General features: G+C 40.6%; 7 protein-coding genes across 14 annotated transcripts; 3 read left to right on the plus strand and 4 right to left on the minus strand.

Moving 5' to 3' along the window:
* Positions 1-7,933: 7,933 nt before the first annotated feature.
* Positions 7,934-33,663, minus strand: OTC (ornithine transcarbamylase). 2 transcript variants are annotated; one of them, XM_072361570.1, is made up of 10 exons: positions 33,587-33,663; positions 30,766-30,904; positions 29,982-30,063; positions 24,466-24,553; positions 18,792-18,945; positions 12,361-12,483; positions 11,640-11,693; positions 11,392-11,541; positions 10,236-10,373; positions 7,934-7,993 (listed from the first exon to the last, which is right to left on the minus strand). In XM_072361570.1, the coding sequence occupies exons 1-10, from the start codon at positions 33,661-33,663 to the stop codon at positions 7,934-7,936; spliced, it is 1,065 nt and encodes a 354-aa protein (XP_072217671.1). The 2 variants fall into 2 exon arrangements, with proteins under 2 accessions (XP_072217671.1, XP_072217672.1); XM_072361571.1 differs by having other exon boundaries at positions 30,766-30,901; positions 33,584-33,663.
* A 1,255-nt stretch (positions 33,664-34,918) lies between these two features.
* Positions 34,919-73,587, plus strand: RPGR (retinitis pigmentosa GTPase regulator). The gene is made up of 14 exons (XM_072354219.1): positions 34,919-34,994; positions 37,107-37,232; positions 43,995-44,087; positions 45,979-46,041; positions 47,541-47,699; positions 49,098-49,247; positions 56,130-56,288; positions 66,035-66,190; positions 66,762-66,886; positions 67,645-67,827; positions 68,427-68,592; positions 69,242-69,345; positions 69,783-69,848; positions 70,879-73,587. The coding sequence occupies exons 1-14, from the start codon at positions 34,955-34,957 to the stop codon at positions 73,483-73,485; spliced, it is 4,197 nt and encodes a 1,398-aa protein (XP_072210320.1). The 5' UTR covers positions 34,919-34,954; the 3' UTR covers positions 73,486-73,587.
* A 23,611-nt stretch (positions 73,588-97,198) lies between these two features.
* Positions 97,199-134,382, plus strand: SRPX (sushi repeat containing protein X-linked). Of its 3 annotated transcripts, XM_072340533.1 has the most exons (11): positions 97,199-97,391; positions 117,782-117,841; positions 123,426-123,617; positions 124,217-124,393; positions 129,621-129,747; positions 130,218-130,339; positions 130,977-131,156; positions 131,609-131,742; positions 132,489-132,610; positions 132,848-132,902; positions 133,857-133,971. In XM_072340533.1, the coding sequence occupies exons 1-10, from the start codon at positions 97,322-97,324 to the stop codon at positions 132,885-132,887; spliced, it is 1,224 nt and encodes a 407-aa protein (XP_072196634.1). In that variant the 5' UTR covers positions 97,199-97,321; the 3' UTR covers positions 132,888-132,902; positions 133,857-133,971. The 3 variants fall into 3 exon arrangements, with proteins under 3 accessions (XP_072196634.1, XP_072196612.1, XP_072196623.1); XM_072340511.1 differs by lacking the exon at positions 132,848-132,902 and having other exon boundaries at positions 133,857-134,382; XM_072340522.1 differs by lacking the exons at positions 117,782-117,841; positions 132,848-132,902 and having other exon boundaries at positions 133,857-134,382.
* Positions 134,383-137,940: 3,558 nt separating this feature from the next.
* Positions 137,941-212,372, minus strand: SYTL5 (synaptotagmin like 5). 3 transcript variants are annotated; one of them, XM_072357123.1, is made up of 19 exons: positions 212,089-212,372; positions 184,244-184,734; positions 178,007-178,222; positions 170,643-170,755; positions 169,437-169,563; positions 167,473-167,598; positions 163,823-163,979; positions 163,062-163,191; positions 160,709-160,815; positions 156,933-157,025; positions 153,431-153,496; positions 152,297-152,475; positions 151,869-151,971; positions 149,674-149,835; positions 146,917-147,025; positions 145,433-145,568; positions 144,278-144,486; positions 143,742-143,903; positions 143,178-143,261 (listed from the first exon to the last, which is right to left on the minus strand). In XM_072357123.1, exons 2-18 carry the CDS (start codon positions 184,360-184,362, stop codon positions 143,761-143,763), a joined length of 2,295 nt encoding a protein of 764 aa, XP_072213224.1. In that variant the 5' UTR covers positions 184,363-184,734; positions 212,089-212,372; the 3' UTR covers positions 143,178-143,261; positions 143,742-143,760. The 3 variants fall into 3 exon arrangements, with proteins under 3 accessions (XP_072213216.1, XP_072213232.1, XP_072213224.1); XM_072357115.1 differs by having other exon boundaries at positions 137,941-143,903; XM_072357131.1 differs by lacking the exon at positions 167,473-167,598 and having other exon boundaries at positions 143,040-143,903; positions 212,089-212,326.
* An 11,981-nt stretch (positions 212,373-224,353) lies between these two features.
* On the plus strand, positions 224,354-230,513 carry DYNLT3 (dynein light chain Tctex-type 3). Its single transcript, XM_072359146.1, has 5 exons — positions 224,354-224,495; positions 224,983-225,024; positions 226,347-226,470; positions 227,755-227,832; positions 228,325-230,513. Exons 1-5 carry the CDS (start codon positions 224,466-224,468, stop codon positions 228,399-228,401), a joined length of 351 nt encoding a protein of 116 aa, XP_072215247.1. The 5' UTR covers positions 224,354-224,465; the 3' UTR covers positions 228,402-230,513.
* Positions 230,514-238,266: 7,753 nt separating this feature from the next.
* Positions 238,267-256,950, minus strand: CYBB (cytochrome b-245 beta chain). 2 transcript variants are annotated; one of them, XM_072343216.1, is made up of 13 exons: positions 256,853-256,950; positions 254,535-254,630; positions 253,439-253,549; positions 250,334-250,418; positions 249,694-249,839; positions 248,759-248,949; positions 245,306-245,435; positions 244,481-244,573; positions 243,387-243,640; positions 242,955-243,117; positions 242,054-242,200; positions 240,514-240,638; positions 238,267-239,789 (listed from the first exon to the last, which is right to left on the minus strand). In XM_072343216.1, the coding sequence occupies exons 1-13, from the start codon at positions 256,895-256,897 to the stop codon at positions 239,663-239,665; spliced, it is 1,713 nt and encodes a 570-aa protein (XP_072199317.1). In that variant the 5' UTR covers positions 256,898-256,950; the 3' UTR covers positions 238,267-239,662. The 2 variants fall into 2 exon arrangements, with proteins under 2 accessions (XP_072199317.1, XP_072199328.1); XM_072343227.1 differs by lacking the exons at positions 254,535-254,630; positions 256,853-256,950 and having other exon boundaries at positions 238,337-239,789; positions 250,334-250,471; positions 253,439-253,478.
* Positions 256,951-268,949: 11,999 nt separating this feature from the next.
* XK (X-linked Kx blood group antigen, Kell and VPS13A binding protein) lies at positions 268,950-285,561 on the minus strand. Of its 2 annotated transcripts, none has more exons than XM_072361633.1 (3): positions 285,241-285,561; positions 274,759-275,021; positions 268,950-272,862 (listed from the first exon to the last, which is right to left on the minus strand). In XM_072361633.1, the coding sequence occupies exons 1-3, from the start codon at positions 285,483-285,485 to the stop codon at positions 272,039-272,041; spliced, it is 1,332 nt and encodes a 443-aa protein (XP_072217734.1). In that variant the 5' UTR covers positions 285,486-285,561; the 3' UTR covers positions 268,950-272,038. The 2 variants fall into 2 exon arrangements, with proteins under 2 accessions (XP_072217734.1, XP_072217735.1); XM_072361634.1 differs by lacking the exon at positions 285,241-285,561 and adding an exon at positions 284,755-284,882.
* Positions 285,562-288,358: the final 2,797 nt, after the last annotated feature.

Genomic DNA, 288,358 nt, shown 5'->3' on the forward strand with positions numbered 1-288,358 from the left:
TATATTTTAAATCTCTCATTTGAGGCTTTTGTTCCACATTGTATTCCACTCCTGTGTGCCGGGAAGCTGAGAGATGAATTGTGATGTTGGTACTAAGAGGTGCGAATGGGCAGAGGAAGAAAAGTCAGTCCATTTGACTGATAGTTTTGATAATTCCAACCATTCTGAGAGTGACTGAAAAACAGAAGGAAATTCATGGCTACAGGACAGTCCCCTGACAAGTACCTTGGTGCCAAAGACAAGAAGTGCCACACTTCTTGTCTAGGATGGTCAGGCCAGGAGCCCAGGGTACCAGGCAGTTGTGGACTTGGATGTTTGAGAAGGAGAATCTCCAAGGTTTGTAGGTTCTCATCTCTCAGCACGCTCACTACGTGAACACATATATGTATGCAACAGTAAATGCTGGTGGCTGTCCAGCTGGAAAGTGGCTTACCAGAAATGGATGTGGGGGTCCTGGTGGATACCAAGCTGAACAAGAGACAACGATGTGCCCTTGTGGCTAAGGTGGTAAAAGAGATCCAAGACATGTAACAGCTCTCCTGCAAGGACAGGCTAAAAGCTGGGGCTGTTTCATCCCAGAGAAGAGAAAGCTGCAGGGACACCTGCAAATATCTGAAGAGGACCTATAAGGAAGAAGGAGACAGACTCTTTAGCAGGGTATGTTAGGATGATAGGACAAGGGGAAATGGTTTCAAACTAAAAGAGGGGAGATTTAGACCAAATATAAGGAAAAAGATTTTTATGGTAAGGATAGTGAGGCACTGGCACAGGTTGCCCTGTCTGGTGGAAGCCTTGTAAACATTCAAGATCAAGCTGGAGGGAGCTCAGAACAACCTGATCTAGCTATAGGTGTTTATTGAGGGTTGGATTACATTACCTTTTCTATGATGCTATATTGGCTGCACGAGGCAAAGTACTGCCAGCAGGCAGAGAAAGGTAATCCTTCCCCTTTACTTGGCACTAATAGGGCTCATTTCGGTGGCGCCCAGTGCCAAGACAAGAGGCAGTGTGCAAATACCAGGACACAGGAGGTTCCCTCTGAACACCAGTTAAGTACTGCACGTGACAGAGTGCTGGCACAGGCTGCCCAGAGAGGGTGTGGAGTCTCTTCCTCAGAGATTTTCAACAGAGAAGAGTAAAAAAATGCATCGTGTTCCTCAGTATTAGCAACAGAGGGAAACGATTTCATCCTGTTGCAAAATGGGACAGGTTCTAAAAGTTGCAAGTGAAGCAGCTACTCTGTCTGACCAGCAGTGACCTCGCAGGTCCAGTGCCGTGTGAAGTTCCCACAGTCAGCTGCACCAAAGCAGCGCTGGTATGTCTTGCTGCAGAGAAGGGAATGCACAACAGGTGACTTCTTGATGTAGTCAGAGCTAAAAACTTCAGATAGGCGACAGCTTGCTGCCCCCACCATTCAGAATCCATTCTGTCACTGCATAGCTCTGATTTGGATCGGTCTCACTGCCCTCTCAAAGTGCCAGAAAAGCTTTTCCTGGGCAGAACCAGTTATTCCTCTGTTGTGTGGATACCAAAATTCAATGTGTGTGGGGTCCGTATGACACAGTGTTTCAGAGAAAATTTTTTTAATGCTTTTCTGGAGACCTTGATTGCAGTCTTGAAAATCCTAGTTACCACCTTTGCTAAATCAACAGTATTGTTGGAAGAATAACTATAATTTCCCGGTTTCTTATTCCCAAGGAGGCAACGGGTAAAATAGATAGTTCTACTGTACTGCAACTTCCTATAGCTGTTTTTGATTGCATTTTCCTCCCTGGTGCTACAATAAGAATTAAGCTCCTGTCTCTGGTGCAGTATTCAGCTGCTCTCCCGCTGTGAAGTGATGCTCTGAAATGCCCAGTGATTCACAGCTCTGATATTTTGCGTCTAATGGAATTATTTCTGGATGGAATTGTTAGCTTTCCTGAGAGAGGGGGACTCATAAAGCTGGCAGGAGACAAATTATACGTGTCTACTTTCCTCCAGAGCACTTCTTAAAATCAAATTACTTGGCTACACTTTTTAAAATTTCTCCTACTGCATGAATGCAGGAGTAATTTAAAGTAAAACATAGGGGCATTGCAATTATGCAAACGACAGGAAATTCAGGGTTACAAATGGATTCGAAAAAGGCCCAGTTGTATCCCAGCACAAAGGAGCGAGAGAAGAGGATCTCAAAGTTCTCTCGGTATAGATTACGCTATCAGCTACTCTGTATTATAGGTTTATATGCCTACAAGATGTATGTGATCAATTGACACATGAGGTGCGTTACGTAATTGCTGATTTGGGATTAAGACGTGTTATTGTCAGTCAGGCTTTAAAGTGCTTCAAATTCCTGCTGCAGTCCCTGTCCCTGCTCCTGCCTGAAGTGGCTGTTCCCTGTAGGAGCCCTCTGGAGAAACACCCTGAGAAAGTGTTTGGGGCATTCTCCCCCAGGGCCTGGTGCTCAGAAATCCCCCCAGAGAACTCTGGGACTTAAATCAGAAATTTGAGCTGCAGGGTGGGCCTTGAAATCTGCTGATGACTCACTCAAGGATTTTGAAGTGCTGGGAGGCATTTATTTTCAGTTAGTTAAATCCCCAAAGTAAGCCGGTATCCCTCCAGTGATATCAATTAGGGGATCAGTTAGCGTGTCATGTTCTATGAAGAACATTTACTTCCCGTTTAGTCCTAGAATGTTTCAGATGAGGACATGGAAGACAGAAGTCAGCCAGATGAGATATCATTGAACTTACTGGATCTGACCTGGAGAGGGACCCATGAAGGCACTTAGGGCCACATTGGATGGGGCCCTGGGCAGCCTGAGCTGGTGGGGGGCAGCCCTGCCCACAGCAGAGGTTGGGGCTGGATGGGCTTGCCTGCACACCCTCCCCTCCCTCCTAGTCCACTCTTTTACAACTATTGCTGCAATTCCTCACAGCTTGACTTAGGTCACAGCTAAACTCATAAACTTTGACCAGCAAAGGTTGCAACTTCAATTCTTGTCCCTCTTTCTAGATATATTATGTTTTTGTTACAGCCTGATATGCAAGGGTGCCAATCCCCTTAAAATAGACCCTTTGGAGAGCAGCTGAATTCAATAGTCCTCTAACATGACAGAGACCACAAGGAGCTTTCCAAGGCATTTGGCTATGTCCTCGTGGTTGTGAAAGATCTGCTTTCTGAACGTAGTCGCATCAGATTGCTTGCCCCTAGAGAAAATCCACTACAGACATAGACACAGAAGTGGTCATCGGCATTTACAGAGGCCACAAAAGTTTGGGATTTCTTCAAAGGTCTGCTAATAAGACTGTAAGAACCAAACAGCTTGGCAAATAGCTGTATCTCATTAGTCATGGTAGTAAGTGCTGAGCTGAGTAAAATAGTTCTTACGGCTTAGGAAGTGTCTGTGTACACACAACCTTGGGCAAGACCCAGAAATGTTGGTCTCTGCATATGAAAAGCAGCTGGTTAAATAGCTGTGGCAAAATAATCAGAAAAAGCACTGTTTATTTGCTTAATATGTTAACCTAGTGATTAACTGAGTAATGGGAAACCCAGAAGAAAGAAGAAACCTTTCCCCTTGTGTGCAGAGCAGCATTTTTCAGCCTCTCCACCAGTGTTACACGTTCCTGGAAAAACCAACCTAAGCTCAGAATTCTGGAGCTCAGTGGTGAAAGCTGTCCTCGAACAGAGCAGTCAGCTCAGTGCATCACTCCAATCTTCGTGCAGCTCATCCACGCTTTCATACAGAATTTGAAAGGTGGTGAAATAATTAACTGGCTAGCACTGTCCTTTCTTATGAATGATAAGCATAACTCCTGAGTTCTGGAGTCTTCATGCAACCAAACCTGGGTGATTCCTTGCTATTTAATGCATCTAGTTGTATGTGTCTTCTTTTTAGCAGCACAGCTTCCCACAGCTTTTGCTACCAGGAGACACGGAAGCCTGATGTGGACTTTGTTTTTTTCCCAGTGTCATTTCTAACACAAACCAATGCAAATAATATACTTAATTCTGCTTCAGAATTCTTACTTTTCTTTGTTCCCTCCTGATAGTCCGAGCTCCCCACTGAGTCCCTTCTAAGCTCATTGTTTCACATATTCGTAAAGATATTAATTATTTGTAAATGCATTCTGTAGGCCTGCTGCTACCGTGCTGTGTGTCAGCTTTGTACTTAATGGAGAGAACAGGAAAAAAAATGTTCTTACTCTTTGAAAAAATGTAGAGAAGCACCCTTTTTTCTCACTTTCCCCACTGTCTCATAAATTAATGTTAGATCATTTTCAGATGATGATGTAAAAGTGACCAAAGAATCCCAGCACTGCTGGTAACAAGCTGCAAAACAAGTGCTTACAGTGAACAAATGGCTATAGCAAACAATATTCTATTTCTAAATCTAGGTGTAGGAGCAGAGTAATCATTTACTCTAAAGGACCATGAAGATATAGCGGGAGTTTGTCAGGTGCAAAAGTATAAAACTCCAGAGACACTTGAGATAGAATCATAGGATTATAGAATCGCTACAGCTGGAAAAGACCTCTAAGATCACCCAGTCCAAGCACCAGCCCATCCCACCATGCCCACTGCCCACATCCCTCAGTGCCACATCCACATGGCTCTGGAACACCTCCAGGGACAGTGACTGCTCCACCTCTCTGGTCAGCCTGTGCCACTGCAGCACTGCTCTTACTGAGAAGGAATGTTTCCTAACCCCAGTGTGTGCCCCCAGTGGCGCAGTGGTTTAAAGCTGCTGCCTGCGGCCCTGGAGGGCCCGGGTTCGAATCCCCCCTGTGGCGCAGGGGTAGAAGTGCCACTTCGCTACACAGAGGGCTCGAAACCCGGGAGTTGGACTCGATGATCTCTAAGGTCCCTTCCAACTCGCATGATACTATGATACTATGATGATACTATGATGATGATACTAACATCCAACCTGATGCTGTAGGCTGTCCTTGCTGGCCCAGGGCTGTTATTCAGGTCAAACAGAAGAGAGGGGCTTTGAGTGAAGGAAGTTTTGGGCTACCAGCAGACAGGCACAAGACAGTGTAAAAACAGAAAAAAAGAATACCCTATCTTTCAAGTGTGCTCAGCAGTTGAAACAGCACTTCTCCTGATGAAAGCATAAGGAATGTAATGAAAAACACTGTAAGCTATTAGGGGCTGCTACCAATTACACATTTGTTTTAAACCTTTTGAATGTTGGTAACTTTTTTTTTTTCCCTAGAAAATCTTCAGACATTACTACAGCATTTCCTTTAAACGCTGCATTTGCAGTCATCTCTTGTAAATTCAAGTAATGAATTCGGGAGGAGTCTGGATGGCATACTAATGGTGCCTCACACACTACTACAGCTACCACATGTCAATCCCAGAACGATTTGCTTGTGCAGGTAGGTAACCCTCATAGAGATGTTCTTATGCTCAGCTAAGCAGTGTCAGACCCTTTAAGCAGAACAGGGAGCTTTCAGGGCACCATATTTCTGGGTCCCTGCAGCAGAAATGTGCATGCCTTCTTGGTGCCAACCTGACACCTCTAGGGTGTATCAAAACTACTCAGCATGCACCGTGCAGACAGTCTGCATGTGTACAGTAAATCTGACCCACAGGGATGCGCTGACTCCCAGCACACATCACGCTGATTGTATGCTGCATGTGCAGCAATGTGTAGTGAGCTCAGTGCTTCTACAGGACAGTAGATGCTCTGCACATGTGCATGAAGCCTGCCCAGCACTTCCAAAACTACCAGAATAGCTGAGGGTGGGAGTGGTTTGTGCAAGACAGAGCAAGGACTGTCATTCTTTCCTGTAGGTGGTTATAAAGGAATAGAATGATATGAAGTGCACTCCGTGCACACTGGACTCCCTTGCTTGTGTGCTATACAGTAGATCTATAGATATGTTTTAAAAATCATGAAGGGATTCAGATGTACTGTAGCCTGCTCGCATTCCTTAGTATAACAGGAGTTTAAGAGTTTGTGGTAACCTCCATGCACTTTAGAAGAAGAGAGAGGCAAAAGAGTGCCAGATAATTCTTAATCTGTTCTCTGTAAAACATGTAATAAAACAAGTCAGTTAGTATAAATCTGCCAGACTTCACTGATAGCACATTAATCAATACAGTAAAACTGACATTAATATCTTTTTTTTTCTAATAAGAGGGCTAATAAAGTGAGATGCCTCACTCTCAAGTAGCATTAAAATCAGGCTAGAAAGGTTATCCACAAGTCTAAGCACTGGAAGTGGTCCAATTGTTCCAAAAAGTCTATGTAGTCTTTCATACAGCAGGATCTAATATAGCAAGAAGTACACCGTGTTGCATACATCTTCCCCCCACACCGTGTTGCATACATCTTCCCCCATATCTAAACTGGGGAGTAAAATATTGACATTTACCAAATCCCTGGCTCTTCCATCCTTGCTGCAGATAGATTTCTGCTGAAGTGTAAATGATCACTTGAGTTATTGAAATATTTGTTGCATATGTACTTATATGTTTGAAATATGGAAACGTTAACAAATGACACACAAATACTTGCAAAAACCATGAATCAGTTTTAAGATATTTCAATGCTGTGTTTGGCCCAGCAGCAAACTCCAGTTTTGAAATGAATTAAGGAGTGTTTTGCAGCCAATCAGGAAAATGAATTGATTTGCAGTTTCTCGGTTCTTAAAAAGTCACAATAATCATTCAGGTATTACAGCAATAAACACACCAACTTATACTTGAAACTAGTAGCAACAACAAAGGTGTTTTTAACAGTGCACAAAGCATTAGCTGCAATATACACACATCCAGCCACCATAAAAACTACAAACGTCATGAATCTGTTCACTGCCGCGAGAGATGAGCTGAAATATGTGTGATATTAAAGCAGCAGGTGAAATGCGGCAAAATCTTTCCACAGAGGAGCAGTATACAATGCCATCACATGGTGACCCTCAGTTTTGCTTAGAAAAACATAAGCTGAAAACTTGTTATTTTAACCTAAAATCTGTTTAAAGAGTGATGATCTAAGGGAGGTGAACAGTAGAATCACAGAATCATGGAGTGATTAATGTTGGGAAAGATTTCTAAGATCACCCAGTCCAACCCGCATCCCATCCCACCGTGCCCACTGCCCACGTCCCTCAGTGCCACATCCACACGGCTCTTGAACACCTCCAGGGACAGTGACTGCACCACCTCCCTGGGCAGCCTGTGCCACTGCAGCACCGCTCTTACTGAGGAGAAAGTCTCCCTAATAACCAACTTGAATCTCCCCTGTTGCAACTGGAGACCATTCTCTATTGCTGTTGCCTGGGAAAAGAGGCCTACCCCCACCTCGCTACAGTTCCTCCCAGCCATTTTTCTCTGCCACATCCAGCTCTGCAGAACCTGCTCTGCCAGTGCTGCAGCAGTATCCTCCTGTGCTAGCCCACAGGAATGGCACAGAGGAAGGTGATTCTCACGGGGTCTGTACATTTTCAATGCCAAACAGCAGAGGTTGGCTGGAGGACAGAAACAGAAGCCAAAGCACCCAAGAAGTGTGGGTAGTCAAGGCAACAGTAAAGCACTGCTGGCCTGTGCACCCTCCCACAGATCAGCAATTATGTGGAAAGGTTTCAGGAGCTTATACTAGCTCTAACACATCTAAGAATACAATACACCTATGATGCTGGCAGAGTCAATCATTAAAGTGAAACCCAAAAAACTTTCAGTGATGTTGATCACTGATTTGGTATCCAAGAGGCCCTAAATGAGAAGCGACTTTCGCAGTGGAGTTTATTGCCTCAAACATTTTCACAAATGTAACGCAATACTGCACACTTCAGCAAAGCTAGCCCTACAATTTTATTAAAGAATCATTCATTGCCTTGATCCGTTCTGAAGAAGATCGATGTATATGCGGACCAGAATATTCTGCCAATGAGGAATATGGGTTGTTTTTTTTTTCTTGGCTGGGATCCAAGCATCAAAATGTAGGCTTTTGTAGCTGTGGTGAGTAATCTGTCAGCAGAGAAACCATGACAGCCTAGTGGGGGAAGAAAGGAGAAAAAAATGCAATCGCGTTGGAAACAGATATTCCATAAAAATAAATAAGGGAAAAAAATATTTTCTAGCGCTGGAGTTTTGTGTTGAGAATTATTGGCCTGACAAAAAGCGCACACTTAGATTTATTTGCTGGAATTTCTGATGAGGAATCAGGAAAGAGCTGAAAATCACTTAGGATGTTCTGTATCGCAGCTGATAGGTTTTCTCAGTGCAGACAAAATATATTAATGGAGGGCCAAACAGAAATTCAGACAAAGAACACTTAGAGCAAAATCTGAGGCCTTTTTGTTGCGCTATCTTGTATGCTCAGCTACATCTAGGAAATGAAGTAGGTACCCCAAAAACATGTGGGTTTGCTTGCATGTTTCAGCAGAACTTCCATCAGCATCAGCAACAGTCATACCTGAATAAGGGCTTGGAAGTTTATCCCAGTTTAGCTAAACTTTCTGCACGAAAACATGGAAAATCCTCACTAAAGTTAACAGTGTTTCATCTACTCCTCCTTCTTTCCCCTGCATATTCAATATCCGTTCCAACATACTTTTTGTGTGGCCATGAAATGAGAAATGGGAATGTCAGGCAAATAAAACAGTGATGAAGCAGCTTTGTTGTGCTCCTCGTACCTGCATATGCCACAAGCTGCAGTGCAGGCTCAGTTTTGACAAGGTGTTACCTGGTTCACGCTGTTATGATTTCACTGCCTTGTCTGACTAGAAATCATTCTTTTGGCTCAGAACTGGATTTACAAGGGCCCTCCAGGGGTCTTTCATGTCCCATCAGCACTGCACAGTGCGACAGGTAGACCCACGCATACAGCAGGGATGGAACATAACTGTGCAGCCCCCACTGCCACCCATTTCATAGCTGCATTCAGCCTGGCTTGGAATTGCAGCTGAGCAAATAATTCCTTTTTCACTTTGCTAGGTGAGCTGAAATGGGTAGAAAATAATATATAAAGAAAGCCCATACATTTGGGGTTTGGTTGGTTGGGTTTTTTTAGCCTGATAAAGTACAAGTGAGAGATGTGTTTTAGTGCCACTGAAGGACGTGGTCAGTGAGCACTGTGATGATGGGATGGTGGTTGGACTGGGTGATCTTAGAGGTCTTTTCCAACCTTATAGATTCCATGATTCTATAATTGTGACACTTTCCTTATCCAAACGAAACGCGCAGCTTGAACCCAAAGTGACAGTGTTTCTTGTTTGCTTTGGTTTTTTAGTGTTTCGGGGTAATTAAATATTGTAAAATAAAATAATAATTAAAAAAAAAAATAGTGAGCACTTTCCATAATTTTAAGGCTAAAAATCATGCACGGATTCTAAGAAAAAAATGTCAATAATTTTTACTGTGCCCAAAATCTGAGTTTTTGGTACTTACAATACTCAACTACTTATTCACTTGGAGCACACCCAGAGTTCAGCTGAGAGCTATGATTATGCCATTTCTATTTTGTTTTGTTTTGTTTTTTTTCACCTCAAAGTTTTCACTAGCTTTTGTCAACATGATGGTTTTAAAGCCAACAATAAATTACAGGCTACCGAGATTTGGAAGTGGTTTTCTGACATTCCAGGAATGCTGTGAAAAGAAAAAGTTATGGCTTATGTTAAATGTCAAGTGTACCCTCACGGTTCCCATGGATCACACTGCGTCACCCATGCTGTAAGTTTGCAGGGTCCTTCAGAGCTTTGCTCCTGCAGTGCCCTATCAGGGAAAGTTCCCATTGTTTCAGTGGCAGTTTTGCTTGAGAGAAAGCTGCAGCATCTCTAGCACTATCTGCTCTAAGTGCTCAGGAAACTGCTGTTTGTAAGTCCCTGGGACCTCAGCATTTGGCATGCTTTAAAATGGAGCAGCTATGTTCATCATTAATGTACACCCAGCAATTCAAATACAAAAAAAATAAGTAATGATAAAATTCACTTCATACTGTAGGTTTGCCTTAGTGATAAAAAACTGGAACAAACAACTGCAGATTATTATCAAAATAGGTTGTATTTGTGTCCAGAAGTATTTGTGCTACAAATGTATGTTGCCTACAATCAAAACTGCAATGTACCATAGGGTGCATTCAAAGCTTAGGCAGTCATGATTATGGTTTATTGAGGGACCATACTGAGTGCAAGTCCATAGTGTAAGGCAGATCAGAAGCTGGCCCTAACCTCTAAATAATATTATTTTCCTGGTTTTTTTACTTTTTTAATGCTTGTTGGTTTTTGTTTTTTTACCATAATTGTCCATTTCCTGTTTTCTGCCTCCTGGAAGACCAGCGATCTTGGAGAATAAAATACTTCATCATCAACTTCTTCGGGTTTTCTTGGTAAACAATGTAAGAATGTCCAGTTGGAAGCAGCAGATTTCACTGTCTATAGATCAAGAGTAAAAAAAAATAAATAATTAATTAAAGAAATATGCTAGTAATTAATGAAACCTTTAACTGCTAAAAGAAGTAACAAATTTTGTATCAGCTTCCACTCTTGTGACTTTGATGATGAACTCAGAATAATTCTGCTGACTTCAAAAGACCTGCTCATCTGTGAATAAGAGGGGAAAATCCCCATTTAAGTCACTGAGAGTTCAGTGCTGACTTCACAAAAGCCAAGTTTTGACTCCTATTTCTCTTGCTCCAGTAGTAGGAAGTAAAATCCCTAGTGACTTAGTGGATCGATAAACTGCAATTTATATTCGAGTGCCATACAATAATGTAATACTATTGATAATTTCAGTGAGAACACATTAAATTATGATTTAAAAGGCTGTGATTTTTTTTTCTTTTGATATTGTTCCTCGTAACATAGTGATCTAATATCAATGAACAATGAAGTTTTAAGCCAGTTCAGAGACATACTCATTAACTGTATTTCATGAACTCATGTTGAAATACAGTCAATTAAACCAGTAACTCTGTCAGCACGGAAAATGTCCTTTTTATGTTGGATGATTTATGACTTTTATGGTTTTCTCTGTTTTTGCTCTAATAAGCATTTCAATGAGATGATTTTTAAACATATATATTCAGTGCTTTATACACTGGCAGATATACACAGTATTGCCTGAAATGCTGCTCAGGTTATGGACTTTAAGACAAAATCTGTGAGTTGGTCATCGTAAATATAATAGAATAATAATAAATATAATAGAAGGAATATTTTCTGACACCAAATGAGGGATTAGCGTACCTGGATCCAGATCTCATTGGGAAGGCTAAGACACGTGATATATACAATCTAAAGTAGTTGTTTTTGTGAGTTTTCTGGCTGCAGTGGTGTTTGCATGCAGTTTTTCTGCAGCTCCCTTCAAAGAAGTACCAACCCCACGTTTTGCTAATGTTGATTCTTGCAAACCTTTAAAAGGATGAAGCAAAAACGAAATCTGAATTTTTACCTGCATTGTAATCTGATAACCTTGAAATGCCTTCAGTCTTCTTCTCTTTTCCTCTTCTTGCCCCATGCTTATCCATGTATCCGTAACTAAGACGTTGGCACCATTTGCGGCTTCCAAAGGATCTTTGGTGAGAAGCAACCTGGTACCATACTAATGTGAATAAAATAAGGAAGATCAGGAAATCATGAAGCTTCAATTAATTATAGCAAAAATAAACTACCATGCCAGGCTACTTATCAGGCTCATACCTCTTTGGAGTACTGCTCAGTTATTTTTGTTATTCTGAGGTCTGGTTCAAAGCCCTGCCAAAAGAGATGATGGGTCACACCATGGAACATGTATAAGATCTTTAATGACCATTAACACTGTTTAGGAATACACTGGTCGAAACATTTTCTGTCAGAGCTGACTGTCTTTTAGCACTGTAAAGCTTCAGGAAATTAGTTAGACTTCATTGCAAGTTTATGTTGGAGATAAATTGGTGGACATTATTCTGATAATGTACGGAAAATGTATTTCAGTGGCTACAGAATATAATGCCTATACATCATGTAATCTTTTTTCCTCTAAACCAATTCTTTGTTTGATATTCTATATTGCATTATAATGCAGCAGCCTTCTAAAAAGCTGCGCCATCAATCTGAACCAAGACTTCCATCAGTCTGAAATGGCTCTCACATTTGTGGCAGGAAGGGGATCTTGGTGCCTTTGTAATATTTTCTCAAGTTGAATGATCATCCTGTGCAACTTACAGTACAGTAGAGAATTGCCCTCAGTCCTTCTGAAGTTGGAGTCAGAACTACTCTTGTTTCGCATCAAAACTACTGAATCACAATTCTGACCCTTGGTTCTGCAAGCTGACACTCAAGAAACAAGCACTGCTAGCTGAGGCCCTTGGGAAGCATCAAGCTGGCTGAGATGGGAAAGGCAGAGTTCACCCTCCCTTCTCCATGCATGCAGCTTTCATACCTTGGGAGTTGCAATGCGGAGATGCATTCCCAGCTTTGCAGCACTTGTCATGATGGAGTGGAGGACATTGTTTCCATCCCCAATCCAGGCGATGGTGAGCCCATTCAGACCACCATAGTGCTCCTGCAAAAAGAATCACACATTCCTGGTGTTATGTTCTAGGAGAACAGAGCAAGGTGATGCCATCAGGAAGAGTGGTTGGTCAGATTGGCCTGGTGCTAAGACTGACTGTTTCAATGTTAGCTGCTGTTAATACAGGGACACAAGTTTAATTGAGCTGGCTACACACACAGGATGGTCAGCGAGGGAATGCTCCCCATGTCTTAGAAGTGCTGCAGCTTTCTCTGATGAAGAGCATGTTGACATGTATGCTGCATGGTGAGGCCCAGGCTGGGAGGCACAGCAGTAAATTCAGCACTGAAGTGGTATAGCCATGGCTTAGTGCTTATAAATATCGGCGAACATTAGAAATACAGGGGTTTGCTCTCAGCTATACAGCCAAGGAACACAATTGATCTTCAGAGTGTGCGTATTACCCTCACCTGAAACAGCACTACAGTGTCAACTCTAGCTTTCCTTAATGACACTCACAGCCTGTACACGTGTAGCCACTTTGGCTCTCAGTCACCAATGGATAAGGCCTAAAGAAGAACAAGAGTAACAGCAGCTTGTATTTCCAGAGTAGGACAATTCAAAGCCTTTCAGTAAGGCTTGTTCTGAATACACACATTTACATGTACTTAAATTAACAACAGAAAAATTGTGAAGATATAACCAAATACACCTATAAGCCTGCCCTGTACTACTCCACCTCTACTTGAAACACTGAAGGCATGATGGGGAGCCTTTTATTCTTAGTTCAAAACTGGGCCATGAAACCATTGCCTTGTATGAACTGGAAGCCAGACGGTGTTTCAGCACTTTGTGTGACGTAGCTCAATGACTGTCAGCTGGGATAAGCATCCACACTGCAGAGCTGTACTGACAGGCTACCTTGCAGACAGACTCAGCAAAGACGCCAAATGGCTGAACAAGAAAAGGGCTGGAACTGCACTTCCCTCTCCTGGTAGCAACTTCTCCTAAACAAATAGCGGTGAAGTTGTTCCAGAACAAACTTCCTGTCAGTTCTGCTTGAGTCAAAAAATAGTAGTGTGTGAATCATTTAATGACATTAAATTTAGTTGAGATCTACATCTGAGTCCTGTGCTGCCTGCAGTTTAGCAGCCAAAACCTTTGTATGGTAAAACGATAGGCTTTTTTTCATTCGCAGTTTGTTAGACAGCAATAGCCCGATGGGCAGAGCTGTGATGCAAGGGCAGGAGAACAAAGCAAGACCTTGTGGATGTGGAAGTTGTGATAGCATAACAGCTCCACAAGTCATTAGGAATCTTTCAGAATCTTTCCACATCTCCTATCAGCGGTGCTCCTAGGAGAAGGCCAAAGTAAGCCATTTGTTTAAGGGGTTGTTTCCAGCTAGGGGTTAGCGATAGCTGAGACACAAACCCACAGCCAAGAGCAAGTGACACAACCCTCAGTTCTTTTAATCTCACTATTTTAAAAATAGACATCACAGCCTGTAATGCTCAAAGCACTGAGTAGTGAGTCACAAATATACGGCTATTTTAAATAACCTCCACCTTATTACCAGCTGCTACCCTGAATTAAAAGAAGCACGATGCATATTAAATCCTTTTCTCTGTTTTCCCAAACTACTAGCTGTTATGGATGAAACATGAAGAACTGAAGATGTCTGTATATCAGCCCTCAAAATCTGCACTGCAAACTGCAAATCTACAACCACAGTGACTGCTACGCAGAGTGGGCATAGCTGAGCTAATCATAATGAAGATGTTTAGCTAATGGAGAAAGCCACAGTCCAGGCAGAATCACGCTGTATGTGTGCTAGTGGAGCCTGTTTTACATCCTGTGCTAAGCTCTATGCTGCCACTGTACGCTGCTGCTGCTGCAATTCCAACCTCTTCATTTAAAGTCAGCTCACTGTGACTATGACTGTGGTGCTTATCCTCAGAGCACACGGCCTGTATTGCATACATCCCCAGCTACCGATAACATGAGAAAGATGAAGTAATTGTATTGTCTTAAACCAGGAAGCTTCAAGGCAATACAAAAACTGCTGTATATGAGACATACTTTTTGTTTTTCTATTTTATAGCATAGACTTGTTCAACCGCACAGAGGGAATCCTGTTAAAGGAGTTTCGCCATGACCATAATGATCCAGGTTAAACCATAATCTATACAATACACTCAGATCACCTGACCCTCTGAAGGAACTTTTCCCTTTGCATCACTCCTCGGTTTTTCCAAACTCTGTTGTATTGATACAAGCATTTTACCTGCTTGGGTGTTCAACAGTTTCTCTTCGTATCTGGAACCTGACTAAGGATTTCTAGCAAAGCCACACAGAAATACTTAGAAATTCTGGTGCTCCACTCCCTTATGAATGCCTCTTTGGCAAGCTGGTGACTGCTGCTGCAGTGGAACAAAACTTGGCTTTGTTAGTCTCGAGGAAAATCCCTGCTAAATAATTGATGTCCATTTTACAGTCAATTTTCTCACTCTCATGCTTATTCTACTGTGTTTCATTCTGTTCTTAACCACAGTTGCAGTATATCGGTGTATCAAACCATGGGGTAAAAAATAAGCATCCTCGCTGTTGTATATTTAGAGAAAACTAGTTTAATTAATGAGAGACTTTCATGTCTGACTCTACCTGGAATTGCTTCCAGCTGGGCTGAAGCTGACAATATTTTAAGTTATCTCTGAAACATTTGGCTTCAGCAGTCATAACAACCCTCAATTAAAACAAGCTTTTGAATGATGAATCAATAATCTGTCAAAATTTTAAATGGAAAGCTTGTCAGAGCTTTAGCCCTTTGGGAGACATGTATGATCCACTGAATGAAAAATGGGGCCAGCTCGACTGGCTCTCAAACTGAGCTGAAGGCAGATGCTGCGTCAGTCGTCTTATGTATTCTTACCTTGCTGTTTGGCTCAGCATACTCTAGAGGATTAGTCTGGGTCTTAGTTGGGATTCCTAATTGTTAGAATAATTATGATGATAATGGTGATGAATTTGAAAACTCCATTAATTAGGGCTCATGGTGTTACAGTTTGAGGAAAGGCTGAGAATATATGGTATCTTTCTTCAAACTGGGCAATGCTGAGATTTGTGACAGCATTTAAAAAGGAAACATTGATGTACTTCCTATGTTAAACATTTCACCATGCCAACCATTTCTTTCTGAAAAAGAAATTTCCCTTCGGACCAGCGACATAAAAGCTAGTGGCATATAGATCCACTCTAATTACCAGTCTGGCTGTCCTGCATTCAGCTACAAGTTAGCTGATTTGGCCGGTGGCATTAATATCAATTGAATCAATGTCAGTGCATGGTGCATCCCCAGAATACAAACTGTGTGATGCTGCGTGCCAGCTGAGCTTTGCAGAACAGAAATTGTGTTTCACAGGTTCTGCCTAGGAGACAGAGTGGCAGCAGGCAGGATCGGGAAGCGGCTGGTTCACCCCTTCAGCACAGTCATAGGCATAAAATGGCTCTCCGGGTGCAAAGCAACAGCACATCAAACTCATAGGCTTTAAAAGCCACATCCCCACACTCTCCCAGTCTGGTCGCAAAATGTTCACAACCATTTCTAGTGGGCTATAATTCAAGAGCAAACTCAGCAGAACCAACATTTTTAGAAAGAAAGTAAGAGATATGGCAAGGAAAACATCTCTAGAATTCTAGGAGGCATGTGGCAAAATTAATAGGATTCAGGAAATGGAAGAATAAAAACGTGCTAAACATGAAAAGGCACATAGAGTCAGCAGGCACATAGAGCTCCAGTAAGAAATGGAGGGGGATAATGAAGAGAAAAAATTACATTTGAGGTAGGTACTGATGGCACAGAGGGGCCAGATCCAGGCAGGAAAGTATTTGCAAAGATAAGGAAGAGATTTTTGAGAGAAATAAGCTGCATAAATTCTGCAGTTACATGTAAATTCAGAGCTATCAGTCTCTGTCACTATTGCATTTTGCATGTATGCATAAATCAAACAAATTGCCTCTGCATCACAGAAAAGCAGTCCAAATGTTATATGTGAACTTTTAACTGATTTAAGGAATCAGCGATACTATTCAACATCCCCATATTAATCTTCTTGCAGGTTGTGCTCAGATAACATCTTTCTACCCCATAGAGAATCTTACGAGAGGTTTGATTGTGTAAGTAACAACCAGACCCCGTGACTCCCGCTTCTTCAAGCGTTAATTCTATTCCTGTGAACTGGTAACATTCATTATATGGCTGAAATGCTGTTTTACTGCATGCATCTGGCTGTAAAACCGGTCTGCATCTCAGTGTGCTGTGCAGAAAAGAGCAAAGCTGGCATGCAGTGCCAACACCACGTGCTTCTCAGAGGGCCTGCCTCCCCTCTCCTCTCCTTCCTGGGTAACAAAGTGAGGGTGGAAAGCAGATCCTAAGCCAGCAGTGCAGCATGCCCTCAGCAAAGTGGGGTAGCCATGCAGTTGTCTTCTAGAAATCTCTTACCATGAGCTAAAGAACATGACGGAAAGGCCAAAACCTAAATCACTCCTCAAGATCTATGTCTGCAAATGCTCAGTTCAACATGATCCCTGTCCATGTTGGATGTTTCTTTTATTTGAGCACCAACTGATAAAGTCCTGTTTCCATATCATGTCAAACAGCCAGAAACACTGTTCAAAGACCCCTTCACCAGTGTTTGATGCAATAAGGACAGTCACTGTCGCTGCTGCCACCTTGGGTATTTAAACCAGGGGAAAATCCATCTTGTGGGGATATGTTCACCTGGATTTCTACCTCAGCTACCCCATTCAGAGACACAGCAGAGAAGCTGAGGGTGATTATCACAGGGCATCTACTCATTCTGCTAAGCTCAACAATTATTGCCCTGTTGATCAGTGGAGAAAGATCCGTGGAGAAAGAGATCCATCCCTGGAGCATAGTAGAGATGCTCAGCAGCTTGTTTTCACTGACTAGAGATAGGATACTTTGGTGCTGCAGTCAGTGGCATGGAGCTATGTAGGATGAAACTAGGCTTATAGGCAGAGGTATCAGTAGTTACGTAGATTATGAGTCATGATTACAAATGAAATCTGCTATTCGTAACTGTGAAAATGCTAATAACCAAGGGGAAAATGCTAATAACCAAGGCATAAATGCTAATAAACAAGGTAAGATAGAAACCTCCCAAAACACAGCCATAATGTACACCTGGTTTATAGAATCATAGAATCACCAAGGTTGGAAAAGACCTAAAAGATCATCCAGTCCAATCATTATAGTTTATAATTGTACACAGTGTTTAAATAAAAAGATGATGTATGGTGTTCGATGATTAATTTCTCATTATGTTTTACCATCTTACATACTTGGAAGAGCTCACTGAAATTAGCTCAATAGAATCTCCAAGATGTACCATATCCTAAGGGATGCAAAGCACTTTAGTCTCAATTGCACTGTTTTTTTGCTGGTCTCTTTATTTTAATTGTTGAAAATTGTAAGACAAACATGAATCAAAGTAACATAACATAAGATCTTTTCCACATACCAAATGTCCCATAGCAGAGCTGAGAAACACAGCTGAACGAATCACAAAAGTATCCCAACTGTCCTTTTTTTCAAGCAGTGTGATTTTTATTCATTCAGAAAGCAAACAAGGTGAGAAGAGTTCATCAAAATTGTTAACCAGCCCTGTAGTACACTGATCTTTTTTAATAGGCTAGTTCCTTGATTGATTATAACACACCATAGTCCTTCCATTCACAGATAAATACCCGGCATTCCATGTGTAAAATGCTATCTATGTGTAAAATGCTACTGTCAAACCAACGTATTATTAGACCGGAACTAAAAATATGATCTTTATCATCTATTTTTTGGTGTGAGCAAAGGTTACATAGGTTTAAGAACCTGAATATTTTTTTGCACTTGTAGCATTAAATGGCTTTTCCAAAAACATTTGTTTCACCGATTTCCCAACATAACGATTCCTTTTAAGGTGTTCATGGGTTAAGGCAGAATCTAGAGTGAACTACTGGGTTTTTTAGAGCCAGTGGCAAAATACCCATTGGCATCAGTTGCAACAGCATCTTGCCTTTATCTCTGTGTGTAACCCTCCCTGCAAATTTTCTGAATTGCAGCCTAATTCCAATGAAGTACTTAATTTTATGCTTAACTTCAGTCCCACTACAGTTGATAGAGCCAAGTAATTGTTTTAAATTAAGCAGGTTCTTAATTATATTCCTGGATAAAGATCTCTTTAAATAACAAGTGCCATGTAATTACCACTTAAAAAAATAAAAAGGTGCCACTAAATAGTTTTGAACCCGATTTTTCCAGTGTTATTAAGCAGGAATTATGTTGGTACCTGAAGAGTTAGGTAATCAGCTAAAACCTGGAGAGGATGGTATAAATCAGACAATCCATTGATTATTGGGATCGTGGCTTCTTTCGTCATTAGGTCCAGATCATTATGCTTATAAACCCGAGCCAAGATTGCATTTGTCATGCTGGACAGCACCCTAGGGGACAGCAGAAAATATCCAAGTCAAACATAATAAATACATCCCCAGTGCACCCTTCAGTATGCAGCATATAAATATTAATGAAAAGTGGTAATGAATCAAAAATGTTCAGCTGTCTGAATTATTTATGATGCCTGCATAACACACTTAAATGCAGATACTTAACAAGCTGCTAAAAAGTAAGCAGTTTTACTTGTTCGGAAACTATAGCAAGTAAATGAAAGTTCCTGTTGTTTCTCCTTAGCTTTTGATCGTAGCTACAGATATAACATCAGTAAATGCTAAGGTAAATGAACTAAGATAAGAGGTTGTGCAATACTGTAATATTCAAAGAATTTGATAACTTTGGATAAGATTTCTTGAGCCTTTTACCAAAGGAAAAAATGTTTTGAGAGTGACTCTGTATGGTAGCTTGACCTTTGTGAGTATTAGGACTACAGATTTGCCTTAGATTACCACGATTACTTATTGATCTTAACGAAGATAGAAACAGAAAGCTGACAATACCAGCCTGTTCTTTCTCCTATCTACACAGCTGCACACTGACACACATGGTCTCAGAATTACAGTAATGTCTGAGTTTGAAATTCAGTATATGGATAGGGGCAGGCAGGAATCACTGTGACACTCTGGCTATAGCCTTATTTGCCAAAGTGTGACAGACTCAGAGATTAGCATGGTGGATTAGCATGGCATACTTAGTGTGCCCTGAATTCTTTAGATAAATTAAATATGGATAGGGGCTCCGCATTTCTCTGCATTTCTGTTTTAATCAGGCCCTGAAGCATGACTTTGAAGTAGCATTTTGTGTGCTTTAATGTTATCTCTAATAGGACCTTAAGACAAAACAAGGAAGAGACTGGATAGGAGAGTGTGAAAAAACACTGCAGTATCACTTTCTGACTAGCCAGAAAGGATTCTGATATCTTCTCTTGTGGAAATATGGCTGTTAGTGGCATGGCCTTTACACACACAAATTTCCTGATGGAGTAAATCAGTAACAATTTTTTTCTACCGACATCAGACTTGCCTCATGCAAACAAACCTCTTATAAAATGTTACAAGATTCCATGCAGAGCTCCCTCTGAAGACTGCTGATGGCAGCCATGAGCAAAAAGAAGAAACTGAACAAAGTATTTTCTGAAGGTAAGCTATTGGAATGATTGTGTGACTGTTTCTCTTCTTAGCTCACAAGTACTGTCATTTTTGTTTGTTTCTTCTACCTTGAAGGATGTGACTCTGAAAACCTAAACTAGACGTTAGAGATGAGATGCGTGGCCCATGCTGTTACCATTTATTAGGTGGCTAACTAAACAAGGTATACTCAGTCCTGCATCAAACAAGGAAAAGAGGTAATTACACACTGCAATTATCTTGGACGTTTTTAGGATATTAGGTCAGCTGACTTCTATCTCACATGACAGATAAAGAATTTCAAGATGTCCAAGTAGCAAACACTGATGGATTTTCTTCTTACTCTAGTAGCTACTAGAATTACTGGATTCTTACCAGCAAGATCTCAGTCCTTCTGATAGCATTTCTAGTTGTCATATCTTATATATATAGCTTATAGTAGGAAGTCCAGTTGGAAAGTGAGTTAATGCTTTGCAAAATCAAAGCCAAATTCAACTCAGACAGAAATCAAACCCTCATCAAAGGACATGAAATTGCTTGTAATCAAACAAATTTAAAGGAAACCATGTAAGGCTGGGATTGTATAGGGAAAAATATAAAAGATGTGGTTAAAAGTGTCTTTAGGAAAGATGAAGCTTTGGAAGGTGAGGGGGAGGCTTAGCAGGTGACTATGGATTTGATGGAGTTATTAAGGTTCCTGTATTACTACTAGCAACAAGTCTTTGGTGCTTTGTTTTCTTTATTTTTGCAAGATCTTGATCCTATAAACTTAAACTTTAAAATTCCAGAGCTTGGAAATATACAGGTATAGTGGAATGCTGAGCATAAATCTTTTCAAAGTAAGTTTTATTTCTACCAAGAAAAGCTGTAAAGTTTTGCTCAATATCCATTAAGGATTTTAGAAATAAAGGCAATAAGGTCTTTCAGTGTGGTTGTCTCTGATATTTTTGTTTGTTTGTTTGTTTGTTTTTTAACACAGCACTGTGATTTTAGGGCATTTGCATTCATTTGGGATAGAATATTCCTACCCAGAGTTTAGAGTATTCTATGTCAATTTCGAAAGTATGTATTAATTCAAAAGGTTCAATTGTCTGAAAAGACTTTCATTGTGGTTGACAATAGTAAAGAGGCATATCCCCATAGATTCAGATGTTCATTCCCTAATTATGCTCATGGACTTGTAAAATCATCCTAGGAGCTCTTCAGTACTGAACCTTATGGCCACTAAGCTATCATGGTGCACAGCACAACTTCTCAATGGAACTTCTCTACAGTGGAAAATACAGATCCAGTACTTACAGGTATTTCATTTCACCCAGGATATCAGACATGCTAAACAGCACTGAAAAATCCTTAATGGGTGGCAATTGCTACTGTGATACTGTGTAAATGTAAACATCTTGTGAAGCATGGAAAATCCATCTTACGATCAACTAATAAGTCAATAAATTACATTCACAGGAAAAATGCTTTCAACTCTTACCTGCAGCAATTAGAATCATAGAATCACAAGGTTGGAAAGGACCTACAAGATCATCTAGTCTGACTGTCCTCCCATTACTGTTGCTACCACAAGCCACTAAACCATCTCTTGTAGATCCTCATCCGGACGCCTCTTGAACACTGCCAGGGATGGTGACTCCACCACCTCCCTGGGCAGCCATTCCAGTGCCTGACCACTCTCTGAGAGAAAAAGTTCTTTCTTATGTCTAATCTAAATCTCCTCTGGTACAACTTGTGGCCATTTCCTTGGGTCCTGTTTGTTGCCTGGGAGAAGAGGCCAAGCCCCTCCTCATCACAACCTCCCTTCAGTAAGTTGTAGAGTGTAATGAAGTCTCTTCTGAGCATCCTCTTCTCCAAACTGAACAATCGCAGCTCCCTGAGCTGCTCCTCATAAGACTTGTGCTCCAGACCCCTCACCAGTTTCATTGCCCTTCTCTGGATGTGTTCCAGGGCCTTGATATCTGTCTTGTAGCGAGGGACCCAAAACTGAACACAGTTTCCCCAGAATACTGTGAGAGACCATGTCAAAGGCTTTGCTGAAGTCTAGGTAGACTACATCAACAGCCTTTCCCTTGCTTATCAGTCTGGTCACCCAATTGTAGAAGGAGATGAAGTTGGTCAAGCATGACCTGCCCTTCATAAACCTGCACTGGCTGGGCCTGATCCCCTGGACACCACGCACATGCCGTGTGATCTCACCCAAGATGCTCCATAACTTTCCCTGGTATTATGTAAAAAACAGAGGAGTTCTACAAACCTGTGTGTCCATTGCTTTAAGTCTCAATGTTAAGTACTTCTAAGACCTTCAGAGGCCTAGACACAAAACCATAGATACTTGAAATACTCTCGGGGTTTACTACAAGCATTCTTTTGTCATTCTCACCTTAACTGAATGAGGTTGGTATGTCATTCTTCATTCAAATGAAATGCCAAGGAATTAATAACAGATTGTTATTTTAGGTAAACTACTCAGTCTTGATTATGCAAAGTCAACAATAATTCTTCTAATGAGAGCCAGAGTGAAGCAGAACACATGGGGCTCTGTAATGTCTTTGGAAAGCCTTCACTCCACTGCAGTTTGCAAGTGGTGTAACTCAGCAGAGAAGAAAAATCACCAGGTCAGGGTCTTAAAAGAAGCTTGACCTGGAAGAGGAAGCTGTGCCAGAGAAATAGGGGTGGTGGTTTGCATGGAAAGTTCGTATTGTGAGAATCTTCTCCACAGAATGAGGTCTGCTCTGGAATGGCTAGAAGAGTTGCTTCTTTCTGCCTTTTGCCTTATTTCTTGTATTTCATGTCTTTCTTTTTCCTTTTTATGTGTGCAAAGATCATTCAAGATACTGCAGACCAAAGACTGAATGGCCTTTTTTTTTTAATCTTATTTGAGAAGAAGTAATAAAAACGCACCTACAGAAAATATGTCCTTTCATATATCAGAAGACGGCTGGATTTGCCATAGCATTCATGTCTGAATAGCAGAGAGCCTTCAGACAACAGTGCTGCACATCTGGTAGGGCGGTGCTTGGTGAAGTTGCAGGGCAGCACCACATAAGGGCCCTGACACATCCTTCCTCTTCCTGAAGGTTTGCTTGATGGTGCCCAGGGTTCAAGAGATGAGGGCTGACCCTCATTACTCTGATATTAGAGGGGATATGTTAAAGTATGCTTGCTTACTACGCAGGCTCTGCCTCTTTTCTCCCAGCCTCCCATCTTCCTGTTACTGTACTCTATCAACATCCTCTCTTACCTTTCTTTGCCAAGAGACTCTTGTGTGCAATGACCCAGCGAAAAAGGAAGAAATTGGAAAATTTTGGGGTATAATACTTAACTACATCCCTCTGGGGGAAATACCTTTAATATATTTTCCATTTGTCTTTAATAGTAAACATTATATATGCTTGACTGAAAAAATCCTGCAGCTGTCCTACCAATGGAGTTGTAGTTGCTATGCTTTGTGCTCTGAAGGTTTTGAATGAGATGCTTTGATGAAGCTGTAGCTATTCTGCTTAAACTGGGGCAATATGTCATGACATATGAAGATTTTCTTTCGAAGGGATGTATTTCAATCCCCTGGCTGTCTATGAGCTCTACTGAACTGGCAAGGTGGACACATTGGCTTCAGACTCTGTTTAATTGTGGGCCCTTTGTAGACTCATGAGTTTCCATGATTTTTCAATCATTTTTAAACATATAGTTACTGAAACAGGCTGACTGCATATTTGACTTGAGCCTGACAAACCTGACACTGTATATCTTTCAACGGAGCAAAAAAAATAAACCTTTCAGACACTTCTAACTTCAACAGCTAAGCCTGAGAGACTCGGGCTGCAATAAGGATTCCTAGGAAACAGCACACTACTGTGCCCAGCTGAGTCTTTAATATATGGAGGGCTGTGAAATACATCAAGAGCACCTGCAAATGATAACCTCATGTTCTGCCTACTTTGAGGAAAGTTCTTCCCAGCTGTGACTATGAGGAGATTGATAGGCTGCTAACTACTCATTCCAATAAAACAAAAAGATTCTAGTCATGTTTGAAGATATGTGCTATTATCAATGCCATCATCAATGGAGTAATTCTATTGAGACTTGTCCGTTTCTGTGTCTGTCACTCTCAATGTGACTCCATAACCAAAATTCATTAAAAATATTTATTGCTGAGAGGTGTTTTAAAGAACTAGAATGGATAGAATGATAGTGTATGGAGCTATAGATTCTGTGAGCTGACCTGTAAATATTTAAGAAATTTGGAGTGCTTTCTAACATTTTTCATATGGAAAACATTATCTTTTAAGAATCTTCAAGAGAGGTTTCAGACTAGTCAACTGTTTCCTTACACATCTACCAAATACATAGCAATCAGTTAAGTAACGTCCTACCAACCTTGCTGTATCTGTGAGACTCTCATTAGTGCCCAGGTGAATGTCTTGTTTTGTAAGAAAGGAAGGATGTCCTCCAAGGAGAGCAAATCCTGCAAGGAGAACAAAGAATAAAGAAATTAAGCACCAGCCCCTACAACCAAGACTCAAAATAATTTTCATGCAATAAAACTCAGCAGGGCATCCGAATGTTTCAAGTACTTAAATTCTTACAATACAAGATGCAAATAAATAGGACTGAACCACTCAAATGTGATGCTTTGCTGAAATACTAAGGCGTGAATTGTGATCTCTGTTAATAGGAACAGCCATTCAAGCTGCAAGACTACGTATTGTTGAAGGCATCACCATGGCTCCCTGCTAAGTTAGGTAACCCATTTATCATGCTGAATTTCTACAACACTTACATTAACTGACTTAGTATCATAGAACTGCAAAGGACCATCTGAGTCATTAAGTCTAATTCCACATCCTCACAAAGACACATCAAGGATATTCACTCAGATAGAAGACCCCAGTTTTCCACACGCATTGTAACAACCTTAAGCTTGGTTACAAATGGACGGGTGTATTAAAAACTGCAGTGTGTAAGAGAATGATGGAATGATCCCAGGCACTGACAGTATCCTTTCACCCTGCAATAGCAAGGAAATTATAAGGTGGGTCAATATACCAAATGGATTAGGTCTGAAAAATGAACTACATTCTCGAACAAGAAACCAGGGAAGCAACACTTAAGAATATAAAACATTTGGGGCAACTTAAAAAGTTGCCTGATGGGTATTTTGGACAGACAAACTTCATGCTGAAGGAAAATCTCAGGTTCTGTCCTGACTTATTTCTACTGCACCTCCACAAGAGAGCTAACACAAGCAACTAGCTGACACAAACAGAGAGGCAAAGATCATTTTTCACCATGCTTGAGCCTCCCTGCCTTAGCCTGGTTTAAGTGTAAAGCCTCCCTCCACTAAAACTCTGTGTAAAGTCCATATATGTCTGAATATCAGGAGGATGAGCCGTGAGGGGATTGTTTTATGAACTTCCACAAATGGTTTAGCGATGGATCCCACACCTGGGAAAGTATGAATGAGAGGATTTGAACTGGGCTGTAGGAAGCCCTGTAAGGCATTTACTGTGCATTCGGGGACATGGTGATAACAAATTTCCTGCTGTTTTATGAAGGGGGAAAAAAAAAAGCAACAAAATTAAAAGCTGCTTGGGCTGGTTGCAGCCATTAGATGGCACTGCGGACATCGCGAGGAGTGCAGCTTCAACAAACGCGTTGTTAAAGGCCCTTCAAAAATTAAGAAGTTGATCCTGCAGCTACCCTTCAAAGAATGATCAAACCAGTAAAGAACACTGGAGGCTTTCAGAGCTAACGCCAAGCAATGAAGCTCAAGCTGCAGGTGTGGCCCCTGCCACTGGGCCCTGAGCACAGAGCAGCCCTTATCACATTCTGTCCTGTGTGGGCACCAGGGTTGAGGTGAGGTGCTCCACTTTGGATCAGTTCAGCCAGTCTTTGACACGAAGCGGATAAAAATAATACCATCAATTCATTGCCTTTTGACTGCCTCTATTTCCCTAAAACTAGGATTTAAAAAAATAACGATGGTCCAAACTCCACCTGAAGGGCAATTTTATGCTCCATCCATCCAATGTGTACTCACTCCAGTGAGTGGGCCTGCTCTTACTTTCCCTTTGCCATCATTAAAGATTGTCCCAAGTCACAGAGAGACTGGATTCAGATTCAGTGAACTTCAAAGATGGAGGAATTTTTTCACACAGAAGGTGGTGACGCACTGGAACAGGTTGCCCAAGGAGGTTGTGGATGCCCCATCCCTGGAGGCATTCAAGGCCAGGCTGGATGTGGCTCTGGGCAGCCCAGTCTGGTGGTTGGCAACCCTGCATATAGTAGGGAGGTTGAAACTGGATGATCTTTGAGGTCCTTTTCAACCCAGGCCACTCTGTGATTCTATGATTTTGTGATTCTTATTCTAATATTACTTTTATAATTACTTATTATTTATAAAACCACAACCAACATGCTGGTTGAATCACCCTTCTTTCCTGGTTATTCAAAAGCCTTTTTGTATTATGACAGGAAAAATATTTACGTTTCCCTAGATATTTTCACCTCCACTCTGCAGCTTTGCCACAAACACTGCACTGATGGGAATGTATGTGCACACTGGTGCCTCGACATTATAGCCAACATCATTTTTAAGCCAAGATTTCAAGGATGAATAGTCATTTGTTGTAACATTTCCTGTCAGACTCTGTATGCTTTTTATTTTCAAAGTTCTATGTGATAATGTCAGTGATCTGTATCATGAAGTTCCACACAAGACAGGAGCTCTTCACTTCAGGCTTCTAAATATGGATGCTTCAATTGGTGTTTCACACTCTGGGCAGACTCCCATGCCCATTCTGTTTTTTTTCAAGTGATGCCCAGGCAGAAAAAGAGGAGTCTGGCCATTTATTCAAAACAGCAAGATGTCATGCAGCCTACTTGGAGCTACTACCTTGAGTCTGTGTACATAGCAAGGTCCTTATGTGTTGGGTTTCTGCTCATGATCTGGCCTTCGTGCAGGGCCTGGGAATGTACTTCCATCCAAAACTTTCCATCTAGAAATACAGGAGCCCGTGCTCTAGCTTTGTGTACAGTTATAGGAGGAGAATCTGTGTTTTAGATGCTTTCATCCAGATTATCAGTATAAAAAAAAATAGTTGGTGACTTCTGAAGATACGCAGGCACCTACTCAGCAAATTAGCACATGCTGGAGTGCAGCTTTGAACTGCAAGATGTAATCCTCTTTGTTGTCAAAATCCAATGATTCCCAAAGCCACACGCTAAGTGTTCATCTCAGTCCTGATATCTTTAGCAGACTGTACTGGACATTCATGCTGGAGAGACAGAATAGATTACTATCTCATTACCACAGTTTTCACTCCTGTTAGGTTTCTGTTTGTTTGTTTGTTTGTTTTCAATAAATGGGCAGTTCTATGCCTCGGGCTGTGGCACATAATATATCCCACTTATGCAAACTCTTATTTAGGACATGAGTTCTGGTGGTTATACAGATCTGAGTTACATCACTACTCCAGTCTGTCTCTGGTATGTTGGGTAAGCAGGCCAAAGCTAATCCTCTAGTTTGCATATTGTATACCCAACTACGGGGCTGCCTTGCCATCACCAGAACATATGCATACACACCCATCTTCTCAAACTCAAAGAAAGGATTTTGATTCATATTTCAGTATATCTGGATTTGGATTTTTTGTTTTCCTCACCACTTGCCATGATATATAATCTATACAGTATCTTTTTATTTAGACTGGTAACAAAGAAAGAGTGCTCTTGCCCCTCTGCAATACAGGTGAACTAAACAAGGCTAGTAATTCCAAGGAAAATAAAACATACTGTTCATTCCTGCCATGTGACACCATACCCGCTACATTAGAACATGGAAAGTAATGCAATTATTTCTATGTCAGTAGCCTCCAGGCAATGATTTCTTCTTCCCCTCAGCCCCATGGTACAAAGAGTGAGCTGGGAGTAATCCTGCAGATGCCACTGGCTGTGAAATTCTGTAAACCTGTCAGAATATTCTGTATTTTTGTACACAAGGAAAGAAGATATGCAGGGCTTCTCTACCTGTATTGTTACATTGCCATTTCTACCTGGTTGCATACTGTCTGCATTCAGCATTTGTGTGATCATGCTGTGGGACTTGGGAAGAGACTTCCACAGTGTTCATATGTGGCAGCAATCTCCTAGGCACTGCACAGAGCAGACATTGTAGTCAGCACTTTTCAAGTCTCCTTTAAACTGGAATACACTGATTTTTATCTGATTGTTCCTGAGAGCTGCAAAGCTTGTTCACATCAGTCTGAACAGAGCCGTGTCCCAAAAGTGACCTATTTCAAGGTCTTGAAGGTGCAACTCTTGGGAAATGCTATTTGAGATGACTCCTGTATTCTATAAGCAAACACTCCAATCTGCTTCAGTGTACGCTTTCCCTGGACATCAGAAAATTGGCATGAAATTAGCTTATTCAGCTAAAAGGAACGTGAGTGACCCCACATTTGTTTTGAGTTATAAATTCCAAGGGAGAATTTGTGTATATGAAAAAGCAGCTGAAATATATAGAGTTTCCACAAACATAAAAAGCTTGAGTCTGCCTTTAAAACAAGCCTTAGGCTTAGTGGACTTAATACCCAATAACTGAAGGTGTGAACTCAGTGTACTGGAGTAAAGCTGCATTGAACTCCCTTGCGTGTACTCTTGCTCAGAAACAAATTGGTTTTATTTCATTGGAGATTAATCTTTCTTGGATGAATTTATGTGCATTAACTCCCATCCTTAAGTTTATTTCTTTGAACTTTCCTGAGCTTCCCCATCCCATAAACCTTCAAAACCAAGGTCTAAATGTGCTTGCCTCTGAATACAGAAGCAAGAAGGATAAACAGGGTCAGAGAATTCATGTGCACCTGCCCATGTAGGAATATGGCAGACAACTGGAAACTTGCCTAAGAACTCCATTATTAAGAGGTGGGTTGCTTTAACAAATAGAAAATGCAAGATAGAAACACATTCATAAGCACTGCTTTATCTGGAGAAGATGGAAAGGAACAAGTCCATACAAAGACCAGGATCAACAGACTGTGTCAGAGGATATGAAAGCAAATTCAGAAATGCTTGCAGATGGCCTACCTGCCCCTTTCCTGCTTTGTTTTGTTTTTACCTTTTCCCTTACATCTTGTAAAAAAAGGTGAATATTCAACAAGTTTTGTCACTTAACCAGGGAGAAGCTTGTCCTTCCCCAATGAGTAAAAACGTACCCATAATACAGTCACCAATTCATAGTAATTCCCGGGTTTCTTGATAACATACAAACACATGAATTATTCATTTCAGTGGTCTCATTGACTTCAGAGCAACTTCCATGTAATTAAAGATATGCATGCGTTCCTGATGTTTATAAGACTATATCCTAAAAGAACAGTGTTCCGCTTCTGATCTTATTAGGCTAATACCCTGGAGTTTCCATCAAGTTATCTTCCTGTGTAGGTAATCATGTTAAATTTCTTTTTACCCTAATTTACATCAAGACTTTACTGTGATTCCCAGTCTAAACACATACTCTGAAATGTGACAATGGTAATGCATAAGACATTAGAAAGACATTTATTAGAACTTGCATAAGATTAAATTAGTGATGCTTACTAAAACACAAGTTTGGAGATGTGTATCACAGTGGGAACTTACATCAGCATCACTTTGGCCTGTTACTTTATTTCTGATCTTCCACGATGTGGTGATATTTCAGAGGCCAAAGGGATGTTCATGAGACATTAATATGCAACGAGAAACACAGTTAGATACCATTCTTTTCCTATTATTGCTTTAAAACTGTAGGTGTCTCTTGGGTAAAAAATGCTAAATGGAAAATTACATAGTGTTTTTAAGTGCATACTCACAATGTGCAATTGCAAATACAATGTGATCCTCCAATTTACCTGTTTCTGCAGCTAATCTTGTTCTTGTGCTTCTCTTCTCAAAAATCATGGCCAAGGATTTTCCTTGGAACAAAGGCAAATACTGGACAACAGGAATAGAAGGCATTTCAATGTTATAGTCATTACATGATTTCCAGTGTGAAATACTTCTTTCACATACTAATTCAGCATTAGAAAAGTTACGCTTGTTTGTTGTTGTTGTTTTCTTTAAATCATAACTTTGTTTCAACTGTTTCAAGGAGAACTAACAGGGAAAAAGGTTAAAGAGAAATAACTAATTCTAATGACAAAAAGCCACTGTATTTTGGAAGACAATTTGAACTAGCACTGAGGAGAACTCTGATGCTAATCTTATTCCTACACAGAACAGATAACTGTTTTCTGCATCCTACATCTAGCGGTGCATATACACCATGTGTAAATGGATGGGGCTGGCCAATAACAGTCAGTTAGCTGTGCAAAGCTGCTTAACTTTTTCATCTTGTATTCCTCTGTAGCATTTAAAGAATACCTCTGAACATTTTACAGGAAGGTTCCTTGTTTTGTAGTATAGAATCATAGAATCACCAAGATTGGAAAAGATCTCTAAGATCATCCAGTACAACTGTCCACCTATCACAAATATTTCCCACTAAACCATGACCACAGTACATGGCATACAGGATTTAAGAGTTACAATGATTATATATAGAGAAAAACAGCCAAATTACTGATTCCCAACATCTTTCAGAACAATATTTACTTCAGCATCTGAGTGACTTAGATATCAGTTAAAGCATTTTACCTCTCCTTTGTCCTTTATCCTTTGTTTCAAATCTGAGGCCACCCATAGCAAATACTGCAGTTCATCTGCTGTGTAGTTCTGTAGAGTAAGGAAGTCACGACCTTTCAGACAAACATTCATTTGATTTGGTGGTCCACAACTGTGGCAAGAGAGAAAAAAAAAAGCAACACCACATTTTTTGGCACCTGACATGACACTGTACTCATACAAAAGCCAATAAGCAAGAAACTAAAATCTCTCCCACTCCCCTCATTTGACCCAGCTGGATCGGCTTGATGGATGCCCCATCCTTGGAGGTGTTCAAGGCCAGGTTGGACGGGGCCCTGGGCAACCTGATCTAGTAAAGGTGTATGTTTGGTGGCCCTGCTAGGCAGGGGGGTTGGAACTACATGATACTTGAGGTCCCTTCCAACCCGGGTCATTCTATGATTCTATGATTCTATGACTGCTTTAACTGGTTCTGATAACTTTCACGGTCACACTGGCACAACGCGCCACAGTGCAGTATATCGATCACAGGAGAAGTGATTGTACTGTAAGTCTTCTGATGAGTGTATGGCTTGACTGTGTGCTGCCTAATCAAACAAAGCCAAATGGATAGCCACACAGGGCCTGGTGAAATTGCATATAGGTAGACTATAAACTGCCCTTTGAGGTACAGAACATGGGCAAGTGCTTTGTGGATGGGTAGGACACAGACCACATTCCACTCCCATGTACAAAACTGATGGCAGTCATATACATGTCTCTTGATTACTCAAGGGACATGGAAAGAGGATAACCAAATCATAAAACCACGGTGTTGCCATGTGCTCTGGCCCTACTCCTATCACAACAGGGACATTCAGACCACATGCAGTGCTCAAGGAGTGCACAGTGCCTCCAAGTAGACTTATCACTTTAGAACCACATGAAATGGGAAGTTGATCATCACCCAGAGTATAATTTCTGCTACTTTAGATGAGGTGTATTAATAAAACATTTAAATCCAAGCTTGTGCTTCCATGGGATTAAGATAACTGATAAAGTGACAGATTAGCCCCTTCTTTTGCACCATACCAACAGCCATCCTCAGCATAGCACACTTTGCAATGCACCCTTGCTAAAGTTTTGTATGGGTACAAGCTTACCATATTTTTTAGAAGGCAGAATTTTTAAACTGATCTGATGAAATGGAGTACAAACCAGAGCAAACAGCTGGTTCTGCAGCTACTGGTTCCGTATTTCCAAGTTGGTGCCTCTTAAGCTCTTAAGATGACACCAAGCTCAATTACACCACCCGCCCATTGTCATCTCCCATTAGCTTCTGCATGAGAAGACAGGGAAGGACTAAAACTGGTTTCTCTCAGAGGATTTGGAATTACCATCCTTGGAGATTTTCAAGACCTGGCTAAGCAAATTATAACTGACCTGATCTGCTCTTGTCTGGCTACAGGAACACTGGACTATGGATCTCCTTCTGATCTCTGTCCTCCTTTCGTGATTCTGTTTTACTGCTATGACCTTCGGAAATGTGTTCCCTTCCCTTGTCCACATCCTCAGAAATAGGGGCAGAAGTAGACAAATAAATTCCAGAGAAGAGGCATGAGACCACACACTGAAGTTAAAATATAACAGGCAGAAATGCAAGGCCAAGTAGTTGGCATATTTCATTCTACCAGGGAAAGCAATTACTTTGGATTACGAGCATATAGATTGATAGATAGTGGGTTATCTTGTAGTATCAACCACAGTGTGCTTAACTTGTAATATTCGTAAGACAGTGATGATGGATAACTTATACCAATGCTATGATATAGTGTAAAAAAAAAATAACCCTAAGAATTATATAACAGTGTTGTATAGAAAGCTTAGTGAATTAACTTATTTTATTTGAAACCTAGGTTTACTGCAGTTGTTTTCCATACTTGCCTTTCAATCATCACTACCAACCATATAAATTTTGCACCAATTGCCAGCACTGAAAATCCATAAATCCACAAAGAACAAAAAATATCACCCAGGCTTCATGAATTCTTTAAGACTGTCACACTGCATATTAGGCTTTCTGAGTACGTGAAATTCCTGTGTATTGCTTTCTAACGCTAATCGTTTGTTACACAATGCTGTTAATTCCATTCTTATTGACACCAACATGAAAATAAAGGTGGATGGAGAATTAGGTTTCAAGTCTTTAACTTAATTTGACTCTTGACATGTGAGAAGTATTAGAGGTGTCTTTCAGAAACGCTGTCATATAGGTACTAATCTGAAGCTACAAGGGATGGGCAAGTTGATGCCCTTGAAGAATCAGAAATTGAGTTACATAGGTAAGTCTCCTTGGTTAACTTTGAATGTTATATCACAAAACGCTCTTCCTGCATGACTCAAGTTTAAGTAGAAATAATAATAATTATTATTATTTATAATAATAATAAACAAAACAATAAAACACAGTGAAACTGAGATTCACCTTGTATCTTCAAGGAAAGAATCCCTTCCCACTACTTGTCATAAAAACTGCTTAAACACATAAGGATTTTCCATACTTTATTCAGATATTTATCAACTGCAGGACCTGCAGTGTGTGCTGAGCTCAAGAAGAAACATTCATTCTCAATGGTACAGCTAAATCCTATGGAAAGAATTAATAAGATTTCACAAACACTGAAAGGAAAAGTCCTCCAGTCTCAGCACTTGCTGTCCCAGAAGGAAAAAAAAAGGGCACTCAAAGAAACCTTTATCTGAAACTGCCACTCCTTCACAAAATTAAATTGCTTTTGTCTCCAGTTTTCTGATTAAATGTCGCTAAATGCCAGACAAAACTAAGGGATAAGCTTACCAAAAATGTCGTGGCAGATGCTTGCTGTTCTGTATTAATCTTGTGATGTGGTAAAAGTTCTTCAAATTAAAAAGCATCTTCTTGCAGAACTTTCCTCCCAGTCCTGTAGATAGAGTTTACAGAAATGAAGCTGTATGGAGCAGATCAGGAGTTGTGCTGCCGTGCAAACAACTGGAGTGCAAAGAACAGACAATCATATATTTGAGTTTACTAGTGTGGGCTGAGCCTGGTTGGGGCCGAAACTAAATCTTTCTTTGGTCAAATTCTATAGATAAAGACTTTTCACAGGGTCCATTACACAACTCTCGGTATGTGCTCTTCTGTGTGATACCATCATATTACAACTGTGTCAATATCATTTTGCAGCAATTTCCTGTTTGTGAAATGCTTGTCCTAGGAGAAAAAGGTGAAAGAATCCTCATAGCACAGCAAGAGCAGAGCAGGTTGGTGTTGGGAGCCAGGACCATGAGGGACACTGGAAGCTGGAGGGAATGGAGCTGGAAGGAGGGTGTGGTGAGGTGGAGGTCAGCCTCTTCTCCCAGGTAACAGTGATAGGACAAAAGTGAATGGTTTCACGCTGTGCCAGGAGTTTCAGATTGTATATTAGGAACAATTTCTTCTCAGTAAGAGCGGCGCTGCAGTGGCACAGGCTGCCCAGGGAGGCGGTGCAGTCCCCGTCCCTGGAGGTGTTCCAGAGCCGTGTGGATGTGGCACTGAGGGATGTGGGCAGTGGGCATGGTGGGAATGAGTCGATAGCTGGACTAGGTGATCTTAGAGGTCATCTCCAACCTTAATGATTCTATGGTTCTTTGACTGTGGCGGCCAATGTGAGGAACTGCGACATGCACAGCCTGGTCTTTGCTGACAGTCTGAAGCTGGATTAATAGTTTAATAGAGCAGTTGAGCTCATGTTTGTATTGGATGACAATATGGACATAATTCCTTTATCCAAATGTACTTTTCAGTCTATCAGTATAGGTTTCCAGTACATTATTTTCACTTTGTATTTCTCGACCTATGTGCTCTTATTGCTGTACTTTAACCGCCGTGCCCTGGAACAAAGAAATCCCAAAGCAATGTCCTTGTTGTCTGCTTTACACCGTAACTACAGACCTGCGTGCCATGAGGTGGGCGCTACGGCCAAGGAGGATCGCGTAGAGCCCGGCTTTGCAACGGACGGCAGCAGCGAGCGACCGTCACGCCGCCGCACCGCCGCCGGTCGCCAGGGGGCGCTGCTCCCCGCGACAGCCGGCGGCCCCTCTCTTCGGCGCTCTCTATGGCCGTTGCCCGTGGCAGGGTCTCTGTTTACTTCCGGCAGGCCGGGGCGGCTGCATGGGGCGCGGGGCCTAGCGCTGGCTGCGCGTTGCTATGGCCGAACCCGCGGAGGAGGAAGAGCTGCCGGTGCCCGGTGAGTTGGGGGATGGGTCTCTCTGTCCGCTGCTGCCGGCTGGGGGAGGGACTTCGTTTGTCCGGCGCTCTTCCTGGCCGTCCCCGCCTCCCTCCGGCCTGCCCGCCGCCTCGTCCGTGTTCCCACAGGTAACGCTGCCGTGAGGGGTGACGCAGGGGCTGCCTCGTCTGCCTCGCAGTGAGGGAGCGTTAAGCGGTCTGATTGTGGGGTTATAAGTTTGGCTGGGATCTATGGCAGCTTCATCATCTGCTTGGTGCTGAGACGCTGAACGGCTCGTGTGTGTCCTGTGAAGATTAACTGTGTGACTGCTGGAATTTAGTTTCCAGAGTGACAGCTGAGACTTCGGTTTTTATTGAGACTGGGAGGACGTTTGTGACTTAAGTGATCCCGTTTCTTATATATACTGAATTAAGAATATGTTTGTTTATTCCTGTTAATGTTTTTAAGATAAAAATTATCTGGAGAACCTTCCATTTGCCATATAGCTCAGTGGATGTGTGCTTAAATGCAGAACTTGGCTGGCTGGCAGGCTGGAGTGTCAAAACTATGTATCCTAACTGTGAAGGCAGCCTGAGGGAGCTGGGCTTGTTCAGTTTGGAGAAGTCTCCAGGGAGACCTCATTGTGGCCTTCAGTGCTTGAGGAGAGCTTAAAGCAGGAGAGGGACCAAGAACAAGGGGTAATGGCTTTTAATTAAAAGAGGGGAGGTTTATGTCAGATATTAGGAAGAAATTCTTTCCCCCGAGGGCGGTGAGGTGCTGGCACAGCTGCACAGAGAAGCTGTGGTTCCCCATCCCTGGAGGTGCTCAAGGCCATGCTGGATGGGGCACCAGCTCTGCCTACGGCAAGAAGTAGAACTAGGACCCTTTAAGGACCGTTTCCACTCAAGCCATCCTATAACTTATTTAAAGGCTTGAATTTGCAGGAGGGTTCATCTCATAAAAGTGAAACAGCTAAAGAGGTAGTAACTTCAGTTCTGTAAATGTCTTCTGAGTCTGGTGCATAAAATATCATGTCGTTTGCATGTCATCAGAAAGTTATGATATCAGAAAGTTCTGTGCTAAAGAACTTCCTCAAAGTGAGTACGAAGCTTTCAGATTAAGACAGGGCTTTTGTTTTTGGAGCTGGGTTGCAGGCACTGTTGCAAGCGAAGCATTTCAGTGTTCACCTTTTGGGTGACTGTGGTGATGTTATAAAATTGTATGTACTGTGCTATCACATACCTGTATGTTAAAAAGATAAAAGTAAAAAGTCTGCAAAGAAAAGTCATGTCTCCCTCAAGAACAATTCTCTGCTTAAAACACAAGGTTTGGCATTTTTTGGCAATCTATTTAAGTTCATTTATTTTCCTGTAGAAAATATTTTCTTTGTCAAGCCAAATGCTTGCCAGAGTGCTTGAACGATGGCTAAAGGAACGTTGCCGATGCTTCTAAAAGTGGGAAGGAGTGAGAAAACTGTGCAGAGGTGGAAGAGTCTTCCTGGTTTTATTGTGGGACTTGTTTGATTGTTTCTGTGGTAGCCTTGCGATCAAAGGAGGTTGGACACCCAGTGTTATGAAGGCTGAGGGTTGTGATTTTAGGGGGGCCGTTTTTAGAACATACGTATCTTTTTGGGCAAATGAGGAAGAACAGCCAGTTCTTTGAGCTTCCTCCTCTTTGCAGTGTGCATGTCCCACTCTAATTCCATTTGGAAAACCTGATTGAATTCAAGTATAAACATAAGTGAGAATTCTTTGTCTCAGCTTGCTCTCAGGGGGAGCTTTTTATTTTACTTTTTGGGGGCGGTTTTTCATGTTTCTTTTCCCTTTCCATACCCGGTAGTTTTTCTTTGAGGGCAGTGAGAAAGTGCATTGACTTTAAAATGAATGTCCTCAGAACACGATAAGAGCTGTAATTTTAAGAAACTTATGGAAACTGGGAAGAATCAGAAGGACTAAAATGTGAGCATAAAGATGAAGGTAGTCGTGGGGAAGCAGAATAGAACGCTTCGTCCATTATTGCTTTATTAAAAAGATGCGTAACTAAAATGTGCAATTGGGTTATTAGGAAATTGCTGTTTGAAAAGGCGTGAGGCAAAATTTCTCTAAAACTGACGTTGGCTTTTTTATGTTTTAGAATCGGGGGCTGTTTTTACTTTTGGAAAAAGCAACTTTGCAGAAAACACTCCTAGCAAGTTCTGGTTCAAAAATGACCAGCCGGTCCATATATCATGCGGAGATGAACACACTGCTGTTGTTACAGGTCAGTATTGGAAGCAGCATATTTGATTATACATATAACATATATATGAATGTATGTTTATGCATTTGGGCAGCTTGGAAAGCTACAATTTGTATTTCAATTCTGAGGTAATGTATAAAATAGGGAGAGGAGAAGGGACTGCTTATGCTGGGGCTGTTGGATGCCATTGTAGTTCATGTGAGGTCCAGGAGCTGTTGTGAGTAGATCTGTAATAACTGAATGCAGCATCTTGGATTTAAAATAAGCATGACTTTGTTCACCTTGAGTGTTTCGTGTAAGTCGGATGGTGTCCAGTGGGCAATCTTAAATATGCAGGTTTGTATTGTGGAAGTGAACAGTATCTATTGAACTCAGTCAACAAGCTCACTATATATATGGGTATATATTATATATATTTAATCTGCCTATAACAGAATCACAGAATCACAGAATCACAGAATGACCCGGGTTGGAAGGGACCTCAAGGATCATATAGTTCCAACCCCCCTGCCTAGCAGGGCCACCAAACATACGTCTTTACTAGATCAGGTTGCCCAGAGCCCCGTCCAACCTGGTCTTGAACACCTCCAAGGACGGGGCATCCACAACCTCCCTGGGCAGCCTGTTCCAGGACCTAACCACTCTCCTAGTAAAGAACTTCCCCCTAACATCCAACCTAAATCTTCCCTCTTTTAACTTAAAACCATTTCCCCTAGTCCTGCTATTATCAGCCCTTTCGAAGAGTTTGCTCCCCTCCTGGGAGTAAGTTCCCTTCAGGTATTGAAAGGCTGCAATGAGGTCACCCCGCAACCTTCTCTTCTCCAGGCTGAACAAACCCAACTCCCTCAGCCTGTCAACAGTAGAGAAAATTGTTTCTCTGAGAGGAAGTTCTAAATGATTGGTTGAAAATAGCCTTTGCAAAAATAACTCAAAGAACTTAAGAAAATCCTACTAAAATCGGAAATAAATGGCAAAAGTATTCAGAGAGAAGCTCAAATGCAATACATTGCACAGTCATTCTGCGTGTCCCTTTTCATCTCTTTGAAATGCTGGGAGCAATACTCATTGAAGAGTTTGCTCTGTTTGTTACATGGATGAGACTACTCTTGCAATGAAGACATGTTAATTATATTGACAACTGACTTCTGGTAGATAATCAGACTTTGTCTTGAAATGGCTGTGCATATTTCCAGGGTTTCTTTCTTGAAGTACATTTACTCTTCATCAGTGCTGTGTGTTATATCCTGGGTGCTGCTTACTGAATGATTTCTTGAGGTTTTCTTGCTGTGTCCCCAAGTAGAGTTGAAAATGCCAGATTTTCTAGAATTAATAATTCCGGGCATGATAAAAGAATACAGATTTCAGGGACTGCAGAGCAATTTGAACTGAAATTATACAATGAATTTTTCAAGCCTAACTTCACAGAAAATGAATTATGGATGAATAAATTATGTTTGGAACAAAGCTTCACACTTCTTTTTGGATTGAACCTATTCTATTAAGTTGCCTGTTGCATAAAAATAATCAGAATGTAACCTGGGGCACTGGAAATATTCCTTTTCCTTTTATTATTATTTTTTATTATTATTATTATTTTTAATGTACTTTTATGTGCTCACACCCAGTTTGAAATAACACCAGTATAGTCTCAGTTCAGACTGGTCAGTTGAAATTTCCCCTTTGAATTCTTCCAGCATATGCTCTTGGCGGTGCTGTTAGCCTAATCAGCAGCAATCCTCTAATTCCTGTGTCATAGTATCATCATAGTATCATAGTATCGTGCGAGTTGGAAGGGACCTTAGAGATCATCGAGTCCAACTCCCGGGTTTCGAGCTCTCTGTGTAGCGAAGTGGCACTTCTACCCCCTGCGCCACGAGGGGGATTCGAACCCGGGCCCTTCAGTGCCGTAAGCAGCACTTTATACCACTGTGCCACTGTAATAGTGGCCCCTTGAGTAAAGCTTTGGAAGAAGTCAAGTTGCAGAGGGTTGCATGCAGAGCCATTTCTCTACTAACTCTTATCTGTTCTCCCTCGTATCTCAGTATATTCTTCACATACTAAAAAGGCCTCTATAGCAGGTCTTCGGTACTGTAGTATGCAGATAAGTCATGAGGAGTGCATCTGGATAGTAAAAGCTTCATTTTCCCAGAGCCTTTGTGGAGAAGGAATGACATAAGCATAAAATAAAGGAAGAAATCCTCAATACCGAACAGTTTTTTGGGACGCTGTAAAGTAGAGGCAAAACTGAAGGTAAAATATTGTGCGATGCTGAACAAAATGAGAGAAACGGCGCAAGTCATGCAAAATGAGAGAGATGGAAAAGAGGACATCTGTGACCCTCATTTGTTCTTTACAACTGTGCATGCAAATGTGCAGCACGCATTTCTGCTGTTAGATGGAGTTGGATGATACAGTGAAATTAAAGCCTTTTATGGATGTCATTGAACTGCAATAACACGTGGAAGAGCTCCAGAGGTGCATGGTGGTAGTGAGCTTACTGGAAGGATGCAGACTTTAGGAGAAACCAGGAAATCCTTGAAATCCAGCTGATTCCATCTGACTGGAAGAGAGAAAAGTATCTCAAGCAGGTGTGTATTAATGCATACTTCATTTTCATTTCAGTCTTTATTTACAGGTCACATTTCCCAAACCATTTTTTTTTTACCTCCTCTGGAGGACATGGTGGGAACTATGTATTTAGGGAACAGAGGCAGATTAAAACAATAGAAATGCACCAGATTACTACTAATGTGTTATATTAATATGCCTCAACTGTCATAAGTAAAACAGCAAGTTGATTCAAAGCATTCCTTATAACTGGTTTGGGATGGGAAAGATGGTTGTATCTAGTATTGCATGGACATGAAGGAAATGTGCAGGAAGTAATATGCAGCATTCGGATAAAATAGAACATTCCAAAGACTTCTTTCATGTAATCCATCATGAGTATTCCCCTATGGCTTTTAGGAAGAAAAATGTGAACTAAGCATAACAAAGCCTCTGGTCCTTGGCTTTCCATGTCAGGAGTTACAAAAATAAGTTCTGTTGACACACTGTGGCAATGTGTTGGAATAGCGAACCAGTAATCACATTTCTTGCCCTCATTCCTATATTTTTTGGCCCGAGAATACTGTTTACTTCCTGCATCTTTTGTAATGCAGGCTTTGGAAAGGAATTTATTGATCCTATTGGGAGCTAGTGTGAAGTAAGTGACATTAACCATATTTTTAAGAATCTCTTCCTAATGTCATTCTATTAATAATTTTCTACAAAACTCTTAAAATTAACACCTGTCTTATTGTTTATAGGCCTTGATTAGAGTATACTAAGGAGATTGTTCTCATTTGATCAGAGACCAGTTCTGTTCACAAGGAGGAAATGGTGGAAGATGCATCTTCTGGACTCCAGAACTCTGGAAAGAGTTGAAGCTCCCAATGCAAGAGGGCAGAAGGAAAGAGATTCATGTGGACACAGAACAAGATAATACGTGCATAGTTTCAAGTTACGTAAAGCACTGAATATTCAGCAGTGTAGACCAGAGAGGCACTGGAATCTCTCTGGGTCTTTGGACACCAAACTCAATCTCTTTTCTCTGCCTGCTGGCAAGCCATCAGAATACGGTTCAGAACCTTTTACAGTTAGCTGCAAGAGGAAAATGGGAAATATTACTACATGTTTGCATTTGTTTTTGGTGTGCATAGGAGCAAGCAACATACTGCACTGCTTTTATTTGTATGATGCTAAATATCCTAAGCATGACTGTTCTTACCTCTCAGTAAAACTTTTGAGAATATCCTGACTTGTCTAAGAAAACTGATATCATTCCTCTTTTCATGAGCTGTGTTTGAATTGTATATAATTGTTGTTTATTCATGAAATAGCACAAATAAAAAATAAAAAAAAAAAAAAAACAAAACAAAACGTGATGCTTGGCATATATATCTTCAGATAAAACTCCACAGTAGAATCTAGAAGTAACTATTTGAAGTCGCTGTGTATTCTACCTGTATTAGCTCTCCTGCATGCTTATACCATGTAGAAATGCAGAGGGAAAATGCATGGAACACACAGATGATAGAAATAGATGGCTGTCTGCTATTAGCACTGAGTATTTTAGCTTGTATTCCTCAACTGGTGCATGACTGGTTTTAGCCTGGCTTCTTGGACCAGGGAAGCTCAGGACAAATGGAGCTGTAAGTAATCATGGTTGTGATAGCACCACCATATGTTCTATTTACTAGTTAGGAGATGCTCTTGAAGTCTCACAGAATTCTCTGTTCTGAAAGATGTAAGCATCAGGTGACTTCTGTTAATATATCCAAATTAGTGTTGGCAAAATGTCCACTGGTGATGTGCTTGTGTCTACATGCCTTGGGGAGGTAGCCCAGTCTTGCATCTGGAGAGGTGCAGACTAGTATGGGGTGTATGTTCAGGTAGTTTCTTTATATCCTGCTGTATCCATTCTTTTTCCTAACTGTGCCATACGTGTCTTCTGCCTGCTATGCCAGGTGGCCACAATCTGTACCAAAGTGAATGCAAGAATCATAGAATGGCCTGGGTTGAAAAGGACCACAATGATCGTGTTGTTTCAACCCCCCTTCTATGTGCAGGGTCAACAACCATCAGACCAGGCTGCCCAGACAAAGAGTGACTTGAGTTTGTAAGGTTTCTAAATGATCCTTGCCTATTTGACTGATGCTAAAGTCGTTTTCAGAGGTGATGACTATAGATAACTCAGTATGCGATTATGAAAATAGGGCATTTTGCAGAGTTCTGTTGTGTTTCTTGGCAATCAAAATGCCTGCTTTAAACCTGATCTGCTATACAGACCTAGAAACATCTCCTCATTACAGGCGTTTGGTAGAGTTTGTGTGTAGTGCCTATTAGTTTTTATTCACTGTCTGAATTACCTACTTCTCAGTTTTTTTTTTCTGTTACACTGCTGAGTATTGAAAGCCTGAAATTATCAAAGGCTGTCACTCAGCTGGTAAAGAATATAACAAAATTCTGCTTGTCTGTTAAGCTTCTTGATTTATAAAGCAGTATTTGAGAGCTAAATGATTGGTATAAGAAACAGCAGATTATGGGATTAAAAGCGTGACCTGCTGGAATTCTGAATGGGTAAAAGAGAATGTGATTTAATTGAATTATGGCAACTTGATGTCATATTCCCACGTGAGTGTTACAGTATTTGGCCTTTAAAAAGTATGTTATAGGGCTACAGGGCTACAAAGACGCATATACCAGTGTAGGATGCCACTGGCTACTAAAATTTCCTTCCCTTAAGATGTGTTTTGCTTTCAGTGATAAACCTCTGCGTATATTTTGGCATGGTTGCGTTACCAAAATCAAGGCGGTGATATAAATGCTGTTAGCGAAATGTGGTAAGCATAGCCTTGACCTCGGGCTTTCTACCATTTCAGCTTTACTGGACAGACATAATGTTGACATGTAATTGTTAAATCTAACAGTTTGATTGAGATGTTAGGGAATAGTCGCTCTTCTATTTTTTATTATTTTTTAATTACTATTTTTATTTTAAATTTGTGGTAGTATTTGAGAAAATAGGTGGATTTTTAGAACTACTCTTACTATGTTTTAAAACATTTGTGGGCAGAGTACCAGATTAATCTGTGATGAAAGATGCAGAGAAACAAAAAGGTTCTTGTCGTAGATATATTTGTCCAAAGGAAAAGCCATCTAATTTGTGAACACATTCAAAAATGTATCACAGCTTATGTTCTAATGAAGTGCAATTTGCAGGTCATTTTAAGACAGGACATTTAGTGATTAAATATTATCCCCCAGTAGAAAACAAAATAAGCTGAGAATCACAAATTTTTGTTGATATTAATTATATTGCTGCATTATTCATGCCCACGTCTGAGGTAGAGGTGTGGGTGCTCAGTTAAATGCACTGTTACTTTGTCAGTAGGTCTATACTTGGCACTGGTGAGGCCTCACCTCAAGCACTGCAGTTTTGGGCACCTCAGTACATAAAGGACATGGAGGTGCTGGAGCAGGTCCAGAGAAGGGCAACGGGGCTTGTGAAGGGCTTGGAAAATCAGCCCTATGAGGAGAGGCTGAGGGAGCTGGGGCTGTTTAGTCTGGGGAAAAGGAGGCTGAGGGGAGACGTTATTGCTCTCTTCCAATGTCTGAAAGGTGCTCACAGCGAGAGCGGGGCTGGTCTCTTCTCCCTGCTGACAGGACAAGGGGAAATGGCCTCAAGTTGTGCCAGGGTAAGTTTAGGTTGGATATCAGGAAACACTTCTTTACAGAAAGGGTAGTCAAGCACTGGAATAGGCTCATTGTGGGGGTGGATGTGTTTAAAAACCATTTGGATGTGGTGCTCAGGGACATGATTTAGCTGAGGGCTGTTAGTTAGGGTAGTATGGTTCAATTGTGATTGGACTTGATGATCTTTAAGGTCTTTTCCAACCTGGGCGATTCTGTGATTCTATAGACACTACAAAGTCTGTCTGAGAGCACTCCTTTTTTATTTTCTGATGAATGCTTTATCTGAGCAGTAGCTTAAGGGGAGGATGTTTGTTCTCCTGTTTTGTCATTTCTTCTGTGTGCCTGTTTCCTATTTAGTACATCTACAACGCAGTACTTGCTGAAAAATCAGGTTGTTAATTGTTGCGTACGCGTACATATGGAATTGCTTAATTCTAAATCTCACATTAAAAAGTGTATAATAAATAGCATAATGTATGTATGACCACCTCATCTTGTATGAGATATTAAAATGCTTGTGGATCCTGACTGTGCCTTTTCTTTCAGGGAATGGTAAACTTTACATGTTTGGCAGTAACAACTGGGGCCAATTAGGACTAGGATCAAAGAATGCTGTCCACAGACCAACATGCATTAAAGGTATGATTAATTTTTTTTTCTCCTTTTGAAAGTTTGTCATTGTGAAAAAGTGCTGTATAAGTTGCTGCTCCAAAATAACCATCTTTTTAGCAAGTCTAAGATTTGTCCAAGTGGTCATAAATGTAGGTACGTTTGTATGAGGTATAAAAAAGCAGTAAAAGGAATACCCATCTTCTTACATACTTGGTAAAATATTTTCATTGTATTCTGTTATCTTTTGAATCTTTCCTCGACGGTTTTATCTTGTCAAGCAAAACTGAATCAATATTTTTTTCCCTACCTCCTTTTGTATGTCAAATAGTGCCTGTCCTATTAATACACACCTTTTGATCATAACACGTTTATCCTCATCCTTTCTCCTAGAGGACTGATTTGTTAGCTTGTTGTTTAAAAATGGATTAACCGTGTTCATTCAAACTTCCTGATTTATTTTATTCTACTGTTCTTTATCTGCTTCTCTCTCTATTTCAGTTCAGAGAGAGAATGAAAACACTCTCAGGTTCACATCTTCTGTCAGCCATATGAGAAACTGATTCTTACTTTGGCTCGAATGGATTGGGTGTCAAGTTTTGCTTTACTGTCAGGTTGCAGTGGACAATAAAAGAAAGAGAGAAGATGGCAGCAATTCAAAACATGGCTTTCACTGAAAAAAAGAAGTCACGAGAGGGCTATCTTTCTTCTCCTGGCAGTAGGCAGCAGAAGGTTGTCCTGGAGGTTTTCTCACTAGCTTTCAGGCATCAGTTAGCTTTGGGAATGGAGCTGCAAATACAGTGTTTCCATTTCCGCTCCAGCTGTATTAATTGTGGCTGTGTCAGGATTCCGAGTCTGGACAATTTCTATTCTTGTCTTTTTGACATCAGAGACTTCATGCTTAGGTAGATAGATTTATGTAGTGGTTTGGTAGGAAAGAGAAAGGAATTTAATCTGAATGTTGTGGTGCTGATGAAGATTGATTTGAAGGGACTGAAAAGGATTTTGTGAAAGGAATTATGTTGCTGTCTTTGTCAAGAACCAATGCAGTGGAAAAAAAAATAAAAACATGTAAATATAATGCTCTTTTAATAGCTTGATGAGTGTTGTATATTGAAAATGGACATGGCTGAGTAAAGAAAAAATGTTGGCAAAGATTAATAACAGGGGAGAGGATGGAAAGGTCAGTGAAATTATTGTTTCAGTTTCTGAGCTGTAGTGCACTTACCATGGGGTAAAACCATCACTGTTCTATCTTTCCCACCAAAATAACTCTTGATACATTCTCTTGCGTACTTTCCCAGTCTTTCATTGTGACTAGACTGCAGGGAAGAATATGCATGGATGGATGGTAATTCAGCTAACACTGAGGTGGGATGGTATATTCAAAACCTATGGATAGGATTGGCCTTACTAACTGTGAATTTAGTAATGAATAGAATGGCAGTGCGGAGCAAAAGTCTATCAAGAAAGGTAGTTGTGCACAGTGAGGAAGGTATGGACGATAAGAAAAAAAGAGAAAAGGAAAAAAACCAATGAGTTTAAAGATTTTTATTAGCAAGAGAAGCAAAAGAGTGAATTAAGAACATTACTGTTCATAACAATTGAAGAAAGCTCTAGGCATGCATTTTTGTTCTACAAATTGATGTATTCTTTGAGGCATATCCTGAACATGGTAACTTTTGTGGAGTGTGGCATTGGCATCAAGTAACCATGGTCAGGCCGCCAACTATCACCCTACTCCTAACCCTGGTTACTAAGTCATGTGCCAAAATCAAGTAGCCAGCCAATCTTGTAGGCATTCTGTTGGTAATAATATGAAAAGAAATCGGAGTTTTCTCTAGAGCACTGAACATTTATGTTGTAGAACCAGCTGTCAGCTTGTTTGTAACTTCCCCCCTCCTTTCACTTTAATTCATAGCTTTAAAACCAGAAAAAACAAAACTTGCTGTTTGTGGAAGAAACCACACTTTAGTTTACACAGGTATGTAACAAGTTATGTACGTATTGAAGGTAGATTTTTTTCCCTTATTTTAAATGCAAAAATTACGTTGCTAACCCTACGAGTGTACATGAATGAAAGAAAGAATATGCTGTTAAAATGCGTTGGTTTGTTTTTAATATCCAGATCTTTGAATGCTTGAATTACTCTGTGCAGTGCATTTAGAAAACCATGTTACATAGGAATTCACTAACTTTTATCTGTACTTTTATCTGTATATATATATGTATATATATGTATATCTACCTCTGTATTTGAGGTATGGTTAACAATTACCAATATTTTATTGAAGCCCTTTGTGGGCATAGGAGCATTTTTATATATCTGTACTCAAATTTACCTTTGACAAGGAATGCATTCTTGTGAGTGTTGAGTTCTATATTTAAGTAAGAGCAGTACAGCAGTATGTTTTGAAGGCTTTGAAGTATTTTGCATTTTATTTAGACACTGCATTCTGCTATTTCATTGATGTGTTACTTCATTAAGCTAGAAATAAATAAGCTGTAAATTTAAACAAAAAAAACATTTTTAGAGAGAGAGCAAATTATCATCACGGTTCTAAAATGTATGTAATAGAATAGCCATCTTTGTTGTTGCAGTGCTTCAGAGGTAATGTTGTAAAGAGAACTGATGATTATTAGGGGGTTTACATATGTGGAGACCCAGAGCACAGTAAATAAGACTATTAGAATAAAACAGAACATTTTAATAACAGTTGAATATGCCAGAATGCGTAGGGTAAATATTAGTCACTTTTAGTATACACTGTAGCTGAGTAGTTTGTGGCCATTTTTATACCAGGGATCATTTGTAAATGATATGTCAGTTTGTTATCACTTTTGTGTCTGGATTTATGTTATTTATTGGCCTTGTGTGTTCCACTGTAGATGATCACTTTAAATGTGAAGCACACTAAAATTAAAAGTATAGATTTTGAAGTTCTTTTAGGTTAAAGATACTAATCATCAGCTTTAGCTTCAATTTTAAGATTCTAAAGAAAAAGTAAGTACAATCCAGCTAATTAAGTTGAAAGTGTTTTAAATATTAAAACAAGTAAAATAATTTTCATAAAAATATAAGTATATTTTGTTCCTGTTATTCAAAACTGTCAAGTTCTACATCTCTTTAATTTTCTTGTCCATGTCATCTTTCTCCATTTTTCCCACAGTTTATCTTAAATAAATGCTTACAATTACATTTATTTTTCAGATCAGTCTCCAACATGTTGGGAAGCACACTCAGTCTATGGATGTGTAAGGCCTTTAGAGTGTTCTCATCTCAATGCGTGCAGGAAAGCCTCCCTGCTACTTACAGCAGGAATGTTCAGTGTCAGCTCTTAGACTATTTGAGTGCAATAGACCCCATCTTTTCTGTAAAGCTTTTCTGTAGAAAATTAAATGACTTGCTGCAATTTCTCTGACTTTTTGCTGCCAATGAGAATATCCTCATCCTGTGTATTACATGTGCTTTTCTGTATGCAGAAGAAGGGAACGTGTATGCTGCTGGAGGTAACAGTGAAGGTCAGTTGGGATTAGGTGACACAGAAGAAAGGACCACATTTCATTTAATTAGTTTTTTTACCAACCAGCACAAGATCAAACAGCTAGCTGCTGGAGCATGCACCTCAGCAGCAGTAACTGGTAAGAGCAACAGCTAAGAAAATCTATTCATGTGTTCATGCCTGGTGTTCCAGACAAACGCTTATTCCGGTTTCTGTCTGCATGTGGATGTGTATGCCTCCCTGTCTTCTTTTCTCACTAAACCTTGTGACTTCTTTTATAGCCAGTTGCATATTTGAGTACAGTATGTTGAGGGCTTGCTTCTGAATAGCCTCCTGCAATTTTTGTAGGTGTGCAGTGAGGTCTCAGTTTGTACTCGTTTCTAAGAATCCATACAAAGGGAAGACAGTATAAATACACTCAAAGTGGGAAAAACTCCAATTAATTTCCAGGACAGCCAGCTAAAAAGAGAAAATAAGCTTCTCTAATTCCACTTCTTACTGCAGTTATTTTGGTCTACTGGTAGAGGCTACACAACTGTGTCTCTGCTAATCCTGAGAGCAGCCTGAGCTCTTTCTTCAGTGACAAAATTATATGGTGATGACTTGATGAAGTCTACATGATTAGAAGACATTTGGCTGTTGTATGTGTGCTCTTTATTAATCTCCAGCCCTGTTAAAAGGAACTGTTTCTGTACATGTTTAAGATAGATTACTGGGGCTGTGATTTCAGAATGTAACAAAGCATCAGTACATAAAATAGATATACTTTGCTTCCTTCTCTTTTTTGTATTTTTTGTGGAAAATGATAGCATCTTCTTAAGATCTGTAAATGAGCTTTGTATGTGTGGTTCCTACCGGCATCTCAGTAACATTTTATATGGTAGTTCTTTACCCACAGCATTTTTCCCACCAATAAGAAACAGGCCAAGAGAAGGTCTTACCTCTTCTAGAAAAATCTTAAGATTTTTCATGTTGTTCATTGTGGGTTTTTTTCAGTTCTTACTGCTGCTTGTGGTCTTTGTGTCAGCAGAGGCTGGTCTTGGAACAGCTGATAGTTTAAGGAAAACAAAGTAAAGCTGGCCAGTATAATAACCTGTGAAAAGAACCGTAAGATAACAAAAGAATAAGTGAGATGTGTACCAAAGTCAGAACAGAGCATAAGTTTGGAAGAACAAAAAAGTAGTGAGGCACTACCAGAAATGACAATAAGCCTTCAATTCACCATGTTTTAATGCTGGCATCTGGCAACTGATTTGTCTTACATTCTCATTTTTTCCCTTTTTGAAGGAAATTTTCCACGTAGTTCTTACTCTCGCTATTTACTGTCTGAAAGGATTTGATCACTTCTGAGTCACTTTTGAAAAGATTAGGGGATAGCCTCATTCTTCAGACTGTTGTGTTGCGTTTTGCTAAACATCACATTTTGTCTCTGAGATAATGACATTTAGTAGTGTTGTACTTCTTGAATAGTTAAATTAACTTTTTATCAGTGTAGTCTTGCTTTTAAATCTGTTAACTTTCTGTGTCTTCACTTTAGAGAATGGGCAGCTATTTGTGTGGGGTGATAATTCAGAAGGTCAGATTGGCTTGGCTGACAAAACCTGTGTCAGTATCCCTTGTCAAGTAGATGTTGGAAAACCTGTTTCCTCTATATCCTGTGGATATTATCATTCTGCCTTCATAACAGGTAAGCTACTGAGAATAGAGGTTAGTGAAGACAAGTCAATGGTCCTCAGATTGTGGTCTTTATGAAGGTAGCTAATGAGACGTTCACTGCTTTTGAAACTGTAAGCAATAGCTGTCAGGTAGAAGAGAAGGCCAACTATGTGGTTATGTGTCACACAGGGAGATTTTACCAGAGAGATGCTCTCTAAAATGAGGTTCCGTATTACTTATTTGGAAAAGTTACGTGTCATCTCCTCTGTAATGTACTCTATATTTAATTAGAAATTCCGTGAAAAAAAGATTGCTGTAAATATTCTGCATGTGCACAATGATTTACAAAAAGTTATTATGAAAAATTACTATCTTATCACACATAGCATTATTTTCATGAAGATTATGACAAATGTTGATTAATACTATGGTTTCAGTAGTTCACCTTTTCTTGAGGTTATTCTTGTTCCTGTATTGATCAAATAATCATCTTCATCTTGCCCAGACATAAAAATGTGGAATAGAATTACCATATTTTGGGGAAAAATTAATCTAGTTTGCTAGCAGAGCAACACAGTTGTTAAAGTTTGATGTTAAGTCTTAAGTTTTGAAGTCAATTATACAGGCAGTATACAATACAAGAAGCATACATAACAGTTAGCCGGTGTCTGATCTCCAAGCCACCCACCTCTTGACTGCTTTCCACCTCTGTGCTTTTTCACCTCTTTTTTCCTTTACAAAGTGGTGATGCCACTCATCTCTTAATAACGCTAATGTGGTTGAATTTGTCAGTCAGTACGAATGGTATTGGAAGTGTACAGCTATGAATTCCTCTCAGCCTTATAGATTTACATTATTAAGATATACAGTTTTGTCCCCTCAGAGCAATTGAAGATTTCAAAGGATCAATAGTCTTAATTGTAAAGCCTTTAATGGGTACCCAGTAGCTGTTCCATCAGCTACTTTACTCAGCTTACTTGATAAATATTACTTTCCCACATACAATATCTAGCTCTCTGAGAATGTACTGTTAACAGAACGAGACCTTCTTAAGAGGACTAAGTATTAACTAGATGCTATGCTGATAGCATGCAACTTCTATCACAGATGTATTATTACTGTAAAACATTTAAGTACCTCTGACTGATCAAGAGGTTGGCAACTGTTAGAAATTCTGCAGCTTCCTGAACGTGAAATAAATGGAAACAAATGTCCTTACTTCAAGGAATAGAGGAAGAAGGTATGTTTTTCTGCCTTAGAGACAAGAACTGAAGTTCTGTGATTCGTACAAGACTGCAATGGGATGTGACAAAAACTCTCATTTAAAAGAAGGGCTGAGGGCAAGTGTCCAAAAGCAAGGATGTGTCGAGTGCTCTGAGAGAGCTGAAATGTTCAATGGAGAGGGCTGAGGAAAAGGAATTAAGAATTAGAAAAATTGAGCCTCTTAAAATGTTAATAAGATGATAAACTGGTTTTCAGCTGTGAAAACAGGAACTTGTTGAATGCTTTACTGTTTAAACAAGCCTGGTTCTGAGATGGGAAGTCTTAATGTTCAGCGTCTGCAAATCCTGCAAAAAAATTAAGCCTGATTGCCGTGCTGTTCACCTTTTTATGGTGAAAGGAGAAATATTTTTTGGCATTTATTCTTTGTGCCCTTGCTGACAGTTTTCTTTGAAAACTTAAATGAAGAGAAGTTTAGTTTTGGACTTTAATGGAAATAATTTTCTATTGCACTAATGCAGGTATATAGCTAGACAGAACTTAAAAACAAAGCTTTATGCATTCATTTAAGTGCACTATAATGACACGTTATTTTAGCTGTGATGCTTGATGCTAGCCGTTAAATTATGAGTTTGGAAGTTCTGCGAGCTGAGTCTGAATGCAAATGTAGTTATTCTTTTTTTCTCACAGCCTAGTTAGGAAGGAATTATGTTGTTAAAGGGTTTGGTGTGAAAAAGGAAAAAGATGCTTTTACAATTTACGGGATTCTTTTATTTCCTATTGAAAATGCTTGTTGTGTATTTGTTAGACTGGCTTAGAACAGTAGTTGACATCCTCAGTATTCTGCCTCTGAGGGGTGGTAGAACATAGCAAAATGGGTAATTATGTAGTACCTGTAATATTCATGTTAAATAGAGATATGGGGTTTTCTCCCTAAATTTCCAGTTAGTCATCAAATTATGCCTTAAAGTATGTTTCCAAGTTTGCATAGCAGGGGTTTTCTGTGTTTTAGATGTACAGTTTAGTCTTATACACTATAATTGGTAATAACTAGTGTTATTTTTAATACTTAACAATAATTCAAGTAAGTATATAATCAATGTTAGTTCCCTTGACATCCATGCAAATGAACTTTCCTAGACCACGGTTATTACTATGGAAGACTTGAAAGAAACTGTTAATAGAGAGCTTCCAATACCTGTACTGCAGTATTACTAAACTTGGTCTTTTTAAACACAACTTATGCTTTGAGAAGTATACCAGCTAATGTGTAGTGTATATAGCATAGACAGTATACTATCTAACAGAACATTGTTGTAGTATATAGAACTTGATATATATTGCCAGGTTGAACTGATAAGCATGGCACTGTATGGCTCCTTTTCTAAATGCATTTATATTTGGCATAAACTGTATGCTGGCCTAGGTAGACTGATAGCATCACAGGAATGTTTGGGTTAAAATGGATGGTTAATGAGGGCACACTAGAATACATAGTGTGGTCACAGAGTGCCCTCTCCAGGACAGGATGTTCGTTAATAACAGACAGTCAAGGAAAAGAAAGTTGTGTTATATGGATTCCAGTCTGTGTACATTTGTCTTTTATGGGCAAAGATAGTTTTCTGATGGTGTGTTCTTTTTCTTGACATCTTGCTGTGAGCTAAAGCATAGTGAAAGCAGAAATGTACCACACAAAGGAAAGTTCAGTATGCAGGAATGACAGAGGGCTCATATGTGAGTAGAAAATGGAACAACCAGATTCCATGGACTTACTTTGAATGGAATATCCTTAACATGCAGACACGCTGCACTCATGTAACTATACTGAAAATTTATCTGTGTTTGATTTGGTCTTTTTTGTGCCTGATAGCTTTTCTCCATAATTCTAGACTACTGTATGGCTTAAAATGATGTGTAGTATGTTCCAAAATTACCTCAGTAAACGGCTTTCTCTTTGTCAGCTGGATTATTAGGTTTAAAACATGTAATAAACTTGACTGTTTTGGGAAGTCACTGGCAGTTTGACCATTTCTATCTTTAATCCCATTAATTAGATTGCGATTGGATTAATATTTATTGTGCATTAGTGTGCAAAAAGAAATGCTGTGATCTCTTTGAAGAGAATTGCATACATAGTTAGCTAAGTGGTTTTCAGGGTTCTTGAACTCGTTCCTAGAAACATGAGGTCTGTTCCAAAAGTAATGCCTCTTGTTTTATTATGTTGGCCTACAATGTCAGAGGTGGATGTTGGTAGTATGACAGTAGAGGTTGAACCTTCCCACCAGTATTCCATAACATTTTGTTGCTGTGTGACGGATGGCAGCAGAGGGGCAGTCTGACACAATGGAGGAATGTCTGAAGCAAAGGTGCATCATTGAATTCCTCCATGCACCCACTGACATTCATCAACACTTGCTGAATGTTATGGGGACCAGACAGTGAATGTGAACACAGTGAGGTGATGGGTGGTACATTTCAGCAGTGGTGACAGTGACAGTGGGCCATCTCTGATAGTGCAGATTTGTACAAGTGTGGTGAGCTGCAGGCTCTCGTTTGTCACTGCTGGATATGCAGAGCTTGTGGTGACAGTGTTGAAAAATAGCTCCAAAGCTGAGAATTTTCTCTATCAAATCACGTTACTGTGCTCTTTGTATCTGTTGGAGTTTCCGTGGAAATAAATAGGAGGCATTTCTCTTGGAGCGAGTGCCTTACATGGCAAGTCCAAGAGTATTAAAATATTCATACTTACCTTCAAAAAGTGCTGGTGTTTTTGTTGTTGTTTGTTTGTCTAATAAAACCTTGCAGTAGAAGCACTGACACCTCTTGAATCAATGGAATGTTTTGGTTACAGAAGATCTCACGCTGTGGTTGATTGTTTGCTGTTAATTAGGATAGTATTTTAGAACGAAAAAACTGCACATAACTGCAAAGTATCAGTTACTGGAGCCTATTCAATGTGTTTCTGCACATAAGAATGAAGTCTGGGATTAAAATAGAAAACAGTTCAGACTGAACAGAGAACCATAAAGCCAGTACATAGTTTAGAAATGAAATGAAATACACTTTTCTGCTCATGAGATTGTCTGCTCTTTATTTAAAAAACACAGACTATAATGACTACAAAATACCCCTTAGAAGAGTGTAGAAGAATGCAACAAATACATGCAAATAAACAAATTGTTGTAATATTATAAATGTCATTTAAAATAATCTGGGTCTGTAGGAAAGAGAAAATATCATTAGTGAAGGAGAAAAAATAACATGTTGGGAGTGAAAGAAAAACTAAGAACATCTGGAGGATGTATTTTAGTGGCTCACGAGTGTGGTACTTGAAGGGCTACTAAAATGATTGTGGCTCGGAAGTATTTCTCCTGTGGAGCTGGGCTTGTTCAAACTGGAGAAGTGAAAAATCAGGGGGATCTGATCAGTGAATGTATCTGAAGGAAGAGTGTAAAAAAGATGGGGCCAAACTCTTCTCAGTAGCATCCAGTGGTAGGACAAGGTAACAGTTACAAGCTGGAACACGGGAAGATCCATCTGAACAAGAGAAAAAACTACTGTAGGGGTGACTGTGCATCGGCACAGATTGCCCAGAGAGGTTGTGTAGCCTCCTCCCCTGGAGTTATTTAAAAGTCACCTGGACACAATCCTGGACAATATCCTCTATGGGACTCTTCTGGAGCAGAGAGATTGGAAGAGATGATCTCCAGATCATCCCTTTCAACCTCAGCCATTCTTTATGTGATATCTATGTATTCGTGCCACTGTGAGGGGCAGAAATGGTCTTGGAAAATGTAGGAAACATACAAAGTAGTCTGTGATTATTTTTTTTTTACTAAAGTAGGAGTCAAATTTCATAGATCTTGTAAGCTTTAGAAATAAATATTGTGCCATCAAGGTTTGGTTCTAAATCTTTCGTGAAAATGCTGGGTTGCAACTTTGTATTGAAGATTGAACCGGTATTCCATTTAAGTTAGGAACTTGTATTTTTACTAAAAAAGTCCTTATTGCAGTTCTTGTGCTACACATGGTAGCTTAAAGGTTTTCTGAATGTATCAGGCCCCTTGTTGACCTCATTGCTCTCTGGAACTTCCTGAGGAGGTGAAGTGGAAAGGGAAGTGCTGGCCTCTTCTCCCTGGGAACCAATGACAGGACACATGGGAACAGATTTAAGCTGTTCTTCTTATGGAAGGTCCTGACAACAGCAGTCTCTGGGCTGCTGTCTGTGCCCCAGTTGCTGTAATCACTGTTCTGCAAAAGAGCGTGAGTCAAGAGCCAAGTGCCATGGAAAAAAAACCCGAATACCACTGACAAGAGTTTTCCAGGAAAAACAACTTTAATTTATCTACTAGATTTTACCAGATAGCTTTAATGAAAACATGATAGTAACAAATTGTCTTATACTTACACATAATAAAGCTGCCTGAAATTTGTGCTCAATTTTCAGTCATGCCAAAGATAATTTTAAATGAGTGTATTGGTTGCCAAGCCACTCTCCATCATATTTGAAAAGTCATAGTTGTGAGGCAAAATCCCTGTGATTAGAAGGGAAAAATCACTCCCATTTTTAAGAAAGGAAGCCAAGTAGACCTAGGGAACTACAGGCCAGTGAGTCTTACGCGTGTGCCTGCAGAGATCACAGAGCAGATCCTCCTGGAACCTGTGTTAAGGTACATGTGAGATGAGGAGATCGTCTGAGACAGCCAGAGTGGCTTCACCAAGGGCATATCATGCCTGACCAACCAAAAAAGATGAAACAAAGGAAACTTGGAATGTACAATAAATACCCAGACTTTGGATTGGACAGATTTGAACTGAATGATTTAAAAGTCTTGGTAAATGACAAGGCTCTTTTTGTGTAATTATGTGGAAGATCAAAAAGGCACAGCAGGAATATATTTACAAATATATTTATTTGTATTATTAAAGTTTCCTGAACTTAATTTTGGTGGTGTTACTGCATTGAAATCACCATTGGTGGACATATTGTTGTCTAGGCCTCACACAGTTCTGTTTAACTCTTTTTTTTTTTTTTTTTTCCCATATCCCACAAGAAAGCATTTATTTTTGATCATTATTTTGTGTTTTAATTGAAACACTTGCAGTCAATCTCAGCTGACAAAAATAATGATTACAAAGGGGATAATAACCTCTCCAAAAGGGATGTATACAGTTTTATTTTTCTCTAGTGGTGTGCAGTTGGAATAATACAAGTATAGTTGTAAATACATAACCAGAGAGTATCTAAGAAAAAGACTCACCAACTCTGAGACCTTCAGTCAAGATGAAGGCTCACCACAAGAACTCCACAAAGGAGAAATCTCCAGAAAGAGATGCTGCCTTAGTGGTGGTCAGCCTTTAAATGGGATGTAGGAGAAGTGGAGCCAAGCTCCACCCCTTTTGGGAACACAGCTGAATTACCTTCACCTGTGCTCCCACAGCTGACTCCTTGCTTGCCTCAAACTAAAGGTTCTTGTCTTGGAGAGAGGGTTGTGTTAAAATTTGCTCCTCCATATCCCATCGAAGCATACTGCTTTGCACAACTATTTAATCATCCTACAAATATGTTTGGTTGGCCTGTAGCATTCATATACTTTTCTGTATTACTGACTTATGTTTGCAGCTGTCTTGACAACACAACCTTGCTTCTGAGTGCTTTATGGGAATCCTGTTCTGTTCTGTATTTTTACAGGAGATGGTGAACTCTACACTTTTGGGGAACCTGAGAATGGAAAGCTGGGATTATCGCCTGAGCAGCTAAAAAACAGTAGAGTCCCGCAGCCTGTATTGGGAATTATGGAAAAAGTTAATAAGGTCGCTTGTGGTGGAGAACACACAGTGGTGCTTACAGGTATGGTATTTAAATGCCTTTCCTTTTCCTTACATCTCTGCAGATTAGTTATCTTGATTTACTTCAAAGAGCTTACTTACATGCTACCAAAAACTCTGTAATGCTTCTGAGCAGAAGACCATTGTGTATCAAAGAGGTTGAAGTTCACATGATGGTTAACCTGAGTAAATACAGGTCTGTTCTGCGCTGTGCATATAGCTTGATCTTCTGTGTTGTGCTTATCCTTCTGCTTGAGGATTGATTTTACAAGCTAATTGTAAAAGAAGAGCACAGCATACCATGCATGGTTGGAAGCCCATTCGGTTCCATACAGTTCAGGATTCCCGTAATGTGAAGAAATGTAAGATTATGATAACCTCTTTTTATTTATAGTATTAGCTCCAATAGATACCACTGATGAAATACTTCACAAGCTCTAAGTGCCTTAATGCAATTGTAACAAGCTAATATTTCCTTGTGCAACACCAGTGATCAATGGCTCTTACGTCTGAGGAACTTGTAAGCAGGATTTAGGAGCATCAGGAGAACGTTCTAGATGGAAGCTTCCATTCTGTAGTGAATTTGCATGACCCAGAATATGTGATAATTAGAAAGTCATTTTTCAACTAGCAGTCTGTTTGTAATGATAGAGATGCGTAATCTAATGGATGCCTAAATGGTTTAAATATCTCTTGTTATAATACAGAATTTATCTGTGACTTTGAGCAGAATCTTTAACATATGCATAAAACTAGAACAGATATAGCACACTGAACATTTATAAAAATATAAAAATCACCAAATAACCTTACATATATTAGTTTGCAAGGTTGTATTTATAGTACTTGGAAGATTAAATGTAGCTTGTATTACTGTATTGCAAATCCTTTTCAGCACATGTTGAAATATCTCAGTCAGCAGATGTGAATGGAAAGTTTCCTGTGTGATTAGAGCTCTTTCCATCAGTTTACAGAGGGTATCAGGGTGCTGGTGGAAAATGGCTTCTCTCGTGCCTTTGGGATGATGCCTGGTACAGTAAGTACCAGAAAAATTGTTAGTTAACTAATGTTTTTTGCATATAATAAATACTTTTTAAAGTTTTGGATCAGCGAGTGAACTAAAATACTGTATGACAAAATGCATGAAAAATTGTAGAGTATTTCTAGAATTTTTAATGAGAATATCTAAACAACAAAAAAAATTACTTTTAAGATATAGTTATTTGTCATAATTTTGTTTGTAGAAATGCTGACTGTCCCTAGATGCGTTCATTGTATTTGTACAAAGTAATGATACGGTTTTGAGTGGAATTCAGGTGGTTTGTGGCCAGAACTAAAATTGCTACCATTTGGTCTCAGAATACTCAAGTGTTTAATTTATGTGGGGGTTTGCTTGTGAATAAGGCTGATTGTTTCAGACAGCAAAAAAAACCCGAAATACAACAACAACAAAAAAGCCAACAACACCACCAACAAACTGTGTTAGGAAAGAAAAGTCTCTTATAATCTTTATACAGAATCAGTTGGAAAGCAGAAAAATAACTGCAAAGAAAGGAGTAGTAAGTTAGATCCTTACTAGTTACGCTGAATATGTTCAAACAGTCTGGACCTAATGAAAATTCACACTGAACATCTTCAAGAATTGTGACTTTTACAAACACTCTCTGTTACCTCAAGAACTTCACGGGGATGGATGAGGGGTCTAAAGACCCTGAAAATTACACATCTCTATAGCTTCAATAGCTGTGTCAGAGTGTTGAGACAATTAAACAGCTTGTTGATAAACAACTAGAAAATAACACAGTTGAGTAAGATAAGACCAATATAATTTCATTCTCTCAGAAGACAGCAGCCACTAGATTTCATTATCTTTTGATTTTCATGATACTTTTGAACAGTCTTGACAGAGATTCTTCGTAGACAGGTAGGCAGCACACTGCAAAGAAGATAGCCATGTAGCACTGTTACAGTAACATCCTAGATAGGTAAAAAGAAGTAATGTATGTAAAAACACTGAGTTTGCATTCCATTTTGTGAAGCACTCTCATGAGTTCTACTGAAACTGTGTGTACAGTCTGACCATCACATTTTCTAAAGGGCATAAAATGAATCAGAGAGTCTAGAGGGAAACAAGAATATCAAAGGCTAGGAAAACACCGTCTGTGAGGAAAGGTTTTTTAAAAACAGGACTAATGAGACTAAAAAAGAGAAAACTAAGGAGAGATGTTGCACCTCTCTTCAATCACATAAATTCTTTCTTAGAGAAAAGTACTCAGTTGTTCTATGTGTGAGACCTCGGAGTAGGACTTTGATTGCAATACAGTTTAAGTTAGGAGTTAAGTAGAATTTTCTGTCTGCAAGGAAAGACATTTAAAGTTTGGGACATCTCAGTGATGGTTATATCACTGTGTTCAAGGAAAAGATTGCAGTGCAAGACCTAGGGTAGAGAAGCTAATGTGCCTTCCCATACTATAAAGCAAGTTGTGTTTTTTCAGTAATCTGAACAGCCTTCCTTCTGAACACCTTTTTAAAATCTAATTATGTATCTTACTTCTTGGAGCTCTGAAAGTTGAGCTTGAAAGTTCCAGTAATTCAAACAGAAGACTCTTTCCTTCTTCTGCATCTTTCCTGACCATCCTATTTGAGCTCATCTGCTCATCAAAATTTCTGTTTTCATTAGATTTGATAATTATAAAATACTATGGATGCAGAAAAAGGGAGTTTGACTTTGTTTGCAGATGATTTCAAAATGATTAGTTTTGGTTTGTGATGAATTCCATGACTGTATAGCATATTTGCAAGTAATCTTCTACCCAAATGCAAAAGTTGTAAAGCTAAGTAGGTTTTATGAGTCCTTAAATCTGAATTTTGGAAATGCTAAATAGTCATCTATTGTCAGCCTGACAGAGTGCCTTCAAGGTTATGTGAGCAAAGTTTCTAAAATATAAAATGAAAATCTAACTGAGGGGAATTTTAAGTAATTTGATGTGGTATTGTACTGCAAGCCACTGGAGAGAATAAAGGTGGAAGCGATGGGCTAGAAAAGGTTACGTGTAATGATGAGAGAAGCTTCAAGATTCGAGGTAAAACAAAGCTCCTTTGGGAGGAGGAAGTAATAGTAGTCAATCAAAAAAATAATGCAAACATTTGTCTACATTTTGAAGCCTTTGTCTCCAGCATACAGTCTCACCCTGGCAGTACTCTGCCATAAAATAAATTTCTTTGCATGAAATCGGATTATCATTATTGTGAAAAATATTACCATAAATTTGAGGCTAGCAAGTGTATAAATCCTAGCATTATTTTATGAATTACAAAGTGAAGTTCAGCAAAAAGAATTAGATTATCATTATTGATTTCTTAACCATAAATTTGAAACCAACCAAAAGATATTTTGTTTTAATGGTGTTTCATGTGATAAAAATTCATTAAAACAAATGACTTCTACAGAGGCTTTGTAGGAGGCTGTAGACTTGAATGACATCAGCACTACAGTTAAATCTTGCAGGAAGTAAAAGTGGAACATAGAGGTAAACTAAATGCAAAACAAAACAAAGAAACAGTGACAAATACAGTGAAGAAAGTAACATAGTAAGTCAGTGTGTTACTATGTAGAATTCACTTATGTATAGAAATAAATACTGTAGTTGAAGGTACATAAGAAATATGGTGTTGGCTTAGCTGGCAGTAGATCAGTGTCGAGTGGCAGTAGATCCATTTGAGTCAAGAGAGGAAGAAAACAGTATCCTCTGACAAAATACGTATGCCTAAAGATTGATAATTGTGTTAGGAATGAAAAGTCAGGCAGAGGATTTTTAGTGCAATTCTGCTGTTATTATTATTCAGTGGCTAGTAAAATTACAGAGAAGATTATTCTGACAGTCTCTGAAAAATACTTAAAAAACAGCGCAGTCATTGGTAATGGCCAGCACCAATTCAGGAGCAGAAGGTCCTGTTTAGCAAACTCAATTTCCTTTATGACAAAGTTACTCACCTAGTTGACCAAGGAAACCCAGTGGGTTTTGTGAATTACACCAAAGCTTCCAATACTGCCTCTCATAATATAATTCCGGAGGAAATGTTCAGAATACAGCTAGCTACAGTGAACTGTTAGCTGATGGGTGGGTTATAATAAATTGAGTTGCATTTAAATAGGCCTAGCGGTCACTAGTGGAGTTCCCTGGGTCTCAATTTTAGGAGCAGTTCTCAGTGTTTCTTTAAAATGATCTGGGCACAGGAATCAAATGAATACTAAGTAAGTTTGCAGAAGTCACTGAGTTAGGAGGAGCTCTTGAATCATTTTAGAGCAGACATGTCTTGCAGGTTGACAAATTAGAGGGCTGGGCAGTCACCAACCACGTGAATCTTAACAAGAGCGAGCGCCAGATTCTGCACACAGGATGAAGTAACTCTCGTTCTGTGTACAGACTGCGAGATGAGAGGCTGGAGTGCATTCCTATGAAAGGGATCCAGGATTTCTGATTGGTGGCAAGTTGGATCTGAGTCAGCAGTGTGCCCTGGCAGCCAAAAGGTCCAACTGTGCCCAGGGGTACATCAGGACCAGCACTGCCAGCCAGAGAGGGGAGGGGTTTTCCTGCCAAGCTCTCTGCTGTGTGGTTTCACCTTGAGCAACATGTGCAGCAATGTATGCCACCGTGTAAGGATATAAAGCTATGAGAGATCATCCAAAGGAGAGCTACAGAGATGGGGAAGGGTGTATAGGATATATGACAGCAGCTGGGGCCCTTCGGTGTGCCCTGCGCAGATAGAGGAGCTGATGGAGGCCTGATGGCGGCTGCAGCTCCTCAGAGGGAGCGGAGGGGCAGCGCTGAGCTCTGCTCTGTGTGACAGCGACAGGGCCCGAGGGAACGGCATGGAGCTGTGCCAGGGGAGGGGCAGCTGGGGGGCAGGGAAAGGGGCTGCACCACAGGGCGGTGGGCATGGAACGGGATGCACTTGAATAAGTACTGAAGTATTTGCTCCATCCCAAGATGAAGTGGCGTGATTCAGAGTTCTGATGAAGGATAAAACTTCAAAGAGGACTGGAAACATTTATATCTCTTTTAAGCTCAATTTATTAAATTAGTGAATTCCTAAAGTAGTACAATTTTGAAGAAATTCTGAATTTCATGTATCTTTTGAAAACAGTTGCTGTTTGGCTTTTTAGTAACAGTTTTTCTGGATGTGTTATTTTACTCTTAAATAACAAAGTGATTGGCTCCCCATTTCATTTGTCTCATTTGACATGGGAATAAGATAGGAGAAAATGTGATACGTAGAAACTGTTGTTCATCTGGGTTCATTTCTTGTCATCAGTCCTACTTAGGGTCTATCAAATTAGAAGAAAGCATAATCAGGTTATCTTGCTGTGTATGAGGCAAGTTTCTTCCTGACTGTCATACATAATTAGTCTGTTCCAAAGCATTTCATTTGATTTCTTTCTTATGACTGTCATTTCTACTTTGTTGGTAATTTTGTATAATAAGAAACATTGTTATATGGGTTATTTGACCAAACTACTGTTGGAAATCTCTCCAGCAGTGCATCAGAGTAAACAGTGGAATGTAAGTATGAAAATAATTCCATTTTTTAGTCTGAAATTACAAGATGGGAATTCTATTTTATTTTGTATTTTTTGGAGAATAAAAAATAAAATATTGCTATCACTGATGGCCATAATAAGGAAACAAAAACAAACAAATAAAAAAAACCAGCAAACTTTTAAAACATACAATGTTTTAAAGATTTTGAATATGGTCTTGGAAACCATCATCTCTCCAACTCTTACTGTTACTTCTGCCTTTAATATTTGTATTTGGTATAGGGAGTAAAGGGAATAATGGTTGCAAATTCAGTTGCTTCAAAAGCTCCCTGTCTTTATTGCAGGACAGACTTACTCATTTCTTGACAGTGTGTCGCTCAGTTCAAGAACGTATCTTCATCTCAGATAACTTCTTTTACTCAGGGACTAAAAAACTTGCAGATGATTCCTACTGAAAATGTGGGATAGTCCTTCAAGAATACACTGTTTGACATTACAGTACAGCAGACCAGTGTGTTAACATGTAAAATGCTGGATTTTTCATATTTTGTCCCAAGGTCCGTTAAAAGAAAAGAAAGCCAAGAGAACCTTTTGAAAGAGAATAAAAGGAGGAAATGGCTCCCCCTTTTTCATAGAATCATAGAATTACTCAGGTTGGAAAAGACCTAAAAGATCATCAAGTCCAACCACGCTCAAACCATAGCACCTTAAATCTAACTTTTATGACAGAACTGAGATACTATTCGAACCATATAGGATTATCTAGTTTTTTCAAAGCATTCTTTAGTCTGTATACTATTTATACTGAAATCCCCAAATCCTATTTCTGGCTTTGGTAAAACTGAGCATTACATCAAAAGCTGACTTTTAAACTAACATTTTTCACCAGAAGTTGTTCAAAACTAAAGCTATAGTATAGCTGAGTAGCTCATTGGCAGTGATAACATTTGAGTGAAATGAAGATATATGGAGATCGCTGGGCATATCTATGTTTTTATTATTCTTCTGAAGATTTGAGGATTTAAGAGAAAGAATGGAGAAGTGACATCTGCCCTTTTGGTGCAGTGTGTTCCACTTGTTTCATCTTGCAGTATCACTATTAAGACTTGAGGACAGGAGGGAGGCAACAATACAACTGTATCCCTTTTTGGATTCAAATTATTTGCAAACTTATTTGCAAAATCAGGCTCGGAATGAAGTTCAACTGTCTTTTTGTCACAGTCTTTGAGATTGCTTTGCAATAAGCTTCTGTTTATCCCTGTTTCTTTTAAATGTTGTTATTACTGAGGTCTGGCCTCATTTTAGAATGTAGTAACATTTTTGTCTTTTTGTACCTTGATAACTGACTAATAAATGTTAGGAGCAAAATGTAGGTAGCCATGGTACAGAGAAGTGGAAGAAAAGTTCATTGATCTTATAAAGGCAGCCTAAGTTGGTTTTGTATTGGTCTGCTCTCATTGTCAGTTGCATCTGGGGAAAGAAGATAGTTCCTGTAAATTTAAAGTTAGTATCTCTACACATAAATGTCTTTAGAGGACTAGACATTTTTTTATGAAAAACATTGCCATCTAGGATTAAAAATTGTATGAAACATCTCTAACATCATGCAAAATAATGTAAATCAGATGGAGCTGGATAATTTGGAAATGACTAGATCTTCTGCTTTTCAAAGAACTGAGAAAACAAACTACATACTCTTAAATAGGATTTACAGAAACAACCATCCCAAGAAAGCTGTTCACTAAAATGAAGACAAGACTTCTTCAGTTCACTGACAGTGAACTATCTTTCAGGAGTCATTCATTTATTCTTATTGAGAATGTCTAAATGTCATAGAAGAATCTGAATACGTTGTTTTACTTTATAAATATTCCTTCAGATGTTGCCTTCTTGCACTGATATTTCCAGTAGAGGGAGCTTTACTATTACATTTGTTTTACAAAAGTAATAGTAGTACTTTACAAATAGTAATACTTTACAAAAGTATTACAATTACTTTTGTGGCACTGAATTTACTTGGCTATTAATAGAATCATAGAATGATTTGGGTTCAAAGGGACATTTAAAGTCATCCAGTTCCACCTCCCCTGCAATAGGCAGGGACACCTCCCACCAGACCAGGTTGCTCAAAGCCTCATCCAGCCTGGCCTTGAATGCTTCTGGGGTGGGGGCATCCACAGCCTCTCTGGGCAACCTGTTCCAGTGTCTCACCTCCCTTGCAGTAAATAATTTCTTCCTGATTTCTAGTCTAAGTCTACCGTCTTCCATTTCCTCTCATCCTGTCACTACATGCCCTTATAAAAAGTCCCTCTCCAGCTTTCCTGTAGGCCTCTTCGGGTACTGGAAGGCTGCTGTAAGGTCCACCAGAGCCTTCTGTTCTCCAGGCTATAGAGCCCCAGCTCTCTCAGTCTGTCCTTGTAGAGGAGGTGCTTCAGCCATTTAATCATCTTCATGTCCCTTCTCCAACAATCCCAGGTTCTTTTTCAGTTGGGGGCCCCAGAACTGAACACAGTACTCCAGGTGGAGTCTCATAAGAGCAGAGTAGTGGGCAGAATCGCCTCCCCTGACCTGCTGGCTGCACATTTCTTGATGTAACCCAGGACACAGTTGGCCTTCTGGGCAGCAAGTGTACATCGCTGGCTCATGTTGAGTCTTTCATCCAGCACCCCCAGATTCTTCTCCTTATAGCTACTCTCAAGCCATTCTTCACCCAACCTATATATGTGCTTGGGATTACCCTGGCCCAGGTGCAGGACCTTGCACTTGGCCTTGTTGATCTTCATGACATTGGTATGGGCCCACCTCTCAAACCTGTCCAAGTCCCTATGGATGGTGTTCTTTCCCTCTAGCATGTCAACTGCACCACTCAGCTTGGTGTAGTCTGCAAACTTGCTGAGGGTGTGCTCAATTCCACTGTGTGTGTCGCATACAAAGGTGTGAAATAGCACCAGTCCCAGCACTGATCAGTTAGGAACGCCACTTGTCGCTGGTCTTCACTTGTGACATTGAGCCATTGACCGCAACTTTCTGTGTATGACCATCCAGCCAATTCCTTATCCAACAAGTGGACCATCCATTTTTCTCCAATTAGGCAACAGGATGTCATGCATGACAGAGTCAAATGCTTTGTACAAGTCCTTGGTTTTCCTTTTATTACTGATACATCTGTAGAATTTCTTCTAGTTCCCCCTTATGTCCCTGGCTGGATTTAACTCATTCTGGCTTTTAGCTTTCCTAACCTGACCTCTGGCTACCCAGATAACTTCTTTGTAGACCTCCCAGGTAACTTGTTTTTGCTTCTGCTCCCCATACATTCTTTTTGCACCAAAGTAAGTCCAGAAGCTCCTTGGTGATCCACAGAGGCCTCCTGGCATTCTTGCCTGCTTTCCTCTTTCTCAGGATGCACTACTTCTGGACTTGGAGGAGATGGTCCTTGAAAACTGGCTGGTTTTATTGGGCCCCTTTTCCCTCCAGGGCTTTATTCCATGTCACCCTGCCATGCAGTTGCCTGAAGAGCTGAAAGTCTGTTCTTCTGAAGTCCAGAGTAACAAGCTTCCTGCACACCCTGTTTGACCCCATAAGGATCGTAAGGAACTCTGCCATTTTGTGGTCACTGCAGCCCAGGCTGCCCTTGAACTTCTCATTGTTCATTAGCCTCTCCTTGTCAAGGAGAACGAGGTTGCTGGTTCTGCTATGCTGGACCTTGTCCTCACCAACAAAGAGAGGCTAATGAACAATGAGAAACCTGTTCTGTTACTGTTCTGGGATCTTCCACACCAGTTAGTTGTAGTTTAAAGGGGACTATTGAATCTGGAGTCGTACAGTATACGCAGAGGTAACCAGAAATTAAAATGAGGCTTGAAAATGCTTGTGTATGTAAACATTGTGGTTTTGAGTTAACTGTGATACATAAAAGCCCGATAACATTTTGTGTTAGCTAATATTTTGTGTACATGAAATCTGTAGTTTATTTTACATGTATATGAGAAGTATTATATAATGAACCATTCAGAATTCTTTTCTGTGTATATTTTTGCTTGTTGTTGTTTTTTTTCTTTTCATTATTATTTTTTTAATTAATTGGTAAGTTCATTTTTATTAATATTTATATTGACAAAATGGTGCTTTGTGATGCTAATGTCTTCTGCCTTCCATTTGGCTAATAAAAATGGGTTACTATGTAGATGCTGTCATATTTGCTGTTAATGTTGCCCATATGTTTTCAGAAACAGGTGTGTATACTTTTGGACTTGGACAGTATGGGCAGCTGGGACATGGCACTTTACTTTATAAAACTTCTGTACCAAAGTCTGTGGAACACTTGGGGAGACATAAAATACATAATGTTACATGTGGGGAGAGTCACACTGCTGTAGTAGCAGGTATGTAAGTGAACAAATTCTGAAGTGCACTCTTAGTTTCTCTATTCTGTGCAAGTATTTTTGAAGTATATATTTTAAAATGTATATTTGAAGTATATATTATAAAACAAGAGTAGAAAGAGTAGAAGAAGGCATATGCGTAGTTATTAGTTGTGGAGGTTAACTAGGATAGTGACAAAGTCAGATTCAGTTTAAGGAATTGCATCATGGTTCTGTGTATGATAAATCCTGGGGAACTGTATCCTCATAATCATGTCTTGTTAACAAGCAGTTTTATTTAGAAGCCTTTGTTTTGCCGCACAGTTTCAATGTTACTGTTTCTTTTTTTTTTCCCCCTCCAAAACCGTCTAGACTAACTCTAATCTTAGACAGTCCTTTGTCTGAAAGCATACATATTTTTAGAGTATATTCATCTGTTGAGAATCTAAAAATAATTGTTCAGTTTTTGCTTTTGGGTGAGAAACATTCCTTACTTGCTTGTCCTGTTACTTTGTAATGTTTTTATGTTTTCGTCCTGTTTTTGTGTTGAACCTCTGTTATTAACGGCATCCTTTTTTTTTCCCACATACAGAAAATGGCCTCATGTTTACTTTTGGAGATGGGCGACATGGAAAGTTAGGCCTTGGAGAAGAGAATTTTGCAAATCAGTTTGATCCTGCTCTGTGTTCTAATTTCTTGAGCTTCACAGTCCTTTTGGTAAAACTTTTTACATGCTTCACAGACATCAATATGTTTGGATTCTTATAGAATATTATTAAAGAGAGATTAAATCTCATTATAAAATGTTTTTTTTCCTATAAATTTTAATCAGTATTTAGCCTGGAGAAGTGAAGACTTGGAGGTAATCTTGTCAATGCCTATAAATACCTGAAAGGAAGGTGCAAAGAAAATGAGCCAGATCATTAGTTGGTGCCCAGTTGCATAACAAGGGGTAATGGACATAAGGAAGCTCCATCTCACCATCAGGAAACACTTCTGTGCTGTGTGGTTGACAGAGCACTGGCACAGGCTGCCCAGAGATGTTGTGGAGTCTCTTTCTTGGAGACTTTCAAAAGCCATCGGGATGTGGTCCTGGGCAACAATTTGCTTTGGATGTCACTGTAGTTATCTGTGGCTCACATTTGACTTGCAGCAAAATTATTTGCTACAATTGTTTGAAAATCAGTGGAAATAGCTTTGCTTTCTTCTGCTTCAGTAGTTTTGTAGCCTTATCATATGTTTCTCTGAATGCAAACAAATTTCATTTAACTAAGGCGAAGTAAACATCAATCGTTAGTCATTAGTAATAGTAAATATTTACTTTTACTTAAAGGCAATAGAAACTAGATTTGAAGTAACATCTCTTTTGATTCTGTTTTCTTGTAGTCTACATCACTGGTGTGGATGGCAAGAAAATGAGATCCTTGTGTTGATACTTGCAAATGAAATAATCTGAACTTTGTTTTGTGCTCTAGGTTGCTTGTGGTGGTTGTCACATGCTGGTTTTTGCTTCACCAAGACCAAAAGGATCTGAAGGAATAGTCTTAGAAGATATACATGAGAGCCATTTGATTTCTACTGTCTCTAAAATGAGCGGAGATTCACTATTAACAAACACATTACAATTAACATCAGCACGAACACGACGTCGAGAGAGGGTAAATTCAGAGCTGCTGAGAATTGCCATACTTTTTCCAGGAAGCAAAATACTCTAAATTTTCAAAGGGGAATATTTTGTGATCATCCTAACATAATCTTAAGATTCTGTTTCATCTTCAAGTAGTAGTTTCTTCTGCTTTATTTTCAGATACACATTACACGGGATTTCCTTGAGCAGCATAGTGAGACGGGTCATCTCACCTTCTTGTCTGAAAACTAACTCCACTACTCCTATATTTTGTAAAGATGCAGTGATACTTTAGATTAAGTACCTCAATGGTATTTAGGAAACAAGTACTTTTATCTAAAATAAAAATCATAATTCTTTTTCTTCTTTGTATTTTAAGGCTGCTTAAAACTATTCTGCAAAACCCATTTGAAATATCTCATTATATACCTCTCCAGTTTTTAGGACTACAAATAATCAAAATGTTCAAGAAATCCAGGGTATACTTGTTTATACAAAGTTAGGGTGTTGTATCATCAACCAAATGAAAACACCTCTGTCAAGTACATGAGGCTACCTATGTTTAGTTTTTCTATTCTTATCCTCAGAATTTTCTCAATATGTCTCAATATGTTTTTTAATCTTCTAAAGGAACGGTCACCAGAACAGTTTATTCAGATGGCACGAACTCTGCCTCCACAGAGAGAACGCTCCTTAAAATCTTCACTGCACGTGACTAGCAACACTGTCCCAGTATGTATTTCTACAGTAAATGTTCCTAAACCTGAGCCTGTGAAGGAGAGACATCCTGAAAAAGGTGACTTGTCCCCACATTTTGTATTCATTTCCTGAGAACTATGTAGTTTGGATTTGTTTAAGCATAAATTAATGCTCAGTTTGAACACAAAAGAAGGATCTGGTTCAGCCTTAACTCATGGGGATGTATCAGAATGAGAACACAGAAGTTAAGAAGTGCATAAGGGAAATGGCCTAAACATGGTTCATGTTTGGAAAGCATGCTTAAAGATTTAGAGATTTAATTGAAAGAAAAACAATGGCTAAATTGTACTTGTTTCCACAGTCCTGTAGAAATACGGCTGCATAAATTACTGTGAAATCAATAACCACTTTCTCTGTTTTCATTAAGGAAAGGAATTACAGAGAAAAAGTGATTAGGAAACTAAATCTTAAAAATTCAGGAATGCCTAATGGAGACCTCCAGTAAGAAAAAATTATCAGATAACAGAATGCTGACACTAGATTGTTGAGCTGTATTAATTTTAACGCTGATAAAAATGAAGTGGAAGTGTTTTTCTGTGTTTTAGACTGGGAGAAATAGGAATCTCCAAACTTCAGCCTGATATCAGTAAAATAAGGATAATATAATCTCTCTTTTACAAGAGTGGGGTATGCTGCTTGGAATGTATCATTTCCTTAGATGCTAATTGTTTACATTTACCATAAAGAAAAGAAACATATAAAAGATGAACCTGGTGAAAGCTCTGCAGAAGATTCGGGTGCTGAAAATAATGCCAGCAACCTTGGAGATACAACTGACATCCTAAATATGGTAAGATATTCTACTAAGTAAACTACGACTCGTTTGTTCTTGTACACGGGGAGAACAAAGCAGCTAGGTCATGTTTCAGCTTCTAGTATAGAATGTTTACCTAGCCCTAAACTTCATATGTGACATCAACTGTGTTGGCATAATGTATGAATGAATAAATGAATGTGTTTCTTGACACTGGTGGAGATGCAGAGAAACTTTTCAAAATGTTATCCTGCATCTTTTCCATTGAAATAATGTGAAGTTTTAAGTTACTATGTGGAAACAATAGCATATATAATTTATTTAATTAGCAATTTAATAGGTATTGTGTGGCTTGAAAAATATTTCTGGGTTCTCCAATGAAAAAGTATTTTCAGAATGTTGAAATGATGTCATTATGCAGCCTGTCATAGTTTGTTTTATTCATTCTTTAATAGAGATTTCATTCTTTGCAGACACATGCAATGAGATTGAACTCCAGTGACCAGTCCTTAAAATTATCACCGATTCAAAAACAAAAGGTACTGTAACTAATTATATATATATACCTTATACCGATGCTTAAAACATCTGTAATTCTTGTATGACCCATGAACTTTATTGTTTTGCTTTGAGTTTTAACAAACACTAGGCAAATTTTATAGGCCCCCTCTTGCTGATGTTTGAATTTTCCATGAGGTAAAATTCTAAGAAGCTAATTGTGGTGAGGGAGGATTTGTGCAGGCACATAGAACTTGCACTGCCAGCATTGTTTGAGGTGACAAGAGTATAAAACACTGCCAGTCTAAGGGACAGGAAACTATCATAAGTACGTTAGAAGTACTGGTACTAACTTAGATGTTTGCAGTTTTGTTGATAGCAAAATATTTTTACATTTGGGGCACAGTATAAGCAAAGATCTTATTTACAGAGAATCACCATAGAGTATATTTAAAGGAGCGGAAGTACTGATCTTAGTTATAAAATTGGAATACTTTTGAATTACTATCCTGTTTCACTTCTAGAATGATACCAGTCTTGTAGCATTTTGGTGTATTTCATTACCATTTCATTCTATATTAAAAACAAGCAAACGAACAAACAAAAATCATTTTGAAGGATTTCTAAGTAGATGCAAATTTTAAAGCAGAAAATCAACAGATTTTCAAAATTTTTAGTAAAAGCGTAACAGTGAGTGCATCACAAGATTTCCCAAGTGGAGGAAGGTATAATAGAACTTCAGTTTTTTCCTCTGTTCACACTGCCTCCTTCACACATTGCATGTGCTCTAACTGTGGTCATGGCTACAGAGTTCTTGCATTCACTTTGAGTGCTTGCACAGTGAAAAAAGAGCAGTAGATTTGCCATCAAAAGCATGTTACATTCTTCTTATACGTGTACTTCTAAATTCATTTCATTTATAATATTCCACCCTATATGCTATCTTTTAGTCACGTCACATAAACTGTTTCTTTTCTTGTTGAGTTGTTTCTGTAGTATTTTCTTTGTCTGTCGCTTGTTCTTAATGCTTTCCTTCTTTCTTTTTAATTTTCTGCTTCTCATGTGGAATAGAAGAACAATAAAAATCTGAAACTGAAAAGAGATGGTAAAGGTGGGCTGCAAACTGTTGGTTTTGATTTCATGCAGAAAGGATCGGAATTAGATTCTGGTTCCTTACAAAAGCAGTCTTCGCTTTCAGAGTCAACGGGACAAAATGCAGATTTAGAAAACAGTAGTGCCTTTCTAGGGAAGCCTGTGGCCAAAAGAAATACAAGGAAAAGTAAATCTCAGCACACACAAAGTGTTAGTACTTCAAAAAGCAGCGTTCAACACATTAGCAAGGACAAATGCAAATTAGGTAAAAGGGAAAAAGAATATTCAGAAAATCCTGAAATTATCAGAGGGGGAATAACCGATGGTTTTCCCAATGAGGAAACAAATTATTCTGATAAAGAGTTAAAAGCTGTTAGGTCTAAGCAGTCCCTTAAAATTGATGTTCTTCCATCTGCATCCAATAATCAGCCCCAGAATGGTTCATTACTTGTAGAAGAATGCAGTCTTGTTAAAAAGCAAGGAAGTCAAGAAGCAGTAGAAAGTGGAAACAAAATAGTGAGTGCTGTTGAAAAACCTAGTATATGTGAAAGAGGGAAACAAAGTACTGAAAAGCAGAGGGAGTTTAAAAAAAAGGACCTGTTATTTAAACAAATAGCTGAAACTACATCATCGTCTTCAAGTGAAGAAAATAGTAATGATCTTGCAAAATGTGTTCTTCAAAGTAGGGAAAATAAAGGGTACTGCTATGAAGACAGAGAGATCCAGAAGTCAATAAAAGCAGAAAATGTGAAAGGTCTGGAATTACAAAAGGAAGGCAGTGAGATTGATGGGATGCAAGCTAGAAATGATGAGAAAGAGTATGTAGAAACCATTGATATAAAAAGCCTGAATGAGGAAGAGACATACTCTGAAGCTAAATTTGATGAGGATAGACAGTTAGAAACAAAACATGATGAGGAATCTAATGAAGAGCAGGAGAGTGAAGACAGTGAAAAAGACGAAAGTGAAAAAGAAAATGAATGTCGACTGACTGAAACAGTTGACAATGACGAACTAGGGGGGGAAGATGAAGAGGTTGAGGATGAAAAAGATACAGACAATGTCATTTCAGCAGAAAGTGATGAAGGCGAGGAGGGAAAAGATGATGAAGACAATGAAATAGATGAATCACCAATTGAAAGAGACAGTGAAAATGCAGAAGATGTTGAAGTGAGTCGTGAAAAACATGTCACAGCTCAAGGAGATGAAGGAGGCAGATTGATAGAGGAAGCAGAAGTACAGAGTGAGGGAGAAAAGGAGGATACTGATGAAGAGGAGGAGTATGTAAAAGAGAAACAAACTGAAAAGGAAGAGAAGGAACAAAATAAAAGTGAAAGAAGAGACGAGAGTGAGGAAGAAGGTGAAAATATAGAGGAGGAGAAACAAAAAGAGGTTAAGGCAGAACAGGAAGGAGAAGATGAAAAGGAAAGTGAAGAAGAAGAAAGGGAGACTGACGGAGATGGTGAGGAGGAGGAATTAGAAGAAGCCTTCTCAGGTAGGGAAGAAGAAAAGATATCCAAAGAAGAATGGGAGGGGGAAGATGGAAATAAGAGGGCTAAGGAGGCGAAGGAGGATGGAGTAGAAGAGGAAGGAGACGAGGGGGAGGGTGAAGTAGAAGAACATAGAGAAGAAGAGGAGGCAGAGGAAGGAGCAGAGATGGAAACAGAAGAAGGGAAGGGTGAAGAAGAAGAAAACAAGGAAGAGGAGGAGGGAGGAAATGAAGAAGAGGGAGAAGAAGATGAAAACAATGAAGAGAAGGAGGAAGGAAATGAAGAAGAGGGAGAAGAAGATGAAAACAATGAAGAGGAGGAGGAAGGAAATGAAGAAGAGGGAGAAGAAGATGAAAACAAGGAAGAGGAGGAGGAAGGAAATGAAGAAGATGAAAACAAGGAAGAAGAGGAAGGAAATGAAGAAGAGGGAGAAGAAGATGAAAACAATGAAGAGGAGGAGGGAGGAAATGAAGAAGAGGAAGGAGAAGATGAAAACAAGGAAGAGGAGGAGGGAGGAAATGAAGAAGAGGAAGGAGAAGAAGATGAAGAAGAGGAGGGAGAAGAGATGGAAGAAGATGAGGGAAAAGGAGAGGAAGAGGAGGAAGTAGAACTAGAAGAAGAGAATGAAGAAGGAGTAGAAGAGGAAGAAGAAATTGAGGAAGAGGGAGAGGGAGCTGAGGAAGAAGAGGGAGAGGGAGCTGAGGAGGAAGAGGGAGAGGATAAGCAAGAAGAGGAAAAGGAAGAGGGAGAAGAAGAAAAAAGAGAACAGGAAGAAGGACGAGAAGAAGAGGAAGAAGTAGAGGAAGCAGAAGAAGGAGGAAATGAAGAGGATGAGGGTCAGGAGGGAGAAGAGGAGGATGGAGAGGGAGAAGAAGGAGAGGAAGAAGAAGAAAAAACAAAAGATGCAAGAAGAAATGTTAATAATAAGCTTCCACAAAAGAAAAGCAAAGCCAGAAAACCAGGGAGGACAGAAAGTTCTGCTGTACTAAACAGCTCCAAACAAAAAATGAAGTCAAAACAGCATGTGGCAAATGGTTTGCATAATTCAGAACAATTTTGGAACAATGTACTGCCTCATTATTTAACACTAAAATAGTATAGACTAGTGGAGATTCATCTTGAGTCTACTCAGGAAAATCTAAAACTATGGCAAATTGATTTTTAAATGTAGCCAAAAAATTGTTATATTTTAAGTGCCTATTTATTGAAAAATGAAGAAGATACGTGGATTTGAGAAGCTTTTATTGGATAAATCATATACTTTGTTGATAAAATCATTTAAACAATCATCTTTATCATGTTTGACACAGATTTAAAAGAACTACTTAGGAATCAGGATGTGTTTGCCTGAAACTAGAACTTCATGCTGATAACATGAATTATACATTGTAACAGTGTAATTTTTGCATCTGAATCAGATTTCTGCAGGTAATACATGAATTTTAGTTGCAGCTTACTTGTTAATGTGCCTTATGAATGTCAGTAAATCATTAAGGATACATATATTAACATTTTGTTATCACTCAATTTTCATTCCCCCTACTTATTTTCTGTTCATATATAGGTAGAATGTTTGTTCAAATACTCAGCATAAATTAAAGGACAAGTTGCCAAGTACAGATGGGTCAGTAGATGAGACAAAAATGGAAACGTAAACCTGGGCAGAAGGTGGCTAGGGCTTTTCCAAAGGCCTTAAAGGTTGACTTCATATTTTGGTGTCAGCACACAATTGCATGCATAAAAGCCTCAGAATTTGGTCAAGACTGCATTGTAGTGAGAATACATTACCTTTAGTGATAATTCTTGCTTGCTACTTTTTATGATTTGGCATAATTAGGAATTTGAAAATATATACCTGTAAAAACATTATTTACTTGTGTATACTGTGCAATACAGAAAAGACTCAATAGAGAACTCTAAGGTTCCCAAGGAGGGGGTTATATTTTGTTGCAGAGTGAATGATATATGTGTTTTTAGGGTCAGAACTGAAGCTTCTCCTTACTGGAGGAGATTTGTGGTTTTGCTTCCTGAAAACCACATCAGGGATCTCCAGAAAGAAAGTGCTATAACAAACCAGGAAAGTAGATGCAATAATAGCAAAAGCAGCACAGAAGTCTAAATTATTTTTTAAAAAGAGAAAGTATACTAATACTTATAAACAAACAAGTCTTGAAAGATGTTTTTGGTCTTTGTAATGCTGCATTCTTGTTTAATATTAGAATCTGTACCAGCGAAAGAATGGGTATGAACTCTTTGTCATTCAGCATTACTAGTTAAGTACTATACTAATGGGTGGTCCAAGGAAATTTTGTAAACGTCTCTCAGTATTGACATTCACTGGAAGAATTGCTATTTAAACCTTACTTAAAATGGATAATGAAGAAGGAAACCAAAAAGGAGTAAATGCCACTCAATAAAAATGTTAACAGAATCAATACTTATGTTGAGATTGCGAAACACTTTTAATGTTGTAAGATATTAACATTAAACTGTCTTTGGCACAATGTTTCCAGAATTTATTTTCTAAGAAGGCTGTGGTAGATTTAATGCTTTGTTAGTGCATTCTTGTTTGGTTCAATCCTTCCTACCTCAACCACCCTTTCCATATCCCATGTTTGAAGGTAAGATCAATTTCAGTTGCGTGCTTTATGTAATAACTATAATAAAAATAGTCCAGTGACTTTATTTTGTCCCTGTGAAATTAATTTAAACCTTTATAACTTTTTGGAATTCACTGTCTTGACGTGGGTATGGATGGGTAAGTCTTTAGAAAAAAGGTAAGTATAATGAAATTCTGATAGAGGGGAATATTTTAACAGTTAAATGCACTCCCCAAGAAGACAGCTCACTCTTGCAATGGCGTCTTTAGCTCTTCTGTAGATGTACTGCCTTGTCGCTATAGTACTGCAAAATTGTTTACTTCTAAAACTAAACGGAGTTAAACTGTGCTATTTTATCTTTCTTAAGAAAGATTAGGATGTTACTGTGACTAAACTTGGAGCAATAGCAGAAAGTATTTTTGTAGGTCTAAAATCGTGTTTCTTGGAATATGATGATCTACTTGTGATTCTGAAATTCAGCCTTGGAAGAAAGCTGTGCTATAAGAGTATTCTGTTGTTATGAACAGTATTTCCAAGAGAGAGAAAGAGAAAAAAAAAAAAATGTGGGCACTGATTTCAGATCCACATAGGAATGAATAGACCTTTATGGTTTGGGTGTAGCTTTTTATCTCAAATTTTAGGCAAACAGGGACCATTTGTCATTTCTTGCTTAACAAACACTGATAGTATAGGGCTTCCCAAGGTTTCCCAAGAGCCTTAAAAAAGCCAAGTGTGGACATCTCCTTTTCTTTATTCTGTCTGGAAAAATATTTGTTGAAATTAAAATTGATTTTGTATTGCTTTGTGGATCATTCCTGTGGTAAGGGAAAAGCAGAGCATTTCTGCAGTTCTTCTAAGGGTTTTCCACAGAACTGTTACATAAATTGTTCACTATGCCAATGTTTCTGGGCTTTGGGGGAATTTGGAACTTCATCAGCGTTAACTGGAGTGGAATTTTGTTTAGTTTGACTCATACTGATTTATAAAGCTTGGTAGCTGAGGTTTTATGGAAATTCAGTATGTCCTTGGTTTTTATTATGGGATAGAAAAAGATTTACGTGCACTACTTAAGTAACATGGCAGGAGCACTCCCAAACTGGTTTTTAGTAGAGAAAAAAATATATCCAGAAATAGAGAAAACAATAGACACAACTGCCCAGACCAAAGGTTTGTCTTGCACCAATCACCTGCTTCTGTCAGTTGCAATCTGTGAACACCTGGCAAAAAAGAAAACAAGAATAGAGCAAATGTGGCGATACTTCTCCTGTGTAATACTCCTTTCCTATGTGATAATTCTCCTTCCTTGAAGGAGAATTTCTCTTATTGCTATGGCAATAGGAGAAGCCTAAGGGGAAAATCAAGGAATATACTTAAAAGGAATTAAGGAGTTATCCATTTAAGAGGTGCCCTTATACCAGTGCACACAGCTTGGGAAACAAACAGAAGGAGCTGGAAGATACTGTGCTACTAGAAAATCATGATACAGTTGCTGTCACCAAAGCCTGGAGGAATGATTCTCACAATGAAAGTGTAACTATCAATGGCTGCAAGCTGTTCAGAAGGGACAGACAAGAAGAAGGAGGAGGGGAGAGGAGAGCAGGGGGGATGTTACGTCTGGAAAGGAGTAGAGAAGAGCTGTACCTAAGAACAGTCTTGAACAAGTTGAAAGTATATGGGTAACAAAGACAGGCAGCAAAGGGAGCCTTGTGATCGCTGTCTACTACAGGCTTCCTGATCAAGCAGAGGCCTTCTACATCCAGCTACAGGAGGCACAGTGATTGCAAGCACTCATCCTGCTGGGGAACTTCAATCACCTAGACAGCTGCTGGAAAAATAGCATGGAAAACTGTAGACAATCCAAGAGGATCCTGTAATGACTGAGGATAAATTCTGTAGTCGAGTAATAGAATGCCTCACCAGGGGGGTGCACTACTGGACCTGTTGCTCATCAGTGCAAATGAACTGATTGGCGACATCAGGATTGGAGGCTGTCTGGGCTGGAGACCACGCTATGATTGAAGTCATGCTCTGGATATGAGACAGGCAGAGAGTAAAGTTAGGGTGCTAAATTTTAGGAAAGCTAACTTCCAGCTCTTCAGGGAGTTAGTCAACAAAACACTCTGGGAAACTGTCCTTGTGGGTAAGGGTACAGAGCAGAGCTAGCAGATCTTTAAGGAAGCTTTCCTCAGTGTGCAAGAGCTCTCCATCCCCAGGTGTAGCAAGTCAGGAAAGGAAGTCAAGAGACTGGCATGGCTGAACTGAGACCTGCTGGTCACACTGAAGAGCAAGAAGAAAGTGCAGTGGAAATAGGGATGGGTAATGTGGGAAGAGTATAAGGAAGCTGCCAGGCTGTGTAGGGATGGGTCAGGAAAGCTAAGGCCCAGCTTGAACTAAGTTTGGCAAGGGGTGTCAAGAAGAACAAGAAAGCCTTCTACACGTACCTCAACCAGAAATGGAAATTCCAAGAACGTGTATTCCCCCTAGTGAGTGACACAGGCAGGCTGGTAGCAACAGACAAGGAGGAGGCTGAGGTACTTAACTTTTTGCCTAGGTCTTCTCTGATAACTGCTTGTCACACAGCCCTCAAATGTTTGATTTGGTAGGAGGGGGTAGGGGAAGCAATGTCCATACTGCTGGTCCATGCTGTTCTCTCAGTCCTGGTCCTAGGGGGGAGCTGGTGGCAGTGTCAAATGCCTTTATACTTATTATCAAGCTGACTTTGATTTTCTTTGGATTTTCAAGAGTCTGTTTTTACCATTTAATCCTCCCAGTGCTTCTTTTAGGAATATTTGAACATTGTTAATTTCCTCTTTGTCTTTCTTGATTTGGGGGCAAATGAGTTCTCAAGTATTTTGGTATGCAGTTTGCACAGAGTTTGTACAGGCATGATCCTGTCTTAGAAGCTGATGTTATCCAGATCACATTACCAACGGGGAAAGGATGCCATGTAGATTCCCCCATAGAGATTTTGTAGACATGTTTCCCTTAATCATCACTGTTGTAACTGAAGATTTATCACACTGAAGTTCTTTAATCCTTGAGGCCCGTCTCACTGCTGTTTTAGATGGGCAGACCACAAGTTGGTTAGTAATCCAAAGGCAAGTTCAACGTGGATTTATGCAGCAGCGTAGTGACCTCATTTCTCATTCCCTGTTTTTCTGTTCTCTTGAACTTGACCACTGTAGAGCATTCTAATGGTGTTTCTTAGTACTCTGAGTTGTAACGTTACAGTGTTGTTTTACAAGATGTGTCATTGTGTATATGAAGTAATGTTGTGCAGTATTTTGCATTTATCAACACTAAATTTTGTCACTCAGTTACTTAATGTCATGAACTCCCCTCTGTAGCCCATCAGCTACTGTCTTTATTACCCAGAAGAACATCAAGCCAAGATAACTGTTAGCTTGCTTTCTCCATAAAGGGCTATGCTATTGATCTTCTCAGAGTAGCAAATTCAATTTGCAGTGCGGGCAGACCTAGTCTTTTGACAGAAGCGTGGTTAAGATACTCTTTCTAGTAATAAGGAAAAAGAAGAAGAAAAAGCAAAGATTAAAGGCAAAGCATTTTGTTTAACACAGTCTGACTATGAACTCACATGACCTTTTGTGTATGTCTTTAATTTTAAAATGAGCGTTATGGGAAGCCAAGTCAAGTTCAAAAATAATAGGATCTTCAGACAAAAGAATATTGTCAGATCTGTAGACTGTAATACCCTTTATGGTAGCTGACATGAGGGCAAATCCTCAACTCATTTCTGAATCAGTATTTTGCTTGCACAATTGGCAGTCCTGTACTTCTGTTATCTGTTAATTTCTGCTTGTGTTCTTAATCTGAAGGCACTCATTGAGTTACGGAGTTTTAATAACGCTTACACATGTTTTATGCAGAGAAGTTTGCTTTTGCATTGTGAAAACATTTTGATGAGATATCTTTGACTTCAAAAAATTGCACTGCTTTTTCTATTGCAAAACAAAACACAACAAAGCAAGTACACAAGCTTGCAGATGACACCAAGTTGGGAGGTGGTTTCAATCTGCCTGGGGTAGGGAGGCCCTTTGGAGGGATCTGGATAGGCTGGATCACTGGGTTGAGGTGAATGGGATGAGTTTCAACAAGGCCAAGTGCTGGGTCCTGCACTTTGGTCACAATAACCCCATGCAGCGCTATATTTCTCTCAGAGAGTGGTCAGGCACTGGAATGGCTGCCCAGGGAGGTGGTAGAGTCGCCATCCCTGCCATTGTTCAAGAGGCGTCTGGATGAGGAGCTACGAGAGATGGTTTAGTGGCTTGTAGTAGCTACTGTAACGGGAGGATGGTTGGACTACATGATCCTGTAGGTCCTTTCCAACCTTGTCATTCTATGATTCTATAATTCTGTGACTTAAGGACTATATTTTGTAAGGTTTTATACCTATTTCTGATGCGTCTTTCCTTGGCAACCTCCTGATGGGATAATTTAAATAAATGTTAATATAATTATCTCAAAAACTCATACTAAGTTATGGCAGTTAATAATCAAGGTCCTGAGTTGTCAAGTAGACTCTATCATTCAGGCTTTCATAAGTGTCTCAACACTGAAACATCAGACACAGACTGCTTTTTCTGTCTCTATGGTGGGTCAGTTGCAGGGCAGTCTGATGGAATGTCCTGCATTTAATGTTCTGGGTTCAGATCTTTATAACTTGTAAAGTACCCCTCCTTTCACACAGAATTGCATTTGTGGTTTGTGTGAAATGTAAAGTATTTGTGGTTGCATATTGAGAATATGAGAGAGGGCTAAACAAAGGTAGCTGCAAGTAGAATTTTATATTAAACAAAGCTTTTATCTGCTTCTATACCTGAGAGGATATAGATCATTATAGTGCTGAAGGGTAGTATTTCCTACTTTGTACCGATGATGTGATGTTCAACTGGAAACTCAGCAAGAGTCATCAATCTAATATGAATTTGGGATTGTAAGCCACCCTAGGAGTAACAGGGTTTCTTAAAAGGGATTATAAAATACTTTCATTTTATCTAGCCAGGGCACAGAATGCTTCTTACAATTAGAAAGCACAAAATGCCTCTTACAATTAGAAACACAGTAACGCTGCAAAATTTAATCTGTTTTATCGGACCCTTCATTGTCATTTATCAGGGGGAAAAAAAGACAAATCTGAATGTGTCCTCTGTGAAGTGTACAGAAAGAAGTTAAGCTCCATTTTAGAGCAGACCTTCCAATAGTTTTCAAAAATACCAGTATGACATAAAGTGTATGTGGAAATCAGTGAGACTTCTGTTACAGGGTTGGGTGTGCCTTAAATCTACCCATACAGGAAAAGGTGCAAGATGGGAATAGGCTGTAAGACTGCTGATGCTTGTACAGGAATTGGTTTTATATCAGAGTATTTTGAAATGGTGGATCTCCCTGGAGAGACTCGGTCTTGCAGACTGTGGAAACTTTAATAGTGACTCATGGGGCATCCTCTTCAGGAATGTATGGAGAACAGAAACTTATAAAACCTTTCTGCAGACAGTTGTATTACTGATGGAAATTTGTCTGCCCATGTTTTTACAAAAGTGCTGAATAATAATCAGCATGATTAAGACAGGATTCCAACAAAGAGCAGAATATTTTGGAGACGTATTAAGTAGTCTAAGCTGTGTGACACAATAAAAGCGGAAACCAGTGACTGTCCAAATTCACTTGCAAGTGGGAGTTGTATGACCAAATCCAGGTACTACAACCTTTTTTCTGTAAGAATGTGGAAAATATGCTGAAACTTCATCCACATGTGGGCCAGCATTCCCAAGTTCGTTTTCTCCTTAAGTCTTAGCATTAAGAATTCATTTTTTTTATGTAGCACGTTGCCTTCCAAACACACAAGATTTTAAAATCATAGCAATATATTCTGATTAGAAATTGCTCATTGTATTTCCTGTTTTGCTTAAGTGTCTGGGATTTATTTTGGTATGCCTTTTCTAAGTGGTTAAAGATTAAAGGTCATTTTTGTATAATAGCTTATAAGAGTTTATATTTGATGTTTCCTATTTGTTTTGTGATTCTTCGCAAACAGCTTACGGAATCATTCTATATCTGTAAAGGTTTTTTTTTGTGTTGTTTTTTTTCCTTTTCACCTTGGAAATTTATACTATTTATTTTCCAAATAAAGCAGACTTTTGGAAGAAGGTACAGTTTTGTACATGAAAGCTCTCTGAGCTATTTCAGATGCTGACTAATCTTGGGAAACAAATTTGTTCTGACTTGATGGAGGGAGTATCCTTTAGGTAAATCAACTTACATTATTTTTGTAGTGAATAGATTATGTTGGATAACAAAAATAAACTTAAAAGTAGAAATGCTGCCTTTTTAAGGAGGTAGTTTTACACTAGAGTTTCTCACATTAAGTGGTCACTACTCAAACAAGAATTCAGAGATAGATCTTTTTCAATTATACATGCAGTAACAAACCAGCGAGCCGTGGAACAATTACACGACAAGCAGCCAAAATAAATCTATAAGATACTAGCAGCAACAAAGCACTGTCTAGTACTGTGGTCTGTAGAGATGTATTTTGCAGTTGTTTTTACCAGTGTTCTTCAAAGGAGCATTGTTCACTCTCATCTGACAGCATTACGTACTGTGGCCCATAGGTCAACCTCAGTAGAGATGACACCAATCAACTATGTGTCTTCTACTTCATAGTGAAACATCAGCTGTGTGTATTCAGTTCAGTTATTGTATAGGCATGTAAGTAGTCATATGCATGTAGAAGAGGTTTTGGGTATCTGAAGGTAAAAGGCTGTACCAGTAATGGGAGTAATCTGTTCTTTATGTGATAAAAAGCTCTGCTAAGCAATTGCTAATTTGTGGCTGCTTGGGAGAAGGTAGCCAAGGATTATAACCATGTGGCTAACTGTCTTATTTTCATCTGCCTTTAATAATCTCTATGGATTATTAACAGTTTCCAGGGCAAACAGAAACGTAAGTATATTTTCTGTAAATCTGAACTTCCCAGAACTCTCTGTTTCAAAGTGGTACACATAGAAATTACAGATTTCTCTTCATCACTGAGTTTTCACAAGATTTTAGAAGATCTGAGAAGACATAAATTGTCAGTGGTTTTGCTGTTTTCTTCCCTAGCAACATAAATTGGTGGTGGCAAGCAAAAAATATTTTGTCTTCTTGGAGAGAGGCTTGGAGAGAATCCATAAGCTTTCCCTTCTGAAATGCAAATTGTGGACAACCAGGCTGCCAGAGTTTCCATAAGTTATGCAGGATGGATTGATAATAAACAGTTAAGGCCATGTAGGGAAGCCTGGTTCCCTGCAGTCATTTGAGCAAGGTCTGCCATGACATGTCTTCGTGCTTCACTGATGTTGTTTTTCATGGCAGCAGGTGAGAACTGGTACATTAAAGGTTGCTTCCTGGTATTGACCTTGAAGAAACTGGAATCTTGGGCTTAAATGAAAACAATTTCAAATCTTTTCTTTTATGTTCTTTGCCACTGTTGACTTACTTTATATGTCATTGGCCAAGTCAGATTTTCTGTGTATCAACTTTAGAAGTAAAACTATTGAAGTTATTCTGACAACATTATCTGTCTATGAGTAGAGAATATAAAGTGGAATAAGAAAATAAACCTCAGCACAAGATGATGGAGAGTAATGCAGAGCTTAAACTGAGTCAAACACCTGCTCTAATTAGTAGCATCACATTATTCAGAGATGATTTTTAAAAAACTGATGATTCATCTCCTAACATATAAAGAATATCTGTAGTATGGGATTCTCATCTGTTGTTCACCACCATTGGTAAAAACTCTCCAAAACATGACGTAAGTGGGCATGTGAAAGTGACAGTAATTAAGTGTGCTGTCAGAGATGTCATTCAAAATGACTTATGTTAGAAGTTGAAGAGATAAGGTGTTATCCAGAGACACCTCTGCCAAGCTGAAAGCGTAGTCAGTGGAAATCTGGTCAGTCAGGAAAACTGTCCAATTTAACAACAGTAGGAACCTTCTTTTAGTTCCATTTGTAGTGCTTTCACTAGGGGCATTTACTTAGTTACCCAAACACAATTGGTGTCATATCAGGTGTTACAGGATATCCTATATGGATATCCTATATGTGAATTGGAATCTTGGTTACCCAAACACAATCAGTGTCACGTCAAGTGCTATAGGATATCCTATATGGATGTGAATTGGAATCTAGAATGATACTGGTCTCTGTAAATCCCATGTTAGGATGTCTTAATTTCATATGATATCTGAGTGGTGCTTATCAGTCTGCTGAAGACATTGACAGCTTATGTGTATCTCCTATGTAGACTCCTAGATTTAGATAGCTTTGTTTTCCGGCTTGTAGGAAATGTTCTTATGATAGGATTCAAACCTGCTATGAACCTGCTATGACTCTGTGGAGTCATCCAATGAAGTTCAACCATTCTGCATCTATAAAAGAGTGATGATTTTTGTAAGCATAGGAGTTATAAATGACTGTTTCATGTTCTGTAAGGCTATTATAGGATCTTTATGTTCAGTTTCTGAAGTACTCTGTGTTGAAATGGATGTCTTGGATGATTATGCTCTGCTTTTTCGTTCAGTTATACAGAACATGTCCACGTGATTCTGCTTACCACTATGCTTATGCTATATGTAACATCATTATTTTTGCTTGCTGGACCAGTATCCATGTATCAGCACAGCTACAGTTACTTACATGTGCTTGTAAAGTGGGATAAACAGTTCTAGTGGTTCAAAACTGGATTAAAATCTTCCTTTTCATTTACCTATCTTTAGCTCATGCAGCATTTAATAGATGCATGTTATGTAGTGCATGCATGCTCTACCAATCTTCAGTTTCCATCACTTCAAAGTGACAGTGTTCATATGCCATAAGTATGCTCGGTATCTTTGGAAACTTTCTTGATTTTGAAATAACCAAAAGTAGAAATGTATTTATTCACAGATGTACCTTCTAAGTACTTCCATGTCAATCTGTTGCTCTTTTGGAAGGCTCTCAGTATTTTATCCAATGGGGTTATTTTCACTTTTTTTTTTTTTTTTCAAAGACAAAATCCAGTGCATGAGTTGTCTCTAAACATGTCTGCACTTATATTGCATTTAATACCAGCTATAGTGATACCACTGAAGTCTACAGATAAAGTGTACTAATGATAAATAATGCCTCTTCCAGTGAAGTTTAGATGAAAACGTTTTGAGTTTTTATTGTTCATTGTTTCTCAGAACAGCAAAATGTAAGAAACAGCCTTTTTCAGCTCCTAGTGAGGTGGTATTTGCTTTTGCTTTCCATCATAGAAACGTTTGCTTTTCTTCATTGAAATATTACTGAAGAATTGGGTGCATGAAGAGTTTGGCATGTTTAGCTTCATAATTTTCTCAGAAAACAGAAAAATAAAAACAAAAGAAACATTCACACCCTTCCAGAAACCTGCTATCATTTTCCTCATCCTTGTTCCAAACCCCAGCAGACAACATTCTGCAGTGATCACACAGTGACAAAGCCTTTAAACTTAGTATATGAAAATGTAAGACTTCAGTAGTGTTAACATGAGCTAACTCACAGTCAGAGTAAGGACTTTGAGAGTCCTTATTTGAAAGCAAACCTCAAATGAGGACACCTACCTTTACACTTGTTTTATCTACTTTGGAACATTTTCATTTGAATTTTCTTGGTTTTAGTCCAATCATAACATATGATGAATTGATTTAGGTTGAGGACTGTACTGTGCAGCATGCATTTCAAAATGACTTTCTGGCCATCTTGTCAAAGGAACAAAACTTGTATGGAGATGAAGAAACAGATGATGAAGATGAAGAAGCAGCAGCAGTAGAAGAAGATGTGGAAGAGGAAGCAGTCGAAGAAGAGGAAGAAGAGGAAGAAGAAGAGGGAGAAGAAGGAGAAAAAGAAGCAGAAGAAACAGTCAAAGAGGAAACTGAGGAAAAACATGAGAAACACCATAGTAAAACACCTGAAGGAGAGAGAAATGATAATAGCACAGTGGAAACTGTAGAGGTAAAAGCTTTACTCCTTTTAAGTTACTTTCTGTGGTACAGTTTTGTGTTCTATAACTTGCATTAATTTCAATATATGTGTAGCTGTCTTGGAAAAGAAAAGTTGGGTTTTTTTGGGTGGTTTTAATAGATGGAAAAATACGTATGTAGGTGTTTATAGTTAAACAATATTTTTTTTTAGCAAGTTTGAAAGTAGAAATTTCATTGTTTTGTCTCTACAGACAGAAGAGACTACTCAGACAGAGACCGTCATTCAGCAGGGTAAGAATACAATTCCTGACAATCATTGCATACATTCTAAAATGAATGAAACATTTCAAAAGATTTCTAAACTAAGATTTCTACTATGAAAATACTGAGCAATATAGTTTCCACCAGAGATTGGTAAAGCAGTTATTAAGAGGATGAAATTTGAGAGGGAGAAATTATTACTAATTGTTAATGTGTTGGAACTAAAAAAACACTTTTTCCAGTTATGTGCTGGAGGATGCCCAGAAAAATAGACTTTCTCTTGGCAGGATTACCTTCCTTAAAATGAGCGTTTCTAGTTTGAAGGCAACAAAGTGATAGCAATTGGATTATTTCTCAAGCAGCTTCTTTAGAAGCCACATTTCTTCAGCAGAGAAGCCTGTCAGTTGTTTCCTTCCCTGTCAACTGAGGTTTCCTCATGATGTTCACAACAGACTATTTTGCGTGCAATGCAGTAATTACTCAGTGCTGTTCAGAGATGCTGAAGATGTGAATCTAGATGTTGCTTGAAGTCTTGGAGGCAGTTTGAGTATATTGATGACAGATAGTCCTTTAGAAAATCTGGGAGTGTGAAGTTGGGTGCCAGATTTGCAAGACAAGTCAAAAATGCTTCTTTTGTTTTGGAAATTGTAGAATAATCTGTGTGTGGAGTGGATGCTTAAACATTTTTCCATCGTCCAGTGATTAGGAGGTTTTGTTATGAAGTTGTTTTATATCATTCATGCAGGCAGTATAGAAAAATGTAAACACAGGAACATTGACTCAGATGGAAAGCTTTCCCTTTAGCAGGGAATTCTATGGAATAAAGATTAATGCTGAACAATAACTCTTGCTTTTTAAAGTCAGCATTTCCACATTAGATTATACCTTAAAAATCTGTTTACAAGATGTTGTCTGCTGTCCATGAGAGGAAACTATGAGTGTCCGAGTCAAAACATTTTACATCACGTTACTGCCATGTGTGTTCATTTCCTGAAAATCAAGCATTTGGAGAATAATACAAAGCTACTGTGCAGAGAAGTGTAGAGAAGCTGGGCATCATGTTGAAGATTTTGATCGCCTAAAATCTACATTGTATTTAGTGACGTTCAAAAATCATTTGAGTGACACTTTTTTTCTGCTCTTAATTTCTGAGAATCAGAAGGAAGTTAATATAAAGGTTTATGTTATCGTAGAGAAAGAAAGTACTGACAATCACACTGTGAATGATTCTTCAGAGAACACTGAGGACCAAATAGTTGAAGCAATATCTGGGAGAAAAAAGGTAGGTAGTCTGATTTTTCCTTTTCATTTTCAGCAGTGAACAGGAAGGCGCTGGGCAATTACTGAGCTGAAGCAAACAACCTAGTTTACCTGAACTGCAATAAACAGTTAAGCTGCTGAGCAACCTGTTATTTCCGATTAAAATTTGATTTCATTTTGTGATATCCCTGTATGTGTTGTCTGTTGTGGAAGAGCTGGTTATTATGCACTGTCCATGGATCAAAATGAGAGAACTGAGAAGCTTGCATATTGTATGTTAACCGTTAGGTCACAGCCTGAGCCAGTGATTGAGCACAGGCTAAAGGGATATACTCAGCCCTGGAGCACTGGTGGAAGCAATTCACCTCAATTCACCTGTGTGACCAAAAGGGGCGGACCCTGCCTTTACCCATCTCTAACTTTATTTAAGGGCTGGCAGCTGCAAGGGAAGCATCTCTGCTTAGAGACTGCCTCCTTTGGAGTGTTTGGTGAGCTCTGATCCTTGGAAAGTTGTGAGCAGTTCTTTCTTTATTATTGGATTGTGACCTCTAGTCTTCAGGAGTTATCCAAAACTGGTTTAAAGCAGCTCTATCTGCTGTTGTCTATCCTTACATATATTAAATGCGTTTATAAGCAGTTTCTGATAGAGGCTGTCAGACACGCAGGTTGATGTATTTTCTACAGTTCTTCTCCTTGCCTTTAAAGTTATAGAGGGTCTAATAACCTCTATATAAGGCAGGTAATACATAGATTTAAGTAAAGAGATAAAATAGACATTATCCATAGCTTAACAGAATTTAATAGCTGCTATCATTATACCTGTGAAGTGATGTTGCAGTTATGGATTGAAGGTAACAAGATTGTTAAAAGTAATCACCGAAATCTTGAGCACTCTTACTTGTCATCTATATATTTGTGACATCTTCTGGTTTTACACCAGCTTGTCTGATGGAAAAATAATATTAGGCTGAAAATAGGTTACATTTCATAATAGGGCATGTAAATGGAAGTATGTACTTCATGAAAAACACAGAATCTGAGTAACTGTTTTAGGTATTATGTAATTGCAGTAAAAACTGTTCTTGTTGAACTATAAAAAGTTAAGAGGCATTTTTGTGACTAACTCAAGTTATATATACTAACAAAGTACGGTGTATATCTTTGACTTGAAATATTTCTTCTGTTCATACATTATGCTCTGACAGAGCTGGTAATAGAGAATCATCTAAGACATACACAGTGGTAAACTTTGTGATGAAAGAAATAGCAAGTAAATAAAAATAAGATTCCTATAATTAGCTAGAAAGTAATATCCCTGTACTTCTGGTGTTTCAAAAAGATTTTTGCTTATCAGCAGTTATTTCTCTTGCTCTTAAAGAATAACTGTGTGATGCTTGACCTTCTCGTATCAGAAATCCTCAGTTTAAAAAAGACTATTTAATAAGTGTCAGTTATTTATGTATTTTTATATCAGAAAATATTGTTTTGTGTATGCAACTGATGCTTAGGGCAGTTTGGTTTCTTCTAAACCCAAGTGTATAATCCAGTCTGCAAATTCTCACACACTGCTTTCGTGAGCCTAGTCAGTACTTTTGAACAGTGAATGGCTAGTATGTGTTGGTAAGGGTTAGAGCATGTTTTTTTCTAGGGCCTGTTATTTACGTGGTTCGTTTGTTTGTTTTTACTCCAGTTTTTCCTGTTTAAACGAAAACCACTGACAGGCCAGAAGAATGTATGTAACAGAAAGGAAGATGTACCTGAAAAGCCACTCCAAAGGGAACAAGAAAAAGAAAGGGAAGATTTAGCTGGTGGAGACAGCAAAGGTGAAAACCAGAATCATACAACGGAGAATTCCAGGGAAACTGTGACTGACCAGGATGGAAGGATAAAATCTTCTACTTGTGTCTTACTCTAACACTGTGATAATATGTAAGAATGTGACAGTCTTAAAGCACACAGTGCAGTTTATACTTGAAAACAGTTACAAGTTACTGGAGTTGTTGACGGTTTGATTTTATTCATTTGATTGTTGTGATTTTAGACATGCAGACCACTTTCTTGGTATTTATTGTTAAGTTTAACAGTTGCAGTTGATGTTTATCAGAATCTTGCTGGAGTTCTGTGGCCTTAACTGTTAGTGTTGTAAAACAGAATATATTTTTGTATGTGAAGTTGGATACAGACACGTCATGTTTTTTTTACTCAATATCTTTATTCTGTTTCAGTCTAAGCAGTAAGATGCTCTTGCAAAACTCTAAATATTTGATGTAGGATTGCCAAACTGAGTGAGAGCATTGAAGTTCACATTTTAAAGAAGATGCTCAATTACTTAGAAATACGTATGTCTCTTTCTGTTTTCACTTAGAAAAATAGCAATAAATGCCTCAAGTATTCAACATTGAGGCCCTCGTGGAGGAAATTACTTAGTATGTGCCTGATTTCCAACATGGCAGTAGTTGGAAACTATACCTCTAGTAGTGACACAAGAGTGTGAGTTAGTATCCTGCCAAACCTGGAACTGCAGAAACCTCCCTACTTTGGGAGCTGCTAAATGCTTTCACTCTTGCTGAAATCAACATAAGGTGATGGACTCTCTCCTCACAGAGTCAGGCAAGATAAGAAGTGGGTGTCAGTGTTGTAATTTTAATTGGATTCCAATTGTATAGTCTTCAAACATCCGTGGTATGACATAGATGAACAGAATGGTTTCTTTTAATTAGTTCAAGGCAAACTCACTGTGATGAATCTGATCCAGTATCTGCTCGCCCCTTACTCAAACATGCATAGGTTTTATGAATAAGCACAAACTCTAGGAAAAAAATATGTATAAAGAATTAATGCTAAACTGAGTGCCAGTCAGAACACTTTGCAAGGGGCAGATGGTCATTATAGAAAACCTAGGAATCCTTTTTTCATTTCAGTGGCATATAAATATGTTATGCCTTTGGCCATGTTTGCTTTTGGATAATTAGTTTTTTCTAGTTCCAAAGTTTCTTAAGCTACATACAACAGAATCGTAAGTATCTGGAGTTATGTTTAGCAGTTGATGCAGCTGAATGTTTAGTTCCTGTAAGTGCTCCAGGTGCCCCGATGCATTTGTGGGGTCTCCTTTATGCTACACAAAGCAAAGCACTAAAAACCCGAATGATTTGGTCATCTTTGCCAGAGTTTACTTATGATCCTTTTATTTTGATCTGTTATTTTCCTCTTAAGTTCTGCAGTGAACCTTACTTGAGCCTTTTCCCAGCATTCACTGTATTTACATATTTTTCTCAGTTTCTTGAATGCACGTTTTGTGTCTGTTCTGCCTGGAAACTGTTGCGAATATTAAAGAAGTAGAAAAGGAGAGGCAGACCTAACGGTATCTTCATAAATTTAAATAAGCTTTAGTTATTTCTTAGGAGGAGAAATTGAATCACAAGTTATCACCATAAGGACAGTTTCTTCTTTTAAATGTGAACTATTTCAGTGGAAAATGTAACTTGAGAGTGGTAAGTACTGTTTGTTACGTCTGATGCTACCAAAGTTTACGTAATGGAATCTAAACTGATGCACATCAAAGCTAATTTAAGGGACTTGCACATTTACCTGGTCCACACCAGATGATCCAGTTTGCTCAGGAAAGAGCAGGAGCAGATTAATCTATTCAGATACCTTTTTTTAACGTTTCTTCCTTGGTAATAAAAAAGATTAAGCAAATAAAACCAGCTTCGTGTACATGTGTATTAATTTGAATCTTCAACAAGCTCATAGTCACGATAAAAACATTTTTGTTATTAAAAGGCATTTGTTGACTGACCAATAGTGAAAACGTTGTAGAAATGCTTCTGGTGCGCATAGTCTGTGTTACTTTCCCAAAGACTATTTAAATACTTATTGCTTGATTTCACAGCCCTATCCTGCAAGTGAGATTGTGCTTTGGAATTCCTGGTTCTCCAAAACTTCATCAGCGAAGCTACCACTAGGTGGAGTTTGTGTTCTTCGAAGGGACAGCTGCATCATCTCGGTCTGAAGCCAGCGGTTTTCCTTATGCTGGCCCCCAAAAAGCAGTTAAAGACACTCATTCTATCATTTTTCCTGATTCAGAATTCTCTGAAAGCTCTAACTCTTCTGGATTCTAAGATCCTCTGGTACCTTAACAGTTGCATATGGTGGAAGTACTGGTCAACCAGACAGGTCCCAGACAACCAGAGACTTAAACATGTAACACCCATCTAAGAAGGCTTAGAAGGAGGATCCAGGGAACTACAGGCCTGCCAGCCTTTCCTCAGTATCAGGGAGGATCATGGAGTACATCTTTTTCAGTGACTGTGTGACAAGTGCAGGACCAGGGTCTCAGGCACAGCCAGCACAGGTTCGCAAAAGGCTGGTCCTGACTAACCATCCTCATGTCCTTCTATGATTGAGTGACCCTCCTGGTGGTTGAGGAATAGGCTGTTGATTTAGTCCATCTATGCTTCACCAAAGGCTTTGGCTTCATTTCCTACAGTATTCTTCTAGAGAAGATGGCAGCTGGGGGCTTGGACAGATACTCTCATTGCTGGTTAAGGAACTGGCTGGATGGCCATGCCCAGAGAGTGGTGGTGAATGCAGTTAAATCCAGCTGACCTCTGGTCATGAATAGCGCTCCCCGGAGATCAGTACTGGGGCCTGTCCTCTTCAGTACCTTTAATGATGACCTTCAGGAGGGCACTGAGTAAGTTTGCAGATGACACCAAGTTGGCAGGAATTTTTGATCTGCCTGAGGGTATCAAGGTCCTACAGAGGGATCTGGACGGGCTAGATCATAGGGCTGAAGCCAATGAGATGAAGTTCAACAAGACCAAATGCTGGGCCAGGCACTTTGACTGCAACAAGCCCAGGCAGTGCTATAGGCTTGGGGCAGAGTGGCTGGAAGACTGTGTAGAGGAAATGGACCTGAGGATATTGATTGATGCTCGGCTGAACATGAGCCAGCAGTGTGCCCAGGTGGCCAAGAAAGTCAATGGCATCCTGGCTTGTATCAGAAACAGTATTGCCAGCAGCACTGTGGAGGTGATTTTCCCCCTGTACTCAGCTCTGTTGAGGCTGTAACTTGAGTGCTGTGTTTTGGACCACTCTCTGCAAGAAAGACATAGAGGCCCTGAAGCATGTCCAGAGAAGGGCAGTGAAGCTATCAAACAGAGTTAGTGTGTTCACTCCATTGTAGTCTTCATGAACATAAACAGGAAGCATTACTTTTGGAGTGACCAGTGTCTATGTGGCCTGAGACAATTCCTCTTTACTCAGTGCAGCCCAGCCAAGCCAAAGTTTGGACACAGTTCACGCCACTGTTTGTTAGGTTTGGCTAAGAGCGTAAAGCTTAAGAAAGTCCTAAATGAAGCTCAGATTCATAGGAAAAAATCCATAAGTTGAAGTGCGCCATCTTCAGGAATGGCATTTTATGAGTGACTGATTCTTTCAGTAAGGGGTTCTTCTGTGAGTCATTTTTTTTTCATGAGTCTATTCATGAAACTTTCTCCTCTGTGAACTCCAGAGATAAAATTTGAACTAGGATGTGCATCCCAGACAAGCTGCTGTATGCATTTGCCTCTCAATAAGATAAAGCTCATGCTTTGCATCTCTTGTCTGATCTTCAGAGTTCCTACGATATTAAAAAGGTTCCCATAGGGCAGGATCAGTGCTACCACAGAACTCCTGCTTGAACGGGGACACCTACAGCCACATCAGGTTGCTCAGAGCCCTGTCCAGCCTGACCTTGAGTGTCTCCAGGGATGGAGCAGGGCATCTAGCACATCTCTGGACAACTTGTTCCAGATGCATGGAACACTTGATGGGGCTCGAATCTAACCCCTACTGCTGTGATGCTCTTTTTGGTCTTAGGGGTTATTCCTTTCTACAAGAAAAGGGCTTATATGTTTGTTTAGCAATTTCCAGAAGCATGGGATTTATTTCTATCTTTTCTATTCCTAGGCAGGTTTCTGATGACTGAAATCAAAAAGGAGAGAAAATGCTGGTTAGGCAGTATCTTATACACCCAAAGATTATAATATTGTATCACATGAACTTTGTGTAACTTTTTCCTTTTTCTTCCAGGAAATAGTTATATAACAGGCAAGCTGTGTCCAACTTTTGTCCCTCAGGAAGATTTTAAGTCATGCTATTGACATCAGAGTAGTTGAAATGAATTAATATAACAATAAACCAATGTAAGTCCTGACAATCACATGCACACAAGCTAATCTCATGTGACTATTGATAAAACTAGCAGGAGCTCACTTGGAATGTACTTATGAATACAACATTAACCTGTCCGTCAGCAGTGTCTTTTGACATCTACAATTTTGACATTTATTTAAGTATAGCAGAAACGCTTTCTTACACCCAAAGCCCATTCTGTACTCAGTTTCCATTAAAACCACTGGCCAGATGCCCTGCTGACTGGGGAAGGGGTGGTTCTTACAGCAGTTGAGTTGCACTACCACTCTTGATGCCACTGTCAGCACTCTACATCAAATACCTCCACATGAAGGAATAATGCTTAGACTTAGGACAGCCGCCTGGCAGCAGAGCTGCTTAACAACACAGAAAAGTTGCAGGAAATCTAAATGTGAATTAGCAGCAGGAAGGAAATCTATTTGAATTTGATATTAAAAAGTAATATGGAGCAAATTGAAAAGTACCCCAGGGTTGCATAAGAGAATGATAAACATTTACAGTTTTCCCTCTTTAAAATACAGCGATCTGTAACTTTCCTAAGAGTGTTTTTAAGAGCTCTGTAATTTAGACTATTCACTGCTCACAAGGGTTACATTTTCACACCTTGTTTCATCTAAATTCCTTCAGGAACATAAATAGCGTCCTAGTGAAGTGTGATGAGACCACTCTTACTGGGTAGAATTGGGGAAATTAAGGCTTTGATAGTAGATCTGCTTTGCTCCATTACTTATCTGATGAGATGTCAATCAAACTCCAACCTATTTGCTTCCAAGACAGTGCTGGTATTGCATTCTAATCACCAAATAGAATTAGCAGCCTCTTTCAGATAGTAATGACTCAACAGAAACATTGCAAAATCTAAATCTGGCCAAATTGCTGTTCTTTTATTTGTGTGCAGAGAAATCTTTCATTATTAAGATCATTCTCATTTGATGTTGAAACAGTTTAGGCACAGCTGTTTTCAATTAAACTCATCGAAAGCTGAGATCTCACCAGCTAGAAATGAAGAGATATTAACAGCTTTAACAAAATGAAACACACAGAGTTTTTGTAGTGTAATATGTCGAAGATACATTAAACCATGCATCTCCTGATGCACCACGTAATATTCTTAAAACTATTACGCAGGATTCTTTCCCCTATATCCTCCATTTCTGTCTTGTCACTGGAGTGGACAACAAACTGGGAGTCTGCTGGGTGGAAGAGGAACGTGTAACTGGTATTCCCAAAGGACTGTCGGGTATGTATGCTATGTATACGCGACCGATGCAGACTTCATGCTGAATTTTCCACGGTGAAGGTTTTGCTAGTGGAGAAAATGAAGGAATGTTAGTCTGACCACTTTCCTTGTGCTGCCACAGGATGGGAGAGCATGAGGCCACCAATAACTGGCAATAACGGAGTCGCGGGTCATATCACTTATATGGGGAGCACAGCAGAAGGATTTCTTCTAAGGAAGATTAGCAAGGCTGCCTAGGAAAGCAGTGGAGTCATTGTCTCTGGAGGTGCTAAAAAAATGTGAAGATGTGGCAGTTTGGGACATGGTTTAATGGGCAATATTGGTGGGTGGGTAGGCGGTTGGACTAGATGAACTTGAAGATCTGTTCCAACCTTAATGATTCTGCGATTGAAAGAATGCTGTCCCAAAGGATATTTCTTTTCCCTGAAATATACAGCCAGAGCAGTGTACTGTTAAGTATTGTTTTGTTTGAGGAGTGGCTCATTAAACGAAGGGTATCGCTGCACGAAACAAGCTGTTTGATAATTATCATTGTTTTGAAACTTACAGAACAGGAATTTCCATTGGACAGCATCCTTCTGATATTTATACCCAGTGATGAAGCTAAAAGCCTTCTAGACCCATCACTCCAGCGTTCTGTTTTCTGTCCATATCCTAGAAAAAAAACCCCGCAGCTTTCTAGTAGAAAATGCAAAATGAGCAAAGTCTCCTCAACAGACATGCTGTCTTCAGTGGAGATGTTTTGAAAACAGCGCTGAATGAAGCATCTGCTCTGCTGAACTGAAACACATGTGCTGGCAGAGCGGTTTGACAGGTATTTGTTGACAGCAGCATTATGGTAAGATTGAGGAATTTCCTATCTCGTTCCCAAGATTGAGTTGCATGTGACACACATCCATCTGCCTCCTTCTAGCCTTTCTTGCTTTCTTTTCCTCTCAGTGCTTCCAGAACCTCATCACAGCAGTGCCCGCTCCAGAGCTTCTCTTCCTTCCTTCCTGTTATGGCCACAGGTCAATCCCAACCTTTCCTTCCTTTTCAGTTCCCTCCTGTTGGACTCTACATCAGAGTCACAAAAACCTCCTAGCACTGGAGTGCACCCAGCCTGCATTGGGCCCTCCTTTTGTCATCTTCTTATCATGACTAACAGAGTCCTAGTGGGGCTTCCAAAGCTTAATGACATGCAGCTGGGTTGTTGCTTTGGATTTGTTTGGTTGTTGTTTATTTCTCCCCCTACCCCCCACCCCCCCCCACACACACACACTGATTTTTCTTACAGTTCTTTACCATTTGGTGAAGAAATTTAATCAGATCGTTAAACTCTATGAAAAACTGCACGTCACTGAATTTCCCCCTCCATTAAACGCTGCTTTTGCATTATCACCGGAACTGTAGTTAAGTTACAGCCATTCTGGCACACGCTAGGAAAATCATACCTAGGAACCTCTATTTAAAAAAGCATGAAAGAGAAGGCACGTGCTTGAATTTACTCATAGGCATATTAAGAATACATCTGTAAGTCTCCTGCAGCACTTTTTGCTTTGGCACTTATATATTAAACTAAGGCATTCTCACACCACGGCACGGTGGTTACTTCTTGTGCAATGCCAGTAATAGCCAGGACTCCATAGAACCACAAGCTTAAATATTTGGAATTTTCTCTAAGACTCTTTGAAAGCTGAACTGGGAGGAAAAATTGACCAAGCCTGTACTTTCAAATTCAGTAAATGTGACACTTGTTTAACACGTTCCCAGTACCATTTTCTCCTATGAAAATCTCCCTTAAGAAAAAGACTTCACAAAAATCTGATTTGTTACGATTATTCTTATTATTTAAATAAAGCCTTGAACTTGTCTTTCAAGGCCCAGCCTTTTGGGAGACTTTACATGACTGCCGTCCTGACCAAGGCACAGAATTAAGTGTTACATTGCACAGGGAACTCTGGAGCCAAACCACATTTGAATGAATGCACACCTCTGAACCGCAGAATCACGTATTCTCCTACTGAATTGCTACCTTGCTGCGTAAATTGCAGAGATTATCATTACAGACTTCTTTCACTTTAATCTTTCCTATGATATCTGTGCCAATAATAATAGCCTAAAGCGATCCTTTTTCCTTATTCTTCCACTTCCAAACAGAGTAACGTTGGTCTTTTTAATCACATTTCATGTGGATCTCTCTTCTTTCCTCAGGCTGATAAACTGCAGTTTAGTACTAGAAGAGACTACCATCATTTTTTGCTCCTTTCATTCATTCATTTACTCAATTTTAACATAGTGATAACATCTTTAAAGAACCATCACTTAGTGCCTGTGCTTTGTTGCAAATAGTGCAGCCCATGGTGGGACCTAAGAAGCCCTATTGGTCTGAGCCTGGAGAAGCAAAGGCTCTGGAGAGACCTCATTGTGGCCTTCCAGTTCTTGATAGGAACCTATAAACAGGATGGAGACTGACTTTTTACACAGTCTGATAGGGTGGTGGTGGGGGACTGTTTTAAAATAAGAGGGGAAATTTATGTGAAATATTAGGAAGAAATTCTTCCCCTGGAGGGCACAGCCACCCATAGAAGCTGTGGTGCCCCATCCCTGGAGGCGCTCAAGGCCAGGTTAAATGGGGCCCTGGGCAGGCTGAGCTGGTGGGGGGCAGCCCTGCCCACGGCAGGGGTTGGGTGGGTGGGCTGTGAGGTCCCTCCAACTCAAATGTGATGCTATGATTCTGTGATTCTCCCGTCCTGTCCTACTGTGCGATTCCCAGCAATGCTTTAGCTAGGCCAGAGCTTTACTGCACCTTCAGCTGCAGTACTACATAAAATATGTTTCCTCTTCGATATGGAAAAATGGAAGGGGGGGTGGGGTGGGGGGAAGGAAGCCAACATGTAGCTGTAATAAAGCTGCAGGGCTGACAGAATTCAAACTTTAATCAAAAGTGTTGGAACATCTGATGCTTTGCCTACAGCCTACACTTCTGTAGGCTACTGCTGCTGAGGGAATCTACTTTCATCTGGAAGGGGGGAAAAATGCCTCTAGCCTTTGTGGTTATGGAAGGAAGCCTTGACAGCGTGACCCCGACACCCCAGCAGCTCAAAGAGTTAACGGCATATTCAAGGACTCCAGCCTTTTTCTCCTTAGCCTCACGATTCAAGTCTCCGGCTCACCATTTCCGAGCCCATCCGCACAGCCGCTAACCCTACAGCCCCCCGGGCCCCGCGGGGCGGGACGGAGAAGGGCGGAGCGGTCTCCGCGTCCCGGCGACGGCGGGAGGAGGAGGAGGAGTCTCCGGCGGAGCCCGGGAGCCCGCTCCGAGGATGTCTCCGTCCCACTCCTCCTCCTCCTGCCCCTTTGCCGCGCAGCCCTCAGCCGGGAAGGGCCGTCGCCGCCTCGCAGCATGGCGAGCCGCTGCTTGCGCCTGGCCGCGTTGCTCGCCCTGGCCGCCTGCCCCAGCCGGGAGTACGAGGGTAGGGAAGGGGCGGCGCGCAGCGGGCAGCTCGGGGGAGTGGGGTCCCGGGCGGCGGAGCCCGCGGCTGGCGCTGACCCCACGAGGGCGGCCGGGCCGCGGCGCTTTGTGCCGTCGCGGAACGGGGATTGGGGTGAGCGGGTACGCAGCACGACGCCGGGACTGCGGGGAGCCTCGGGGCGGTTCGTCGGGTCTCGGTGTCTGTGTGGGATTGGACGTGGAGAAGGCTTGTCTCGGTGTAACAACTGAGAGAGTAAATGGGGCCAGGTCCTTGTGCGCCTGGTGCTTAAAGTACTGCCTTATGTTGGTTCACTTCTGCTTGTTTGAGTGTGTTTTAGCAAAGCTGGAAATAAGCTGAAATGTAGGCCCGCTTTTATGGTAGGAGAAAATCCACGTGTAGCTGTACCCGCTCCTCTAAAGCAGCTGTGTGTCATGGAGTTAGAGATTGCTGCCCTGATAGGCACTGCAGGTGAGGCCGGTGGTATATGGTCATCATTCAACAGGTGTGGTCAGCAGAGATCTGTGGTCAGAGCAGAGTGTGCCAGGCGGTTAGGTGTGGATCCGGGTGCAGGTGTGTTGGGGCAGATTGGCACTGCAGAGAAAACAGCCAGGTGGGGAAGGTGTCAAACAGTTTGCAGCTGTTGGGCAATTACGCTCACTCCTGTGCTGTGCTTTGCAGCCTGAGCCGTCCTTACTGCAGCTGTAGTTCTGGCCGTGCAGGGGCATGAGGTGGCATATAGCGATGGTGTTTGAGTCCCAGTTAGCTTTCTTGTTGTTTTTGCTGGCTACTTTCAGCTAGCTGCTTTCCAGTGCGAAAGATGCTTCTGTGTTTTTTTTCTTTACAAAACGTGAAGGTATTGGACGTGTCAGCTGCTGAATCAACAAAGACAACAGAGGTTTCTATCCTGGCATTTCTCACTGGGCTGCTGTGCTGCCAAACTCCCTTTATTTTCTTAGGAAGATGACTGAATGCCTTACTTTGCGGTTCATGTCAATGTTAGTCTTTGATTAGTTTGCAGAGGATGCTAATATCCTGTTCTTCTCTTTCTTTCTGAGAGGCCAAAATGGATGTTCTCCAGTCTCAAAAACCCACTGCTTGCATATCATCTTCAAGCTGCCCACACAATAGCCTGCTTGTTTCAGCTTTCAGTCATTTGCAAGTCCAATTCTCCTCTTATGCTTAATGTCAACGGCTCCAAACACTTTAAGCTTTCAGCAGCTGTATTTATGAACCCTTGAATTAAGGTTTCACACACTCCCTTTCTTTTGTGATATTTGTTTGGTTTGGTTCTTAATAGAGGGAAAACGGGATCTTTGTTCAAATCTTTATTCTTGCTATGAAATCAAGTGACACTGTAAATGGGTGGTTTTCCATTGTTACCATCTGTAACTGCACATCAGAAAGTTTATAAAGAAACTTGGCTTCATCAAATAGTTTCAGTGGGATGCATACATGTGTGGCTGCCTTGAATGCGGATTATACATGCATGTACTTTAATGATCTGTTACTGGGAGGTGGATGCTTTCTTGTAGGCAACACCAAAGTATCTCTTCTAGAGCCGCACAGATTGCTCTATTCACGGTAATGGATTGTTGTTCAAACACCAGAAGTATTTTAACCAGTTCTTGAATTCGTAATGTGATACAACTGGAGTTGTTAGTGCTGGATGCCTGTGCACCATTACCCTAAAGCTACCATGGAGAAGTGTACAAATCTTATTTTGTTTCTAGGCACTAAAGAGAGCCCTTATTGACACTTCCTCCTCAGATTCCTCTTACCTTCCCCTACAGACCTTCCCATCTCGTTCTTTCAGGTTTTCAGAGCTGTGAAAAAGCTATATGTGTCCTCGATATGTGTAGCTCAGGCTGAGCACCAGTGACTTCGTAGTGCTAGATGAGCCTACGGTTGAATGTAGGGACATTGTTTGTTCAGTGATCTGGGTGCGTGGAAGTGAAATCCATCAGCGCTGCGTGGTATCAGACTGTTGTACCTGTCTTTTTACATGCTTAGTAGATAGCTGTAAGGAAGAAACAGTGCATAACAGAAGTAAGGGAAAGTGGTTATGCTGTGTTAAAAAAGCAGCTTTGTATTAGAATAGGGACATTGTTGGGTGAAGAGATGCCACTTAAGGTCATCTGAAGCGTATGTGATTTTTATAGAGCAGCTTTCAAAACCTGTATGGAAATGTAAGCAACTGAAAAACAATATGTACACGTGAAACGCTTTTAAACATAAGTATGTGTTTGTATTAAAAATGAGCAGATGGAAGTCTGGTTGTGGGAAGAGTAGCTGTGTCACTGCGGGGTGAGGACTCTGTTGGTGAGTTCTGGCTCTCACAGCCACTGAGAGAGGGGCATTTGTTGCCCATTTGAGTTTACACTGCAAGTAGACAAGAGATACTGTTCTCCTACATATGGCAAGCTGTATTGAACTTGGCACTGCAGTTAATGCCTTGATTCCTATTCAGAGCTCCTCTCTGTTAGAGTGGACTGAAGAGCAGGCAGGGAGCCATCTCCAAGCCCCTAAAACAGCTGGTGTCCTGTATTGCCAAGGGTGGGGCCCCTTGTGTCAGCTGAGGTTTTTCTTGGTGCTTTTTTTTAATGCAGCCTGCTGTCTGCCCCTTAACCCTAGGTGACTACTTTTGTAGGAGCATGTGCAAGATCCCCTTCTGTCCTTAGTTCTGTGTGTGCTGGCCCCCTGAAGCCAAGTGCACTGATACTGCATGTGTAGAGAAGGCTGACCTGGATGTCCCATAAGCTGTCTAAAAACAGAACAGAAAGGCACTGCCTGCCCTCAGGTTGCTTGCAGGCCAAATAAAAGACAAAATAAGAATAAAAATCATGTGAATGCAAGCAGATAAGTATGTCCAAAGGCACAGCTTTATCCAGAGAGTTGTCCTTTTGGACCAGTTGACTCCTCTTAGATAAGTTCTCAATAGCTGGATGACTGCATGTGCACTAATGAGCAAGTCTTCTAGCAGCAGAAAAGCCCTGCAGAAATGACATCTGTAAGTGACCTTAAATGCAGCAGATGTCTTGTTTATATCCATCAAGAACATTGTCTTCTCTTGATGCTGCATTTGTGTTTTCTCACGTGAAGTGGGCCTTCCTTGTGAGCTGTAGTAATTTCCATTGAAAACCCACACCACTAAGTGGTGTCAAAACATCGTGCTTTTCTTTCTGTGTTGTCTGTAGCCTTCTCAACTCTCCGAAAGCTGAAGGCAATACACATAAATGGTAGCATTAATGAAATACACTTTTTTTTCCCTCCACTGTACAGATATGAACAGGATGAGTAACAACTGAGTTTCGTTTGTGGCTGATGAAAGTACAAGGAAAAATATTTGGCATGATGCTATATCAGCATTCTGTGGAATGAGCTATTGGATTGGAGAGTCTGTTTTCCTGTTGTTTTCCTGTTGTTGTTTTATTTCATTTTATTTTTGACACCATGTTGAAATTTCTTGCAATTCAAGTTACTGCAGATAAGACGTCTCGGAGGTGTCATTGAAATAGTTGGTATTTGCTGACTTGATTGTCTCACAGGTTATAAGATGTGTACAGATATACTTAGAGTTTTAGGTAGCCCTACACCTTGAACCCCTGTCCCATGCTGCCAGACAAGAAATTAGGCAGTGCAAGGGTCCTGAAAGCATTTTCATCAGGAGAGATTATTTAGGAAGGATGGCTCCATGGCCTACTGGTGTAACTGGAGTGGAGAGCAATGAGAGGACACCATCACTCACACTCCCGCCTTACCTTCCTCCACCCTGATCACACTACTTGTCTTTTATCCAGAAAGTTTTCCAGTTATCATAGAATCAGAGAACATCTTGAGCTGGAAGAGACTCACAAGGATCACCCAAAATCAAACTGAGAGTGTTGTCCAGATGCTCCCAGAACTCCAGCACTGGGGGCCGTGCCCACCCGTCGCTGTCACACAGAGCAGAGCTCAGCGCTGCCCCTCCGCTCCCTGTGAGGAGCTGCAGCCGCCATCAGGCCTCCCCTCAGCTCCTCTGCTCTGCGCTGAGCACACTGAGGGGCCCCAGCTGCTCCTCATTACATCTTGTCTTCCAGACCTTCCCCACCTTTGTAGCCCTCCTTTTGATGCTATCACATAATTTCACGCCCTTCTTATACTGCGGTCACCAAAATAATGCTGGTGATAGCAAGGATTGCTTGGCTTCGGACTTGTAGTTGAAGTGTAGTCTCACAGTTGATGAAGCTGTAAACTTTACTGTAATTTAGTATAATCAGTCTACGCCTTTTGTGCTACTGTATGAAGCTTATGAAAGTACAAGTGTTTGGGGTTGTTGTCTTTTTTTTGCTAACAGAGGTAACGAATTAAGTTTTCCTTGAAGTATTTTGCTAAGTTTTCTGCTTCTGGAATGGCTGTGTTTGTTGTTGTTTTATTTGGTTAGATGCCGCAAGATACGTGATAGGTGACGTACTTACAGTATGCTGTCTGTTTCACAAGGCACTCACTTCAGTTCTTTTTTAAAGCATTGAATTAAAAGCTCACCATGCAGAATACTGCAGGCTGGCTGTGAGTTCCTTGCTCTTCATAGCTTCTAACTGTTAATTATAATTCAAACAGCGCTATTAAAGCTGTTCAGACTGAAGATTGATGCTGCAATATCTTAAAAGTAGCTCCAAATGAGAAGTTGTAATGTAACGATTCTGATGTTTCCTGTAACTCAGAATAGCTCCGTAAGGGCTCTGCTGCACAACTCTAGCTTGTGCTTCTGCATCTCTCTCAATGAAGGGAGAAAAGGTTTTGTATTTCTTCAGAGACACTTGTGGAAGTCAATTTAAATTTACTCAAATTAAGGAATGTGGAAAGCTTAGCTTTACTAATATCTTCTGTTAGCTTTTCTGAATGATACTAACAACATTTTGTTGTGCTTGAGGAAGTAAATGATGCCTTTGCTGTGTGCCTAATGCACAGAAACGTGAAAGCGACAGTCATATGGAAAGTAAAGTTCTATCGAGTGCAAAATCAGGATGATTAGAAATCCTTCCCCCACCTCGCGTTATTCTTTAACTAGTGCTTCTTGGCAGCTGCAGGCTTTTTCCTCAGAGAAATGTCTAAAATTACATCTTCCTCCTAAGTTCTGTGAAGGTGGAAGGAGAATGCGTTTAGCATGAGAGCGCGTTCAAAGGCTGGTACCAGCATGGCCAAGTGACCTCTAGTGCATCCAATGCTGGGGCTGCTGAGCTGGGAGCTGCTTTCTTTCACCCTGTCCTGTGCATTGACACAAAATTGGCAGCGGGGATGGGACGTGCATTGTTATTGGTGCTGAATGGTGCTGTGCCATTCAGCTGGCTTTCTGCAGCACATCCCTGGAGGTGGAGGCACTCCCAGCTGCATCAGATCACCCAGCCTCTGCCAGCTTGTGTGACGGCAGCTGGGGAAAGCCAGGCATTTTTGGCATAGATTTTTGCCATTTGAGCAGATACCACTCGTACAACTTCATGTTTTGCTTACTGGATAAAAATGTGTCTGCATCTGAGAACAGACGACATAAGTGGGATTTAGGCTAGAAGCTGTTTTCAGATACCAAGTTTTGCTTGATGCTTAGGGCCTAAAAATAAATTAGTGAGAATATGTGAAATGATGGGTGTTCTGGGTTGCTTTTGTGAGATACCAGAGGGACATGTTGAGCTTTTCTCAAGGGGTAAAAAACCATGTCCAAAACATGCAAGATACACATCGTAATAATTCTTGATTGTATTGGTTTGTTTGGAACTGGTGAGTAAATACTTGTATACATGCATGTAATTCTTGGATTTGTACAGTGTTCATATTATGATATGCAGCTGTGTCCTTTGTGGAAGCACAGAGAAAACTTCTGTGGCTTTAGAGAAAAACATAGGACAATAAATTTTATGTTACTGCTATCTTCTGCTGCAGTGCAGTGGATAAAAATATACCTGTGTGAGAATGCTTCATGTGTGTAATTTGGATGACTTGGAAGCTTGTGTTACAGTGAAACTTTGTTTTGAAGCTTCTGAAATTACTATGTTAGAGTTAAAGAAAGAAACCTTTTTTTCCCCCAGTTGTGACAAATCTTAGATTTTACATAGCTTTGAATAGACGCGTTCTCTTCTACTTTGAGATGGAATTAAAGACATCAGATTTCATTCTTTCCTATTTTTTGCCCCTTTCTTCTTTTCAGGAAATGTCACTGCTTTTTAAGGTGCCGGATTTAGGCCTGCCCTACATCTGTACACTAAGAATAGTCTTGCAGTTTGGAAGTAGTCATGTACTCAAGCTTCTCCAGCAGTGCCTTGTCATGCTACATGGCTTACCCAAAGCCTACGCTTAACCAGTGTGGGCTGGCAAAGGGAATCTCTGTGCAAAGTCTGTCTCCTCTGTGGCTGTCCCAGGAAAGTTGTAACCTAGTAAGGTCTGTGGGCCTTACTGGTGTCCCACTGAGGTCTTTCTGTCAGACTTCCTGACAATGGCTGGCCAGATAGGGTGAGATGTTGCTTCCAGCTGCCACACAGTTGTAGGCCTCTGCTGATTACAGTTCTCTTTAAAGTTTTCAGTTTTTGGACAGTGCACTTAAAATAATGGCTTAATTTGCATCTTCCCATCCTGAGTCCATCCTTTGTGGCTTTCTAGTTATAATGTGTCACTCCTAAGTAAAACAGGCCGGAGTTAACATGACTCTATCCAGTTATTCCTGAAGATTAAAAGCAGGTTGGCTAGCAGACACCCACTGCTCTAGGCTGCCCAGATGCACTGGCAGTGAACTGATTAAATAAAAGGTAATAATAAACAATAGAACAAGTAACAAGAAGGTCTTCCCTGTAGTTTTCTTCTTCTGGGAAAGGAGTAGATGTGAGCAGCACAGTAGGTGATTGCATGTTGGAAGCACGGGGTATGTTCTTTGTTAATGTAATAAGAAAGAAAGATGAGTTCCTAGAGGTGTTTTCTGTGAGAGCGTCTGGCTGGTAATTTGCTTCACTGATTTCTATCACTGATTTTCATGTTTTTAGGGAGCTGGTTAACCTCTGTCTGCATCCCCAGTGGGAATGATTTATCTGGTGGGAGAGCACACGTGGAAAGCTGTGGCCGAAAACATTTGTATGAGGAGGAAGTACTGTTATTGCTGTTACGTGTGCCGTGCATCATATTAAATCAAAATGGGTGGGTGTGCTTAGTTAGAGAACTGCCATGGGAAGCTCCTGCAGCTCTTCAAGGCTTGAACAGTACGACTTGTGCATGGTTGCTTTTTGGGGTAAACCCATGCGCTCTCCTGACTTGTCTTTCTGTCTGCCTCATTGCTGCTTTGGTTACATATGAATGCATTTCTTTGGTACAGAAATTCCTTTATCATTTTGAGTTTCTCTCTGGTCCTTGACACCATAATTACGTAGGAAATCTGTATCCCTGAGAAACAGGAGGTAACCATAACTGTGAGCATGCATTGCTAGTTTAAGGAAATGTGAGATCAATGTCATCAAATTCTGAGTAGTTCTCTAATAAGAGAGGTGAACGCCTGCATAAAAGATAGCAGTGCTGTTGGTGCAACACCAGCGCCTTCTTATCCTTTCTACCAGTGCACTTGATGGTTTGCAGAGGTTAACTGCCTGAGAACTTGTTGATAATGTGTCCTGTGGTCTCTTCAGAAAATACAAGCACTGGAGAAGAGAAGGCTCTAGGGAGACCTCATTACGGCCTTCCAATACTTGAAGGGAGCATATAAACAGGAAGGGGGTATGACTACAAGGGTAGACAGTGATAGAACAAGGGGGAATGGTTTTAAACTGAGAAATGGGAGGTTTCGTTTAGATATTAGGAAGAAGTTTTTCACACAGAGGGTGGTGACACACAGGTTGCCCAAGGAGGTTGTGGATGCCCCATCCCTGGAGGCATTCAAGGCCAGGCTGGATGTGGTGCTGGGCAGCCTGGTCTGGTGGTTGGTGACCCTGCACATAGTGGGGGTGAAACTGGATGAGCATTGTGGTCCTTTCCAACTCAGGCGATTCTGTGATCTTAAATGTGTGGCATATTTATAAAATGCCTTAGATGTTTTAGGCATAAAATATATTAAAACACATACGTTGCCTGTGTGCAATAAAAAACAAGTTGGAGATCATCAAAAGATAACACATTTGGTTTATGGCTCTCTGTTTTTCCTGTTGGAAAACTAAACCAGTTTGCCAAAATGAATCAGTGCAGAGGAATTAAATGTAAGTCCTTTATTTCAGTAGCAATGTATTTTCATATACATAAGCCCCTCACAAGGAAAGTAGGTTCTGATTTACGTGCAGCTGACAGATATTGGTTTCGAAGTGCAGTTCAGTTCTAGATCTACTCTTTTGGCTGTAACAAAGTTATCCTTTGTTGCACAAAGACGGTGAAAAGCATAGGGAAAGGAAAAATTCCGTATTGTGGCACACGACACCATAAATTAATGTACTGCTAATGATTTTTGTGCTGTATAGGCTGATGGCCGTGTTCTCCAGAACGTTTAGGGCCTGATTTAAATGAGGGCACAATGGTTAAGTGAGGCAGATAAAAGGCAGGAACATGGCAGGGAAAGGTGTAACAAAGACCTTGTGGCTGGGTGAATTAGCTGTTGCACTGTTTAAATAAGCTTTGACTGAAAAGCCCAGCACTGTTCAAGCAACGGCAACAACTTGTGTTATGGTTTTTATTTGCTTGAGTGGTTCTTTTATAACCACACTTTGTAAGTCACTTCTAGTTTCCTCTGAGGAAGGTGCTGTGAGGAATCACTGCCGTATCAGTGAGATACTCTGTGTATGAACAGGGGAGAAGGAAGACTTGGCAGGCTTCTCTTTATTGCAGTTTGCAAGTTCATGCAGGATTGCATCTCCTCAAGGCTTGTAGTTCTCAACCATCTACCATATGCATACTTCGGCCCATTAACCATCTCCTGAAGACTACTGAAGTCTGGATTGACTAAGACTATGAAGTATTACATAGGGGCACTGGCTGATGGATTGCTCCTACTAACAGTTCTTGCTGGGAAAGTGAGTTCTCTTGAGATGATTGACACCTACTCCTAATGTATCTTAATTTTCCCAATGTATCTTCTTTCCTTTCTGGGAAGCCAGCTGGATCAGGGATTTGGTGAAACAGAATGCTTTTCTGTCACTTCATGCTTGAGGCATTCACCCAGTTTCACGTTGGCAGATGTTGGCATGTTGCAGGCTGCTATGGAACTGGTTGCTCTGCAAGTGAAATATGCCAGAGAGCCTCTGTAGTGCCAAGGGGCAGAGGAGCGAGTGCAGGAAATAGCTCGTGTGACTCCTTGCCTTCTGCTGGGACTGGTGCAACAGGAGCTGGCAGTGGGGCACGGCCTAGCCCAGTGGCTGCACCCCCTGCTCCCAAGCACTGAGCAGAGCCAGGATGGTGAGTGGGGCCCACTGTGACCCAGATTGTTTGTCCATCTTTAACAAGACCTGAAATCTTGCAGTAGAGTTTTTCAAGCATTGATGTTTCTCTAACTGTGAAATATGATGGAGTCCTGTACTGTCTTTGTGAGGTAAAAAGGTCTGATCTTTGGTATATGCACCCTTTTAATGAAATAGCATGATGCTCAGAGAAGAAATGTGAGTGATATGACTAGAATTCAAACAAAGCTGTAAATCTGTTATATCAAAACATCTCTTTTGCTCTGAGTTAGGCTGCTTCTTCCTAAGAGCCTCTAGTTGCTGTCTTCAGGATGTTTATGGAGCTTGAACAGTTTTTCTGTACTGAACTGTATTGCTGACAGCCGAGATTGGCAGAAGTAGCTGTTAAAGGACTATATCCTAATTAAGTGAACTCTGTAGTTTGAAGCTTTTTGCCTACTTGCTTGCTGGAGTCAGTCATTCCTGCCAGACTTTGGTCAGTGATAGTGGATGTCAGCCCCCCTTTAGCAAAGGGACTCTGGGTTGCTGCTGAAGGTGGGTGGGACATGGTTATGAAGAGAGGATGAGAAGTCCACAGCATCTACTGCAAGGACTGGGAAAAAGTAATTTTCCATTTTCTTTTCATGTGTGTACATACAGATGGGCTTTGTATGCATTTTTCCACACAAAGGTTGCTCCTAAGAGTCCCTGTCTATCTGCTCTGACCACTTCTGCTGTTTCTGGTAGTTTTCTGCCATGTGAAGAAGTAGGGAGTAAATCTGGGAAACCTGGCTGCAGTGCATTGAGGTCTTGTATTTGTGTAAGTGATTATACTGGTATTTCTAGGTTTCTCCTTCACTTTAAACCAGCAATTAGGGTTCCAGAGATTGAGGACATTTATTTTATGTTGGCTGATTTACCTAGCACGTGACATTTGAAGATGCAGACTTTCGAAGCACTGACTTTGGCAGTAAGTCTCTATCTATTTTTAATATAAAGCTAATATTTCACATAAGTCATGTGATTCCAGCAGATATAATTTAAAGGAATCACCAATTGATCCAAGTCTGCTGTATCCAAAGCCATCAGTACACTATTGGTATTTTTTATAATACTCCTGTGACTTCTGTAGCCTGTATGTATCATTAGTGAAACTGAGATTTCCTCACCCATATTCTCACAAATGGCCATTTCTCACAAATGGCTGTGGCAAGCAATTTCAGAAAGAAACCAGTTTGTCCTCTCATTAGCAATGTGAGAACACGGAGAACATCTTTTCAATTGGGAATTCCCACTGAAAGGAATATTAATGAAAAATGAGTTGAGGTTTGGTGGGAGCATCTCAAATGCTCCTTTAAAATCTGCATTATGTATTCTGGCTGTAGCAAACTCTTCTGGGTTTCCCTTAGGATATAATTAACATTCATTAATTTAAACAAAATATGCAAGCCAGTTCTCATCGGTTGGTTTATACGACTTCTGTGCTTTTGGCTGTGAACTCCATTTTAAGTACTGTTTGCTTTGAAGCAATTTTTAATACTAGTCTTCAGGGAGAAATTAAATTTCTACCTCCTGAGTTTTGACAGCAGTTATTTCTTTTGGTCTTCCATTGATAAATTTGCTATTAAATTTGAAGTACCTGTGTACCTGGTGGGTTGTTTTTTTGTTTGTTTCTCTTTACCAGTTCCATCTGTTTTTCCACGTTCTTTGCTTGGTTTTTGACCTGCTTGCCACCATAAATGGCTCTAAGTCAATTCTTCAGCTCTTCATAGTGTAATGCCTATGTTTTTGATTTCATGTTACCTTTCCTAAGCAGTGGCAAAGAATGTGAAGTCCTGGTGTCCTTGGAAGTCTCTTTTCCTTCCAAGGGCTTCTGCAGTATTAATACCAAGCGCTCTTAATGCTTTCATCTGTTTGCAAGTGCATCAAATAGCACATTTTCTAGAACATGGATTTTGTAAACCAATGTTTATGCTTCATATTTCTCTGAAAAGGAATTCACTCGCATGGAGTTGGAACTTAAACTCTGATAGACCTCTATACTGGACTTGCATTTATGCATAAGAATTGAGACAATGCAAGCAATCAAATTAAAGCCATGATGTCCTGCTTGAACCAGATATATATATATATATATATATATTTATATATAGTTATATATATATATTTGATTATTACATACATTTTTAAAAGTTACACACACACACACATATATATATATAAAATATTTGTTTTTCTGAAGTGATGACTTAAACAAAGAAGATAAGGAAAATTTGTGCAGGGGAAGTCTTCAAGGGAGCTCAATGCCAGCACATGATACAGTAGCTCTGTGTTGCTTTCAGACACAGCAGGACTCTGAGATCACAGACAGGAACTTGAGTCAGTAACTTCACATTTTTTCCACTCTCCTCCTATTGTTTTTTGGGATCTTGTAAAGAATTTCCTATGGAGCACAGATAGCTCCTGATGCTGGCTTTCAAGCGTCAGGGTTACTGTCTTGATAATTAAAATTGGGATTTATTTGTGTTTGTTCGCTTTTAGGGACAGATGAGTGATACTGGCAATACACCTACATTGCTTTGTTTCAGTAAGATGAAACCTAACAAGGCCTCTACCTCTTCTCATGACTGCAAATTACTGAATTTATAGATTGCTGTGATTTTTAGGGTTTGTAAATAAGATCAATCAGGAGAAGACCTTAGAAAAGAGTGAGCCACTGGTTGTGCCTGTCTGTAGGCAGTACCAATCTTAAGTCCTGGCAGAAGAGGAGGGTTTTCTTGTAGGATGCAGATGGAAAGTTCTCAGTCAAACTATGAAACCTCTGTGGAAAACAGGGCCATGTGTTTGTAAAGAGTAGAATTGCTGTGATGAGCCAGTGTAGAAAACAGGATAGGTGAATGCATGCTGCAGGGGTATAAAACAGCTGGAATTTCCTTGATTGCCAGGAACTTTGCGTTTAGATTATGTTTTGCAGTCTGTTTGAGCAGCAGCAAAGCTGTAAATGATGGAGGTGAGCTGATGCCTGCCAGGATGGGGCAGAATCTAGGTTGAGCTGTAGGCAAATATGAGAGCAACAAAGAAACCTGCAGTACTTGTGGATGTCCACGTCCAGACCACAAACAGTGTATGGGCAGACTTTGTAGAGTCTCCTCTTTTATTTTATCAGGCAGAGTGAATTTTTCTGTATCAAGAGCTGTCTGTATTTTCCATGCACAACTCTGTAACTGCTGTAAATAATTCTTTGCCTTCCTGTTATACTTTCGCTCTTAGATTTAGGCTTAGACTCTCTGTGTGCTCAGAATCACAAATAGCTCCGTTCTGCATAGTAAAATACATTAGCTCTATATTACGTAGCTGTAATGGAGGGTGTTGACTCTTCTTAAATACATAGGTTAAGGAATGTGCATTGTGTTCATTTGGACCGATTTATGTTTTAGTGTTCGCGATGCATTTTTTCCTCTCTTTGCTAGCAGTTTGTGGTATCGTGACTGTTCCTGATCAGGAAGAGAGATGCTATCTTTATTTTTCTAGTATTATTTATTAATGAGTTCCTTAAGCAAAAATGGAACATGAAGTTCCTCACAGCCTGAATAAGGGGAATATTTTTTCTCCATTCTCTCCCATTTGGCTTCCTGCTGGTGTAACGTGTTGCCACTGTAAATATTCAAGGACTTGTTTTGTTCATCTGTTTCTTTTGGGGTTTTATTTTGTTTTGCTGCATTTCAGGTTTCTAGCAAGATTGCCATCAGATGGAACCTTGCAAAAGGGAAGGGCATATGCTCTTGGGCCTTCTCTTGACAGCTTACTAAAAAACAACACCAAAACTGACTACTTCCTCATTCTCTGCACCTAGTTATTTCAATGTTTTTGGACTCCATTGCCAGATTAAACAGACTAAACAAAACCTGACCATCCAGTCTGAAAATCAGTATTTCATGATGTTCATGTACATAACATTCTGAGTTTTCCTTTTGAAACAAGCTCCCAGCTTAACCCCCCGCAGCCCATGTGCTTGATGAGTCATTGTGGTACCTTGTGGGTTGTGCTGCTCAGCAATCAAGGGAATGTGATCCATGTGGAAGGAAATGAAGCACAACCTAAGATGAGTGATACTTCTGTTGCAGACATACCAATGTCAGCTCTCAAGTATGCCTTCATCAGCCTGTTTAGATATACATATATATATATATACTTTTTATAGAAATCAACACTTTGTTTCAATAGCAGAAGCTATTTTACCTAGTTCTTGTATTTTACAAACCTATTTTAAGCACAATGTGATGTATATGATAAGCAGTCCTGACACTAAACCTCTGGTTATACATTTGCAGTGAAGGTAGATAGCAGGGAGCAGCCTCTGACTGCATTAAATTCCCTGGGCTGCACACATGTGTTGGCAAGGGAGTTTGTAGCCTCTTGTGAAGTCTGCCAGCTTTTCCTTGACCGCTGCGTTAACGGCCTTCTGCCTGGGTTGGCTCAGAGCCACCTGAACAACTTCCATTCCTATTGCCAGCCTGCAGGGAGGAGAGAAATAACACAAACCAGCGGTGGAAAGTGTTCTGCTTTGGATTTGCTGTATCGAAGATATTGACATATGTACATAAATTGGAGTGAAGTTTAATGTTATTTTCAAGAGCTTTTGCATCCATGCTCTTTCCGTCTCACCAGTGACTTTTGTGAGAGTAAAGGGTATGGACATAGCCTGCCTTCTTCTGAGTATGCAATTTCATTGAAATAAGTGGGAACTTATGCTAGTAGTATTGTTTTCTGTGTCACACAACATTGCCAGCATGTGAAACAAGCTCATCTGAAACACCTGTAGTGCTTGCTGTCAGCTGCAGTTTCTGTATAGTCACATTAGGTCACAGATAGCAAGGAAAGAGATTGTCTTCCGGGAAGAGAACCTGTGCCTGCATTTTCCTAATCAGATTCATGATTTCTGACTAATTGGGTGGTTTTATTCCACAAGGCACAAGCTGCTGCTGGCTTACAAACTTCAGACATCACTGACCCCTTTTGAATTTGCTAATTATGAAGCTTTCTGCTCTGCATTTCAATTGCTCTTTCAGAGAGCTGTACTTTGATGGAATCCTATAGGATGAGTGTCTGTTGAAGCATGTTGAAACCTGTGCTTTAAAACGTGGTGTTTGCATTTTCATCAGGAGAGAGATATATAGCACTGAGGGGAGCTTCTTGATATGAGTTTGCTTTCTGTGCCTCAAGGAACTTACACCTGCAGGTGCCTTGTGGGTGTGCATGGAAGGTCAGGTCTGAGCTATCCATGTGTGTATTTTTGTAAGTACAGGCAGGGAAGTTGCTAGACATCTCTGGAACATCCAGGCTAAAGCATGTAGAATTACTGGAAAACCCGTTAACTTGGTCTGGGTAACTGAGGTGCATTTGGTTTCAGGAATATACTGGGTTCTGTGGGTATCTTCTATTTCTTATTTAATCACAACTCTTGTGGAATATGGGATGGCTGGGTTTCTGTGCTTTTGCCTGCATTGCAGAGACACTTAGAACTACTGATTGAGTCAGGTAGGAGAATGAAAAGTGGTATGGCCAGTGGGAACATTCTTTGAGGAAAAGAGAAGGCAACCATTGTCTCTTGAGTTGCAGTGGATCTGAAAGACGGCTTAAAAAGAACAGTCTTAATACAAGTACATTTCTGTATCAAGCCACCTGTGGGGAAGGCTCAGTGCTAGTCAGTATCTGTTGAATCAGCTGGCACTTCTGCTGCTATGTATTCTGCTTTGATTTCTGTATCAAAATAAAGTTTACATTTATTGTGGGGGATTTTTTATGCCTTACAGACCAGATGCTACAGCACACTTGACGTGCAATTGGCTTTTAAACAAATACTGAAATGCCTCTGAAGATGATAACATTTACATACGAGTCTTGCAGAACTGGGATGTTACATTCAGCCAGTAAAGGATGAGATTAAGAACCCAGCTTTCCATCTTTACTACCATCATAAAGTGAGTGCAAGTGTTATTACATGCAAAGTGAAGCTCTCTTATGTAAAGATCACGAATGAATTCCCAACCACTGTCCTCTGTTCTGAACATGAATAGAGAGCATGTGGAATGAGCCTTTTCTTTCCTCCCAGTAACAAGTGTTGCTATGTCTGCACAGCAGACAAGAGGCTATCTGGGCTCATTTATCTAGTTTTGTTTCTCTGTGTGCAACAGTACTGCATTACAGCTGATGCTGGGAATTGGCCTTAGCGCTGTATTTTTAGGGTTGTTTGGTTGTTTGTTTTGTTTGTTTTACATTTCCCAGCAGCGTTCCAAAATTTGAAAGGCACTGATCTTTTCTGAACTGCATATTTAAGTGAAGTTATGCTATGTTTAAAACTTCAAGGTTGAATATGACAAAGCTGCAACTGGCACATTGACTTTGGCTGCTGTTTTTTATCACGTGATTTTTTAGGTAATCTTTGTAAACCCTGTGCAAAAGATTTGGGTGGGGAGAGGACTGTAAGTTTCGATTTGCTTGGTACTTAACAAGGGAGGAGGATATACCTCTGTTCTGGATGAAGCACTTATTACAGTGTGCGGTGTTCTCTTGTACTTCAGTGACTGAGCTTGTATGTCTCAGGGCAGTGAACAGTAAAACAGTTTGTGTTTGTTTCATGAAGAAGCCTGTTGCAGTCTGTAGCATATTGTCAATTAATCAAAGTCAAAAGTTAAGAAATTTGCTTATTGGTCATGGAAAAGACAACTTTGCCTGGCTGATGTGCCTCATACAGCCCATGTTCCTCCCTTTTCTCTATTATACAGGATTTATAGCGCAATAGCGTGTTAAATGCTGTTCGTGTACACACCTGTGCATTCAGTATCTGCCTCATGGGGAACACTCCTGTGTGCATCCCTAAGTCTGTCCACATGGAGCCACTCATGTAATCAATGATGTCGGACAGTGGGAGCACAAGGCCTCATTCTCTTTGCCCATGCGGATAATCCCAGTGACCTTGATGTAGGTCTTGTGCTGAATAACACAACTAACAGTTTACATGGAGCTGTAGGCTTTAATGTTATTGTTTGTTGGTACTTTGTCTTTCTGTTTAACTCTTTAAAAGAAACCTAAATTGTGTTGATTTCTCTTTTTGTGCATTGTTGTTATGCCAACTCTTTGCATTGCTTAGGAGGCTTTGGGCAACCTGATCTAGTAGAATATGTCCCAACATGTGGCAGGGAGTTTGGAGCTAGGTGATCTTTAAGGTCCTTTCTAACCTAAGCCATTTTGTGGGAGTGCTTGTCAGAACTAGAATCATAGAATGGTTTGGGTAGGAAGAGACCTTTAAGATCATCTAGTTCTGACCTCCATGCTATAGGCAGGGACACCTCCCTCTAGACCAGGTTGCTCAAAGCCCCATCGAGCCTTGAATTAAACAATCCAATGGGAAAGTGCCTGTCTTCAGGTTGGAGAAGGTGCCAAGTTTTTGTTTGTTTTTTGGAGAAACAAGAGGGCTAAGCTATTCTTGATAGCTTTTCCAGTTCTGGCAAGAGTTGTGGTAGGACAAAATGAGAAGTTTGTTTTCCTGCTACAGATTTTTTACTGTACAGTAACCATAAGGTGTTTCTGTGGAAATTACCTACCCATTAGAAGGGTTTGCCTGCCATGGGCTGAAATGGCATGCCTAATAAACCTGGTGAAATTTTGGATCTGGTTTTCTGGAACAGTTCTTTCTATCTGCTGAGAGGTTGCACAAAGGAGTAATATTCTTGAGCAAAACTGAGGGAGGGACAGCAGAAGTTCTCTTTAAACTCCCTCTGCTGTCTGATAGCATTTGTCTTCCTTCTTTGGCTAAGCAAGCCCTGCAAACTGATTGTGGCTCTTGACTGTCAGACTACGTACTCTATTCTCAAAGCTTTTGCTGATTTATTGATAGGGAAAGAAGAGGGTGATCACTGAGTGTGGGCTGTGGTTCTGTAAGAGCAGAGTACCTCATCAGATGCTTGACATCAAAGTTTTGAGTGGATATAGGGTCAAACAAATGGCCTCCTTAAGGCTGGGGAGACCACTTGAGGAGGTTCTTTTAATGAGCTCTACTTATGCAAGGATCTTTACATCCATCAGCATGCTTAAACACTTAACTGCTACCACTCCTCCTGCCCTGTTTCACAGTCGTATCCATGGATTATATTGTAATTCAGCACAGACTACTGGATGGTCAGTGATGGACAGAACTGGGAGTTTTCTATTACCTTGCCTGCAGTTGCATTAAAACACTCAGCCCTAATAAAATGTTAGAAAAGAGAATGTGGTTGCAAACATGCAGTGATTATTCTGTGAATGAAGAAATCTCTCTTCCTTTTATAAAAAGAATCATCAAGTTCCACAGGTTAACATGCATCTGCTATAAAATTAATATGTTATTTTGTGAGGTTTTTCTTGTAGTCTGCGCGTCCAATTTCAGTAGGATTCTTCTATTGCATGTCCCATGATGCAGGGTAGCAAGTAGCTCGTTGCTTGTCATCCTTGGGAAGACCCAGTTTTTATACTGTGATAATTTTGGCACTTGGAACGCAGAACAATACTTTGTCCTTTCCTGGTTTGGTGGTTGAATTTGAATGTATGTAAGTTCGAACCTTTGACTAAATAAAAGATAAAAAAGCAATCATCATCGCTCCTGGGGTGGTAGCAAGGAGGAATTAGGCTTCAGGTCGGGGCTGATGGCTGCCAAGGCAGGGGCTGCCTGCTGATGTGAGCCAGCTTTGTTAGTGGGCTACTGCGTTTGCACACCTAGCTAGTTAAGGATGCCTCTGTCAAAACAACTTAGGTGGGGAACAGCATGAATATGGTGAAGACCATGTGAAGGCTGTAGAACATCCAGCACGGCTGTTGTGTAAATGTATGGTGGTGTAGATGCATCTGCCTAGGAACTTGTGATTGGAGCTGTTTCTTCAAGGCATGGCCCCACTCTGCTGGGTGATGTGAGAAGACATCATGGAAAGCATGGAAAACTCTTCAGCAGCTCCCTTGAGCTGTTATGATTATTAATAGCAATGAAACATTGCCTGTTAGTAGAGAAGCCAAACTACTTTCTACCTGTAAAATGATCAGGAAGTGGAAGTTGTCAAATAATACCTTTCTGGGTGAGATAATTTTGTTTTCACCCACACTACATTGTGGCAACTCTTGAAGGACAGAGCCTTATTTTAGAGCAGTGAACATCTTTATAAGACCAATCTTTAGTGAAAGGCTTTCAAACACATTGAATTTTGTCTATGGGAGGGTATCTAAGTAAGAGCTCGCATAACCTTAACTTGCACTGATATTTAAATGCTTAAGTCCCTGCACAGCAAAATTTGGACAACTTTAAAGCATGTTACCTCACTGTTTTAACTCTAAAGCTAAGTAATTAGATAAGAGTATCCCGATTTCTGACAGAATAATTGATGCTTAGCGGGGCTTTCATTTTACATATCAAGGTTTTCATAAAGCCCTCGGGGATCCCAGCGTAGCTTTTTAGTATCATATGCTCTGATTTCAAATGCAGTGGAGTTTATGTTGAGAAGTTTTTAAGATGACGTCAAAAATTCAACAGCAGCAACAAAGATAAAGAATCCAGAGAAACAGTTCCCGAGTGGTAGGAAGTTTGTGCTATATAAAACTCCAGATTTCAGGGGAGAACCAGGAATTAGCTTCATAAGAACTGAACTCAAAGCCTCTAAAAATTGGTATAAGAGTGTCCAGTGATAACAGTAAGCTTAGAATCAAAATAAATGTATTTTTTTTTGCTGATTTCAGTGAATGCTTGACTTTGTTCTTTTCTATGCAAGATTCTAAAAGGTTCACATAGCTGCAGTATTGGTGCAAGGCTTACATCTGAAATGGGGTGCACTTGTCCCTCTCTTCCCTGCAGCTCACAGGAGGCGCTGATGAGCAACACAAACTGGTCCTGAGTGCTGGGTGCTTGTGCCTGATGTTCATGTAGCAGGGCAAGATGAGTCATGGGCAATGCAGAGTCCCTTATTCAGGTGGCCCAAGCTCTCACAAGCAGTGCTGCTGTTGATACTGTGCAGGGAAATGCCCTTTTGCAGCAGGACCCCATGCATGCAAGTTTCTCCTATGGAACAGCTGCAGATACTGGACTGAGTTTCTTTCTGGCATTTTGATTAAAATGGCAGGCAAGTAGATCAGGGCACCTGTGTTTGCCATGGATTTCAGCTCATTGGCGTAGCCTACCAGTTGCTTTGCGCTGTTGTACAAGAAGAAGGGATTGCCTCTGCCTTGGCTGCTGGGGTGGAGGAGAATGGGTGCTGCCTTCCTGATGGTGGCTGAAGCTGGGAATTTAGAGCCAACGGCGCAGATGGAAACATGTACAGAGGGAAGCAAGCTGAAAAAAGTTGTGATGCAGGAATGATGCATTGGTTAAACAAAAAATACTGATGTAACAAAGTATGTTTTACAGATATTGGTAGGGTAGGAAGTAAAGTTTCATTGGTTTCTGAGAAGTTTGGATGTAGAGCCTTTTGGCAGAAGATGGCTTGATACCAAACTGTGTTCTTGGTATGGGTGTAACTTGTGTGCTCTGGTTTTGGTATGAAAATCACAGAGATTTTAAATGAGACTTGTTCTTGACTTACGCACTTTTTACTTCTGCTGATGGGCCTTGTGGCTTTTAACAGCCATTTACACTATTGGAACCACTTTATAGTGAATTCTTTGGAGTGTCCTTTCACTTGTTCCTCTGCTGCTCAGTAGATCATGGAAGTTGAGCTTTCCATAGCAGAGGAGCTGTGACTGGAATTGTGCATTGAGGCATTGCACAACAATATTCTGGGAGCAGTGAAAAAGATTTTTATTTCACTCGATTATCAAATCAATTCACCCCTTCCAAATTCACTATAAATTGGTTCTGCTATGAAACTGAGCTTCAGAGAAGCCCGTGCTGATACCATTGCATAGATTATTGCATTCTAATCTTGCATGTCTTTTGGCAAAGCTTTCTTTTATTAATTTATATTTCCTTTCTTGCTGCAGTTTTTTCTCCTTATTTTTCTATTGTAGGATCTGGAATTTCACCCCTTGAAGATGACGAAGATGCATATGCACGCAGTAGATATAAAGGTGAATGTTTTGCTTATGTACTAATAAGGATCAGCTGATCGCTGAGAGAAAGCTTCTTTCTTTTTCTTCTCATGGATTATAAAATCTTGCAGATCCAGCTCCATGTTGTTGCTGCTTTTATTTCCCCTCCATGGATTTGAGATCAAGGTTTACTTTTTACCTTTTTTCTTTTAATGATGGAAGTTAGACTGAGTCTCAGTCACCATCTCTTATGCACCTGAGTAAGTAACTCTTGCACTGCCTTGCCTTTGGAAGTTCAAGTTTGCAAGATCATGAAAACCTATGAGGAGCTTCTCTTCTTTGTGCTCCATACATTATAACAAAACCATCAATGATAAGCTGACTCAAAGCTTGGGGCCATTGATGGTAATGTATAGAAGTACATGCAAGAGAACTTGATTTTCATGACTTTTTACCCATAAAATTGTTCTAATTTTAAGTTAACTTGCTGTCTGAGATGTTAAGTGGAGTGTGTTTAATGAAAGAACATTTTCATTCCAAACAAATAACGTAGCTGGAGGAAAGAGTGGATGGGCAAACGTGCTTATGAAGCAAATCCAGGTTTTCTTCCATATTGCAGGTTTTGCTATTCAGCAAGGCTGAGAAGCTTTTTGCCACTACCAGTAAATCTTCCATTTACTATGTCAGTTTCTTAAAGTCTGTCTCAATAGCCCCCCTTCCTCTGCCAGAATTCCTCAGGAGCCCAAACAATGAAGAAACACCGCATTTCTTTTGTCACTTTAAATGGCAACTGTTGCTTTTTTGTAAACTGATGGGCGAACTTGTTAGAATTGGAGTGTACTCGTTTTGATTACTTGAAATCAGAGGATTTGGTTTCATGATGTTATTGATACCTTGCAGAGAATTAGTGTGCCTTAAGACAGAGGTAAGTTATAAAGCAATGCAGACATCTATGACTAGTAATGATAGTGTGATTATATCGCTGTTTTCATCAAGTTCTCACATTCCTCCCCATAAAGCACTTCAGCAGAAAATTTTGCTTTTGAACGCATGCAGATATATTTCTCTAAAGCTTTCTTTGTGTAAACTCATTCTTCTTTGCCTTTTAATGTGTAACCCTTAGAAAAAGAATACCAAAGATCATGAAGATAAATCAATGCCAATTAATGCCAGTGCAGGCAAGTAGTTAAAATGCAGATTCTGTATAAATTCCTTTTATATGGTGATCCAACATGGATTATTTTAATGTCAGCCAAAATGTCATGAGGGTAAGTGAAACAGAATGACTCATTCACACAGGCACTAAGAACTACCCTGAGCTTGGAAACTCCACTGCCAAATGTTGAGGATCAGACAATGTGAATCTAGGAGTATAAAGCATGGAACAGAAAAGCTTCACTCTTCATTAGCATACTTATTTAAGTTGGTAGTGGGGGGGGGAAGAGGGTGGAGAAGGACAAAGCTGGGGAAAAACGGGCTAAGGAGCTGTGTTCTGAGCTGCTCTTTGTATGTGCGGTTCAGCAGTCTGCTTATGGCCTATTGCTTGGTTAGTAAAACTTCCCAGTAACAAGTAGTGAAATTTGCTTAGCTTATGCTAACGTATGTAAGCAGTGCTGTGTTTTTTCTTTGCCCCCATGCATACTAGGCAGTGTGAGGAAGCACACAGGTTCATCTTTATTTTCATATGCAAACAAAACATTGCTGTTTATGGGGAGGAACTGACCTCCTAGCAAACCCCTTTATCTTCATCTGGATGTTTTTCAGCTTGCTCAGCTTTCCTGAGATAGACATTGCTGAGACTTTATGTGTCTGCAGTGTTTTCATAGTTTCTTCCTCCTTCACTGATGAAGCTTCCACTCTGCTGGCTGGGGTACCCTCCAGTGCAACAGGGCATTTTGCATGCAGGTTAGGAAGGAAAACAGACTGCTGTTTAAACAGCACTGAGAGGCTGAGGGAAATGATGCTCTAGAAAATGCTTTCATTCCTGCCAGTTGGCAGGGCTGCCTGGGATCATATTTTATGAGGAAAACCTTCTTGAGTACAGCAGTTCCTATGTTCATCACTGCCCTAATGCCAGCTGCTCTGAGATCCTTCTGTACATTTTTTTCCCTCAAATCCTATAACGATGAAACTGTAGCCCCAGCTGTAAAGTTAACGTTGTGGATTCAGCCATTTCTGCTTGCTGCCTGTTTTTGGTGGCTTCAAACACAACTGAGTCTTTGAAATATTTTACTACTAAATAATAATAATGCAGGGTATTTTATTCATAAAATTATAGAAGGCTTTGGTTCAAAGGGACCTGTAAGATCATCTAGTTCCAACCCCCCTGCTGTAGACAGGGACAAGCTGCCACTAGAACAGATTGCTCAAAGCCCCATCCAGCCTGGACTTGAACAATTCTAGGTCTGGGGCATCCGCAGCCTCACTGGACAACCTGTTCCAGTGTCTCACCATCCTTACAGTAAAGCATGTCTTGTTAATATCTAGTATCTAATACCTACCCTCTTTCAGTTTGAAGCCATTTCCCCTCATCCTATAACTGCCTGCCCTTCTTAAAAGTTCCTCCCCAGCTTTCCTGTAGGCCCCCTTTATGTACTGGAAGGCCACTACCACTATGAGGTCTCCTCAGAGCCTTCTCCACAATGTACAGCCCCAACTCCCAGCCAGTCCCTATGAGGGAGGTGCTTCAGCCATCTGATCATCTTCATGGCCCTCCTCTGGATCTGCTCCAGCAACTCCATGTCCTTCTTGTGTTGGGAGCCCCAGAAAACTGAACCTAGATGCAGTACTCCAGGTGGGATCTTACACAGAGAGCAGAGTAGGGGGCAGAATCACCTCCCTTGACCTGCTCGTCACACTTCTCTTGATGCAGCCCAGGACACAGTTGGTCTTCTGGGCAGTAAGAGCACATTGCCAGCCCGTGTTGAGTCTTTCGTCAACCAGTACCCTTAATGTTTTCTCCTTAGGGCTGCCCTCAAGCCATTCTCCACCCAGCCTGAATCTGTGCTTGGATCTTATTGCTAAGGAGTGGTGCAAGCTGTCTACTAAGCACTGTATTAGGACTGATACCTGAAAACATTAATTTTATTGGCTTGCACGGAGCCCCAGTGAAAGTACTGAAGAGATGCCTGGGAGACCTGTAACTTCTATTGCCAAAGTCTTCAGAAACAGGGCTGGTCTTGTCTCAAGAGGGAGATGCGTGACCTCTCCAGGCCATATCCAGCCCTAATATTCCTTAAATACTACATGTGGCTGCTTGGCCTTTGAAAAACAGTATGTGCCTCCACTTAAAAATAAACAGACTTTGAAGTAAAACTTTGTTGTGTTGTTTGATGTGCGTTCAGGCACAAAAGCTTTTCAAGTTCACTGGGTTTGATTCAGCAATATCAATTGTTCCAAACCCAGATCCTTGCCCCCTTTTCCTGCCTCACTGACTTTCTTCTAATCGCTTTCAGTTCTGGAGTAAGAATAATAATATTTTAGATCAAAGAGATGTCCCCTCTAAGCTCTTCAAGCTATCTGCATCCAAAAGCAGGCCTGTTTTTGTTTTTATTTCTAACAGTACTACTTGGTCTGACAAAAGATACGCTACCTCTCCCTATGGAACCTTGCCTTGTTTCTCTTGTAGACCACAATAGCTGCCACAGAACACCAGCAAGTTTTGTGTTGGTGGTGTTCTTCGGTTTTCCTTTTGTGCAGTAAACTGCATTTGTTAGCTGCCTGCCGTTGTTTTTCCTTCTTGTCTAAATATAGAGGCAGCTGTCTACTTACAGCCACAATGTTTCTAAGAAAAGCTCAGGCCGTTTGCAATACCCAAAGCAACTGCTTTGCTTTTCTGATTGGCCACCGGATGGCACTGTAAAGCGTACATCTTAATGACCTTTAAGAAGTAAATCAGTTGTGCTTGTTTGTGCTTGATATCCGAAGGAAACCTTAGGCATAAACGTTATTGCCTAGCTGACTGGAGTGAAAACAATCCCCAGCTTGCATCCTTTCAACACTTTGTTGGACAGGGCTGTAGTCTGATAATGAGTCTGTGATGCCCATCCTCAAAGTGCTCTTTCAGTTTCTCCAGGGCTGACACAGCAAAACATAGGTGGAAAATCTGATTTCCATTAGGAAAGTGTAAGTGCGGCCTGGAGGCATTCTGTGCTGAATGCGAACTATAACAGGCTGTATTGGTTTTTGTATTTGAAGCTGATCCCAATTGTGTAGAACATGTACCTAACCACTATGAGAATAAAGAGTTAGAAGTGAACATCTGCCAAAGTGCTCTTTTTTTCCAGAAGTTATTTTTAAGTGTGTGCTGTGAACTGGTGAGGATGAAGGCTAAAACTCTTTCTCTACGTTTCTTTTTTATTTTTGGTTGTTGTTGCATCTCTTATAGACTTCTGTAGGTCCTTGCATGTCGCATCTGCCACTGCGTGTCACACAGGATTACAGGAGCTGTCGGCTCTTTTGCCTTATGGTCCCTCCATCCCTCTGGGTCTGTCCTTTTCAGGTCTTGGATCTGAGAAGCAGCAGACTTAGTCACTGCTTGGGTCAGAAGCTCCAACTGAAAAGCTGCCCAAATCACAAAACCCAGTGTTTTCTTCATCTGTGCTGCTGTTAAAGCTCAACCAAGGTTCCAGATCTTTGTCTGTGAAGGGAAAGTCATTATTTGATAATGCACCCACGCTGTATGGAGAGAAATCCTCCACACATCATGACTGCTTTGAAGTTCTGACCAATTACTAAAAACACAGTTTCATCTACATCTGTGTTTCCCTTTTTCCCACAAATTTGGCAGAAGCATTAGCCACCAAGGCCCGGCACAACTCCGTCTTTCCTCTCATTCAGTAGATGCATCCACACCGCTATTTCATGTTGGCGATCCAATGAATATGTGAATGTTCCCATGTAGCACCAGAGAACCACTGAGGGCTGTAAGGGCGTAGCATGATTTTCACTACAGCTTTAACCCTGAGTGCTAACTTGGAAATTAATATTGCAAAATTGGAGCCAAACTTGAATGGTTGATCTGGTGTGAGGTGTATGTATACGTACAGGCTTGATTTACTGATAATGAGATTTAAGGAGGTGACATCCTTTCTAAATGTAGAAGTTGAACTGTTGCAGAGTTTACCTAAGGCAGTGTTCTCTACTGCACAAATCACTGTTTTAGCAGGCAGCAGGAGAACTACATGTTGCAAAGATTACAGCTACAGCCAGACCAAGTCAGTCAACAATGCAAACTTGTGTCACCACGTCAGATTTCTTAGTTTAAACACAAGAGGGGAGAAAGATCTGTCCGTCATCAAGGCGTCCACATGGTGGCACACTTATTCCATGGACAAAAAAAACCCAGTGCTTCCTGCCCCAATCGACTGACTGTGATCTATAAGGTTTGTAATAAAAAAGAGCCACCAGTCTTTGAAGACCTGACCTGCACATGTGTAAGTACCAAGCGCCCCTTACTGTGCTTTTATGTCTCCACTTTTGAGGATTGGCGACTTTTTAAATGAAACATTATTTTTCTGTTTCTTCTCTGTGACCTTGTATGAAGATGCTTTTACAATTGTGTCTGACCTTTTACATTTTGTGAAGTGCCGTGTACATTTATTGTTGTTGTTCTCTGTGCTAGAAACACCGTGGTGCTCTCCAATTAAGGTGAAACATGGTTATGCAAACTGCAGGACACCTCAAGGGGAATATTACAAGAATGTACTGGGGACAAGATGTGATATCCGTTGTCAAAAAGGCTATGAACTGCATGGCCCTCAGCAGCTCATCTGTCAGTCGAGTAAACGCTGGTCTGGGAAAGTGCTGTGCAAACGTAAGTAGTGCAAATGCAGCAGGCACTGAGCTCTGCTCATCTTTGTACTCGGTGTAGCCAAAACCTGTGAGTCCTAAGCAAAGTGAAACAACACCTAACAAGGTGAAACAGTCATCTTTGGTGGCTGTTTAGTCTTGGATAGTATGCTGGGCTGTGTAGACTGGCTTGTCACCCGAAGGTCTTGTAGTGGTACATAGTGTGATAAGTATCACAAGTGAAGTAGAGGACAAAGAGGACAATGTTTTACAAGTGTGGGGTTTTTATTTGCAGGAAGAGTTTTATGAAAAGAGCTTTAAAACTTCTTTAGAAAATCGTCCATTGTGGATTTTGTAAGCTGATGCAATTTTTATCAGGTGCTTAAGTGGGCTCTTGCAGTAAAACATATGTGTACATGCTACCTCCCTCATATAAATACTGCATTGGGCTAACGTGTGTGTAAAATTGAATATGAAAGATGATAAATAAGTTAAATAAGAAAAGTGCAAAAATCTCACATGGGAATTTGCTTGGTAGCTGCACCTTTATTTCTCTGCAGTACATCCAGGACATTATTCTAAGGGAGTATCAACAGGTTTTCAGAACTCTCTTCTCTGTTTCAGAGAAGCGCTGCCCCACACTCTCCATGCCAACCAATGGGGGATTTAAGTGCTTGGATGGTGCCTACTTTGGCTCCAGGTGCGAGTACTACTGCTCACCAGGGTACCAGTTGAAAGGCGACCGCATAGTGACATGCATGGACAACAAAGCTTGGAGTGGCCGACCAGCTTCCTGTGTGGGTAAGTAGAATCACAGAATGGTTTGGGCTGGAAGGAAGGGATCTCAAAGCCCACCCAGCCCAACCCCCTGCTGTGGGCAGGGCTGCCCCCCCAGCTCAGGCTGCCCTGGGCCCCATCCAACCTGGCCTTGAGCACCTACAGGAATGAGGCACCACAGCTTCTCTGGGCAGCTGTGCCAGCACCTTGAAGTAGGATGCTCTGTCTGCATTGTGATATTTCCCTGGACGGGTTGGACACTGACTCCTTTTTCTGACATCCTCTCTTGCTTTTGTTTCTTGGTATCACAGTCTTCCAGCTAGTCCCAGAGAGTATGGATGGATTGTAGTCATGATGGTGACCACAGTGAGCTAGTCTTAGTTTCACATGAGTTTTGCCAGCAGTTTCCATTATGGAGTCACCAGTTTCATGGGTATCTCAGTTGGTAGGATTGGTTTTATATCCATGAATCAATCAGGACAGAAACAAATATCGAGACTTAGCTTTTCTTCCAACTGACAAGATTCGGCAGATAGGCAGCGAAGTCTCAGCTGCTGTTTACAGAATCACAGAATCATAGAATGACAAGGTTGGAAAGGACCTACAAGATCATGTAGTCCAACCATCCTCCCATTACTGTAGCTACAGCAAACCACTAAACCATCTCTCTTAGCTCCTCATCCAGACGCCTCTTGAACGCTGCCAGAGACAGCGACTCCACCACCTCTCCCTGGGCAGCCATTCCTGTGCCTGACCACTCTCTTAGAGAAAGGTTCAACAGCTGCCCACAAAGAAAAGTTTAGCCATCTGACTTGGCTACCAGTAAAATGAGCTTGTGGGTGGTAGGATATTGTGGGTGGTAGGATATTTGTGCTCAGTGTTTTTTGTATATGGTATCTTGGTTTTCCTCAGAGTGTGTGCTGCTTATTCTAGGTGAGTAAATAAATTTGAAGTCTCCCCACTGAGGCTTCACATTTGAAGAATTTTTTTTATTTTTCCTGCTACTTGTTGTGCAAATGTATGAATAATCCTGCTGCTTATGTCCAGCCTGTTTGTGGTGTCGTTTTTGTTTACAAAAATGAGCCATGTCCTTCTCTGTGGCATGGGTAGAAAAAGAAAAACAAATCCTTTCAAGTTTGGGAATCATTAAATGTTTTCTGTATTTCCTGGCTCTTTCAGTCTGTTTTTGGCATCGGTGTGCTTATTGCTGAAGATGCTGGCTTGCATTATAGAAAGTAAGCAAGTTTATTTTAGGCAAAAATAAGAAAAGCTTAGGGTTACACTTCCACTTCTTTTTTATTCCAAAATAATGTTGGTTAATGCATAGGGTAAGATTGCAAGTCCAAAGTAACCAAGTAACAGCATTATTTAAGTTTGGGTATGTAAGGGAAACTGTTGATCACAGCCTGAACCTCTGAATAACCATCTGAGGCAAGTGATGAGTCAGCTGTGGGAGCACAGGTGGAGGCAATTCAGCTGTGCTCCTGGAAGGGGTGGAGCTTGGCTCCACCTCTCCTAGATCCCATTTAAGGGCTAACTACCAGTAAGGTAGCATCTCTTTCTGGAGAATGCTCCTTCACGGGTTTCTTGAGTTGAGCCTCAATATTGATGAGCATCCATCTCAACTGAAAGCCTCCGCACTGGTGAGTCTTTCCTTAGATACCCTCTGGCTATTTACTCTGTAATTACAACTATACACTTGTATTATTCCAACTATACAGGGTAATACCACATGGTATGGAGAAGACCCTTTCAAACTTTGTGCATGCTGTTTTTGCACCTACTTAGTGAGTTAAGCAGTTAGCAAGCTATTAAATAAGATTATCTTTTAACCTCTTGACAGGTAAGATATGAATTCTTTGTGACCAAACATGGCCTTCAAAGCACAATGCAGTGTGATTAACACGCATTCCTTAGTGTGGTTCACTAGTACAGAAAAGCTGCTAGTGAACTGGGCCCAAAGAGAACCAGCTGAACAGATGCTCTTCCTCATGTGAAAGGACCTTGTCAGTCCTTTCAAACTCAGACTATTCTACCATTCTGTGACTCAGAAGGGATGTTACCAGCTCATGCCTGTGATTAAGCATGAAGTTCATATCGCTGGGTGGCAGAGAGGGCTGGGGACACTGCAGGTATTGGCATAAAGTGTGGCAGAATTATCACAGAGCTGAATTTATAACTGTTGGAAACATGGGGCTTCCCTCTAAACTTTAACACTGTAGTTGCACTGCTAAGCGATTTTGCACAAAAATTCTTGTTGTTCACAGCAATATAGAAGATCAGTGTAGCATCAGGCAAGCATCGTTGCCTGCAGAATCTTTTTCATTGAAAGGAGGAAAAAGAGATGCTGTTTTTCTTCAAGAAAATTAGGTGTGTTTTAGCAGTCGCTTATGGGAGCCCTTATAGACAGTGGATATTAACTTCCAACAAAGCAGTTCATCCCCTCTCCCACCCATAAGAGGGATGATATCCTTCGTGATGCTGAACTGAAGGAAGAAGACCGAAGTATAGCTGCTGCAGCTATCGGTTAGATAAAAATGCCAATTTTCACTTGAATAAATTTTCCATTACGTCTTTAATTCACTGTAACGTAGACTGAAATAGGGATTTTCTTCAGAAGAGTTAAAAACGTCTCTTTTTTTTTTTTTCTTTTTTCCTCTTCATTGAAGGTTTCGTTTCCTGCTGCTTTTATAGCAGAGGTTGTGGTAAATGGCTGTCATCATGCTAAGCCTTTCTTTTCACATCCTAGGAAGACTGTACTGATAGGTGGTTAACTAACAGCTGATGTCTGAAACGGGCTTTGCACCCTGAGTCATTAATTATACAGGCAGTGATAATGGATGTTTTGAAATACAGAGCAGTGCCTTGTGGAGGACAGAACAGTGTTTTTCATTTACCCTTTCACGATTTCCAGTCTCTTGTCTCTATGTTTTTGACACACAATAATGTTTTGAATTAGCTTCCAGCCATGAAGCACTAATTGCAGGGTTTGTATGTGACAGCAGATTCCTGAATGAGCACTGGCCACTCAATACCATCCCTTCTCTTTCTGTCCTGCTAAATCCTCTCATCATCCCCTGCTCACAAGCAAATAGCAGACAAGAAAGGCAGTCAACAAGATCTTTACATTTGGTTGTTGATGTTGCTAATATGGCCATTAGTACGCGAAAGAGAATAAATGTAAAAGCTATTTGAAAACTTAACATTTTCTCAACGAAGTTCAAAAGGCAGCTTTGAAATTGATTTCTTCTGCTAACCTCCTGACTTAAGCGGTCATGGCCCCAAGCTGCCAGAGTTCAAGAAAGGTTTGGCCAACTCTGATTGTTGGGTGGTCCTGTGTGGAGTCAGGGGTTGGACTCGATGGTGCTAATGGGTCTCTTCTAACATTGGATATTCTGTGATTTCTGCAACACCGCTTCTGAGCATAGGGCAGCATACCAGTCGTTGCTGGGAAGCCAAGGAAAGCAACAATTGACAAGAATACAGGAAGAGCAGTGGCCAAATGGCTCCAATGCTTTTTATTTTTTTCTTATTCTTTTTGGTGGAAATTCCGTTTCCCTGCCTACGATGTGAACCTTCCTGGCAAGTCTCATCCAGTAAATACACAGCCCTGCCAGACAGCTTAAATAAATCAGTTTCAGCAGTGACACAGCAGTAGAAGTGTTAAGAAGAATCATATGAGGTCAGAGTGCCCTGCAAAGCATCCTGCCTCCAACCCTGCCCAGGAATACTTGCTATGAGAGAGACTGCGATGATTCACAGCTTCTAGGGTCTCTTTTCCCCTCTGCTGAACCTTCCCCAGCAGTCAGCAGTCTTATAGCTTCCTCCAGAGGGTGCCTAGTGGTTTTGTTCCTGCACTAACTGTGTTGTTTGTCTTTATGGAGTGGAAGTCTGAGCTGGTTTGTGCCAGCCAGTCTGCTGTGTGCTAAACAATGGAACGAGGTTTTGAATGAATGAAGTGCTTAAAGCATTGTGTCTTAAATGCCATTCTGACTTTTGTTCTCTCACTGTATTTGTTTAATTTATACTGTCAGTACCGTGGTGCTGAGCTGTAGCCACAGCAAACTCACCAGGAACAGAAGCGGACCTGGTGATATCTGGTTGGTTTTCGTCTTAATTTGGCAGTGGATTACTGAGAGCAATGTAGTTTTGTAGAGGAGGGCAGAGCTGCCATGAAGTGTCTCACAAAGCATTCAGGGTTAAAGGAATAATCTTTTCTTAATAAAAATAAATAAATAAATGGAAGTCAGCTTTGGAGGTGGTCAAGTTCCTGAAATACTATTAAAGCTTGAAGGGAGTATAGCAGGGCTGCAGTACTGCAATATGTTAAACTGATGGAAGACACTGTGTTGCTTTAGTATATGAAGGCCTGTAGTGTTATGTTATGAATTTGTTGCTTTATAAAGACCCAAAGCTTTTCTCATTTCTTTTTAATTGAAAGACAGATTTTGCTTTGTCATGCAAATGAGAAATGAAGGCCTGCCACCCTCTAAATTTGAGCAGTGTTTTAGGGATTGTCATCTACTTGCAGGTAAAGAGCAGTCCTGTCTTGCTGCTTATTTTTAAGTGTGACTTCATGTATTTAGACTTTATTTTGGGCGCAGCTCAAGTGATGATCAAAAAACCAAAGACTAAGTAATTAAAGGTGGATGTTTTAATAATTGTTATGGTGTTTAGACTTGGTTCACTGATGTAGTAGTATCAAAGAAAGGCAAGCAGTAATGTGTTACTTTTATCCAGCATTAGGATTCTTTATCATCACCACGGTTCTCGTACTCCTTAATAATAGTCACAATGTTCTGTTAGCACTTAATTGAGCTTTCAAAACGTACTTGATCTGCTTTGTTATTCATTTATTACCTGCAACGCATTATTATAAGAATTACCTGATAAAATGCAGCAGTAATTCTCTACAGAAATGACAATTTTGTCAGTTTTGTGTTATTTATTTCTCTTTTGCCACTGCTGCAGGAAAAATAACCAGCAAGTTGATGGTTTTCATTAGGCTTTTTTTTGGGGGGGAAATGGGGAGGGGAGTGATGAGGATCTCTGTCATCTATTACTCGTGTTCCAAAAAGGTGAGAAGCACAGGCTTCACTTGCATTGGTTGGGCCATCTCTGGCGTTGAAGAGGCCAGCTGAACGTGGTTACTCTGACAGCAGGATGGTAACTACAAAGAAAATGAGCAGTTCTAACAGATGCAAAGGTGCCCATTTCTCTGAGGTTTATCATAGAATCATTATTTCAACAGATACAGAACCTCCGAGAATCCAGTGCCCAAGCGTGAAGGAGAAAACTGCGGAGCCCAACAAGTTGACAGCCAGAGTGTTCTGGGATACCCCGGAGGGAAGGGACACCGCTGATGGGATTTTGACAGAGTAGGTAGAAATCCATAGGTGTCTGTGGGAAATATCCCATGCAGACTTGTCCGATGAGTGACTACAGCCTTGGCTGGGTATTGCTCCTGGAAGAAAAGCAATAGGATGAGCCATTTCAGGTTTTTCTTGTATAAAGATATGGAAGCTTAAGTTAGGTTCTTTTGGGCATTACGTTATGCTCAGCTATACTATGAATTGTCTTATAAGAAGCAAGCAGGCCCTGACTGCCCTGCTCCCTTTTTGTCAATGGAATGGCATCTTTTTGAGTGGGGCTGGTGGCAGCATGTGTGACTGACCCGGTCCCCACTATGCAGCTTCTTCCTGTGCTTACTCTCATTATTTAGCCATGTAAAACAGCTGGATAAACTCAGCATGCCCCAGACTTCACTCTTTAGGCTTTTATAGTGCTGGAAGTAGGAGAATACCAGTGAATTTATGAATGCCTGTCCTGTTTTATCTCCTGTTTTTAGTGTTATTTTGAAAGGCCTGCCACCAGGGTCACATTTTCCAGAAGGCGACCATAAAATCCAGTATACCGTGTATGACAGAGCTGAAAATAAGGGCACTTGCAAATTCCTTGTTAAAGTTAGAGGTAAGAATGATCTTCTACACTACAAATACAGTTACTGATGTGCACCTGGGTTAGTAGGCAGCTTTAGAAATGTCCCTGTCTACCTCCGTATTTGTCTGTGCGTATGCACACATACATGTATTTAACGTTTATATTGACTATGCAACTGAGTGTATCATCTTGCTTGAGTCTCTGACAGCCAGAACCACAGCAGGGTGTGCATCTGGCATGCTGCAAGTCAAGGAGAGGCTCTAGTGATCCATCCTCCTCCATACTGTTGAGAATGTCAGCTGCTGAATCAAGTAGCAGAAGGAGCTATACAGCTGTGCCTCCCATCTGTCAAGAAGAGTTGCCTTTTCACAAGTCTAGGTCTTGAAATCTGCAGTTGAATCTGTGGACATGATGAGATCTCTTTGAGCTCTATGGTCAGTTGTTACCATATACCACAGTGACACACACACACCCCTCAATATCTGTGTCCCTTTAGCTTATATATGATACTAAGAAGAGCTTTTATTTGTTCGTTTTTTTTGCATACTTGATTTTAACAACAGAAATAGCAAAAAGAAAAAACATCTTCCATATTGGTGTGCTGTTGGCTGTGATTCATGTCCTGCCTCTTTTTTCCCCCTCCATGTCTTGTCTTTCTTTCTTAAAGTCAGGCGCTGTGTGAAACTAAATGCTCCAGATAATGGCTACATCAAGTGTTCAGGTGATGGAAATAATTATGGTGCTACGTGTGAATTTTCATGCATTGGAGGCTATGAGCTGCAAGGCAGCCCGGCTAGAGTGTGCCAGTACAATTTGGGGTGGTCAGGAGCGGAGCCAACCTGTGCACGTAAGTGAGTATTTCGCTGCGTTACTGAAAGGGCTATGATGGTTCTCACAGAAGTAAGAACTGGGGAAGAAGCTTGGAGTCAAATACAGCTACAAACTTGAATGCCCTTCAGATAAAAAAAATCTTTATTTTCCCTGCCAACTCACTCTTAGATCTGAAGCATGTGCCACCTTTGGCTGTTTTATTCCTGGGATAACAAAGGTGCCTTACAGCTGATAGTGTGTTTCAGCCCAGGTCTTTATACAAAAGATCACATACTGCAGTCAAACCATTTTGTAAGCCACATTACAGCTTAAGATGAAATAGTTGGCTTCAATGAGGTCATTCTTTCAGCCGTCTCTTCTTTATTATTCTCTTGTTCCCGTGTTTCTGTATCTGACGCTTGTTCATCCTTTTAGAAATTGATCTGGTTTTAGTGTTCTCTATAACTTTTCTTTTAAATTTAATTCCAGCCATGAATATTAATGTGAATGTGAGAACTGCAGCTGCACTTCTGGATCAGTTTTATGAGAAGCGGAGACTGCTAATTATTTCAACTCCTACTGCAGCCAACTTCTTCTACAGGATGCAGCTGGGAATGCTGCAGGTAAAACACAGTCCAGGGTGGGTTGCAGGGGGTTGTAGCTTTTTTTACTTAGACACGTGATAAGATAAGCTCTGCTGTTGGTGTAAATCAGCAAACTTTTCAGCTATGGCGTTCTGGACAGTAGAGGATCTACTGGTAGTAGAGTGGTAGTGGTTCTGGATTAATCCTTTTTATGTGTGCCTGACTTTAAACATCATCTCCCTGTTTTCCAGTTCAAATCTATTCTGGATTGTACTGCCTCTGACTGACTAGTTACTCAAATCCAGGCAGTTCTGGCCTTCTTCCATCCTCTCAGCATTAATATTAAACCCGTACTCTAATAATCACTCCATCATTCAGTTCCCAAAGGAGTTAGGAAGAAGCATCCAGCATTTCAGTGGTTACAGTTCATGCAATATGAGTCTGGGGTCTGTAACTACAGTGTGAAGAAGTGCGACAAGCTCTAGAAATATTGTTTACCAGCAGACAGAAGACCAGAGGCTCAGCATAGATAAAAATCACCCAGAATGCTGGAGGTGCCACTGTGGTATTTTGTAACAAATCTTGGTATCTTTTAATGTCATTACAGTACTCGTGGTGGTGGTCTCTGTGTGGTGGTGTTCTTTAGAATCCTTCATCTAGTAGCCCCTGGACAAATTTCAGCTTAAACCATCTCACTAACTTGAGAAGTTCAGCTTCTATGTGAACACTCACACCAACTGCATTCTCTCTGATGGCTAACCTCTTTCTTCTTTCAACTCCTCCAGCCAGCACAGTGTGGCTTAGACCTCCGACACGTTACTGTTGTTGAGTTGGTTGGTATCTTCCCAGCGCAGATAGGAAGAATAGGTGTAAAGCTGCTGCCCCCTTCACTTGCACTGCAACTCAGGTAAAGTAAGGTTTGATTGCTGTTATGTGGGCTACAGCACAGATATTGTTTTTGAATTCCTGCATTTTATTATCTAAATAGGCATTTTACTGTACTGACACTGAAAGGCAAGTAGATTTTATGAGTAAGTTTCAGTATTTACTCTCTACTAACTTGCAAGAGCTACTGAAAATTGCTGGGCATTTGGGATTTATGAAATTAAGAGTGTGTTTTGTATTTACATTGTCTGTGGAGCAGCTCACTCGAGTGCTGTCTTCCTTGCCTCTTTGCTCCATAAACGATGCTAATTCAGGTGAGATCTCTGTGTGTCCCTTTATCAGAGATTCACACAATGGCTTGGTCTGGAAGGAACCTCAAACCCCACCCAGCCCCAAACCCTGCTTTCACTAGGGCTGCCCCCCACCAGCTCAGGCTGCCCAGGACCCCATCCAACCTGGTTCTTGAGCACATCCAGGGATGGAGGGATGTTATGCCTTTATGTTTTTGGGTACTGTCACTGGAAACACTGATTACAAACACATTTGTATTGTGCTGGAATTGGCTTGATGCAGTCCCAGCTGCCTGCAATCACTTGGCAAGGATGGCCCCAGGCCCCTCATCTATGCAGCGCTGCTGGAGGCTGTGGTCAGGCCAGAAGGTAAGTAGTGGGTGCTCTTTGAAGTCCCACGTGCAGGTGTGATATGGACCACATTTCAAAGGGCAAATGAACTCAGCCTCCTCAGCCTGACAGATGTTCATCAATTTTATGTATATAATTTTATATATCAATTTTATGGTGTCTGAAGTATTTTGACTGGGTTTTGAACTGGCAGGGTTCTCACTGGAAAGAGAGATTAAGTGTCAGCTTTGCCTGGGGATAGGAGGACTCCAAGAGCCAAAAGCAAAGGCCTATTTGGCAGGATAAGTGGTAGTAATTTAAGGAAAGAAGTCCAGGAACCACTGTGAAGGAAAGGACTCTGCCCTGATTGATGCTGGGTTTTGATCTCCAAAGTTGGAGTTACCAGTAGGTAAATTAGTTGCTAGCAGAGAGCAATGATAACTGACTTAAGTCATTTTGTTCTGCTTTTTCTCATCATGGTTTTGTATTACATGGCAGCAGAGAAACAGAATTGTCTACCTTTAACTCTTTAGCTCCATCACCATCATAGAATAATATCACAGAATGGTTTGGGTTGTTTTGTTGTGTTTTTTTTCAGTCAATATCTGCAGCACTTTTTTGTTTTGTTTCCTTTTGCTCTTGGGATAGGCTGCTGTTGAGGATCCCCCATTATAATTTCAACATTGTGGTGATGGACAAGCATGGAATGGACAAGGAACGCTATCCTTTCCCGGCAACACCAGCTGAGCTCTTTGCACTTATTGACAATTTTCCCTTGAGAAAAGAAGAGATGAAACTGCAAGCAGAAATTGGCCAGTCCTGTCCTTAATTCAGAATTGCAGGGTTAGCATTTTGCCAGTGAATTTTTTATCCAGATAATTCTTCCCTCGGTGCTACGGAAAGCATGGCTTTTTCATCACTGATGTACAGAGTTGTTGTGTGTATCGTTATGTCTGTGTAGCTGCTCTGCATGGGCGTATGCATGATGCTTTTTTGTACTTTCAAAGAGTATCTTTAGAGAAACGTGTACGTAGGATTGCTACCCAATAGAACTGCTTGTACAGACATCAAAGAATTGAGGTACGTCTCCTGGGGTTTATTTTGGATTTTTCATTCAGTGTAAAATTCTTTCTTCCCATTTTATAAGTCTTTTATTAATAAAATATTGTTTTGCAAAGAAATAGTGCTCTAGAAGTCCTCTTAGCTTTAATGTTTAGTGATTAACATAAAAGTTGGTTCAAAATACCTTTCTATCAACAACTTAAGTCAGAGGTGAATGTCTGTGCCATGAGCGCACAGCAATCCAATCATTAAGGCTGCAAACGACCTCTAAGACCTCTATCTTGTCCAGCCGTCACTGCCCACATCCCTCATTGCAACATCTACACGGCTCTTGAACACATACAGGGATGGTGACTCCACCACCTCTCTGGGCAGCTTGTCCTCACTGCCTTTCTGCTCCTCCTAATACCCAACCAGAACCTCCCCTGGCAGAACTGGAGGGCATTATGTCTCATCCTATTGCTGTCACTGCCCCCACCTCACCACAGCCTCCTTTCAGGTGGCTGTAGAGAGCAATGAGGTCTCCTCTGAGCCCTCTCCTCTTCTCCAGACTGAACAATCCCAGTTCTTACTGGGACTTGTCTTATAACAGATCTGACATAATAAAGTCCATTTCAAACAAAAAGTATAAGCCAAAGGTGATGCAAGTAACTGCTTCCAGCAGTACCAAAAGAAAATAGCTCATGGCAGGTTTACAGGAGTCAGTGCCAGGAGGAATTTGATAACAGAACGGTGAGCAACATAGAAAATGAGTGGTAAATACTAAAGGTCATATGCTTGATAGAAAGACACGCTCTTACCTGGTGTTCCATGTTCAGCAAGTTGGAGCAACAGCTTTCTTTCCCTTTTCATCCTGGAGACAACTTGGGCTGCTGTTCTGATGGCAGTGGAACGTTCCCACAGGGAAACCTTGTTAAGGATTCATCATTTCCAGCTCTGTGAAAATAGTTCTTTGCAACTCATCACTTAACAGTAACAACAATAAAAACACCGCTTAATAAAAATTGTTAGGGGGAAATTAAAAAAAAAGATACAGTTCTCTAGTGTTTATTTGAAACCCACCACCTCGCCCAGCCTCTACAAAGAATCTATACTGTGCATGAAGAATACAAACCCAAAAGGAGTGAAAAGTGCTGAGAAGTATGAGTTATAGCTTGAAGTGTCAGGTGGGTAATCCCTCAGGACTGAACAGCATCTCAGTGTCTGTGCGGCTCATTCACAGCGTGGCCCTTTTGGTTTCAGATAAATGCTTAAGTGTAAAGCAGAGTTTATTGTGACAGTCACTAGCAAAAGCTAACAGAAAACTTAGTGCAAGAGCACTGAAGCGAGTGGAGAAGATGGGCTGCTTCTGAAATGGTCTGGAGCCTTAACCCAAGAGAAGGCATGATAGCATTGCACAGCCAAGGCAAAGACCTCCCTCAGACCTGATGCCAAAGGCAAAGAAGATTCAGATGCACACTGCAGGTGGTACTGCCAGGTTTGTGAGGATGGGCACTTGGAGGAGCAGGAAGCCTTCTTTTAAATGAGCTGTCCAAGAGTTCCCAAGATGCAAGGACTGTTTGGGTGATGAAATCATAGAAATAAACAGCTGATGGATACAGCCGTTTCATTTCTTGTTTGAAGAACACTGGTGGCTACAGAAACTAAGACGCAGCACTCCAAATCACTTCATGTCTGAAGCAACACCTGCAGAACAGCCAGCCCAAGGACACATCTATGTAACATACTGATATGGCCATTGCTGCTTTGGCACATCTGTATGCATAACATGAATGCACAGGTGGACAGGTCATTTCAGCAGCCCTTTTACTCATTCAAGAAGCACATTAGTGTTTTCCAATTACTTTTTTAAAAATAAATAATAAATAAATCCAGTTGTTCACTGAGTCTGATTGTTCTATTTCTGCAGCTCCAATCTGTTGCTGCTCCATTTTAGATGCAGAATTGGTGCATGCAGCCATCTTTCATGTCTGGGTGAATAAGAGTGGGGCTTGATGATTGCTGCAGCTGGAAAGTGATTGCAATCACCAGTCCACTAAAGGAAATTGAATTAAGTGGATGGAAGTGCATGAGTGATTGGATTACCAGTTATAGTTCTACACAGAACACCTGCTAAAATCCTGTGATTAGCAAAAGCTGCTCTTGACAAAATACATAAGCTTTCTGGCATTTTCTGTGGAACAGACAAACACCATGTGCCATCTCTGACTTGGAGCCAGATCATCATGCAGGTATGGGCTGCAGGTATGAGGCAGATTTGCCCTTCTGGGAGAAGAATGAATGACAGACTTGGTACTACTGCCTTTAGGCCAACATCTCCAAACACATTCTAAATCATGTTGTGTAAGCAAGGTGCAGTAGCTACATCATTCATTCCACTTCTTAAAAATCAGAAATGATTAAAAAGCATTTCAGATAGGATTTACCTGCCTTCCTCACAATCACGCAGGCTGGACTCTTCCTTTGACATCTGTCATGGCTCTTCTTGGCATGGCTGCTAATCCTACCAACCACTGCTGTCAAAATGCAAATCCTGTTACAAGCACAAATTGGGTGGGGAGGATTAAAGGCAGCACAACCAGGGAGCAGAACCTGCACTGAGTCTCCTTTGCTCTCCTGCTCCAGAACTGACAGATCACTGTGGGCACCCAGCCAGGGGCTGGAGGCATCTGTGTCAGTCTGGAAATAGGTCTTGGGTTTGAATATGATTTCAACAAGTGAAAAGCTTCCATCATTTTAGAACAGAAAATTGTTTTTGTTTCTGCCATGCCACATCTTTTGGAACAAGACTGCTGCCATTTCCCAGGAGCCCCCAAACAATTCTCTGCGTGACCAGAATTTCCTCCAAACCCATACAAGAATCTGCACGTTTAATGAGAATAATCCCTGCCATCGCACACCTGCAAGGGGGGGAGACAAAAGTTGCATATCCCCTTTCTTGAAGTTCAGACCATCCCTTCTAGAAAAGCCTCACAGCTCTGATGACAGCACTCCTGACCACAGCAGCTCTGTGCTGAACGACTGCAATGTGGCGTTCTGTTACAGCTCAGTACTTACCTAAGAGCCTGAGTCAGACTGAGTAACACAATTAATGACAACAAAGGGTACAAGGTAACAAACCTTGGAAATTGGTACATTCAGCGGAGGTGAAGAGACCTCAGCGCCAAGAGCTTGAGTTGAAGTAAGCATGACTCAGTTCCAAGTATGAGTTGGAGAGAGCAAGCCAAGAGGTTCTGTGTCTTTTATCTTAAGAAATCCAGACCATTAATTACAGGGAAGTTGTGTTTTGAACGTACCTGGATTTTTCAGGCAGGCAGCACCCTGAACTAAGGGTCAGGGAAGAGATCTGGAGACGGAAGGGGGGAACTGAATGCACAGTATTAAAGCACAGATAAAATAACACTCTAACAGCAGAAAAGAACAGTGCATTTCCTAGTTTCTTAGATATAAACTTGGTGTGACGCATATGAAACGAAAATGAGCATTAAAAATATGTAAGCTGTAGAACTGAAGACAAAAACAGACGGAAGGACTATCAGTGCAGTCCCACCTCTAGCATTACTTCATTTGTAGGCAGTGAATAATGAATTTACCTCAGAGAGATAACTGGATATCCCTAAGAGACACTGTTATAGTTCACTACAATGCATTTTAGAAGAGACGGGACACGGCAACGTTCCATCATTTTAATTTTCAAAGGCAGAACAACACTCTTAACAACTGCTGCAAGTGTATTACCAGCCACTTGTGTCCACAGAACTGAACATACAGTGCACAGTACAAAAATGTTCCGGGCAGGAAACGCTTCACCTGAATTTGGGCAGAACTTAATATACTGCAATGCTACTTACTTCTACTACTGTTCATATCCGGCAGAATAACCAAACATACTGCGAGCAATAGATTTTTAAGCAGAACAAAGGTGGCGAGAGGGACATGTAGCATTCTCAATTCACTGCATCAAAGGACTGCATTTGGCTTGAAGCAAACCCCAGCAACTACAGCAACCCTCAAAAATACACACCCAGCTCTCAAGAGCAGCAGTGCAAAGCCGTAGGTAGGTTGTTGCCACAGAGTAGAACTGTTGAAATAGCAATTCTATGTAAAGAGCCGTGATGCAGCAAGGGTGGGTCCCAAAAGCAACCTAAGGAACACCTATGAAAGCAAGCTGAGATTCACTCTCCAGTGTCAATATACACAGTATAATGAACACTGTCTTATTATGACTTATCAAACAGCATCTGCAAATATGAAATCACCAGGCAGGAAATTCACAGGGCATAGTGGTAAGGCTCTACGAGCATGATTCTCAGTGCTTCATACTGAGCTAAGGTAAGAAACACCTCTGCAAATAAAAGTCTATCCAATTTAGGATTTAATCACATGTTCTTACCATCATTTCTCTTAAGGTCCTGTAACGTTCATGTTTCTACACGTTAAATAAATAACAACCATCATCAAAAACAGTATCAAAAGAAAAGAATAAAAGGTTTACAAAGTGCACATAGCATCTCTTGAGAGATGGCTATTTTCTGTCATTGCTGAAGATCAGTACTGTACTCAGTGACTCAGAATTTGTTTGCATTGACTCTAGAGCAAATCACCAGCTTCACATACCTGTTGGCCAATGTACCCTTGTGAAGCCAGAACAATGCCAGCCTCTATGCCTCCCTCATGTTATCTCATCAGTTAGCACCAGTGGATGCTCAACGGCTGTTCTGCTGCTGCAGTTTACATTTTGCAGAATACAGCCTTGTCTACTTGTACCACACAGGGCCTAACCAGGAAGGAAAAGAAAAATAAAACAATACTTTAAAATGCTTATTCCCCATCTCTGGAGGTACTGAGGAGACATGGATGTGGCACAAAGGGGCATGGTTTAGTGATAGGACTCAGTAGATTAGGTTAATGGTTGGACAGTCTTTGAACGTCTTTTCCAACCTCCATGATTCTATGATTTCTTTTATGCTACCCTAGCAAAATCTCTATTGGAAAAGACAGAGAACATTAAGTTCCCAGTCTAATGCACTGTGACCAAAGCATACTCACCATCCCACTTCCTTCTCCCATAAACCAACTGCCAAGCATCCAGCTGGGAAAGAAATATCAAAATGTGTTGTCTAAAAGGCATGTAAGGTAGGCAATGGCACTTGGATTAGCACAGGAAGATGGAAACGTGATGGAGATGGAGGAGAAGGAGAGACCGTCTGAACTGATTTGAGCATCTAAACATGCAAGCAAGATCACTGACACTTAGAAGCCTGAAGTCCCTGTGCAACTAATAAGTCGAGCAGAGAAACATCCAGTGAACAGGTCTGGATAATCAAGTCTGATGGCGGGGTTTGGACAGCCCTCAGCATCAGCTCTTCCTGACAGATACTGGCAATAACCATGCTACCTAGGGATGTATTAATGTCTTCACATGAAGTTTTACAGCCTAAGTTGTTCTTTCATTTGGCATTAGTGGGTCAAACCCTCAGAATCAAGCGTCAAGGGGGGAAAGACAGCAGTTACACCACTAGTAGCATGCATCATCTTTCACATCTACAAAAAACACTGAAGTGAAAATTTTTCTCCACTGAAGCATCTTTAGTTATTCAACTCTGTATGGAGAAATAGCTTTAAAACATCAGTTCTCCTGTGTCTGATTACTCAAGATAGGAGTTTACGAATCGGTGTTAAAAGTGACTGCTTTCCTAAGAATTGGTCTTAAATAAACCATCCATGCACCTTAATATCACAAACATTTATATATATAGAAGGCTTTAGCCTGGGCTCCTGCTTTTCCCTATTTCTGCTCAGCCTAGTAAAGCACGATACGTGATGATGGACGGTTCTAGGTGATTTGCTCCAGTATCTCAGATACAGGAAATCACATCTGCAGTTAATCATCTCGTGCTTTTTCCAAGCAATAAATGATTTTTGCAAAGGAAGAGAATGAGGATGTAACAGAGATAATTAAATGTGACATTTTCCACAAATCAAATGCTTTCTACAAACCTGTCAATAACATCACGGAACAGCCAAATTGCTCCAGTGTCCATACTGACAACTGTCATCTCTCCAAGGCTCATTTGAGGCAGAGCATGATATGCACTGTATGCTACCATAATGCAGAATCACCGCTGCTAACCTTGGATGTAATTTCACTGCACTACTCCAAATCCCATCAATGGCCAGCAACGCTCACTGTCTTGGCTGAATTAAATTCCCACTTGAAATTGTTCCCTTCATACGCTGTACTGCAGTTGACACCTAGAGACTATTCATAGCCTGGCCTATGTTTTCAGATGCAGACTCAGAATAAAATTCTTTCCCTTCCAAAATCTATAGGATACAGGCGATGCTTTCTGGATGAGTCTGTTTATCTCACACTCTTAACGCAGGCCCTAAAAATGGGAGGGAAGCGGGTAGAAGCTGAAGCAGTAAAACATAGCCTTGCATTCAAAGCAAGGCTAGATTTAGATACAATGCTAACACTTAGAAAATACCCTTCAAAATTACACAAAATTACAAAGGTTTAGTTCAATTTCCAATTATTTTAAGGTTTTCAATTTGGTGAGAGAAAAAGGTTTCAATTTTGGGGTCCAACTTGGTAGATTTTTGAGGTTACTATTTTCCTACTTCCAACACCAAAATGAAACAAAAACAACCCCATCAGACTGCCCACTGTCCCTCACTGGCCCTATCTGGAATTTTACCCTGACGAATCATTACATTAAACAAAATTTATCATCGTAAGCCAACTTCCAGCAAGTGAAAAATCAAGCTTGTTGCTCCCACATCATCTGGCATGTGGAACAATAAATAGAAGGTAGTTTTGGTGCCAAAGGTAAGGTTTTACTTCCTTTTCAGGATGCAGATACTAATTTTGAAAGAAAGACTATAATGATAAAAGGAAGATCATAAAATGTGTGTGCTTGATATTTGTGCTGTACTTCATCAGCTCACAGCATCTGCAGCATAAGATGAAAAACAGACTAAACCTGCACTGAACTTGCTTCACTGCCCGGTTTGAGCAGAGCTGCAGAAGGAAATGAAGAACAGTTGAAGAAGGAAAATGAAGTCGGCTTTCTTGAACAACCATTGACATTTGATTCTCAATGTGGGATTCTTAAACGCAAACTCCGTTTCTAAAGATGACTCAGTAATTTCTGAAAACTAGGGGTCTCAAACTGAGAATCATAGAACCATAGAATGGCCTGAGTTGAAAAGGACCACAATGGTCATCTAGTTTCAACCCCCTGCTATATGCCTATATGCAGGGTCCCCAGCCACCAGACCAGGCTGCCCAGAGCCACATCCAGCCTGGCCTTGAATGCCTCCAGTAATGGGGCATCCACAACCTCCTTGGGCAACCTGTTCCAGTGCGTCACCACCCTCTGTGAGAAAAGGCATTGCTTCCAATGACTGCTTAAATTCACATCAGAATTTTAATAGAAAATACATATACTCAAGCAGATAGTTTTTTTATTAAAACTGAGATTCTATTTTTAACAAAAAAATGTATAAAAACAAATTTAAATAAAATATTAGTGTTTTTCAAGACTGCTTGCAAGCTGCCCTGCATTTTTAAGCCCCTCAAAACCAGTATAATTTTTTCAGGGGGGAGGGGGTGGTGGGGTGGGAATATGGAGCAACAGGACGGAATGGACAGCAAATGTTAAGGCTTTGGATTCAGCTCAAAAATACACTTAGGTGACTAACACCAGGACTGCTACAGATGAAAAAAATTTTACCTATAGTTAGCTATCAGTTCTCCATTCAATCTAGATTTCCTGCAACTTTTACTCTGCAAAGAACAGCATTTCCTTCTCTCTCACCAGTTAGATTTTATGGCCTTTATTCTTCACAGAAATCTTTGAATACTCGTGTTCTGACCTGCAGGGAAAGATGCATCCTCTGAATTTTTCCCCTAGATATTTTATGTAAGGATTATGTTTCCAAATATTCAAATTTGTTTCCTTGGTACTAATATGACACTGCTTCCAAAATAAGATATTTGGGGAAAAATACATAATGTGTAAAGAATATCTACAGATTAATTTCAAATAGTTCAAACAGGAAGCTATATTCCAATTCTGAGAGATTCAAAGGAAACATTGTTCATCCAGTTTACTTGTCTTCCTTTGCTTCATGCCCCTGAGCAATTATAAGCCACACCATTAAATTATTATCCAATCTTACAAACAGACATTTTCTGTCCTTGAAAAAGACTATAATTCTATCTTATTATGTTACTACTACTGTTAGCAATGCTGCAGTACCCCACAATGACACAAAACACCATTCTTCACGTACAACATTGCAAATCCCCAAAGCATGGCAGACGTAAGCAGGTATAAAGATCACTTTAGGAAACCAAGTGGCAAAGTACTCTTAAACACTTGTGGTTAGTAAGATTAATGACTGAATCAGCCAAAATCCACTCTTATTAAATCTACTGCTAACTTATGGAGGACAGCTGAGGAGAGAAACCCCACTCTGTTTAATAATTAAGATGCACGGGCACACCTGAACAGAATCCTAGCCCATTCTGGAAAATATTCCACAGTTGTGCAAAGCATTCTGGAGCATGTATTAATCCTGTCACTTTACTACACACCTTGCTGAGCCAAGGTCTTAGCTATGCCCCAAACCAGAATGTGTCTCACCTCACAGACTCATCAGGTGGGACAGGCACGTAACTATATTCCTTCTGTTCAATGACACTGAAAGATCTTAGAGCTGTCAACTGACATGAAAAACGTGGTAATACCACACAGTTCTGGAAATTCTTTAGGACTTGTTGTAATTTATTTTCATTAGAGACTCTTCGATCACATTGAGCCACGTCTACCACTTATACAGTGCACTAAATAACCAAGAGAACACCTGAACACAGACACTTTATACCCCTTCATCTGCTGAACATTTCCATTGTGCAGCTGGCCAGTGAAATGGCCTTAGTGAGCTACTTGATCCCATGCCTGCCATCCCGCAGTGCACAGCCTGAGGAGCAAACAAAAAAGAAATGTCAGCCTTCTGAATGAGCATTATGGCTTCTTGCCTTTTCATATAACAAAGCACAGATTCATTCTGACTCTTCATGTACTGAATCACTCCTGTCTTCTAGGCCATCTTTGACCCAAAAGGAGATACGTAAAACACACTTTACTTCCTAAATGGCTACTTAGAGAATTAGTTCACTCCATGCCCCCTGCCAGCAATGTTCATCAGCTGTACACCACCAGTCAATAGAAGGGAGAAAAAAAGCCAGTCCAATCTCTGTAAAAGGTCACATTCTCACAGGTTTCAGAAGAAACATAACCTGTTCAAGAAGTCTGGGTTTAAAATGAGTGCATGAAAGTGCAGAATGCATTAAAACTTCACACGAAGCCTTAATATCCAAGGCAATGTACAACCCTTACCCATTTTCAAATGGGCAAAGTGACAAGAGCTGACAACTGAAATAAGAAGGACTTGTGCTACCCCTCAGTAGTAGAGTCTTTCAGAGTCTACGTTTTCCCATGCTGGATCTCAACATTAATATTCCCTCCACAGAAGTTCCAGGACTGTCAATCATCTTCTGCCAGAGGTGCTGCTCTTCTCCTTGAGAGTCCATCCAGTCAACCTCCTTGCCATTACTTACACCTGGAAATTGCAAAAACATTATACATTTTGTCACCATTAGTAAACAGTTACCGAATATCACTGTTCATTCGCTCCAACAACCTATGGAAAGATGGCAAGCACTTTACGCTACTGCCTGTGTAGGGAGCTGCTTCTGGATAGCACCAGTTTAAGTGCAACTGGGCTTGACGTTTTTGTGTCTCACTCAATGAAGGAAAGAACTAAATCATCTATGGATGACACATTGCCTCCTCTCCCCTTCCAGTTTCCCAAAACTTCTGTATATTTTCCACACACTCAGTAACATCTCTACACCTCACACATATAAATCACTTAGGGTGGTAAAGAAGGAGAGCAGAATAAGAAAAGCAGTCACCAAGAAGGTGGGACCTTACCACTTCCAGTACTCAAACGAACTCCTCCCAGAAAAATATTACTAGAAAGTGACTCCTTGTCCCACACAGTCAGTTCTAAGCAGACATTATGTATATCCCGTGGATTCAGTCCACTGAAAGCAAATGTATGATTCCACTGGGGGTTCACATTCTTCTTTATTATGGGAGTCTTGTGTTTTGTAGCTTTGTTGTCATCTGGGAGTAGGTACCTTAGAGACAAAGAAAAGGAAAGCTGAAGATGTAGATAGGATATCCCACAATATTCATAATTACAATCACATACAGATTTAATAAGGTCAGAGATCCATTTCCCACTGTAATTAAATTAAGTATACACCCAAAGTGCATATGTTGGCTCCGTTTGTGTTCCATTTGATGTTCTTACATCTTACAGTTAGAATTTCAGTTATCACCATCAGAAAATGAAATCAAGTGTCCTAGTCCTATGCCTTTCACTTTTTTCTATACAAAAATACTTTTTATTTCCATGTGACTAGTCATTAAAATGTTGACTAGAAGGGGAGGACACATGAGGTGGTTTCACAGTGGCCCTCTCAAAGCAGAAGAGAAGGTCTACCTGAATGAAACAGGATTGGCTGACTGAGAAGGAGCTTCAGAAGTTTATCACCTATACATATGTGTCCTTACTGAGAGAAGAAACACCGATACCATGAAGTCTGAAAAGCACTTCACATTTTATTTTTGGTGAAAAATTCCTTTAGTGAAACAAGCAATGCAGATCAGACTACCGCAATACCTCTTCTGGTTCATGGCAACTTGACATGTGACCAGTCAATAGTGCAAAGTAAACAGAGGCCAGTTCCACCACACTGAACGATCCATGTCAGCAAGAGCTGACACCACTAACTAAGAATATGTCACAGAATTATTGACCACACATTGCTACTGCTAATGTAAAATAGCTCTGACAATATTTTCTCCCTGAGATCTGCTGCAGGCTTCAAGTTGAAACAAGCCATAATGGAGTCAAGCAGTCTATTTTCAGTAAGAGGAACTATACCACCATTTCAAAGTGCCAGCTGCTTTTCAGTATTGACATTCCACACATGCATATAGATATACTGGGGGAAAAAAGGTCAGCAAAAATACCATGTAGTGCAGCCATTACATAACAGGGCAGAAAAAGCCACTGACCCTTTCACAAACGTGTCTGATGTGCCTCCTGATTTCACTGCTGTTAAATTCTTAGCTTCTTTGATGACGACTTCTAATATACCTCCAGAGGGCGGGTGATTCTCTCCCTTTTTTCCTTTCTTAAAGCTCTTCTTTCCTGCACACACAAAAGAGTTGCAATGTCGTTATCAGCAGAAACCATACACTACAAAACTGATTTGGAAACTTAAATTCTCATGGATGGATTCTTTTGCTCATTTCCTTCAATGGGATTAAAGGATTTTTTATAGCAGATCCTGATTCTCTGTGGGTACAAAAACTGAAAAGACAAGGGCAGGGTGTTGTGTGTGAGGGGGCCTTCCTCAGTATAATTATTTGTGGACTACTACGCCGAACAGAAGGAACCACGTGTGCCATATGTCCTGCCCTCCTCTCAGAATCCAATTCCACCACTGACCTTATGGAAGCCAAACATCACAAAGAGAAAAAAAATCTGTCCCAAAGTTCAAAATGCAGAGATACACTGCATGCATTCCTTTTTGTAAGGATACAGTGTTCAGTACAGACTGTGAGGAAGGACACGTGTGCTCACTGACACACTACCGCATTTAAATGGCTGCATGAGGACACATGTACTTGCTTCTGCTGTAGGTTCTGAGGTATATATAAGCATGGTTCACTCATAACATGATTAGGACTGGAAACATAAGGAAAAATGAATAGGAATGACGTTGAAGTGTTACTAATTAAAAAAAATATATGCAAACAGTCCATCTACACTTTTCAGACAGCAATTAGCTTTCAGAGAGAAAACCTGGGCATTACTGCAAACAGAGGGAATGTTATTTTTCTAGAAAAAAAAATCTAATATGTCTATCAAATCCTAATACTAGACAGCAGTACTGTCACTAAGGAAGAATTCCTCCTGGACTACCTGTAGCCTGTAAAACCATGTATTCTCAGGTGCAATCTAGTGGGCTTTGTCTCTTCAGAGAATTATCCCTCACTCATTACTATTAAAAATAACGGTTTACCCTAAACCATTAAAATGATATTTTATGAGACTGAATTACTGTGTAACACCGCAAAACTGAACAAAAAGTAAACTTAAAATGATATAGGCAAGCTTCTGGCCAATTAAGCAAGAACTAAGGGAAGTCTATTACTCTTATCTGCTATAGCACTATTCTACAACTTGCAGAACAAAGAACACAAGAACTACAGTTCAAAAGATTTATGTGTATGTGACTGTCCATGTTCATACTGCCTAATGCCTTAGCCTTTTCTAATTAGGACACTGCCACGCATCAGCACTTTACTGTGCACACTCCTCTTTCCCTTCCCTTTTCTCAAGTCCAATGTAACACAAGAGGGCAGAGGAGAAAAGACAACTACTATATTCAAGCCTGATTTAAATTTTCACTAATTTCATGTCTTCATACCAGCTGAGGATTTTTAATACCCAGAGGGATGTTATTGTAAACTGTCACTGATGACTGTTTTACCTTGAAACTGCCCTAGAGGAAGCATCAAGTTTATCTCTGGGGGAATGTAACGCAGAACAACTGTCAGTTCTCCTTTATATTGAAGCCCAACATCTGTTGCAACCTCCACCTGAAAGCGAAAATAAATAAATGAATAGCCCCGAACATATATCCAGCAAATGCTAATCATTCACTTTTACTGTTTGGTTGCAACTGTGTTGTATCAATAGCGTTTGAGCATATTTAGAGCTTATTATTTAGAGCTGCCTCTAAATAAATCAAGGTCACATGGCAGTAGGCACCATATAGTCAACATACATGGGAAAGAGAGAGATTTAGCATGAATGAGTGAAACAAGTAAACTGAAAACTCAAACTCATTTCTGGAGACATAGACCGTGGCTAATTTAAGAAGTCATTCTGATGTCCTTACTTATCCCAATGAGGTTTTGAATCCGTAATAGCTTTCATGCATTTTACAAGAGTAGCTCTTGAGTCTCTCCTGGAACAGAGGTGTGGGGAACCATGGCAGGGGAAGAGAACAGAGCAAAGCTCTCCAATAGAAAACTGTGAAAACTAAGGTTATCCCCAGTGTCCTTTTCCTCTTAGATATTATTTCTGCATCCTTTTATTTGAAAACACTTGATCTTGCCTAAGAAAAGCACATCCAGAGCACTTTTCAAAACTATCAACATGGCACTTATGTCAGTCGCTACAATAAAAGACAAAAGAAAACCTGCAGTAAATGCCGATGTATAATTTTAACAGCAGGAAATCATCATTTAAATTTTGTCAGTAAGGCAGCTCATTTAAGGTCAAAACTACGCAGGTTTTGTATGTATTTCTCATAAAGGCCACAAGGATTACTTTTTCTGTTATACTGGGGGATAAATGATGGCAGAAATTCTCACTACAGGAACAGTTTGTCAACCTTCCCCACGTAAATCATGGCTCTAGACTCTGCTTCCCTCTTTAACCACAGAATTATTTTCTTTTTCTGATATAATCATGCTCCTCTTGAAGATAGGTGATGCTGTGCTCATAGAAGAAATAAGTCTTAAAGTCTCTGGCATTTTCACTAAAGCAGCTAAATGGTACACAATGAAACAAATAATACTCTGTAATGAAACCCACAGAATGTTTCACCACCATTTCTTTCTCCATCATGCAGTTCCTATGAGAGAACAGCACGTAACTTGCTTACGTGTTAACCTGTGCTTTCTTTTTTTTTTAAATTTCAAAATACAGTAATTTAGCTTTCAGAAGAAATATTAGCTTTGCTGAACAACAATCTTAGCAGCATTTTAAGTTCAGAAACATTATTTATAACAACTTAGGAGTCAGACAAGTCCAATTTTTCATTTCACTTCTTTGGTAAAAAAGGACCAGTTTGAAAGTCCTTATAATGGGTTTGGAAATAACCAGACAAGACCTTCCAGCTGGAAAAATGTAAATGCTTACCATCTCATTACTATTTTTCCCAAGCAGGAGTGTCTCAAGATTTTTTTCCATACCCAAATAAAGCCCCCCGACATTGAAATGAGAAGAAGAAGAGATTACTGCATGAAAAAACCACTCAATTTCAAATCAAACTCCATGATATAAGTTGGGTGAGGGTCAAGCAAGATTGTAAGAAGAGTGGTATAATCCCAGCCTGGATGCTAAGATGACTGAAGAACATTTGCCATCATAAGGCAGTCTCTCTTCCTGGTATCTTGTGCTCCTTTTGGGCCATGAAGGAACAGATGCTGATCATTCTTACTAACAAAGCTAAACTAGAAAACTGGGGGTGATCTTCCTTGCCTGTTTCAAAGTGAGAGAAGTTCACATGTTAAGAAGAGACCAATTTCTTTATGTGTCTTCTGCATTATTACTTACTGAAGTATAGATTTGTGATGGCTTAGATGTAAGACCCACAAAAGGTCATGCCTGAAAATTATAAAGCAATCAGATTCATCTGTTGTGTGACAGAAATAACTCAAACAGTCCCTCCTAAAGCTCCAAATATAACACTAGTGTATAATGAACATGAAACAAATAAGTCATCTGAGTCTATCTCCACATCATCTGCAAGACAATCTCAGATTTTTCTGTAACAAGAAAAATAAACTTTCTGAAACTGCACTGGCTGCTGCAGGAGCAAGCAACTCAGAAGCCACTAATCCTCAACTTACAATAGCTCCTTGAATCTCTTCCAAAAACACACACCTTTGCCCTTGCCAAAGTAGGGGATGCCCAAAAGACAAAAGTCACCCTATCTGTAGCTATGTACAGTGAAAGTCCTACTTCATAAACTAACTCATTTACCTGCTGAGAAGTCTCATACCTTCAAACGTGAATAAGAGATTATAAGTCATTTTGTTACACCTGAAATGTGTGAAGCACTTTGAACTGAAGCAAAAAGTCTTTTTCCTTACTAAACTGCTGAGTGCTGGATAGGGATAGTGGTAGAAAAATCAATTAATTTTTTACTCAGTCATTTTTCCACTGCAGTTTGCTGCAAAATGAACACACAGTTTATTTAAAAGGTGTTTCTTGGTTGCTTTGTTTTGTTCTGTTCATTTTTCTTTTTAAGTAGCCAACAATATACACCATTCCTGCAATATTCATGAAAATGAAAATGTTATGTTTTGACTGAATAAATGACAACGGCATGATTTTTACCACCATATTAAACTATCGTAAAGTCACTGTTCTACAAATGTGTTCCAAAGAAAAAATAACTAAGCTGCACTATATTTATCTCTCAGTGGTTTCACTGGCCCCTGGAAATCCTTACCTTGGGCTGGAGCACAAACCACTCATCGCCCTGATTTTCAAAGTTCCAGGAATCAAATGGAATTTCCACTTCTCCAAGAAAGCTGTTGCGTCCAAATCTGTCATAGTGCCAGACAGAAAGCTGCAGGGTCCTGGTTTCTAGCTGTGTATGACTGATGACATACTACCAACAGAAAAACAGAAAAAGAAACCCTCAAAATAAGCACAAATAATAGTTTCCATGGAGCCTTTTACAGTAATAGCCAAGTTTTGTGAAGCCTGCAGCAGCTAATAAATGAAGCATGAAAGAGAGATTTGTTTGCTTTGCAAAGACGACTTCAACAGCTAGAAATCTCACAGGAAGCTGTTAAACCTCTTTTCTCTGTATTACTTACTGCATATTTATGGCCATAAAGTAAATAACGATGTTTTAAACCATCACACTGTTAACTCCTTACAGCTTATGTAAAAGAAGCAGTTCAATACCAAAGTTTAGTTTATAAGAAGAAACCACAGTGGTTCTTTCATCACTAAGGAAAGGCTGCAGGACACTGCATTCTAGAAATAGTGTTCTCCTCTTCAGTTCTATCTTTGTAACTTCGGAATAATTGTTCTGAAAATGAGTAAGATGAGTTGTAAGATGTTCACCAAAATGTCTCAGTCTCAGGAATACAGTCGGTTTTGAAAGCTACTAAAAATTCTCAGAAGAAGCATCATATTCTAGCAAATATATAGAAAACTATAAACATCTGGTATTCTAGCTCTGCTTTTAGTAAAAAGTCAATTAAATCCATGAAGTTCACCCTTCTTTGAGTGTTAGTTGAAGAAACCCAGATGTCTTCTTTTCTGTTTGCTCTCAGTGTAATGTCTGGACACAAGATATATTCTCCAGAATGTGAAGTGGTGAAGTTGGTTGGCTAGTCACATCAGTAGACTATTAAAGTATAGATATGTCTACACTGCTTATTCCTGGATGCCAACTACGAGAGCTGCAATATTCAGCAATAATGGAATAAACATCCAAGACGAAAGATAAAGACAGATACATACATATATATGAGTATTTTTTAATGATAGTAACAGTTGCAGCAAATAAATCTAGCTCTTGCTTACCTTCCAGCAATTCAAGTAAATCCTTTGTGTCACAATTTCCATTTTCAGCAAGCTGCCTGGTCTTATCCCTGCAGAGCTCCTTACTAACAAACATTGAGCACTAACTATGAGCCCTGCCAAATAGAGTCTAACACATCTTTTTTTTATTTGTCTTTTAATCTCTCCACTTCAGGCAAGAATTAACTTTACTATCAACCATTTAAAAATGAAGTTATATAGGAGACTCCCCACTGGCAAGCTGTTTGGCTAGACCAAGGGTGTCTAAGTCTACAGAATGGTTTTGTAGCCAGGTTAGACCAGAGAATATGTATTAGACTCTCTTATAAGAAATTTAATTAAAGCATCAGTAAAATTCCCTCAAAATTCTTTCAGGAGAATCTAAAAGTAGTCTCTGGCTTTATGACAGCTGGCTGGGATGACTCCAGTCAGTTGACAAGAAGCAGAATCACCAGGAGCCTGTGGTCCAGGTGCCAGGCAGCTCATGAGGAACACAAAACCTTTCCAGCCTCTGTAGGCTGGACACAAGTAAGAGGCGAGGATGGAAACAGCATGGGCACTCTGCTCAACCAGTCCTGCAAGAAGTAGTCTCTCGTTCTCTTTTGCAACATTAAATGAACTTTTCAGGAATGCAGCTAGTGAAGCTGTTGTTGGCATTTTACTACCAAAGTCTGTTCTGCTTTAAAAATAAAGAAAAATCTCCACAGAAAACCACATTTTACTGCAAGAGGTTATCTTCTTCTAGAAATCAGTTAGGAAGTTTCAAGCTATCTTTGTCTCAGCATCAGTTGCCGATGTAGGGCTTGCAAAATCTCTAAGGTGTGTTTAACTCTTAGATCATGTTAGATGGATACATCGATAGTTTTGATAGAGACCTATAGAAATTAACAGAAGTTTTACCCATGAAGAGGAGAACCAAACAAAAACAGTTCCTCAGCAATGAAAGTCAGCAATTACAACTGACACAATTACTATATGTTTTGCTTTGCTTTCTTTTCAGAGGTGTCATTTCCAAATTCTAATCCCCATACAGGAGCACTTACAGAGAATGCCTATGAGCACAAGTGGAACATTCATCACAGCCTATGAGAGAGACAGTGTTCTCACCTTCAGTGTTTCATTAAATTCTGGATTGGTGCTGTTACTCTTAATTTTGGTCTTGCGTTTACTTTGGCGGGACTTATCAGGCAGAAGGTAGGCTTTGACATATCTGCAGACCAAGCAGTAAGTTATTAATGAAGAATAAAAAGAAAAACTCTGTTCAATCAACTCAATTCAGCCTCCCTGTTAATTCCTGCTTTTGCCCTTTTGCATTGAATACTAACAAACAGGTTGATAATTTAAGTAATGTTGTTCGTTCAGAACATGTGCACACTACCCTAAGAAACAGACTGAAAATGCATTTCCCACAGAAAATCCAAAAAACAGCCCCCACCAAAATGCTGGCCAGTAGCAGGCTATGTCATTGCAGACTACATGTACTGTGTTGGGGAACAGCCCTAGCAGGGCCTAAAAAGTAAATTCTGTGTGCTTACGGATCAGTCCTTTGCTTTTTCTCATCCACAATGGCCAGGTTTCTGCAACTCTTCACCAGGATGTTGAGAGCACCTGTTTTGTAGCTGTAGTTGATTTGAAGAAGGATTTCACCACTGACCTTCACGTTGCTATAGTCACCAGTTTCACTATATATGCTCAGCGTGCTGTTAATGCTGGTCTGGATGGGGAGAGAAAAAGGACTTAGAAGCTTAAACGAAGTACATTTTCCAGAATCTGCTTTTCATGAGGTCACAGGTGCTGTCACTCTTGTTAAGCCTTGCTTTGAAAAGAGATAGAAGAAAGAAAAGAATACCACTGGTTTATATTTGATGTAAAAGGAATAAGAACTATAACTAATAATAGCTTATATGTCTAAACAGTTAATGTTTTTTACACACAGGACTCAAACCTATTTATAAACATGAATAAATGTAAATTATCACCATTGAATTCATGCATGAACTAAAGAGCAGTCAATCTACACCAACTGTAAGCTCACCTAAGTTCCAAGCAGATAAAAATCAACTCTTTGGCTCAGCTGTCCACCTAATTCTTATTGAATATCATGAGATAACTGCTGACAGAACTGTTAGAAAAAGCTCTATGGATGATTCCTTATTGAAAATGATATAAAAACATGCTTGATTAAAGTGACTCCAACCTCTCATTTGCAGTTCTAAGAGAATGAGCAAAATTCAATGCCCACCATTAGTGCACTTTTCCTAAAGACAAATAGAGTTTAGCAAAAATCCTACAAAATTTTCCACTGTGTAACATATCACACCCCAATCTCTTTTTTGTTGTTGTTGTTGTTTGTTTGCTTTTTGTTTCTGCTGCTGGCCTATGGAATATTGCCCTATGGAAGACTGCAATACCCTCCTCCAAAAGATTTCACTTACAAAAGAACTAAACATTTTTAAACAAAATTGGAGCAATATGCAAAGACATTCTCAGAAGAAAATGTTTGACAGATTTCTAGTCTTTGATTAAGATCACTCAAAGAGATGCATAATCATCTCAATCCCACTACGTACGAATTCTGCAAGACATACAGATAAAGTTTTCAATTCAGAGGGGAAAATAAAGAGAGAAATATTCAAAGTAAGTTAAGCAGAGGATTGCTGAGAACTCACAGTATCACCGTCTGTTTCAGGCACATTTAAGTAGTTCCATTTTCTGTCAGAGCCTTCTGGGAAGTTCTTTAAAGAAAGCAGTGCAAAAGGTCAACGGAAAAGAGCATTAGATAGCTGCAGTAGGAAAGAATAAATGCAGTGATAATGCATTACCTACACAGACAGGTAAATACAGTTCACATTGCAAAGCCACAGCAAGAAAGAAAGAAAAGATACGGCCAACTCAGAGACATGGAAAGCGTTTTCCAAATACTTCAAGTCCTGAAGGACACATGGCTCGAGGTAATTAGATAGAAATGAAGTTATCTGCTGTCTCAAAAAGATAAAAGAAATTAGATTTGTGTCAGATTGTTCTTGGATGTGCCCCAGTCACATCTCTGCGAACTCAGTTCTTACTTAAGCTCATCAAAAGGTGAGGATTTGTGCACTAAAGCACTGGTGCCTTTGTAAAAAGAAATATGCAGTTTCTCTTCAGATTTTGTCAGTACAGATGGAAAAAATATGCATAAATGTTTAAACATGTCAGAGGGGAAAAAAAAACACAGTTATAGAATACTGGGGAAAACACTTTCCCGCATCTGCTTATTTGATCAATATCTCAAAGTCTCAACAATGAATTCAGGGAAAACTACATCCTTCCCTAGCAGCTACAGGGAGGAACAGAGTCAAGGAGAAGAAACATAAAAAGAAAACAACCATCCATGTGCCCATCTCAAAAATCTAATAAGGTTATGCTGGAGTGACAAGAGGGAATATCTGTTCTCTTGAACCCAAACACACCTTTTCTTGATCTTCAAGTACATTGGCAGCAATGGGAAAAACAATTGGGAAAACAAACAAAGAAACAATCCTAAACATATAGATGACCTTAAAATTCTTGCAAATGCGATTTCTGAACTGCTTAGAAGCCACAAACAAAGCATTCAGTGGAAGTATATGACATATTTGTCTTCTTTCTGCACAGATTCTGTTCTGTGGAAATTATAACAGCCTTTACATACACTAAATGCAATGTCCCTAGGAAATCTAATCATTTTCCACTTGCATAAATAGTAAACAACCGCTGTATATGGAGGTTGCTTAGCTCCATTTTAGTGCATCACTATGAACTACACTTGTTCCAAATCTTATCGTACTGGAGCAGGAACAACTCAATCTTAATGATGTGATAGGTCTTGACAACAACACATTGATGCGTTTAGGAAAGGAATTAGTGAAGGATGCAGAGAAAACAAAATAAACTTGTCATGTATATTAGTTTTGGAAAAAACAGAAAGAAAACACCGTAATGCTGAGCTACAATTCATGTTTAACGCCATTTTTCATTCCTATTTTCACTTACCCATCATGTAAGTAGATATAAAGCATTTTTACCCTTTGAAATATTTTTCTTTTATCTGAAATGCTTAGTATTAGAGTACCCTTGCTGTGCTTTTAATTTTCATATTAAAAAAAAAAAAAATAAATGCACTTGAAGCCTACTGTTCACTAACAACATTACTGCAATGTGACATAATAGTAGTACATAGTCCTCTGACATACAAGTAAAATACAGGGAAAAAAACTGTAAGAGGCAGAAGGCTCAAAGGCACATAATAAGAAGAGTAAGGAAAAAAAAACAAAAAACAACAAAAGAGAATGAACACTAATATCTAATAACACAAACACAAAGAAGCCACAATGAACCTTTAATACTGACACACTCTTCAAGGGAGTAGTAGCTTGCCTTTCAAAATTTCTCCATTAGCATTGTGTGCAGTTAACATCAACAATCATTTCAGGGTGAATACAAAGACATGAAGAAATAAGAGCACTGAGATGTGAGATTACCTCAAACCTACAGCAGCAGCCAAGCTGCACTCTGCTTAGGAAAAGGTCAAAATGGAATCTACGTAAAATGGATGAAACCCAATGTACAGGCAGAATACTGCCTACACAACACAGAGGGAAGGATCTCTAAAAACGATTCCTCAATTAAGGGGATGAATTGAGAAAGCACTTAAGTGCTTGCAACCTTCCTACCAATATTCAGAGGAAAGAAAAACAACTCTGCCTGTAAAATCATTGGGCCAGCAAGGATCGGAGACAATGAGTCACAGCCAGACTCAGAGAAGTGGGTTTTATTAGAAAAATATCAAACAAGCCACATTTCCTCAGGTCTGATTTGGTGTGACGTGCCACACATCTCTGTTGTAGCTGTTTCTGCAAATTACACAAATTAAAAGGGGAAAAAAAGGTCTGGACATAGGCAGAACTGAGATACCAAAATGTTCTCCACGGACACTTCTCTCAGCCCTGTGCTGTCCACAGATAAGCCAAGTTTGGATTCAGTCATCTCTCTGGGATCAAGAACTTAAATGCATATTCCCACAGCTCTGCCTTGCACGACAACTAACTGGATTAGTCTGAAAAGAACAGTTCATCAATCAGTGTCATGGACCATATTTTCCCTTCCCTTTTCACATAAGACTCCCCAGCTCTCCATTCTCTTCAACTCTCTCACCTTCTACCTGTTGTTCGTTGCAGCCTACTGCTACTCTGTAGGCTGGTCAGAGCTATTCTCAGCACAAGGCATGAAGAACAGTGACGAGATACTGCTCCAAGACATTACTAGAGATTAGATACACACATCCTGTGTGTCAGATACCAGTAATGTGGTACACACTGCATACTTATAAACTAGACATGTTAAAGACTATTCCTATTAACCGTTCTCTATCCCAATGAATAACTGATTATAAAAAGAGCAGCATAAGGCTAATTCTGTTGCATACCAAGCATTTGTAACAACCTGAAAACACAGCCATTCTTTCAAAACCAACACCAAGTTGCAACAGATAACCATGAGACTCAAAAATCTGATTTACATTTCATAGTTTGTGGGCATGACTGACACACTAAAAAGAAATAAAAAATCCCACAGTTATTTTAAGATGTAGAAAAACTGGCACCCACCAAAACCCTCCAAATATCTCCTTCCTCATTGTAAAAAGAAATGCTTTTTGAGGCTGAGGTGTCATAACAGTCTTGTCATGGAGGATGGAAGGATGAATACTTGTGTCCCAAGAGTGTTAGTGTTCAGAAAGCAAAATAAGATGGAAAAACACACCACGGCTTTGTTCTACTTATTTCAAACAAATTAAATGCTCCTCTGGAAAGCCGAGTAGCCATATGATGCAAACATCTATGGCTTGCCTTCCCCAAATATTAGCTTAGCAATAACCTGAATGTGTGGACAAAACTGTTGATGAATAAAGGTTGTCTCTTCCCACATGTGCTGCAGAGATCGATGTTTTAGCTCTGAACAGCGATAAAATCTTAACAGTCAGAAAACCCTATCTAAAAGCTAAAGGATGTTTCCCAACTGTAGGATGAAATGGCCAGGAAAGCTACTAAAATATAAATCAGAATGCTTTCAAATGCTATAATATTTATCTCTATTTTGAAGAAATAATGGTCTGATATGAAAGGAAAAAAGCATATTTTCTACTCAAGATCTTACTCTCGATAATCCACTTGTCAGATATCCATGTTTCCTTGAATAACGAGAGCCCACGATGTCATCAATATCTTCTTCTGTTTCATCCAGATAATCCTAAATGACAAAGAAACAGGCATTTCAGTCATTGTGTTCTCAGCTGTATTTGGTCAGCCTCTGTCTCTTGATGCTGTTTCACATATTTTCTGCTTTGGGAAGATGGTATAGGATACATTTAGAATTCTAACCTCCAGAGGAATTGCGAATAACATTTTCCATATTTTTGCACAGGTGCACAGCAAAAAAAAGAGGCCACCAGATTTCTTGTTCCAATTGCTTTAAAAATGAAAAAAAATGACACATACATTCACTATCTTATTCTGTAGACATACAATTTTGCATTGTCGATAACTACTCAAATTAAAACAAAATCCTTGCATTAAAATCACGTATCATTGCAATAGTAATCATAAAAATCACAAAGAAATCATCTGCTTCACACCTTCATATATTTATGGATGAATTCTAATAAGCAAGACTGAAATCTAACATCCTTATCTTATATCCAGGAAAAATACACATATTATTTTTTAAATACAGACATAAAGTAAAATCTAACAAGAAACTTAGTATCTGTCTGATAGTCCTAATAGGATCCTTAATTTGAAGCAAATTAAGAAGAGTAGCTGAAAAATTTCAAGGATCTCCTCAAGCCTCATGGCAGGTATTCTGTTTTAATGGAAACCAAACGTACAAATCCTTCATATCTGCTTTGCAGCTATACAAGTCTCACATGGCAACCTACCTCACTGCTGCACAATCATTATCTTCTAAACTAAACAGAGATCACACAGACTCCTATCCTAATTAGGAAAAAGAGCAGAAAATAAATGCTACTGGAGAGTTGAACTGTCATTGTTTATTTAAAGACCTGCAAAGTGTTCATTATTAGTATGCACAAAACTAGCTGTTATTTCTCTAATCCTTTGCTTCAGTTACTGAAATAAACCATAGAAGGTCCATGACAAGGTTGGAATGGACCTACAAGATCATGTAGTCCAACCATCCTCCTATTACCGTAGCTACCATAAACCACTAAACCATCTCTTGTAGCTCCTCATCCAGACGCCTCTTGAACACTGCCAGGGACAGTGACTCTACCACCTCCCTGGGCAGCCATTCCAGGCACAACATAGTACACTATTCTCATGAGAAAGACTGCGAAATCCTTCAAAAGTAAAGAAATTAATTTAAGAAATAAAATAAAATAAAAATGCACTCTTCACTTCTACTCTCCTTATTGACTTTAGAGTTCAAGCGACACAAGAATATGAAAAGAACACCGGTAAGGTGTTTTTCCAGCCAATGCATCAGAAAGAAACAATTCTGGTAATACATCCCAACTCTTTCCTGTATACACTGTTGTATACGCATATGTGGAGTTAAAAAGAAAGTGCTACGTTTTGTTTGGTGAATAATTAAACACTGGATAAATGAAAGTGAGGTATCATCTTCACAGTGGGATGTTTAAGATTTAGACACTCAAGTGCTAACAGTGCTTCCGTGACAGGGAGCTGTTGGATCACACAATACCCTGAGTTGGGAGGGACCCATAAGGATCATCAAGGCCAACTCCTGGCTCCAGACAGTACCACCCAATATTCAAACTCTATGTCTGAGAGTGCTGAGCCCCACTGATAAGTAGGTGATCACCAATTTTTGTCTGCAAGCAGATACATAAATTTAAAACAAATGGTTACCATTTAACATAAGCACTTAATTCCTTTTCCGCTACAATAATTATGTTTCTCAGTAGGTGTTACAGAACAGTAGCTATATAATTGGTTACTGATATTAGCTTATATAAGCTTATTAAAGTTAGAGCTGGAAGGACATTAATCTCATGGTCTCCAGTGGGGGTTATAAAATGCACATTATCGTACTCCTTCTGATAAAGCAGCTGAGCATGTAATGAAGACTACTTGGTCAGGAATTCAACACACACCTCTCAAGATAAGGCACACACACAGCTGAGCACAGCATTACATGTTTAACTGGTTCCTTGAAAAATACCTCCCACAACATGCAGCTTCCCGGGGGTCATCCCTACCCATTTTCAAGAGCAAGAAGGAAAATACCACTCAATCTTCATCTCTCTGTTTATGTAAGTGGTGCTATTAATAAAGCTGGGAGCAGCAGCTAAAATCCTTTTTCCACCTTTCCAGATGACAATTTGCTTATCTTATTAATGTGTGGCATCTCCCACACCACTACTGTCAGTTCCCATCACCTACAAGAGACTAAAGGACCTCAGGTAGGTCCACCAGCCAGCCAAGAGGAAGAAGTCAATTCTCAGACTGTCTAAACTGTTGTTATTTTCATCAGATATTCTTATTTTTGCCTCTTATATCAAGCACCACAAGACTAAATTCAAGCAGGAGTATAACCTTAATCTCAAAACACAGCATTCATATGCAGTCTAAGGCAAGACACTGAAGTAGTCCCATGAGTCAAACTACCCTAAAAAAAATATGCTGAGATGCAACCTGACATTTCATTTAGAGTCAGCAAAAACTCCCTTCTGTACAGAAGGAAGGCAAAAATCAAATAACCAAAAACTACTCTGGACATGACATATCTGGTGCATGCCTTAGGGAAATTCCCAAGTGACAACTATCACCCTGTACAACTAGAGCAGGAAATCAATATAAAATATTTAAAGCTCTTATTTTCTTATGTTTTTTTCTGCCATCTTTTCCAACTTCTGAATCAAGAACACATCCTTTTTCTTCAATAAAAATATATATTTTTAATTAATTTTTGAAGGCTTACTTCAACATAAATCTGATGCACAGAAATGGCTTGCTATTTCCTAAATGATTCACCCAAACAAAGCAACGCTGTAGGCAAATTCACTAGGTGGTTACAATCCAAGAAACAGATGGGAATCTCAACTTACTGTTTTCCACAAATCCCCAACTATCAAACATTACAAGAAAGGGAGATATCTCCCATGGACAATGCTCCTCTGAAAAGAGCAGATGGTAGGAAAGTATAATGGCAATAGACAAAACATTACTGTTGCAGCAGGTAATGTTTTTCCTTCTCTATTTTTCTTTTCTTTTCCAGGCTAAGCACTTGCATTTGGAAACTTCAAACTATGATTAGATGAAAAAATGTTCAAATGACTCTTTTTCCTCATGCATACTCAACAAGCTGGGATTTTTTTTTTTTCTTTTCATGGCATTGATGCACATCTGCAACTTGTGTGTCTGCCTTGAATACATGCGTAATGTGAGAGGGATGTTGGCTATCATATCAGGAAAGGCAGCCCTTTCTGAACACACAAAAAGAGATATGTAGATGTATGGAAGAAACTGATGAACAGCAAGAAGAGACTGACAAAAGTGGTGGGAAAGATAGGGAGGGCTTCATCTTCCAAAGAAACAGGGCAAAAGCCAAAAACAGATAAAGACTACAGCTTTTAAAGGATAGTATTTTTCAGCATAAAAATTAAAATTTAGGGAAGTAGGAGTCAACGGCACTTTGGAGTATCTATAATCTAGTGCCTTAAATTCAGTCTTATTTGCCCAAAAACTCAAGAAGTAGCAAATTAATAGCAAACTGTTATTCACTGGAATGATTCCACAGTCAACAGACTAAAGACAAATTAAGCTGTTTAAAAACATTTAATACCCCTAAAATAACATTTTTGTATCACTTATACATACAGTGCTGATTTTCTAAGACTGAACAAACATGATTTCTGTTAGATGAACATTCACATGTTTACAACTCACCAGCTCCTCATCTAAGGCGCTAGGTACAGATTTGCTTCTTGTGCTCAGGGTATCCTGTTTTCCTTCAGAGAAAGATTCACTCAAATCTATCTCAGATCGGCTACGGTCTAGAAAACAATAATAACAAAACAGTTCATTACAATTTTGGGTGAAGAACACTGCCTCTTTTGCCTTGCTACTCTTTAATAAGTGCTGTCTCAGACTGTATTTTCAAAGGAAAAATGTTAAAATTGTGTTTCTGTACGTATCAGTCACAAACTTTATGACAAATAACCATCAAGATGAAAAATAGAAGAACATGATTTATGGTGCTATTTAGCCCTCTGGCCAACATTTTTTAATGTGCATTTTTTATCTGATGTAATTGTCTCCTGTGGATGACACGACAGATCAAGCTTTGGGCTTTGTATGTTAGACTTGTTACCTTAGGAATATTGCAAAACTTGGAGCCCAAGCATTTGTAGAGATGATCACACCACCCACCATGATCAAATGCCCTTCAGCATCTCCTTCAGATTTAAGCAGACAGAGATACAGCTGGGCACAGAAAGCATTTCTGCCATCACTGTGCAGAAAGGGTCAAAGTGAATAAGTCTCAAACTCTACATTTTTGTCATTCCCACAAGTATCTCATCCCCTCTTTAGAGGCATAAGAGATACTGGATATCTTAGAGAAATTCTTTCTTAGTTCTCCCCACTAAATATTTAGTGCCACTATTCAATAAATTGAGAAAAAAAGTGAAGAAAATACCTCTACATCCTGCTAAGAATCTGTAAAGTTTTCAGCTTGTATGAGAGATTGGTAATCACAGCCTGAACCTCTGGTTAATCAGCTGAGGCAAGTATGGGGTCAGCTGTGGGAGCACAGCTGAGAGTGATGTACCTGTGCTCCCGGAAGGGGTGGAGCTCGACTCCATCCCCTCTGAGACCTCATTTAAGGGCTGACTCCCACTGAGGCAGCATCTCTTGGAGATCGCTCACCAGTGAGGACTGCCCCAGCTTCTTCAGCCAAGGCACCACCACGGGTGAGTTTTCCTTTACTTATTCCTTCTGTATATTTGCTACCATCTGTATATTAACAACCAATACACAGCTCTTTGTCCTCTTCCTGGGAGATAGCTGATGTGACACGAAAGGTCTGCATTCTGAGCTTTTGCCACAGAATCACTTGTGTTGAAGGGACCTCAAAGCCCACACTGCCACAAGCAGGACTGCCCCCCACCAGCTCAGGCTGCCCAGGGCCCCATCCAGGCCTTGAGCACCTCTCTAGGGATGGGGCACCACAGCTGCTCTGGGCAGCTGTGCCAACAGCCTCTGAAATCCCTCAGTCTCTTCCTTGTCTTATTTCTGGGGGGATGTTCCCATGCTGCCTGCAATTCTGCTCAGCATCTATCTGCTTTGGTAACATGAGGCCAGCTCTAAAATGCTCAAAAAGCCTTTAATTTGCAAGGTAGCAAAAGCAGGAGAAACAGTCTTTTCAAAAAGAAAGCAGTAGCCAGGAATGTCCCTGCCAGGAATTGCATAATGCAGTATTCTCTAAGAAACCCTGATGCTTTTAAGTGGAAAAAAAATAAAATAAAATCTAAGGTGAAGACTGTAACTCCTTTGATTAGCTCAGTGGGACTTGTCACTAGGTTTCTGCTTTGGGCTAAATTCAGATGAAAGAGAGTGAGCCCTGTGCTATCCTTCAGAGAGAAAACTGTGAATCTGAACCCACTCTGTGTAAGAAGCTGAGTAAAAGGCAGAAGAGTGCAGGGCACACCTGCCTCCTGTTTCAGGTAGAAAAAGAGGATCTCCACTCACTGCTCACATAGGCTCTTACAGCATCTTCCTGTGCAAGCCTCATTTCCCTAGCAGCCTCCAATGAAATGAAATCACTGCTAAACCAAGTGGTTCAGTGCATCACATATAAAAACCAAAATGACATGACAGCTGTAAAGGACTTGTTCTCTGACAGCTCATTGTTTCTCAGTGCAATTTGTATCTGGGCAAAGAAGGTGTGAAATGTGCAGAAATATGGCAGTATTTTATACAGATAGCTCACAGATAGTATTCTACATAGTTGACCACACAGGGAATGATTTAACAATGTGAAACTGAACAAAATCTTGTTACAAGTCCAAGAGTATATCATTTTCCAGTAAGGATTACCATATTTTCAAACATGAAACTTATTAAGTGGCATAAATTTAGTTAGCAAAAAGACAAATTTGTAGAATGAACATCACAAATACGTAACTCTTATACCTAATCTTCTGGTGTGCACTATAAACAGAAATAGCAAACCTACAAGGATAGCCATAATCTTCTATCATAAAGGCTGGTAGGAAAAAAAAGAAGACTTAATACTTGCCTGATGACAAGGATACTCTAGAAACTGCAATGGAAGGTGTTCCAGATGCTTTCCTACGGTGCTTCTTTACTAAATCTTCAGGTACACTTTCACTTGCTGGAATAATCATGCCGTTTTCTGAGCCAGTGTCCTGCCCAAGAAGAAAAAAGCACATCAAGAAGAAGAAGAAAAACTATTGGCTTCATACCAGCATAATTTAAGTCAGGTTAAAAGTAAATTGACTTGAACTAATTAAATTATGATAGCACAATTCCTTAAATAAAGCTAGTATGCTTGATATTATGATGGGGTTTTTTTTGCCTTCCCGTAAGGAGTAACTAACATCAACTGTATCCAAACTGAATAGATTTGTCTTTTTCAATCACATCTAATGCACTTGAAATAAAGTCAACCTGTGTGCCAGCAAGAATATAAAAACAAGTATTAACTTATTAACTTCTAACTAACTTAACTTAAGGGAAGCATCCCTTGTGCTTCCCACCTCAGAATCTGTAAATCGTTATGCAGTTCTGGATATCAGCAGCAATTTTTAGACAGAAAAATGCCTGCCAAACCAAAAACCACATCACTGACAGAGCACGACAAATCTTGCTCTAGTAGAGTCCTTTGCTGGTCCCAGCAGAATTATAGAAGAAACAAAATCTTCCCCGTTGGGCTTGTCCTTCCTGAGCTACAAATTGATCTAACAGAGCAGACACCAGTCAAACCGTCTTGCTTGGTGCCATCTCCATTTGGTGTCAGCTCTACATCAGCAAACTTACCCTGCTGTAATCCACAGTCATGCTGCGCATGCTTAGTGCTGGTGACCTTGGGAGGGAAGCTATGGAAGCACTGCTTCTGTTTGCAGGGCCCATGGCCCCTCTCAGATGGCCGGCAGCTGCTTCTGTATCACTGCTGTTCAGTGAAAGAGTGCTTCCTCTGGGAAGGAGATAAGAGTAAAAAAGCTTTACTGCTTCCAGCAAACCACAGAATAAAATTTCACTGATAACAGCTTATTAGAATTACATTGCTCTGGATGAAACCGTGTCACATCTGCTGCAAGGAAATGGTCACATAGAAAGACAAACATAAGTTGGGGTGAATCAATTATGTCATGCCCACATCTGTTTTCAGCACCTCTGCCAGAAGTGTGAATAGCCCAAGCAGGCACCTCTTCTCCAATTGCTGCATTGCCAAATGTTCATGTGATAGTATATGGGCATCTCAGCAGAAGGTGTGAGGCCTCCAGTGGGACTTCCCACACAGGTAATGAGCTGCTCCTTATTTCAAAGAAAAACTACCAGATCTGACAGTTCTGACCAATTCTGCCAGCACTATCCCTAGGAACTCTAAAATCCTAAGTTGTGCATTTTCCTTCCTCTCCAGAAAAAACAATTATCCTCTCTCCTGCTAGAACAGTGCTGTCCCATTTATATAATGACATGGACTCATGACCCAAACAGGCAGATCATTTCAACCAGACTGAAAAGTGACAAAAAATAATCTGTGGTCACCATACCCAATTGCTATCTAATGCTGCAACAGACAAGAGTTTTTTCCATGGGGCATTTTCTGTTAGGAAATATTGATCAGTCCATGTGTTAACGTGCTAGGAAGGCTAAGCTGTTGTACTCTTAATATTTATCACTTTTTAACTCTTGAAATAATTAAAATGATTTTAAAATTTATTTTTAATGTTTCAAGCGGAAGCCCTACTTCCATTTGAAATTTGATTAGCAGCAAAAATCCAAGTTCCTGACACACCTGTCCTTCCCTCTTTCCCTGCAAACATCAGTTCAGATATTTCCATTTTCCATCACAACCCAGGGAATGCTAACAGAGCTCTGCCAGACAGTAACAGTTCTGCATACAGTCCTACTTACTATTTCAAACAATTACTGATAAACAGCAATAGATGCAAGCACCACACAGCCTTTTTCATGCAGAAAATGCAGCACCAGAGGACAGTGGTAGTGCAGTTTTGCTGGAGAAAATGATTTTGGATCTTAAAGCATATTTTCTGCTTGCTTAATAAATATTTTAGACCTGCAAGCATCTTCATTGTGCTACATATCTGAATTTCACCTGCCATACCACGTTACGTTAATTGCAGTAAAAATCTTCTCTACAATAACAAAAATTTGTATCAGAACTACTGCTGAACTGAGAACAAATGCTCAGCTCCTGTCTACCCTAAGCAGGGAACACAGACCACATTGGTAGAGTGATAAAAAACAAGGAATAGAGAGGAAAACTGAGGAAAACTCCAAAAACCAGGACCGCCTACTAATGTTACATAATAATGGTCTGTCCATTAGTGAGATCATATGGTAACCTTTTAAACAATTACCATTCCATTTCTTGTATCAACAACAGTAGATTATTCATAATAAACTCACTCTCACCCACACGCACTTCAAATAATCGCACTACTACTTTTCATTCAGATGAATCAGTGATCAACAAACCCTAAAAAATCTGGTTTGGTTGAACTTTAATCCTATGTGCTCACATAAAGATGTGCCTTTGGTGCCGTGAAGTCAGAAAATCGAAGTGTCTGGCTGTCATCTGTATTTTGTCAAAGCTCTGGTATTTCAGTGCACACTTAGTTTCTAAGTCTGCCATGGACGGTTGCCAAACTGCACTGAGTAATATCAATAAAGAATAAAATCTGACTTTTATTCTATGTCACACCACTTTTGATCGATTGCTTTGTGTTATGAAAGCTCTTGTTACAGATTTTTTCCTCACTCTGTAAACTAATGTAAATCAACAGAAGTGTTCCAGAGTCACGCAGGACTGGGATCACAAAGAATTCAAAATGTGTCATGAGAGTTTCTGTAGTCATCAGTCAGAACAAGCTCTTGCACACCAGAACACAGAATAGCTTAGGTTGGAAGCAACCCCAAGGATCATCACATTCCAACCCCCCCTGCCGTATGCAAGACTGCCAATGTCCACATTTAATACTAGGCCAGGCTGCTCAAAGCCCCATCCAACCCGGCCTTCAACACCTCCAGGGACAGGGCATCCACTGCCTTGCCTGGGCAACCTGTTCTAGCACCTTACCAGTCTCTCTGTGAAGAACTTCCCCCTGAAATCTAATCTAAACCTTCCCTCCTTGAGCTTAAAACCATTCTCCCTTGGCCTATCATTATCTACCCTTGTAAAGGGTTGATTCCCCTCCTATTTATAATCCCCTTTTAAATACTGGAAGGCTGTCTCCAGACCTCTGTGCTAATTTCAGCCTGCTTTTAGAGAGAGGCCCAACTTATTTTATACAAATATTATGTAAGAAAGATGAAAGAAGTTTTTATAAGGTGACTATACTATACATTTCCACATGGTAGACAAGACCTTGGTAAGATGGGGTAGTGTTTGTGCATATGAGTCTGAAATTCCTACACTATTCACCTAAGGAGTGTCCTGATGCTGCAAACCCAGTTTGTTCAGGTGCAGTAACAGTCAACATTTCTGCAGTAGTAGAAATAAACCAGTCCAAGAGATGAACTCACGGCCCAGGCCTTCCCATTCCCATCTCAGTACAGTTTCTCTTAAATCAAAATACTCAAAGAATTTTTATTCTTTCTCAATCTCCCTGCTGGTAGGTGAAATACTTTCAGATTTGATAATGGGGTAACTACAAAAATAAAAAATATAGAGGAACATCTAGGACAGCAACAGCGATATAACATGCTATCATATTCCCTTAACTTGAAACAGCAATGGAGGGTAGCCCGGGAAGGTTTGTTGTCATTTTTAATAAATACTACTCAGCTCTATAAAGTAACAATGGATGAACTATAACAAACATTCCTGAATATCTGTATAAGGCAGGAATTTTCATTCCTCTACAGAAATTATCAAACTTCCAGTGTGTATAAAACATATGGGTATTCAGTACAGACTACCCAAGTGGAACAAGAAAAATAGAAAAGCTATTTGCTTCCTTGATTTTGGAGGTGAGACAAGAGGAACATTGCATGCAGCATTATATAATGCTATCAACATAGGCAATAACAATGACCCCAAGAATTAGAAATGGAACTCTATTAGAAATAACTGGAACATAATAATGGAAAGAGATGGACAAATCAGAGCCTTTGAAAGAAAAAAGTTATAAATTATAATCAATTAACATGTCATTACAAAAGCAAAACTCTGGAAAACAGGGCCTTGTTCTTCAACATAGACAGCGTGCTTAAGCAAAAGCCAGAAAGGAAAAAACAATGCACTGACAGCAATCGCCACTGAAATGTAAGGGAGAAAAGAGGAATGGACAGAGTAATTTTTATTTAGTTAGTTATTAAACATAAGCTCTCCTTGTCAGTCTGTGCTCACTCAGGGCAATCAAAGACAATCCAATTCTGTGGACTGGCACACACCCTTAGTTCAATTTCAGCACAAACTGCAACAGATTTCTGCCGCTCACCTCTCAGAACAAGGTGTTGACTTGATACTACGCAGGCTTTGGCTTTCAGCTTCAGAGCCTATGCTCCTTCTACCTTCATCTTTTGCAATTGTGATTTCTCCTTTGGTAGCTGCCCTAATTATCTTCCTGATGAAAACAGGAAATAAAATAAATAAATAAATAAATAAATAAAATGCTGTGAAAGTTGCAATATCTTTCCCAGAAACAGCAAACTGGCTGAAATACCACAAAGTGCACATTCTATTCATTTCATGTCTGAGCTAGGGACAATTTGGGATATAATTGTCAACAAAGTCCCAAATCTGAATATCGGGGTGATTCCTACGAACAAATGCAGCGCCATATTTAAAGACACAGAACATCAAAATACCACAGAACCACAGAGTAAAACGTCAACTACTTGCTTTGAAATAATAGAGCCTTATGTGAAAATTCTCATCATTTTACAGTGTACATACAGCAAAGAATTTTTTATCAAGTATGTGTTTCTAGTAGGAAATTACACCACGTGTATTTTCTCTTAAACAACTCTTAGCAGTTTCTATACTTGTACACAGCAATACCTCAAACGTTCTGAAAACACAACACCCCCTCTTGCCCCACCTCACCCCGCAACATGTGGTTTAAAAAGATGGAAATGAAATGAGGTGTAACTGAATAGTCACAGACTTACAAGCAACAGTGTAGTAAGGTTTCCCATTATGCTAAGTTTAAGGAGTTAGCCCCAGAATGGCTTTGCTAAAGCAAATTCATTCATGAGATATATGAACTTGGAACCTGGCTGAGGAAGAAGGAGCAAGGAAGGGAGAGGAGAAGTAATGAATTACTCCTAATAGAAGTGGCCTATTTCTTGTAGAAATAAATGTATAGGGAATGTCACCATCGGAAAATATTCCAAACCACAAGCTAAAAATGCTGGAAAATGTCAAAAAAATATAACAGACAATGAAAAAAAAAAAAAAAAAAAAAAAAAAAAAAAAAAAAAGCCTATTTGTTTCTCACAAGTAATTATGACTAGAGAATATGTTCAATGAATTTAAGTAAAAAAGGGTCTGAAAAATACATTTTATGGCCCTCTCCCTATAGCTAGCAATCATCATAGTTTAGAGCAATGTCTAGGTTCCCCTACAATCAATTGAGCTGGTTTCTTCTTCACCTTCACTGGAGAAGCCAGAGGTCTTCTGATGCTCTTTACCCCGTTATTAAAAAGAGAAAAATACTTCCCACTGATTTCCTGATTGACTGAAGGAAGGAATTCCATACCCACTACTCAACAAAGAGGTGCAGCAAGCCATCTACCCACCCTACGTTTGGGATCCACAGCTTTATCCATGACATGATTCAATTTTAATACATTTGAACATCACACATGCAACCATATATTCAATGCATTTGTCCATGTCCCCTGAGAACAAGTGAGTGCTCCTCTAAGGCCACGGCTTAGCTGGGGTTATACACTTCATGGGCTGTAAAATGACCACCATCATATCTCTTTAATCACTGTCACACACACACACACACACACAAAAAACAAAACAAAACAACAAAAAACAAAGGAGCATTGCTTGGTTGTTAGACTAAATTTGGACAACTAGAAGATAAAGGGAAACATGACTTGTAAATGGAAACAGTGAGCATACACAGAAAACAGGCCTTTCTTGAATTTGCTTTCTCAGCAAATCTGCTTTTAGAGACCCTCTGCTATTTCAAATATATATAGGAAGAATTCAGCAGTTAAATTGCTTTTTTTTTTCCCCGTTATTTTTATAGCTGAAAGGTAATTATGGTTGCATTTCCTTGGAGATAGCAGTCTAATTATAGGAAGCAGCTTTCAATTCAAGATTCTTTCTGACTCTGGAAAACTTGGGGCTGATGTGGACTGTTGGAGAGTTTCAAAAGACAATCCATTTGACTGCATGCAGCTGTTATGTGATTTATCACTTTCCAAAAAGAAAAGGCTTTACCCTATCTTTCGAGGTCCGCCAAAGATTGATTTATGCCCAGTTATGGAGGAGGTTGATATTCCTTTTTCTTCATTCTGTTGGTGCTGATCTTTGAACGTTCTTTCTTCATCCTTACTGGAAATTGTATCTTCAGTGGAGGGGAAAGAAAAAGCAGAACAAACAAACAAAAAAATCAATACTGAAACACGTAAAGGCAGCAAACATTAAACAATCTGCAAAAATAGGTTTTCGATTTTTCAGTACTAAATGAAACCACACGATGAAATATCATATGAAAACCGCTGGGAGGGTTCTTCAGTTTTGCTGTTTAATAAAGGAAAAATAAACTTCAAGTGGTTTGAAACATCTCTTCCTGTCAGCTTTGCTGCTGAACTATGCTTCTGAATTTATCACTGGTACTACAGTAAATAATCAAAGGACTTGAAACATAATTTTGCAGTGTAAAGCATTTTCTGTGTTGCATGAAATAATGTGTTCTTAATTAAAATGCATGCTCGTTTGGGAGCAGATGGTGCAAAAAATGGCTCACTTTTTCAGATATGTCTATCAAATATAAATATATAGTAAAAAAAAAAAAAAAAAAAAAAAAGACAAAACTCCAAAATACAAAAAAAAAAAAGAACAACACCAAAAACATTAGACACATCAGTCTGACAGTTTCTGAAGCATACCAGAAATTCTTACAATGGCAGTAAACTAGTCCTTCCCCTACAACCTGGCAGTAAGTACCATGCTCTTACTGAAAGAAGTAAATGCCACCTCTGAAAGCAACCAACTTCTGTGATCACAGTGACACAGTTATGAGAAAAGCGAAGTATAAAGATTCAGGCTGAACTCCTATTTCTTAATCCAGTGGTACCAGCAAGGTACCACAGCAACTCACAAACACTACATGCTTGCTTTGCTCAATCAGGACAGCAGAATGTTTTCTTTACGGAAGTGCACAGACACAACTTACTGGAGGCAGGTATCTAGACCACAGGTACCTCTTCAGTCTCTTGTGACATTCCAAAATGGAAATTATGGATCATGCATTTTACATATTACCATCACAAATAAGAGAGACACAGATGAGAAATGGCTGGTTAATGATTATGCTTGCATCTTCTACAGTGAAGAATGAAATACAACACAGGTAAAACACCCTGGGAACATGGTTTGAACGTATTAAGCACGTGCAGCAAATCCCTCCATTGAGGTCCCTACCTGGAGACTTGCGCAGGATGGACTGTCTGACAACATCAGTTCCAAGATTTGACTGTTTGAAGCGCTTTGCTCTCTCTTCAAAGAACCATTCTCCTGTCACTATCCTTAGTTGTCTGTATGGGGAGAAAAAGACAAAAAGCCAATAAATGCAGTTTTTCCACATGTCAGGGCTGTTATGAATTAACCAAGTGTCCGAGGTTCGGAGTTCAGACAGAGCTTCTGCCTTTGCTATTGTTTTGGATAATGCTGGTTTTTCTGGAGGTAACTGGAAAGATTTCAAATCCTTCTGCCTATATTCACAAAAAGAAATCCTGCATCGTCATTCTTGTTTTCCTTTGGTATGTTTTTGATGCTAATTGTCAGCACTTCTTTGAACAAGTTTCATTATACTAAAGCATCACTACTTCTGTTGCTCCACCACGTATGGCAGATGGCAAAAATCTACCAATTACAAATATTCTAAATGAATGAATAAACAAACACATAAAACCACACAAAATATGATTTGGCTCCAGACATGTTCCTACTTACTTTACATCCAGAAAGAAAACTTGCTAACCTATACCAGAAAAGAAATCATTTAGCCTTCCTGCCATGAAAATTTCTACAGATGGATTTAGAGCACTGATCAATATCTTTAAATAAATAAGTAATCCAAATCCAACACATGCACCACAAATGAGGCAGTAGAAGGTTACTTACTTACCTTACTCACTGCTTATTTCTGAAGTCAACATCATGTATTTTGTATTCACATTTAGTCACTACGCAAGGTGTGAAATAAAGTCTCGGCATTTCTACTCACAAATGTTAGATTACTTTCATTTTAGATATGAATACTGGAGACATTATATTAGAACCCATATGATATGAAAACCAGTTGTTGATTTTTTTCAAACATGTATTTTCACAATTCATTTACAGCATGCACTTCCCTGTGCAGTTATTTTTATGTCAAGGTTTACTGCAAGCTTAGTGCTTCATATCACACCGTAAAACTGTCATAGCCTCAACTATACCAGCATATTCTAGTACAATATAAATGATGTATTAAACGATCTACGTGGTTCACTCATTTTTCCCTTGGTTACTCCTAGGTTTGACCACAAAACTCCAAGTGTCATTTTCCCCTTGGATACAGGCTTCATTGACACTGCAGGTGCCCGACATCCACCTTCTGGAAACCATTTCTAGTCAGCCAATGCGAGAGTCACTTGGAGCAAGTAGAGAGGCCTCAACTTTTACACTGGACCTCTGTCCTTAACAAAACCAATATCACTTCTGCCTTGGCTTCCCAGCCTCTGCTAGCAGTCCCTTTTTTGCAAAAACATCCATACCTAATAGATTCTATAAAAACATCACATTTTAATGAAATCTGGGGGGGGGGGGGATAGAAAGCTCTGTACTTTTGACTTTTTAGCATACTAGTATGGGATGGGACACATGCAAATGTATTTTTCCTGTATGCTGATCAATTCATAGGAAGGCTAGTGTTCACATCATCTTCACCATTCATGTATTGCAGGAATAGCTACGAAAATAGTTTTTGTTCTTCATGAACGGAAATGATTTCAGATTATATGACTGACAAAGTTTCTGACTTGAGGTTTCAATTTCATAATCGCACTTGACATTCTGAAATCAAAACTGAAGAGCAAAACCCAACCACCTTACAATGACATTATTTTCATGGAAGTATAGTTATGACAAAGTCAGACTGCCTTTCCTACTAAGATAGCACATCTTTCTTCTATTTTGATACCGAGCCTAAATTAGCCATTTCCATCTAGATAATTGTTCCAGTGGGAAGAGAATCAAGAGCGGATACATAGCATTACTTCAAATCAGTTCTCCCAGGTCTGTTCTCAGTTGTTTTTAAAATGGATTTTAAAATACATGGTACGTGCATGTATTTTGTTTCCCTCATCAGTGAGAACATAGCATACAAATATAAAAAAAAAACATGTTTACAAATATATATATATATATATATATATATATAGTCTGGTCTTCTTGGATGTATGACAGATGTTAAAACCAGTAGCTTTAGAAAGAAGGAAACTAGAGTTATAAATTTTAACAGTAGCAATTTTTCCTTGATTGTACTTTCCTGTTCTCAAAATATCTAGGAAAATGTTAAAGAAAATCATGTTCAAGTAGCTATGTTTAGTACAAAATACTGTAGGTACTTGGTAAACTCCTCACGTACTTTAATTAGTGAGCCATATAATCACATATTTGTGTGAGCAGGAGTATACCTCATGGTGTCATGTTTCTTCCTCTCTGATCTCCCTATAAACACATTAACTTCATTAACATGTTGCTCAGCTTTCAAACAATACAACCCGTAGCCTGTCCCTATCAACAACTTTGCTTATTACTTTCAACTCTCATTTTTGGAAGACACTTCACTGTTAAGTGTCCAATTATCAACATTCCATTTAAGATGGAAATTCCCAACTTTTCCTTTTTCTACAACATAAATTAATTCCAGAATATTTCTGATATGCTGTGAGACTATTAAATAGAAATTTGTGATTCTATTAAAAGAAGTCAAACTTGCCTGGAAGTTGGGGTAGAAGGAAATTTGATGAACATTTTTATTCTAAAGCACTTTAAGTATCTATTCTTAGGCTCCTAATGTGCATAACTGTCACTACGATACTGAATTTTCATGACGCTTTGAGACAGCATAATTATTTCAAAGATGAAGATAGGTTTCCCACCACTACTGCATAATTCTATTGTAATAACTTGGGCCACCTAGGCATTTTATCTTGCTGAAGAACTAAAAAATAAAGGCACTGTTCATATACACCTGGATATAATAATGATGGAAAACACAGCATTAAGATGAAAAAACAGAAGACTGCTTGAAGAACATGATTTTAAGTTAAATGTTACATTTAAAACAAAAATGAATCACGTTTTAAGATGATACAGGAAAAAATGTGACCTTGATGGAAATTTTATCTTCTAGTGCCTGTGTCTGATAGGTGCTGATGACCACAGCTATTCCTTATATGCAAAGGATGGAGCAGAAAACTTCCTCTTTCACCAATTGCACTGCTACACAAAATGCTCATTTTCTCTCATTAAACGCTACAACATCTCATCTCATTAATAAAGACTATCTTATTCTCTATCCTCAGTGACAACAGACCACAGAATCAGGGAGAAGACTTGGCTCTAGCTCTTCTTGACCTCTGAATAATTAATCTTGCCATTTTTTGTTCTAGCTGGTAAATAAATCTGATGATAGAAAAAAACAAGTTACTTTCTCCTTATGGGCATACAAATGGAGTATCTATCCTCTGTAACTAGAGACTGCAAGGCAATTTACATAATAAATTTGAGTCTGTTTTTCTTAAAGATCCTAACAAACATTCCTCACTTTTTACATCCAAATTTCTTTCAGCAGTTTCACTAAATATCTCTCTGAAAGTGGTTTAGAATGTAATTAATGATTTGTATTGAGTTTCACCATCACAATCTGACTTTAGTGAAATAGTATTAAAAGGTACTAAAGATTATTTGGAGTCATGGAAGAGATTAAGTCAGACTTGCTTACTCCCACATGAACCCACTCTGGTAGACAAAAGAGCAAAGATAGATTCTATTATTAAACAAACTGGTACCTCATCCCTTTAGCTACCACTATACTACCATGAAAGTGTTTAATTTGTTCAGAAAACGTACTGAGTTTTACCAAACAGTATCTTGAGATAACCTGATCTTCAAGTCAATCAACACGCTTGCAAATTGGCCTCATCCTTTTTTTTTCTGATTCATATTTTTTTATTTCTGTAACTGGACACAGACTCACTCTAAATATTAAACCAGTGATATTTCATCACAGGCTAAAAGATCGAAAGTCCTTTTACTGTACTAGAAATCCCAAACTCCTGTTCAGTGAGTGGATAGGCTGGACTCAAGACTGTTGAAAACAAGAGTGTCAAAATGCATTAAAAGAAGCTATAGACCAAAGCTGGCTGATATTGTCAACACTTTCTTTTATTGCCCTAAGATGTCTTTTGTTTCAGCAGCCATTTTGGATTATTATTTGTGCAGTTCAAGTCATTTATCCAGTATATTTTGCAGTACTAAAACTTATCTTTTGTTAAATGCAGTAGATTCTCAGTATACAAACCTCCTCACTGACACCAGATGTACTGCATCAGGCTTTCCAAGAAACACTTACTTTTGAATGTGTTCCCTCGAACAAGCAAGATTACTATTATATAGTATATTGTGCAGTTTACTGCCACTGCCATCACAGTAAGCAGTAGTTAATAGACATTCTTGTGGACTATTCCTGCAGAGCAACCAATAATTAACACAGCAACAAAACCAAAGAGAGTTTATGAAGTTCAAGAATCCTCCTGTCTTTTAAGAGTCTCACAGTGTGTACAACATACAGCTGTTAGAATAGGTACTAGCGTCTATACCGGTGTTGTCTTAAACTTCATTTGTGAAGGTTGCTAAAGGAAAATAAGCGTAAAGAGAAAGGAAAAATTCCTAGTAGGCTTTGCAAAGTCATTAGCATGGTAAAACAACTCAGTTTAATGGGCTCAAACTCTGTATGCAGATCAGTGCTGTGTAACAAATAGTTTTTTTCTCCTCCTATCTTTTGCCTCCTATTCATGCAGCATAACTGCCTCTCTTAGCACTGGTTTCTCATTTTCTTGTCCTTACCTTCTGCCTTTCAATCTTGTCAAAGCCTCTCTTTCTATTAACTTCCTAAATGTAATTCAGAAAGCCTAATAATCCCAATTTCCCCCTGTCTTTCTCATCTAAGTAAAACAGAGGAAAGCAAAAATAATAGAATTTAAAGTAGAATTATGCATAGTGATTGGATTTAACTGAAACACCCATCTGCAACACCTCTACATTATCCATGCAGAACATAATGTGTTTTCTTAGCAGCATAACAAACGTTTTACCGATCATTAACTGCCATTATAGTCTTACAAAAGCAATGTATAAAAACAAAAGGACTAAGATAGATATGAATTAAGATACATAACGTTAGGGTTGCCAACACTTGAAACAATTTACACCATGCTCTGCAGTAACTTAGATGCAAGCTTCAGCTGGAGTTCATATTCGAGACGATTGCTAGGACCACTGCCTAGCATGCACAATGCAACATAACCACATACATTTTAAGATGCAGCCTCATTCACCTTTCAGCCACGAAACAACCAACTACCAATGTCATCATTCCTGAGGCAGGTTTATGTAACCTGTTTTTAAAACAAGATTCTGCAGCCTATCCCAATTATATGAGTCGTTTTTTCATACCACCTACCCTAAAATCCTTTCATTGCAATTCAAGAATCACATTACTTTTCTTACTCAGAGTCAGTACGTAGAACAGCCTGAATGTATCCACAACACAGATGCCTTTTGTAGATTCAAAACTCAGTTATTTCACCTTCTCTCTTGCCTAGGCCAAATGTTTCTGACTCCCTCCAGCACCCTGAACACACCATGTCCTAGACTCGTGATCATTATTTTCTGCTCAGCCTTCCCCAGCTGACCAACATATACCACACAAAATAAGGCAGAACACGCTGTACAAAAAAGGACTGTATCATGTATTTTGTTGTCCAAAATTCTGTTTGCACAACCTGAGCGAAGCTGGACTTGTCCACAGCAGAAAAAAGTGATGATTCATGCAACTCATGTTCAGTTTTTCATTCAGTGCAATACCTTAATCCTTTCCTAAGGAAAAACTACTTAAGGTTTTTTCCTCATTCTGTGATTCTGCAGCTGTGTTTTTGACAAAGCGATATTTGCACAACTGTAGGGAGCTACCATTTACTTTTTTTTCAGACCATTTCTCTAAATTGTAAGCATGACTTTGAGCCCCAGGCCTGTCCTTCAACATGTCTGCAGCACCTCTCAGTTTCATGTCACCAGCAAGTACGATTGGCAAACTCATTTGCTGCATCATCTAAGTCCCAAACTAAAACACTGAACAGTAAAAACCCAAGGAATATTCTGCTGTAAACCACTGTTTATTTTGACAGTGAAATGCCAGCAACTACTCTGACAAGAGAGCTTTGTAGTTCTCCAGGCACATCTGCAATTACACTGACAGAATTTATTCCAGAGCACTGTCTCTCTTCCTTATAAACTCATGGGAACAGTATGATAGGAGCTATCAAAAGGTTCACTGAAGTCAAGTTACAAGACATCTGTGCATCCTCTTCTATCCATGAGATTTGTCACCCTATCAAAGGAAGAAATTAAACAGTTTATGACATCGTTTGTTCTTGAACCAGCTCTTACTCATCATCCTGTCAGCTCTCCTTAGCTCTCAAACGGTACTGTGATCGTTTGTTTCAGTATTTGTAGAGAAAATAAAGGTAATCTGACAGGGCCAACAAATTCTGTGTTCCTCCTTCATTTATTTTTAAAAAGCAGAATTGCGTTTGCTATTCTCCTCTCTGTCATCTCACCTAGACCTCATAATGATGAAGTCTGAAAGGCTCAGATTTCAGATCACCCCAGCAATTGGCTGTAGCAAGCTACAAGGAGATCAGCCGTGCCTCTTAACAGTTTAACGTTTCATAAAAACAAGTGCTTGAGCATGACTCATCTTAGAAGAGGTGAAACGATGCCCTCTGGATGCATCTGCACCAATGCAGATCTTACAGCATCTGGCTAAAAATTTAGGTGTTAGCCTTCTAAAGCTGAAGTTTGGAGACACATACCTTAAGCTCTCTTCTCGGCTCAACTGATCCTTCACTGTCTACGTAGACGAAGTCTGACATAACTAGCATTTCAGGCTCACTTTTTGATACAAATTAGAAAAAAACTTTATCTTCCTGATCTGTAAAAACCAAACAAAAACGAAAAAACACCAACCAACAAACCAACAGCATCAACACAAAAAGAACAAGCCCAAACTGCCTCTATGAAATAACCAAAAAATCCTCCTAAGAAATTACCGTTTCTTACCCTATTATCATGTATTTTCCTTAGATATGTGATTTCCTTATGGATGTGGGAGCTGAGGTGTAAAAAACATGAAGGTATTTCAACAAGTTCTATTGCATAATGTACCTTTCCTTCAAGGTTATCTTGTTAAGACTAGCCACAAAATTCCTTGTTACAATCAAGGGAAATAATCCTCCAAGTATATATTAAGTAAGTGACTTTGAACATATAACACTGGAAAACAGTGCAGCACATAAAAACACCAGAAAAGTTTCTTCCACTGTATACTGCTATGCATATGCTCTTGCGCTAAGAGGAGATATAACAGTGACACCAGCATGTGTCACTGTTATAGTATATGTAGCATACCTACAGAGGTAATCTCTACATGTATTTATGAAAGCTGCAGAACTTACGCAATCTTGGCACACACTGAGCACTTCCACTGGCCATCAGTTCCCACTGCACGACACTTATTGCAGACTCGAAGTTTGCAAGTCTGGCACAGGTCTCCTCTGTCAAAGATAAAGCCCAGGCCTTTCTGACAGCGAACACAGACCCTGCTGTTGTCCTGTTGGCAGTGTCGGCTTCCACCTTTCCTTTTCACTTCCAGAAGCTCATTTTTCAACTTCCTAGAAAGAAGAAAATAAAAGCCTTTAATTTACAACTGATTTCTGAGTGTTATTTGGATAAAATTTTTGGAGATCCAGCAATATGTCCATACATACAAATAAGGTCATGAAAAATGTACTTCATCTATCAATTGTATTTCTGACACATATATGACAAAGACAAATAAATCCATCCCCTGACCTCTCGGATGAGCAGTCAAGAGGAAAATATGCAGTAGATCAGCGAACTTGAGTGCAGACAGCTGTACAGTTCTGGACCACTGACAAACTACCTTTGCCTGTAGGTTATCAATAATTCAAGTCATGCAGAGCCCAGGTTGAATGCAACTCAAAACTGAGATTTTTCTGTGCCTCCACGTTAGGAAAAGAAAATCTTTCTTGTAACTAGTGAGCATTTGAGACTGCGACAGGGTAGAGTTTGCCACGAATACTAATGCAGTTCTGCAATGGCTATTCAAAAAACTCTTAAAGGTTAGGAAAGAAAAGTAACTAACAGGTTAACAGGTACATCACAGCGTAACACACTTTTTTCTCCTTAAAGGAGAACATTGGTTTAAATAACATAACTTTCATACTATCAGTTGCACCACTGACTCTGCAGGATCAAAATATTTGCATTTAAAGAGCTAATTTAAAAACTGCAATTTCACGGGTGCATGAGTTAAGTCCTTAAGGAGAAAAGAACCGTATTAAGTGTGTAACTACTACTACAACAGCAAAAAAGGAACTTATCTGATAGTAACAAACATATTTGTACCTTAAGATAATAAAAAACGAAAGGTTAGGAGGGAGTAGGTGAGTCACCTGAAGAAAAAATAAGCCACTGTAACAACCTCTAAACAATCACAGCCTAGTAGTACCACTTATACCATAGGGAAAATGGATAACAAGCGCACCATGCCCGTGAACTGATTTATCAGCATCCTTTATCCCCCAGTACAGGAAGCAGCTGTATTGTAAACATCCAATTTTGCTGTTCTAACATTTGAGCTCTCCCCACTTTTAAAGGTATCTAATGAATCATGCAGTTAGACAATTTTAATCTCAAACATGAAATAAGTTTTCCTTATCAATTTCCTAGTAATATTAAAGAGAAGACAGAGTCACCAGAAGTCAAATTAATAAGCTGCTGGAGAAAGAATCCTGTTGTACTACGAGATCTCTAAGTCATCTATTATGATAGCGTTTGACAGAAGACAACTATTAAGAAGAAAACTGTTATGGCCAAGGATAATGGAATATTTTGGCATTCCTCTAACTGTGAATTCATATTAAGATCTCTCTCCTGTCTGACAAAATACTGTACATGCATTGGAGAGGAGCTTTGTTGCAACTAGTGCTTCAGGTAGCCCTAAATGATCTAAGTCCTTCCATATAGGGCCTAAAGTATCACATTAAACATAAAAGGAGACAAAAAAGACAGACCAAAGCAAATCTGAGAAATTACCCTATATTAGGTCCATTGAACATGTAAACATGAGAATCTAGCATTCTGAAGAGATGAGGTAAAACATGCAGGCAGCATGAAATACAGTTCTACAAGAGTAAAGCCAAGGAACAGCCAGTAGTTACAGCCATCACTAAGCACCTGCAAGAGGTGCAAAACATCCCTGAAGGAGTCTCACCCTTCCCTACTGATAGCCTTGTGGCTTCAAGAATCACAGGCACTCATCTCATTCCTACGGAAATGCAGCCCCCAGAAATGGAACATTTGCTAACCCTAGTAGCCTTGCAGAAACAAAGAAGTGATCAGAAGCCTGAAGAGAGCCATTTTTTTTCTTAATGTGGTTTACCTTAAAGAACATGCATACCCCAAGTTTAGCAAAATTGAATAGTTGTAATGTGAATAGTTGTAATGCTACAAAAGGCAAGACAGGCACATTTACATCTGAACAGAGATAAAGCACAGAATTCAAGTATCCTTAATTTTATTCTGCCACTCTAAATCTTCCCGAGTTCAAACAGTTGTAAAAAAAATCACTAGAAAACAAGTCTTCATGTGACGTGATACCTAGCAAGTAACAGTAACCGCTATTGACAATTCACAGAAGGATGATCTACTACCAATTCACAAAAACCAAAGATTTCACATAATTCACATAAACCAAAGAGAGAGGAATGCTAACTTTCCCTGACAAGAGTTCATGCAATGCTTGTACAACTTTTGGCAACCTAAACACTGTGGGAACAATGAAGGTAATTATCCAATCAAGCCTTCCTCTTGTAAGAAATTGGCATTTTCTTTAATTGTTTTCTCAGTTCAGCAGTTATTACACTGGTGTCCTCTCTTCTAGAAGCCTGGCAACTCGTGGCTCACAGCTTTGCTTTGTAAACAAGGCTGTCTAGGAATACACTCAAGGTAAGAAAGCAGTGTAAATTTGCAAGTAAGCGTGTCGTGTGTTTGTTCTGTGACAGCTTATTAATACCAAGGTGAAGAGTTAGCTCCAAATGCAAAGTGCCGTGACTGTCAGACCCAGTTGCCAGTGTAACAGCAGACCTGGAAGGAGGCAGAAGAGCTGCTGCTGGAATAGAGACAAACCAATAAATAGACGAATTACAGCTTGTGCATAGACCCTTTTGATTTGGTTTTGATTTCGTGAACTGTAATATCACACATCTAGCGCACGAGGGCTGCTCCAAAAGTAATGCCTCCTGTTTTATTATGTTGGCCCGCAACATCATTGGTGGATGTCGGAGGCATGGCAGTAGAGACTGAACCTTCCCAACAATATTCTGTTCCATTATGTTGCTGAGTGACAGGTGGTATCAGAGAGGCAGTCTGACACACTGGCATCTGACATGGAAGTGCATGTAAAGCAAAAGTGCTTTTCAGCAGTGGCAGCAGTGACAGTGGGTCACCTCTGCTGGTGCAGATTTTCAGTGGTGCACCATGCAGGCTCATGTTAATTGTCGGTGAAAATGCAAAACTACTGGTGATTATGATGTTGAAAAACAGTGTTTTGTAGCTGAGAATGTGCACTATGAAATAGTGTTATTGTGCTCTTCGTATTTGCTCTAGTTTCCATGGAAATAAATAGGAGGCATTGCCTTTAAAGCAACCTATGGAATACAGATTTGCCTAAAAGAAGTCTTAAAAGCACAAAACTTCAAAAATAGTAAAGGGATGAAAAAAAACACATATTCCAGTGAAGTAGTCAATTCAGAGTGCAGTGACTGACAGAGTCTGGATGCAATTTTCTCCCAGCAACTCAGAAGGTATAATAAAAGAAAAAAAACAACAAACATTTGCTCCCCCAGTATGATTAATTTCACTATTTTTACGTAGCTATTTTAGATCTATGTCGCTGAATTCTTTTACCTAAATAATCTTATCACTTGAAAACAGTGATGATTATCTGACTGATATCAAAAGCATTATACAATGTTTAAGAAAAAAAAAAAAAAAACAAACCTATTTTCACAATTAATCTGCAAATTAAATTATATATTCAAACAAAATTTCCAGTTATGCAAAACACACAGATGTAAAAACGTAACTAGAACTTAGCATTTATTAAAACGTGCTGCTTTTTTTGTACTATCAAAGCTAGAACACAGAAAGAGCCCTTGCTGCCTTCTGTGTATTTCTCACATGTAGGTGAAATATTTATCCATCCTGTAAAAATACAAGAACAACCACCTGCATTTCAGAACACAAGCATGAGTAGTGACCGTGAATCTAACTCTCAACAATTTCATTACTAGGACATCCTTCTATGCTTACTGTTGCTTCCTCAATGAATACAAAGACCCTTTCAAGTTATTATAGCTTCTGAATACAAAGAAAAAGAAAGAAAACAAAGAAACAAACAAAACCCACCACTATTACCAACAGAGATTCGGAGTGGAACAGACAGATAAACATTCTTCTGTACAGCGTGCAAGCAAGCATCTTGCCAGAATTAAAAATGCATTAAAAAAAGCATTTGTTCTTTTGAAGGTACTCCAAATGAAATATGTAACAGATTGCACCCAATGGAATTCCAAAGACAACACATGTTCCTCTGAAGTACACTTATGAGCCATAATTAAAGATATCCTTGCCAAGCTGTATTCGGAAAGAAAAACCTATGAAGTTTCCTCAGATGCAGTTACCCACCCAGCTTTCTATAGCTGTATATCTTGAAAGTGTTTTACAGACCATATTCCATCATTGTCAGACACAGCGTGGTCTAGCAACAATACCTGCATTTCAAACCAACTGGTTAATATAGGTGCCAGAATTACATATAACATCACAACTCCAGTTAGCCTAATTAGAACTGTATTTCAGATTAATTATGTTGCTGAGGTGCTCTTTCCATATGCACCAAAACACTGATGAGTCTAACACTACCTCTCCCTTAATCAAACTACGACCTGTGGAACTGCTTTGGGTTCTCAGTAGATTCGACAAAGTGACTTTCAGTATCACAAACAAAACAAAACAAGTGACTGGGACACAACAGCAGAAACAAGAAGGTTTTTAGGGTGTTTGAGAAGCTAGTGATCTGATTACATTCCCGTGCTTAATACCTAAGTCTTTGGTAGATGACTACTGAATGGCAGACGCTTTAAGGCCACCACCTTCAAAAACTGAAGTGCATTGAAATGCTTATCCTGTTACAGAATAGAACACAATGCCTGGAACAAACAGTGCTCCATCTGTTTTTTTGTTTTCTGTTTTCTTCTTCGGCTGATGAATGATGAAGAATGTTAAACAATTAATTCGCCCACTCCACCACAAAGATACTCTGTTCTTTCCAGTCTTGTCCTAGGAGAGAGATACCAGTTTTGCCCACTCCATTTAGACGAGTACCTATATTCACTCTTCTAAAAGGGTTGCAAATCAAGAGGGGCATTGCATTTGGACTTGGTTCTCTCAAGAGACAAAGCCTTCCAAAACCAGTGGGTAACTCTGCATGGATTCCCAAAATAATTTCATAAACGAAGCCTCAGCAGGTGCTGAATGCACATCTAAAATGCATTTTGGCAAATCAAAGGGAAGAACAATGCAGCCTGGCCTCAGAGGACATGTACGAAAACCATCAAATGCTGGAAATATTCCCTTTGTAATCCATTGCACTTAGCAACCTCATAACACTGAGTGCTGCATATTGTCCACACTAAGCCTGTTTCTCAGAACCAACATTATATGGAAGGACAGCAGGGAGAAGCAAGCAATTGGAAGCAGCAGCAACAATACTGGAAAAATGTTTAAACCTTTAAGAACTGATACTTTGCTGAAGTAACTGAATTGAAGTCATCATCTGAACTCTCTGGGTCTCAAACTGCAACCACACATTTTTCAGTCAACTTTGATTTTGCCTTATTTCCTCTGAAAAGAATACACAAACTCTATTCAACACTCTAAGTCTCTGCTTCTCTCGTTAGCATGTTTTGAGTCACACATTCAGTCTGATTCTTTCTTTATTAATAAATCTAATAACTAAAGTAAATCCTGGGATTTTAAACACAGTATTAAAGTCAACCAAGACAATTTGGATGTACTTCTAGAGTGAGCCATCAGATTTCATTACGCTGTATTTCCGCTACATGTTAAGCTTTCTACAATGCTGTGAAGATCAAATGGCAGCTTTCCAAGCAGTACTGCAGTCTTGAATGATATTAGTTTGAAATATGAATAGGCAATACATTGTAGGTAATTCTTATATGAAATGATCACTAGATCAAATTTACTGCCCTTTTCAGAGTAGTTCTCTGCGCCAACAAAATGGCCTCAGACTGAAGTTTAAGTAGTATTCGCATTCTTATTCGTCTGCTTAGAAGCAATGGACACATCAAAATCTTCTATTCTTAAATGGCCACACTAGCAAAAAAGATCTTTTTTTTTTTTTTTTTTTAAAAAAAAACACATTATGACTTTTAACCCACTGTGCCATCTCACAACATTGATCCTTCTTCCAAAGAACTCAGGAAATCTTCTCTGAGGAATATATATATATATATATATATATATATATATATACACCCATATTACAGAATTCTATATAATTTTTATAGTAAAAATAAAAGTCTTACCTTATCCTTTTATCTTCAACTTTCTTCAGATACTCATCTCTCTTCAGTACTCCCAGTATCATTTCCCTTTCATGTTCCAATAAAAATGACAGATTGATGATCTCCAAGTGCTTCGCCATGATTCTTCAGTGACACTTGCAGTGAGTGTTTTGTCTGACCAGTTCTTCCAATGAATTATCTGCACAGGTCCAAAGGCACTTCTGTGTCTGAGTTATAAGATTCACAGTCAAGAGGTATTTCAAAAAATGCTCCTTTAAGTTAATCAGGTGTCAAAGCCGTATTGCTCTGCCTTCCAACTACATGAGAAATAAAGGTTTCCTTTTTGTTTCTTCCTCGAAAAAGCCAATCATTTTTCTGGTTACTGAATGCCCCTGTGTCCTGGCCGATCCTCTCTGACACACTTCAGGCCTTCAGACTGCATTCACAAGCAGCTGCAAAATCAGCTTCCTGGCATAACAGTAGCTCAGCGCCACAGAATAGCTTCAAACTATCTGAAAGTCAAAAGAAACAAATGGAAGTGATTTTGACATTACTGTTGTGGTCTGATTTAAGAAAGACTTAATCAAGTACTGGTTTGAAAGCCACCAAACCATAAATACCTACTTAGTGCACACCATCAAGTTATCTCAGGGAATAAGTATAACTCATGTTTTCTATGTTGTTGTTTATTTACTCTAATGGACGATAATTATACTCCCACAAGGGCTTTCTCTAGAGCATTACAGTTTGCAATTCTCTTCCTACTGCAATAAGCTTAGATGACTGTAATGCTCACTTTGTAATGCTTCCATAACAATAAGGACCAGGTGTGGGGCGATCAATCTATTTTTCTGAAATTAAATAATTGAAAAGGGAAAGTAGAAAAGTAGCTATTTAAAAAGTGGAAAGACTCATCCAACAACAAGCATGCTATCCAAACTTCAGCAAGTCACCCGTTACACTTAATCACATCCACTTCAGAGAAACCGGGGCGTTTTAGAAGTGGTATATTCACTCAGCACAGATTTAATTTAGGATCATGTATCTTAGAGGAGCCCACTAAATACAGTGAGAAAGAAGAGTGACTTGTTAATGCAAAGCCACCTGGGAGTAAGACAAATCTCACACTGCTTTTTTTGTTTACTCTAAACAAAAGGCAATTTGAAAACAAAACAAAACAAAACAACCCACCAAAAACAGACAAGGCACCTTGTTCAGTGTTTGACTCCCTGAGGAGAAAGTTATCAGGAAGCTTCTTGAAAAATTCTACTTTGTTTCTTTGCATTTATTTTTGAACAGGAAGACAAAGAACAGCAGCTGCACGCTGGACCACTACAGTTATTCTTACAAACTCCATTTTTCAAGAGTCTATTTGTTAAAGCTAAGTTATTTGTAAGCAAAGTAAGACAACCAACATGTGAATGATACCTTGATGCTGTTATGGATAAATTTTTCTCTGAACTGCCCAGCAAAGCAGTACTTCCATGCCAGTCAGGTCCTAACATCACAATGCGCTTGGAAGCACAGAGCTCTGGCATAAAATAGAGAGCTAAATCCAACAACCAGAGAACAAACAAGATGCTTGATGGGTCAGGGTGCTCTGAATTTCTGTCTGCACATTCTTTACCATGCAGGGACAAAGTAGGTGGGCAACAGAATTATACTAAGATTATTCTGAGATTCTAGCAGCTGGTATTTTTTATTGAAGAAAAAAAAATAAAAAATAAAAATCAGAAGGGTAAAGCAAGTGCAATACAAACTGAAAATGCGAACAACAAAAGTGTTAAAATTGTCTGTGATAGCACCACTTCTATCTTGATAATACACTGCAGGTAACTGGGGTTCTTACAGAAAAACAATGCAGTGGTACGACAAGCAGGTTGATAAAGAACACTGTTCATGCTTACCAGCTATCCAACATATCTATACCAACCAGCTGATTGACATGAAGGCACAGAACCCACTTCACTTCCCAGATTTTCTTCTGCACTACAAAACTGCTACTCAACACAGGATGACAAATTAATTGGATTACCCTAACTATTAACAGTCTAACTACTGAAACTTCTGCACAGATCTTAAGAAATACATTTGTTCAAATCAGATTGCTTCTACAGTCATTACATCCATAACCTCTGCTTAATCGAGAGGGAAAGCTTAGCTTATGCAGTGTTACTACGTCAAGGAAATCTTTTGGGTCTGAAGATTAGTTTAGGTATCTGGTACGTTTACCCTATGTGAAACAAAACTAGAGAAAATTTCTCCTTGCCAATATGTTCTATTTCAGTCCTGCCTGATGATGCACTGCCTTCCCCCCTTCATGGACTGAAGCACACAAAACATCACCTACTTCCTAGCAGCAGACTATGTTTTAGCTCGCATGCCTTTTGTGGTAGGCATTTCTATTATACATGTATTTGTAAAACAAAAAGAATAGCAACAACAAAACAGCAAATTAAAAATTGGCTAATAAGTAATGACATGCTGTTCCTAATGAAGTAGCACTTAATAATTCCCTGCTTTAGACAACGTGTGATTAGAGACCAGGTCTGTGTTTAAGATATAACAGGGGAAAAAAAGGCACCAGCTGGCAGATGCTGAATATTTGGACCGTCTTAGGACTTAAAAACAGGACAAACCAGCTAGCTGTTAGAAAGTGACAATGTCTAAGTAAGCACACGCTCCTTTCAACAGATATTTGATGTTTTATTAAGCAGCCCTGGGGATGTTAGGGAAGTGACACAGTTTTCATCCTAAAACAAGTAAAGATTTTACACAACAGAGTGTTTGATGAATACTAAATCAGAAACTAGGAGGCATGGAAAAATGCAAAGCCCAATAGAAGGATGGAGGTAATTTTAAATCTCTATTCAGCATGGGCTAGAGCATTAATTTTCTTATTCAGGGTAAGGCAACAACCCACCACTGGACTTGCAGAACTAGCAGAGGAGAGGAAGGAATGAACTGACACAATATAATGAAACCATGTGTTAGTGAGCCTTTCAAGTACGCTTATTGTTTTTTCCTTGCCTTGTGGAAGGGGTTAAAGAACTGCTCATTGGGACTGTTTACAGAATCACAAGGGCTGAAAGGGACCTCAAGAGGTCATCGAGTCCAACCCCTCTGATAAAGCCAGTACCCTACAATAGGCCGCACAGGTAGGCATCCAGCTGCATCTTGAATCTCCATAGACTCCACAGCCTCTCTGGGCAACTTGTTCCAGTGCTACATCATCCTTATTATAGAGAAGTTCTTCCCCATGCTAGTATGGAACTTCCTACGTTCAAGCTTCAGGCCATTACTCCTTGTCCTACACCACTGAGAAGAGCCTAGCCTCATGCATTTGCCTCCAACCCCCTTTAGAAATTCATAAACATTTATCAGATCCCTTCTAAGTCTTCTTTTCCCTAAGCTGAACAGACCCAGGTTACCCAGCCTTTCCTCATATAGGAGATGCTGCAGGCACTTTATCATCTTTGCAGCCCTCTGCTGGACTCCTTCTAGGAGATTCCTGCCTTTATTTTAACTGATGAGTCCAGAACCCTACACAGTAGTCTACACATGGCCACACTAGGGCATAGTAGAGAGGGAGGATAACCTCCCTTGTCCTGCTGGCCATGCTCTTTTTAATGCACTCCAGAATACCACTGGTCTTCTTGGCCACAAGGGCAGCACACTGCTTGCTCATGGCCAACCTGTCATCCACCGTGGCCCCAGGTCCTTCTCTGCAGAGCTCCTCTCCAGCAAGTCATCCCCTAACCTGTACTGCTAAATACAGATATTCCTCCCCAGGTGCAAGACTCTACACTTGCTCTTGTTAAACTTCATCTGATTCCTGCTTGCCCAAATCTCCAGTTTGTCCAGGTCATGGTGAATGGTATCACAGCTTTCAGGTGTGTCAGCCCCTCCTCCCAGTTTTGTATCCTCAGCAAATTTGCTGAGGGTGGACTTGATCTCTTCATCCATGTTACTGATGAAGATATTGAACAAGATCAGACCCAGCACCAACCCCTGGGGAACACCAGTGGTTACAGGCCTCCAACCAGACTCCACATCACTGATGACCACCCTCTGAGCTTTGCCAGTCAGCCACTTCTTAACCCACCTCACCATCCACTCATCTACTTTACATTTTCTAAGTTTCATAACAAAGATGTTGTGGGTGGGACATGGTGTCAAATGCCTTGCTGAAGTCAATGTGCACAACGTCCACCCCACTTTCTCCTTTATACCCAGCCAGTGATGACATCATAAAAGTCTGTCACGTTGGTCAAGCATGATTTGCCTTTGGTGAATCCACACAGGTTACTCCTGATAATGTTGAAAAATCCTTACATGAATTTTGCACTTATTATCCCTTTGAAAATGGTATTTCTAGAATGGAGTCTCCCCCTCTGAAGGTGTTGAGGAAAGATGTGTTAGAAATAACAGACTCTCATGAGCAGGATGGCTCTTGCAAAATTACACACGGCTGAATAATAAGGTGCAGTTCATTCTGCTTTATACTATGTATCTACTGTATGTGGCTCCAAGTCTATCCAGAAAGCATTTGTTCACTCGCCTGAAGGTAAAGAATTAGTTAAGGCTCGTCTAAAAACAGGAGAAAAAAATGAATCCAAAACATTGCAGCGGGAAAGAATATGCATTTAGTTTTCCTAATTGTTAGTACAGCTGCTTGTGACAACTGGAAACATGTCACCCTGTGAGTCTTTGTGAGGGATGTTAGTCAAAACCACGGGAAATACAGCAAATCCTCTGCAATGTGCTACACTGTTCATCAACACAACCTGTGAATACAGCAGTTCAGCAGCCCCCCGGGAACTCTTTCTCCCCCATCTCTGCCATCTCCTCAGGAAGCGGGGGAAGCATCCTGCCCCTGAGAAAGAGGCAGGGAGGGAAGACAGTGAGATTAGAGGAATCATCCTCTTCTCTTCAATAGCGCTATTAACAAGAGGCTTGATGCAGGAAATTACTCCCCCAGCCAAACCATTATGTTTACTTAGTCAGAATCTGGTACTGGAACCATTTAGTGACTCAGCAGCGGAGGAGCATTTTCCACGTGTCCGGAAGCAGTAGGAGAACCACAGCATTACCTAATATCACTGAAGTGAAGCAACTTTCATCTACAGCTACTACTTCCATACTGGCAAAGAAATTCTGACCAACAGGAGCAGGATGATTTGTGGGCAATAGCTGACCTTCATCAGGTCAGCTCAGTTGAGTTGCACTTTCCCTGAAGAAAGGCACCAATCATAAACAGACAAGCTGCACAAGGCAAACAGCAAAGCTCAGCAGGAGCAGGCACAATGACACTTCCGCCTCTCACGCACATTTCTAGAGGATACAATTCCAAATCCAGTGCTGGCACCCTGTATTGTACTGAACCCAGATCCATTGCGCCCAGATTTGGCAGTCAAATGCTGCTCAGAACACTCCAATGCTCTGTGTTCAGCCTGAGTTCATTCACACAAGTTCCGAAATGAAATAAAGAACTACTATGGCATTACCAGGTAGCCTCCTAAACATTCTCAATGTGAGATATTTTTTTCTTGATGCCCAAGGCTGTTTAATAATCTATAACAGGAGAAGGATGGGAGGGACTTTCACCTTCAAGTCTAATAAAATAGCAGAAAGGCATTAAAAGGCAGATATAAAGGAACATCACATCAAGAACCCTTAGCAAATGTAAACCTTACCACGTTCAGAGCATAATGGCCAACCCATCTCTCTTCCTGTTTCAACACAAACACAGCACTTCCAACATACAAGAGCAAGAAAAACCAGCTACACTTCTCAATGGTCTGTTTGCACAGCACACACACACCCATGTATGCTAAGTGCCAGCACATATCAAAGCACTGAGAAATGATTCTTGCACAGAATGAGTAAGTATACAAGGTAAAAAAGAGCAGCTCTTCCATCTTTGGCAGATGCTGAAATTAAGCAGAAAGAAAACCAAATGTGATATTGGTTAACAGCACATAGTCTGACTGAGAACTTTACTCAGTATCATAATGCAAGTAGCAAGCAAATTGATTTCTTCTTTTCTTCTTTTTCTTTTGCCACAAGCAAGCCTGAAAGATCTTTATGTATGAAAACTGGAAGATGTATGATCCAGAAAGTCATATATTGCAGCATTATAAAAAAAAAGAGTCACATATGAGTGGCTGCCGCATTGTTTGGCAAGACAGTGAAAGCACAGAATACCACCATACAAATTTGTATCGGTGCACTACAATGAACGTAAGCTGAAACAGGCCGTCTGACCTTCCACGTCACCCCTGGAACTCACATAGCCCGAGTGTATTTACTTTCATCAATCAAACAAGAACAATGGATTCAGAAGTAGCTCAGTTTTTAGGTCAGGAACAATTCCAGCTTTCTCATGACTTGGCAAAGTTGTTATGTAGCTACAAGACTGCATTTTTTATTCCAACCACAGTCAGTGCCTCGAAGCTATATCTAGCTTACAGTGTTGTTGTAACTGAATTTCAAAACCAAACCCACAGCTGTTTAAACACTAAAGTGATAATGTTGATGCTCATTAAGCATACGAAGAATTTTACCTTATCATAGAAAAAAAAAAATCGGTCCCTAGTGTGTACAAGGAGAGAGCTAAGACTTAAGGCTTAGCACTGCTAGTCACTCATACAAGCTGCATTCCTACTATAGGTATCTGTATTTATTTTTTCAGCCCTGGAAAATAAATAAATGAGTAACATGAGAAAGCACTTTAAAAAAAAGTAAATCTGAAAGTAATGCCTCCTATTTATTTCCATGAAAGCTACAACTGAGCCAAACAACACAATGGCACTACTTGACAGAGAGAATTCTCAGCTACAAAATCCTATTTTTCAACATATTCACCACTATTAACTATGCATTTTGCCAGTGATGAGCAAAAGAAGCACAAGAGCCTGAATACCGCACTCACAAAAATCTGCACCTGGACAGGTGATGCACTGTTTCAGAGCTGCTGTGACAACACTGTTCCTACAAAGCATTGCCCAGTCCATCTTTCTTTGACCTGAACAAATGGAGGTCAGGAGGTGCCAAACCTGGACTACACAGTTGGTGTGGTAGGACTGTCCAGCCAAGATTGGCAATGTTCTCCACTGTTTTCAAACTGGTATGCTGTCTAGTGTTATCACGTTGCAAGAGAAAGGTTGTCATCTTCTCTGACCTGACTCTGGATGTTCAAGCTTTCAGCTCAATCAGCATCACAATGTAGCAGTCCAGGTTCTAGGAAATCCAGAAGTGTCACACCTTTCCAACTCTAAAAGATGGTGCACATCACTTTACCTGCCAAGGGTTGAGCCCTGAACTTTTTCTTTGATAGGAAATTCATACACCACCATTCCATGGACTACATTTTAGCTACAGCTCACTTGGTGACACCACATATCACCAGTAACTAGACAATCCAGGAAACTATCACCTTCAGCCTCATGTTGGTTCAATATTTCTTGACAAACCAGCATACGGTGTTCTTTCTGTTCCTGTATGAGCATATGTGGGACCTATTTGGCATAAACTTTGCAGTATTCCAATGTTGCCAACATTGATTCCAATGCAATGAAACCAATATTTAGCTCCATTCACAGTTCTCTGGTCAAAATCACCAATTCAGACAGATGAATTGGCTAAGATGCTCTTCATTTCATGGTGTGAAAGCAGTGCATGGCCATCCAAAACATAGCCTTTCACATCACTGTTGCCACTGCTAAAATGCACCACCAGCCTTCTTATTGCACTCACATCCACTGGTTGGTCTCCATCAACAGTCAGCAAGCATCAATGAATGCCAGTGGGTGCCATTTTTTCTAAATGGAGGAATTCAATTGCAGCCCTTTTCCTCATCTGCACTTCTATGTCAGACACCATTGTGTCAGAGTGCCCCTCTGCTATCTGTCACGTGGCAACAACACATAATGGGATACTGAAGGAAGGTTCAGCCTCTGCTGCTATACAGCTAACATCCGCTTCTGACATCATGGGCCAACATCATAAAACAGGAAGCATGACTTTCAGAGCAGCCCTTGCTAAATATATAACGCAGTTAATGTATGTAACTTTTTTTTAAATTAAATTAAAATAAATAACAAAAGAGCCTAACATAAGCATAAAAATAGTGGGACATGCGTTTGTGAAACTAATGGATGAGTCTGGTTCCATGACAGCGGCTGCAATTCTCAATGAGCTCTCAAGGTGATCGATATAGATTTATGATGAAATTTTATCCTTTTTATGCTTCATCCACAACAACAGTTGCCTGCAAGTGTGCTCACTGCCAAAAAGCAAGGAGATGAATTAGCCATGACTGCGAAGCGAGAGGTATTTCTCTCTGGTAAGAGAGGATTGATAAAAGTCTGACAAAGAGACATGGTCAGACTTTTGATTGCAACTATACAAACCACCTTTGAAAATTCACAAGTACAAAATTTATGTCAACTGAAACTGAAGTTGCAAATAAAGAAAACTGACGATTGATGAATAAATCTTGAAACTTGTTCTCCAATTCCTGCATCAAAACAGAAAGGACAGCTGCACATTTTTTGCTGTTCACAGGACTGTGTTTGCCAGTGTATCCCAATGCATAAAGTGACTGGCCATCGCTTGAGTCAGCACCATGCTGCACCCTTCCTGTTCCTGGTTTCAGCCCCAGTGGGGTTTGTAGTACACGAATGTTCAGTTGGTGCTGCTGCCATGATGGCACAGAGCAGGGCATATCCACAGTGTGAGCTGTACCAGGCCACATGCAGCCCATGGGCTGGACGTGTCTGCTTTAGATGATGCTTTAAATTCAACAAATAATAATCATCTCTATCCTGCATTGCTTTAGCTACTATGTTCACAAGTAGAAGGCAAAGAGGGGAAATAAAATGACACAACAAGGTAGCAGTCTTTTCTTTTTGTTTCATTCATCACTGAGTAAATAAAGATCACTGTCCGGGTTGAGCATTTAACCAGAAAATAAGACCTCCCAGGGTAGGAAAGTAAATAAAACTCAATACGTTAGCTTGCAAAATTAAACAAGACAAAAAAGACCTGAACAAAGGAATGAAGGAAGTCAAAATGTATTTCGATTGTTGAGCAAAAACATTTGTGCAATATTAAATTACCCATGAAAATATGACTTAGGGCTTGACTCATCTCAATCTTATCACTTATTCACAGTGTTTATAAAGGCAGTAGTCATACAGCACTGAACTTTACTTTACTTTTACATTATTCTTTTCATCTTATACTTTCCATTTCATTACAGTAAGTAAACAGTGAACTGGAGGTCTAGAACAAAACAGATTTACAGACAATTGTAAAGCAACTTCTAGCATGTGACACCTTGCATGTGTTGTCTTTCACAGCCAGATAAAGTATAAATTTAACCAAGACTCGTATTTACAGAATGTAACTAAGGTAAGTAGAAGAAAATGCACCAACTGTTTACTCTTCAGAATCTCTAACACTCCTTCCCCACTGTAAAACAAGTGTGAACTTTGGCAACGAGAAATCTCTTGATATGAAAAATCCCTTGAAAACAGTCAGCAAGAACAACAGCAGCAAGTACATCCCTACAGTTATCAAACACGATGAGTTTAGGAAAAGTTAAATCATACATATGACATGACTGTATTTGTCACCACACAATGCCTGCACAGGAGCAAACCCAGGATCCCTGAAAGCACAGACTTCTCCACTATCAGCCAGCAGCTGCTGCTCTGTGATCTAGTCATAGCCCATTTCCATTCTCCCTCCTCCTTAACCACCCTCTTTCCTTTTCACTGCGACTTGAGGCTGCTCTGGGCAGCAGCTATCACTTGCAATCCTGCCAGATCTCTGGGAGGCTTCGGCTAACATGAGGCAGCAGATCCATAGTAAAACAATAGGGTGTTTCTTTTAGCTAGTAAAAAAGTAATTTACTGAAACATCAACATATTTGACAAAGATTTTCCCATAAGAGAAAAGCTCCTCAACAGCAAATGCCAGCAGAGAGGCTCTGCAGAATTTGATGAGGATTCTTCAAAAATTTCAATAAAAGCTTGTTCTAAAGTCTTAAAAAGTTCAAATGGCCTTTACTAATTTGCTGAATTAAGAATACTACAAAGAGCATTCTTAAAAGCTTTGACTTTATGAAATATTTATTTTCTAGAGAAACTCATGACTATCAACCTGAGGTTTAGTCCATTTGATAAGACTATATCAATGACCTTGCTTTCCCCGTGAAGAAAATTAAATGATCTCTGAGCTTTTCAACTGAGCTGCAGTGAGACTGCTGAGAAACTACAGCCAAACTGCTGAGACAGAGAAGAAGGAACCAGTGTTTGGAAGAACATCTGCACAGCCAGGAAATCCCTCTCTGGACTACAGGGCAATGAAGAAGGGAGCCAAGGACATGGTACGTAAGACGGAGGAAACGTGTACATGGTATGTATGCAAGGCAGAGTGTGCAGGAGGTCAGAGGTCCAGTCCTCCATTATTTCAGCCTACTTGATGCAAAGCACTCACTGGCCTTTCTGCAACATCAGTACGGTTTAGTTATTACCATGTGCAGCAGATAATGAATACTACAATGTGATTTAGAAAAGCGACTGGATTCAGGTTTTAATGAGATTAATTTGTTTTCACGCACAGCAAAGATACTAAATGTAATCATACATTACACGAGTTACCTCTGTAGAGGCATGGAGAGTCTTGAGATTCATCTGTTATTTACTCTGACCTAGTCATCCCAGCCTTGCTTTATAAGCAAATGAGAGAAACAGGCATTTCTAGGGCATGACTCACCTTGTGAGAAAATTTTTTAAAGGTCAGAGAAATCCCTGTCTGGTAGCATCCATCTTTCTTCACTGACTGTGAAGAGGATGCAGCATGACTACTTCAAGTGAAAGCATACAAAATATATGAGTAAATTAGTAGCGTAAGATGTGGCTAAACTATTCAAAAGGACACCTGTCCAGAAATCTATCAAAAGATACAAACTGCTTAAGTCATAAAGGGGGTGGTGAGCTTAGACTGATGCCTCGTTTTGTTTTTCATTATATACAATGCCACAATGCTTTCCTATGAAGAGCACGCAAGGTTCACCAGTCACGTAAGCCTTGCCATGAAATGCTCAGTGCATTATCCCACTGCGTCCACCTCAAAACGAGCTGGATGAGAAGCCTGCATTTTAAGTGTATCAGCATCCTTTTTCCTACACTGTGTAAGAAACCACTTAAAGTGACATTCCTCCAAAAGAATCTGCTCATTAAATCCACAGAGCACATGATTTTTTATTTTAATCATTACTATTTGGCCATTTTCAAGCTCTTTGCCCTCTCAGCAAATTCTGTGCCTCAGCTGTTCTGCCCTTGACAGAAGGGTGTGCAGTTGAAGTTGCTAGAGCTGAACAGACTGCCTGGCTTCAGTCTTTCTCACACAAAAAGCATTGGTAGAGATTTAGCAGCGTGGCTTTCAGCAGTGCCTTGCAAGCAGCAGTCAGACACACAGCTAGAGGAGTAAAGTTTGAAGTACCTCAGTGGATTGTTGTGTGTGAAGCGCTCTGAAGTGAAAGGAAACATTTACTATTGCTGAAGATGGCTTTATAAGACATGACAGAAGATATAGATTTCCACTGCAGAAATAGTTCAAGACCCAAGGCCTCAAGTCATCTTTGCTAGCATCCAAATTTTACAATTGTAAAGGTTAACCTGAAACATATTATACTATGACACTTTATGCTAACTATAGGGAAAAAGTAGCAATAATCTCAAGCTGTCTTCTATATCCTTCTGGACATAACCAGAAGGCAGCTCCATCAACTAATATCAACTAATACCAGTGGGTGCTGTATAAAGAACAGAAAGGCACAGGACACCTCAAGAAGTTGCTCCCGCTTTGACACAGAAGAAAAAAGATCCTTATCCATTTACCTTCACACTCCACTTCTTACCATGCTTTGTATTCCTCTCCTTTACAGCTAGCCGTGTATTTCCAGTGGTACTACAGATTAAAAGTTCAAAAACCTGAAGGTGGGCTTCTAGAGTTTTCTCTTGTCCTAGAACCACTGTTTACAACTTGGGTAAGGACGGTGGGCACACACACCATATTATGGGGATGCTAGCTTTTAGGTGAAATGGTGATAGAGGAATTATTCAGAACCATTCTACAGAGCTGTTCTCACAGGATATTAATCATAACTTGACATCTCCATAGCAGTTTTTTGCCTCTTTTTGGCCAAGCTTTACTCCAGTATTTTGCATAGTAAATGTTTTGCCTTCTACTTTATGGTTGCATTTGCAAGACATGCACCTTACATCACTTGATACGATACCAATACATACCATTATGTGAAAGTCAAATTAATCATTTGTCTGGGTTTATATGGAAAGCAGAACTGACAAACATTTCCAGTAGGAAAATCTACTAAAGATCTTTCAGAGAGGGATGGGTCATCTCAGATATGGTCCTTGGTACAGAATAGGTAACCAAAGTATGCACCACGAAAAGGATGGTGCCTCCGTGCTCTCTACAATGCTAGTCACAGCCAAGGCAGCTGTTAGTGCAAACAGCTAACAGCACTTGCCACTGCTGCTGCTTCTATTTCTGAAGTATAGCCAACAGCCCTTCACAACCTGCCCAAATATCTCATTTGCCAGTACAGCTTTGTGAAGTTAAGGTACATTTATGAAAGCCTGGTTAATAATTTATCAGTGTCAGTAGTGTTATGCTTTTTTTCCCAGCAACCAAATGCTGGATACCCAAGTTTCACACTTCAGCATTCATCCTTAGAGAGAGACAGCTCTGTTTCCATGTCCTGCACAACAACTGCACAGTAATAGATGCCCTCAGGGAGCATACAGAAGTGATAAGAACAGTTTTTGCTTAGGACTACTGAAAAGCTAAGAAGATTTATCTATTCAATTTCTGTCTCACACAGACATTTGGGGTCAGTCTCATTACTTTATTATTACTTATTAATATTTTTATTACTATTTACTTATTAACTTATCAACTTATGGCACACAACTCATGCTCTTCAACCCAGTAAACATCCTCAGAATTAACACAGACAAGCTTATTTTCCAAAAACGTTTGGAAAAAAGATGCCTTCCTGAAAAATAAAACCAAGCAGCAAAGCAAGAGAAGAGGACAGATTTTTTTTTTTCCCCCCATGATTTACTCCACTCATTTTATTCCCATTGGGTCAAGCAATCCCACTCCCCCAGTAGTGAAAAAAGACCCATCTGTAAATATTTCCCCACATTTCCACCTGTAAACAACTGGCTACTGATAGCCATTTGGGTTCTCTCCAAGACCTTAGAGGAGGAACCTGTCAGGATTTGAATTATTATTTTATGGCAGAAGAGCAAACCTCCCAAGTTAAAAAGGAAGCACATCGTTGAGTATTTATATCCTTAATAATTTTTTACATGATGGAAAACCAGCATATTTGAATGCATCTTTCCCTCTTTAAGCATAGCACCTGAGAGTAACCTTTCCGGAAAACAGAGTAAGTAAAGGCAAACAAACAAAATAATTGTACTGACAAACACCCTGATCATTCTAAGTTAATATTCTATGATAACTCCTGCCTTTATGACTCGTGAACATCAGTAATAGTCCAACTACAAGCTCACACATGCATAAAATTCATAGCCTATTAATTCTATTCCTGGAATCTTAAACATATAAAAAGCCCCAGGCCGTGAAATGTTAGGCACTACCTCTGGTACAACATCAGACTTTCAACTGTTCAACACCTTAAAAGCATAAATAAACCTTTATTCTGCTCAGTTTGCAACATCATGAAGTTTTTCAAATATACAACCACAAATGGTAATTTCCACAGGAGACGTGTTCCATTCAAGACAGAAAAGGTAATAGCAAGGCAGCTGCCCGAAGTTTTGTCATAAAGCCCATGCTCCTGAGGAATATTTTCTAACTCCTGAATACATAATTATCAATAGATTACTAGTTTTTCCTATTACACACACATGCGTATCCAAGTTCCTCACAAACAATGATCTGCATAATGCTGAGGTAATAACATTAGGGTGGGAGGCAAGATAGAAATGGGAAGGGAGATAACAATAGTTCAGTAATACAATTCATCTAAATGGCTGGACGCTCCATTCACAGACAGCCTCATTTTACAAGTATACTGAACACCCACATTCCTTATGATTTAAAACGTACTTAGGAACTCCCAGTAGTTTGGGATGCCAGGCCCTGAAGTATAAAATACTTTTTCCACTTCACAGAAAAAGCTTTTTTTTCCTTTCTCCTGTAAGCTTTTTAAAATGCAAAAGCAAAATCAAGTCAAAATAAAAGTTACCATGAATATTTATTAGGGCCATGTAGCGTACAAGATGAAGAAGTAAAGTCCAACTAACATAATTTACACTTTCAAATCAATGTTTGAAAGCAGAAAATATGACCAGAGGTTAACAACATAAATAAAAAACATGGCTTTGCTTTCACAACCTACTGAACGAAAAGCACAGCCTGGTGAAGAATATACCTCATGCTATGAAAAACATGTCAAGAGAATCAAGTACCCTCCTCCAATTAACCAACAGTTCTGCCTGGTAAAAGATCTTTGAGCCTATTTTTTTCACATCTGAATCACAGAATGGCCCGGGTTGAAAAGGACCATAACGACCACCTTGTTTCAACACCCCTGCAACACGTAGGGTCACCAACAACTAGACTAATTGCTTCAAATGTAACCAAAAATCTCCACATCGAACCCAACAACTGAAGTTAGTCTGATTGTTTTTATAAACCTTCACTCTCTAGAGTGGTATTTTGGGGTTAAATGCTTGCTTAAGAATATTATTCAAAGAAATTCTTCTTGTTAGCACTTAATCACTAAGGAAACTGCAAGACTTAACAGTGATGACAGTATAGATCTTCATTAGAAAGATCAGTTCCTTCCCCTTTAAAATGAAGAGTGCCTAGAAATTCTAAGTCACTTTCAGCAAACGCTCAGATTGGAAATCTTCCCTCCTCCTTCCCCTCTTACACCTACAAACTAATCGTACAAATACCGAACAACTTCTCCAACTTGGAAATACTGAGCATTTCAGAATCCTATAGAATGGCAGATGGAAGAACTTTTTAATTGAGTTCAGTAGGTACTGTTTGATCACGTACCTCTGCAGTGCAGTTACGCCAGTCCATAGGTCAAACACAGTATGAATTCAGACACTTGCAGAGAGACCACAGGATGCAGAGCTGTTTGCACAGAACATCCTCAATCATTCTTCCTGCCACAAGGAAACGTGGTGCTCATGCAGGGAACACCACTCCATGAAACATGAAAAACTTTAAGCTTTCCTTGAACTAAGTTAGAGCTGAGACACATTCTTTGGTACACAGCAGACAGAAGACAGAAGTGATGCAGGCTGAAAGGTATTTTCCTATGAAAATAACTTATTATATCATTGAATTCCATGACTACTACATCCATACGCTTCAAGCTGACAGTAGCAAGCACTAATCCAGGGAAAATGACTGGATGCTCTCTATGAAATCACTGAACTTTACTAGCAGTGCACCTTAAAACCGTGTGCATGAATATACTATACTGATCACTGACCACACTCATTCAAAGGAAAAAAGACCAAAACAACAATAGAACCCCACACTCTTAGCAGTACCACCATGCACGTGGAGTGCTGGTGATGCAGTTTTCTTTCCTTAAAGCTGCAATAAGATTTCAATATCGTAATGCTGAGCTACAGGTACTACAGAGTACCTGAGGGAATTAACTTTTCTAAATTTCCCATGCATCGGTGCAAAAAGTTGTTCCAGAATGCACTCTACTATGTTTCTGCAAGTCTATGACACTTTCAAGGATTTTCTTATGCAAGGTTTGCCTGCTTGTTTATTTTTTTACTATCAGTGAAGCACATCTGCCAAATCTCATCAAGTAGGATTCCCTCGTCTTAGGCTTCCTTGTTGTTGTGTCTCCATCACAACAGCACAAGTACTTCCTCCAGATCTGTGAACTCATGATCCAATGGCACATGAGATGACAAAGGAGGCCAAAACCCACTCTGCTGTACCACATCTCAACATCGCATCTTCCATCCATGGAGGCATAAACCCCAGATGCTGGTGACTTGAGCAGATTCAACACTTCTCATGGACCTGAGGTTCACAGGAAGCATCAAAGACATGGCTCAGGGCAGAGGTGTATGTTCCTGCGACACGACACAACAGACAAGACTGTGCACCAGGAGAAGAAAAAGCAGAAGCCTGAGGATGGCCTGGGCCAAAGGCACTTTGCCTGTAGGGGAGCAAAACCTAAGCTATTTCACCAGGCCAGAGTGCAGGACAAGTAATGCTCTGAGAGTGCAGGCAGAGCAAAGAGGCTGTCTCTGGCTACTCGCTAAGGGTCTGAGTGGGTGATTATCTCACCCATGGAACATTCTCATCTTGTTTGTGAAGGGAGTGAGCCAGGCTACTGAAATACAATTTGTTTAAATAGAAAAACGCTTAACTGTCTATGCACACTCCATATGTTTGGAAATAGGGAAGTTCTAACAATTAAAGACAAATCACAAGAGGCATGCTTGCATTTCCAGGTCCCTACATGTGGAGCAAAATTAATTTAATGGTGAACTCATGTCCCTGGGTGCACTGCGTGAAAAGTCTTATTGCTGTTACAAACCACCTAACAAGAATACAGGACATACAACAAACAAAGAGAACATAAGTAAATGAATGCTTTCAGACACAGTGGAAGACACTCTCCAGTGTAGAAAAGCAGATAAGAAAGCTGGATTGAGTGACCACTTCATTGCTAGACAGATTATTCAGCATTGCTCATTTTTCATCTGCTGCAGGAATGTGTAAGTAGGATTCAGACTGTTAAATTCACTAGAATGCTGGGGAATACATAACACTCAGTTTACATGTACTTACATATATCATAAGAGACTACAGTATTTTCAAACTTCATCCATTGTATTGGTTGTTAATATACAGATGGTAGCAAATGTACAGAAGGAATAAGTAAAGGAAAACACACCCGTGGTGGTGCCTTGGCTGAAGAAGCTGGGGCAGTCCTCACTGGTGAGCAGACTCCAAGAGATGCTGCCTCAGTGGGAGTCAGCCCTTAAATGAGGTCTCAGAGGGGATGGAGTCGAGCTCCACCCCTTCCGGGAGCACAGCTACATCACTCTCACCTGTGCTCCCACAGCTGACCCCATACTTGCCTCAGCTGATTAATCAGAGGTTCAGGCTGTGATTACCAATCTCCCATACAATCCATCCATTTGCCTACTCACATAGAACTCTGTGAAATTTTCAGAGAACAGATGAAACTATTTTCCTAGCAAAAACACAATGTACCCAAAAGATGTAATTCACTAAATAAAATAAATAAATAAAAACAGTCTAAATAAAAACAGTTAATTAAATGGGTAGATTGAAAAAGAGGCGCACAGACCTTAGACTGCAGTTTGTCCTGGGTTATACCAATATAGAGTCAACACCATTCAGGAGGCTTCACCAAATTTAGAAAGATTGCTTTAATCTTCACTCTTATCAGGTGTATTAATTGCAATGGCTCAGATACAAACTTAACTAAGGGAACATGGGTGGCAGTTCCACTTAAAGCTAAAGAAAATGGTCAGAACAGTGGAAACGAAGACATTCTGTATTTGTCCCTTTTCTTACATTCTTTCTAATGATGAGACAGAGGCACCAGGCTCAAAGGTTTTGTTTTTGTTGTGTTTTTTTTTGACTAGCACAAGCATTGCTATGCTTCGCTTTAAGAGAACACAAAAAGCTGCAGGAGCATGGGTCATGAAATAGCAAAATATTATGGCTAATGGTTATAAGCCTTAAATACTATTCTGCTCTTTTCAGCTTGGCTGATTGCCCTCCTTCTCTAACTGGGTAACACTATCTATTATTTATTTATTTATTAAGTCACTGTTTTCCTGTGATGTTCCCAGACACTCATACCTTGTGTTCTTTTAGAGCAGGGAAACAGGTAGAGAAGTCATTTTGCACTGAGTATTCCACTGGAATATAAGAATGGGAAAAGTGACTCACAGAGTGAAAAAGAGGTACAAAAAAATAATTCTGTTTGAAGCGAGTGCCTGAGGCATTTCCTTTCTTCAGGATTTGATCATCAGTGCAACAATCATTCTGTTCAACTTCAACCTAGAATAAAACTTACTCAAAGTCATTTCTACAGGTTTCAGTGCAGGTTTTGTTCCAATCCAGAAATACCACAAACCTTTTACAGCCTACTTTGATTTCATAGAATAGAACCATAGAATCACAAGGTTGGAAAGGATCTATAAGATCATCTAGTCCAACCGTTCTCCCTTTGCCATACCTACAGAAAACCCCTAAACCATATCTCCTGGCTCCCTTTTTTCAAGCTTGCCATTGAAATCTGCCCTCAGAAACACGCACATCTCATTTTCACATCATCAAAGTTTTGATGGAAGAATTTGAGAACAATTCTGCCACCACCAGTTTTCTAGAGTATGGACATGCGTATTCATGCACATGAGGAAATTAACCATTTAAAGTGATGTCCTGAAGGATACTGAAAGGATTCCCCACATTCATTGCCTTTCAAGCCTGCATCATAGAGAACTGCATCTTCACGAGAACAGAGCAGCCAGTTTAAGTTGCTCTAAATGCAGGGATACAGCTCCTCAGGTAGTGTAACTGTAATGGCTCTGCTAAAGGAAATATCACTATGTTGTTTGGTTGGGTTTAGCTCCATTCTTAGCTCCTCCAGAACTCAATATCTGTTATACAATTCTTTGTTACAATGGTTAGAGAAAAAATTTTGTCCTACATAGCCATGGAGCTGCAATTAATCAGCACGCTCCCATAGCACATTAAAGCAACATCTTCCTCTGCCAGAATCAACTGACACCTTTACAGCCTAAATTCACCAAAAAGAATAACAGTTACAATTTTATTTCTAGAAAAATAATCCTGAACATCAAGTATTTCACAGCACAGCATTTCACCACAACACTGGCGTGATCATTACCACTCAACCGTTCCTAAACACTGTCTTGTGCTGATCGCACATTTATGTTTGTGTGACAGGGTTTCAAAATAAGCCAGTAGGGGAAGTTAGTCCCTATTACTGAAGATCACACCTACTGTAGTGCAACAAAGCCTGCAGGCAGGAATGCCAGAACTGTGCTGTTTATGAATCATCATTCTCAAAAACAAACAGGTATTAACGGGAGATGCAGCAGCAGTAAATAGAGTTGGATCAACATGTGGGATTCCTTAAAGAAGAGAAAATAACACACACACACACACCCCATTATTTAATGGTATAGAAATTTCATAATAAAAAATTGGCAGCCTGCAAGTTCAGAAACATTTGCTGATATGCCATCTTTTACAAACAGAATGACTTCTTACTTTTAGGGAGTCATGCAGAAGGTCCCTTTTCTCTTTGCACCATCCATGCTCGCTTGCAAAGAATAATCACACCACAGGGACAATGCCTTAACCTCAAATACATTTTCTACTGCTATTTTCAGGTCATCTCTCAACAGAACGAGTTCCTGCCTTTGTGCTGTGTAGCTTTGAAAACAAACCACAAGCCACTTACGTATACTAGGGCCTTCAAAACCAGATAAACACACAGGGAGGCAAATCAAACTCCTTATAAGCCACAAAGCACAGTATTAAAAGCCACTGTTCACCTGTTTATTCCCTGCCTTGCCCACTGAGAAGAAACCGTGTTGCATAACGCTTCTGCTACCATCTTTTGCCTAAAAACTGCTATTTGGGTATGCATATTAGTATTACAGTAAAGGGAAACCCTTAACAACAGTATAAAAGGATGTCAGAATTATTTATCATCAGGTACCTAAACAAAAGCATACTTACAACCTCATATGTGCATTTTTACTGCTTTTCTTCCCAAAATGCTATTCAAATAGCTACTCATTACTGAAAGTAGAATGCCTTGTTACGTATGTAATCATTTGTGATTCACAGACCTTTTGATTTTCTTCCCAAAACAACCAAAAGAAAAGGGGAAACAATAGGGGATCTTACATTCACAGCAAGGCTCAAGAAGATCTGCAGTAATGAAAACTTTCAGCCTTCTCACATAATTTATGCATTAATAACTGAGTATGACTTCATTGCTTTCCCCAGGCATAAGCTGTCTGAAGATGCATCTGCATAGTTATCTAACAAAATACTTGTTCCTATAGATGTTTTCTGTGTCTATGAAGAGATATATATTCACTCCTCCTGAACACATCTCCAGCCTTTATATTACACAGACTACAGTAAAACTCCAATATTGAGCTTTTGAGGGTATTTCATTGTCTTAGAATCATAGAATGACAAGGTTGGAAAGGACCTGCAGGATCACGTAGTCCAACCATCCTCCCATTACCATTGCTACCACAAGCCACTAAACCACCTCTAGTAGCTCCTCATCTAGACTCTTCTTGCACACTGCCAGGGACAGCGACTCCACCACCTCCCTGGGCAGCCATTCCAGTGCCTGACCACTCTCTGAGAGAAAAAGTTCCTTCTTCTGTCTAATCTAAATCTCCTCTGGTACAATTTGCAGCCATTTCCTCGGGTCCTCTTTATTGCCTGGGAGAAGAGGCCAAGCCCCTCCTCATCACAGCCTCCCTTCAGGAAGTTGTAGAGTGCAATGAGGTCTACCCTGAGCCTCTTCTTCTCCAGGCTAAACAATCCCAGCTCCCTGAGCTGCTCCTCATAAGACTTGTGCCCATTTCACATTCACGCTCTTTTATCTTCCAGGTGAAAGCCACAAGCATCAGCTCACTGCAAGCACACTCTCTGCCATATCTGCGTATCTCTGCCTATCACAGCCTCTTCATCTGTTGTAACGAGAAGTTAAGAGAGCTGGAAGCTCTCACACTGTCAATTTTCCTCAGGTTTGACTTGCACATACTAAAGTAAAAAGCATCTCTGATTGAAAACCGGTAACGGTGACAAAACAAGCAGCTGCCTTTAATTTACTGGTCCTTGTCTTGTTACCTGCCATTGTTTCATTTGAATTCCTGGTTTTTGTTTTTGTTTTTTTTAAAAAAAGCCACATCCATGGCTGCACCTGAGTGCAACACTTGATGAAAGGCTGTTCTGTTCCTCCTTCCACTCCTCCCTTCCTCATGCTACAGTGGGGGAAAAAAAACTTCAGTTCGGTCTCATTCCCTCAGTACTAACAAGAGCAGGAGGGTCAAAAGGAGTCAGTTTAAAAAGCAGAAAAACATAGCCAGTTGCAAACAAGCCCAAATTTATACATCAGCAGCTGACTACTTAGAAGCAAAACCTGAAGAGCTGTGCCAAATCAAAGGACAAGAACACCAAACTAGTATGCTTATTTCAAGTGATGGAGCATAGGACAATCAAGGAAAAACACAGTGTACACATAAAATTGTCACTATTCCACCACACATGGGCATAGTTCTATGAGAGAGCATCCAAGGGAGGGCTGCAAAGGTGGTGAAGGGTCTGGAGGACAAGGCATATGAGGAGCGACAGAGATCCCCCCGAGTATGTTCAGCCCAGAGCAGAGGAAGCTGAAGGGAGGCTTCATGGCAGCTGCAGCTCCAATGGCATGGAGCCGTATCATGGGAGGGTCAAGTGGGATTCAGGGAAAGGGCCTGCACCAGAGGGCAGCGGGCATGGAACGGCTGCCCAGGGTTGTGTGCATGGCCCCCAGTGCTGGAGATCAAGGAGCATCTGGACATGATCTGATTTTTGGGCCCTACATGGTGCTGGTATTTCAGTCCTGAGCTGAAGAGGGAAAGAACAATATTGGCAAGGTAGCAAGCTGGAAACGGTTCTACACCACTCTTTTTGAACTGGATGTTTTGTTCCTAAGCATAAAACCACCCAAGAGACAGTATTTCACTCTGTACTGGAAAGTGCTGTACATACTATTTTAAGACTAATTTACCAGCTTTACTACTGGTTACTAATTAATTCAGGCAGGCAGATCATAACAGAGTTCTCTTTCCTCACAGACAAGAAGTACACAGCCACAAGAACACCACTGAAAGCAGTAGCAGGATCCCACCTAAGCTTCCTCACTTGAAACTGAAGGATGTGGGCAACGAACACTGTAATCGGGTTATCTAGATTTATCCGTGATAGAGGCTGCTGCCCCTAGAAGGGGAAATGAACAAAAACAACGGCAGCAATCTAAGGAAAAGAACTTATTTTACTAAATACGAGACACAATATGATACAATATAACTACAACTACTATATCAAACAAGGCAGAGAAAAAAGAAAGAGAGAAAAAGAGTCCCGGAGAACCGGGGGCCTACTGCAATCTCTAGGCGACAGGCTGGAACGTTGCTGATAGAGTGAGACAGCAGGGATGGAGCGCTCCAAAGCGATAGACAGGGCGAAAAGAGGGACGTTCCAGCCTGGGAGCGAGATTATATGTGTGTCCTCCTCCTCTGGTGATTCATCTCTGGCCGCGTTGTCCCCTGGGATATGTAGTTTCCTCCAAGGGCTGAGTACTCGGGATGCTGCCATTCCACAGATCTGGAGCATGAACCTTCCACACTTCCGCATACCCTCTGTTACACTTCCACATACCCTCTGTTACACTTCCACATACCCTCTGTTACACTTTCTTATACCACCAAAACAGTTCATACCGCACATGATGTCATGATGTAGAATATTGACAGCACAAAACCATGACAAACACAAATCACTTAGAACATTTATTTCTCATCATTTTCTCAAAACCCAGCTCCACCATGCCTGAAAACACGACAATATCAGAGACATCTGTAGCAATCATCAGAATTATTTTCACTGAGTTACTGAGAAGGCTTTTACATGCATCAGTGGTTCAGGTACTCCACCAGGCCTAAAGCTGAATGCTTAAATGCTTTTGCTTCAAACACAAGCTCTTCATAGTAGGAAACATGGCGTGACAAATATTAAATACACTTGCTCAAAACTAATCAGAAATGAGCTCGTGGGGTTTCATTTCAAAGTATTTTTTGTATAAGCAACATTACACCAGTGACATAAACTCTCAAATGAGAAGGTGAGCTCTCAACACTCATTTCCCACAAATCATCATTTCACAATGTTTTTTCTCTCTTCCATAATAGAAATTAAACATCAATAAGGTCATGAACTGAAGCGATTTCAGGGTAAACCGCCAATTCCTGGCAAATCCAGCACTCTCAGAATATGCAGTTAAATTGACCTAAATGGCACCCACTCACATTCTGCACTCCGAACAGCTGAAACTAGACAATCGTTTACTGAAGTACAAGATCTATGAGCACGCAAGCACCACCACTGCAGGCCGAGCTTGTCCCACCCTCATCTTTCAGCACACTTATTACTGCAGCACCACCAGATGACACCCATGTTTGCACAGGTTACTTGTACTTCTCCACCTTTCTCTGCTGCCATACCCATTTCACAGAAGGATGCACACCTTTCTGCAGAAAGAGAAAATACCAAGAAGGGATATCCTTCTCACTTGTTAGTTCTCAACTGTACCCAGTAAGTCACTGTTTTCCAGCACTTATCTTTTTTCTACCCAACCACACCCTACTTTTTCACCTTTTTCTGACACTGAGGTTTTCAAAACCACTGTTAAAACAGCAGCTTTACTGTAACCTTAGCTACAGCTTCATTCTTTTTTCCCCAAGATGAGGTTTCCAGCTTCCCAGTATAAGTCTCATCTCCTCTGCCTTTGTTAACAGACTCCACTAGCAGTACTATTTCTGTACCACTGTCCACAGTGAATAGAAGGTAACTCCTACACCAAATATTGATTTAATTGAGAGTATGCATGAGTTATGGTTCTCTTATCCTTCTGAAGCCACATATGTGAGCACGTGTCCATGTGTAAACATCTGTCACCCATGGCAGCACTCCCATATTTATTACCTTAAGTAGGCTTAATATTCTGAAAACAGGAAATAATTTCCTCCATTTTTCTCTCCTCTCAGCCCATTACACCCTATCTACTTCTTGTAAAGACATGGGAAAATGAACCAGAGTTCAAAAAGTGATATATGAAGTATGTTCTTCTTAAATCTGATTTACTTCATCTTGGGTTCTTGATGAACTGCCCCTTGAAATGAGGAAGTGAGTTCAGATTTAACTTGTATTCAATTGCTCAAAAAGCTACCAAACTCTGCCGTGTAGCAACTGCAAATGAAAAACATCACTGACAAATGGCTTGCTTTCAAACAGTGCTTTCTCCCAGAAGTCTGTCAAACAACATAATCCTTGGAAACAATGTTCCCATGGTCATGGACATTTGCTTCCCTGGTATTCAGATAACATTCTAGAAGTTCAGCAACATGCTGAACAAAAAAATGATTCCCTCAAGCTTCAATTTGCTGTTCAAGCCCTGGAAATGTATCTGTGCTTTGCACAAAGGCTGATCCAAAAGTAACATCTCCTACCTCATTATGTTGGCCCACAGAGTCAGAGGTGGATGGTGGTACAGCGGTAAATGCTGAACCTTCCTGCTATGCTGAAAAATAGATTTTTGTAGCTGAAAATATTCACTATCAAACAGTGTTATTGAATTCCTTGTAACTGGTGTAGTTTCCATGGAAATAAACAGAAGGCATTACTTTTGGAGCAACCTTCATACAATTCCTATATTATTTCCATCTCCACATTACATATAAAAATTAAACCAAGATATTCATACTTCGGATTGCTTTCCTCTCTGCTGCTGATGCGTTGCCACTTCTGTTTGTGGGGCTGTACAGATGAAGGGTACCCATTCCAGTGGAGAGCCACTAACAAGTTGAGTTGCATTCAGACCACAGTTTAACCCAACACAGAATGCAACCGCTCCAAAAAGCACAGTCTTCCTTACAGTAAGAAGGATGCAGTGAAGAGTAATTTCTCACACACACATGCACACACACACAAAAATCATCTATCTGGACTTAAGACTCAGTGCAACTGAAACTAGAACAAGAGATGCCCTTGAAAATTGAAGTATTTAAGGCATGCATCTAAGTGAAGAGGCAAAGGCAGTTTCTTTAATAAAGAATGTGATTATTTAAGGAGGTTCCCATTAACACAGTTCTGTGGAATACAGTAAAAATGACAATGAAATCTTGCTTCATCTCTGAGACCTTTTTACATTTCTAAGCGATACAAAAAGATTTTCCAGGGCAGAGTTACAGTGAAATTAAAAAGCTGCAGATTAGAGTAAATGAACTATGAAGAAACTCCAGTGCAGGCTGACTCAGCAAGCAAATTCAGCTCCTGCACAATTGGTTGGGCTCTGAAGTGATGCCTCAGCACATGGAGTGAACAAAAAAGCCCCGCAACAACCCCACTCAGAATTGAACCACTTGGTCACATCCAGGACAACCTAAAAGAAAAGCTTAAACAGCTTTTCCCTACTGCAGAATCCAAAGGCTACTCCGAACAGAAGGCTTCATTGGCATACACTTTATGTATATGCACACATTCATTAGCATAGGTTGCACATAACTGCTTGTGGTTCTTCTACAGATGGAAAAAAAAATGCTCTAAAGATCCAAAGAAAAATATGCATGTACCAGCTACTATGAATACACCTTTTACTACCTGCCTTGGACTCAGACACACTGTTCTTTAAGGTTTACTCTTCCAGCCATTCTTAATTATTCTGCTTCTTTATGTTTCTTGTGTTTGTGTGCTCTGGAACAACACATAGGGATGTAAATCCCCACTATAAAGGAAGTTTGATAAGAAGGCAGTGTAAACATAGACAAGGAAGTAGCAATAAAGAACTGAGAAAACTGTGTGCGCAATCCTACTCCATAGCTGACTTCAGCCTTCACTCAATTAGCAGATACCCTTTCTCCCCACTCTAGAAAGCCAAATGTCTTGCTAATAGACATAACCATCAGACTTGAAATGCACATTTCCCTCGATAGGGAAGCTTAGAGCAAACAGCAGTATGTATGTAATAGCAACATGTTTTGTAGATACTCAAACAAGTAGATGACTGCAACTTCACACTGCAAAGAGTTTAATAAGATCTGTCATACCCGCTGTCCTTCCACTGTAGAAACAGAGCATCAACACAAAAAGGGCTTTTCACATAGAATTTTGATTGAATTATGTTTCCTCCACCCTGAAAGAATTTAAGATTTCAACTACCATGAAGTCTGAAGAAGTCAGAACACGCTGATTAGCATCTCCTCAGAGCAGAGGAAGTTCTGAAGGCAGCTTAGGAATATTAACATGTTGAACTCCAGTAAATGTTTCAGTACACTGATATTGCCTGGAAAGCATAGCCGTACCTCCAACAAAGCATATTCCTCAAAGCTTTCTCAGATCTCTGAGCAGCTGTCATTGCAACTCTCACTTTCCAGAAATCCACTAGAATCACTCAGATGCAGATCCCTGGATCTAGTTGCATTTGGGGGATAACTTGGTTCAGAAATGCACAGAAAAGCACAGAGCCAAATGCTAAGTTAACCATTAGCGTTTTTTGTGTCCTTTTACATAAAAAAGCTGGAAGAACAAGAGGAAGGAGAGTATGGAGAGCATGCTTTCAGACAACACAGCTTTCCTGATCACATGCTTGATGAATAAGGGTTCATTATGATCACCTGTCCCAGTGTCCTCAGCTGTGCATAGCCCACATGATTTCCCCATAATACCTTCCGTCAAAAGTAAATCTTTAAACTACTGATGCTTTCCTAAAAAGTTTTGTTTTCAAATGATGGAGGGGGAAAACAAGCAGTCTAATGAATGTTGCTGTTTGAAAATACTGCACTGCCTTTCTAGTCTCTGAATGTCAAACTTGAAGTTTCCAACTCTGGATGTTGTTAAACTTTTCCTACCCTGATTTAAAAGCCCATTATTCCTCATCTTTAAATTGCTAAACGCCAATCCAACCACTTCCTTCATCCTTTCTGATTCACTCAAGGCCACATGCTCCGAGAGGCTGTAAAGCAACGGCTTTTTAGGTGTTACTGGAGCGGGCTGCATCTTGCACACAAACCTCTCAGCTGAAGTACATACAGCAAAGCAATAACACCTACAGACCTCACAGGTAACTCTCACACCGCTTGCTCTTCTATCATCTTACACTTAAGAGATTACCCCTGGCTGACTGCCTACAAGGCTCCCAAAGCCTTCCCAAAGTCACAGCTCTGGGGAACAGAAGGTTGGAAAGACCACTAAGATCATATAGCCCAGCCATCAGCCTATCACACCACTGTGCCTACTGAACTCAATATGCTGAAATACGAATTTTGGTAGAGGCACTCAGTAAGTACCAAGTAACCCAGATGACTGTACATGAATTACAGATAATTTCAGTTAGTAGTAAAATAGGTTGCTTTTCATAGAATCATTTAAGCTGGAAAAGACCTTCAAGATCATCAAGCCCAACACCAGCACGACTACTGAGCCCCATCACTAATCCATGCCTCTCAGTGCCACCAGGCAATGCAAAAAGCTAGACGAAAACTTTCGGCATCACAAGACAAGGAGCTGCTCTCCAACTGAGCTCCACGAAACCACCCACCCAACCACGGAGAGGACAATTAACTGCCCCATCCTTATCGCCGCTTCTGCTGAACGAGAGCTGCCTGCAGCATCGCTGTCAGGCGAAGCCATCTACCTTCAGTTTTCATAGAAACGTGAGCTAAAACGCGTTAAGAGAGAGAGATAACAGCTCCGGTCAGGTTCCCGACGGCAGCAGGGCGAGCGCCCGCGGCCGGAGGAGCGCAGCCCAACCCGGCACCGCGCGGCTCTCTGCCGGGACTCCTGCCGCAGGTTTTCTCTTCCTCTGCACGCTCAGGGAAAGCAAATTAAAGAAAAAAATGCGAACAATCATTTCTAAAAGGTTGCCGATAAAGATAAAAAGGACTCACCAGGTACCTGGGTAGGAGAGGAGAAGCGAGTGTATTTATCAACATCCCCGCTGCGGTAAAGACGGCGAAAGACTGCTGATGTCAACTCCGCAGATCTACGGGGCGGGGAAGCAAAGTACTACTCCAGCCCCAGTGGGATGCAGCCCCCAGCGCACGCACACACGCAGGGCACAGCCGAGCTCTGACAGGTGCAGCCCTGCTGCAGCCCGCCTGCCTCACCCTCTCCCCGCCTGGGCTCTCCCGGCAGCTGCGCGCCGCGCTCCGCCCGCAGCAACCCAGCTGCCGCCGGCAGAGCCCCGTCCGCCCCGCAGCGCCCCTCGGCGGCAGGAAGAGTGGCCGTCCCGTTGCTGGAGCCGCTCTGCTGCCTCGCCGACCCCGAGCCCACAGGGACTGTCCCCGCTGGCCCCATGCTTCCCACAGGGTTTGCGAAAGGTGTGCCTTTCCCATTCACGCAACTGTCTCATGTTCAGCAGTGCTTTCGCTGCAGCTCTGGTTCCTTAGGATGGGTCTGGAAGTGAGAGAAAGGTGTCTGTGGTCATCTGTCTTTACAGCCGTTAGGAAACAGCAGGGATAGCCATTCTGAGCGGTGGTTGAGGGAAGATACCAAAGGGTAAAACAGCAATGGAGGAGCATAATGGTATGAACTTGCCCTTGCTTCCCTCCCTACAGCAATACACAATGGTTCTTAAGTTTTATGACCATCATTTCAATGGTTCAAGTGTCTTTAGATTTATCAGATAGCTGCGAGTCTTACAGAACATCCCCAAATTTGAAAGAAACCTAACAAAAGAGTGTGTGGATTCATCCAGATGAAGCAAATGATTCATTTACCCTTGTGGGCATCCTCAAGCCTCTGGAGAGCTCACATAGCCGGCATCTGAGGAGGGAGATAAGGAAACCAATTTAGCACTCGTGTATTGCCTAACATATTAGAATGGGGCTTTGAAATTTCTGCAGTGTGCAGAGGAAGGCCACATGGAAACACTGAGGAGCGGGTCCCTTTAGCTTTAGCTTTAATTCATTTTAAAAATGATCTGATTTATCCCTTTGAAAACATTGTAATGTGTCTAGCACTTGGTGATTGCTCAGCCCTCTAATTTGTCTAGCTCTCTCGGCAAGGCCTCCCCACCCTCAAAAGAGTCAACACCTCCTTCTAATTTAGCATAGTCAGCAAACTTGTGCAAATCACCTTCTAGTCCTACATCCAAGTAATGTATGAAAACATTAAGGAGAAATGGTCCTAAAATGGAGGCATCAGTATCAACAGAGATATGCAAATAAATATATTCTGTAAGTCTTAATTTTAAATACTAAAACACAAGCTTCGGATTCATGTGGGTTTTCAGTTGTACCTTATAAATATTGTCTGGAGTGTTGGTGAATGAAAAGAAGGGGAAATAACCCAACACCATCCTGATGGTTCACATAGCCATAGGATTTCTGCACCAATGTGCGCAAGAACTTCTTTACGGTGAGGGTGACGGAGCACTGGAACAGGCTGCCCAGGGGGGTTGTGGAGTCTCCTTCTCTGGAGATATTCAAGACCTGCCTGGACTCCTACCTGTGCGACGTGGTGTAGGGAACCTGCTTTGGCTCTTGTCCACAGTGCTGTGGTAGCAATCTTGTCCTCTGGGACAGAGGTTTTCTGACATGTTTTTTTCTCTGGGTCAGAAACCATGAACTCCATACACCAGCCATCAGCAGGCTTTGGCATTTATTGATATCCCATTTCACACAGACCCAGAATCTGCCAAATTCACAGAACTTGCACAAATTACTAACTGCTCAACAACACTAATGAAGAAAACTTGGTTGGCTTGCACTTCAGTTAGCAATATGATCTGCTCTGCAAGCTCTTAGTTCTCATTTAAATCTATCAGTCGCTTATCACTGCTTATCAGAAAAGTCACTTCTGCTGCAGTTTTGCTAAACCTGGAAGTTTCAGCATTGCCTTCCAATGGTCAGAAAGGTATAGAAGCCACTTCTACTGAAGTGTCCCATTTCTGCCTATTTTTTCCAGCGGTCTGAGTTCTTCTATGTCCTGTATTTTAAATGAAGAAGTTCTTGGTATTGCTGTAAAAATGGGCTCCTGGTCAGTTTTCAGTGGCCCTTATGGCACTGATGTGCCTCTTTCTGCTGTCAGCATAAGGTGGGGAAAAGATTTTGTTTTGAAGAAAAATAAAACCCTCATAGGATGCACTAATGAACAATAAGGCAAAATAGTATTTCAGGAAATGTACAAACAGCTGCTGAAGCACCACTGTGCTTCTCGAAATCATTCATCAGCTTTGTTAGTATTCCTTATTGAAAGAAGAGAGATTTATTTGAGCAGTGTTAGTAAGCCACATTTCATTTATTAAAACATATGTTATTTCACTTGAGACGATCATTTCTCAGTTCCTGCTTGGTGAACATGTGACAAAGAAGGTTGAATGGAATTCTACACAACCCTGTAGGCTACGGTTTCTTCGGCGTGCATCATAAATGTCTGTGAGATCAATTCAGACAAGTAGCTGTGCCATCTGGACCCATCTACCTGTGTTAGGACTTGGATTTTGCTTTTATATCAGCAGTATTGGGCTGCAAGTCAGAATGTCCTAGGCTTACTTGTGCAACTGTTTTTACTTATGTGACAAGAAGAGATTTTCTTACTACGAAGCCAATTAACTTTCCTCTGAGAGAAAAAGACTTTTCTTTTCTAGCTTCATTCCAATTATTCACGGTGTTCCTACCCTCCTTCTCCTCTCCATACTAAGCAAGCAGAGGATGGGCATTCCAAAAGAGTTGCACCCAGGATCAATGTTTTGAAATGGCAATTATTTGGGTTGCTGTTTGTTTTTGGTTTTTTTCTCTTGATGTTAGTTACTACAGGAACAGGAAAATTACATGCCACGGGCTCAGAAGTGAAAAAGAGCGAACTGTCATTAGCTGTTCTGAGACAAGGCCATTTCTGTTACAGTCAGTGAAAAGATTTAGAAGGACAGGTATTTACAGAAAGCTTTTCAGGGTAATTACAGTGCCTCTTGTTCTTTCTAAAGAAATTGTTAAAAGCAGACTTATTAGAGATATACTGAATGCACCAATACATTTGTGCTTTCCTCACATCACAAAATGAGGAACCTATTTTCTTGCTTCTGCTTCAGCACATTCAAAACAAAAAGAATAAGAAGAATAGCAGAATACTGTTACGGGTGTCTCACTGTGCTGCGTTAAGTTGGGGACTGAATTACTGCCTAGTATGAAGGGAATGGTCATGGAGCCCCCAGCGCTGTGTGTGCCATTTATTTGATGTTTTCTATGGCATTCTTCATGCAAGAATGAACAATGCAAAATGAGTAAAAGCTATAGAACAACTTCCTGCGTAAAGAAACATTAAGTCAATAACCAGGCACCCCGTGCTTCACTGTTCAGAAGCGTTTCTTAAGACAGAAGCGAAGGAGCTCATTACGCAACTTAAAAAGATGAAAAACCTGTGAAATATAAACAAGTAACACAACACAGAATTTCATCCTAAGTGTAACCAAGGTAATGCTCAGAATTACTTACCATTTTACTTCAAAGTAGCTAGCTGCAGTTCTATCACTTAGCAAATCAGTCAGTAAAATATCTATACTTTTTGAGTGCTTTGTTGCAAATAGTTTTAATGGACCTTAGAAAATACGGAACAAACAGGCGTATTCTGGTCAGAAACTGACAGGGCATTTTTAGATCAAATAATTTGGTTCAGTTTGTCCTTGACAAGAAAATAGCTCGGGAAGTGAAAAGCTGCATTCTGCATTTGAAACAGGGTTTGGAAAAACACCTTAGAAGGCAATCATATCTTCACAGCAAAGACAAAAAAATACACAACACTTTCATTTACTTTATAAAAGAATTCCTCACCCTTTGGAAAGCTCAATGTCACAGTGAGAGCCACTAATTTGACTTTCTATAATTCGCATTCTGTTTTGCTCAAAGCTTTTGTTCACAGCTGTAGTCTTCTGTGGTTACTTCTGATAAGAGGAAATCTGTCATCTTGAATGAAGTGTTTCTTCAACATGCTTTATGTGACTTGCAAACACAGCCCAACTGAATTCTCTTGAACTCTACAGAAAGAAAACACTTTTTGCAGGTACTTCTCTATGCAAAGATCCACTTTTTTCTTTTTGAAAAGCACTTTTTCCAGTGGGCTCTGCTGCTCAGAGTCCTTAGGGCACAATCACATCTCTCTCCTGGATCTACCTCTCTTACCACATGAAAACCACTCTTGGTCCCTGTATTTCACGTTCAGGGAAGCTTTCCAGTCCAGAAGACTGAATTCCTTTATATGCTTTTCTATAGTATGTTGGACAGTATTTTGGACAATTGCTTTGTCCAGAATTCCTTTTAGATGATTTAGTAAATGTTCCTTACTTGAACCAGGACTGTGACAGACAAGAATCACTAATTTCTTGCTGCCTAATAGTAGCTTCTAGTACAGGTATAGATAGACGATTACAGTATAGAAAGTTTGTTTAAATACATATATATCTTCATTCCTGGGGAAAGAGTTCATGCTTGGTTTAAAGGTAATGTCAGTACAATAACTGACAGCTGCTGAAAGATGAATGCTGCTGTTTGTGACTTTTTTCTCTCTTCCTAAATGATGCTTTGCCCTCTCCCTTGTTTGGATTCCTGACCTCTCAGCAAGCCAGTTCAGTTGGAAAACCAGCAGAAAGTTACTCAGCTGTTGTTGATGCCCATTTAGTGAGGAACATCCTCAGAGAATGGAGTCAAAGGAGCACCAGAGCCCATGCCAGGGAAGGCAAGATTGTGCTGCAGAGGAAGAACAGAGGGAAGAGAGGCTTGGCTGCTCCTTAAGGGCACCAAGTCTTCAGAGGAGATCAGCTGTCTTGTGGTCTTGTGGTGTTTGCTCTACCTTAAAAGCAATGTGGTTTGGTGGTTGGTTTGTTGTTGTTGTTTTCCAAACAAACAAACAAAAAAAGAACAAAATCACTAAAATGTAAATGTATCCATGTAACATTCTCGACAGTTTTTGACTCATCATTTTCCAGTGTTACAGCTATTCATGACAAATATCAGGAATGCATCCCTGCGGTCTTAAAATGGGTATTTTCACCACATTGAAGGAAAGAATAGCTTAGAAGATAAGTGCTCTGGTCATGGGAAAGAACGGCATGCTTTATTTAACTTCCATACAATTAAAGTCTTCCACTCAAGTAATGGATAGCAGCATGCCTGCTTTTAGCAGCTGATACCACAGCATTTCTAAATTATAAAAGACTGAGATGGAGAGTATTTCATACATAGTGCACAATGACTTTTTCACACAGTAGATGATTTCAAATAAATACTTTTTAAAGCAGCTCTGATTTTTATTTCAATATTTATGCACCATAAAGCTCATAGCCTTCAGACATGCATGTTGTAGGAGTGTTTGGACAAAACCACTCATAGTTTACAATCCTACAGCAGCATTACGATTGCTTGAATAACATTCAAAACAAAAATGTATTTGATGCATTTTAAGACACTGTGTTATGATTTATCAGGATTAAACAAAGAGTTAGAAATATACAAACAGGCTGTCTTATTAGATTTCTGTGTCTACCCAATTATTAGTTCACTGAAGGTCATTATGCTTATCACACATTACTTTTTCCAGAGGACCTGACAAATAGAACAGCTGTCTCAGAAAGCACTTACATTTATGAGATTTACTTCACATTTACTTCATGCTAATATCTTCACTAAGGCTGCCTGTATTTCTGGTTCTCTGGCTTAGAAGGTTGACCTTGTACCCATGTGAAGCAAATAAACGTTGAGAATTGCAGTAAAGGGACCTCACACTGTTCATGAGCCACCTGTGGCAAATTTTGATGAGTAGAAGGAAGACATCCAATAAATTTTGAACAAATAGATCTATTTAAAATCTAAACTGAACACTCCACGAGCTTCTCCTGGGCTGGAGGGAACCTCTGCTCTGCACCTTGAGCCCCATCTGCCCTCCTTTTGCATTGACCTTGGTGTCACATTCTCTCAGTCCTCTCTCTTAAGGCTGCCATACAGCATTTTTGACCTTTTTTTAGGATGTTGTCACAGAGGTGAAACAAGCTTGCTTGATGGGCTCAGCTTTAACCGGAGATTGCATATTGCCTGTTGCATATGGCTGGAATTGGCTCTTGTGTAGAAAATTGGCATCTCTCTGCTTTGCAGAGAGATCTTGACAAACTGGAGGTCTGGGCAATCACCCATCACAGAAGGTTTAACAGGAGCAAGTGCTGGATTCTGCATCTGAGCAGGATAGCCCTGGATCTACGTACAGACTGGGGGATGGGAGGCTGGAGAGCCCCACAGAGAGGGATCTGGGGGTTCCAGCTGGTGGCAAGTTGGATCTGAACCAGCAGTGTGCCCTGGCAGCCCAAAGGGCCAGCTGTACCCCGGGGGAGCAGCAGGGCCAGCACTGCCACTGGGCAAGGGAAAGGGTTGTCCTCTCTGCTCTGAGCTGTGTGTTCCCACCACCAGCACTGTGCAGGTAGGTTTGGGTGCCACAACCTAAGAAGGACATAAAGCTGTTAGAGAGCATCCAAAGGAGGACTGCAAAAATGGGAAGGCTATGAGGGCAAGGTGTGGGAGGAGGGGCTGAGGCCCCTCTGTGTGCACAGTGCAGAGCAGAGGAGCTGAGGGGAGGCCTGATGGCGGCTGCAGCTCCTCAGAGGGAGCGGAGGGGCAGCGCTGAGCTCTGCTCTATGTGACAGCGACAGGGCCCGAGGGGAAAGTTGGTTTGGTCACATATTATTTGTTTTGCCTCAAACACCACAGGAAAAATACTGCTTTTAGTGAGCAGGTGACCCGTTCCAAAAAATGGCATTATTAAATCTGAATTTTTGCCCAAGCTGCACAGTCTGAAATGTCAGCTTTTCCAACTCAATATCTACTAAAAATGTTGATCAGCATGTACTCCAAACACAATATGTTTGTACAGTTGCCTGTACACCAGGACATGACACTGTTCTGCTAACTTCATGTTAGAAACACTTTGGAATCTCAGGAAGGAAGCAAGTGCCCTTCCCCCCTTCCAGCTCAGTAATTTCTGCTTCAATAGTTGTGTTGTTCAGTGCAAGTGCTTCTGACCTTCAAAACTACAAAAGCTGCAGCATAAGTTTGTGAGAAGCCTTTTTAAGAAATTCAACTCAAGCTTGGGAGCTAAAACCAAAGTAACTAAAAACATAAATAACAAAATAAGTCTTATAACTGAAACTCCTAAAAATCTAGTAGTTATTTGCTACCAAATGATTTGCTTAAAAAGTAGAATATTTTACATATCAATACATTAAGAAAGGAATTCTTATTCCTTCAAAAGTTTATAGTATCATACTTTCAAAGACAGGCAGCTCATAAATCACAACTTAATGCAGGATGCAAGTAAGCATTTACTTCAGTTTGAGCTTTTAGTTTGTTCCTTTAGAGATGCTGTGGATGCCCTGTCCCTGGAGGTGTTTAGGGTCAGGTTGGATGGGGCCCTGGACAGCCTGGTCTAGTATTAGATATGAAAGCTGATGGCCCCGCATGCAGCAGGGGGGTTGGAGCTTCGTGATCCTTGAGGTCCCTTCCAACCCAAACCATTCTATGATTCTATGATTCCATGGCCGACCACTTGCTTTTACTGAGTATATTTTAACTGCCTATTTAAAAAAGTGTGTAGCATCTGAAAATTCTATGTACTTAGAAGAGATAGATAACTTGAGTAAACAATTACTACTTCATTCGCATCTCAAACACATCTTGTAAGCTATGCTTAAAGAAAACAGACTAAAAATCCAGTTAATATTAACCACAAAACAGAATGAAAACTTCATACATAGTGATGTCATAACGCTGCTGTTGTTGTTGCAGTTCATTTAAATAGGTAAGCGTCTACAGTGGGTGCTGTGCAAACTTTCTAGCACTGGAAAAATACTCTGTCTTGATGTGTGTCTTAAATACTGTCCAGAGAGAACAAAACCTGAGTGCAGATAATGGTGTCAACTCATCAAGTTTAAGCCTAAAACTGATGGCGTACATTGCCCTATTTCAAAGCTTATCTGAGATCAGGTGAGTCTCTAAGGAAGCTAGCAAGTAATTGCAATGCAGCCACTTCAGTTCGGGCGTTGGCAGCACCGCGTTGCCAGCAAACACTACACTCTCCACAGCCCAACAGGTCACTGTAACTGCTGCAATGCTATCTCCACATCTTTTCCCACCATGTTGCAACAAGACAGCTTGCACATCTCCGTGCTGCACGCATGTTCTCAGTCATGATCACAACATGATTTTCCATCACTCTGATGATTCAAAAAACACAGAAACTGCCTCGACAGACCATTTGTAGCTATGGAAATAGCTACATCTCCGAGAATTGTTTAAGCAATTGTTGAGTGGGCATTTAGCTCTTCAGAGGAGTTTGAGTAAGTCACTGCAGTTAATATTAGACCAACTCTCAGAAAAAACAAAACAAAACCCAGAAATAAAAAATCAGAAAAGCAAATCATTTATGCTTCTACTGTGGCATACAACCATGAACTGGCCAACATAAAAACTGCTGTAGAGATTAGGCCAGGCATCCATCTACTCCACTGCTCCATTCCTGGCAGTAACAAGTAGCGATGCGTAGGAAGAGAGCAAGAATAAAGGCAGCACACGCTGATTCTTCCTCCAGCATGTGGCCAAATGCCACTTAGGAAATAAGTCAGAAGAACTGAATACCAGAATTGAACTGATTTTGACTTTGTGTTTATATTAGAAAGGTTTCAGGTAGATCATGAAGGATTAAAACGTTTGGGACAACTGAAGGACAAAAACACAGGGAGCGAGAGAGAAGCCATACTATTTCACCTGCATAGAATTCGCATTTTCAGTCTGCTCAAGCAGTGGTGAATCTTCACAGCCTGCACTCTCTCTCCATTATACCAAATCCTCTTCAAATATTTGCATTTTAATCAAGGAATGATTTGAGCTGCTGTTTATTCTCAGTCTTCTAAGAGTTGCTGTTCTGCATTTGAATGATGAAAGCCTCCATTACATTTGAATTTAGGGTTGTATTTCTGCGCCACTTTTCCTATTTCCTGTTACAGCGCACAGAACTAATTATACTGCAGTCCATTTGCATTTTCCAGCTTGCAATTCACAGCAGTGTAATAAAGAATTAAGCAGAGTAGTCAGGTAACTCCCCTTGAAAAGAGTCTGGTTCATTGTTCCGATTTAACATAGCTCTTATGAAATCAGTAATTGCATTACTCATTCCCAGGAAAAAGAAAACAAATACAACAAGGAAAATGTATTGGTGCTTTTGGTTATCAAAATTCTGTCAAAAATGGAAGGAGGGAAGGGAAGGGAAGGGAAGGGAAGGGAAGGGAAGGGAAGGGAAGGGAAGGGAAGGGAAGGGAAGGGAAGGGAAGGGAAGGGAAGGGAAGGGAAGGGAAGGGAAGGGAAGGGAAGGGAAGGGAAGGGAAGGGAAGGGAAGGGAAGGGAAGGGAAGGGAAGGGAAGGGAAGGGAAGGGAAGGGAAGGGAAGGGAAGGAAAGGAAAGGAAAGGAAAGGAAAGGAAAGGAAAGGAAAGGAAAGGAAAGGAAAGGAAAGGAAAGGAAAGGAAAGGAAAGGAAAGGAAAGGAAAGGAAAGGAAAGGAAAGGAAAGGAAAGGAAAGGAAAGGAAATAATCAATCAGGAGCTAAATTACTGCAAGTCTAAAACTAACTCAAAGGATATTAAGTATCTCCTGCTCCCCTAAAGGAGAATGCAGGCTAGCTGGATGCCTGGTAGATGTGATCTAATGTGTTATTGATCCAGCAAAGGTGACTAAAACACCAGGTCTGTTTCTGTGCTTTATTACTCATACTTGGATATATATCTTTTTTCCTACTAATATTTAAAATATATCTCCTTTACTTCAAATTAAACCTATCGTTTCTTTTCCTATCTTTTACCATGCATTGGCCTGTTAATCATCCCCTTTAGTGAGCTACTGTACATTGAGACACCTGCTGAGTGAAGAGGCTGGAGAAGAGACAGACTGAAAACAAATGCAGTTCCTCCACAAATCACACTGTCTAAGCTTCCTTCAGGTCTTACTGCTTCCAGGAGAAATAGAATTTTACTCTCTGTCCTGACACCACACTGGGCAGAGAATTACACTTGATGCCTGGCAAAAACACCAAGAGCAACATAATTGCCTTTTGTGCCTCTCATGATATTCCTCAGTAATTATTTCTAACAACATCCTTTGGTTCCTATTTACTGATATTCTGTAATTTTCTGTCGCTGCTGCCTAGCCTCCATTTTGTATTTGTGCATCTGATGTCATTTTTTACAAGCGGTACTTTGTATTTTTTATGAGATTTATTCCTGTTAATTTCTCCAACCTATTCACTATTTATAATTCATTCCTGTCAGTCAGCATGCCTGTAACTTCCTTCAACACGCCATCATTAAAAGGCTTTTATAAGCATCGTTTTTATTCCACAATTCCAGTTACTGCCACTATTACAGATTAACTATCGGAGAAAGGGAAGGGATGTCTTGTGTTTATTCCTCTTACTTTGATAACTCTTCATTAGGAGCAATTTGTTACTTTTCCCCTAGATCGTGTATTCTTACTTTAAAGTTACGTGAGAGGGCATAACAAGACACATTCACGACAAAATAACATGCCTTCTATATATCTCCTTTTCATCCATTAAACCAGTGGTCCTGTTGAAGAACAAAATCAGGTTGCTTGATGTAGATTCTGGACATATCTGTGTTGGCTGTTCAGAGGTGATGCTGGGTGTTTATCTGTAAAAACTCTCTGGGTTAGTACCGGTTCTGATATTTTACAGAAGTATGGAATCATTAAGGTTGGAAAAGACCTCTAAGACCATTTAGTTCAACACCAACCCACCCCTACCATGCCCACTGCCCACATCCCTCAGTGCCACATCCACATGGTGCTTGTACACCTCCAGGGATGGGGACTGCATCACCACCCTTTCAAAGAAATTTTCCCTAAAATCCAACCTGAGCCTCCCCCGATGCAACCTCAAGGCCATTACCTCTCATTCTAGAACCTAATAGTTCTCTGTTATTGTTCAGGGGTTGAGCTGAGATTCTTTCAGTCCCATCTGTATTGGACAGTGGGTGAGAAGGATACATTCTATCTTTCCCCTTCAGTAGGACCACCACCTTCCAATCGACATACCCATTTTTATGTGTTTTTCCTATGGCTATATCCAGCTGTGCTTGTTCATAACGATCTGCTTTTAAGGAAACTGAAGTCTTCATGCTCACTTTTCTCATCCTACTACACCCATTAGCAAATGTTACACATTAAAGCTATTTTCAAAGATGACACAAAAGCGTTTTGCTTTGCTTCCCCTGTACTTCCATTCTTCTAGAGTATTTCCAGTTAGCATACAATTAACAACAATCTGCAAGGTAAGTATGTGTCTATCCTAACATGTGCTGCTAAAACTGGAACTAGATGTGAGGCAGCCTTGTTCCTCTACCTAACGTAGTCAACTTCTTACACGGGAAGACAGTGATAGGACAAGGGGGAATGGTTTAAATCTAAAGGAGGGGAGATTTAGATTAGGTGTTATGGGGAAATTTGTCAGAGAGGGTAGTGAGGCGTTAGCACAGCTGCCCATAGAAGCTGTGGTGCCCCATCCCTGGAGGCACTCAAGGCCAGGTTGGATGGGGCCTGGGCAGCCTGAGCTGGTGGGGGCAGCCCTGCCCACAGTTGGGGTTGGGGTGGGTGGGCTGTGAGGTCTCTCCAGCCCAAATCATTCTCTGATTCTACAATTCTATGATTCTCATCATTGTTCTGGTTTAGAAAGGAGAACTGTATCACAAATATAATATTATTAAAAGAAACCAATAATCCAAACCAAGAAAAACATAGCTTTCCCCCCGATAAAATATTAAGGAAAAAAATAATAAATCACAAGTTCTGCATCGTTCCATACTAGGTGTCCTTCCTGTTTCCCAGGCAACATGATGGTGAGTGAGAAGACCATACCTACCTACACCTATTTGTACAGCGCAACAAATAAAACCCAGGCCGTTTCTTTGTCATAAAGTGGAATTAAAGCAAGTCACCGTGATTCAAATCTAACAGCAGCAGCGCGTCAGGCCATTCACACGGACTAACCCAACAGGAGGGAATAAAACGCTACTCCTTAGCAGGACAGCCCCTAAGCTGCCGTAGCACGCCCATGCACAGCTCCGCAGAGCCCGGCCCGCCCTCGGCTGCCCTCTCATGGAAGCGTCTCCGGGCCCGCAGCGCCGCCCGCCGGGCCCTCCGGCAGAACCGCCCCACGGAGGCGGAGCCGCGCAGGACTCGGAGGAGCCGCCGCTGCCGGAACCGCAGCCGCCCGCGTCGTGGACATGGAGGACTTTCACCCCCACAACGACGAGGTTGGGGTTTTCCGTTCGGCCGCTCTTCGCTGGGGGGATCCGCCGGGCCAGCAGCGGGCGGGGGCGAGGCCGGGGCTCTGCGGTGTCCGGGACTCTCGGGACGGAGCCGACACGTTTGGGGACCGAGCGGGCACTGGCGGCGCCTGGCAGCCGGCCTCGTCGCCGTGCCGTGTGGGGAGGTGGGGGGCTCGTTAAGGAAATCAACCGAGCGGCCTCTTCCCCCTTGGACCCTGTGTGCGGATCTGTAGACGCCCGTTTCTATTGGAAACTCTCAGGGACGTCACTGTCCTTGGGATTTGGGCCCTTGCCCATCTGTTTAGAACCGATGGGTACAGAGAAGCAGATGGCACAGGTGGACGTGATGGGTTTTCTCTGGAAACCAGGCTGAATTCTGAGGAGTGGGAATGTGTAGGAGATAAGGTATGTTAGAACTGCAGGGGAAGTCCCTCGGGTGCACCGAAAAATAATTGATATTTATTTATTGCAGATGATCTTCAATGCTGACGAGGCCCACAACATAGTTAAGGAGGTAAGTGTTGGTTCATGGCTCGTGTTTCAGAGAAACACTTTCTCTTCCAGTGTAGTGAAAGGAGATTTGAAGTTGCCATCCCCGATAGATTTGAGCTTATGCAAAATATGAACTGTTATTTAAATCAAATGAAAGCAGACCTTCATTTGGAGCTACTTTAAGCTTCAGTTCGTTCTTGTCTTCAACTGTCTGAGAGGGAGGTGACATAGAGAGGGACAGAATTTGCTTGACATTGGAATGGTGAGGGAGGACAGTCACAGGTTGCATAGAAAAATCATTGTTTATTTTTCCCCTTTATCCATCTAGAGAGTAGGCAGTCACTGGAGCAGGCTGCCTGGACTAAGTCTTGAGCAGCTTTGAGATCACACTTGGAGATGTAGCTTTGGCTGGAGCAACAGGTTGGGCCACGTGAGCTTGTTATTGTCAGTGTTTACAAGAAATAGTAATTGTTGCACAAAAAGAGCAGGCTGAAAGCGAGTAGCCTGCCTGTCTAAATTAAATGCCTGATGACACTGGTTAATGAAGAGCCTGAGGCGTATGGATGCTGTCACCTTTTACAGAGAAATACTGTTTTTATAAGGGAATTTCTAGAGGGCCTGTGCAGGTCCTTTCCTACCTGCCCTGCCAGGACAAAACAGGGCTTCTTGAGCTGCACCAGGTCACAGCAGCAAGCCCTCAGCTGTCAGGTGAATGACAGTTCATCCCTTACATAACTGGCCCTGCCTTCAGAGGCCAGATACAGCATCACAGATTCTCTTTATATCTGAAGCTGGGAGCAAAGCCAAGCCTTTCTGCCTCTGACCTAAAGCTTAACTAGATCTGAGGAGATATGGTATTGAATACATCTCTAGAAAAGACCAGGATCCCAGTAGCACCACTGAGTGCTGTTGTCCTGTTTTGTTTGTTTCCATCGAGTCACTGTCTAGCTTTGTACAATGGGATCAGAACTAATTGGGTTTTATAGGATCTGGAATGCAAATCTCTCGCACAGCGTGTTAGTGGGTGGTGCGTGCATGAAGTCTGCATTACTGAATCAGAGGAGAGCGTAGCGTTGTTTTACTTGCCTATTACAAGTGTACACTTCTTTACACTCAGAGCCTCATTTTTCCTCTACGTAGTAGTGAGGTAAATACATACTAAAAACAATTTCCCAAGAAAGCTCATTTTATTTCCCATTCAGCAGCTGATACCTGATGAGCTGAAGTAATTCAAAGGAAGCCAGTTACCACATGCAGTTCTCAGATTATACAAGACGTTCTTAACCTTTACATTTTGAAGTTTCCTCTATTTACCGTAACTATTTTCTCCCCCCTCTGTTTTAGTGCATAGAAAGCGTTTTAGGCAAAGCAGATTACAATCACAACAAAGTCAACCAGTGGACTGCAGCTATAGTGGAACAGTCACTGACGCATTTGGTAAAGCTGGGAAAAACATACAAGTACATTGGTAAGTAGGAGTACCCCACTTTTTCAGTGTAGTGCTGTGCTCAATAGAGAAGTTTAGTTGTTAAATGGCAAACAGAGCAGATTGAATTCTTCTGTTACAGAGATGTTTACCAGGACTTGTGGTAAAGCTGCGGCAGATTTACTTGGGCCTAGCACGCTGTCAGCAGTTAGCACAGAAGATGACGTTATGCAGACTTCCCTGACTCTTAAGCAATCCTAAAATTATATCGGTGTTTTGGCATCAGTTCAGTAAATGGACTGTAATACTGTAAGATGATGGAAAGCACAGCAGTGATAGCATAGTAACAAAGTCCTGGGCTGTAGCAGGTGTGGATAAGCTCTAACACAGCTGCTATGGACATAGAAACAAAGGAAAGAAGCTGCCTATATGAGAGGCCTCAGATAGGCAGGGATCTCCAGTAGGATACCCTTGCTTCCACTGCCAACCTATAAATGAGGTCTGGAAAGGGGTGGATCCTGGCTGCACCTCTTCTGGTCACTCAGGTATATTGCATGCACCTGAGCTCCCATGGGTTGGCCCTGCCTTCCCACCAGGTGTTCAATCACTGGTTCAGGCTGTGACTTAGCATTTCTGCTGCACAGATACTTTTAATGTATTGGTTTATTTGTTAATAAAAACATTTTATTAGAATTAAGCTTCTTATAAGTAAAATCTTTCACAAGATTTTCAGTCTTCTAAGTCTTCCTATCCTGTTATTTTTCTGTGCATGTCTATGGAAGAGAAATGGAGGGAAGCGCATGTTTAAAATGCTATTATATCAGCGCTTCACAAAAGGACCAAAGCAAGTGTTAGCACCCTGCTCTGTTTTTAATGTCTTCAGTTCAAACTTAATGTTTTTACGGCAGTTACAGGTCAGTCTAGAAATGCCCCGTTACCACAGCGTGGTTTCAGAAAGCAGCCAGTGCTACTTTGGGGAAGCAGCTCTTGTCCTGTGTGACTTCTGTTGTTAGACCTGTGAGGACAGCACTTGGAACCCAGTTCTGAGGTGCGCCTGACAGGAGCTGTATCTAAGCAGTTTAAGAGATAGAAAGCACAATCCTATTAGCAGGCGTTTTGTTAAAGCCATTGTCTTTACGTGAGTAAAGATAATCATGAATCAAATACTGAGTTGCTGAGGAAAATGCTGGGACTGATGGAATGTCAGAATAGGTTGAATGCCTCCTGACAACCATTTGATAATATAATGTGAGTTGGAGTTCAGAAAATGTGAACGATTCACCTCTTCAGTAATGAAAGCTGTGGTTTTATGACCATCTCTTTCAGTAACCTGTGCAGTGATGCAGAGAAGCGGAGCTGGTCTCCACACAGCAAGCTCGTGCTTCTGGGATACCACGACTGATGGTAGGCTTCCTCGTTCGGATTAAATGCTGTAGTAAAAGAAATGGTACCTGTTGCTCAGTTGTAATAGTCCACGTTGGAAGGTTGATTATAGAAGCAGTAGGTTCCAGAATTAAACCCTTGTTTGCAATCCCAGGGAAAATGTTTTGTTAACAAGCCATGTCTGCTTTAGGAATGACTGCTTTGGAGGTGCAATAAAGCAAATGTAGAAAGCCAGTTCTCAAGTTCAGGGTATAATAACCCAGCTTTTAAAAAGAGATTCTCAAAGCATTCCCCTCCTGATATTTTGCTAATAAACAATGTCCAAGTTAATACAAGTGTTTAGAGGAGTTTAGGCTAACTAGAGCCAGCCTGACAATAATAGTAACTCCCTTAAATCACAACTGTGCTATTCCTCCTAACTGAACATACTTTACATTGAGATTAAATGAATGTAATAAAGGGGCTGGAATTCTATTGTTATGTTTTGTAACAAATTGTGACTATCTCTTCTAGGGACCTGCACAGTGAGATGGGAAAACCGAACCATGAACTGCATTGTCAACGTGTTTGCTGTTGCCATTATCCTGTAGCTGGCCGGAAGATAAATAGAAGCGACACCGCAGCCTATAAAATTAATGTTCCAAACACATGGTTAAATATTTCAAATAGTTATATATATACATATATATATCCTTTTTTTTTCTGTAAGAGGTGGTATAGCAGACAGCTCTCTAGAGAAGGCGTACAGTCTAAGGCAGTTCTCATAGATTAATTATTTGGATTTGTGCAAAAAATGAACGAGAGAAAGCGGGTTTTCAGAATTTAAATATTCAGAAGGATGTTAATGAGAAGATGCCACAGAGATCAATAGAACTGACATCAAAGCTGATATCAAAGACACTTTATTCAAGAGGAACATATCTAATCAAAGAAAAAGGTGAAAGGGCAAGCAAGACCTCTCAGGATTCTGGTGCCTTTGGGAACAAATTATGGATGCAATTCAGAGCGCACGTACTGTAAACAGTATCAAGTGCTTCATGTTTGATTAAATAGCTGACTTTCTTATTGAATGCTGGTGCCTTTAAAATTGTATGAACTTCACTCTTCAGTCAAGCTTGAACTTCTACATTGAGATTGGATCCATACAAGCTTTCCTCCTTGAGGCAGAGGACGACTTCACTAGGGCAAAGGTGCAATATACCTGGGCCTAACAAGAATACTAATTTTTCTTCGGAGTGAAGAATATTGTGTTTGTTGTCAATTCAATGAATCAAACATTAGCATTGAATTCATAATTTGTCCTTCCTAAAGCATTCTGAAGGTTATTGCATTTGGTTTTATTCCCTAACTCTGTAATCTTTGACACGCACTTTATTGAGTCCTCCTGCAATGCAAGACTAGCTGGGAGTGAGGGTGATAAGAGTTGGCCCTCATTTCCCCTAATGGGACTTTTTTGTTCAGAGAGAAGGCACACACATTTCTAGAGGCTCTTGTTACCTTTGGAACTATTTATCTTAAAGCAACGTATATATATATAGAAGTATTTCCTATATTCTCTAAATCTAGAATTTAATCCTATTAAAAAAAAAAAAAGGTTATATTTTAAGCACTAAGAATTCCCATCCTATCAAGATTTATGCGAGTTCTTAAATTTGCTCATCTGATGAGTCTTAACTTGAATTATTCCACATGGAAGAAAAGCATTTGCACAAGTATTTGCTAGATTGGGGCCTACATTTTTGTTTATTAATGCACAATGTACGTGATCAATATGTATCGATACCAAAAATGCCTGAATGACAGCTGCCACTAAGTGGCAGCTACATTAAGTTGTTTCATCAGATGCTGCTTAAGGATAGAGTTTTTTCTTCATTACTGCATGTCTTTGGAAAGAGTCTGGTAACTACCTAACAGCTACTGTAAGGCTGTCCTGCAGTTCTAACAAATGAGTATTAAAGCACTGTTATGCAGTTTTGTTTGGCTTTCTGATAACTATTAGGATGTATAGCAAGTGACCTGTACAGAGAGTAAGCTAAAAGTCGTGTCGTTGCTTAAACTGTGTATTCATATAGCTGCTGTGAGACTGCATACAAGTGGAACATGTAATTCACACTGCTGTTGAAAAGCTCTTGCTTTGCAAACAAATAGAGTTCTGCTTTTACCTGAGTGCAAGTAAAACTAAGTGCTGTAACGTTACCTTTGCCTTAGAGGCAAGTATAGTGTAAAGATGTGTATGTATATTGTACTGACCTTCAGATATACAGCAATTCAACGCCGTATGGGTTAGGACAGCGCTTTCTGAATGCAGTGCTGCCACTTAAGAGCCGAGTTGTGAAACTAACAAAAATGCAGAGTTTTGCTGATTTTCAGGATTGCACAAAGTGGAAAAGGCAAGTGGAGCAGCAGCTGGAAAAAGCTTTGGTAGGGTTGGTGTAGAGTGTGGTGTAAAAGCAGTGTTGGCCGCTGTCCCTATTTAGTGGGTGTTTGGGTGCCGTGGTCAGAAGTATTCCATACAGCTATTTGTAACTTATTTGGTGTTTCTGCTTTACTTGAATATAAGGTGCACTGAGCAGGACTATCAGTTTAACGAGGCTTGGTAAAAGGTCTGCTGCAAAGGAAACCTAGAAAATGCTGCTTCATTATAAGACTCCTTCGCTTTTCTTTCTACCAAAATGGAAAACTAAAGATTTGCCTTAGTTGTATCTTTGCCTTGTGTGTTTCATCTATGCAAATGGTGATCTCTCAAAATGAATTCTCACCAACGCCGCTTCATTTCCCAAGTAGTTTATTTTCAAGTATGAAACTCTGGACTGCAGGATGCGGGGATGCACAGTGATAGTGCTTTCTATCAATACGTTTTTTTCCTTAACCACTGTATACATGGGAGTAAGTTATTATTAACAATTTAGGTCTTATTAACGGGACAAAAGAATGTGCATCAAATTATAGCCTGTATATGATCCTATGTATGACTTCATGACAGAAGACACCTGTTACTCCTCTGCTACAAAAAGGCATGTAAGAGTTTTGCTACCAGAAACGTGTAGAAGGGAAGGTGTGATGTCTGTCTTCTTTTTATACCTGCTTAAGGAAACTAGTACAAATCCCTCTACGGTCAATTTATATTCATGCAATCTAAAGCACCATGTAGAAGCCATTGAATTCCCAGCTTGTAGCTAGCCTGTTTATTTTACATTTGGCTGACAATTTAAACATACCATATAGGACAGAACCTTATCACTAGCCTGTATGCATATGTTCTGTAGCTGCCATATATAGAGAAAACAGGGAGGCCTCAGTGTAGCCTTCCAATATTTGAAGGGGCTGCTTATGAGAGTGGACAGTGATAGGACAAGGGGGAATGGTTTTAAACTAAGACAGGGGAGGTTTAGGTTAGATATTAGGAAGAAGTTTTTCACACAGAAGGTGGTGATGCACTGGAACAGGTTGCCCAAGGAGGTTGTGGATGCCCCATCCCTGGAGGCATTCAAGGCCAGGCTGGATGTGGCTCTGGGCAGCCTGGTCTGGTGGTTGGCAGCCCTGCACGTAGCAGGGGGGCTGAAACCAGATGATGTGGTCCTTTTCAACCCATGCCATTCTATGATTCTTTGCCTTAATACAGACTGCAGCAGTAGAGGTGCTATGGCCTATAGGCCTGTGCCTTGCGAGGGAGCGGTGTGCTCTGCTGTGCAGTGGGGGTGGTTTCTCATGTCAGCATGTTCGTTACATAAGAAGCTTTTAAAAGGGAATAAAATGCTGCTGAAGGGACAGATAGAAGCTTCTGTGCAACTCCTCTTCCACAGTCTGACCAAGAAGTAATGGAAAAGGAGAATCAGTATTGCAGTAACACACCTCACTGGCAGCTGGAATCAAGCACGTAGGCCTACTGGGCCATACCATAGTACGGACATATGAGGGAAAGGCAGGCAAGTTCTGTGGAGACGTTACAATTTTTTAAGCAGATTCTTTTCCTGTACGTGGAGGCTTATTGCGGTTTGCCTGTTGGCAGCCAGGGGTCGGCATTGCCAGACGCCGGCAGACGGCGCTGCTGGGCGGGAGACCGAGGCGGGAGGAGGCGGTGAGGCGGGGACTCGCTGCTGCCCTGCTCCGGTACTGGGAGGTCATGGAGTTATAGAATTGTTCAGGTTGGAAAAGGCAATGAAGATCATCTAGTCCAGCCTCAAGCCAACCGTACTACCCCAACTCTAACAGCCCACCGCTAAATCATGCCCCTTGGCACCACGTCCTCCTACTTGAGACGGCATTTCTTCCCTCACTGCTGGCTTCCACCAATGCTGGAGTTCAGAGAGTGCCTTCCGACTTGGCATATTCTATGATTCTACAGTTATCAGACTTCCTCTTGAGAGGAGGAACATCACAGTCATTCATGTATTATATCACAACAGTATATATCGATACTGAACAGATGCTGGGGAATTAAAAATAGACTTGAGGTTATATATAGCCAGCCTCCTTCAGTCACTTGCTGAAGCTGGCCAGGGGGCTGTGCAGTGCTGTAAAAATTTGCATGGCTTTTTCCTCACTGAGAAGCCAAACCTGAAGTGGAGAAAAGCAGAGAAAGCAGAGTGAGAGGCAACCGAGGCTAAAACTTGAGAAAGAATACAGGTCTCCAGGTGTTTTATTTTTGTTCATACGTACATAGGCAGCTGTAAATGACAGGCAAGCTCCCAGTCAGCTGATATGCAGCTGAATTGGGAACAGTGTCCCACTGGTTGTTATTCAGACATAAAACAAAAGCATAGCCACTGTCTGAATGCTGTTCAGCTGGACTGCAAGGACAAGAGGCAGTCAATGTCTGAGTCCAACAGCTGTCTCAAGATCAAGGCAGAGAGCATGTGGACAGAGCCAGGAATGGACAGAGGGCTTGCACATCACAACAGCAGGAAAGGCAAGAGAGTCACATCCTCTGGACCAACTCAGGAGGGACAAGCAGGCTCTCAGGAGAGTGCTAGCTGTGAAATTATTGGTCCAGCTGCCTGAGAAGCTGGCTGCTGGTTTTGGCTAGTTGTCCTAAATGCAGCTGAGCTGTCTCCAGAAAACTGCCGAAAGCAGCTGGTATTTAGGGCAGTTAATGAGTTAGCTTTGTAGGAGTCTACAGGGAACTTCTCTTAAGAGTGATCAGACCTTCAAAGGATGCCTGCTGACAGTTTAAAATGAGGGAATGGGTGAATGATGTAATGGTCTGGTGGAGCAGAGAGTATCTTACTCTCACTTTGGAAGGCAGATAGGAGGTAGGCTATGAACAGCCATGAAATCAATGTAAGCTGAGCTGTGCTGGTGGAGGAGAAAGGGCTAAGGGAAGAGGAACAACTGTCAGTAATGGACAGTAGTAAGACCCGCAATAGCATTTGGGAGGAATGAATGAGGAAGAGATTGTCCAATGTGGACGAAAGGGAACAATAGTAATGATGGAGAGAGGTGATGTGAGTCCCTCTGTAAGTCTTTGGTAAGTCAACTGGTTTGCAACTCAGTCTGCATGTTGGGTGAAGAAAAAGACAGACAGTGCGGGAGGTTTGCTTTACAGCTTGTGTGGCATTTGCTAGATAAGAAAGGGCAGTCCTGTGCAGTCTTTCCCACTGACATTTGCTTGTCAGGAGTAAATACGCGATCAGTACGTAAAGCAGCTAGCTTGGGCCTGCAGAATTTGCTGACAGAGCTTTCTTTTGTGGTTACAACATGCAAAAGCTGTCCCCTTTAGGTGGTGACAGGCATTAGTAGAGGGAAAAGGGAAGGCTCAGCACCTTGAAACAAATTAGGTGGCATCGGCCAATAACATCTGTTACTCCTGAAGGGGAAGTGGCAACCTGAGTGGGTTACAGCTTGATCTCTGCAAATGACTTGAAAATAACAGAAGGATTTTCACAATTTTCCCGGGCTCGGGGCTATTTTCTGTTGCTTTCATAAATGTAAGTAAGTGTAGCTGATGTTTTTTGCTAACAGTAAGCTGCCTGTGTTGCCCTCCGAGAAATGCAGCTCTTTTTTTTTCCAGCTTAATGGCTTGGTGTTGCTGTTTTCCCCATCCAGCTTCACAAATGAACGCTTGTAAGCACAACTGTCATCGTCTCCCTTGATTACTGCTGGGCACAGCCTCCTCCAAGCTCAAGATCCTCTCCCCAGATGTTGCTACAGGGAAGGAATCTCCAGTCCATCACTGATATGTGTACCTTGATAACCATCACCAACATCACCGTGCAGTGGTGCTTGGAGAAATGTTCACCGCATGTCATAGGGCTGCTGGAAAGCCTCATGCAGTGAGTGATGTGACTGACATCCCCGGCTGGTTACTTCATTCATTGTGATGGCTTCTAGTTTGGTACCAGATGAACGCTGGACAGATTAATTCCAACAAAGGCATCAGGGCATTTGTTAACCCAGCAACAGTGAGTAACTTTAGGCAAGGTTCCCTGGCTATATTTACAACGTGGGTTTTGCTGCCTGTCTCGGGGTGTGAAATAGCAGTGAAAGGACTCGCAGCTGCAGCAATAGCAGTGGCAGAAACTGTGGCCTTTAGAGGTTTTCTGTAAATCGAAAGCAAGGCAGTATTGGGTAACTCAGCATTAGTTAGTACTCTATAAATAGTATTTTGTTGCCGCCCTTGCTGCTGTTTATTACACCCTTTTTATTATTTATTTTGGCTTGTAGAGTTGAGTCTTTGCTGCTGAGTGCATTGATTTGCGCACACGTGAGACAGACAACAGCGATGGAAGAGGATCCACGTTTACCCAGCCATTTGCAGCACTGGTACAGTGAGAGTATCTCATGGACTTTTAACAGCTGAAAGGAACTTTGGAGCAGGAGGAAGCTGCCGATCATCTGCAGGGCTCTTTATTTGTCCTCTCAGGGAGGTTGCTCTAGAAGGTGTTTCCTTATTGTTTGGCAGTCTTTTCTGATTATATCCTTGCTGCTATTTGAGGAAGATTCGGGTCTCAGAGAGCTTGTGTGAATTTGCCACCTGAAAACAGACTTGACCCAGCATTAGTTATCATAGATGGAAAGGGAAGTATGAGAAAAAGGCCAAGAGGGGGGTGGTAAAACCACAGCAGCAACCATCTCCACAAGCTGCTCATGGGAGTTTACCCAGCCCTAGGCTGACCTGCAGAGGTATTTGCTTATGCTTTGGCTCTTTGGGACTGTGAGGTAGAAATCTCTTTGGTTTAGAGAAGTGGAAAGGCTGTTAGATGAAACCAGACTTCTGCACTGCCAAAACTCTCTCTTGTTAACACTGGCAACATTTTGGTCTGGTGACTGCAAAGAGATGATAATTAGGGTTATTCTCTATGCCATTTCTGGAACCAGCTGGTACTGAGGAAAATTATATTATAGCTTTCTCAGTGCTCTCAATCACACAAAGAGAGAATAGTGTAAATCCTGGACATTTTCTTGGTCCATTGTAACTTGCAGGCATGTGAAAAGACAACACTAGTCTAAGAAGCACCTGCGCTTTTATTTCAGAGCTACTTGACCAAAGATGTTTCCACAATCCACTTGTTCTGAAGGCCACAAAAGACACGGTCAATGATATTTTCTTATTTTCTGGTTTTAACACCTGTCCTGGTTTTGGCTGAGATGACGTTCTCCCTTGCCACTGCTATGGTGCAGTGTTCTGAACCTGGGATGAGAACAACACCGATAGCAGGGCAATAGATTACTTGTTGATGTGCTTACACAGAGCCGGGGACATTTCATCTTCTGTTGCTGCCCTGCAGTGAGGACCTGGGGTATGGAAGGAGGCAGGAGGAAACACAGCCAGGATGCTGAAGAAGGTGAGCGAAGCAGCAGTTGGTAGGAGAGAATGAGTGGAGAGAAATCCCTGGTAGCTGAGTGAGCCATGTCCAGGCAGAAGAGCACCAGTGGAAAGGAAGGGATGGACTTAGCAGAATTGCAGATCTGGTATGCAGCTGGAAGGCATTTGTAAGCTTTCTGCAATTCTTTCAATGCTTTTCTACTCTGCTGCTATTAATTTCTGCTTGTCTGATTCAGCTTGTGTGCAGTGAATGTAAATGAGACCAGTGGCTTGCTAGGGTCTCTATCAAACACCAAAACAAATGTGTGCTTCATGACAAATAACTACACTGGCTTGCATCTGTGGAGCTGTCACCGTTGTATTCAGTCAGATGTGAGCATTTGATGCTGCAAGCTCTTAGAACCATCAACATCTAAATATTTGCTCCTAATTTCCTTTAAGCATTCATGCAGTTGTCCTGGAGGTGTGAGAGCTTACAGCCAGCTATGATGTCTACTAAAAATATTAAGAGCCAACAAACACAAACCCACATTGAAGGATGGAAAAATAAGTCAAAATGAGTTTGTTAAGAGTATTCCAAGATAGAGAAGGAACCTGCAGAGGTGTTTGACAGGCAACTTCTTGGGTGTTGTTTTTGGTTTCTAATTTGACTTAACCCATCATTTGAGGACTGAAAGGCTGAAAGTCTTCACAAGGCAGAGGAAGTCATACAGGACTGAAAAGAAGCAGCCCTATTTCACAAGTAGCCTGATTTCCCCCTGGGAGATGTGTGATGGTGAAGACGCAGAGCAGTGTCTTTACTATAGGTTAACACTTTAAAAAACTTGGATTTCCTTTGCATGTGGGCAGCTTTGCAAGTATTTACCAGGGAAGGAAGGGGGACAAGATGAAGCTCAGTGCATACTGCGATTTCACATGTATTAGCCAGATATGGCCAGGTGCCTTGCATCCTCCAGAACCCCCTCCAGTCTCCAAAATAAAGATGGGGAAATGGGAGCTGCCCAGCACTCCAGAGGATCAGGTTCCTTAACTAAATTTCACAATATAGATTAATTAATCAAATTCTTTTTTCAGATGACTGCAAGCCACAAGTGAGACCAATTTCTTTCTTCATCTATTTGAGCTGAACTGCTAATTCTTTCCATTAGATAAAGCATTTCTTTTTCTAACCCAACACCAACTGGCTCATCTTGCCATCAGCAGAGCATTTTTCTTCTGAATAGGAAATTTTGGTAGCTGGATGGAAGGACAGTTTGGGCTTCAATCTTCTTCATAAACTTAGGTGGAGCTTGCATTCAGTACTGAAAACCACAAGGGCTACATTCCCATCACTGCTGATTGTGTCAGGAGGGATAAGAGGTGCTAATTTCTTTTAGAGCCATCCCTACAGAAGAAGCAGAGATAAGACTAGAAGGACAGCCTTAATGAGGGAGTCATGGCTGATGTTCAGAACCCACTGGTATTGGGGATGATTCTGAGGATATCCACTGCCCCCCCTACCCCTCCCAAGCATGAGCAGTGGCAGAGCTCTGCCTGAGCAACCCCACTAGATCATTTACTTTGGCACACAGCAAGTCAGTGACTTGGTCCAGGTGTGGGACAAGTTTTAGAGTGGCAGTAGACCCTCATCAATGAAAGACAGAGTTCTGTCAAGTCCTGACTTCTGCCTCTGGCTGCCATCCCTGCCTGCCCCAGCTGTCCACAGGAGCAACCTTGGGATGTTTTTGCCTTTCAGGAAATCTTGTTACTGCTTTTTGCACCAGGTAATTTTGCTTAAACTACTGAATACCATCTGCAGTTCCCCAGAGGCAAGAAGCCACCTTCTGTTTCCAGAACAGGCCCTTCGGAGCCAGGAATCTGACAGCAAAAGAAATCTGTTGATTGTGAAAACTACCCCTGCTGCTGCCCCTATGACAGAAAAGTCCCCAGACACCTGGAAGGAGGAAGTTTTCAACAAGAGGCCCAGCCTACAGCAGCTGTCAGATTCCAAGCAGTTCACCTGGCCACAAAACCAGACTGTGCTGTGGGCTCAGCTGTAGCCCTGTCTCTCTCCTCAGGATGAGTAAAAAGCTCTGTATTTCCTGTGTGGGGAGCAGTAGCATTGTCAGAGCCATTGCTACATAAGAAATGATTTGTTTCTTGTACCTCATCGGTAATGCCACAGATGTGGGGAACTGCACAGTAGAAATAATACAAGTATGGTATTTGTACAGTTGGAATAGTACAAATATAGATGGAAATGAATAGCTAGAGAGTAACTAAGAAAAAGCACTCACCAACTCTGAGGCCTTCAAGATAGGTGCTCACTGATGTCAGGGCTCACCACAAGAACTTTACAAAGGAGCAATCTCCAGAAAGAGATGCTGCCTTAGTGGTGGTCAGCCCTTAAATGGAATCTGGGAGAGGTGGAGTCAAGCTCCACCCTTTCTGGTAGCACAGCTGAATTACCTTCACCTGTGCTCCCGCAGCTGACTCATCGCTTGCCTCAGACGGTTAATCAGAGGTTCAGGCTGTGATCAACCGTTTCCCTTACAGGAACGTTTATAGATCAGGCAAGCATTTGGAAGGAGGGTTTTACTCCTTTAAGCAGCTCTGTAGACAGTAGCACTGATTTAGAACAGCACCACTGACATTATTCCGTGCTTTGAGTAAGAGTAGGGAGGTCTCAAACTAGTTTCTTTCTTATGTTTGTATTACAGTGCCATTTCACTCACATATCATAAATTTAAAATAAACTTCATGTTCAGACGATGACTGATAATGTCACATGTCTTATATTTTTGCAGCATTTAATAAAACAAAACTTAAAAGGAAACTGAGAAGTTTTCACCTGCTTGATCCTTTATATGTTGTATGAAGGCAGTGGTTTAACCATAAGCACATGATTCCTTTTTCAGAGTTTGAAGGGACAAATGATCCCTGGTGTATGCATGCAGGAGGTCTGGGAGTGTCATTAGAACTGGCTACGAAAATAAAGATCCCTGGAGTTGTAGGAATTCTGATCATATTTCCATTAAAATCAAAGCCAAATATCTCAGTGCTCCCTGTGCAGGATGAGAGCCTTATCACTTCAGCAGCAATTCATTTTATTCCGACAAAGAAGTTTCTTTAATTTCGCTTCAGCTCTGTTCTCATTTAATAAGCGGGTTTCAAACAGAATTATGTAGATTTAAATATGGCCCTTTTGAGGGAAAGAATTGAAAATTTCCCCAGGGGTTGATTTGTGCTAGCGTTTACCAGCTGTGACTTCCTGCCCTTCAGATGTGTCACATGGCACTTTCATATTAATATATAACAAAATGGTAATCCGTTCTTCTAAAGTAGCGCATGGTGCTTAGATAACATTTACTAATGGTTTAAAGGGAGAACACATCAGGTCTTGCAAGGTGAGGTGTAAAATATGCCACATACAACCAGATAGCTGCACAAACTTGACTGCAGCTGTGGCATGTTGGCAGCGGTGCTCTGACATCTAGGTGGCTCCTTTTCAATACTCTGCTTTCCTGAAGAGAACTGACTGCTTTTCAGCTGTTTATGCTACCTCCTGGACAGGGTGTTTAGACTTGTCTTTGGAAACCTGAGAGATTCTTGTGTTCAGAGCAGATTTCCTGTTTTAAGGAGAAATCTTTCCCTTTCACCTTTTCCTAAATTCCTATTTTGAAGTACTCTCTGTAGCCAGCATAAGCTAAGTAGCAAGCATTATGCCAGAATGCTTTCTTGTTTAATAGCATTAAGCTTTATCAATGTGAATTGGCTCCCAAATGCATATGGCTGCCTAGAACCTTCAGCAGTCATTATAAATAACAGGAAGATAAAGGCAGTTATTGGAGGAGAAATCCCCTCATGCAGACAAAGCGTAGGTTTCGGCTAAATTGCTAGCATGCAGGAGGCACTGCAAACTTTCCTAAGGTGCAACTTGATTCTTACTCTACCACAGCATCAAAGGAACTCCAAAGAAGCAAAAGGATATGCAGGATATGCATTAGTGTAGCTGAGATTAGAAGCTGGGCTGTCCTTCCCAGACTCCAAACAGAAAGAGATCCAGTGTTCATACTCTGTACTGAATGACCACCACGTGTTTGGGAGTTAGAAGTTTTCCTTGTTAAAAATGAAGTGTACTCCTCTTGGATCAGCTTCTGAGTTGCTGATGCTCTGCTTGTTGAGCGTGTCAGCTAGGCCCTCAGGTCCACAGAGAAAAACACCTATTCTGGAACTGTTAAGAAAATGGAAACATGGTCAGGAACTAGACATAGAGTAGCTGGATGTTGGTCATGTAAATCTTATGTTCTCTAGCAACAAGTATTTTTTCTCAGCTACAGAAACTAAAGCAGAACAGCTTGTCTCTCCTTTAAAACTTGTAACCCTTTCAAACTTGCCAGACATCTACTGCCACTTCTAAACCAGGTGGCAAGTTAAATCTCAGCTCAGCAGAAGTCAGAGAAGACAATTTTATTGATCTCAGTGGAATCAGTGAAAGTAAAGCCTCAAAGGTTTATGGCAAGAAGTTTTGAAAGGAACTGAACAGGTTACTTTCCTGCTAAGTTCAGATGCTCAGCTGAAGGTCAGCTGTACTCAGGTGTTGGTTTTTTTTGTTTTGGCTTGGTTTGGGTTTTTTTGAGGTACAAGGTGTTATTTTTAGAAGCATTTAGAAGTCGAATGACATTCCTATCTACTTCAACTTGAATGATAGGATATATTTTTCCTAAAACATCTGCTAGGAATTAGACACTGCATCAAGTGCCTCACCACTTTTTAACTGTAGGTTAAATTAAGTTGGTCAAGACCTGAGGTGATGACCATGACTGAAACCAGACCAGAAAATACCTGAAGACTGTTATTAAAATATTATCAGTATTATCAGTCAAAGGAACAAGATTATGCTGTTATGCAGTTAAATAACGGACATTCACAGACACTTTCAGTTGGTACAAGATTACCCTGGATGCTGCCTTGCAATGGTTTTGAACTCATTTTCCCAGTTAGGTCTTCCATACAATGTTTTCTGTTTAAGGCCTGTAATCACATCCTTCTCCTCTTCATGATGCATTACAAAATGAGTGGCCTGTGGGAAACGAAAGACAAAGGACAGTGTTGTGGCATTATGCACCAAATTATTTGCACTCTAAGAACATTCCTGTATTTAGAAAGGAAAATTAACAGTAAAGTAACAGAAGATGTATCAGCACGCTGGGTTATCTCAAGAACTGAACATTGTGAACACAGCAATTACATTCCTTTTGCAATGAACTGTTTTAGTCCTGTAAGAACTGTAAAATAAAGCTGCAAATTAAAACAACTCTTTCCCTTCTCTTACAATAATACAACTCCTATGACCTTAGTACCTAAAGGGAGCCTACAAACAGGAGGGAAGTCAACCCTTTGAAAGCGTAGATAACAGCAGGACAAGGGGAAATGGTTTAAAGTTGAAGGAGGGAAGATTTAGGTTGGATGTCAGAGGGAAGTTCTTTACTATGACAGTGGTAAGCTGCTGGCACAGGTTGCCCAGAGAGGCTGTGGATGCCCCATCCCTGGAGGTGTTCCAAGCCAGGTTGGATGGGGCCCTGGGAAGCCTGGTCTAGTATTAAATAGGGAGGTTGGTGGCCCTGCATGTGACGGGGGGTTGGAGATTCATGATCCTTGAGGTCTCTTCCAACCCAAGCCATTCTGTCATTCTGTGATCTCTGGAAGGTCTGATCTATATGAGGAGGTTTTGTCTACTCTCTCTATGTAAATTTTACCTAGACTCAGCTAAGTAGATACAGAAAGAAATAGAAGACAGTTTTAGGGCAGTAGTTTAGCCCTTGCTGAATTTTGAAGCCAAAAAAGCTTAGATCTTTCTCCAGAAGCAAGAATTGCATGACTTTTCTTCTTTTCTTCATGTTTCTTCCACTGTATGTGTGAGGTAACTTCCTACCTTACTGCTACCCTATCCCTGTAGATGAGCTACATCACTTAGATAAACAGTGAATTTTTCAAAGGTGAGATGTAAGTGAAATAAAGCACCACTAAAAGTAACAGGGTGAGCACCTTTCCTTACTGAATCACATTCTCTACTGAGTCATGGAAGAGCTGTTTCTTCATAACTCTTCTCCAGCCTAAAATCATTGGATCAGATAAAGAACTCAGGAAGGTTCTGAAACAAATATGCTGCCATCAATCAGATTTTTTGCATTAGCTTCCCCAAAGCTGCCATTAGCTTTTCTGTAAGCAGTAATGACTGTCTTAGATATGCTTGCAGGGTAAGCTGAGGTTGATGCTGTGAGGAAATACTACTTCCCAGCATGCACAGCCAGAGTCAGTGCACATCAGCAGCTAATCTCATGTAAGTTCTAGTGAGTAATAATTATCTGTGCTTAAAACCCTGAGAGCCAGGTGGAAGCCTGGAATAATGACCATTTGAACATTTATCAAAACATTACACACTTGCTACATCAGCCTCGGGGCACAAGAAAGTGATATTTTCCACAGTGTTGTTACCTGGGTTTCATCCCAGCCAGTAAGGTAGATGTTATAGCTGAGAAACTCCGCATTATTCCTCTCCTGCATTTGAGTCTCCAGAGACTGCAAGAGGTCAGCAAACCATTCAAAGGCATGAGTGTCCCTGCAAAGCCAGTAAAAATAGATCTGGAAGAGAGAAAAGAGAATTGTCAGGAGACATAGGTACCTAGGTTGCTGAGTTTCTGTTTGCTGACTAAAGGATTGTAGAGTTCTTGAAGATACTATTCTGACCACTACAATAAATAGATAGGCTGATGCTGAATCTATTTGGTATTGTGGATAGTGGGAGGGTTGTGAAGCAGAATGAGTGACTGCAAGAACAAGGAAATATCTTTCTCTCCCTTCTGCTGGTGGGTCACGTTTGTAGTTCAGGATGTTCTCACCAGTTTTATCCCTATAAAACAGTTTGTTAGGACATAAAATAATGACTTTGGTAGATTCTATCTCCCCATCTGCTAGCAGGTAAGGTAAATTAAAGCAGGTAGCAAAACCAGTTCTGGCCAGTGGATATAAATGTAAGTGCAGTGTGACTCCACACCTCTGCACAGGGACTTTCCAGGGAGTCCAGAGGAGGTTGGTAACACTGTGATTCCACTGACTGAGAACTACTCTCTCTGCTCTTAGGGAAGGTATGCAATGTTTTCACAGGCTGTAGTTAGTGCCTATGGATTAATGACATGTCTTGGTGTGTCTTGCATGGCTTGAATGGCACTTCCAACACAGGTGAAAATCCCCGGGACCACAGCCAGGATTTTGGTGTTGGATTTTGCTCCTAGGCTATTTCTCTCTCTCTCTATTTTTTCAATTTTGATCCTCCAGCTTCCATGATCACTTTCCTGGGACTGTTTTGATTTTGACCACTGACAAAGAGGGCACGTACCTTCTTAAGTTTTAAGTTGGTTGCATCGTGGCAGTATTTGTACCAGACAGATTTGAGCACAGACGCAAATGGCGTTACCCCTATCCCAGCTCCAACCAGCATAACAGTTTCATAACTGAACACATCCTCACTAGCAGTTCCAAAGGGGCCATCCACAGCTATTCTGAAATCAAAAGTACATTGAATAAATATATAGTAATTATTTATTAGCATCATTTAAAATAACAATAGAAGAAGTATTTGCCTGTTGCACTAGAAAGAAAAAGAAAAGGTGGAATTGATAAGAGGAGGGAACCTACATGAACAGTTTAAGACCAACATCTGTGACAGAAGTTGTTAAGGATTGTGTCACAGATGCCACTGACCAGGATGAACAAAATTTCACCTGCCCTAGATATTGGTTGACTTTACAATGGTTGACTCTGTACGTACTTGGGCATCTTCCACGCTTCCTGGAATTCCTGCTTATCACATCCACAGGCATTGAACAAGCCCTCTGTCCAGTCCCCTACAATACGGACATGAATGCTGAAGTAATCCTCCTCTGGGGCAGAGGTTAATGTGAATGGATGCCATTCCAGTTTAGACACTGCTGGACATTTGACAAAAATGTACTGCCCGACCTCCATCTTGAAACCCTTCTTCATCATCTGGAGCTCAATTGTCTTGAAGGGATGAATCACCACCTACAGTAAGAGGAACAAGGGGGAAAAAAAGGCAAAAGCAAAAGGGTATCTTCCCTGTTCACTGGTTTTATCTACATTTTTCATCGCTAGCACTGGCCTCTCCTATAAGAGCAGGGTAAGCAGGTGAAACGTCCCAGCAGTATGGGGAGTGAGGAGCAATGCCTGACGGCCAGGTGAAAGGCTGCAGAAGATGCTGAATTTTGGGCTAAAGTACTTTTTCAAACCATACTTGTGGTCACTCCAAAAGGGACAGGTCAGAGTGGGGACTGTTCAGCCTGGAGGAGACTGAGAGGGGATCATGCCAGTGCTTACAAATATCTAAAGGGCGGGAATCAAGAGGATGGGGCCAGGCTCTTTTTGGTGGTGCCCTTTGACAGGGCTGCCCAGTCAGGCTGTGGAGTCTGGAGATGCCAAAAACCCACACGAATGCTTTCCTGTGCAACCTACTGTAGGGAACCTGCTTTAGCAGGGCAGGTGGGCTGCATGATCTCTGGACGTCCCTGGCAACCCTGACAATCCTGTGATTCTCTGCCAGGGAATGTGGAATATTTACGCTGCTGAAATTTATGCAGATATATAGAAAATCAACTTCTCTTCTTTACGATTCAGTATTGTACTTAGCTAACTTTTCCTTCCTGCACTCTTTTGGAGATGGGCTTAGAAACAACTACACTTGGATGTCAGAGAGTAGTACATTTTTTGCCTGTTAGCAACCATGACATTTTTGAGATGTCTTTAGTTGACAACACTGTATGACATGTAGGAACTGCTGGCTTTGCTGCACCATCTAGAAAAACTGCTAGTGTTTAGCCCAGAGTTAAGCTTAACAGCAACACATACCTTTGTGATAACAACCTTCTGCTGTGATCTCCAAAACCGCACCAACCTCTCACAGAGGTACAAAAACATGGGACCTACTACCCATTTCCATGTCTGTTAACAGAATAAAATGGGAAGTTTGATCACAAAGATGGCAACTGAGATTACATTGAATTCTGGAAACAATGTAAACAGATATTAAGTTGAAGTAACATGTTATTTATCAACCAGAGTAAGGAACAATTAAAATACACAACACCTTCAAATTGACTTCTGTTTAGATGGGGAATTTCTTTCTTTGTTGAGAACTGTAGTTGCATTTTTAGTTGTTATAGATATAGCAAGGTAATTCCCTAAGAGTTACTTTGTCTCTGCCTAAAAGTTGAGGTAACTAAAAGAACTGTAGAATAAAGTTATCAATGTGTTACTGACTCAGGCTTGTATTACTGTGTGGAAGATGTGGTTTCTGTTGACTAAGCTGTCTGAAATGTGAATGAATGGCCAGCCTAGTTAGTCAATAACAGTCTCAGAAGTCAGGAGACATTTGTTTTCTGTTATGATCATCAGGCCATTAATAATATGAAATTATTATATAGATTATAGCACTTTTGGAACCCCCATGACTACAAAATACACTTTGGTAAAGAGTTCTCAGATTTACTCATCTGTTTTGTCTGTTAGTTGTGCTGTTGCTTTAAGGCACAGGAAGCGGGTTGTAATTTTGAGTTATAATCCATTATGTTGAAATCTTGCTTAATGTAAAGAAAACTACTTTGTACGGCAAGTTTATACACTATTTAACAAAAAGAATAAACAGTAATTTTTTTGTACTGCATTTTTTCTTACCATAGGAGGATTCCCTGCAAACTGGGGGACTGGGCAAGCTCCTTTCTTTCCCCAGTCAGTGAAGTTCTTAGAGCACATCTCTGGAATATGTTCAGCCAGACTCGCAGCTGTCTGTCCCCGCACAATACGCCTGCAAAAATGCAAAACATTAAGGGAGTAAGATAGAAATTAAGGAATATCTGTTACTTACTGTTATTCCCTGTATTCTTTTTCTGTGTAGTTATGAACTCCTGCAGTGCTAGTGTACCTTCTGATACCTCTGTATGGCTCTGATCTATCAAAAACACTGTAGGGGGAAATACCAACTACGAGATCAGTTGAGGAAATGTAAGGTAAATTTATTATCACTTCCACAGTGTAATTACAATAGGAAAACTCAATTCTTTTTGAAACAATCCAACTTTTTCCTTCAATAAGAAAAACGAAACATGGAGTGGACTCAATAATCAGTTTGCTATTGATTGCTGCAGCAATGATTTCTGTTATTTTTCTTAAAAATCAAGGAGGGCCTTTTCCTAAGAACATTATTCCTTTGGTAATTTCTATCTCTTTACAGCTGTCGAGTAGATCTTCAATTGGTGTGAATGGACACAGGTCCCCCTAGCTCAATAGAGTTATGTTGTCTAAACCAGCTGGTGTTAGCTGATAATCTAGACCCAATACCCTAACTTGAGGTTTCCTTGTTTTGTTCATTTATGTTATTATAGAGAAGCCTGATTGCTCCAGTTTGGCAGAACTGATGCTGGGAATTCAGTTTTGAGAAGTAAAAAGATATTTTGATCATGTTTACTATTTCCTGCACCTGTGTGAAGTTCTACCAACCTCAGGGCCACATCAGAGACCCCCATATGATGGTAATTAGTAGGTCAAGATCTAATGACTTTCCCTAGAAATGGTCTGATTCTGATCAGACTGTTTGGTTTTATGCCAATATAACTTTGTTGTTATTTTTCTCCCCATGACTTCTCTTTCTGCTTTTCAAGCTCAATTTCCTTGAACTTGACTGTGTTTCTGACATTTCAAAGAAACTAGGTATCTAAGTAAGTCATATGTATGCCTAGGTTTAAGTGACAGCTGCATCAGAGGATTATTAGAATGCCTGTGTGCAGTCTTGAAAGTTAAAAAATTTCACTGCTTATAGATATTACTAATGAACTTCTTCCTCATTATGGGTTTGACTAACATCCTGCCTAAAAAATAAAGGGAAGGAATGTCACCGTCCCAGGAGCATCATGAGTTGCAATTTTCAGGAACAACATCGGCTGCAGTTCACTTCCCCAACAGTGGCAAGGGCTTCATCTGAGCTGCCCTTGGAGTGATTTATACGAATGGGAGGAGCCCATTTTCTGCCTGTTTTCTGCCACTCCTAAGCCCATTGCTTAAGGGCTAGTGGTTTTCACCCTGCCCTTACACTCCATTTGAAGTCTGATAAGCCAGTAGACTGTGTAAGGAAAGGAACAGACTTATTTTCACTTATTACACACTGTAGATGATTTTCCAAGATTATAATTAAGCTCTCAGCAATACAGCCTTCTGATTTCTCCTTTTTCTGTTAGAAATTGTACTTTTATTTGCAAAGCACGGTGATCTGAACCTCCGCACTCCTTCCTCTTTACATTTACTATGATGGGAAGGCCAGGATTTCTGTCTGTGACATGTAATTAATAGACAAATAACATCAGCACTAAAAAATACTGTAAAGCTAGCATCAGACAAGAATCTGCCCACTTCATTCTGTTAACTATGTGTGCTTCAGTTTTCTACATATACGTATATATTTATATGCATGTTTGACACAGCCTTCTGTCTCTTGAAATGAAATGACATCTATGCGTCTTTCAAACACACTTGAGAGTGTCAGATCATACTCCTTTGTTCATCTCCTCCCGGAGCGGTGTCTGACAACCACACGGATCCCCACTGCTGCCTAAACTTTTCAGTACTATATTAAAATAGTGAAGGTATAGTCGTCATCAAAGGAAAAAAAAGTCCATATATGAAGTATGCTACTCACTGACTGTTAGGAAAAGCAACGTTTGCTTTCTGATGTAGTAACATTGTGTAGTAACTGCTGAAAAGTTTAGACGTTTTGTCAGTAGTTACATGATATTTCCAGAGGAAACGTGCCATTTGTTCTTCAATTTTTAGCTCTAACATTCTTCTTGCTTCAGAAGTCAAAGTGGACAAACACGCTGATGGTGATTCTCATCTGCCTTCTATTTCTGTTCTTCCTGCTGTAGTCTCATTTCTGTCTTTTTTTTTTTTTTTTTTTCTGGTGCTACTGGACTAAGAGGAAGTGTTGTTGAACAGTCATTATTATTGGGCATTTTCAAGACACTTTCCAGTGCTCTGAATCCCCAGCTATTTTTAATACAGTAAAACCTAGAATTTCACTTTAAATGGATAACACGGTATATCTACGAACTATGAAATGTGCCTTGGATACTTCAGCATTCTTTTTATGCATCAGTTCTGTAGTTTTATAAAATGAAACTGAAGTTTCAGTTTGGAAGGCCAACAGGACTGACATCCTGGTGGGGGTATCTTAAAGGCAGCCTAACCAGGTTGAAGAGATGGATGAGGCGTCCCATGAGCAGCTGGCAGAAGTTACACAAGCAGCAGCTCTTGTTCTCATGGGGGACTTAACTTCCTTGACATATGCCGGAAATACAATACAGAATAGAGGAAGCAGTTTAGGGGTGCAGTTTAGTGCAGCCAGCAGGAGCAGGGATGTGAGCGTCCCCCTGCACTCACCTCTGGTGAGGCTGCACCTTGAGTACTGTGTTCAGTTTCTTCACTATAAGAAAGGCATCAAGGCCCTGGAGTGTGTCCAGAGCAGGGCAACAAAGACAGTGAGGCATCTGGAGCACAAGTCTTATGGGGAGTGGCAGAAATAACTGGAATTGTTTAGTCTGGAGAAGAGGAGGCTTAAGGGAGACCTTATTGCTCTCTAAAGATACCTGAAAGGAGATTGTGCCAAGGTAGGGAGCAGCCTCTTCTCCTGGGTAAGAATGATAGGACAAGAGGTAATTAAGTCACATCAGGGGAGGTTCAGGTTGCATATTAGGAAAAGTTTCTTCTCTGAAAGGGTGGTCAGGTGCTAGAACACACGTGTGTGATGCAGTTCTTTTTAGGTTTCAGAGATCAATTAAGAATTAGAAACAATTAAGAATTAAGAATTAGAAACAATTAAGAGTTAGAACAAAATATTTTGATATCAAAATAAGTTGATTACAAATGAGTATGCCTGAGTGTTATAAAGTTTCATGCATGTGAATAAGTTGTTGTATGTATCTGAGGGCCTGTTAGCCTCAGAGCCTGTACAGGCACACCATTACCTTCAGAAATACCTGCTCCTTAGTGACCTAAGTCTCTACATACTTCTATGAGCAGAGAGTTTAAAGCTAAAACAGAGTAGTGATCATGTATTGTATGATAAATGCAAATACTCACCCAGCACCATGGATGACAAGGCCAATAAAGAAGATGACAAATAGATGGTGAGTGTACCAAAACACTTCAAAATATGACCTTCGGATGATTTTGGTGGATGATGTGATGATTAGTATGAGGGCCAGAGTGATGATAACACCAGTGAGACCAGCCAAGTACGTGAAAGCCACATATAAGCCCCCCACAGGATTCTGTGAAATAATTGCACATATTGGTCAAAGTAAGAGGTTGCATCAAAGCTAAAGCAGCTGAACCATCAGTCTATCTCACTTGCTAAATTCTTCAACCTGTTGCAAATCTTTGGGTTATCCTCTGTGAATTTGGCAATGATGCTTTAAAAACACACTCCAATTTTGTTGCACTGCAGATTTACTCCTACTAGAGAATGTGAGAATAGAAATAAAGGGTTTTATACCTATCTGCACACCAAGGACTACTTCTTGTTCTGTTATTGCTCAGCAATATGGGTGTGGGAAAAATGAACATTTTTGCATAGCTGTCTTGCTAAAGCTGAAGCCTTGCATCCATATTTAGGGAAATAAATTAAAGCTCTTATTTTTAGTGATGCTGGGCAGTTGTGGGTCTCCCAGCTTACAAGTATATCAGATTCCTAGGGCTTCTGAGAAATGGGGAGGTTTCTTTTTCTGTTTTCTTTCTCTATTTGCCTTAGTCAAAAGACTTCTTTTACAGGAAGTTTGTTTTTATGCTACATTTTAAAGGTACTTGGAAATCCTCACGTGAAAAAGCTTAAGGTATTACAAAAAATCAGCAACACTATTATTGATCACTATAGGAGAATGAATTACAAAAGACTATCCTGCACGATGGTTCAAAGACAGATTGTGCACTCCAGAAATAGGCAGCCTTGTTAGATTCTCTTAGGTAATCATCTAGATGAATGTAATAATGATTCTTCACAGCTGAATGCCACTTACCGAAATAGTTTGTCTGTAAAAGTTGATATAGCTTTCCCCTGGGCTATCACCAAGTCTAGAAAGCACAGCTGCCAGTGTTCCTTTCTCTTCAACGCGGGCATGCACACTCCACTCTACATTGAATAAGTGTGCAATGGTGTGAATTGCTAGGAGAGAGAAAAATAATCAGGGATAAGTACAGAGTAAATGCTTCCTGTTTTGGGGTAACATTTGGGTAAGCTTTGTAACATTCTCAACTACAGCTCAGAACCTTTGACACTCCTATGACAATTTCAGATCACTGATAAGTGTTGATTCTTTCATAATTTCTTTTATTTCTTTCAAATGTGTTAGCTAAGAAATAAGCCTAAACAGAAATTTTAGCCAGACTATTTGATTCTCAAGGCATTGCTAAATACCTTTTATTAATCCTTGTCATGAATGTTACTAGCAGTGAAAGAGAAAAGCGTTGTTTCTTATTCATCTTTTGCTCTCTGTGATTTGCAGACTAATACTTGAAATGTTTCAGGCCTTGATGCACTCTGACTCATTTAAGTTAATAAAATCAGCTCTTACTATATCCTTAAGAACTTGGATCTCATTTGGATTCTGTGTAAAATGAACAGGAAAGCAATAACCAAAGAAACATTTGAGTACCAACCAGTATGAAGGGCGATCATCCATGCCACCATTTTGTGAAAGGTGAGGTTCCTGTCCAGTTGCCGTCTTACACGGGTAGAGCAGCACTTTGAGTTTGAGGAAAAAAATATTTGCAGACTACTTGTGATTCCTACAAACACTTATTTAAATGCAGAGAAAAAAATGGAGGCCCTGAGCACAAGAATTGGTGATCCTGCTAGTAAAGAATTAGAACTCCTAAATATAAACAAAAATATATTACTCCATACATCAGAACGTGATAATAATGTTATATTTTAATATGTCAAATTGAAACAAAGTATATGGCAATGAGAAAGCAAAATAACATCCATTATGACAAAAACACATATCTGTGTTACATTTAAATTAGATGTTATAAATGGAGGATGAAATAATCATGCTCTGCCATGCCAGGAGAGGTTGACTGTTTTAGATTGAGTCTTATACTGCCACACAGCAACAGGGCCCTGCTGCAGTTCACACTCCAAGCATCCAAGATTGGGTGCTTCCACTCCAAACACACCAGTCATTTATGGTTCTAAGGGATGCCCTTCCCAAAACTCTGGGCATACTTGGCAAACACTCACTTGCAACTTGTCAGTGGAATTACCCAAACAGAAACAAGAATAAAAACTCTCTGCTAATACAAGCTGAAGAATGGCTCTTAAGAAAGCAGAATGATATTTTCATTAACTATTACGATAGGTGCCTGAGAGGTCCCATCTGAATTATAGTCTCCATTATAGCCAGCAGGAGTCTTCCTATAAATTAATGTTCCTGTAAAGCTAGCATTTGCTGTCTCCGCACAGAAGAAAGTGTAATTATTCTGTGTTGTGTCCTTATGTTGCTTTTGCTGACTGACAAAATCAGAAAACACCAAGCAAGCTAAAACATGTATGCCTGAGAGCCATATAGGTGTTTTACACAACCAATCAAGAGAGCAAAATAATCATCCAAGTGCTTCCTGAATATTAACTTTGTAAATGGTATGGTAAAGTATCTTCCCGGTTAACAGGGTGGATTGCACCATACCAGTCATTCAGAGCAAAACAGGAGGGATAAAAGAACACCAGAACAATTTAGTTTTTGATTTGTCCTACTTAGCGGAGATATAGTATCAGTGACCTTATTCTCCAATACCAGTCCATATTTCTATTTCCAGGTATATTTCTAAATATTTCTTGAATATTAAATGTGCAAACAAATATAAGAGCAGGAAAAAAAAATCTTTTGTTATTCATCAGCTGTGACATTGATTAAAGGGCAAATAACAGGGCTATCATAGTGACTTCATTAGACTATAACAACAGCCAGATCATGCACCTTGAGATAGAATTAAAAAGACTGAAGATACAGTGTAGCACTGTGAGGAAGTATCCATCCTGTCTTATTGCCTTGCAAAAAGCATGTAGGGACACTTGATCTTGCTGTTTACAAAGCGTAAGACCAAGTAGTAGCAAAATGCTGCAGTTAGGTTCAGTGGTGGAGCTCATTAACATCAGCAATGAATACAGAACTAAAGGGCATGCAAAGAAGACATGGCTATTATTAATAAGTAGCTTTGCAGTGCATGATTTCTGGGTGACAGGATGTAAAGGGCGGGAGTTTCCAGCACGCTGCTATTGAGCAATTGGTTTGAACAAATTTCCCCTCTCCCTAACCTCAATGGCATTGCTGTTGGAAAGGCCACTACCCTTTCAATACGTTACATGACATTTAAAAATCCTGATTTTCTTAAGAGATCCCCACAGGTCTTGCTTCCAGATCATAGTTAACTAGACTGAATAGCAGAAGAAGCATAAACAGCTGTACCGCTGCACCAAGGCCACCAGAGCACTACCCCTGGCACATTGGGCTTGGCATGTTTTGCTTAAGATAGTTACCTCCTTCCTGAGATACAGCCTTATTGCAACAAGCAACTGAAGTTAAACAAAGTCCAACTGCCTAACAGTCCTATTTTATGTCCCTTCCTCATGTCCTTGCACACCCTCAGAGCCTTTAGCTTCCTCATACAGCCAGTGAGCTGCAGGCAAGCACCAGAACCATGCAGCTCTCTACATGGTTCTCACTTGCAAGCTGAAGAGGAGATGAGCAGTTCAGGACAAGCAGTGTTAAGACCCAGCTGGAATAAAACTCTCAACCTTGGAATCATATTTTAGCATTACTGCAATGTCTCTGAAAATGCCTTCTTTCACTGCTTTGAGCTCAGAAGACCTCTGCCCAACCTGCTTTCAGCTTGACGCCTGTGGGATCTATTTCAGACCTCATCAAGACCTCATCAATGTTTTCCAGTTACATTCATCTAACGACAACACTAAATCTTACTAAATTTACGTTTATTATTAACTTCTGCAGCTTGGGGATCCAGCTGTCACTGGCATATGCTATTTGATCTTCCTCAAAGCAGAGGAAGAACAACTTTAGCCCTACATTTTTACTTTCTATTCTTTTTCTTTCACACACATGGAGACAGCTGTCTGCTTTTACTACTTCCCAGAATTGGAAGGGGTATATAACAAGATAGAAAGTCTGGTCTGGATATTTCCAAGTTTATATTCCTGAGTGTTATGCCTAAAAAAGGCCAGAGAACTTTGGATAGCATTGGAAATATAACTTAGGAGCAGAGACAGCTCACATTCATCCACAATGACTGTCAGAGTAGTATATGTACTAGATGAGTGTATAGCCTGGTGGCTTTATATCCCACACTCCTCTGCTATGAAGGACTCTTGAAACTGCACGTATTGTATGATTTCCTACCATAGGAAGCCACTCCAGATATCACCTAGAGGTGATCATCCTTTTCTTAGTGCTGGTTCCTTGGTACTGAAGGAACTTGGTACTGGAGGTCTAGTTGGGAGCTAGAAATGGTCACAAGGCTGGTGAACTATCTCATCCTCACTATAAATGGGTATTGTATCATTGATAAACTAGGCAAAGACCTCAGTCTTGCTCAGAGCAAAACCCTGAGCTAATCTACTTCTTCAGAGAAGACATCCCAAAACTATGGTATATCTGGGGAACTTGGACAGAGATTCTTGGTGTACTTGCAAAGCTACTTGGGTTATCATCTGTCATAAATGTTGAAATTCTTTCTTCATCTTACCGCACTTGATCCTCTGAGGAAGGAGAGCAAGTTTCGACATACTGGCAGCAGAATCAGCATGCAGTTGAAATTCAGACATGCTGCAGGAGCTCTTGCCAGAGCCAAAGCACGCTGAAATTGAAGAGATACTATTAAATTAATTACCTAAGACATTATCCAGGAGACAAATAAGCAAAGATTTTATACGTGATTATGTCACAAATATTCATGAGCTTGAGATCTAGAGTTCATTAACAATGGTTGTATGTCAGAGCAGTCATGCTCTATCCTAGTTAGAGGCACAAATGCAGAAAGAAAAGATTCCTCCAGATAGGCTACCTTCTATTTCCAGTTTTGAAATAACATAGTGGTATGAAAAGCTCCCTGTCACATCTGGCAGTTGGTAGCCAATTGCAAATGCAAGTTTAAGCTAGCTCTTCTTTACCAGCATCTAAAGAAAATTTCCCTGCTGCTATTTCAGTTGGCTGAACATTAGGGTAGACAGAAGGACAGCTTAAGGGGGAAGTGGTTGAGTGTTCGGAAAAGCAATAGGACTGGATCCAGAATTCTTCACAAATGTAGGTTAGTCTTTCTTACAGCTAGCACCAATATCAGAGAAGCTTTGTGATGCTCATAAAGCTCATCTCAGTTTCAGAAGGTTGGTGCCTAGGACTCTAGCTCCAAACCGTCCCCTTTGTGTGCATCTCTGCAAAAGGAATCTGGGGAAATTAATTGCCTCATCTTTTAGGAATATATTCCTATGTAAACTGATTGTGCTATGAAAAACAATTGGAAGGGAAAATGGATGCAACATAGCTCCAACAGCAATGCCTTATTCATCTCCTTCTTAATAAAGTAGCCATCATGCATATTCACTTTAATTACCATGAGTACAATTGTTACCTGGAAACATCTTTAGGATGACATCTCTCTATTTTGCTATCAGCTTTCTATTCAGAGGCTCTGGACAACTATGTGCATTCAGTTATCTGTTTATTTGACTTTTAACTCCTTCATGAACCTGCTGCTGCAGCAAATTAATCCTGTTTCAATCAAATAAAACTAGGAAAAATGCTGCATGCGCTCTGTGCCAAGAGACCGTATGTTTTGTACTTACGCCAAGGAGTACTCTGGTGTAGAAGAAATTTTGTGGGAGATCATATGCAAGATAGAACCACCAAAAGAGGAAGACGTTTAACCCCAGCCACACAAGCTGAAAGACAAATGAAGAGGACACTTTAAACTTTGATGTTAAAGACCATTCACGAGAATTAACACAGCACAGAAAACGGCCAATGAGATCATTGTGTTTCTATTTGTAGAGACAGCTGTGCTGCTGAGTATGAAGGGTTCAGCAAGGACAATATATATATATATTCCTGGTAGATATTAGCTTTGAGGAATATAAGAATGGCAATAAACCCAAATACAGATATTGGCTGCTGAAACTTTTGCACAGTTCAAAGCATTTACACATGATTATATAAGAACTGTAATGTTACATGTGTCTAGTTAAGTCTGTGAGTCCAGCTGAATCTCCAAACATCATTAAAAGTTAGGGCCTCTTCCAAACTGCACTTCCTCAGGCGTATTAACCGTTGCAAGAGGAACACTTAATTGCTGTGCAACAGCACTAAGAAGCTTGAGCTCTAAATATAGATTGCCTTAATTACACCCGAGGCCTGACCATAACATTTTCTATTGTGTAGGAGGCTCTAAATAGCTGAAATCAGTCAGCAAGAAATATTTAATGTAGGCACCTAGGTAGAGTTTAGACTATCCAAAACCAGGCTTCTTCATAGCTATACTGCAGTACTCTCTCACAGCTGTGAACTCTACAGTGCAGATTTCTTCAGGAAAAGAGAAGTTATTAGTCCTTCTCAAAACTATCTAAGGAGCTCATCTGGCTGCAGAAATGATAATGAATTTGGCCACTTGCCCTTCAAATCAGCTGTTGGCTGGTTTCACATACTGAGGTATTGGTACAATCTGTATCACTGCACCTCTGCTCTAAATAGGATATAAAAACAGATAAAAGAAACTCCAAGAACTGGGAGAAAACTCAGTCTATGGATGTAAATTAAGGATACCAGAAACTGTGACTTGACAGTCCCTCAGCCTTCCTAACTCATATTTTTGCTGGTCCTTTGGCCCAAACTGACATTGTAAAAACCTGGGGTTAGTTTGGCATTTGAAGACATCTTAGCTATATGGAATTAGTCTGGGAAAGTGAAGGGATTTCCATCAGTTTAAGGGAGTATATAGGGAATCCCCAAATCCTTATTATAAAATTAATCTCAAGATCAAATGCTCACGCACTTAAAGTGAAACTGTGCTACTTCCAAGTACAGTAGCCTCACAAGATGCTGATCTTTGATGGACTCTCATAGTTCTTGGTGCTGACCCATTCAGAACATGGACCCTCTGAAAAACACTGCAGCACCCTTTGCCAACTGGAGCTGGGTGGCAAAGTTAACTGCCACCCATGATCTTCAGCTAGGGCAGGTGGAGGGAGTGTGTGCTGGCATTAAGGCTGCTAGGTATCTGCTTCACTGGGGCAAACCAACACAAATCATGCCTGTTTCTATCAGGCATGGGACAGCCCCGCAAAATAATGCTGCAGTGGACAATGCAGAATGCTTTGGTAAGGATTTCGGTGAATAGTACTTACACGTACTAACCCCACCTTGCAGGAATCCCTTAAATGGTGTTATGTATTATATTACAATATAAGCATATACATATACTTGTACTGAGTATGATATTGCGCTGATGTGAAAAACAGAGAACTCTGAAATACTAACTTCTGCCTAAGTTTTCTCCAAGTTTATCTCGATGAAACGAGAATGAGATTTTCAGTACTTCTGAGTCTTGCTTGGAATGAACTTAACATACTTTCACAGCCACTCCATGCAAACTATATACAAAATGGATTCAAATGCAAGTTGCCCTAATGAAGAATTCATGACTTTCTGCTCTAAATTCTGGAATATTGCTCTAATGCTAATTTTCTATCCTCAAGACACATCCACCGTGCTCTCAGTTACATCTACTTCTGTGTACAAAAGCGCAAGAAAACCTTGTTGTTGTGATTGGTTTCTATTTTGAAGTTCAATAGTTAACAATGAGATGCAGTGTTATTTCTCTCCCTTAAGTCGCTGTTGCACCCAAAAATAGCAGGTACTTAAATTCATTTCTAGCAAAGAAAACAGCTAACATACGACCATTACTCAGTTCCCAATGAAGCCTACAGCAACACATGTACCAGGGAGAGCTCCTTACAAATCATGTTCTTGAAGTGCGTCACTGCACTTGCTGCCCCAGCTTCAGAATAATCAAACACAAACATTATTCACTGACACAAAGAGATCTGCTTATTAAAACGCCCTGTAGAACTTTTTACAGGACACAAATCACAATAAAAATGGTACTTACAACGACAAAGATGGACAGTCCTTCATTCTCCACCCAGTTACCCATGTTTGCCCGAGACGAGAACGCACAACAGCCCCGTTCTTTCTGGGACACGGTCTGTGACTGCTCTCATAAGGAAGTGAGAGCAGAAGCTTACAGCAACCTGTTTCCTTTCTCATTCATTTAGGAAATAAATTAACCATTGAATCATACCCATAGTTCAATTTCAAACGTGTTTCTACCAACTTCTTATAACTCACATATATATAAATGATTGAGATAAACCATCTCTTCCTCAAGATATGGAGTTCGGATAAAATAAATAACATAACTGGTGAGGCTTTCTGCTGAAAAATGTATTGCCACTTTGTATAACTTTCAAAGCTGAACTGTAATACACAATTCACAGAAGAATTCTCTCATCCCTGGCCTTGTCTTTTTTATCATCCCAGGTCAGAGATGCTATTCCTGCAGATCCCTTTTGACAAATAGTCACTACAATGATTTATCTTTTTGATCTCTCGAAGTTCACGGAAGTCTCCACATATAATCAAAAGTGGTCAGGGAAGGCAAAATGTCTGTTCTGATCCATGGATGTCCATTCTAGCTGTGAAGACTAGCCAGCTCCCTCCACACAGAAATAGCAGTACTCTACCTGTCTTTTCTTCCAAGCAAGTGAAGTGAAGCCAGGATGCTCTGAGTTTCAGCAGCCCTGGCTTGCCTGGCAGCTCCTCAGACATAAGAGCCACCAAAACATGGACTCACTGCCTTAGGAGGCTTCTGGCAGGCCATAAACCCCACAGGGGCAAAGCTTAGATCAGTCACAGCTGTCAAAATTTGACACTCTCTTGACAGCCTAACTAGCAGCCATGAAGCAGAATATATTTTAGCTGCTCTCAGCCAAGCAATTATCCAATACCCATAGCTTATCTCACCGCCTGAAGGTATAGAGGTCTTTGAATACTTCCAGAGCTGGTGGATGCTGTAGCTCCCTGGTATTTGGGAGGGTTCCCATTAAATTGAAAATGGACAGGACAACAATGAGCAAAAAACCACTGCATGGTTTCTGTATGTAACAGGTGTGGCTAGAGTTGGTACCAAAACCACCCACACAACACCCTCAGTTTAATTCTGGTGTTTGAACCTTCTGAAAACGTGAAATATCATTGGTGTTATATCCCAGAGACATGAATGTTTCGTGCTTTGGTCTAATTAAAACAAATAGCATCATAAACAAGAAAAAGTGATGCTGGCAGCTGTATATTAACCATTACGTAGGAGTGTGTTAAACTGAAGTATGAAAAACTGAAATACTTTTTTCTTACTCTGTTTCTAAATGTCTGCCACACTGTTTGATTATGCAGTTTTTCTTCTTTGTTGTGAATGGTTCAGTGAACAGTGGCCCTTTCTCTGTCTGACAGTCCTGAGAAAGTATTCAGATCTCCGGACTCTTCACTTCCTCACAGTAATTTTATGCCAGTTATTCTGGTTCCTCTGCTGATCTGTGAAACAGAGCTCTGTATATTTCTGTACAAATTTAAATGCCATAGGACCGAGTGTTTCACACCTGCCTACTAAAAAGGCCATGTAAAATTCTGCATGCATAGATTCCCGAAGAGAGAGGTAAAGAAAATGAAAGAGACCCAGTTCCTGCATTGCTGCCAATTTGCTAAGACAAGGCTGCTGAGCTCTCTCCCATATAGTCAATGAGAGATACTGACTAGCCTCTTCCATTTCGTAGGTCGAAATATTTATTTTGAACTCTGTGCCCTGTGTCTCTCAGCCTTCCCTTGATTCCACACCAAAGAGGAAAAAGCAGACAAGAGTCTTACATGGTGGGTAAAGCCTCATCCATATCGTTATATCTGTTCCCCAAAAGTATCATCTATGGAGCTTTCTCTGCTACACTACACACCAGACCTGCTTTCACATCCAGCCTCAGACTATCACTGTACTGACCTGCCTTCACTCATGGGAATAGTGTAGCATGAAACCCCTGCTTTCCTATTTTGTTTACAAGGTAAATTATCCCACACTGAGGCCAGAGCCCAGGGCTCTATCCAACTTGACCTTGAGCACCTCCAGGGACAAGGCACCACAGCTTCTCTGGGCAGCTGTGCCAGCACCTCACCTCCCACATAGTGAGAAAATTCTTCCTAATGCCTAATCTTAATCTCTCTTATTTTAGTTTAAGTGCACATTAGTTTAGTGATCACGTTAAGCTGGCAGCAGATTCCAGATAGAGGCTGGAGTAAGCAGAAAGTGAGGTTAGCATAACCCCCTACGCATAAAGCCCGAGGCCAAAATAACCCGGCTTTACACGGGTGTGCAGGTGACACAGCCCAGCCTGTAGCCAACTAACAGCATCCCAGGCTTTATGATCAGCTGGGCACTTTTTTTTCCGGCGCTTTTATCTCGCGTTCAGCCCAGCACCCGTGCGCCGAGAGGCCTGTGAGAGCCCTCAGGCAGAGGCAACGGCAGCTCAGCACCGCCACCCGGCGGGCAGCCCTCGCCCTTCAGGCCCCGCCGGAGGTGGAGCGGCCTCTTCCCGCCCTGCCTCCCCGACCCGCGACCTGGCCCTACGTTAATGCTCTCCTATTTCTCCCCAGTCTGCGATATCAGACATCAGGGCTGCACGTAATGACGCAAGTTTACATTTTGTATTAAATGTTAATTTAACACTCCGGGATCCAGACTTTCAGGGGGAAATATTTCAGTAGATATGAGATCAGAAGCAAGAACCAAAGTCAGTGGTGTGTAACAGGTGAAAATATCAGAGCCCCACAGCCTGCAAGCTCCAGGAGCAGCTTCTTTTCTCATACGACTGAAAATGCCACTTCCTCGCTGTTTCCCTAAGGATCCCAGCTCTGCTGTCCTTCGCTGCTCTGAGCTCCTTGATGGATCTGAACATCTGGCAGACTTGTCTCATCACAAGTCTTCTGGTGTTAAGGAGGCAAGCTGCCTTGTGACAGAACTTCCTTCTTGTAGACATCTGTCATCCCTCTCTTGTCTTTGACTTTGAAACCCAGCTTTTGAAAATGAGCCTGTCTTCTTAGCTTACTGCATGGATAAGCCATACTGAAAATTTGGAGTGCTGCAGCTATAAATATGTTCACATCCAAAGTCACTTCACCCGCCTCTGCTATGGAGCCTCTTTGCTGTAGACACATCCCCTTTTCAGATGGGAAAAGGCAGGCAAAAAAGGTTCAGATCTGGGAAGTTCAGATGACTTCACTTCTGTGCTGAAGGGGAGAGATGGGCAGAGGTGTACCTGCACCATGTCCTGATACAGCTTTTTCCACTGGCTGCCTGGGTGTCCTAATGGCTGTGCTACAGCAGAGGAAGAAATAGTATCAATATCATCACGCAACCATAGAAGTATTCCAGTAAGCCCTTGCCTACATCCTAATTACACAGGTCTATCCTCCTTTACACTGCTGCAGTTCATATTGTAGAATACAAATGAGTGTTGCAAAAGGTTTGTTTGTTTGTTTGTTTTTTGCTGATATTTGTCTCTCATTTCTCAGTGTAGGCGTAACAGGGCAACCCAAGTCAGTTAGTAGATGCCTGTCTGCAGCATGACATCTGACTGACATGGCTCCTGGCTCAGCCTTGTTTGTACTGAGGACTTTTGAGTTTTCATTAACAGCAATAGGAGAAACACTGAGAAATGATCTCATGTTAAATGCACAAGCCTAAGAAAGATAACATGACACAATGAACTGGTGCACCAAGGAACAAACTTTTGCATAAAAGTTTCACTTTAAAATAATCTTTTAGCTAGAGTACTAAAAAGGCTTGTCACTGTGCTAAGGCTGAGCATGAAGCCTGTATGCTGCTAAATCATACTTAAAACAGAAGATGCGTGATGTATGGCTGCTCTAGCCATACATCACTGGATTTACACGTTTCATTTATATTTGTCATTTATTTTTATTTTCTTACTTGCTCTGATGACTAGGGGAGTTATCTGACAGTAGCTCGCAAAACTCTATCTGGCTTAGATGGTCTTGTATCAACCTGCTGGCCCTGTTCTGTGAGAATGACAGCCTGTTCTGTTATGCTCATAAGCTCTGAGGCAGCCATCCATCTCTCCGAAAAAGCTGATGAGGTCATAAATTATACACAATCTGGATTTTGAACTGGGATGATGTTCTTCCAGGTTAAATTACCACCTAGTGAAGCCTCCTATTGCAAGATTGTTTAGAGGATGTCACACCTCCTCTCTCTCTCCTATAATAAGTATTTAACACTTTCAGAGAAACTGTCATTTGAAATCCAGGAAAAAAACTCTAATGTGGTGTTAAAAAGCAGCATTCCTCTATTCCTTGCGATACACACCGGGTTCCTTGATTAGTTATTATGACTTCAGTGTTCCTGTGAAGCAAAATCAGTGAGAAAAACAAGGCTATTCACACACCAAGCAAGGTTGAAATGGAAAGTTTTAGAAGTGATACAGGCTGGTTTGGCAATAGGAATCAGTATATTAGTTTAAGGACCAATACATTAGTTGAGCAAAAGGAATCAATCAGTGCTAGTTCTGGCTGAGTTTCTATATACACCTGATTACCCGGTGCCACTAATGGGGAGAGGTGTTTTGAACAAGCTGCAGGCCCAAATTACATTTGGTAAAGGACGAATCCAAGTGCATATTCCAGAAAGTAAAGCTGTGGAAGCTTAAGCTCTTATCTGAAAAAAGTCATTCCCTCCCGACCAGACAGTACCGGAAGGAGTGGAAATTGCAGTGACACCATGGATCTGGGCAACAGGAACACTTGTATGGTTGAGACAATCCAAAGCCGTAACTATCCAGCTGAAGCCAGGAGCAAAACTGGATCATGAAGTACCAAGTGGTCCTGGTGGAACAAGAGGATATGGAATTAAAAGTAACCAATATACCGAATCCAGCTCTGTTTTTAAACACCACAATAAAAAGAAGGGAAATCAAACATGACTGTCTTCAAACTATTGAACAAGTATATTCTAGCAGAGCTGATTTGAAAGACTGTCCCCTTGGAAACCCGGATAGGAAAAAGTTTGTGGGTGGTAGCAGTTTCATGCAAGACAGTGTTAAGAATGCCATAATTCTGGCACCTACCAGATAAGTGTAGAAAGTAGAATTTATAGCCTTGTTAAGAGCTTTGGATTTAGCAAAAGGGAAAAGAGTCAGTATTTAGACAGACTCAAAATTTGCATTCAAGGTTGTGCTTGCGCATAGTGGAAAGAATGGGGTTACTAACCTCCCAGGGAACACCTGTAAAATATGGAGAAACAATAATAGAATTGTAAGAAAAGGGGCAATTACAAAAAGAAGTAGCTACAATGCATTGCAAAGCCCGCCAATTAAACAACCACAATATCAGTATGGGTAACAGCAGCCAAGGATGCAGCAGAAGGAGCTTTCCTCCAATTAGTATCCCAGAAACATCAAGAACGGATCAATGAACCTCCAAAATACCAGACTGAAGATGAGAAATTTGCTTCCTTGCTAAAAGTTACGAAAAATGAAGAAGGATGGCGGGTAATTGCAAACAACCAGGTCAGGGTTCCCCAGCCAGCAATGAGGAAAACAGTACAAAATAATCATCAAATCACTTACTGGGGAACAGAAGCCATCACAGATAACTTAAAGACTCAAATTTTAAGCATGTGAATAGGAGCAGTTTTAAAAAGAACAGTGAGGAAATGTGAATTATACTTGAAAAATAAAAAAGACCATCCCTCTCCCAGGAGTCATGAGAAGGGGAGACAGCCTGGGAGACTGTTGGCAGGTAGCCTTTCCAAACTCCCATAGCAAGCCAGCTGCAGGTACTTATTGGTATTGGTTGATACTTTTTCAGGATGATCAGAGCTTTATCCCTATCATACCAACAAAGCAAGGGAAGTAGTAAAAGTCTTGCTAAAAGAAATTATACATAGATTTGGTATATCAATTGGAATATCATCAAATAGAGGTTTGCATTTTGTAACTGAAATTGTCCAAAACCTAGCAAAAAACATTGGAACAGAATGATGACTATGAGAATATGTCATCTCTTTAGGGAAAATCCTATCTTCTATCCACAGGTTCATGGCTCAGGTGGCATTAACACCTCTGGAAGTCAGAATGTATCCAGTCCCACCTGGGGAGTGAGTCTATCAATGGACCTGGAGCTTTGAACCACTAGAAGAGAAATGGAAGGGATTGACTACACCAAATATAAAAAGAGCAAAGAATACCCAGCCCACAGCAGCAGTGGAACAGACTGCACCAATGAAACTGCAACAAGTCTGTACCGATTATGGGGAATACAACTTCCAAAACAGAGTTGGGACACAGTATTTGTTACCAAATCCATAGAATATTTTGCAGATAGGTATGCAGAACTGCAGACACAGATTGTAGTAACCCAGCCAATGAATGAAACCATTTGTTTGACAGATGAATAGACTTGATGAAGCAGGGAGTGCTCTGGTGGAAAATATCTGCACTGAAAGTGGGTATTACAGATGATGAATAAGTATTTTTAAAGAAACAGGGTATTGATAAATACTGGGTGTTAGTTAAAGGAAAAGGATGGTGGTATTGGTTACATGGAGACTGTTTGCATCAGGTGGGCCAGAACCTGTACCTTAAGAATAGTAATGCCAAAGGCTGTGGTAAACAGATCAATTAACATGGATAATACAAGCCTGAGTACTCTCAAAGTTTAAAAGGGAAGTGCCCAATCCATTAGTGGAAAGGCCTAATAGTTTTTACTCATTCATTAGGTGATGAATTTCCTCTCTAGGAATTGCAGAAGTAGAAAAGGCTTTAGTAAACAGCTCAGCAGTTCTGGAGCACCGTGAAAATCATAGAACCATAGAATTACCCAGGTTGGAAAAGACCTTGAAGATCATCAAGTCCAACCGCAGCCTAACCATAGTACCCTAAGCGAAACATTGGATGCTACTATTGCCCTTAAGGAAGTAGTTGATTACTATTGCCCTAAGGAAGTAGCTTATTACTATTGCCCTTAAGGAAGTCTAGCCAGGGTAGTACTACAAAACAGAATGGCTTTAGATATGTTATTGGCTGCACAAGGAGGAGTTTGCACAGTAGAAAATACTAGTTGTTGTGTTTATGTGGGTCAGAGTGGTAGAATAGAAACAGATATACATAAAATATGGCCCCAAACTAAAATACTGCATAAAGTAAGCCAGGATGATGTATGCTAGAGCTTAGCAGACCTTTTAACCAAAATGACTTCCTGGCTTCCCAGATTTGATAGGTTAAAGAAGTTATTTGTAGGGACAGTGTGTATATTGGCTATGTGTATTTTTGCCTGTACTGTGATTAAATGTAGGGGATGTATACTTAAATGTGAAGGGTCAAAGATGGTGAGGATTAAGATATGAACGTCATAATCCTCAAAAGAAAAGTAGAGGTTGATACAGGCTGGTTTAGCAATAGGGATTAGTATATTAGTTTAAGGACCAACACCTTAGTTTACCAAAAGGAATCAATGAGTGCTAGTTCTAAAACTTCCCATTTTAACTTTACTTGGTGTGTGAACACCCTTGTTTTTGTCAAGGACTCTGCTTCACAGGAGCACTGGAGTCACAATAATTACTTTTATCTTTGCATCCACCAGATGCAAGGTCTGTCTCCTTGGATTTCATATATATTGTTTTGAATTAGAGTGCACTAAGATAGAAAATTGCTCACTATGGTTTAACAAGCAACAGAAGTTTGCTAAACTGGGGAAAAACAGCTAGAGGTCAAGAAAAAGTCACTGTGATGAAGCTGACAATGGGAAAATGGGGAGAAAGTATGTGGTTGTAGGATCACCTTAGATGCAACTGTGCATGCCCAGAAGGACATATATTAATATATATATTAATTATTATACATTATTATATATAATATATAATATTATTATATTATAATATATAATATAATATTATTATATATAATATATTATATTATATTATACATTATACATTATATATATTATTATTATATAATGTATATATATTATATTATGTATATTATTATACATTATATATATTATATTATACATTAACAGGTTCTTGGAAAAGAACGAATGTGTATGCCAATGTACCACATACACGTCTTAACTGTTTAAAAGCAGAATTCTGAGAGAGTGCGCTTGATTTGTCAAGCTGCCTAGTACACATTATGAGGATTGAAGGAATGCCACTTTCTAACACTACATTGGAGTGAGAGAGCTTTCTTCCTGGACTCCAGACAACAGAACTCACACTCACTGATTCCTTTTGCTAAACCAATGTATCGGTCCTTAAACTAATATACTAATCCCTATTGCTAAAACAGCCAGTATAAAAATCATTATTAAAAATGACACTAAAATGAGTAGGTTAGATTGGGGAGTGTTTTCTGCAACATTACTCACTCTGTTCTTTATTAGCATTTAATACAAGATCTGATGGCTTAATGATATTCTCCCATTTCCATTGTTCAGGATTTCATGGGAGTATTGATAGCCTGGAGATGTTTCAACTCTTTCTCAGTTGGGTTCACAGATTGTTCTGAAATAATAATTTTCTGCCAAACGGTGCGTGCAAACTGCATGCATTATGTCAGCAGTATTATTTCTGTTCTGACCATTAGGACAGAAAGGTTTATTTCATGATGAGTTGCAAAATCAAAACGAATATGTGTACTGCAACACAGTGCTTAAAGACTGCGCTAGTACTAAAACAGACTAACAAAACATAAGTTAAAACTAAATGACTAGATAATGCTATGTCTAGATTAGTGGATACTGTACTGTCCAGTTATTAACATTTTCAATGTAGCAATGAAGAATCGGTGCATTCCACACACTCAGTCATTTTCACAGCTGTGTAACTTTGGTTATAAAGATCAACCATACCAAAAGTGCAGCTGGTTGTTTCAATGTGTTGTTTCTCCATTTCTATCTGAAGTGATCGCCATGAAGCAACAGACAGGAAGAAAAGAAACAGCAAGAAAAAAATTCTAGAGAATTTAACTAATGTTACGAGTGTAATCAACTGCAAAACTAAAGCAACCGCAAGCACCTGTTCTACTTCAATACAGATCTACAAGAGCAGGAAGTCCACACATAAAGAAAAGTAAAGCTAGTGTAGCTAGGTACCTTGATACTAAGGTGCTGTTTTGATATTTAGCCTCCATATTAGAAGCCAAACTAGTGTTCAGGCTGACTCTATGTTGGCACAGCATCACCTTGAGCACTGTGTGCAGTTTTGGGTGCCACAAATTAAGGGCATAAAACATAAGCATCCAAAGGAAGGCCACAAAGATGTGCAAGGTCTGGAGAATAAGACGTGAGGAGTGGCTGAAGCCTCTGCATTTGCTCAGCGCAGAGCAGAGGAGCTGATGGAGGCCTGATGGCGGCTGCAGCTCCTCAGAGGGAGCGGAGGGGCAGCGCTGAGCTCTGCTCTGTGTGACAGCGACAGGGCCCGAGGGAACGGCATGGAGCTGTGCCAGGGGAGGGGCAGCTGGGGGGCAGGGAAAGGGGCTGCACCACAGGGCGGTGGGCATGGAACGGGATGCACAGGGACACATTAATCAGATGAGAAGAGCTATTGAGAATTTCCAGAAGTTAAGACGTGTAACATTTATCCCATCACTTCGTTTTCTTTCAAAATGAAAAACTTTTAACAGCAAGAAGTGTGAAGGCTCAGGACATACATTTCAGACAGGCTGTTTCCAGCTCAATAAACCATATCCCACCTTCTGGGCCAAAACATTTCAATGCTGATGTTATTTCAGAAGAATAGTAGAAATCATCATCAGGTAATTAGCATCTATCTCTGCTTATCTTTGTTCATTCGTTAAAGTGAGTCTGTGGTTAAAACTATTTACACAAGTAAGCATTCACAGCTGAATTACAATTCTGAAAGGTGAAATTGTTGTACCTGAATACTGACACTCAAGACTAATGAAAAAATTTAATTTCAGGAGCTAGAGATTTTCCTTAGGACTGTGAGAAATCTGGAAAAAGATAAAGCTCTTCTTTCCTTTTCTCTAGTATGTCCAGTTGCTGTACAGCTGTTTATACAAGCAATTGATTCGGCAAATTTCTGTGTTGCGATTTGGAAGCACCTACCTTCCATTTTGACTTCTGTATTGAGGTGAAGTTGAGACTGAGACAAAAGAGTTTCATTAAACTCCTTCTTACAGATACCATCACTACCAAAGTACTACGTATTCATGTTCCAGTGATTCCTCCTGAGTGACTGGAGTCAGTCACCTCAACTGCATTTTAGAATACTGGATTATAAACATTCACTGTGATGCTTGCCTTGCACAAATCTCAGCTCAAAATCCCGTTTGCTTTGGCACATAAGCCTCCTTTCAGTAGGCAAGAAGTAACAGAAAATGGTTTGCTGTTTTAGACTAGTATCTCATCCCACCCTGCGGGTTTTGAGAGAGATCAATCTTTTTTCTGTCTCCTGAGCAGCATTACAGGTAAGACAATATTATGCAATGGCTACTACGAAGAGTGGAGTAAAAGAAGAGAAAAGACAGAAACTGGGGAAAGAGAGACATACGGACATATACAAACACAGCAAAGCAAAACGGCTCACCACTTCTCGATCCAGAGATGTCTTGGTGCTGCTGATCTTTGGCAGTCGTGGGTTGTCCGAGGCTGTGGTGGTAAGCTGTCGACTATGGCAAAAAGTACATACTCTTACAGTCCAGAGCGGTCGAGCCGCTCTTTCGAACGTACAGCTTCTGTCTTCGGGGGGGGAGGGGTCCCAACAGGAACCGGTCCCAACAGGAACTCTTTTCCCTGTTTTCCATGCCTTGCGAATGTAAATCGGCAGAGAGAGGAGGACTCAAGGAGATGCCAGCTTGTATCTTGCTTTCACAGGGCACAATGGTATCACCTCCCAGTCTCCTCTATCAGGCTGGAAACATTAGCTTCCAGGGTAAGTCTTCAGCTAGAAAACACTCTGAAGCCCTCCCCTTCAAAGGCAAACAGCTAGAAAGAAATGCTTTCAAATGTAAAACTGTCCACAATGCGTTTCGATCGTCTCGTGATGATCTGAGACAATGCATTCTTTACCAGTCCCAGACAGACAGATACCATCAGCTCCTATGGAAAAAAAAACAAACGTAGGAAATACGGGGAAATAAACCAATTTATTTTTCCCCCCAAACACTAGTAGCAGGTACCTGGATCACTGAGTGCGATTACAGAGCTTTAACACGCCTTAAAAGAGAAAGCTCCTGGCTTACTAAGAGGTCAGACAGAAAGTCAAGTAGATAACTCCCATTGAAACCTTAATTATCAGTAGGATCATTGCATCAGTTTGCATATCTCCTCTTGGTAACTGATATCGCAAATTACTTCAAACCTATTTTTCCCGCCCCCCTCCCCCCCCGCTTCCTTCCCTCAGCTCCCTCCTTTGGTGTGGCCTGGTACCTAAGACCTTGCACATATGGATAGTGAGCAACAGTACCGATAACGTTCTTGCTAAAACAGATTAATGACCACAAATCTGTCGCAAACTGGGGGGCTGAAAGAACTGACTGGAGGCAGACACCTGGTTCAACAGCTGAAGTCCAAATGAGCACACACCTAAAGAGCAACTTGTGACTATGAGTCAACCATCTTATCCCTTAAATAGTGAGCACCCTCAAGGTTACACCTATACAGAGATCCCTTACACCTTGATGTCAAGATGCTTTGCTGATACAGATCCTCAGTAGGTGACAAATGTTTGTTTTACGCTTTGCTAGCTTCGCTATGATCAAATCTTAGATTGATTGTAAGCTTTGTCAACTTCACTAAGATTATATATTTGATTGTGCACATACAACCTTATATATAAACTGTTGATCAAATCTGGGACTAGGAGTGACAGTAAATAACTTATGCCAACCTTGTTCTGTATGACACTGTTCTCTTAAACCAAATACTACATTTTATGCTGAGTTCTCTATCAGCATTAGATGCACCACCGATTTTAGATGAAGAACTCCCAAATCAATCAGATTATTATTCCGTCAGACTTGCATAAAAACATCTTTTGTTCTGCATGGTAACAGCTGACAGCATAACCTTTAGCTTGGACTTCTGAAAGCCCTGTTTTAAGAATGGACACCAACACAATTTAAGTTTGTGTTCCAACATTTTAATGTTTTATTTTACAAGTATAAAAGAAAACCCATGTTCCAGATCTTGCACACTCATATACATGAACAATCCTTACTGAGTAATCCGTTGTGTGACTCAGGACTACTGAAGTGAATGAAGTTTTTAACATTAGCCCTGTACCTTTTCAGTGACATATACACCTGTAACACTTAAAAACAATGGTAAACTTGCATTAAGACATCACTCATTCAAACGTTTATATCTTTCCTAGCTAATACTACCCTTCTTCCAGTGCAGCCACTGAGTGTAATAATAATAATGCTATCTAGATTATCACTGTTCTGGGGGGGAAAAAATGCATTTCCTTGTATTATAGAACACTTTAGAAACATAAGCTTGTTTGTACAATACTGGTCTTAATGCAACAGAACATCTTTGTCTCTCCATTCAGCAGTATCAGCACCACAAGATCAGAGCATACACAGAGCAGCAATACTGCTGGTCAATCTGCAATTGATGCTGAGGAGACATGAGGCACAGCTAAAGCAATGGCACTCATATTGATGGAGTGTTTAAGCTGCATTTGGTTGTTTTGCACAGCTGAGGCAAAGCCATGTAACAGCAATATAGCCCAAACAATCTTTTTCTCATAATGATTTAAATATTCAGGTTTCTATGCATGCATTTGAGGATGCTGCTATAAAAATAGGAAGCAATATGGCACATTCTCTAAAAACATGTATACACGTTAGCATCCATCATTAGTATGTGAAGTTAAATGGTATCCCATACATACATGTACTGAACTCCCAGATGCATAATTCTGCTACTGTTGACTTACCTGAAACATAAATATTTCACTAGCTGAGGTTTGTGAAGTTCCCACTCTTTTGAAATGGCAAACTCACAACAGGACCAGTGCTGAAGTCTCATTTAAAGACCTCAGAGCCCTCTTTATAGCTCCAAAGTAGTTGTACACAGAAAAACCACTTTGTTCTCAAAGACCAAAATTTTACATCTTTGTACATCTGTAGTTAGGCAGTGACTGTAATTTGTTGATCATCATCCATGAATTAGACATTCAGTTCTAGCTAGGAACACCCCAAAAATTGCCTGTGTGCTGACATCACAGGTTTGCAAGCAAGAGACCACGTTTTCAATTGCTCCTTCAACTCACTATTAAAAAAACATAATAATCTGAAATACTTTAGAAAAGCACGTGGAAATACTGTACAGTACCTTTATATATAGAAGTAGAGAGAAATACTGTTGTGTTTTCAAGGAATTGCTTCAGTATTCTAACACTCCTCAGAGAGAGTAACCAGAGCAGAGATATTTGGTGCCTTCCTCCTGGTGAGCTATGTTCCTACAGTAGGTTCACACCAATAGCTCACATTATCACCCACCAATAATTTAACGATATAACACACGTGAAGCAAAATGAAAAAAAATAACTCGATTATAAAACAGAAGAAGACATTCATTTACAGTACAGTGAACAAACAAAAACATAAAAACAGAGCTCAGCTCTTTGCAGTACTTCGTGTGAAATCCCATCACAAATGACCTCAGACCCCAACAGGACATCTCGAATAAAATGGTGTTGATGTGACCCCTAGTGAAGAGCTTCACATTCTCCATGACAGCAGGACTGAAGTTAAGCTGAGGCACAAGAAGGTACTTTCAGTCATGAATTATTTTCAACAGTAGTCACAACGTGTCAAGTACGGAAGGAACTCAAAGTGCTAAGTAACCAAAGTGCAAAAAGCTTTCACTTACTCTTTCTAAATACAGTTATATATATATATATTTGTATTTCCACTAAATTGTAGTTCTTGGTTATCCACCTGCTAAAGTTTTATCAGTGATTTGCAAAATACAGAAACACTTTCATTTGTGGTGATATAGTGCATAGAAGAAAAAGTCAACAACTTCCTTTTTCTTTCTTTCAGACTTCAAGCCAGTAGTACTTATGAGGTAAAAGATTCCAGAGGGTTTGCACTACTGATACCAACCCAGCTACAATACAGCGTCAGAAAAGACTTCATTTCAAAAGCACCTGCTTCATGTTCTACCAGCCCCTCCAACCCTTCCGAGAGTCAGAAGAGCACGTGTCTTTTCTAACTTTAGCCATCTGAAATGGAGACAGACAGTCAAATCAGCTGTCAAGACATACGGCTAACACAAAGTAATAGGCCTTCCGAGAATGATTCATGTCACCTAAGCCAACATTTCAAGAAAGGCTGAATCACTCACTGGAGATATTTCTTAGAGAGCACCTAGCTGAGTAGTTCACACTATCGACCAAACTCAAAGGTACCACAAGCTATGTGAAGTGAACGCCACCTTAATACCAGAGTATCACAGACTCTGAAGTAGTATTTAAGTGATGTCAGTACACTGAACTGCTCGAAACATTACACTTACTGTGTTAAACTTAATTCCCTTAGTAACAAGCAGCAAACATGAAGAATAAATTAGTGCACAAGCCAATAACCCCTCTGTCCTCTCTCAGTAACAGTCACATTTCAGCATTAGCGCTAGCTAATTAGCTGTTTTCTTGGCAACCCAGGCTTACTGTGCATTGTAGAAGTTAATTTCTTATGCCACAGAGAGAAGTATTATTTTACCACATTGATTATAGTGTAAAGTAGTCTGCAATTCAATCAAAGCAGACCACAGCTACAGTTGATTTATAGTCAAAGACTATACTTTGTGACTGTGCGAGGGTGACATGCCATAATGACATCCTTTCTGAAATAAAACATGTTTCCTTCAATCCTCAGATTTCCTGAGTAGGATGAGAATCAGGATAGTTTTTAAAGGATGTCTTCTATAATGATCTCAAAATAGGCACATGATAATAAAACTACGTGCAAAAATAAACATCTGAGACAGAAGTCTACAAACAATGACTGCACTCCATGTCCATACACAGACAGGTACACATACCCAAACACAAAGTTTTCCACCAAGGCAGGCTTGTCACTTGTCATGCAGAGTACACCTGCAGGAAAGAAATCCCATCCACAAGATACAATATCCATGAGGCCCAACATTCCCAGCAGCTGATCTACCACATTCCAAAGGCACAGACTTGCTTCCAGTTGAACTAGGCATTGGAAGAAACACTTTGATGAAGATTCCCGTTTGGAGAATCTATTGTCTTGTTACTGCTCTGCGACTCGTCAGCATTTTCAGATGATTTCAAATCCGCCTTGTCTGTCAGGGTGGAGGATTTGGGAGACTTGCAAACAAAGCAGAACGTGAAACAGGACAGCAAACCTTCGGTAATGCTGGATGAGAACAGTTTTTTGCATGGGTGGCAGAACTGGTAGAACACCAACATGAAGAGGATAGCCATACAGTAAGCTATCAGGAGCTGCAAGACCAACAACGGGGCACAGACATATAAGTAGATATCAGTTTTATAGATGTACCACATCAGCAGGAGGAATGCATTCTCGATGAATCTCAGCATATAATACACAGTCAATCGGTACCAATTTTGGGATTTGTTAATTAAGTCAGGATCATTGAGTTTCACCTGCACTGCTGACCAGCAGAACATATTAATGCCCGCATACAAGAAGGTAAGAAGGCACAAGACAATGGTAGTGCCGACCCTGCTCAGTGCCTTCTCTATGTTCTCAGGAAATGGGGATTTGCTTTGCCAGAAAAGAATCCATGGATAAAAGAAAAAACCAAAGAAGTTCACTAGCACAACAGGGAGAGTCCAGATCTGAAGTACTGAGCTGAAAAGGACCAACACTGTAACACGTGTAGCAATCTCAAAGCTTCTCCACATGAATATGCAGAGGTAGGCAGCTGGTTTCACACTGACATCGTAATCATCGTACTTAATCTTAATAGCCAAGATGTTGCAGCGTAAGGCGCCATATACAATTGACAGAAGAGAAAGGACCATAAAAATACCTACAAAGAGAAAAGACAAACATCACCATAGTGCAGAGTTGTTGTATTCATTGCACTTCTGGGGATTCCTGGTAGGGTATAATGTAGAAAAAAAAATAGAAAGCATTGTCTAAAAGCAGAAGAGCAATTAAATGGAGTCAAGAACACAACTGTGGCTAAAGCCACTCCTGTGGCTCCTTTCAACACCTTCAAACAAACACTTTCAACACCAATACAAAAATAGAGGTATTTTTGTATTCATTTGATAGCTGTGAGAGAACAAATAACCTCTGTGAGCTAATTAACCAAAATAATGCTCTCAGAATTTAAAAACCAAAAGCACATAAAACAAGCAAAACACATAAACACACACACCCACTGGATAAAGCGTGCTTCTGTTCTTGAACTCAGCTTGTCTTCTGCTTTCTAAGATGATAAATATTCAGCTTACCACCCAATTTCATTTTAGGGATGAGTTGCAATCAATCTCAAACTTGCCTTATTAACTCAAGCCTTTGAAAAAGGCACTTTTCAATGGATACAAACCAGCCCATGCTTACTCTGGTTTAATACTGTAATTCAGGTCAGTACTGCCACCAAACCACCAGTACAAACTTCTTGCTTCTAAAGCCTGTGATAAAGACAGTTTGAGGCAACCACAAAGGGAAATACTGAAGAGTGACAATATTATGGCTTTTACTTATCTCGAGAAAACAAGAAGTAACATTTCATAAAGGAAAGCAGCTTCCTCTGGAACAATCCAAAATCCTCTAACAGCTCCTATAAACATGGCATTGCTCTTCTTCCTTCCTACTCCCAGAAAGTGATACTTTTGTCAGAGGTGTAATTCATTCATGGAGGCACCTCTCCACTTTTTTCTGTTACCTTGAATCTTTTCAAGACCTGGTCTTTTCCTCACTTCAGAACATGGCAAGAGGATGAGTTCTCCCCTAGGTGAGCTAAAACCATAAAGAATTCATACTAAATTCATAAGAATTATATGATTCAGATAAGTTAAAGGTGCTCTATTATGTTTTTTTAATCACCTGAATAATTTCATTTTTAAATGGGAGGAAATTTCACCTCTTGGGATTATCAGTGTAAATAACTTCTATGCCCTTCATGCTAAATGGTTACTGAAGCTTTATCTTCATGGTTTTTATCACAAACCTGCAGACTTTATCTTACTTTAGCAACTGTCTTTACTCCTCATCTTACATTCTTGGCAGACAGAGAAATGACAATTTTGGAGCATGTCAGACACTTGCAAGTATCTGATCATCCAGAGAAATTCACGTATGCCATGAACTACATGAGAAAGACATAACATTGCTTTGTTAGACAGAGTTTTAGCTAAAGGACAGGGTGTGATTTAACCTGGGAGGTGGCTCAGCAACCACACAGTCCTTTGCTCACTGCTCCCCTTCCCATTGGGATGGGGGAGGAATAAAAATAAACATAGAGAAAGAACTATGTACTAAGATAGAAAAAGGGATAACAGTTAGGACTATATGTATATATATCTGAATGCATATAAAAAGTGATGCACAAGCAATTGATCCCCGACCAATGCCCAGCTAGACCCCCAAGCAGTGGAAGAGAAGCAGATGAATTCCCACCCTGTTCATAACTCCTTCCCCATGATGTCCTGTGGTATGGAATATCCCTTTGGCCAGCTAAAGTCAGCTGTCCTGATTCTGCTCCTTCCCAGCTCCTTGGGCCCTTTGGTGCGAATGGCCTTGGCTCTGTACAGCACTGCTTAGCAGCAACTGTAAACATCAGTCTGTTATCAACACTGTTTTTCTCCTAGAACCGAAACATAGCATCATGCCAGACAGCTTAAAGAAAACAATTCTGTTCCAAATGAAACTAAGACACCCACCAAAATATGAAGGTGGAAACAACAGCTCTACCTACTTCTGGCAGCCGTGATCTCCTGCTGCAGGACGCAGATGTAGAGCTGGAGCGTGAGCTGCGGTGCTGAGCCAAGGAACGCCTGGATCACAGACGCCCTGCTGAATGCAGACCTGTGGGTACACAGCTTGCCTTCAGCCTGGCCCACTTCCTTCTCAACTTCTTCTGAGTACCCGTCCTTGGGCATCTGTCGCTTCTTTGTGATGCTGACATAGGGCTCTTCAACTCTGCCGGCATGGAAGTAAATGTAAAAGACTTCCACACACCTATAAGCAAGTTAGTAAACAGAGTAACAGGAAAACATGAATTAAAGCATAAGTCTTCTCACCAGTTAGTATCTTAAGCCACCACATACTAAGCCATTAAGTCATCTTCTTCTTTTTTTTTTTTTTTTTCTTTTCTTTTTTTTTTTTTTACAGAGCAAACTGTATATTTTTCTCTTCTCATACATTCGCAGTAAGACATATTTTGCTATGCAAAACATACTGTGATGAGAGGGCAAGAATCTGGGAGTGTCCTTTGGGCTGCTACTAGGCATACTTGGACATGAGAGGTTTGGCTGCTTCCAGTGAGCCACCCTTGCCTTCTGCTGTCCTATTAAAGTTCTAAGACCAGTCATCCACCCCAATATCTTTTTCTCTCAGAGAGTGGTCAGGCACTGGAATGGCTGCTCAGGGTGGTGGTGGAGTCACCATCCCTGGCAGTGTTCAAGAGGCATCTGGATGAGAAGCTACGAGAGATGGTTTAGTGGTTTGTTGTAGCTATGGTAACAGGAGGACAGTTGGACTAGGTGATCTTGTAGGTCCTTTCCAACCTTGTCATTCTATGATTCTATGTTCACAAATTCCCAACATGGGACTCAAGCAGAAGGATTCATGTCTTCTAGTGTTAAGCACACACCTGTGACACAACAATCAAACTCCTCATATCTTTGCCCTAAGCAGAACATCTCAAGAAACTGGAGAGAGGCTCAGAGTACAAGTGGGTACAAGCACCGCAAACAGAGTTGGTCTCAAACCTTGCTTTTCCAAGCAGTGGTTCCAAAAAAGAGCCAACAAGCAATGGCAGCAGTAATGAGAACAAGCAGTTTAGCATCTCACAACTTATATTAGCCTATTTTAAGAAGACATATAAATAGGAGCTTTATTCCTTCTGTTTCCTTAGATTTACTGCAACATTTAAGGAACATAAATGCCGGTATTGCAAGAATATTCCAAGAAGATGCAGTGTTTACAGTTGCTGCATCTCCTTGTTCTTTAAATACAGGCGAACCATACCCCCTTGTTTACATAATGTCACACATTAATTTCCAAGACAAGAAAGTGCCAGTGCATACATTCCTCTTCATAAATCAGACATAGTTTTAGCATAGTTTTATTACGTGCTGCCTCTACTCACACATGGAGAATAATCCATATGTTAGGGAAAGAACGGAAAAGGGACAAAAGGAGGTGTTATTGCAGAGATGGCAATTAAGTCAACCCAAGTACCAAAGAAGACAATACAGCCTCAGAAAGATTTCTCAAAGTTTCTGAAACATCTTCCAATGACCATTTTCAGACCCAGAACAATTTTACAGACAGAATTCTAAGAGAGTTATGTGATATGAAAGTGTCAAGGATGGGCTTCAGCAACAAGCAGCACCTGAAACACTCAGGGGAGCAGTCACCATTATCAGAGGAGTACTAACAAGCAAGTATCTACTAAGGTATAGGCAAAGAGAGGGAAAAGAAATGCTCTCTTTCTGCATAAGGTCCTGAAGATACAGGGTCTGTGGTGGAGAAGCCTATGCACATAATGGATAAATGGAAATGAACACTGAAAAAATAAAAATCTCCCAAACCCAATGTGGACAGAACATATTGTGTCTTTTATGCCTAACACTGCTACAGGCTTCAAAATTAGAAAGAATTGCACAACTAATGAAGGCTGGCTTACACTGAAGCTCTCTCCCAGCTGAGAGAGAACCTCAAGGGAGAGGAAACCCCATCTGTGAGGGCATTCTGTGGCATCACTTCTGGCCACTGCTCCTCCTGTGGCTGGACAAGTATATCGTCATTTTCTGCTCTGTAAGCATCATCCTCTGATGAGGACAAAGCCATCTTCTTTCCATTGTGCCTTACTGAGGTTCATCAACTCCACCTGGTTGCCTTCACGGATTAATAGCTGCTGGAATACAATATCCGAGTCTTCTGTAGGTCATATTAAACCCAAGAGTTATTGTAATGTATAAATAGAAGATAAGCTTTATTTGAAGTATCTCACAATTACAAAGCATGGAGTTATGCCTGCCTGAGACTATTACTTTTAACTTCATTTTCTTTTCATTTCTTCTTCCCAAGAACCATTGCCAATTCAGCATCTATGACAGCTCACAGACTGAATTGAAAAGCAGCCCTGATAAAAATTCATTTCCCCCCCCTAAATGGCTCACTAGCAAGTTTCAGCTACTCCAGATGGAGAGAAGCTTCAGTACCCTGTAGTACTATCCTCAATTCACTGAGCTTCATCACTAAAGCTATGTGAAGGGCCCGGTGCACTGGAGCCTCCATTCATAGTGATGACTTTCTATTGTCCCCTTGTTAAACTAAATCCCTGCCAGCTTCATTCCACGTGAAAGAATCAGTACAGCCAAAAGTAAAGTGTGACAAATTAATAAAGAACAACGGCTTATGAACTCAATACGGATTCTGAAAAGAACAAATTGATTTTGTCCCGAAAGAAAGATCCCAAACATTTATATCTCACTTAGTATTCACAGCCATCTATTCATCCTGAGCTGAGGGCAGTCTGAAGCTATTATGGAAAATGAGATCTCAGCATCAGCCTCTGAAGTCTTGCAGCGCATGATTAGAAGCAAGACACAGACTAGGGACCCATCTAACAAGTATGCAGTAATCCCATAAAAGAGGTGACAAGATTCATGGGACTAGTGGCTACAGTAAATACTATGATCAACATAAAGATGGGTTTTGAAGCATGATTATTATTTATTAGCTAGGTATTAAGTAGCTGTGCACTGAGTTCCATGTTTGTGATTGGAAATTTTACACCCATGTAGGAAAGCACGCATTTCCAGTACACTGTGAAATGAATGGTCTGACTAGCACACCTTACAGACAGAGGGGACTTTAACTGAATAAAGGAGCTATAAAAATGGCATGCACAAGGACTCAAATTACCTAACTAGTGTTGCTCATCTTTTCCTGAGCACTAACCATCCTAACAGGAATGTTTCTGGAGGTCATGCTTTCTGGGGCCAATGACAAATACATTCAAGACTCCAGCTTGTGCTACAGCCTGAGCAACTGCTTAAAGGTCTCCTTCAGAATGGGGAACTCCAGAGGAGACCCAATTGCTCACTGCTCATTGCTGCTCAGGAGAAAAAGGAATGGGAGATTCCAAGTTCTACAGAAACTTTTGGTGAAGACTAATCTATTTATTTCTTCTGAGCCTGTCCTACAGCTTTCATTGCTTTGCACCCAGTGAAACTTCCCAGCTGAAGGCCTTCTGCAATGGATGAGTGTCCTTTGGAGAGTCCTAAGCATCCCTGACTAGGCTAAAATTAAATAAACTTAGCTAAAATTACTTCAACATAAGAAATAAAAAAACTATTCTTCACCAAAAGTTAAGAGATGAGAAAAAGATGTGCTGCTTTCTTCCCTGCTGCCAAATCTTGGCAGAGGGAACAGCTATACTTTCTCAAGGACACTGATGGTGTCTGCAAAGAGTGATTCAGCACCAACACATTCATCTTCCACACAGTCTGTAGGAGGAATGATCCTGTCCTTATATGCCTGCTGAGAACGAGCACCTTGTTCCCTCTTTTAATCATGGATGTGTGGGTTTTCAGTAAAGGCAAAACAACAGTGGTATGAAGAGTGTGCAATGAAGATATGGAACTTCCCACCTTTAACAAGTGCTCTAAGAGCGAACGTCCATTTGAGAGGTCTATCCAGGTACGCGCACAACCATTGTACAAATGGATTTCTCTGATAACTCCATTTCTAACAAACTCATTTTCTTTAGCTAGGTATGCAAAAACTTATTGCTCCTAAAGATTTTCTTATCTGTGTCAAATAAAGATTTGCCCCTCACTGATCATCCTACCTTCCATCTGCACTGACTTTCTGTTCATTGTATCCTGGACATCTAATGCGTCTGCTCAAGGATAAAGAAAAAACCAACCTGAAGAGGCTCTAAGCATATTTACCACATCTGGAAAAGAGAGAGATGCATCAACAGTTGTGAAGTTTAGAGCTAGCTGGCTCTCCTAAAGTCTTGTCTGCCAATGGAAGTCCTTCAGAAAAGAGTTTTTTAGACCTGCGCTATTCTGAACTACCAAGCAGGTCACAGAACACCCACAAGGGATAACACATTGCACAACATGTGTGAAGCAATACCTGTGCAACTATAGCTTAGTTAATTCCAGACTACTGAATTAGGTGCCCAAGGCATTAATGACTGATAATTTCAGCCCACCAGCAGCTTATTATATTATTTTCTTTATTCTTTCCTGATTTTCCTGTAGCTCCAAAATCTAACTTTGTTCATAACATCTCCTCTGGCAGTGTTATAAACCTCCTCCTCTCTCTCTTTTGCTGCTGTCCACATGGTACATATGCATACATGTCATTCTCCTTGTGCCTTTAGAAACGAAGTCTGATCCCATCAAAAGTCTTGTGTTTACCCTTATCCCATTAAACTCTGGGAAAAACAGTCATCAGTGTTGTACATATGGATCTGTTTCATATTTGCTTTCTATTCATTTTCTCCACAAGAGAAGTTCACAGAATCACAGAATCACAGAATTGTAGGGGTTGGAAGGGACCTCTAGAGATCATCGAGTCCAACCCCCCTGCCAAAGCAGGCTCCCTACACCACGTCGCACAGGTAGGCGTCCAGGCGGGTCTTGAATATCTCCAGAGAAGGAGACTCCACCACCTCCCTGGGCAGCCTGTTCCAGTGCTCCGTCACCCTCACCGTAAAGAAGTTCTTGCGCACATTCGTGCGGAACTTCCTATGCTGGAGTTTCAGCCCATTGCCCCTAGTCCTGTCCCCACGCACTACTGAAAAGAGACCAGCCTAAGTTCATTTGGCAGATAGAACCAGCTCCTAATTGCACGTTCCTTGTGAGCAGGACTCTCTACTTAGCTAACAAAGCACTTCAAGACACCAGAAACCACTTAGCTTTCCTCTTCCTTTTCCTCAGGAGGCACCACGAGCCTCTTATTGATATGTCACTCTAGTCTTCAGAAAGTCAGACAGTAAGAAATGACAATATCCAGCTGACTTACGACATCATAGCACCAACACCGTCAGCACTGACCGTTCACTTGCTGAAAATCTGCACTCTGTTGTTCACCTCCTCACCTGTTACTAACTCACTGAATAGAAAAGGGAAGACAAGTTAGCGGTGGTTTCTTCACAAAGAGTTCTTTAAACAAAATCTCAAGTGTGGATCAATACACAAGCAAAAATACATCCAGTTATTATTTACCAGAATTGCTGAAACACCTGACATCTTGAAACAGGTGCCCTAGGTGCTGTCCAAATGGGCACAGAACAGAGACAGCCCCTGGGCCAGGAGAAGCCAGCAGTGAGCAAAAAAACAACCTCATCACAGTCTTTTCTGAAGAAAAGAAAAACATATTGAATCCCTAATTGGTATTGACCGTTATTTGAAATCAGCTGTTACGTTGTAGTTTATTTTGTATGGTAAAAGAAACTCCTCTGGCAAGAGAAAATGTCCAAAGATTTCCTAAGCATCCAGGAGCATTGCAGCATTCAGAAGTAGCACCAAGCTCAAACAGAAAGACTCCTTCCCAGCACCTAAAAATCTGCTGTCACCTTGCTGCAGCCAACGACTGCGAGTAGTCTTTCTGGCTCTGGAGATTAGAGTCCAGCCACAGAGGGCATTGGGAATTTCACTTTACATATTGCTTTGCCTTTATAAAGGAACTGTTCCTCTTGGGGAGTGGGAGAAGGAACTCCAAAAGGGCAAGCAAACAGTTCAGGTGCGGCAAGTCTCCTCTCCAGGAAGAGTGAAGTGCCCTAATTTCAGTGCAGGACAGTGAGTGCCTCCAGAACAGGTGGAGCGTGGGTGCCTGGGGAAGGTGGTGGCACAGAAGAAGGTTTCATAAGAAGATGTGTTTTGAATCCTCAGCCATGCTGAGGATTCAAACTAATCTGGACCATTTGGCTTGCTGAACTAAATATGCTCTCTCTCCTACCATGATACTCTCATACTGCTCTCCAGTTTTTTTCCCTCTAAAAATTAAATTTAAATGGAGAAAGATGTCCAACTTAAAAGATCATGAAGTAATCACACACGTGCACAGGTTATCTATAAAGCAGTGCACTGCTGTCTGTATTTGAGTCTGAACAGAAAACCATTAAACAACCCGGATCATCTCACAAATCCAAGCGAGATGGTTAAAAAGCTAATGTGAGCTCCTTAAAGCCTGCCAAAGCAGGCTGCTCTCTATTGAATTATACCATCTTGCACAGCCTCCAGGCTATTTAACATTTCCTTCTGATGCTGCCAATGGGCAGAGCTTGGACAGCTCTACTGCTCGTGGGTCCTATTTGAATTAATTTAACCCAGCACTCCCAAAAAGGATGCAGAGCTGCGGCAGTGAGGAGCAGGATTCCTGCTAACAAGAGATCAAACGCAGACGACGGTGTGAAGCTTCATGCTGGGGACCCCTAGAGACCACTGGGTGTAAGTAGCTTTGAGAAGAAAAAACAAAAACAACCAAATCAACGCTGGGTAGACAGGTAAACAAACCAAAAGCCCTTCTGAAACAAGGCAGCAGGTAGGGCTCTTCCATTCAAAGCATCACAGATGGGACAAAAAGTCCACAGGGACATTGTTTCTCTTCAGTTTGCAGTGGTAAAAGCTGTATTGATATGATAATACAGCTAAATGCTTTCCTTCTAGATATTCCCTCCCATTGTGTGCATTCCAGCCCACACAGGACAGAAAGCCTACTGTGCAAATAAGGGAAAGGTGATGTTTTACACGCTGAAAACATGTCAGCATTCCCAGCACTGACGTACACTTGATGGGAAGCGATTTGTTTCCTCTTCTGACACACAACAGCATTTTGTTGCAGGAGATTGGGTGGGAAAGAGGAAAAAGAGACCTTTACTGTCCTCTCAGACCAAGGACTTCACCTTCCCATGCTTCTGTGCTGTATCCAAGTAAGTTGATGCATTTCTCTCAAGCTAAGTTGCTCCATGGAGGTTCAATTTGGATACTGAGAACAATTTCTTCTCAGTAAGAGCAGTGCTGCAGTGGCACAGGCTGCCCATGGAGGTGGTGGAGTCTCCATTCCCGGAGGTGTTCAAGAGCCGTGTGGATGTGGCACTGTGGGACGTGGGCAATAGGCATGGTGGGGGTGAGCCACCATTGGACTAAGTGATCTTAGAGGTCTTTTCCAACCTTTATGATTCTAAAGACAGGCTGTTTCCTATCAAACTCTTCCCTTAATTTGTAGAGTTCTTCTGCAAGAAGAAAGCATGTCAAGTGACACAATCATTCTGCCCTCTGTTTATTAATCATCATTATTCCAGTTATCCTGGGTCTAGAGAGGCAGGCTAACATGTAAGCTGCTGGGGAACAGTGACCCAAGCATACTGCAACACTTCTGAACACCTCCAAGCCTTCAGGAGGTCCCTGAGGTAAAGGAAAACAAAGAATGTTTTTACAAATACATTACTAGTAAGAGGAGGGCTAAGGAGAATCTCCTGTCCTGTTTAATATCTTTATTGATGATTTGCATGATGGAAGTGAGTACACCCTCAGTAAGTTTGCAGGTGACACCAAGTTGGAGGGAGGCACTGATCTGCCTGAGGATAGGATGGCCCTTCCAAGGGATCTGGTCAGGCTGGATTGATGGGCTGAGGCCAATGGGATGAAGTTCAACAAGACCAAGTGCTGGTTCCTGTGCTTTGGCCACAACAACCCCAAGCAACACTACAGGCTTGGGGCAGAGTGGCTGGGAAGCTGCATGGAAGAAAAGGATCTGAGAGTGTCAGTCAATGCTCAGCTGAATGTGAGCCAGTGGTGTGCCCAGCTCAATGGTATCCTGACTTGTATCAGAAATAGCGCATTCAGCAAGAGCAGAGAGGTGACTGTCCCCCTGTACTCAGCATTGGTGAGGCTGCACCTTGAGTGCTGTATTCAGTTTTGGACTCCTCACTACAAGAAAGACATCAAGGCTCTGGGATGTGTCCAGAAAAGGGCAGAGAAGCTGATGAAGGATTTTATGGGGAGTGGCTGAAAGAACTGGGATTGTTTAGTTTGGAGAAGAGAAGGCTCAGGGGAGACCTTAACACTCTGCCTAAAAAGAGGTTGTGGCGAGGGGAGGGTTGGTCTCTTTTTCCAAGTAACAGAGATAGGATGAGAGGGAATGGCCTCAAGTTGTGCCAGCGGAGGTTCAGGTTGGATATAGGGAACAATTTCTTCTCAGGAAGAATGGGGAAGCACTGGAACAGGCTGCCCAGGGAGGTGGTGGAGTCGCTGTACCTGGAGGTATTTAAGGAAAGGATACAGATGTAGCACTTGGAGACATGGTTCAGTGGGCAATATTAGTGGCAGGTGGATGACAGGAATAGATGTTCTTGGAGGTGAATCATTAAGGTCAGCCTTAGCGATTCTATGAATGGAAGCAAGAAAATCTTGGAGAAGGTGCAGGGCTGGTGACTCACATGCACTGCAGCCTGCATGAAAATGAGAGGGCTTCCAGATGCCCACTGTTTTTTTACAGTAATGACTGCATCTGGGAGTTCACTGACACGGAAGAATTTTCTATGAAAGATAAGGAAAGGGAAAGCGAAATCAGGCTTGGTTAAGGCTGATACAGAGGTCTATGACTTTTCCAGAGATAGAAAGAAAACCCTCTAATTTGTTGCTGCTGTTCATGCCCTTTATTTGCTTCTCCCAGATCAAGAAGACATTAGTTTGTTCCTGTCTTGACCTCAAGAAACTGTTTTAGAAGGACAAAAACCACCATCAGCCCCTTTGTTTTACTGGTTGCTTTCTCTTTGGTTCCACTCTCATTTTCCAAAAAACAACCAAGTATTTTGCTGTTCCTAGTTCTTGGAGAACTCTGTTGAAAATGTAGCTCCTAATTAAAGTCAAACCAAGTCCATAACTCAGCAATCTCTTCAAAACATAAACAAGAACAAACCACCAGGGTTACAGAGTAATCCAACGTTTTTGTGAAGTAAAAGATGTTCTGCAATATTCAGGCTGCTTGCCTTTATTTCAATCACAGAATCATTAAGGCTGGAAAAGACCCCTAAGATCACCCAGTCCAACCACCAGCCCATCCCACCATGCCCACTGCCCACGTCCCTCAGTGCCACATCCACACGGCTCTGAAACACCTCCAGGGACGGTGACTGCACCACCTCCCTGGGCAGCCTGTGCCACTGCAGCACTGCTCTTACTGAGGAGCAGTTGTTCCTGATCCCCAAATTGAACCTCCCTGGCACAACTTAAGGCCATTCCCTCTTGTCCTATCACTAGTTGGCTGGGAAAAGTTAGTTTGAGCTTAACAAACCTTCTGTTAACACACTGTCGAGGAGTTTCAAAAAGTTGAGGACACCTCTCCTAACATATATATATATACACATAATATAATCCCCTTTTCAAGATTTGAACATGCATTTAAAATGAAAGCCCACAGCAAACGATTTGTCACAGGTTTGCACCAGCTTTGCAATTTTTCACCTGGCGTTTTTTTCCCCCTTAAGGATCTTTTCCATCACAAGTTGAACTTAGGCTGAAAATTCTCCATTTGGGGTAAAAAAACTCACTTTCCGGAAGAGCATTACCAGTACTTCCAGCACACACACAGAAGGGCTCCTCACTATCCCTGTTTTGCATTAGAGGCTCAGGGAGGAATCTTTAATCTCTTGGATGTAACCTTACAGCATGCTGATAGGGATAACATAGCAGAGAGCAAACACAACCATCGGACAGCTTACCTCATTTGCAAAAAGCCATGTGGGCAAGAAATAAACGCAGTGCAGAAGGGAAGGAAGAAGGGAAGGAAGAAGGGAAGGAAGAAGGGAAGGAAGAAGGGAAGGAAGAAGGGAAGGAAGAAGGGAAGGAAGAAGGGAAGGAAGAAGGGAAGGAAGAAGGGAAGGAAGAAGGGAAGGAAGAAGGGAAGGAAGAAGGGAAGGAAGAAGGGAAGGAAGAAGGGAAGGAAGAAGGGAAGGAAGAAGGGAAGGAAGAAGGGAAGGAAGAAGGGAAGGAAGAAGGAGGAACACCACGAGGTTCTGTGGGGAGGAGCTGCCACCAGCGCCACGGAAAGGACTTAACCTATTTTCCTCACCGGTAAGTAAGTGTTTACTGAAGCTCAGCAGCACCGCGCCCCTCTGCCTCAGGACGTTAAGAGCAGAGATAAGGAAAATACACACACACTCACATCCGCAGCCCCGGGCAGACGCGGCCTCAGGGCACTCACCGACCTGACGAGCGGCCCCAATTGCAGCAGGTGCAGCAGCAGCACCAGCGGCCGGTCGCGGCTCACGTCGCGGTGGATGAAGACCAAACTGAGCTGCACCAGCGCGCAGGGCAGCAGGGCGAAGAGCAGCGTCAGCCACTGCCACATGCGGTCCCCCGCCGCCCGGTACGCGCCGCTCAGGCACAGCGCGGTCGCCGTCTCGGCCACGAAGAGGACGAGGGAGATGAGGACGGAGCCCGGGAATTTCATCGCCGCCCGCCACAGCCGCCTCACGCCCCGCGGCCCGGCGCTCCCAGCCGAGTGCCGGCGGCGCCCGCTAGAGGGAGCAGCGGCGCCCGCAGCCGCCGCCTGCAGCCGTAGGGGGGCGGGGGCCGCGGGCCGCAGAGGCGCGGTCCGGCCCTGCGCGCTGGAAGCTGGCGGAGGATGGGTGTTCGTGACCCCGCACGGGCCCTTCCCCACCCGAGCCCAGCTAGGTGAGCCGGACGGCAGGAGAAGCCTTTGCAGTGAATCACCCTGAGTCTGAGTGTCTGGTACTACACGAAGCTGGGGAGTCCCGCTGGGCTGGCAGATGGTGCCTGCGTCGGTCTTCAGCCACTGCCACTTCCCTCTGCATCTCGGTGCGGGCAGTTGGTTCGCGCCCAGCTGGCTGTGGTGCCTCCCTCTCAGGTCCTGCATCTCAGCCTGCTCACAGGTAACTGCAGACCTGCCACAGACCTGGGAACTGGCAGAAGTACATAGGAAAGGCAAAATAATGGAGTCTGAGATGCTACTAGCTTATTATGGAGAGCACACTGATAGGTAGGTGTGCACACCAGCTGATATTCCTTAGTGCTACTAAGGTTGTCCTCAGATTTAAGTGCCAATAAAATTTGTTTGGGACGTTTCTCGAACTGCCTTTGCGCAGGCAACTGTGCACCCCCATTACTCACCTCTGCTGAGCTCAGCTGATGGCAGCAGAGAAACCTCATTAGGGGTGAGACTGGGTGATTTAAAGGGGCTGAACACCTCCCCTGTGAGATCAGGCTGGGAGTGCTGGTGCTGTTCAGCCTGCAGAAGTCTCCGGGGAGACCTGAGAGTGGCCTGTCAGTATCTAAAGGGGGGATGCGAGAAAGGAGGGAACAGGCTCTTTAGTCCTGTGGCAACAGGACGTGGAGTTTCAAACTAGGAGGGGAGATTTAGATTGGATACATGGAAGAAGTTTTTTGCAGTACTGGTGCTGAGGCACTGGACGCTCTGTCCCTGGAGACACCCAAGGTCAGGCTGGATGGGGCTCTGGGCACCATGATGTAGCTGTAGGTGTCCCTGTTCATTGCAGGGGAATTGGACCAGATGGTTTTTAAGGGTCCATTAGAACTCAAGGCAACTCAGTGATTGTATAATTTAAGTGCTCTAGCGATCCTCACTGGGAATGGTGGGGTTTTCTGGAGAGGACACCAGTGATGCTTACTCCGTGTAATGGGACAGAAGCTAAGTGGAAATAAACAGCAAAGTGACAAGCTTTAACCTCCAGGCCAAAAGCAGCCCATTTCCTGTTATCTCCTGTGACATTACCATGGGGTAGCTCAGATGAATCCCCATCTGCAGCCTGAATACCTCATTATCAGACAAATTATATTAACAGCGATAACACACCACCACTGAAAGTCTTGGAGCCCTGAGTCACTACTGCTTCAGAAAGAAAAGCTGCCGTCACTATGGAAGACAGTGAACCCAATGCAAAAACATACAGGTCAAGGTTGGGCTTTTATTTAAGGCAAAATATAATCACAGCTTTAATATTAATATCATGGATATACACAGTTTGTTCTGCCACTATGAAGCTTAGTATTATCACTGCTTTTAAAAAGCTATAAAATCTATCTTCTATCGTAATCTACAATACAAAACTAATACAATAGACACATTCTGTAAGATCACAGTGTTTAAAACATTAGAAGAGCAGGGGTCCTGCTTTTAAACAATAAGGTGCATTTCTAAAGAATCAAATCAATCTTGATTCTAAAGGGACTGTACGACAGTATGGCTGCGAATAGCTATTTCAGTGAGACATGAATCTGGGGTGTAGCATGTACTCGAGATATCAACACTGAGTATTGGAATATATTGAATAGTGAAGTGTTACCAACAGAAACGGGACACAAAGTAACACCCATTATCAGTAATGCCATGGAAGTTCCCTGTACTTCTTATTGGTATTGGCATATATGCATACAGCAGACATTTTGAGCAAAAACAGGTATAAAATTGCTATCAGACAGGACCCCGTGTACACTGGCTTTCCTCTTAGCATAAGAGCAAGTATCGGTAATCCCACGGGACTTGTACTGAGGAAAGTCTGCAGGTTTGGGGCACAGAATGATGCAGTTTTGTGCCAATTTCATACATGTGGAAGGATGTAACCCTGCATGCCTGAAATCAAATGGAGATTCACCACCAGCATCAGTGGGTTGCATATCTGGCCCCTAAAATGAGAACGTGAGGTCAAATCACTAGCAAAATTACACCTTGGTTAGAAAGCTTTCTCCTTTTGTGTGGTAATGGTAATGAAGACAAAAACAGAGCTTAATTTCAGGTCAGGCGGTCTTTCTCTTCTATATGAAATAGAAATTAATATTTGAATAGGATTTGTTTTCTACTCACGTGACATAATTCAATTCAGGACTCCTACATAAAATTTTCTGAGTAGTGTGAATGAATGACAGAAGGTTTGGGTTGGAAGGAGCCTTAAAGACGGCCTTGTTCCAGCTCTGCCTTGGGCAGGGACATCTCCCATTAGATCTGGATGCCCAAAGCTCTGTCCAACCTGGTTATGTATAGACATGCAGTAGTGTTGATGAGTATCACTGCATTATAAAGTTATCTTTCATTCAAATAACATTTTACCATTAGACAAAGTAGGGTTTTAAGGAATTTTCTTCCATTTTAGTTGGTATTTCTGTGCTTGACCTAAATGCCTCCATCTTTTCTTTGAGTGGGTACACAATGAGCAATGTCAAAAGACTTCCTTGTACACATTAAAGATAAGATGATGATAAGATACCGTCTTATGTACTTTCAGACAGACTGCTATTCATGACTGGATTTTTTCCAGAGTATGATTTTTAAATATATAGAATATAGGA

The sequence above is a fragment of the Excalfactoria chinensis genome, chromosome 1 (genome assembly GCF_039878825.1).
Source record: "Excalfactoria chinensis isolate bCotChi1 chromosome 1, bCotChi1.hap2, whole genome shotgun sequence".
Classification (NCBI taxonomy): domain Eukaryota; kingdom Metazoa; phylum Chordata; class Aves; order Galliformes; family Phasianidae; genus Excalfactoria; species Excalfactoria chinensis.

Bases quoted from the DNA above. Each gene is read 5' to 3' on its own strand.
- CYBB (XM_072343216.1), bottom strand. From the start codon at position 256,897: ATGGGTAACTGGGTGGAGAATGAAGGACTGTCCATCTTTGTCGTT. The intron at 253,550-254,534 runs GTAAGTACAAAA...CTTCAATTTCAG, and splicing joins ACACCAGAGTACTCCTTGGC to CGTGCTTTGGCTCTGGCAAG. The intron at 240,639-242,053 runs GTAACAACACTG...CGTTTCCCACAG, and splicing joins CTGGCTGGGATGAAACCCAG to GCCACTCATTTTGTAATGCA.
- OTC (XM_072361570.1), bottom strand. From the start codon at position 33,663: ATGCTTTTTAATTTGAAGAACTTTTACCACATCACAAGATTAATACAG. The intron at 30,905-33,586 runs GTAAGCTTATCC...CTCTTGCCACAG, and splicing joins CATCTGCCACGACATTTTTG to TTGTGGACCACCAAATCAAA. The intron at 10,374-11,391 runs GTAAAAATTCAG...CTTGATCTATAG, and splicing joins GTTATCAGATTACAATGCAG to ACAGTGAAATCTGCTGCTTC.
- SYTL5 (XM_072357115.1), bottom strand. From the start codon at position 184,362: ATGGCGAAGCACTTGGAGATCATCAATCTGTCATTTTTATTGGAACAT. The intron at 169,564-170,642 runs GTAGGGACCTCA...CCTCCACTGAAG, and splicing joins CATCCTGCGCAAGTCTCCAG to ATACAATTTCCAGTAAGGAT. The intron at 167,599-169,436 runs GTAAAGCCTTTT...TGTTTTCATCAG, and splicing joins GGCGGACCTCGAAAGATAGG to GAAGATAATTAGGGCAGCTA.
- RPGR (XM_072354219.1), top strand. From the start codon at position 34,955: ATGGCCGAACCCGCGGAGGAGGAAGAGCTGCCGGTGCCCG. The intron at 56,289-66,034 runs GTATGGTATTTA...ATATGTTTTCAG, and splicing joins ACACACAGTGGTGCTTACAG to AAACAGGTGTGTATACTTTT. The intron at 66,887-67,644 runs GTAAAACTTTTT...TTTGTGCTCTAG, and splicing joins TGAGCTTCACAGTCCTTTTG to GTTGCTTGTGGTGGTTGTCA.
- SRPX (XM_072340511.1), top strand. From the start codon at position 97,322: ATGGCGAGCCGCTGCTTGCGCCTGGCCGCGTTGCTCGCCCTGGCCGCC. The intron at 124,394-129,620 runs GTAAGTAGAATC...TTATTTCAACAG, and splicing joins CCGACCAGCTTCCTGTGTGG to ATACAGAACCTCCGAGAATC. The intron at 129,748-130,217 runs GTAGGTAGAAAT...TCCTGTTTTTAG, and splicing joins GCTGATGGGATTTTGACAGA to TGTTATTTTGAAAGGCCTGC.
- XK (XM_072361633.1), bottom strand. From the start codon at position 285,485: ATGAAATTCCCGGGCTCCGTCCTCATCTCCCTCGTCCTCTTCGTGGCC. The intron at 275,022-285,240 runs GTCGGTGAGTGC...ACTTGCTTATAG, and splicing joins CAATTGGGGCCGCTCGTCAG to GTGTGTGGAAGTCTTTTACA. The intron at 272,863-274,758 runs GTAGGTAGAGCT...TTCTCTTTGTAG, and splicing joins GGAGATCACGGCTGCCAGAA to GTATTTTTATGGTCCTTTCT.
- DYNLT3 (XM_072359146.1), top strand. From the start codon at position 224,466: ATGGAGGACTTTCACCCCCACAACGACGAG. The intron at 225,025-226,346 runs GTAAGTGTTGGT...CCTCTGTTTTAG, and splicing joins CCCACAACATAGTTAAGGAG to TGCATAGAAAGCGTTTTAGG. The intron at 227,833-228,324 runs GTAGGCTTCCTC...TATCTCTTCTAG, and splicing joins CTGGGATACCACGACTGATG to GGACCTGCACAGTGAGATGG.